Below are 288,358 nucleotides of genomic sequence, written 5' to 3' on the forward strand. Positions count from 1 at the left end.
GTCAGGAGTCCCAAAATGAAAAAGGTCCCATAACCTTTGCAAATACACCTCAGAAGAATGGTGAAAAAAGGAAATACACAAAAGTAAAAATAAGAGGGGACAGGAGGGAGGGAAACCCAGACTGCAACAGTGAAGACACTCGAACATCTACATTTATGGTAGGTGTACACAACTGTACTATGTTCATCGTGTTTCACTGTTGCAGTCATGACTGTAGGGTAGAATCCCAAAGCTGAAAGAAAGAGAGGTGGTCATAAAGAAGAAGGGGTGGCTAAAAGACCCTGCAAGACTGCAGGGTCTAAGCCTTCCCTAGACTTAGAGTAGAGAGGTAGATTGTAGTGCTTAGAAAAAGTATGCACTGAACTCCAAGTTCAATTGGCTTAAGTACTGGTGTCATTCAAAGGGGATCCACTGCCTGTCAGCTTGGGATGCTATGCTCGACAAGCCACAATGCTTCGCTAGGGACAGCTTGCACCTGTCACCACTGGGCTTTCGGATATTGGCAAAGGCTCTTGCTACCCCCATAGTGCCTTTTTTAGGCAAGGCTCAAAAGACAAACCCACCTCCATAGGTATCACAAGGGATAAGAAATTAAGAGTAATGCTACTCAACGCCAGAAGTCTAAACCTCAAAATGCACGCACTCGAAACTCTCCTTAGCATGGAGAACATCGATATCTGTGCAGTAACAGAAACCTGGTTCAGGGCTCCCGAGAGCACCCCAGCACTACCAGGTTATACCTCATACCATGCTTTTCGGCCCCAAAACTTGGAACGAACCACAAAAGGAGGGGGAGTATCGATATTCATCAAAGATACCCACACCTCCAGGTTGGTGGCAAAGCACGAAGCATCAGAGACTATCCATGTGCAACTAACAGTGGGTAAAACTGCCTTCCAGTTTATAGCCTGCTACAGACCACCCTCCCAAACCTAGGAACCCCACTCGGCCTTCCTGAGAACACTGGAAAATATGAAGGTCTCTCCAAACACCATTATATTGGGCGACTTCAACTACCCAAACATAGACTGGGAGCATTACTCTAGCTCCAACACCCTAGCCCAAAAGTTCCTAGAATTTATAAACTCAAATGCTATGGAACAACTTGTTACCACTCCCACAAGAGGAGAAAACATACTGGACCTGATCATCACCAACATGGGGACTCTATGCTCCAGACCAGAAGTGTATCCCTCACTGGTAAGATCAGACCATAAACTAATCTCACTGGATATTCACATCCCGACCCCACCCCCTGCCCAGAAAACCACAGTGAAAAACTTCTCTAAAGCAAATTTCACACTCCTCAAAACCAAGTTGGAATCCTTCAAAGCCCCCGGGATTGTGGAAAATATGGCCCAGACCGCAGAATCCTTTATAAACGCATTCTATGAACACCTTCAGGAATGCATGGATCATGCGATCCCAAATAAAACCAAGACCCAATCCTCCAAAGGCAGACGTCCTGTCTGGTGGACCCCAGCCATAAACAAACTATACAATAGAAGGAGGAAGCTACTAAATGATAGAGCAAAATCTCAAAAAGGGAAGGCATCACTGATCAGTATTAGCAAAAAACTACGGGCACTCATAAAATTGTCTAAGGCCAGCTTCGAGAGAAAAATTGCACAGGACACTAAGTGTAATCACAAGGCTTTCTTTAGTTATGTTAGGAACCTGGGTGGTAATTCCCAGATATGCTAAGAATTAGTCCAAAATGACAAAAAATACACTGAACCCACATACATTGCCAACATCCTAGCTGACCGGTTCAGCGGAAACTTCTCCCCCCCATCCCCACCAAAAGGGCAAATATCTATCCCAGCAGAGTGCTGCCCCCCCTGACATCTCAGATGCTCAGGTAAGAGCCGCCCTCTCCAAAGCAAAAAACACAGCATCAATGGGACCAGACGATGTCCCGGGCTGCGTCCTACATGAACTCCAAGAAGAGCTAAACCCAAACATAAAACTACTGTTCAATCTCAGCCTTACTACAGGATATGTGCCCAAAGAGTGGCGTACAGCAACAGTGGTCCCTCTCCACAAAGGTGGTGCCTCAACGGATCCTGGAAACTATCGCCCCATAAGCCTGACTAGCTTGGTCTGCAAAGCTATGGAAAGGATCATCATGGACCTCATAAATAAAGATATTGGGGACCTACAGACACTGGATCCTACCCAGTTCAGCTTTGTTAAGGGCAGATCCTGCCTCTTAAACCTAGTTGATTTCTTTGAAACAGTCACCTCGGCCATTGACGAGGGGAAGGTGGTCCACACAGCCTACCTGGAAGCCTTTGATACAATACCCCACTCAGGCATTATAGATAAGCTCACCAGCTTAAACATAAACCCCTATATCACTAGATGGATTGCAAACTGGCTCAAGGACAGAACCCACATGGTTAGAATTGCTGGAGCCATGTCAGACTCCAAACCAGTTACAAGTGGTGTCCCACAAGGCTCAGTCCTGGGACCTCTCTTGTTCGGTACATATTTCTCAGAGGTACAGGCCAACATGGAAGGACTGTGGCTGACCAAGTTCACAGATGACTGCAAACTGGGCGCCATAATCGTCTCTCCAGCCGACACAAGCATCCTCCAAAAGGGCCTCATAGAAACAGACAACTGGTGCCAGAGCCATGGCCTCAAGCTAAATGCCAAAAAGTGTATAGTCATCCCCTTTGGCAAAAACAAAGTGCCCACAAATTACCACATAGGTGGTAATCCATTAAGTACAGAAGAAGTAATTAGGGACCTGGGGACCCAAGTTGATAGCAATCTCTCATTTGACAACCACGTAGCCAAAGTGGTTAGAAAAACATTTTATATAGCCCACCTAATCATGAAGGGATTCACATCTAGATCAGGGGAGGTCATCGTGCCTCTTTACTCATCCCTCATCAGGCCCATAATTGAGTACAATGCCCCTATTGGGATGTACCTTACCAGACACCTGCAGCAACTGGAAAGACCCCAAAAGTACCTCACCAAGAGGATCACAGGGCTCAAACAGATGCCATATGCTGCCCGGTTAAAGAAACTGCAGCTCTACTCAGTATATATCCATGTCCAACCCAGAATTAATGGACATGCTGCACCTCAGAAAATCCAAATCCCATCGAGCTATGCGCTCGAGAGACTTGAACCTCAGCACTGAAATAAATAGGACATGCTGGAGGGAAAGATTCATAACCCAGAGGCTCCCTTCACTCTGGAATAAAATCCTAGTCCTGGTTAGGCAGAGTCCCTCATTGACTCTCTTCAAGAGGAATCTTGATGAGTGGATGGGAGATCGTAGGTTTACCCCGGGTATCACTTCTGTGTCACTGTTAGACAGAGGCACAGTATACTAACCTCGAAAAAGGGCATAGCAAAATAAATTTAAAATGGGTGGCGAAAGCCAAACACATTCTGGCTAGGCTTATAAATGCCCTAGGGCAGATAGCCTAGTATGAACCTATGAACCTATAAGAAACAAACAATTGTTCTGATTTTCTGATGTCCTTGGTTCTGTTCAGGTAAAAACGTAGTTGTCTGTGTACATCCAAGGAATGTAAGATCCTTTCCCCTTTATTTTGAGGAGTGGGGAAAAAGGTTGGTAAGTGGATAGTTTGATTTAAAGCCACTTTGGAAACCACCTTAGGCATGAAGGTAGGATTAGTCCTCAAAGATACCTTGTCTTGATGAAAAATAATATAAGGTTCCACAGCCATAAGAGCTTGCAACTCTGAAACTCTCCTGGCAGAGGTTAGGGCTAACAGGATAGCTGTCTTCCAAGATAAAAACTTGATGTCAGAAGAGGCAGCAGGCTCAAAAGGAGGCAAGGTTAGTTTTTCCAAGACATAGCTGAAATCCCAAGCAGGAATGAGAGGAGATCTAGGAGGTCTTAAGTTCTTAGCTCCTCTGAGAAACTGTCTCATGAGCTGGTGGGAAAAGATGGGAGGGTCTGTATTATAATGAGCAGAAATAGCAGAGGCATGTATTTTAATGGAAGAGAAAGAGAGACCCTTATGTAAGACATCTGTCAAGTAAAGTAAAATTAAAATAATGTTAGGAAGAAGAGGATCAGAATCCTGAGCCTGCATCCAGGAACAAAATCTTTTCCATTTTCCTGCATAAGATTTTCTAGTGCTAGGACGTCTGGCTTCTAAAATGACATCCATAACCTGCTTAGGTAGGAAAGAAGAAATCAAAGGCCCTGGATTAACCAGGCCGCCAGGCTGAGAGTTCTGACATGAGAGTGTAGAACCTGACCCTGATGTTGGGACAGAAGGTTTGGAGACTGAGGTAAAACCCAAGGGGGCTCCAGGCATAAGTTTTTTAGAGTTGTATACCAAAACTGGCGAGGCCAATTTGGAGCCAGCAAGATTATCATCTTGGGCTTGTCCTGTTTTATCTTCAATAAAACCCGTGGAAGAAGAGGAAGAGGTGGAAAGGCATATCCCGATAGGTTCCTCCAACTGAATGACAGGGCATCCACTTTCCAAGCTTCTCTGTGGAAAGTCCTGGTGCAAAAATTCTGTAGTTGATGATTGAGATGGGATGCAAAGAGGTCTATGTGAGGACATCCCCAGACTGCTGTTATCATCCTGAATATTTTAGTGTCCAGCATCCACTCTTGTGGATGCGAAAGGTTTCTGCTCAGACTGTCTGCCAGGAAGTTTTGTTTCCCTGGTAGAAACTGAGCTTGAAGATCCAGATTGCAAGCTAGAGCTGTGTTCCATAGATCCATGGCTAGTCTGCAAAGGGGGTAGGAATGAGATCCCCCTTGCTTGTTTATGTACCACATAACTGTGGTGTTGTCTGTCCGTATTAGTAGTTGTCCTGGTTGTAAAAGATTCCTGAAGGCCAATAGAGCTTTCTGAATGGCTAACATTTCCTTTAAGTTGATATGCAGGTGCTTGTCATCCTTTGTCCAAAGGCCCTGCAGACAATTGCCCTGAAAATGGGCTCCCCAAGCATAATCCGAGGCGTCCGTGTTTAGAGTCTGAGTGGCCAGAGGCAGACGGAAGGGTTTCCCTTTGTTTAGAACACATGCCCTGGACCACCAAAGAAATTCCTTTTGAAGGCAAGGAAGGATGGAGATCAGTATGTATAAACTGTGGCAATGCTGAGACCATACATTTTTTAGGTACCACTGTATTTTCCTCATGTGTAGTCTTGCATATGGTACGAGAAGGCTGCAGGAGGCCATGTAACCCAAAGCCTGCAGGAATTTCCTTGCAGATAGTTGAGTTAAAGTTGCCAAGGTTCTGAAAGTTGAAGCCAGCTGTAATTGTTTTTTGGATGTCAGAAATGCCATCTGGGTTGTGGTGTTTAGAAGTGCACCCAGAAAAGTTATCTGTTGTGATGGTGTCAAATTTGACTTTTTTATGTTTACAGAGAATCTCAGGAACTTGAGGAGGGACTGTGCAAATTCTAGATGCTGGAGTAAGACATCCTTGCTGTCTGCCTGAATTAGACAATCGTCCAGATAAGGGTAAATTTGAATTCCCTTGAGTCTGCAGTAAGCTACTACTGGAGCCAGGCATTTGGTGAAGACCCTGGGCGCAGTAGACAATCCAAAGGGCAGCGCAGAGAATTGAAAGTGCCTCAATCCGGCCTTGAACCTGAGGAATTTTCTGCGATCCTGCCTGATGGGAATGTGTAAATATGCCTCCTTTAAGTCCAAAGTTACCATCCATGCATCTTTGGACAGCATTGGAAGTAGCTGCTGTAGAGTAAGCATCCTGAATTTTGGAATCTCTAGAAAGGTGTTCAAAACCGACAGATCCAGAATGGGTCTCCATGAATTTTGCTTCCTTGTGACTAGAAAGAGCCTTGAGTAAAAACCTTTTCCCATCTCTGAAAGTGGAACCAGCTCTATGGCATTCATAGCCAAAAGAGCTTCCACCTGGTTTAAGGCCTCCGTCCATTGATGTTCTGGAAGGTCTGGCCATCCGCTTGGCCTTGGCAAGGTATGAAAATGGAATTTGTAACCTCTTAAAACCACATCCAAAACCCACTTGTCTTGGGTTATTTGAGTCCAATTTTGATAAAAAAGAGAGAGTTTTCCTCCGAGAGGGGCTTCCAGGCAAGAAGTTCCTGTAGCCCAACAGAGGGAGTCATCGAGTTTGTTTCCTTTGAGTTTGTGACCTGTCCTCTCCTCCTCTAGGGGTGGAAGCAGTCCACTGTCTTGGTCTATAAGAAGCTTGTGTTTGAGGCCTTCCTCTGGAGCGTCTATATATACCCCTCTGAGGCCTGTCTGAAGTGGGAAAGGACCAATTTTTTGAAGGCCAATTCCTGCTAAATCTAGGTGGCTGTACTTGTAAGAAATCTTTAACTGTTTGCATGGATTTCACTTTTCCTCCATCTTTTTAATCACCTCTTCAGCTTTTGATCCAAACAAAACATTATGCGGAACAGGAGCATCCAATAATTTAGCCTTTACTTGTTCAGGCAAATTTTGTTCCTTTAGCCATGCATGCCTTCTAATGACTGTGCCAGAGGCCGCAGCCCTACAAGAAGCCTCCAAGGCATCAAATCCACAGTGTAAACCATGCTTCCCAACTTGTTAAGTGGCATGCAATAAGTCATGTAATTCCTTATCATCTGCACAGGCAGAAATGGAAGTAAGCTTTTGTTTTAAAACAGACAAGAGAAATTGCTGGTATTTTAGCATATGAAACTGACAGTTTAAAGCCCTAATGGACAAAGTAGCAGAAGTGTACACCTTTTTGCCCCATCTTTCTAAGGATCGAGAATCCTTTTCAGTAGGAATGGGATTTTTGGCAGAAGCGGCCTTAACTCCCTTAGGACCCTGAAAAATGGTTTCAGGGTCAGCAGAAGGGTTCTTGTATAAAAACTGATGGGAATCAGGAACCCTGTAATATCTATCAGGCTTAACAGGAGCAGGAGGAAAAGAGTCAGGGGTTAAGTTAGCTTCCGAAAACGCATCATCCACAATATCCAAAACAGGAGGAATAGCCAGGGGTCTATGTTGGGGAAGAAGAAGAAAATCCCTCAGTCTTTTCTTGGATTCCGAATACTCCTGTCCTTCCCAGTGGAAATGTTCCCTCATTTCATGCAAAGCTTCCCCAAAAGAGAAATCCTCATGGGGAGAAGCAGAAGGAATGTATTTCTCAGCATCAAAATCCTCATAAGGAGGGAAAGAATATTCCTGCTCAGAAGAAGAAACTGAGGAAACAGAAGCCTGATCAGAGGAATCATAACAAACATCCTGCCTTGGCCTTTTATCTGGAGGGGGATGTGCCATCTTGAGTAACTGTTTCTGTGACTTGGGAGCCAGTTCAGAAGAGGCCTGTGTTGTAGTCTTTGATTTAGAAGGAGTCTTTGCCTTTGTCTTTGGCTTTGCCTTTATTAGAAGCTGAGTAGGCCTGAAAACCCCTTCGGAAGCCGGTACCTGCACAGTGGCTCCGGACCCATCCGAAGGAGCATTGTCCGAAGGTCCTGCAACAGAAATATTTAAAGGCCTGGTTGGCTCCTCATGAGAGTCCGTTTTGGCCGTCGGTTCTGAAATGGCCGATGACAGGGGCTGCAAAAGCGCCTCACTGACGACGGCCGAACCTGAAGCTGGCACCGCTTGTGCGCTATCATCAGATTTGGACCTCAGAGGCCTGTCTTTATCCTTGTGACGTTTGTGAACACCGGTAGCCGGAACCGTATCCGATGACATTTTGTAGTTAAAGCGCCTACTGAAGTAATGAAAAGCAAAATCGTACCTTCGCTTAATTGTACGTTGATTGCATCTAGCACACAACCGACAACTAGCTACGTCGTGGTCAGGGCCTAAGCAAGGAATACAGTAAGAATGAAAATCCTTATGAGGTATTTGCTTCCCACATGAAATACAATTATTAACTTTTTCTGACATCGAAGTGGAGCAAGAAAAAAGTTTCCCCAACGGGGTACTTAGTTTTGAGTGGAGAAGAAAATCTTCGGACTGAAGTTTATTAGAAAAAAAAAATCGTCAGGAGTCAGCCGACCGGCACTTGCGAACTGCTATCACCGCATGGCAAAAAAGACTGGAGAAGATGGCGTCGGCTGTCAGCCTTGTACTCCTGGCGCTCTGACGTCAGGGAGCATGGTTGAAAAGCCGACGCCGGACCCAGACTTTAGGATTCTGGCCGACCGAGGGCTGCCTGCCGGCAGGGGAGAACCCTACAGTCATGACTGCAACAGTGAAACACGATGAACATCCAGGTCTCGAACAGCTGGAAATGACCAGACATTCTTACTCCCTTCTCTACTCTATACCTTTCCCTTCTTTATAAACCTTAACACAACCATTACAAAGAAACTACAGATAGCCTGTAACAAAATCACAAAATCTGCATCTAATAAAACCCACAAAATCCATCAACTCTCAACTTACCGCAGTCTATAAACTAATACACTCTACAAAACTGTCCAGCTTTAAAATGAATACTGCAAGCCCAAACCACTAATGGAGTCCTACAGTCCATCAATAAAGATTTACTAGTCCTTCGGTCTAACAAGATTTACTAGTCCTACAGTCCAACAATAAAGATTTACTAGTCCTACAGTTCAGCAATAAAGATTTACTAGTACTGCAGTCATCAATAAAGATTTATTAGTTCTACGGTCCACCAATAAAGATTTACTAGTTCTATGGTCCACCAATAAAGATTTACTAGCCCTGCAGTCCAACAATAAAGCTCGACTGCCCATCACAAGATCTAATAATAGCAGAGGTGTTTCATTATAGTCTAACCTGGTTGCAAAAACCTGAAACCAAATCTCCCCTGAAATAAGACAGATGTGATAAGTTTAGGGTATCACTGAAGAAATACCTTCTAAATAATTGGTTCAATTCTTACACTACTCCAGTTTGAACCCCCAGAACTCAGCCACACCCCCTCCTCCTAATCACACTGTATTAACTCTATCTTTCTTTATTGTAACTTATACACAATTTATTTCTTTTACAGTAATGTAATTACAATATACTAACACTCAAAAAAGACCTGCTCTACTTTCTGTCACGGTTTTACATGCTTTCTACTGCAGCCTACAATTTTCTTCTTCTCTGTTATAAGAATTTTTCTTTCAGGTAACCGATGATGCAGCTATTTCTATCAAACATGTTTTTACCTTTTATCTATCCCACCCTCTACATATATAGTAATTTACTACAATTCCAATACTTTTAAAATACATCCTCCCATATAATACTTTCACAGTGTGTGTTTGTGCGACTCTGGCAATGTGCAGTATTTAACAAGGGATCAAGGCAGTGAAAGGATAACTGAAATCATTTTTACAGGGTCAGCAAGCATCAACACAGACTGTAAAGTTGACAGAATAGGCACGGCTTCACTTTTTACAACAAATCTGTGGAGAGAGAGGAAATTTGAATATAAACTGAAGGTGGACAAAAGAACACTTCGACAGCATATACCATTTTACATAATTTCTCATTTACATCTCAGTATGAGTGAATTTGCTTAGGCTTATTCACAGCTGTCTTTCATTAAAGTAAATGGCCACTGTGAATTGCAGTCTAGCTACATGTATTCATAGACAGAGCAAATGCTTATAAAATGTCTGCACAATGACTATGAATTCTGGCCATAGACCTTACACTTGTGTAAATCACTTTCACTGAGAAGTTGTGTTTTGGAATCTGGCCCCACTAATCATGAAAGTTTTATTCTGATGAACTGCACTCAAAACCAGTACAAAATTCTGCACTCACATTCATACATTTCATGGACTTTGTTTTGCTTTATATCAAAGCTTCATTTATAACAATATTTAAAAAAGGATTCAGAAATAAGTTCCAGTTAAACCACATAGAAATAACTATCATACTGAACACACAAATATTACAATTATATATCTGCTAAATGCTATCAAATAAATACATTAACTTGTTTTATACACGGTGTATTAACAAAAGTATGACCATAAAATGTGCTCTTTAATGACATTATCTTTTGACATGGGAAAAGCCTATATATCCTTAAGTTAGATTAAACAATAAAACAAGAAAATTACAAGAGGAGGATAAATCTTATTTATGGGAAACCAACTTTGATCATAGACAAGAAAAAGGTGGCCTGGAGTTTAATAGCAAAGTATCTATGCTAACTCCAATAAAATAAGAAAAAACTGTGTGTATCGATTTTATAATATAAAGACATCACTAATGCATGTTCTTACTATATGACTATAACTTCATATTCACTGTTCATACCTCTGATGTTTGGTACTTAAACATTTTGTCAGAACTCCATTTCTCCCAGTGCCATAATAAACTTTATGCATCTATTTATCCATACTGCACTGATGCTTTTACAAAATGTGGATATAGCAATGTCTTTGAAATAAGTTCTGATTTTTGTTACTTCCATCCTAAACTGCAGTATTTTTTGTAAAGTTATTTATTTTGTTAGCAGTTCTTACCTTATGTCATCCAAAATGCCAGTACCAGTTATGGAAAACAAAAATATGAATGTTCAGGAAAACAAGCCAATGCACAACTTCCTTGGAGACAAAAATCTTGCATACACATGAGTTTGTTAGGAATGGTTCTACTTCGAAATGCCGAACCTCATATAACCAACATTCATTTTTGCGAGACAAAAATAGCAAATGCTGAAATACCCAAACATCATATTTTTCCCAGGGTAAATAAACACTTGCCCAACATGCCTTTTTCTCCACTGCAGTGTGATCCCGGAGTTGGCATATATATTTAGGGGGGATGTAGCCTCCACATAGGTGGGTTTCACTTGCTTTGTTGTGTGTTTAGTGTAAGTTTGAGCAAGTGTTTAGTTACCTTGGGAACAATTCACCATTCGGGTATTTCAGCTGTCGCTATTTTCATCTCACGAAAGTGAATGTCTGTTATATGAGGTTTGACGTTTTGAAGTAGATCTGTCAGTAATGCCCACAATACATCCCACACTCATACCATTTACCACACACACAGCATAAAGATAGTATACCCATGTGGTGCAGGAACATGTGCCTCATATCCCCCAGCTTGTGGAACACACACTCATAAGTGGCAGTTTTGTGAAAAGCTTATGGGCACCTACATATGTGATGAAGAATGTTGCATATGCAACTGAGATGTACCTGGAGAACAGATATCTAAGAGATATCATGCTAAGTCATTCTGAAATGCATGTCAATGTGCAACATAGGCATGTGGTTGCTACTGCTAACATGGCATCTCCTACAGATATTTGGCATGTCAGTACCAACCCAGCTCCCATATCCAAGCCACCATCATGTATTAAGATTACTCCCCCACCCTGGATAGGGATTTCAGGAATGTATCTACTTTGCAGAGAAACTACTGCCAATGGTGCCCCACCCTCAGTGGTGGACCTGTCCCTGGTGATGTCTTGTACCTTGCTCTTGGCATGCTCTATTATATTGGTGACCATGTGCTGCTTCTGTATGAGTGGCACATTAGGTAGCCTACAGCGCTGATATTCTGCACCTGCTGCTCAATCTGGCCCCAGAAAGTCTTGTATGCAGCCAACAATGATAAAGGGATAATAAGCTACTGCAAAGTCACACAAGCAATGGCTGGCAACACAGGAAGCTGTCAGCATATAGTTAAAAAACATAATGTAGATTGCCATGCACCACAGGACAGAACTGTTGCAATATATGTTTATTTATTAATTAATCTTGTTGGCAAGATAGGGGGTCTGCTCCCCAGACCTTTTTCCACCATGACCCAGGTCAAGGGACATTTAAAATGTCAGCATTCAGTTACATTTCTTTAATGCACAGAAAGAACATAGTGAAGACATTTGCCATTGTTTTGTTTTCCAATTGGAAGTGACACTTGCACAGGCAGATGGTAGGACAATGAATTGACAAAATGACAAGATGAATACCCTTTCTGGCATATCCTTTCCTGCTCTAAGACAGCGCCCATGTCACATTACCATGAAAACTTCAATGCATGTTAGGTATCATGTGAGTGTGGGCATGCACCAGCAGATGGAGTCAGGCATGCCTCTGAAAATGCAAACCATGAGGATTACCTGGACATATAGACTATGCATGGAAATTAGTAAGGCACCCTAAGCCACACAATTCAATTCAGTTGGAATTTAAAATAAGAGAAATTGCCACAAAAGCCCCATCATACATTGTGGACAGTCCTGCCTTTCTAAAAAAGGTTCGAGAAATTAGGATCAAGCCATACATAGCACTTATCATTCATGGGTAAGCACTTTACACAGAATGTCCACATCATCATTCATGTGGAAACACTTTACACAGAACGGCCACATCATCATTCATGTGGAAGCACTTTACATAGAACGTCCATGTGATCATTCATGTGGAAGCACTTTACACAGAACATCCACATGATCATTCACGCGGAAGCACTTTACACAGAATGTCCACATCATCATTCATATGGAAGCACTTTACATAGAACGTCCACATCATCATTCACGTGGAAGCACTTTACACAGAATGTCCACATCATCATTCACATGGAAGAACTTTACACAGAACGTCCACATCTTCATTCACGTGGAAGCACTTTACACAGAACGTCCACATCATCATTCATGTGGAAGCACTTTACACAGAACGTCCATGTGATCATTCATGTGGAAGCACTTTACACAGTACAACCACATCATCATTCATGTGGAAGCACTTTACACAGTACATCCACATGAGTACTGCATTGAAGCAGTTAAAGGATTCATGCGCAGTAGGACTTCCACGAACCCCAGGGAAATGCATGCAATAGGTGAGTTTCTGGACGATAGTACGTAAAAACAATTACTTCCACTTTAACCAGAGATGGCACAAACAAACAAAGGAAATAGCCATGGGAGCAACAATGGCCTCAAGCCTGGAAAACATAGGCTTAGCCAAGTGGGAAGAAAATATGCATTTATTTATTTGCAATTGTTTACTGGGATGGTCCAGCTGGGGAAGAAGTGCCCATTTTCAGTGGAGTCCTGGGGAGAAAACTCTACATACAAGACATTTCACATACAATACAGAATTTACATTAATAAAGTAATTTAGTACATATTATTGGCAGCTTGTACAACTGGTGAAAAAAACAGTACATAAGCAATCATTCTATAATCAAAGATATTATACAAGCAATGCAGAGTATAAACGAGAACATTCCATATGACTAGTTTTCAGCTAGCAAAATGTATATAGGACACTACATGCAGTGGGTGCAAAGCGGTTATAGGAGTTAATCAGACACTAGGTACTTAAACTTTTTATATGTAAAGGAGGTGTAATAGCTGAGTGATAGGCTATATGATTCCTGTTGTAGGAATCAGCAAAGTCAGTGGATATTGTTGCAAATATAAGTGTTGGTATGATATCAAGGTAGGCTGCGAGAGTACCTCAATGTCTCACTTGGTTCAATGGTAGGTCTGTAAGGGTTAGGAAGAGAAGGAAGTAGACAGGAGGGATCAGTGGTAGGGCAATGAGGGTTAGCAGAACAGGGAAGTGGACAGGATGGGGAGGCGGAGTAAGTAAAAAGACAGGTGGATGTGAAAGGAGGATGCCAGAGTAGTAGAGTGGGTGTGAGAATAGTTGTGATGGTTGAAGTTAGGTTATATGAGATGTGGTGTTAGGACATGTGCACAGCCAAGATGAGGAGATGTGCTGTTTCATTGATGTCTTGAAGAGGGTTACTGAGTGGGTGGATCTAAGTGTTGGGGGGAGGTTGTTGCAAAGCTTTGCGATGGTAAAGGAGTAAAACATCTGGCCAGCAGAAGGTTTGGGTTTTTCTACATTTACTAGCAGTTGGTTATTGGATCGGAGTGGTCCGTTAGGATGATATAACGTACGTACTGAAGATAACAGGGCACATGGATGGATTATGAATGAGTGTACCTCTAAATATTTGCATACATCAGCTGATTTTCTCACTTAATCCATGATATTTTCATGTCATGGAACAGTCTGGAAGAAACACTTAAGGAATTTTTTGACTACATTGAAATGTCAACAAAATTCCTGCATTTCACTAACCACTACAGCTCTGAACTGGTAGAATTTCTGGATCTCACACTTAACAAAAAATAAAGCAATAGAATGTTAAACAATAACCTGTTTACAAAAACCCATACAGGCCAACTTGTTGATGCACACAAATAGTATGCACCACAAAATCAAAAAGAAAAATGTCAACGTCACAAGGGATGAAGATAGCCAGTGTGTCTGTAGAAATGATGTGGTTTTTACATAACATGGACAAACTATATAGTGATTTTCTTGAATGGGGGTACAGTGAGAACTTGACAGAAAATATACAAGGTCCCAATTCAACCATGGAACAGAACAATGACCCAGCTCTATTCAATCCACCATGAAGACAACAAATTAATAATGTGAGCTCACAGAATGAAACTGACAGAGAAATATAAAATAAATGTAATTCTCATATTTTCAAAGGACTTTCTGGAAATAAAATGTACCATGTGTAAAATGGGTCTTTATTAAAATAGCGAAACCTCACTTACGCGAATACCTAAACTCCGACACATAAATAGCAAACCGCGAAAACACTGAACGCCCTGAAGCATGAAAGTTGAAATATCAAATTGTCAAAGTTGGCCCTTATCTGGTATAGCTCCCTAACGTAAATGTGCAATAGTTACGGACCTCAGGGTTAGGGTGCGGGTTAAGGTAAGTGCATACATAATAATACATGCAACCTTTATTTTAGGGTTAGCAGAAGGGTTATGTTAAGTGTATGTATAGTAATATAGTTGTGTAACTGAATGTATACATAAATTATACTTTTCCTGTAGTTGGGTGTTGTTTGTTTATAGTTAGATACATTTGTATTTAGTGAATGTTTGATTAGGATATGGGATATCTGGGTGAAGTGTAGATATGGGGAAGCGTGGCTTATTTATTTTGTTTGGGTAGGTAGTACATAGCAGGCAGTGGGGTTGGCCAACTATGGCAATTTGATATTTCGAATTTTGCGCTTCAGGATGTTCGGTGTTTTCACTGTTCACTATTTATGTGTCGGAGTTTAGGTATTCGCGTAAGTGAGGTTTCGATATTTTAATACAGACCCGTGTAAAACTGGGGCGTCACCTGTGGAAATGAGTCCATTCATATGATACTTGACCCTGCACCTACATTTATCTATCGTACAGCGTGAAGTAGGAGAAGGTGGCTTGAAGTTCATGCTTTACTAACTACAGAGTCAAATGCATGCACCTTTCCCTGCATGTCTCCAGGATGCATTTTCTGTCAATTTTTGAGTAAAATACAAAGGTTTTATTGTCCAAACTCAAAAAAGAAATATTACAGAATAGTAAGAGGTGACTGCAAAAGCAAGTATGTAGTTTACAGGGCCAGCTGCACAGCATGTAGAGCTTTCTACATAGGGAAGGCTACTGATGCCCTAAAGGTATGGGTTACTAAACACTTATCTGACATCAGACTAAAAGATTTTAATAATCCACAAGTCAGACATGCTTTACACTGGAGAAACATAGAGAAATTTGTGTTCCACATAGTGGAGAAAGTAACAAGTGGCCACTTGAAAAAAACACAAGAGTTATACTTCAGAAAAGGGAGCTAGAGTGTCAAATTCACCTAAAAGTTTACTGGTACACAGGATTGAGCACAAACTGCTCCACAATCAAATCTGTATTTGAACTTGGATAACTGCACCATAATAGCCCATATTAACAGTTATATATTGTAATTATGGTTCCCTTTCATGACATCATGGCCCACTTAGTTGAGTCTGAAAACAACGTAATCAAAACATCATAACTGTAGAAGCACGAACTCCTGGAACATCGTCTTTCCTCTCCGGGAAAGTAACCACTTGGCCACCATAGTAAATGTTGCCCTTTCTCTGCTGTAGTATTATCTTGGAGTTGGCGTATATTTAAGTAGGGGTATGTCGGGGTAAAGACCCCACTTCGATGGATGTAATTTGCTGTCAGTTGTGTTTTTTTCATTGGATGTCAAGGGACTACTTGTCCAGAGAGGAACAACGATGTTCCAGGACTTCGTGCTTCTACAGTTATGACGATTTGGTCACACCATTTTCAATCTCAATGAAGTAGGCTGTGACATTATGAAAGTAAACCGTATACATACATACATATATATATATATATATATATATATATATATATACACACACACACACATACACACACACATTTTTTTCCATTATATTTTTTAATTAGCATTACATTCACATTGGTTGAATACTACAGGACCATGTATGAAAAATTTGGTAAGTTAACATCATGTGCTTAGAAGAAATTTGAAATTTATATGCAACACTGTCTTGTTAAACAGGAGTTCTCTTATTTCAAATGCCAGAACCTTTGTCAGTATAGAATTAACAGTAAGCATAAGTATTAAAACTTTCCAGCATTAAGTTAAACAAGATTTTAATACTGCTTTATATACTCTCGTTTAATGTTGCTAAAATTGTTGATTTTTCTTCTGGTCTTGTAATCAAGTCTGTCATGTACAAATAATTATTATTTAGTGGAGTTAACTGGAATGAATGCACTTACTGCCACTGTACTGTTCTGGTCTGTTGAAGCCTCAGCTACTTATTGGTAATTAGGCAAAAGCACATTAGACTCCTGAGCTTATTTTGTTCTTTTTCCTTACTTTTATCAGTTTCAATAAGAGGAGTAAACTGATGATGTTTCTCAAGGCCAAAATGCACCTTTTACTTCATGTTAGCATTGTCACCCTACCATAATTGCATCTGTTTATGTAATAAACCTCCCTAACCTCAGTTTATATGGCCTGAGGCAATACTGCCTTCCTGCCCTGATTAGATTCACCACTTCCTAGTAATTAGCCCTAGTTTCACAAATTGAATCTATGTCTCTATTCAGCAAAGATGTAAACATTTGTGATATCCTTCCCATCACACAGTCAGCTTGTGTTAGTAATATCTGCGCTGGTTTAGTATGAAACACTGTTGGCAGTGGACCTATCTTTATATTACAAACAGCATTTCTCTGTACTGTATTAATCTATAAATCATTTTCTGCTTGTTTCAACTATAGCTGGATTAATATTTTACTTATACTTAATGATGAAGTAACTTGACTACCCTGCCAAGGACTAGACAGTTTGTACAGTTGCATATTTTTTTTCACTTTCCCTAGATATCTTTGCAAAGATTTTTTGAAAGAGGCATTGAACACACTTATTGGAAGATCACTGATTCCCATGGTAAGAACTACACTTTGCTGTTTTATGGGTATTACTACTGTAGCACTTGGACTCATGACATGCCACTGACAACTTCTTATAATGTACCTGATTTGACAACATTTAGATGGAACATACAGAAATAAGAGTTCAGAGTCGCATTCCTCATTTAATGCTGTTTGGTTCATAGAATGCTGCAGTTTATCTTAGACCGAGCACAAAAATCCCTTTCTTTCTCTCTGAAAAATACTTATAATTGATATATATCACTAGACAATTGAATTAATTTTGTCATTAAAAGGGTGGTACACTATCTGATAAAGGATACAAGGTAGGTGCTCCCAGTGACAGCTTCAGTCAGATCATGCTGGCTTGCTGCAGTTATGATTACTGCAGTACAGTACTTTAGGGCTTTAATTTGACTGGTAATTTTAGTACCTGTTGCCCCATCTAAACATGGCAAATAGCATCTACTTATCACATTACATCACATCACAAATACAATGCTGTACTAATAGTTATGCATAAGCAGGGACAAGATTTACATAAAGTGTTTTTATCAATTAGGCACTATCCACATAGGAGAGGAATTCACCGCATAAGCTATAACCTATTAACTACCAATAGGAGTAGATATGCAGAAATGGTATGAAAGATGAGACTTATCTTAATGTAGCTTGGGTGAGCAGCTTATGGCATACATTTATGACCCCAGATTAGCAATGATCTCCATATTACAGCAAATAAATGCTGGATGTCATATAAACTGAATCTAAATCTGGCAAAGCTTAAGTGTGAAAGAGCTCATCTATTTGTTTTTAATAAATACGTTTTTATTTCTAAACAAGTAGCAATTGCTTAATAATTCTGAATTCGCAATTGAGCTTGTCTACAGTGCATATTTCTTTTTTCCTGAATTTTTTTAGGATTCTCAGCCAGCAACTTTGCTGCTCACAAGTACCAGTTTTCCCTTTGGCCTCTCTCTTTCTCTGTATATTATATACACATGCATACATCCACACACACACATCTATATATATATATATATATATATATATATATATATATATATGGATCTACTTCTAAACCTTGAAATCCCAAATTGGGATATTTGGTCATTAAGTTTTACCTTGTTCGTGGGATTGATTATAAAAGGGTACTCTGTTTAGGCTCTGCCTTTAATAATGTACTTTATGGGTAAAAGGGAGACATCATGTCAAAGGGGGCTCTAACTGGGTAAATTAAGGTCAGCATTTTAGGCTACTGAAAGCCATATTCAAGTTCCTCAAGTGGGATTTAAAGCATCCCAACATTTGTTTGAATGCCATGTTACATGAGCTGGCCATGTCTGAGATTGATTGTGGGGGTGATATCAGCATGGAAACAAAATTTTGTAGATCCTTTAATCACACCAAATGCCCGTGGCCAGCCTGCAAATTCATCCATTTGTGTTTGGGATATGAAAAAGATCACCCGGTTCTGGGGGATAGTTGGCAGGGCCAAGTCTGGCATTCCCACAACCCAATCAGAAGTAAGGTCTAGGGGGTATAACATCTCTCCCCGAATTAAGCAGCCTTTTTGTGGCCTTGAGGGGGGCTTTGGCAGGGATTATGAGTGTTCTGCATTATTCCCACTCTCCAATCCATCTAGATAAATTGAGCCATCTATTGTCTGATTACCTGGATCAAAATATGACAGTTGCTTGACTTGAAGGTTTTCTAGCAAGAGTTTCCAGATGAAGGATCAGCTCCATTAGATTCTAAGATATTTCAAAATCTTTCCTCTACTAAGATGTAAGAAAACATGACTATGTTAATCGAGAAACAGTCAGCAGTTGGTATACTAACTGGTCCCTTTTCTGTCCCCCCAGCCTCCTTTTAAAATTTTCCCTAGTGTTTCATTCATAAGAACCATGATGGAGAATTCAGTATGAATCACCACCTGTTGCACCCTGCAGGTGCACCAATCAATGCTTTTTCTGAAAGTGAGCTGGCCAAGGTACACTGCTCTTCCCTGGATCAGGCAGCAGAGGTCATTTTAGGTTATTCTGATCCCTGGCTCTGCAAGTTGGATGTCCAATCTGCTTTCTGGCTTTTTCTCGTGAGACAGGAAAATTGGCCTTATTTCAAGCTGTTCAGCACAGCCTTGCATTGATGTTGGCAGCAACGAGCATCTCTTCAATCACTGATCCACTACCTAGATGATTTTCTGATAGTAGGGAAAGGTCAGGAAGGGGATATGCAGGACATGTCAGTCTAAGGAGCTCTACTCTGATTTTGGGGTGTCAATGACAAGTCAGAAGGGCTGAGCTGAGCCTAGACTTTTCTGGGTCTAAAAGTTGATACCATCAATAACTTAAGCTACCATTGAACAAACTATAGCAAATCCAGGGGTTACTCTGGAGAGTTTTGGGGGTTAACAAAGCTTGCACAGGAAAAATCATGTAGCTTCAGAGTTTGACAGACTTTGCCTGCAGGGCAGTCTCTATGGGCAGGGCCTTTCGTCTGTCCATTTCTGACTTGTGGAAAAGGAATAACCCAAACATCACTATTTTTGACTGACCAGAAGGGGTCAAAATGACCTCTTACTCTGGTTGAACCAATTTAGTGGGGTTTAATTTGAGCACATCCCTCTCAACCTCTCAGTGCAAGAAATCTGGACAAAGCTAGAAAGAATAGAGGAAAAAGGCCCATAAATAGGTACAAAATTTAACTATTGTTCATATAAACTTAGAAAGTTTCTAGAATAACAGGTTTGCATGATTATGTATTTTCTGAAGGATATCAAGTCTGAAACTCAAATGTCTGCTATTATTTATTGACTTCAGTCTTCAATGATTTGCCAGAAAATCACAACTTTTATGAGGAAAAGACCAAAAATAAGAGGCAAAAATCTGGACATTCTGCAAAAACCTGTACAGTTGAGAGGTATGTTTTGGCAGTCCCCTTGGGTTTCAACCAGTCACTTTGATCTTTTTACAGATGCATCAAGGGGGTCTGGTTTGGGAGATTACGTCCAAGGCAGCTATTTCACAGAAAAATGGATGAAAAATTGATCTGAAGAGAGGAGGGACATCTCATTCCTGGAAATCTTCCTCATCTACATGGTGTCCTTGGTGTGGAAGGACAAGTGATGCAACAGGAGACCGTTTTTTCTCTCAGTCAATGCCTCAGTTGGTCATGCCCTCAATAAACAGTCATTCAGGTTCAAGTGGATTCACTCTATCAGACTTTTGGTTTTGTTGAGTTCAACAATTAATTTGTCTTCTCTAGCATACATGTGCCTGGTCATGATAACCCTATAGCTGAAAATCTTTCCCATTTTCAGCTCACCAGATTTTGCCAGGTAGCCAAGCATGCAGAACCCAAAGGCAGCACAATTCCTGTGGAAGTCTGGTTAAATGGAGAGGAGTAGCAGTATCACTGCTGGCCAGGTGTTGGGCCAGCAATACCAGAAAGGCATATTCTTCCTCTCTTCACATTTTCAAGGCTTTCTATAGGTCACTGCCCTCTTGTCTCATGATTTGGGGCTTGCAGTTGACTGATCAATTCCAAGTGGCCAGGCCATCTCCAGGCAATTCGCCCAAAACACTTTGGTTGCACTTAGCAGCTTTAGGATGGTTGGAACATTATTCCGGGCTTCAGAGGTGTCCAGCCACTTCACTGGCTAACAGACAGGTTGCTCACTGGTCTGGAGAATATTCATGGGATTTCCTGTTATTCTAGAAAGCCCATTGGAGACAACTCCTTCCCATCATTGTTTTGGTTTTCTTTAAAACACTACCCAACTTTCGTACTTTTGTTACATTAGCTGCTTTATTCATGTCATTATATGTGGGTACCTTCTTGGTTAGTGAAATACTAATCTCTCTTTGTTGGGACAACCTTGTTATCCACAAAGATTTTAAACTGATATGGGTAAAGAAATCTAAAATGGATCAATCAGGTAAAGGGCATCAGGTACAATTAGACAAGGTGAAGGGTCTGTCCATTTGCCCAGTTCACTGGTTCAGATTGATGCAAAGTATCACTCCCAAGGGAAGTAGGTCAGGCCCAATTTTCATACTGGTAAGTGGCAGGCACTTAGTCTGGCAGAGGTTTAACTACTACTTAGAAATTCCATTGAAGGACAAGGGATACATCCATATGGGTATTCTTTGCATTCTTTCAGAATAGGACACACTTCCAATTTGGCCATGTAGGGGCATTCTGTTAAGGTCATCCAAAGAGCTTGAAGGTGGGTGTCTGACACCTTTTTGTCACACATCAGGCATTAACTGTTTTATCTGTTTCCGAAAAGGAGGTTATCTGATTGTTGTGGTGTTCTTTCATCAAAAGAGACACAATCTAAGTGTTGGTCCACCTGGCTGGACATTCTGGTTCCTATGATCTTAACAAATGGGTAGTTCATTAATTTAGTTTTCCTGGCCTCCAATGGTTTCAGTTTTGGGAGACCTGGCATTAAATCACAACTAAAGAAGAATTATCCAGGGTTTTAATAATCCACCTCAAGGATAAAGTCTTGTCTTGAGCTCTTAACATCCTCTTAGATTCATAGGTAGGTACTAGGATATCTGCCCAAAGGCATTTATAAGCCTAGCCAGAATGTGTTGGCTTTCGCCGCCCCCTTAGATTAGTTCTCTGTCCAGCAGAGCCACTGAAGTGATCCTCGAGGTAAACTTTCTGTTTCCCATCCACTCGTCAAGATTTATTTTGAAGCGTGTTAGCAAGGACCTCTGCCTAATGTAGATTGGGATCTTGTTCCAAAGCATGGGAAATCTCTGGGACAGGAATCTATCCCTCCAGCATGTCCTATTTATTGCTGTGGTGAGGTTTAGATCCCTAGAGCATACTCATGGGGATAAGGTTTTCTTTAGGTGGAGAATGTCCATCAATTCTGGGTTGGACATGGCCTTGTATGTCAGGCAGAGATCACCTCTGAGTAGGCGGTATGCAACCAAGTACAGCTGTAATTTCTTCAGTCGAGCTGCATAGGGCATCTGTTTGAGGCCAGTGATCCTCTTGGTGAGGTACTTTTGTGGTCTTTCCAGCTGTTGCAGGTGTCTTGTAAGGTACATCCCAAATGGGGTGTTGTACTCTATGATGGGTCTGATGAGTAATGAGTAGAGGGGCACAAAGACCTCTTTTGATCTGGATGCGAATCCTTTTGGAATTAGGTGGGCCAAGTAGAAGGATTTTCTAACCACTTTGGCAATGTGATTATCAAAGGTGAGATTACTGTCTACTTACATCCCCAGATCCCTTATTACGTCTTCCATATTTAGGGGACTACCACCTATGTGGTAGTTTGTGGGTACTTTGTTTTTTCCAAAGGGGTTGACTATGCACTTTTTGGCATTTAGCTTGAGGCCATGATTTTGACACCAGGTATCCGTCTCAGTGAGACCCTTTTGGAGGATGTCTGTGTCAGCCGGAGAGTCAATTATAGCCCCTAGTTTGCAGTCGTCTGTGAACATGGTCAGCCATAGTCCTCCTGTGCTTGCCTGTACCTCTGAGAAGTATATGCCGAACAGGAGGGGTCCTAGGACTGAGCCCTGGGGAACTCCACTTGTACCAATTTAGAGTCGGACCTAGCTCCTGCAAATCTCACCATGTGGGTTCTGTCCGTGAGCCAGTTGGCAACCCATCTTGTGATGTAGGGGTTTATGTTCAGGCTGGTGAGCTTGTCTATAATACCAGAATGGGGAATGGTGTTGAAGGCCTTTGCAAGGTCTAGGTAGGCTGTGTGTACCATCTTTCCTTCATCTATAGCCTTGGTAACTGTCTGAAAGAAGTCCACCAGATTTAGGAGGCATGATCTGCCCTTCACAAAGCCGAACTGGGTAGGGTCCAGTGTTTGGAGGTTCCCAATGTCTCTGTTAATGAGTTCCATGATGATGCGCTCCATAGCCTTGCAGACCAAGCTAGTTAGGCTTATAGGGCGATAGTTCCTGGGGTCTGTTGTGGCTCCATCTTTGTGGAGCAGAATAACTGCTGCTGTGTGCCACTCTATGAGTGCATAGACTGTGGAGAGACTGAGTTTGAACAGTGTGTTTAGTTGAGGGGTTAGTTTGTCTTTGAGCTCGTGTAGGACGCAGCCTGGGACACTGTCCGGTCCCAGTGATGCTGTGTTTTTGGCTTTGGAGAGGGCTATTCTAACCTGAGTGTCTGTGATTTCAGGGACTCTACATTCTTCTGGTGTGGCTATGGGCCCTCTTGGGGGTGAGAGGGAGGGTGTGAAGTTTGCGCTGAACCTGTCTGCCAGGATGTTGGCGATATTTCTCAGTTTAGTGTATTTTGTGCCATTCTGCACCAACTCCAAGCAGATTTGAGCATTGCCAGTAGATTTTTGACACAGCTAATGAATGCCTTGTGGTTATCTTTGGAGTCCTTGACAATTTTTCTTTTCAAAGTTTGCCTTGGATGATTTTATGAGGGATCATAGTTTCTTGCTGATACTGATCAGGGATGTCTTCCCTTCTTGGGATTTTACTCTTTTCTGTACTAGTTTCCTCCTTCTATTGTATAGCTTGTTTATGGCAGGAGTCCACCAGACTGGTTTCCTTTTCTTGGAGGAGTGAGTCTTGGTTTTGCTTGGGATAGCATGATCCATGCATTCTTGTAGGTGACCGTAGAATGCATTAGTAAAGGATTTTGCTGCTTGGACAGTGTTATCCTTCAGCATGGAGGCTTTGAAACTTTCCACCTCAGTCTTAAGTAATGTGAAGTTTTTCGCAGTGCGAACACCGGTCGCTCATTTTGGTGATGACAAGGTCCAATATGTTGTCACCTCTGGTGGGAGTGTTGACCAGTTGAACCAGGGCATTTGAGTTTATAAATTCTAGGAAATGTTGGGCAAGGGAGTTAGTACTTGAGTAGTTCTCCCAGGTAATGTTTGGGTAAATGAAATCACCCAATATTAGGGCGTTTGGTAGGACCTTTATGTTTCCAGAAATGCGGAATGAGGGGCCTGGGACATGGTGGGTGACCTGTAGCAAGCTACAATCTGAATTGCAGTTTTGCCCATTGTTAGTTGCACATGGATAATCTCTGAAGCATCGTGCTGTGTCACTAACCTGGAGGTGTGGGTATCCTTGATGAATACGGATACGCCCCCGCCTTTTGTATTTCGGTTTGGATTCTGTGGCTGAAATGTATGGTATGAGTTGTAGCCTGATAGTGCTGTGGTGCTCTCTGGAGCCTTAAACCAGGTTTTTGTTACTGCAAATATATTGATTTTCTCCATACTGAGGAGTGCCTCGAGTGCGTGCATTTTGAGGTTCAGACTTCTGGCATTGAGTAGCATTACCCTCAGTTTTTTGTTACTTGTGCTATTTACGGTGGTGGGTTTGTCTTTTGAGCCTTGCCTAAAAAAGGCACTATGCGGGTGGCAAGAGCCTTGGCCAGTATTTGAAAGCCAAAGGGTGACAGGTGCAAGCTGTCTCTAGCGAAGCAACATGGCTTGTCGAGCATGTCATCCCAGGCGGACAGACACTGGATCCCCTTTGAATGACACCAGAAACTTAGCCAATTGTTGAAATTGAGAATTTTTTCTTTATACCATGGTATCATTCTTGGTGAGGGCAGGATGCTACTCAGGGTCAGGGTCATACCGGCCTGGGCTATGTGATCAGAGAGCTCTTCCATGTCTCTTTTCATGTAGTCCAGAGAGGTACAGCTCAGGTCATTCACACCAACATGGACAATGACAGAGTCATATTTGTACTTGTTCTGTAGTGACCTGAGTACTTGTGTTATGTGGCAGATCCTGGCGCCCGACAGGCAGCTAACAGTAACCTTCTCCTTGTTCAGCCTAGTAAGTGGGACGGCAGTGTGCCTGACTATAGTCACCTATTAGTAGTGTGTTGGGTATGTTATTTTGCCTTAAGGGCTGTGATTGCATGGCACACTGGTTTTGTGAAGTATGTGTTTCATGGTTTGTGTTGGCGGGGTGGAAGTTGCTTGGATGTTTGCTTTGGAGGTCTCTGTTTGTTTTGCAGATTTTTATTTAGAGCCTTCGAGTACGTTTTCATGCATTTATGTGTGTTTTTTTTCCAGTGCTGTTTTAATGGGTTTATGTGAGACTGGTTGTGTGATGCAAGTATTTCCCTTCTCCTCTTGACTGTCTGATCCAGTCTTGGGTTGAGAGAGCTTAGCCTCCAGTTTGGCTGTATAATTGCATCTCTCGCATGTATTAGTGTTTGGTGGTAGGAGGAGGGGATTGTCTGTGTACATGAGGCAGTTGTAACATTGCCTCAAAATGCCCAGATTCACCAGTTGGACTGGAGAGTACACCTGAAACTGCCCTTTGGACATGCCTGGACAGGTACAATGAACTCTTTTACTGGATGGCTGGTAAGGTCGAATAGAGAGCCTTGTCCTTCTGTACAGTACAGGAGGGTCTAGTGCTAGGGTTTATAAGTGCTTGCTATAAGTTTTGAGTAAGTGCCAGGCTGAGAAATGAGTGGCTTGAGTGTTTAAGTTGAAAGTCTGTCTAGTTCCAAGGGAAAAATTGAAGAGGAGACTTTGTGAAGCCGGGAATAGTTTGACCCTAGTTAACCGGCGCTGCCCAGCACGCAAAATCCGGCAAATGCAGTATTTATAGCAGGGAAATGAAAGAGATAGAAATTAGCCCAAAATGGCCAATAAATTACTAATTTCTGGGCTGAAACCACTCCTCCAGGGACAGACAGGCTGCTCAAAGCTCCCCTCTCTCACAGGTCAACAGAGAACTTCCTTCTATCCAAGTAAGGTATTGGCAAACACAGAGATTTGTAACACAGCCCTGAATTCAGCACTTACCTGAAAACTGGACTATACTAGCTTAGAAAGACGGGAAATAAGTATATAAGTATATATATATATTTTTTTTTTTTTGAGGTTTTGTTTTTAGAAATAAAGCGGATAACACTTAAAAACCACTTTAAATGCACAGAAAAGGATACTTATTGTTATATATCGCAGATCAGAGTTGTAGTCAATGCCCCTTGTAATAAAGTAGGAAGAAACACAAATACAGTAAAAGCAGATGAATAAAGTACAATTTATATATATATATATATATATATATATATATATATATATATATATATATATAAAACAATAGAAAATGAACAAACTGATTTAAACAAGTTACCCAATTAACCAGAAAAAAGCTCAAAACTGAGCCCTGTTCCAGTAGTCTTCAATCAGACAAGTTCTAACTGCACAACCCTGCTTTCTAGGGTGCAGGGGAACCTTCTCCAAAAAAGATGGCCTGGATCAGTGCTCAAGTTATACAAACAAAGCTAGATTCAGCAGGCCTGAATCTGGTCTATGCTACAGCAACAAGCCGCACCAATTTCAGAAAGAAACAGTTCAAATAAGCAGGCACAATAAGCCTGTGACCAGATATTCCCAGCTCAGAAGGGCAGAATCCAGCCTCTCCTCACACAAGAATGCAGACCACAAACCTTCTTAATGTAGAATAACTGGCTTGAAGCCCAAGTGCTTAAGCCAGGACTAATACACTTTTAGAATAGCAGACACTGGGCCTTCAATCAGCAATTCCCAGCTTAGAAGGATGTAAGCTACCTGTCCAACCACAACAGTGCAGACCACAAACCTTCTTAATGTAAAACAGCCTGTATGAAGCCCAAGTGCTTAAACCAAAAGACTTGGAATAACAGTTATAATTTAATCAGGCTACTACCAAGCAGTAATAAATGCAGCAGAATAAACTGAATACTTTTAAGAAAAGCAAAATAAAGTAGGAGGAAAGACAAATACAGTAAAAGCAAACAAATAAAGTGCAATTTTATTTTTTTTTTTAATTTTTGGGCCTTTTCAAATCTACTCTCTGTATTAAGTAGAGTGAACACTAGACTCAGAATATGATCTCACTGTACTTAGCTAAGTGAGCAAATGAGATGGACCCAGGAGGAGTGTTCTAATACAGAATTACAGGAGGGGCGGGCAATTCCAGAGCCAGCAACACTTAATACCAACACAAGAACAGGGAGGGTGGGAACCAACTGCAGAGAGAGACACAAAGCACACTGTTCAGAAACACACAATTAGGAAACAGAAAAAAATGAAAATACAGTACTTTTAATACTGCAAGTTTGTACTTAACATAATATTAAAATTCACCACTGCAAGTTTCAATAAGCTTCAGCTTCTAATGCAGATGTTTGTAGCCAAGCAAGAATAGACAGAATACTTTCTGATATGCACAGGGTACATCAGCTATATCCAAACCTGCTTTTATTCTGGTCTTCCATCATACAGAAAATCCACTGGGAAGAACTAGAATGTCCAGTGCTATTGAGATGGCTAGGCAATTCATCAATCAGAGTTATGTGGGTAGCTCATCAGAATGGATTCTACATATTTCAACACAAAGATCTTGAAATATTGGGCTGTAAGTTTTATGATAGGGAAAATGTGCATTTGAACAATCCTGATTTTGACTTGTTTAATTTTTGACATTTTTTGGCCATTAAGAAATTCAAGTATTAATTTGGTTCTTTTTGATGACCTATGGTACCTGGTTTTGAGACCATCTTCAAGGTGAATGGCATGGGAAATGCCGGATTGGCAGTAGTCATATGGCTTCACCCCCCCCCCCACATTGGTGTTCAATGATCTCAATTCTCTTTCGGTTGGCCCTAATTTGACCAGTGGCCATATCAAGGGGTATTTCACTTGGAAAGGAAGAATTAAAGGGTTTTGCCACCAAGTCTGAAGTAATTTGGTTTATACACCTGGTCCTGTAGCAGTCAGCCAGAACAGGCTTGGTCACACCAATAGGTGTTTGAGTAAATGTTTAATGGTTATGTTTAATATGGTACATGCAAATTACTGTGGCATCAATAGAGGTTGTCAGTGGCACTGTTTAATAAAAGGTTACAAAAGCAATGCAGTGTGGTTACTGACTCAGCTCAGTGGACAAAACTCTTTCAAAATGATATAACTGCTGTCAAGCATGTCTGAATAATGGACCTTTTGTTCATGAATAAAACTGACTATAAATGAGGAACAATGTGATGATGCCCATGATGTCTGTATAATGGAGCTTTTGTCCCCAGGCCTCCTCTAAAAAAGGGCACTGCTCAGTCAGATTATCCCTGTAAACAAATGCCAATAACTAACTAACTAAATAAATATGGCATTGGTGCATTTGGAGTGAATGACTTGAGACACAGAACTCTGAGGGATATGTAGGGGGCATGTCTGAGCTTACCTGACAAGTTAAAACGCAGGTAAGACAGTAGTGCTGAGTGCACCACTTTATCTCAAAAGATGTCTACATACAAAGAAAAGGTTGTTTGCCTTTCGGCTTTTCCTGGTTAGGGGTCGCCACAGCGCAACTCCGGTCCGCTAATGATTGGCAGTTGGTTTTTATGGTGTCGAGTTGCCAGCCCAACGCCCATTCAACGCACATCTTTTGAATGCCCACTCGACCGCTGGGAGGACATGCAGACTCCACACAGAAGGCACTCCCAACCCAAGCCGAGAATCGAACGGGAGAACCTCTTGCTGTGAGGCAACAATGCCACCGCTGCACCACCACGGAAGTGTAAATGGCTTAAATAATTCGTTAAATATCTGGTGTCATTCCAGGGGAATTTGGCATGTGTTAGCATGGGATAAAATGCTTGATAGTTCAGCATACTTTGTTGAGAATGGCCTGGTCCTCTCATTGCAGGGCTTTTTTATACTGAATAAAATAATGTATCAGTCCGAAAATCAAATCACATTAAGGTGGCTCTTAATTAATTTCAGAAGTTTAAACAATAAATTTCCTGATCTCAAGGCACTCCTCCTGCCTTTGAAAATGACCCATATCTACATAATTACTGAAAGCTGGCTTGTATGTAAGGAAAACATTTCCTTTGTACCAGGTCTTCATGCTTTCAGGCTCAGTGGCAGTTGAAAACTGCATATTTATTAGCGAACATATTACCCTAACACCTCACAGACTGAACTCATTGAAATACGCATCAGTCTAGGTAGGGTTAATTATCAAGTGGTAACTTGTTGCAGAGCACCTTCTTCTTTGTATCTTGATGACCGTGCAAGTCTCAGTGTTCTAAATGATCTCTCTGTTAGGAAAAACATTTTTTGGGTGATTTTAAACTACCCTTCAATGAACTGTGACACCTATACCTCAAATGTAAGCTATTCCTAAAAATTCCTAGACTTAATAATCAAAAATTCCATTGAGCAGTTGGTAAATAAATCTACTAGAAAGCATTGCATTCTTGACTTGATTCTTACAAATATGGCCATTTCTTGCACTATTCCTGATATCTCTTCCACCACTGAACTCTGACCATAAACTAATGACCCTTTACTTTGAATTCCTAAAAACTCCTACAGCAAACTCCACTGAACTTAAGGACTACAAACATGACAACCTCAAATACAATATATCAAAATTCACTTATGAATGCCCCCCCCCCCCAAAAAAAAAAAAAAAAAAATACATCAGAAAAAGTAATTTTGGAATTTTACACCTATTTAGAAAAAAATCATAAAGCTAGCAGAACTTACATGAACCCAAACCATGGAAAATTCACATACCACAGTCACCATAATTCTATATGACAAAAGAAAAAACTCCTTAATTTCTTTAGTAAATCCCAAACTATTCTTTTCAAGGATAATATTTAAATGACTGCATATTTCAAATGTAGTAATTTAATGAAGATGTTTCTTGTTTAAAAAAAAATACAAAACTGAAGAACACTATCAGATCATATTAAGAGAGCTCATGAACTAAGGCGGCTTCTGAAGCCAAAGTTAAGTATAGAGGATAACTATGCATAGATCTGAGGCTGTCAGTCTGCAAAAGAATGATAGAGGAAGACATAAGGGGCCAGATTCAGGAAGCCTCCGTGTAAGAGTTATAACTCTTACACGGAGGCTGCAGTTAAACTGTGTGATGTCAGCATGTCATGCATATGCATGAGGTGCATGAGGCATGCTGAATCACACCAGTAACTCTTACACGGTCCGTGTAAGAGAGTAGGGGGCGTGTCTGTAGGCTAAGCTCTGCAAGTGGACACGCCCCCGGAAAACTAGAATGGCTGAAAGTAAACAGCCACGAGAAAGGCCATGAAAATGTGAATAAACACACTATACAACACATGCCCCGACTGGCCATCAGTGTATAAAGTGAAGAGATGTCATAAAAGTAAATGAAAACCTTTTTTTTTTTGTTAAACCCGTAAATGTTTGCTACTGTGTGCTGGTGTGCTACTAAGCGCAATCACAGTTAGCAGTCAGGGAAAAGGATATAAGAACTAAATATGCAAAGTAAGCCAAGAAATAATAGCTTAGTGGTAGAGTACCCGCCCTATGAGTAGGCAGGCAGGGTTCGAGCCCTTATAACAACCTTTTTTTTATTTTTGTAAATAAGCACTAAAAAGCCCCCAGACAGTATTGTACAAATGTAAATGTATTCCCTTTTGTAAAATGGAATGAAACAGAGCATATATTTTGAAGTAACATAAGAATAAAAATAGTCAGAAATGTACTGATAGCTAAGCTGCCGTGAGACAGAGTGCCCGTAGCTGAGTAGTGTTTAAAAAGCTGCAAACTGTGTGCCCGTTGCCAAGCAGCGGATAAACAGGCTGAAACTGTGTGCAATTAGCTGAACATGTGTGTCACTAGCCAATTAAGATTTATCCCAGCGCACACCGTTTGCGCGCCGCTCCCACAAGCTAACTGCCAGTGCACATGCGTTACCTCCGCGCAAACGAGCGCAGAACAGGTTTAAAGTGCTTAAAAGTGCTTTTGGCATGTTTGATTGACAGGTCTTCAACTCATTTCTGTCAGGAAAAGCAAAAAGCAGTTGCCAGATTCGAACACAGGATACCATGCACTAGAGTCAAGGAACTAAACCACCAAGCCATGACAGCAATACCTAGAAAAGCAGAAATAGCATATATATGGGATAAAACCCAGAATGGAGCATGAGAAAGCATTTTCAGTGAAGTAGATACAATTCCAAAATGGCCAATCAGAGAAATGTGCGGGAAAAGCGGCATATATAAGCCCCATAGGCGGGAATACACAGCATAACTGATTGTAGAACAGACTTGCAGTCAGCATGAGTGGAGTAGGTGAGGGACGTTGCTTTCGAGCACAGCGTTGGGCGTTGAGGAGTCCAGATACATGGTCTGGCTCCTTGTCCATAATCACGAGGCCCAACTCATGCAGGGCCAGGTCTCATGGGGAGTATATAGGGCTGAGGCGTGGGACCAGTTGGCTCGTGAGCTGACCAGTGCGACTGGCATTCCACGCACTGGTGAGCAGGTCCGTCACCACCATGCGGACCTGAAGAGACGCAAGCAGGACCAATTGAACCGTTGGATCCAGGAGGCCCGGCAAATGCCCAACGCCCCACTACTGAGTAAGTCACATTTTACCCATGTATGTAAGGATTTCAACCAGCTGATACCATGGAGATGTGTAGTCCAATATTATTCCCTTTGTATTACAGCTGCAGGTGTCCGCTCTGCGAATGTCGAGATGCACGCCAGAAGGCTGGTGCGGCTGCGCCACCATGCAGGTTAGTAACCCCACCCAGTACTTGTAAATAAATATTATTATGTACCATGTATCAGAACAGTGCAGTGTATTGATTAAAAGTAATATAATGTGCAAGCAGGAATTGAATGTCTGCAGGTATGGCTGCAACAAGTTCATCAGTATGCAAGTGTAACTGGAAATATAATTGATAGGATTAAACAGTGCTGTAATACAGATGTCCCATCATTAATTAAATATACTGTAACCTGCAGTATAGTCTCAAGAGTACAGCTTCAGAATCTGAGGTAGTCACATGTCAGATATATCCGCTGTTGAAATGCTGAATCATGACAGAAGTGAGGCTGTTGGAAAGTGTTTGAATCACCACAGGTCTAATATGTGAACAAAGCCTAGAAGTACCAACCTGAACTGTGAAGTTGCAGAATGTATGAGAGTGACAGAAATGCTCATGTATGAATAAATAAACTAGTAATAACCCCTGAATATATAAGCCTCAGTGTGTTTTACAGAACTAAATGCATGTGGGAAGTACAAATTAACATCCCAAACTGATTTCAGTGTGTCTGAATCTGAATGTCTAGCTCAAAATCTGTATATGGTGATAACAGTAAACAATTTGCAGATAGAATGAATGATTATCTGACAGACTAAACAGCCATAGTTGTCCCCTGTCCTGTCATCAAAGTGTAGCAGGATGATGTATCTGATCAAATTCAAAATAAGTAGGATAGTGATGTATGTGTAACAGGTGTAGCATGACAGTCAAATAAAGATTATTTTGAAACATCAGCCTCAACTTAATTGTGTATCTATGATAAATGTGAATTAATGTTTAACATATGAATGTGTCATCACTTTCTATCCCCACCCAACCCTGTAATTCCATATAACAACATCCACTAAATAATGGTATGTGAACATTTCATTAATCATGGACATTTGTCCGTTCCAAACATATATGCATGTCTGTTCGTGCATGTGCCCTGTTCATACCTGCAAATACGATGGCCTGTTGCCATTAATCAACCCTGCATGTCGTTTGACTGTGTTTTGCTGTTCAAATAATGCATGTGATATTGATATGCCCCTTGTTCAATGGTGTCCATATCTGGGTGTTTGTTTGATGGGAATACCAATGCATGCTGTTACAACTAATCTGAATGGAATAAAATGCCACTAACCCAAACTAACATAACTACTCACAAACCTAGAACGCTTGGGAAGGCAGGTCCCAGCGGACCCACCTCTCCCACCTCAGCTGGTGACTGCACCTGGCACTAGTGCCCAGGCAGGACCACCCTCCGGTGGCCCTGTGCCACCTACGGGTGGAAGCGCTGCAGGGGATGGGGCCCGACCCCTCTGCAAGTGTGGCTGGAGGGTTCGTCCACTCACCCTCCGCGGTGTCCGGTCTGTGGTGCGTAGGGAGATCCAAGACACTGTTCTTGGACCCCTACGCCAGCTCGAGGCTCGTGTGGCACAGCTAACGGCCCGGCCGTTGCCCCGCCTACACAGCCCCCAGCACAGCCCCGTCCTGGGCTGTGAAGGAACAGTGGCAACTGCCTATGGGTGGGGATATCAGTTCCACTGTTGCCATCTGTGGGCTCGTGCATCTCAGATATCCCAACCTCCGTCCCCGTCAATTGTGTAACCCCCACGTGTGTCATACACCGTCCCTGTATGCGTCTTGTCTGTCTTGTCTGTTAACCTACCCAACCTGCCTCCCCAGCTTTACCGACTTCCTTCACCTGTCATACCACTCTCACCTGTAAAAAAAAAAAAAAAAAAAAAGGGCACTCTGTCCCACAAAAAAATTACGCCCCATACATAGCTGTCCATGTTGCAGACATGTCCGCTGGACATCTAAACTGTTAATTACAATTGGCTGTACAACAAATATTAATGTTGTCCTGACACCTGTCTCAGAGGTGGAAGGTTTCAAATGTCTCACCAAAATACATAGAAATATAAAGCTGTTGCTGCAAAAGACATGGGCATCTATGGGCCTTACCTACACCCTTCCTGCAAATCCCACGCTTCTTTCCCTACTGTCTTACCCTCTTTGTGACCCCTTTTCACCACTTTCCTGTCACCCCTTTTTCTTTTCTTTCAAAGAAAATAGCGCGGGTGTGCGCTTGTGTTAGCGGGGCTCACCGCCAGTGCGCATGCGTGAGCTCCGCGCAAACGAGCGCAGACCTGGTTTAAAGTGCTTAAAAGTGCCTTTATGGCACTTTGATTGACAGGTCCTGTACTCAGTTCCAAAGTTTGCTAAGAAAAATAAATTCCCACTGTCAGTCTCGAACCCAGGACCTTGGTAACATTAGTCCGTATGACCTACCACTAAGCCATGCCTGCTTTACAAGAACAAACTGCTAAAATAAATATAACATGTAATAGTAGGAATCAGTATAAAGGTAATATAGGAGATGTACTATCCAAAGCATGTTTGGTAGAGTTTTAATGGCCAAATTACTGGATTCCCATACTAGTTCAGTGTGAGCAGAAACAGCACTGCTACCTGTTAGCTTGTACATAATAATGTAAGGTAATGTACATATGTGAAGGTATGTATATCTACACATACATATATATAAATATATATTAATACATATGAAATATAATCGTAGGTCTCAGTAGCCATACACACTCACTACAGGAAAAGTTAACATAATTGCTGCAACCTGAATCTGCAACACAGCCTGACCCCTGTGTGACCTACTTACCCTTCTAACTGCTTACAGGTGGCCTCAACACTTTGATTGACAGGTCCTGTACTCAGTTTGAAAGTTTGCAAAGTAAAAATTCCCACTGTCAGTCTTGAAACCAGGACCTAGGTAACATTAGTCTGTTTGACCTACCACTAAGCCATGCCTGCTGTGGAAGAGCACACTGCTAAAATAAATATAACATGTAATAGTAGGAATCAGTATAAAGGCAATATAGGAGATGTACTATCCAAAGCATGTTTGGTAGAGTTTAATGGCCAAATTACTGGATTCCCATACTAGTTCAGTGTGAGCAGAAACAGCACTGCTACCTGTTAGCTTGTACATAATAATGTAAGGTAATGTACATATGTGAAGGTATGTATATCAACACATACATATATATAAATATATATTAATACATATGAAATATAATCGTAGGTCTCAGTAGCCATACACACTCACTACAGGAAACAGTGAAGATATATGCAGCAACCAGAATCTGCAACACAGCCTGGCTCCTGTGAGACCTACTAAGCCCTTTAACTGCTTAAAGGTGCCTCTAGCACTGTGATTGATAGGCCCTATACTCAACCCAAAAGCAGAATATGAGCATACTAGTAGGCCCTACCACAAGACCATTGTAACACTAGTCTGTATGACCTACCACTAAGCCATGACTCTCATACAGGAATATAGTGCTAAATAAGTGGAACATGTAATAGTAGGAATGAAGATAAAGGCAATATAGTATGTCTACTACCCAAAGCATGTCAGGCAGACTTTTATAGTCCCAATTACTGGATTCCCATACTAGAGTAGTGTTAATGGAAACAGCCCTGCTAATTGTTAGCTTGTACCCAATAATGTCAGCTAATGTACATATATGAAAGTATGTATATGTACACAGATATATATATATATATATATATATTCATATAGCAATACATATGACATATAGTTGTAGGTGTCAGTATGCATACACACTCACTACAGGGAACAGGCAAGATAAATGCAGCAACCTGAATCTACAACACAGCATGAAGCATGGGAGATGTACTAACCTTCACACTCACAGAACACTGTCAACAGCATACCAGCATGGTCCACGCCCTACAATCTGAAAGGGCAACGCCTATCTCACATACCCTTTTATAGCAGTGTCCTGAAATCACAGTGAGACATGCAATTAGTACACACCCAGCTGCTTGCAATTAGCAAATGATGCCTTACAATTGGTGCAGAGGCCATCACATGGATCCATGCAGATACCTACAAAAGTATTCAGTACCCACACTCCACTCATGCAATACAGTCATTGCACTAACCGAATGAGAAAGAGAGAGAGAGACAGACAGAGAGAGAAAACAAAATATACTGACAGCAAGCAGCAAAACAGCAGCAGCAGCAGCAACAGCAGCAAAATACAAGCAGCACGACTGACTCACCAAAAGCTGCCACAAACACAGGTAATGCAAAGTAGCAGGTTAATCCTGTGTATACTGTGACACCTCCAAATGTATCATAGTTCACTATCAATAGGTATGTCCATGAGATAGGTTGTGTGTAGATAGTCATGAAATATAAACATATGTAAAATTGTTGTACATGTGGGCCATAACTAACACTTCCATAGCTTAGAACAGAAGGCCAGTTGTGCATATGATGCAGTAGTTCCCAGGGTCAGTAGAGGTTCCTCCTCATTGGTGTGGGACCACTGTGTATGTATGGCACTGTTCAGGTACATATCCTGTAGTATGGCCATGGATTAATATCAGTCTGTCATGTGGTGCTATGTCCTCCAGGGGTGAATGTAGCACACATCCAGGGATACCATTCCGTAACAGTGATGATATGTGTTCTGCAATGATGAGGGTGGCTCTCACCTGGACATGTGAGAGGATAGGGAGGTTACAGTCATCTGGGATAACTAATAACACGTGTGTAGGACAATGGGGGGGGGGGGTACCTGCACCTAAACTGTCTGCAAAATTGTTGGCAATATCTGTGCATTTGGTGAATGTGAAGCATCTTAACACTGCAGACAACAGATGCCTTCCGTCATGTGAATCTGCCCTGTGCTGCAGTAGCCTCCTACTATTGTTATACAATATGCCTGTATCTGTAGTCCACTGGACAGGATTAATAAGTGGTGTGCAGTTGTTCTGGGTTAGATAACTGTGTGCACAGTACATGCAGTATGTGGGATGTCTGTGGTAAGCATATGCAAATGTGCTGGCGGTGTGTGTTGTGGCTTCCACTGGCCCAGTGGGCTGCATGGATAGCATCACTGTCATAACTACTGAATAACTGTGTAATTACATGCATACATAGCAAGGTAGTGTATTGTGCTTGTGGTGTTGTTCAGATATGTATATCCAGGCTGAGTAATTTGTGTCCACATCACAGGGTTGGATGGCAGCACACATCCAGTATGTATGGATGAACACCCAGAATGTGTCACACGTGTCACCTGTGCAGACGTATCTGGCCATTACCTGTGCATCCCCACAACACACACACATGCAACATATGGCAGAAGTACTATAGCAGTACACACATGTTCATAGGTTCATACTAGGCTATCTGCCCGAGGGCATTTACAAGACTAGCCCATAGTTTTGTGGCTTACGCCACCCCTTTAGTATGGGGAACCATACACATTATTTTGCTGTGCCTCTGTCGAGCAGTGACACTGAGGTAATCCCTGGGGTATATCTGCGATCTCCCATCCATTGGTCAAGATTTCTCTACAACAAGGCCATCGAGGTGCTCTGCCTCACATATACCGTGATTTTGTTCCACAGCATAGGGAGTCTTTGGTTGATGAATCTATCCCTCCAGCATGTCCTATTAATAGCCGTGTCGAGGTTTAAGTCTCCTGGCCTTGTGGCTCTGATGGATCTAGATTTTTTTAGGTGAAGCATATTCATCAAATCTGGGTCTGACATGGCCTTGTATGTTGGGCAAAGGTCACCTCTGAGCAAGCGGTGGCGACTGACTACAACATACATGGACATGCTGGAGGGGCAAATTCCTAACTGAGAGGCTCCCTTTACTCTGTAATGAGCTCGAACAGTTGAGAATGAACAGTTCATAGGTTCATACTAGGCTATTTGCCCTAGGGCATTGGTAAGCCTAGTAGAATGTGTTTGTCTTTGCCACCCAATCACAAGTTATGCTGCTATGCCCTTGTCCGACTTTAGTATACTATGCCTCTGTCTAACAGTGACATAGAAGTGATACCTGGGGTACAACTATGATCTCCATCCACTCATCCAGATTCCTATGGAAGAGAGTCAATGAGGGACTCTGCCTAACCAGTAGTGTGAGCTCATTACAGAGTGAAGGGAGCCTCTCGGTTAGGAATATGCCCCTCCAGCATGTCCATGTATGTCAGTGCTGAGGTCCAGCTCTCCTGAGCATGTGGCTGTATGGGACTCTGATTGCCTGAGGTACATCACGTTCATTACTGCTAGGTAGGACATGGCTGTATATGGCATGCACAGATTGCCCCTGAACAGGCAGTATGCCACAGAGTCCAGCTGGATTCACTTTACCTGGGCAGCATATGACATCTGTGTGAGCCATTGCATCCCCTTGATGATGTACTGTTGTCCTGTACCAGTTGCTGTAGGTGTCTGGTTAGGTACATCCCAAAAGGTGCATTGTATGCAATTATAGGCCTGATGATGGATGAGTACAGAGGCACAATGACCTCCCCTGCCATACATGTGAATCAGTCATGATTAGCTGGGCTATATAACATGTCTGTCAATCCACGTTGCCCATGTGGTAGACAAATGACAGACTGCTACCATGTTTCTTCCCCAGGTCCCCAACTACGTCTAGTGCAAGTGCACACCCCTCATAAATGATGTGGAAGCCTTCAAAGGCCCAAGGCCTGTTGAAAATATGGACCAGACTGCAGATACCTGTATAGAGGCATTCTGTGGACACATTCAGGAATGCATGGATCATGAAGCCACATATGAAAGCATGACCCAATTCTCCAAAGACAGATGTCCTGGGCACGGACACCAGCCATAAACACACTATACAATAGAAGGATGGCGCCACTACATGATACAACAACCTCCCAAAATGTGAAGGCACCACTGATGAGTATTGGAACACAACTACAGGCACCCATATGATTGTCTAAGGCCATCTTTGAGAGAGGATTCCACAAGCCACTGAGGATAATCACAAGGCTGCCTGTAGTTATGTTAGTAACCTGGGTGGTACTACCCAGATATGCTCAGAGGTAATACAATATGTCACACAAAATATAAAACACACAGACATTGCCATCATCCTAGTGGACAGGTTCAATGCTGCCTTCCCTCCCCACCACACCAAAAGGGAACATATGTCTCGCATCACAGTGCTTCCCCCCCTGACATCACAGATGCTCAGGTAAGAGATGCCCTTCCCAAAGCAGTAAACACTGCATCAATGGGACCAGACAGTGTCCCAGGCTGTGTCCTACATGAACCACAAGAAGAGCTACACCCAGACATAACACCACTGTTCAATCCCAGCCTTAATACATGATATGTGACCAGAGAGTGGCATACAGCAACAGTGGTCCCTCAACATGCAGGTGGTGCCGTCACGGATCCTGGACACTACTAGCCCCATATGTCTGACTAGCTTTGTCTGCAAAGCTATGGCAAGAATCATCAAGAACCTCACATATCTAGATATTGTGGACCTACAGACATGTCACCATACACAGTTTGGCTTTGTCAATGGCAAATCCTGCCTATCAAACCTGTTTGCTTTGTTTGAAACAGTCACCAAGGCCACTGTCAAGGGGTAGGAGGTCCACACAGCCTACCTGGACCTTGCATAAGCCTTGGATACAATACCCCACTTGTGCATTCTAGGAAGCTCACCAGTGTACATATTAACCCCTATGTCACTATGGGTATTGCACAGTGGCTCAAGGGCAGAACACACATGGTAGAATTGCTGGAGCCATGTCAGCCTCCAACCTGGTACAAGTGGTGTCCCACAAGGCAAAGCCCTAGGGGCTGTCATGTTCATTATATATTTGTCATAGGTACAGGCCAACATGGAAGTACTGTGGCTCAGCACGCCACAGGTGACTGCAGACCGAACACCATAATCAACTCAACAGCTAACACACGCATCCTCCAAAAGGGACTCTTGCAAACACACGACTTGTGCCACAGCCATGGCCTCAACATGAATGACAGAAAGAGTATAGTCATCCCTTTGTGAAACAGTAAATGACCACAATGTACCACATATGTGTTAATCCAGTAAGTGCAGACCTAGGAATTATGGACCTTGGGGTACGAGGTTGATAGCATCCTACCATTTGACAACAACATGGACAAAGTGGTTAGGTAAGCATGTGATATGGGCCACATCATCATGGGATCCACATGTAGGCCAGGGCAGGACATTGTGCCCCTTTACTCATCCCTCATCATGCCCATAATTGACTATGATGAACCTGTCGGCATGCACCTTACCAGACACCTGCAGCAACTGGGGCTACCACATATGTACCTCGACAAGGTGATCAAAGTGCTCAAACAGATGCCACATACTGACTGGTTAAAGTAGCAGCAGCTCTACTCAGTGACATACTGCCTCTTCATAGGCAATCTGTGCCTTACATAGAAGGCCAGGTCATACCCTCACGTAATGGCCATGCTGCATCTCAGAATATCCAGATCCCACCAGGATACACGCTGGAAATACATGAACTTCAGGAGTGATATACATAGGACATGGTGGAGGGGCACATTCACAACTCAGAGGCACCCTTCATTCCTGATTATTATCCCAATAGAGGTTAGGCGGACTGACTCAGTGACTATCCTCAAGAGCGATATTAATGACTGGATGTGACATTGTAGGGTTACCCTGGGTATCACTTATGTGTCACTGTGAGAAAGAGGCACAGTATACTAACCTTGGAAAAGGGCATAGCAAGACAGATTCACAATGCATGTTGAAAGGCACGCACATTCTGGCTAGGTGGATACATGCCCTGGGCAGATATCCCTGTACGAACCTATGGACCTATGTCTCTTTTTCACCATTGGCCCTATGTGCTGTCAATCACCAATGTAATCTCAATACTCTGGTAGCATGTGCAAAGGTCAGTTGTCAGTCACCTCTATGGTACAGTTGTGGAATATGTGTGTCATGTAGTAATGTCACAGCTGCCACATGTACACAGTCAACCCTATCCCTACCCATTGATGTACATCACATGTATGAGATGGAAACACATGGCCAAACTGTAACAACAACATACAAGTCAGTCAGATGCATGGACACATATGACTCAGTCATTGTCCATGCCACCACAGCTGATGTGGGATGTCGCTCACTGGGATACGTGATAGGGAACATGGAAGGGATCACTGAGCAAGTGACACAGGCTGGTAGACCCCTGACCTTGGTTGGCATCAGACCCTCACCAGGGATTCCGACAAATTACTGAATGCTAATGAATAAGTGTATCTACAACACCCTAGCTGAATGGTTCTTAGCATGCAGTCACTGCATTGCTATGGAATACTGTCTTACCACTCCCACAACAGGTGAAAACATGCAGCTCCTGTACATTAACAACATGTAGACCTTATGCCCCAGACCAGGTGTGCATCCCTCACTACTAGGCTGATAGCATCTACATCTCACACTGTATATACACATCCCACATGCAGCATCTGCACAGAAGACCACGGTCATAATGTTACCCTGTGCAAATACCATGTATTCACATGTGGCAGGCATCACACATGGTAACTATTGAAAGTCACAGGTACATATGTGTATTTGGCACACACATACATCATGTGTTCATTGCCATAACCTGTGTAATCAATGTCATGCATTATTGTGAGGGACAACCCACATACATGGGCATTCTGTGTGTGCACAACACACATGGCATGTCTGTAATCAAAAGCCATACATAATTGTGATATCGTTTACAAATGGGTATGTGCATCCTGTAGTGTGTTTTCCCAGTTGCCAAAAGGGATATATCAATCATACACACTTACACCCCTACACACACACTTGTCATGTGCCGGATTCAAACCCCTACCTAACTATGTTAAGACACTAGAGACGGACGCATTAGCACAGCGTGCTATTCGCATTACTGGGGAAAGTCCTTTCCCCTGATATACTTATAGGGTGCTGACATCATCAGAGTTTAGAAAGTGGAATGATCATCCTGTGATGTGTTTTCCCAGTTGCCAAAAGGGATGTTTCTTTCATACCCACACACTTACCCCCTTCACACACACTTGTCATCTGCTGGATTCAAACCCCTACCTAACTATGTTAAGACACTAGAGACGGACGCATTAGCACAGCGCGCTATTCGCATTACTGGGGAAAGTCCTTTCCCCTGATATACTTATAGGGTGCTGACATCATCAGAGTGTAGAAAGTGGAATGATCATCCTGTGGTGTGTTTTCCCAGTTGCCAAAAGGGATGTCTCTTTCATACCCACACACTTACCCCCTTCACACACACTTGTCATCTGCCGGATTCAAACCCCTACCTAACTATGTTATGACACTAGAGATGGACGCATTAGCACGGCGCTATTCGGATTACTGGGAGAATCCTTTGCTCCAATATACTTATAGGGTGCTGACATCATCAGAGTCTAGAAAGTGGAATGATCATCCTGTGGTGTGTTTTCCCAGTTGCCAAAAGGGATGTTTCTTTCATACACACTTACACACACACTTACCCCTCTTCACACACACTTGCCACCTGCTGGATTCAAACCCCTACCTAACTATGTTATAACACTAGAGATGGACGCATTAGCACGGCGCGCTATTCGGATTACTGGGAGAATCCTTTGCTCCAATATACTTATAGGGTGCTGACATCATCAGAGTCTAGAAAGTGGAATGATCATCCTGTGGTGTGTTTTCCCAGTTGCCAAAAGGGATGTTTCTTTCATACACACTTACACACACACTTACTCCCCTTCACACACACTTGCCACCTGCTGGATTCAAACCCCTACCTAACTATGTTATGACACTAGAGACGGACGATTAGCACGGCGCTATTCGCATTACTAACAGAATCCTTTTCTCCATTATACTTATAGGGTGCTTACATGATCAGTGTCTAGAAAGGGTGACGACCATCCTCTGGTGTGTTTTCACATTTGCTAGGGGTAACATTTGGACCAAGTGTGTGAGCATGCCCAGTTCAGCCTTCCTGTGGCATGTTGTGTGAAAGATGTCTCATTTATCTAAGTGTGTGAGCATGCCCAGTGTGGGATTTACATATGTTGAACTCTGCAGCCCATCACATTTGTGGATGAGTGTGACCTTCAACAAATACCTCCAGTTTATGGTTGTGTGTTCTGTGCCATGTTGTGTAGTTACTGTCCAAATGCTTTTGTGTGAACAAAACTGGGAGTATACTGTGCCTGCAGGTTTTGCATGGGATACTTTGCACACAATTGTCAACATCCGTTCATACTGACCTAACACTGTAGCACTGTCTAGTGTAGTGTTTCAGTACTTTCACTGTGGTGGTCAGTATCCTGGGCTTCAGTCCTATCACTGATTTACATTTCCATAGTGTGCACAACAGGCTGGTTAAGGTCCAGTTGTGCACATCTGCACAAAGGCAGTGCCTCTACAGACCCTGTTAATTGCTGCCCCATAAGCTTAACAAGTGTAGTCTGCAAATCTATGGAGAGGATCATAATTGAGCTCATAAACAAAGATATAGGGGACATGCAGACATTGTACCCATCCCATTTTGCCTTGGTCAGGGGCAGATCATGCCTTTTGTACTGGGTTGACATCTTCAAATTGGTCACTTAGGCCATTGTTGGGGAAAGGCAGTCCATACAACCTACCTTGGCCTTGCTAACACTTTCAACACAATACCCCACTCAGGTATTGTGGAAAGACCTCACAACTGAAATGTAAACCCATATGTCACAAGATGGGTTGCAAACTGGCTTAAGGACGGGACCCACAGGGTTAGAGTTGCTGGCACTATGTTAGACTCCAGGCTGGTCACAGGTGGTGTCACACAGGGCTCAGTCCTTGGCCACCATTGTTTGTCATGTACTTCCCATGAGAACAGGCCAACATGGGAGGACTTTGGATGACAATGTTAGCAGATGAGTGCACACTGGGCACCATAGTGGACAGTGCATCACACACAGATATCCTTCAGAAGGGACTCACAGTAACTGATAGCTGGTGCCAGGGCCATGGCCTGAAGTCAGAGTGCACAACATGTGTAGACATACCCTTCAGGAAAAGCAAGGTGACCCCAAGCTACCATATTGGTGGCAATCCTCTAAGCACAGAGGAGGTTATCACGGACCTGGGGACCCAGGTTGACAGTCGCCATTCTTCTCAGACTCACATTGCTAAAGTGGCTAGGAAGACCTTCTACATTGCCCACCTGATAAGGATGGGATTCACATCCAGATCTAGTGGGTCATTGTTCCTGTACACTTCCGTTATCAGACCGGTGATCAAGTCATATGCTCTATTCTGGCTGTATCTCACCCAACATCTGCAGCAATTGGAGACACCCTGACTGTCCCCCCCCCTAAAGGATCAAGGAACCACAACAGCTGTCATATGCTGCCAGATTGAAGACACTCACACTCTATTCACTCACATACCGTCTGCTTAGAGGTGACATGTGCCTGACATGCGAGGCCATGTCCAAACAGAGATTAATGGACATGCTCCACCTCAGACTCAGAAGATCCACCTGAACCACTAGTGCAGGTGACTGACACCTTAGCAGGGATGTATGTTGGACATGTTGTAGGGATGGAGTTATCACCGGAGACTCCTATGCTGTGGAATACAATCCTGGTCCATTTGAGGCAGAGCACCTTGCTGGCTGTGTTCAAGAGGTATCTTGACCTAATGCTAGTCGGAGAATGTGTTTGTCCATCAACACATTGTAAGCGTAGTTTGACATGTCATATGTCTTGTTTAGTATACTGTGCCTCTGTCTACCTGTGACATAACATTGATACCCAGGGTAAACCTCCCATCTCCCATCCACTCATTAGGATTCCTGTTGAGGGGACTCAACCAGTGTCTTTATGGACAACCTGTAGTGTTAGTTTACTCATGTGTGGGGTGGCTTCTGTGTTTTGGATAATGCAGTACAGCCTGTCCTATATATGTCAGTGCTGGGGTTCAGGTCCCTCATGTGCATATCTCCCTGCCATTCACATTGTACAAGGTACGGCATGTGCATTTCTGACAGCTTGGACATGGCTTTCTACATCAGGCACAGCTTGTGTCTGGGTGGCCAGCATGGCAGTGTGTGTAACTGCATTCTGTTTAATCAGGCGACACATTACATGTGTTCCAGCTCTTTGATACTCCTGGTGAGGTACTGTTGTGGACTTTACAGTTGCTGAATCTATCCGCTGAGGTACACCACACAGGCGATGTTGTGGTCATTTGTAATGCTGCTGAAAGATAACTGCAAAACCACAATGACCTCCGCTTAGCTAGATGTCATAACCCTCATGATTAGGTTGGTATATGGATTGTTGCTGTTAACCCTACAGCCACATTTTTGTCCAATGCAGGATATCTATCACCTTGTGTCCCCATTCTGGCATTACATGTTAGGAATGTCATGGGTCGACACCTATGTGGGAATTGGTGGTCACTTACTGGATTATCCACAGAGGCTGACTATACTGTTTTCACCATTTAACATGCTGACATGGCTATGGCACCAGCTGTCTGTTTCTATGTGGCCCTTTTATGGGATGCTTGTGTCAGCTGGTGTATCAGATATGTCAGGCGGCTTGTTGTCCTCTACAAACATGTTCCAGCACAGTCCTTACTTGTTGGCCTGTACCTATGGGTCATATATACCAGATGGTGAAGGTCCCAGGACCAAGCTTTGTGGGATGCCTGTTATATGTGGTTTGTAGTCTGACATGGCTGCTGCATGTCTGACCATGTCAGTTCTGTCGTTGGTCTGGTTTGCAACCCTCCCATGACATTGGGGTGTATATATCAGCTGGTGAGCAAATCTATACGGAACACATAGGGTATTGTACAGAAGCCTTTGCAAGGTCCCGCTACACTGTGTGGACCACATTGCCCTCATCACTGACTTCAAGTACTGTTTCAACTGAGTCACACATGTTTAGGGGTGGGGTCTGCACTTTGTAAACCCACACTGGGTGGGGTCGGGTGTCAATAGATCCACAATATCATTATGTCTGTGGTACATGCTGGTCCTTTCCATAGCTGTGCAGACCAAACCTCTCATGATTCTGTGGTGGTTGTTTTTCCTATCCATTCAGGAGACACCTTTGTTGAGAACACCCACTGTTGTTGTACACTGCTCTTTGGGTACGCACTGTGGTAAGGGTGAGATACTGTCAGGGAGGCGGCAGTCTGCTGGGGAAGGTATTTGGCATTATGGGGGGGCGGTTTGCACTGCACATGTCAGGATGTATGTTGGCCATACCTGTGTGTGTCTGGTATGTTGTTTGTAATATCGGTGTGATCCGGAGCATATCCAGGAATCAACAACATGCTTACTACCATCATTTGCAACAGCCTTGGGGTTATCTGTAGTGTCCTGTACAATCTGTATCATAATGGGTTCATACTAGGCTACCCCTAGGGCATCTGTAAGCCTGCATGTCCATTTTGTTTGATGGATTCTGGGGAATTGTTTACACCTGTGTCAGTGCTAGTATGATACCAGGGGTATAGTGAAAAACAGCTCAGAAGCTGACTTCACACTTCTTCGGACTGAGATGGTATCCATTAAGCCCACTGGGCCAGTGGAAACCACAACACACAATGGTGACTCCTGCACAGACACTTTCTACGGACATCTCCGAGTAAGCATGGACCATGCAATCACAAATGAGAATGACACCTTCACCACCAAGGGAAAGTGGCCTGTCTGGTGGACCCCAGCCATAAACAAACTGTATAACAGATGAAGGATACTAATGCAAGACAGAGCTACATCTCCAGAATGTAAGGCAGCTGTGATCAGCAGTAGTAGAAAGCTACATTCTCACATAAAGACACCCAAGTTCAACTTGGGGACATAAATCACCACAGACGATGAAGGTAACCACACTGCTTTCTTCAGTTATGTCTGACGCCTGGGTGGGAACCCTCATATATGCTCAGATTTGGTACACAACAACTTATATCCCAGGGACCTGACAGATATTACTGACACCCTGGCAGACCAGTTCAGTGCAATGTACCCCTCCCTCACCCCCAAGACATGATAGTTATCACAGCTGTATGTAACCTCACTGTCATCCTGGATGTCCATGTGAGAGCCGCAGTCAGCAAAGACAGTACACAGCATCAATGGGACCTGATGGTATCCCCAGTTGCATGCTATGTGAACTACAGATGGAGATAAACCTGTATATGCAGATCCTATTTAACCTTAGCCTTGCTACAGGATCTGTACCTGAACACTGGCGACGGCAACAGTGGTCCCACTCCACAAAGGAGATGCCTCCACAGACCCTGGCAGCTACCACCACACAAGCTTAAACAGCCTTGTCTGCAAAGCTTTGTGAAGGGTCATTATGGAGCTTCCACACAGAGACATTGGTGTCCTACAGACCCTTGATCACACCCAATTCAGCTTTGTACAGTGCAGATCCTGCGTTTTGCAACAAGTTGACTACTTTGAAACTGTCAGTAGAGCCGTTGATGAGGGCTACACAGTCCACACAACCTACCTGCGCTTGGCTAAGGCCTTTGACACAATACCCCACTCAGGCATCATAGACAAGCTCAACAGCTGAGATATAACACCATATGTCACAGCATAGGTTGCAAAATGGCTCAGAAACAGAACCCATAATGTCAACATTGCAGGTGCCTTGTCAGGTTCAAGCCAGTCACAAGTGGTGTCCCACAAGGTTGTGTCCTGGGACCTCTCTTATTTGGTATTTACTTTTCAGATGTGAAAGCAAACATAGGAGGGTTGTGGCCGACAAAGTTTACAGATGACTGCAACCTGGGCACCATAGTGAATACATCAGCCAGCACACACATCCTACAGACTGCCGTCACACTGACAGATAGCTGGTGCTGGACTCATGGCCTAAAACTGACTGCGACTGATGTGTAGCCATCCCTTTGGGAGGAACACAGTACCCACAGATCTGTACATAGACAGCAACCCAATGAGTACAGGAAACAAATCAGACAGCTGGGGACACATGTAGATAGTGACATCTCATTTGACACCCATGTTGCCAAAGTTGTTTGACAGACTTTCTATCTTGGCCACCTTATCATGGAGGGTATTCCATCCAGACCATAGGAGGTCATTGTACCACTATAATTCTCCCTTATCAGGCCCATGCTTGAATACAACGCCCCATTTGGTATGTACCTCAACCAGCACTTGCAGCAGCTGGAGAGACCCCACAAGTACCTTACCATGACGATCAGGGATCTACAACACATGTCATATACTTCCAGAATAACTAAAACAAGCTTTTTCAGTGTCATACCACATACGCACAGGTGACCTATGCCTGACATACAAGACCATGTCCGATCAGGATTTGGTAGACATGCTCCACTGCAAGCAATCCACATCCACCAGAAACATGGGAGCTAAAGATTTGAACCTCAGCACATACATGTATAGGACATGCTGAAGGGACAGAGTCATAACTCAGAGGCATCTCACACTCTAGCAGAGTATCCCAGTTCATGTTAGACAGAGTACCTCACTGACTCTCTTCATGAGACATCTGGACAGCTGCATGTGGACAGGGGCACAGACTGGACAGAGGCATAGTCACATTATTCAATTATGTAAGGTGGTCATAATGTGTCACTACTAAGTCAGAGGCACAATATTTCGTATCTATGCAGTACACATATTACCACTATGAGGGGTGGCAATAGCAATATTCATCAGGGACACCCTCACCTCATGGTTGGTGGCAACACACGATGCATTGTACACCATGCGGTGCAATTAACCATAGGCAAGACTGCTCTGAAGTTTGTAGCATGTTACAGGCCATCCTCTGAAACTCAGGTACCTCACAGAGCTTTCATGAAAACAGTGGCGGGATACATGTACCTGCAAACACCATCACACTGGGTGATCCCAACTATCCAAATATAGACTGGGATCAGTACTACAGCCACAACACTCTAGCCCACAGGTTCCTAGAGTTCATACACTCACATGCCATGGAAGAACTAGTCACCATCCCCACAAGAGGAGACAACATAGTAGATCTCATCATCACAAACATGGGCTCACAATGTTCAACACCAGAGGTATACCCATCATTGGTGAGATCAGATCATGACCTACTCTCAGTGGAAGTCCACATCCCACCTCCACCCCAGATAGAAAAGACCACAGTGCAGAACCTCTCAGAAGCCGACTACACACTTCTAATGACTGTTGTGGTCTCTTTCAAAGCCCCAAGCCAGCAGACACCATTACCCAAGCCACTGTATCACTTACAACTGCCTTCTACCAGCACCTTCAAGACTGCATGGATGAGGCAATCCCAAACAAAACACAGACTCGTTGTACCAGAGGCAAGCGTCCAGTGTGGTGGACCTCAGCCATAAACAAGCACTACAACACAAGGAAGGAGGTACTACAAGATAGAGCGATATCCGTGGAAGGGTAGACACCCCTGCTCAATATAGGTGAAACACTGAGTTCCCCATGAAATCATCCAAGGCGAATATTGGGAGTAAACCCACTAAGGGCTCACGGGACAACAATGAGGCCTTTTATAGATACGTTACACACCTGGGAGGAAACTCCCAGATATGCTCAGAATAGGCTCAGAATGCTGTAAATATCACTGAACCTACAGACATTGCCAACATGCTGGCTGACAGGTTCAGTGCAGATTTCTCCACCCACCCCTCCACCACAACTGGAGAGATATGTATGAAAGAGGATTGTAGCCCCCCAAACATCTCAAATGCTCAGGTGGGAACTGCTCTATCCAAGGGAAAGGACGCAGCATCCATGGGACCAGATGGTGTCCCTGGTTTTGTGCTCCATGAACTCACTCAAGAATTAAACCCGCAGTCAGGGCAGCTGTATGATCTTAGCCTCAACTCAGGATATGTTCCCAAGGAGTGGCATATGTCAATGGTGGACCCACTTCACATGGGGTGCCTCCACCGACCACGAAACTACCATCCCATCAGCTTGACAAGCAGGGTCTGCTAAGCTATGGAGAAGATCATAATGGAAGTCATAGATGAGGACATAGGGGACTTGCAGACATTAGATCCAACCCAGTTAGGCTTTGTTGAGGGCAGATCATGCCTTTTAAACTTGGTTGACTGTTTCATAACAGACACCAAGGCCATTGACAAGGGCAAGGCACTCCACACAGCCTACCTTGACCTGGCAAAGGCTTTCAACACAATACCCCACTTGGGTATCATTGAAAACATCACCAGCTTAAATGTGAACCCATACATCACAGGATGGGTTGCAAACCGGCTACGTGACAGAACAGACAGGTTCAGACTTGCTGGTGCCATGTCACACTCCACAACTGTCACAAGTGGTGTCCCACAGGGCTCAGTCCTGGGCCCACTATTGCTCAGCATCTACTTTTCAGAAGTACAAGCAAACACAGCAGGATTATGGCTGACAAAGTTTGAAGATGACTGCGGACTGGGAACCATAGTTGGACACCCATCTGACACAGACATCCTTCAGAAGGGTGTCATAGTCACGGATAACTTGTGCCAGAGCCATGGCCTTACATTACACACTAAACAATGCATAGCCATACCCTTTGGGAAAAACAAGGTTACCACTAGTTCCCATGTAGGTGGCAATCCTCTAAGCACACAGGAGGTTATCAGGGACCTGGGCACCCAGGTTGAGAGTAACCTTTGTTTGACACTCACGTTGCCAGGGTAGTTAGGTAGAACTTCTACATTGCCCACCTCATCATGCAGGGATTCACATCTAGATCCAGGGAGGTCATTGTTCCCCTGTACTCTTCACTCATCGGACCATTGATTGAGTGCAATGCCCCATTCAGCATGTATATGACCCGACACCTATGGCAATTGGATGGGCCCACAAATTCCTCGACAGGAGGAGAAAGGGTCTCAAACATATTTCTTATGCTGCCCGACTGGAGGAATTCCAGCTTGATTCCGTGACTTACCGTCTGCTCAGAGGTGACCTGTGCCTGACATCCAAGGCCATGTCCAAACCTGAGTTAATGTACACGCTTCACCTCAAGACCTCTACATCCATCAGAACTACAGTGGCAGGAGATTTAAAACTCAACACAGATATTAATAGGATGTGCTGGAGGGACAGATTCTTCAACCAGAGAGTCCCTATGCTGTGGAACAACATCCTGGTACATGTGAGGCTGAGTACCTCACTGGCTTTGTTCAAGTGAGATCTTAATCAATGGATGGGAGATTGCAGGTATGCCCCAGGGATAACCTCAGTATAACTGCTTGTCAGAGGCACAGCAATATAATGGGCAAATTATCCGTCAGAGTGAAGGTGCGGCAGACTCCACGGAACTCTGGTCTAGGCTTATAAATGCCCTAGGGCAGATAGCCTAGTATGAACCTGTGAACCTGTGAACATAGGCCTGGGGCAGTTGCTGCTATTAGGACAGTGGTCTGCAGCACGCTATATAGTAGTAGTCAGTTTTAGCCATTGGTGTTTGACCATGGCTAATGCATGTTGCTTCTTGTTGTGGTAACAACAGGGGTGTGTGGTTATCCATGCCATTTATTGGTAGTCACCCTCATTTTGTATCTTGTTCCATGTTTTTGCACATGTACATCACTGTATGAAGTGTGACCCTGGTAGTGTCAGGGTGCTGATGTGCGCTTTGACCCTGTTTTCTATTACAGCACTGATATGTGCATTCCCTATACTGTGTGCATTTACACTGCACACATCTTGCTGTTTATACCTTTGCCATTGGGTAGCATTACATCTAGGTTCCTATCCCTTGTGATAGCTATGAGGTGGGTTTGTGGTTTTGTGGTTTATGATTGGTGAGGGTGGATGTTAGTCATGGTCCTCAGGTGTGCATATGATACATGGTATTACATTACTTAACACATGGCATTCATGCCTCGGGTGGTGCTGCAGGGCTGCCTCTGTCGGATGCACATACTACACTCCCTGTACATTTGGAAGCAGGTTGTGTCATGTTAGGCATCCCTGTTACTGTATGAGTGAGTCAGAGTGGGTATCAGTCCCAGTGTTCCTACTGACCAAGCATATGTGCTATGCGTTGCCTCTTTGCCAAGGCCAGGGCATACTGGGCACGCCTCCTTCTGCCTACTGGGACAAGGTCAGGTTGTTCCTCCTCCAAGTCACCCCCTGCCTGTGGTGGCCTTGGCAATGGTGGGGGGATGTTTGGCCCAGCCCTGTGCTGGTCCTGCTGCAGCTGTGCAGCTGTTTCCGCAGGATCATATTATGTAGCATAGCACATATCATGATCATTTGGGTACATGTAGTTGGTGTGTACTGCAAAGCTCCACCAGACGTGTCCAGACACCGGAACCGTGACTTGAGCAGCCCAAACACACGCTCTATGATATTACGTGTTTGTGCGTGTGCCTCATTATGGCGTTCCTGTTCGGGTGTGTGTGCATTTCTGATGGGTGTCATCAGCCATGGCTCAAGTGCATAACCAGCATCCCCCACTAGGTGTCCGTGTGGGAAGTCCCCATTGGCAAATGATTGGTACAGCTGCATCAGATGCCAGATGTGGGAATCGTGGTAGCTACCAGGGCAGCCAGCACACACATTCATTATTATGCCCTGGGCATCACACACGACCTGGCAGTTGATGGAGGGGTATCCCTTGCGGTTAATGTAGACTCTACCCCGCTCACCGGCTGGTGCCTTGATGCGTATGTGCGTGCAGTCTATTGCACCCAGCACCTCAGGGTATCCCGCTATTTGCTGGAAGAGACGCATATTGCTGGCCACAACCTCACGGTCACTAGGGACATATATATGATCACTGACATGTGGTGACATGGCATCCAGGAACTGGTGCAGTACCCTGGAGGCTGATGCCTGTGATATCCCCATCATATCACCAGTTGGTCTCTGAAAGGTACCTGTTGCTAGTATTCTTAGGCCAGCACATACCTTGGTTTCCACTGGGATGGGTTCCCCTCTGTTGGTTCTGTGTGTGAGGCGTGGCCTGCACAGCTCAACAATCTGCTGCAGGAGCTCTCTGTCCACTCTATAGCGCTCTACTATCTCCAGCTCATGTAACCCGTGGTAGGTGACCCTAGGCCTGTATACTCTTCTCCTTCTCCTCACTCTGGGTTGTCTGTCAGCATCTGCATTATCACCACCCTCGGCAATTCGCCTATGTCTGATTATAACAGCTATGGCAGCCCCTAGCATTTCTGCTCTGAGTTCAGCTTTTTGCAGGTTTCAACTCTGATAGCTTAGTTTCTGGCAGTATCTCTTGTGAGAAACAGCCTGCACTGCTCTTTGTTGTGTTTTAAGTGCTGGGTTGGGCTTCTAGTCTGCCTGTGTAATTGCCTGCTTCTAATTGTTTCCACCAATTAACTTTAGTAGTATCTTCTGGCAGTTTCCTGTATTTTGGTTGTTTCCTATTTCCTCTCTGTTTCCTGAGGGGAGCAATGTGCACACCGGCTTAAACACGCTCACAGTAACTTAAACGCGTACACATCCCTACACGGTGTTACACGCTACACATCCTTACACGGTGTTAGCTAGGCTGATTCATGCTAAAACGCACAAGACACTGCCTTACACACTTGCGCCAGCGCAAACCGTGGTAAACAGTTTGCGACACGCTCGCACAAGTAGAACCTGCCTCACACGCTACGCGCCAAGATGCACGTATTTCAAGAAACTTAGAGTGTAGGGATAGCGTATGCCCTCAATTTCTTGACATTCCCAGTGTTCTGTTGGGACACACCTCCCTCCCTGATGTCTGTCTGTCATCTCTTACCTTACATTGCCCTCCAATCTGGTACATTTCTTTCTATCCTTCACCCCCATGATGTCACCTACCTCTTACTCTGTTCCACCCCTTCTCTAACTCTTACACGACTCAGAAAGTGCTCATTACTTATGTGGCAGTGTGATTCAGTATTGTAAGCCTCATTTACATAGGATTGCCTAGTAATGCTTAGTTACATATCTTACACGGAGCTTCCCCTTGACAACCACTAAACGGAGGCCATATTGTTTTGCTCTGCAAGTCCCTCCATTGACATTTCATGTAATACATAAATCCCACAATTGTGGGCTTATAAGCTTCGGTTTTCAGTTTTAGGTAGCGCACCCGTTTGCGGGTGTGCGCTACAGTTAAACACATAAATCCGTGAAAAAAAAGTTATATAACTTTTTTGCAACACTTTTCATGCCAATGGCCACATATTTGGCCATTGGCATGCTTACTGTAACAAATGCACCCTTTATTTGGAGCTGACATAGCTCCGTTTTATTTGCCGAAATGTACTCAGTTGTCAGCTGAGTACATTTCTGCAGTTAACACGTCCGTACACGGACTGGTTTGAGCCGTGGATCGCTCACATACCTCATTTGCATATCTTGGAGCTGCAAATGAGGTATTGAGCATTTCCACGCCCACTCCGTGTAAGAGACGTGTTAGCTGTCTCTTACACGGAGATTTGGGCTGTTGCTGAATCAGGAGGCTTACACGGAGGCTTACACTACTCTTGAACTCCGTGTAAGCCTTCCTGAATCTGGCCCATGGTCATAAGACACAGTTTATTTCTGGATCTGTAAAATATTTCTTTATAGAGTGGGATGCTAGCCAGCAGAATGAATGATTTAAACAAATTCAGGGAAGGATTCAAGCAGCACGAGATGATTGAAGAAAAGAAAAGAAAACAATGTGGAATAAAGGAGATTAGTAACAATATATTCACATTTGCAGGCTACATAGTCTAAATCTTTTGTTTTCAGGCAAATGCAATACATTGGATACAATCTGTATTTGCGCTTATAGTATACCAGTGGTACTAAAGTTGCCTGTCTTCCTTAAATCCCATTGTTTTTAAAATATATTATACTTCATTCTATGAATAACTGCTGCCCATATGACGCAAAGGCATAGCTATGTCTGAGCTGTCGCACTGTCTTTATTATACTATGTTCAAATCTTGTGTTTCATAATATTTGTTTTGTTTTATCTTTGTTTACAGAGAAAGTCATCTGCGTACTTAACTAAACTAGCATGGTAAGTGGAGATGTGAAGGTTATTAATTTTACATATATATATATATATATATATATATATATATTTTTTTTAAAAGGAGTGGACCCAGGATAGAGTCCTGAGGGACACCTATCATAACTGGTTGAAAGGATGACTAGGTTTCTTTCCATTTAATGGCTTGTTTCCTTGAAGATAAGTATGAAAGCAACTGTGACAATGAGTTTTATGAAAGTCCTACTAAGGAGACTTGAATGAGTAATTGTTGGTATGAGACTGTATCATATACCTTTGACAAATTCATAGGTTCCTAGGTGTGTACTAGGCTAATGGCCCTGGTGCCTTTACAAGCCTAGCCCATAGGATTACCCTGGTATCATGCCGCCCAACCTTAATACCCAGTCCCTCTGTCTAGTAAAACCACTATAGTGATCCCTGGGGTGAATTTTCTATTTCCCATCCACTCATCAAGATTTCTCTTGAAGAGGGTCAGCAAGTTGCTCTGCTTGACATGTATGGGAAGTCTGTTTCATAGCATGGGCAGTCTCGGGGATATGAACCTCTCCCTCCAGTACATTCTGTTGATTGGGGTAATGAGGTTGAGGTCTCTGGGGTGTGTGGTGCGGAGGGATTAAGATTTCTTTACATGTAGCATTTCTAAAAGAGCTGGATCAGACATGGCTTTGTAAGTCAAGCAGAGATCGCCTCTAAGTAGACAGATAATAGTTGGATTTTTTTGAGTCTGTCCATGTAGGACAAGTGTTTAAGGCCTAGGATCCTCTTTGTGAGGTACCTTTGTGGCCTCTCCAGTTGTTGCAGGTGTCTAGTGAGGTACATGCCAAATGTGGCATTGTACTCAATGATTGGCCTAATGAAAGAAGACTAGAGGGAGACAATGATCTATTTCCTCCTGGATGCAAAACCCTTAGTAATGAGATGTGCCACACAGAAGGGCTTTCTGAGCACAGTGGCAATGTGGTCATCAAAAGAGACGTTGCTGTCAACCTCCATTCCCAGATCTCTCATAACTCCTTCTGTGTTCAATGACTACCATCGATGTGGTAACTCATGGGAACCGGGTTTTTCCTAAAGGGGATGACGACACATTTTTTGGCATTGAGCTGGTTCTGACACTAGTAGTTGTTCTCAGTGAGGCCTTTCTGTAGGATGTCAACATAACTTGTGGAGTTAATAATAGCTCCCAACATGCAATTGTCTGCAAACGTCGTCATCCAGAGTCCCTTCGTGTTGGCCTCAACTTCAGAGAAGTAGATACCAAATATGAGAGGACCCAGGACTGAACTCTGTGGGACTCCACTCGTGACCATGCCGCAGTCTGACTTGGAGTCAGCTACTTTCAAACTGTGGGTTCTATCTGTGAGCCAGTTTGCAACCCATAGGGGTTGATCCCTAGCTTAATGAATTTTTCTATGATTCCTGAGTGGGGAATGGTATCAAAGGCCTTGGCAAGATCAACGTAGGCAGTATGAAACACCTTGCCTTCATCCATAGCTCTAGTGACCGACTCAAAATAGTCGACCAAGTTGAGCAGGCATGATCTACCCTTCACAAAACCAAACTGTATGAGATCCAGAGTTTGGAAATTCCCTATATCCTTGTTTATTAGGTCCACGATGAGGCTTGTATTCCTCAGGCTCTGGATTGCACTGCATAAGTAGAAATTCCTTAAGATTCCAAGAGCAGGATAAATTATTTCTTACACTTATTTCACTAAACTGCACTTCTGAAATGTTTATAATTGTGCTATACAGTTGATCTACTACATTTTGCACTGTTATAAAGCTTTTTTTATTGTTTCACTACATTTATATACTGTTTTATACTGTTTTAACTGTATTTTTCATTGCTAATTGCATGTTTACTGAATTACTTAACTGTAAACTGCTTTTTCATACTGAGAGTTGTATATTCTGCTTGTGAGTGCTCTATCCAAGCTTTTCTGTGCATTTTGATAATTGTCTGTTTACAGTTAAAAGCATTCTCAAGAGTCTGCTCCTTGATCTGTTTAAAACTTTCATTTAGTGGCTACAGTTAGGAACTGTAATAGTGTGCATTACTATAATTGCATTTTTTATTTAATTACTAAATTGTAAACTGCTTTTTCATACTGAGACTTGTATTTTCTCTTTGTGGGTGTTCTTTCTATGCTTTTAAAGTGAGGTTTCTGTGTTCTGCTCAGGTGGCATAATCCTGCTACAGGCCTGTTGTCTAGGCTGGTAGTTTTGTTTGAGTTTCCTGTGTTTCTGGCAGCCATTTTCTGCTGATTGTTTTCATTATTATTGAGAGTAACAAGGCCTCCTGACCTTCTGTAGTATGAGTGATTGGGTAATAGCAGGGGCTGAGTAGTAATTTGATCTTCCAACTCCTCCATTCTTACTGCTATATAAACCCAGTGTCTTATAAAGGTTGTGCTTGCATTGCTCAGGCTCTGGGTTGCACTGCATAAGTGGAAATTCCTTAAGATTCCAAGAGCAGGATAAGTTATTTCTTACACTTATTTCACTGAAATGCACTTCTGAAACATTTATAATTGTGCTATGCAGTTGATCTACTACATTTTGCACTGCTATAAAGCTTTTTTATTGTTTCACTGCATTTATGTACTGTTTTCTACTGTTTTAACTGCATTTTTCATCGCTAATTGCATGTTTACTGAATTACTTAACTGTAAACTGCTTTTTCATACCGAGAGTTGTATTTTCTGTTTGTGAGTGCTCTATCCAAGCTTTTCTCTGCATTTTTTTATAATTGTTTACAGTTAAAAGCATTCTCTAGAGTCTGCTCCTTAATGTGTTTAAAACTTTCATTTAGTGGCTACAGCTAGGAACTGTATGTAATTTTCCCACCCACCCTCCCTAGTGGTGTGTGTTCTTATTCTTGGTGGCTTTGCAGTTGCCCGACTATACTGCATCTTTGATCTGTGACACTTCTCCCAGTCCAGTGTCATTAGATCACTCAATCTAATAGAGAACATTTGTGAAGGCCAACCCACTCAGATTCTTAACGTTGAATTAACTTCTGTTCCAGCTTTCTCCATTTCCACTTTTACTGGAAAAAAAAAATAAGCTTGCCCCCCCCCCCCTTTCCCGTGGCAGGTCTTGTCCAGATATGGATTTGCTATGTCCAGGACTGTTTGTGAGCTCCTAAACCCCCCCCCCCCACTTAACTGGGGTTAAACTATTCCTGAAGCCATAAAGTCTGTTCTTCAAAATTTCCCTTGCAACTAGCCAGCATTTTTAGTTTTAGCACTCAAATCTGTTTCTTTGAGCTCAGCATTTGTTCAGAACTCATTGTAAGCACTAAAAAAGTTGCAAATTACTACAGCACTCAACTTTCCTCACTTGTCTAGAGGAAAACAGTTTTTAGTACTTAATAAATAAGCACCTATTCAGGCATGTCTAAAGGTCAGCTCCCGATGTTTTCTCCTGTCTACCTGACGAATCTGGGCATCTTGGGACAATGCAGCAATTGCCTCATGTACACAGACAACCCTCTCCTCTTACCACCCAACACTACGACCTGTGAGAGATGCACTTATATAGCCAAACTGGAAGCAAAGCTCTCTTCACCAAAGACTGGCCTAGACAGTCAAGAGGATAAGGTAAACACCTGCACCGCATCACACTCATCACATAGTCCCTCAAAACCTACACCACCAAAACACACACACACAGAAGCACAAAACACACACCTACATTTGCGGAGGCTCTCAGTACAAATGTGCCCAAACAACAGAGACCTCTAAACCAGAAATGCAAGCAACCTCCAACCCCAACACAACCCAAATGACACATAGCCTACATACTCAGTGTGCCACTCAACTACAGCCCATAAGGCATAATGTACCCAACACTCTAGTCATAGGTGACTCTATAGTCAGGCACACTGATGTTCCACTCACCAGGCTAAACAAGGAAAAAGTTAATGTCAGCTGCCTGTCAGGTGCCAGGATCCACCACATAACGCACTCACTCAGGTCTCTCCACAACAAGTACAAATATGACTCTGTCATTGTCCATGTTGGTGTGAATGACCTGAGACATACCTCCCTGGACTACATGAAAATAGACATGGAGAAGCTCTCCGATCTTGTAGCCTAGGTAGGTATGACCCTAACCCTGAGTAGCATCCTGCCATCACCCAGAATGACACCACAGAACAAGGACAAAATTATTGACTTTAACAATTGGCTAAGCTTCTGGTGTCATTCTAAGGGAATCCAGTATCTGTCTGCCTGGGATGACATGATCGACAGACCATGCTGCTTTGCCAGAGATGGCCTGCACCTGTTGCCCTTGGGATTCCTGATATTGGCAAAGGCTCTTGCCACCACTATAGTGCCATTTTTAGGCAAGGTTCAAATGACAAATTCACCACCGTAACAGGTACAAGCAAGCAAAATCTGAGGGTAATGCTACTCAATGCTAGAAGTCTAAACCTCAAAATGCACTCACTCGAGGCACTCCTTAAAATGGAGAACATTGATATCTGTGCAGTGACAGAGACCTGGTTCAAAGCTCCAGAGAGCACCCCTGCATTACCAGGCTATAACTCATACCACACCTTTCGGCCACCAAACCCGGACCAAAACACTAATGGTGGAGGCGTGTCAATATTCATTAAGGATATCCACACCTCCAAGCTAGTTGCTCAGCATAATGCATCCGAGATTATCCAAGTTCAACTAACTCTGGGCAAAACCGCAATCCAGATTGTAGCTTGCTACAGACCCCCCACCATGCCCCAGGATTCCCACTCCTCTTTTCTTAATACACTGGAAAATATTAAGGTACAACCCAACACTCTAATAATGGGGGATTTCAACTACCCTACCATTAAGTGGGAAAAGTACTCATGTACCAACTTCTTTTGCTCAATGTTTTCTGGAAATCATCAATTCCAACACCTTGGATCAACTTATCCACACCCTCACCAGAGGCAGCAATATCCTAGACCTGGTCATCACCAACATGGGTGACCGGTGTTCCACATCAGAGGTCAGCTCCTCGTTGGACAGATCCGTCCACAAGCTAATCACCCTATATATCCGCATCCCGCTCCCACCCCCCATTAGGAAAACAACCGTAAATAATTTCTCCAAAGCCAACTTCATGCTTCTTAACACAGAAGTGGCCAACTTCATGACACCCATGCAGATGGACAATAGAGGTACGACTGCTGAATCCTACACAAATGCACTTTATAAGCACTTACACGAGTGCATGGATTGTGCTATCCCTAACAGGATGAAGATGCTATCCTCCAAAAAAAGGAAACCAATATGGTGGTCTTCTGCCATAAACAAACTCTACAACAGAAGAAAGAAACTGTTGCAAAAAAAAAAAAGAGTAAAATCCCACGATTGGAACAACTCCCTGGTCAGCATCAGTAAGAAGCTGATATCCCTCATAAAATCCTCCAAAGCTAGTTATGAAAACAGAATTGCCACTGATTCTAAAGACAACCATAAAGCATTATATAGCTATGTCAAGAATCTCAATGGCAACACTCAGATCTGCTCTGAGTTACAGCACAATGACACTAAATATACAGAACCAACTGATATTGCCAACATCCTGGCAGATAGGTTCAGTGCTAACTTTACCCCCCTCTCACCCCCTAAAGGGCCCATCTTTATACCAGAAGAATGCAAAGTTCCTGTAATCACGGCTGCACAGGTAAAAACCACACTCTCCAAAGCCAAGAACACAGCATCCATGGGACCTGACAACATCCCAGGCTGCCTTCTGTATGAACTACAGAACGAACAGGCACCCCACCTAAGTACCATGTTCAGTCATAGCCTCACCTCAGGCTTTGTGCCCATTGAATGGCGCACAGCGACAGTTATCCACTCCAAAAGGGGGGGGGGGGCACAACAGACCTGGGAACTACCGCCCCATTAGCCTGATGAGCCTGGTCTGCAAGGCCATGGAACGTATCATGGAACTCATAAACAAAGACACTGGAGATCTCCAAACTCTGGACCTCACACAGTTTGGGTTTGTAAAAGGCAGATCATGTCTCTTAAACCTGATAGACTTCTTTGAAGTAGTCACCAAAGCCATAGATGAGGGTAAGGTGGTTCACACAGCCTACCTAGATCTCGCCAAGGCGTTTGACACCATCCCCCACTCTGGAATTATAGATAAACTCACTAAACTAGGTATAAATCCCTATATCACAAGATGGGTTGCCAACTGGCTTACTGACAGAACCCACACTGTTAAAGTAGCAAACTCCAAATCAGACTTCAGATCAGTGACAAGTGTAGTACCACAGGGTTCAGTCCTGGGTCCTCTCCTGTTTGGTGTCTACTTCTCTGAAGTACAGGCTAACACAGAAGGTCTTTGGCTAACTAAATTCGCAGATGACTGCAAACTCAGAGCCATAATTGAAACTCCTAATGATGTGGACATCCTACAAAAGGGCCTCACTGAGACAGATGCCTGGTGTCAAAGACATGGTCTCAAGCTCAATGCCAAAAAGTGCATTGTCATCCCCTTTGGTAAAAACTCTGTACCCATGAACTACAACATAGGCGGTAGTCTACTTACCACCAAAAGTGTGATAAGAGACCTTGGGACACAGGTGGACAGTAGTCTCTCCTTTGATAATCACATCGCCACAGTGGTCAGGAAATCCTTCTACGTGGCACACCTCATCACAAAAGGTTTCTCATCCAGATAAAAAGAGGTCATTGTTCCCCTCTACTCATCACTCATTAGACCCATTATAGAGTACAACGCCCCTTTTGGTATGTACTTCACAAGACATCTCCAACAACTGGAAAGGCCGCAAAAATACCTCACAAAGAGGATTACTGGCGTCAAACAGATGCCTTACACAGACCGTCTCAAAAAACTCCAGCTTTACTCCATCGCATATCACCTACTCAGAAGCAATATCTGCCTGACATACATAGCTATGTCAAACCCAGAGCTATTGGACATGCTCCACTTAAAGAAATCCCAATCCCTCCGAGCTACACGCTCTAGGGATCTAAACGTTGTCACCATAATAAACAGAACATGCTGGAGGGATAGATTTTTGTCTCAGAGACTTCCCATACTCTGGAACAGACTACCTATCCATATCAAACAGAGCTCCTCATTAGCACTCTTCAAGAAAAATCTTGATGATTGGATGGGTAATAGGAAATTCATCCTGGGGATCACTTCTCTGGTTCTGCTTGACAGGGGCACAGGAAAATAATTTTCTTGGGTGGTGAAAGCCAGGATATCTTTTTGGCTAGGCTTGTATAGGCCCCTAGGCCCAATAGCCTAGTACCTACCTATGAACCTTCCATAGCTTTGCATATCAGACTTGTCAGGCTAATGGGGTGACAGTTCCCAGGGTCTGTAGTTGCTCCTCCTTTGTGGAGAGGGATGACTGTAGCAGTGCGCCATTCGGTAGTGACAAAGTCTGATGTGAGGCTGTGATTGAACAGGGCACACAGGTGAGGTGCCAGTTCACTTTGTAGTTCATGTAGAATACAGCCAGGGATATTGTCAGGTCCCATAGAAGCTGTATTTTTGGCCTTGGACAGTGTTGTTTTATCCTGTGCAGCAGTAATACTGGGTGCCTGGCAATCTACTAGTACTGTGATTGGTCTTTTGGGGGGGGGGGGTAAAGTTGGCACTGAATCTGTCGGCAAGTATATTGGCAATATCTGTGGGCTCTGTATAGGAGGTACCATTGTGCAGTAGCTCAGAGGAAATCTGGGTATTGCCGTGGAGATTCTTTACACAACTATAGAAGGCCTTGTGGTTGTCTTTACTATCTGCTGCAATTCTGTTTTCATAGCTAGCTTTAGAGGATTTGATGAGGGATCTCAACTTTTTGTTGAGGCTAATAAGGGAGTTTTTCCAGTCTTAGGACTTCACCTTATTTCGCATCAGTTGCCTCCTTCTGTTATAGAGTTTGTTTATGGCAGGGGACCACTAGACTAGCTTCCTTTTTTGGAGGAGTGTGTCTTGTTTCTATTGGGTATGGCGAGATCCATGCATTTGTGTACGTGTTCATACAATGCATTGGTTTATGATTCGCCGTGAAGTTAGCCACCTCTGTTTTTAGGAGCCCAAAGTTAGCTTTGGAGAAGTTTTTCATGGTGGTTACCTTTGTGGGGGGGGGGGGTATGGATTTCCAAGGTGATTAGTTTGTGGTAGGATCTAACCAGGGAGGAGTTGACTATTGGTGAAGAGCAACGGTCGCCCATGTTAGTAATGACCAAGTCAAGGATGTTGCTACCTCTAGTGAGGGTAAGAACGTGCTGGTCCAGGGCATTGGAATTAATGAATTCCAGGAAACATTGGGCAAGTGTATTTGCACATGAGAAGTTTCCACAGTTAATGGAGGGGTAGTTGAAGCTGCCCAGTTTGAGTGTGTTAGGTTGGATCCAAATATTCTCTAGGGTGCTTAGGAACATGGAGTGTGAGTCTTGGGACATGGTTGGGGACCTATAAACAGGCTACGACCTGAATCGCTGTCTTATCCAATGTTAACTGTACCAATGTTAACTGTACCTGAAGTATCTCTGATGCTTTATGTTGGGCTACCAGTCTGCAGGTGTGTGCATCCTTTATGAATATGGAAACACCACCACCTTTGGAGCTTCGGTCCAAGTTCTGTGGCCGAAAGGTGTGGAATGAGTTATAGCCTGGTAGTGCAGGGGTGCTTTCTGCTGCCTTGAACCAGGTCTCTGTTACAGCACAAATGTCAATATTCTCCATTTTAAGGAATGCTCCGAGTGAGTGCATTTTGAGATTTAGACTTTTAGCACTGAGCAGCATGACCCACAGACTGCATTTGTTTGTAGCTGTTACGGTGGTAATTTGGTCTTTGGAACACTGCCTAAAAAAGGCACTATAGGGGTGGCAAGAGTCTAAGAATTTAGTGGACACAAGCAGACCGTTGTTTCTATGTTGGTTTATTACCTTGGAAAATGTAGCAGAGCATTAGTGGTGCTGTGCTGGGGCCTAAAGCCATGTTTTGTTTTTGAGATCAGGTTATTTTAGGTTAGGTATTGCATCAGCTGTATAAGGATGCATTTTCTATAACATTTGGTTGAGGAGTAAGACAATCATTACTGGTCTGTTGTTATTAAACTCTGAAGATGGGAAGATATGCTACCTTTGTGCAATGGTGTGATGTAGGATTTTTCCACAGTGATGGGATGTATCTTTCTGCTATGGACCTATAAATTAGTATGGACACAGGGAAGGTTATGACCTCTGCAGTCATTTATAGGTAGCCTAATGTATTGTTTCTACAGCCATGGGGATAGTTTTTAGTTTAAGGAACAACTTCATTATGAGTGAGGTGGGTACTTGACTAAAACTGTAGAGCTGTGGGTGATTACGGTTGGACAGGGGTAGAGAGAAGGGGGGAGATGTATTAATATCTGAGAGATAATATTGATTGTATAAAGTAGGAATTAAACTGTGTGGGGAGTCATTTTTTGGAGAAGGAATGATGGTCTTGACAGGGTGGAGTATTTTATTTAATTTAATGATGATCAAAATTGTTTTAGGTTGTTATGATGTTTGTCTTGTAGGTTTGTATAGTATGTTTGCTTGTCCCGTTTGACATGGAATTTTGAAAAGATTTCTAGGATGCCTAAATTGCTGGAAGGCATTTTGAGTTCTATTTTTATACCAATTTTTCTTGGCTTTATCCATTTTTAGCATGATTTGTTTTGTTTCTTATACTATCCATGGTACAGGTTCAGACTTTACTCTTTTATTACATACTGATAGATTAATAGTGTTCTATAGCATTCTCTACTGGCATTGTTCTAAGTACATTCCATTTTTACTGTTTTAACATTTTGGAAATATTTTTGCAGAAATTGTTTATATTTCATATTTGGTTATAGATAATATGTTTATCAAAGTTATGGTAAGGTCTAATGTCACAAGTTGGTATGTGGTCACTTATGATGACAGGCAGCCTACTTTTGTCAGTTTGTCTAGTTTGTTTGTAAGAATCCAATTAAATGTTCAGGGTCTCCCTGAAGTTTTGTTGATTCTAGTAGTTGTGGTTATTAATTGTCTGAAGTTGTACAAGTGTATGGGTTCATTGGGGTAGTGGAATTTATGAGATGCCACTTTATATTTAAGTCTCCAAGTATTATAGTTTCATGGTTAACTTGTTAGATAATACAGAATGTTTTTAGCTTTATCAGTGTTATTCCCTGATGGTATATTAATTTCTGTTAAACATATAGTTTTCCTACTGTTGATTTTTAGGTGTGTTATTAGAAGTCCAGCATTATTAAATTAGGGTATTTCTTTTTTTAATTTCTCCAAATCTTTTGGTTTTTAATACCATGATGGGAAAATGTCCCCATTCCTAATTCAAAGTATGATTAAAGTTCATGAAATTAGTATTGTTTCAGTCTTTGATGTTAGCCAGAAGTGCTCTTAGCGGCACCCGCAATGTGCCCAGTGATGACTCCTGCAATTCATATGGAGTTACATGCATAAGTAACATATTTAAGTACGATTGTAAATTCCTTTTTATAAGACCCATTCCTCCTACTACTATTGGAACTGTCTGGGCATCTTTCTTCCACATTACCGCTGTTTCTGCCTGCAAATCCTGCTATTTTATGACTTCGTCTCTGTATGAAAAAAAAAAATGTAGTCACTGGGTGTAGCAATTTCAATAATTAAGGCTACTTTTGTCTTCTTTTCATGGACTATTATATCAGTTTTCTCACATCTATATTTTGAAGTGTTGGTAATGGGTGATCCCATGTAATATAAACTTCATCATTTTCTATAATGCTTTGTGGCTCAGGTTTTCAGTGTTTTTCAGATACTTTAATATTATAATGTCTGCATAATCCCCAATGCAACATTCTTGCCACATTATTATGCCTGTCAGTATACAGTCCTTCGGTCATTAGTATATCACAACTACCAACAAGATGTGTAACTGTTTACAATTCTGTTATACAAAACCTACATTCATCTGTTTGTCTCACATGTTCAATGGACTTTGTAAACCAACATGTACATAGTCCACTACCTTTGACCACCAATATTGACATTTCATCTTTGGGTTCAAATTCACCTCTCCTTAACCATTCCAGCATTTGAACCTGATCAACACGAGGTTGTTCCAAGAGTTTTCTACACTTGTAACTATATTTATTCATTTTCTACATTTCTTGCCTTCTCATCTAACCCTCCACCATATATTCGTTCTTCTGTTTTTTGGCACTGTCAGTTGCTGCCTGATTTTATCTACTTCTGGTTTGATTTCCATTCTTACTTGATGCTGATATGCTTCTGCTAAACTAAGCAGGGAAGTCATTGTAGACTTATTCTTCTCATGTTTCAAAACTTTCACTACATTTGGGTCTTCTCAGGTCAGCAGATATGTGTGCAGTCCCATGATTGCAGTTCTGTACATGTAATCAATTTTGAGGAGGCCCATACCTCCTTCAGAACAGGGAATATAGTCTTGGTATGCAGTGCTATAAAGCATTTGATGAGCATGAAGCATCCTTCTTGTTTTCCTGTCCAACCTATCCAACATGTTTTGGGGCCAGTCACTCATTCCAAAACTGTAAGTTAGGACAGGAACAGCAAATTGTCTTATAGCCTGGACTTTGTTCATAGATGACAACGCTGTTTTCAGTATTAATTTTAGTCCGCTAAAATATTCCTTACCAAGTTTTATTCACATGTAATCATGTTTTATTATTGATCCTTCATCAATTTCCAAATATTTATACACTCCCTCTTGCTCAAGCTCTTTTATATCCCACTTCTGTCCCAAACTGACTTTTTTTTTGGTGCTGCTGCTTTCCTGCTTCAAAGGTTGCTTTTACACATTTATCAAGACCAAATCACATTCTTATATCATCTGAAAAAGCTTTCACCACTTGCAGTTGTGCTTTCAGGTCCTCATCTGATGAGCTATACAGGTTTAAATCATATACAGAGGATGAGAAGTCTTTACACTTTGTTTTCTGGGAGCTAAATTGTAGCCATGAACTAATCTGTTAAGTAACTTAATGGGTTAATGGCAAGACAAAAGAGGAGTGGTGACACAATCGCCCTGGAATATCCCCCTTTGAAATTATATCACTGGAATATTAATTTGTCCATTATCATGGCTTAAATGTATAGTGGTTTGCCACTGTTTCATGGTCACTGTAATGTAATCGGTCAGAGTAGGATGTATCTTATACATTTTTAAGCACTCTTTTATCCATGAATGTAGGATACTGTCAAATGCTTTTTTGTAATCTATCCAGCCATACTTAGATTCTTCCCCTTTTTACAGTTCTCTATTATGACTTCATTTAATAGCAAATGAAACTTTGCTCCATATGACTTTCTTTTATCACTCTTTTGTTCTATTGTCATGATTGAGTTTTCTTCTAAATGACTGCAAACTCCGTCGGCATCAGTTTCAAAGTATAGGTTATATGTCATCAGAAGGCAAGTTATTGGTCTATCATTTTTAGGATAGCTTGCAGGTTCCCTCTTAAGTAGGAGTATTGCTTGTCCTGTTGTTAACCAGACTGATATCTGTTCAGGGTGCACATATAAATAGTTTTTACTCATGGCTATATCTTCATGAAAATATGACAATAGTTTTAACTAGAAATTAGGTACTGCATCTGGGTTTTCCATTTAGGATCTTGTCTTAACTTTGTTTTAGTCTCTCTGGCCTTTACTTCATCCCATTTCATGTTCTGTTGATTTGAACTTCTTATTCTTTCTTTTACTTCTTCTATCCATTTAGCATCTTTGTTCTATTCCACACAATCTTCATGTACATTTCTCCAAAATGTATCTATTTCTTCTTTTTTGGCGGTGTTTATTTTCCTTTTGTCTTGCTTTCCAATTCTCTATAAAACTTTTTTTGGTCATTAGTAAATTGCTTATTTTGCACTTTTTCTTTACATTTTGCACATTGTCTAAGTTTTGTGTTTGTGATGATATTTTTAGTTTATTATTAGTGATAGTGCACAATAGATCCTGATCTGTTCTGATATTGTACATTGCTTTTATCAGGTCTATCTTTTTGTGTAGTTTTGTTGATCTGTTCCCTCTTCTATACTTGTCTAACAGTGACATTTCTCATTTTAATTGTTTCATAGTTTTCTCTATTCCATACTTCCATGAAGACATTTGATTTCTCCCCTTCCTTTCCCTTACTATTCTGTGTTTTTGGAGTAAGACTTTATCTATTAATTAAGCTGCACAGTAATATTGCCTATATACCTCCATTGTATCACATGCATATCTATGTACAGTCCTAATTACTGTGTTCATTTGTTTTATCAGACTTCTAACTATTGGGGTTTTATAGACTTTCTGTAGTTTATTTCTTTCATTGATCTTAATATGTCTGTCCATTTCTATAAAATCAAGCGACTCTTCTCTTAGATCATTTTCTTCTAAACTGAGGGCACATGCTTTGATGTCCAATTCCTGTGGACATTCCATAGGAAGTTCTAAAGCATCTTCCTGTGCTACATTCTCTTCAGTTTCATCCTGTGTCATCTGTTTGTTTCACATGGGAGCTCACTGGCCTGTCACTCCACAACATGTCCTGTTCCTTCTCCTGCTGTGCAACTCCAACTGAATATTTGTACTGGTTTCTTGTGAAAGGCTCCAAAGTATCTTGATACAGCAACTGATCAGATGTTTCTCACTACACTGATTTTTCCTTAATTTAGGGATCCATTGCTCTATCATGCTATGATGTTATCTGAGTTAGATTTTCTACACTAAATCCTTCAGTTTGCAGATAATCAATAACCCCAGTTTCTCTCTCTTTAACTTCACCAATACTACTTCTCTTTTTCTTGTTTTCTTATTTTTTTGTACTGTAAAATTTTCCACGTCCAACACCTTTGCCTGTATTACTCTTCAAATATCTTGGGTGCTGTTCTTTTTGTAATGATTAATTCTGCTTTCTCCTTTGCATAAATATTGCAACGCATTAAATCTCTCTTTCTTTCCCATTTCCATACTTCTTCAGATGTCTCCTACTACTACTGTTTCTCCTTATTTTGGGGACTCGGTTCATCATGCTGTGATGTAACCTGTGTTAGACTTTCTGCACTAATTCCTTCACAAGTATCCCATAACCTCATCTTCAAATTTTTTTAACTCCTGCTTTATTATCTTCTGTTCTATGTTCCCTCATTGTGATCTTATTTTTTTATTGTGATTTTTTTCCATATCTGGATGCCTTTGCCTGTATTTCTCTTTGAATACCTTTGGCGCTGCCTTTTTTGTGCTGATTAATTTAGCTTTCTCCTTTCCATAAATGTTGCACCCTCTCAGATCTCTTTCTCTCTTTCCCATGTCCATATTTCATTTTTATACCTTCCAAAAGTATCTAGATTTGATCTTTATATTTTTGCACTTTCTCAGTTGCTTCTTTTTCCAAATGGCCCAAGGTTTCTTGGCCTATATAATGCTTTTCATAAATCTGTTGCATTAACGGATACAGATTTTTAGTTGGATCTTCTGACAGTTTTTGTTGTGTAAGTTATTGTTCTTTCCTCTACTTCTCTCTTAATCATTTTTGCATATCTTCTGTCTGTAAAGTCTGGGCCTGTTGCATAATAATAATACATAACTTCTTGATATCCTTAATAGTCCACTCTATTGTCTTTATGGCTCTTTTCTGGCCTATCATTTTTTGTGATTTTTTTTTTTTTTTCTGGACTGCTACTTCCTTCTGCAACGGGGACGAGTGCATCTTCCCCTTGGGCCTGGACTAGCCCTATTACAGGACCATTTCAATGTCTTGAGGATTCTACATTGTCATTTTTTTCCAGTCCTGGCACCAGTATACCTACCAACATTGGGCACTTTTTTCCTAGGTCTTGTGCACACAGCCACCTTTTTTATTTTTTAACCTACTTTTTTCCATGATATATACCATATAAAATACAGTCTATATATCAGTGTGATCTTGGTGAGATTTTGTGAAAAACAGGGTCCACCTCATAAAGGTCCTCAGCAAGACTTGAGGATGAATTCAGTTCCAGCAATACTATGCTTGTTGACTTCTCTCCATTTGGACTCCCAATCATCTCTCCATTCAGATTCCTATGGAAGTAAAGTGACAGGGAATTTTTATAAATGTTTGCTACTCGACCTGAATGCTTGGTTTGTCTGTCATGTATACTATGTCCTGGGAGGGGCGATCTCATTATCATTTATTTGTATTTTTAAACCAGGTTTCGGTAGCTTTGTCTACATCAGGAGTGCATGTGGTAAGGTAGGCATGTATGTCACGGATTTTATTGCACATACTTCATAGGTTAATATGTAGCAAGGTGAGTTTGGGTTCTGTGTTTTGTTGAGAAGTATTAGGTGACTTGTTTATTTCATGGTTGTAAGTGATGGTTTTAAGAATACTGGAACCTGTTTGGGGTGAATGTTTGTTTGTCTTTCGGCTTTTCCTGGTTAGGGGTTGCCACAGCGGAACTCCGGTCCACTAATGATTGGCAATAGATTTTCACAAACGCTGAGGTGCCAGCTCGATGTTTAACCTTCAAAGAAGGCATGCCCATTTACGCATGTCTTTCGAATGCCCACCCAACCGCGGGGGGACATGCAGACTCCACACAGAAGGCACTCCCCGCACTCCAGCCAAGAATCGAATGGGAGAACCTCTTGCTGTGAGGCAACAATGCTACCGCTGCACCACCGCGGATATACCTGTTTGGGGTGAATATCTCTGCTAATTATTTGAATTGATATTTTACAAACAGTAGAGTGTACCAGTTATATTTTAGTCTTGGTTTGGCATTTGTTCATAAATTTGGATCCTTAGTTTTAAGGTATTTATATAGATCAACAAATCAGCTGTAGTTTGTTTGTAGAGATAGGGTGCTATAGAGAGAGCGAAGCTAGGAAATGTTGATAATCATTGCGAAGCTTGAAGTCCTATGTATTTGAGGGAGGTTGATTTGATAATCGGTGATAAAGGCAAGTAGATTTAGGAGGAATAGCAGAATAATCAGTGTTAGGGCATCTTACATAAATTTGGTTTATCTTTGATGTACATTAGGATTAGAAAATGGTTGCAGAGTTGTACTGCGATAGTTATAAGGCAAGGAGGAGGAAGAGAGTTTGAGAGAATTAGTCGGGTGGTAAACTAGTAAAATATGTACTCATGGTCATTGCTTCTAATTTCCACACTAAGTTTTAATACAAAATTGACTAATTTTACCACTTCTGATTCAGAGTGTGCTTATATTTCTCTAGAGATGTAATCAATAGCATGTTTATTAATATCTGTACTGCTCAAAAACATTTCAAACGCACTTCAGTATGTGTACTAAATGTCTTCTAATATATTTCTGCAAAATAAATACAGATGTCTGCTTTAATAACAAGAGTTAAGACACTACTCCATTTCTACCCATCTGGCTTCATGTAGATGTCAGAAACTTGTACTTAGACAAAATTAGGTCCTGTAAATATTTGTATAAGCTGTACATACCTTTCATGAGAAACCCACATCCTCCCTCCTATTTTTTTCTTACTCATAACACCTCCAATTCCAATATGCCCAAACTTCCTCTTTACTCCCCTAACATAACATGCTAGTACATGTTACTCACTAGAACATACAGCCTCTGCTGATAGGCTGTGTGTAATGTATATCTCACTGCTGTAAATGCAAGATCTCTCTTCACTCCCAACACAATTAATGTACCCAAAGTACCATTCTGTGTTGATGATATGAACACTTTCATTGAGTGTATCATATTTTTCACATCATATGGGTTTTGGCATGGTTCCTGATTGTAAGGGGTTCTTTAATCATTACATGTTAGTATGCGTGTATATGTAAATATGTATGAATTAATGAATAAATACATTTTGATTCTACAGGAATGACACCTGACTCGTATATATGACATTTTAGCAACAAAAGTAGATTAGCCAATAAAACAAATTTTCTTCATAATTTCTGAATAGCCATTAACACTGAATTTGCAAGCCTTTTGGAAGTCTAAATTGGCACATCCCATGTTTTAATATGTATGATTAGTAAGCATGTTATAGCTTTCTGTCTTTTACTCAGTTTCTAAGCTTATTCTGAGAAGCCCATTATTTTGCCATGTACAGTTAAAGTGTAAGTGATGCTAGCAGGATGTCAGCACATCTGAATTTTTTTTTGTCTAAATGAACAAGTTGAAGAAAGCAGTGCACAAAATAGCAGCAGAAATATTGTTTTAGTGAAAAAAAAAAAGAATACAAAAAAAAAAATCAAAAGGGCATTCATTACCCAGTAGACTTAGCCATGAGGGTGCTTTACTTTATAGGTTAGACGATTTTTCTGTGGACTGACCATGTTCAAAATCCCAACAGGCTTGCTTTTTACACAGTGGATCTGTACCTAATGTTTTTCTCTCAACAGGAAATCTCGCTTATTTGTTATATTAAATTAAATGAAAAGTAAAAACTCCTATCGACTAAATCCGCTGTTCACATTAATATTTACTTCTGACAACCTTTTTACAAAAATTATCAGAATCAACATATAATTTCACTTCACATTTTAATTCCCGCAAGTGGGTTAGATATGTGAACTAGTTCTACAAAAAATGTCATATACCTTTCTGTAAGTAAAACCAGCTGCTGCTGATGTTTTCCTTATGAGCTAGATTTACAATGTTATAATTAGAAAAGTGACTTAAATCTGAGTGGTTTAAAGAGATGGGATAACATGACTTTCTACAGCATCTAGAATTCTTACATATTCTTCTGATCACAGTGATTTGTGTCAGTGGCGGTTTGCAGGAGATACAAGACTGTAAACACTGTTATACGGGTTTAGAATCTTTTTCTCATGATTTTATGATCAGAGGAATTATGGTGTTTGAAAATATACAAGTAAATTTAAGTTAAATGATGCATTGCCTCTGATAGCCATAATGTTTAATGATATAAATAGTCTCCATTTATTTTAGAATCTTCACACATATGTTAGCGACTGCTATCACAAATGTATGTAAAGCACTGTGCAGATTATCCCAGTGTATACAAAAAAGACAAAAAATAACCGATGACCCTCATCAGACAAAATTATGACCTCCTTTGCCTGACATCTGTCAAGTATAAAATGCGTTTACTGAGAAATAAAACATACTAGTTATGTCAAATAATGAGCCAATACTGTAAGTAATATGACATCCAGCCATTTTATATACTTTTCTGAAATAGGTTTCAAATGGTGCAGACATCAGTTTGTTTCATCTCATTCAGGCATAACAAAAGCATGTTTTCATTTTTACTTTACTTTATAACAGCATATACATGGAAACATTGCTTGCACATCTGCCATGGTTTCTGAAGGAGCACTACTGGAATAATTATGAGGAAACAAAAAAATATGCTCAAGAATTGTATGGACAAATAAAGCACCTTCATTCTGTTAATTCTATTAACTTACACTGAATGACTACCTTTTGTTATTGCCTTCACTGCAGATAGTTTGAGATGCAGCACAGCTGCGTGAGAACCTCAGTATTTCTTATCTTGCCCTGTTTACAAAAATAGGAATTATACAATGTAAAGAAATAAATACTGAATAACATGTTTGCTGACTGGCCACAAAAAGCAGTGTCCCCATTTTAAAATCATCATTACCACATGGCATATCAGGTCCATGTTCGCAGAACACAAGTAGACGGCATTGGCAAACTCCCATGACTCTTCTAATATCCTTGCAAGGAGAAAGACTTGATTCATTGCTTCACAACAATGATGATGTTTGCATTGCTTTCTGATTTAGAAGCACTCAAAACCATACAGTTTTATAACTTCAGTAATACATGTCGGTTTGTGTGCTAATTACTGCCCACCAAAACTTCTAAAGCACTCACTCACTGGTCATCCTGCTAAAATACCTCAGCAATGCAGTAATACTATTTCACTGCAACCTAGTATATGCTTATGTGTTATTGTTTACAGATGTAAGTAAATTTAAGCTAACAGTCTCAGATTTTTTTTTTGTGCCTGCAGGCTTCATTTTGCAGCATTTACTGAAATTTACCATGATCTGTGCATCTGTTCTTGCAGATATAGTTTAAAGTCGTACAGCTGAGGAAGATCAAGTTGCTTGTACCAAACTTTCTAATCTGCTTTATGTTTAAATCAGTGCAGAGCATGCTCTTTTTTAATTGTTGTGTCCTACCAATGTATACACAAAGCTGAAATCACAGGGCATACCGATAAGCTTTTGTTAGCATTACACTGGAAAATGTGCATTTTTTATTGTTCTCTGATTCATTTACCCCATAAACTCCTGCTTCTGTAATATTACTGCTTGCTACTCTACACAGTGTAAGTTAACAAGCAACATTAGTTTTGTGTCTGTTCTTAATGCGCTTATACTTATTTCTGTTGTTGTCCAGGAGCTGCAGTGCAGACTGAATTTAAGTCCTTTAGTCTATCCGTACATTTACAAATGCTAGTAATGATCAATTCAAAGTGTTTAAAAATGACTTTCTGGACTGTTACCTGAATATCTTTCAATACTATTGAGAAGTTACTGAAATAAATAAGTCAATGATTGGGTTTTAATCAGACCAATATATATAAAATGTCACAAACCAATTTAATCTCTGCCAACAGTGTAAAGGAAAGGAACTAGCTGGCACCAGTAGGGGTCTATATTATAATGTTGAAGTCTGACTATCAAATACGATATTGTCAACATGAGAATAGTGAAAACGCACTACATCAAAAGTTTAAACGGAAAATCTCCGTAGGGGAGATTTCCGTTTACTTCAATGCAGTGCATTCTCAGAGTTGGTATATTTAAGTAGGGGTGTGTAGGGGGCACAGCCCCCCATGTGGGGGTGCAGGGGGCGCAGCCCCCCTACCTACACACTATTTAGTTTTTTTCTTAAATTTATTTATTTTTGTTTGTTTCGATGGTTTAAGACTTCGATCATTAAAGTTCGATCTTTAGTGATTCGAAGTTTTAAACCTTCGAGATTATAATATATACCCCACCAGTAGGATGATCACTTAAGTCAAATCAAAGATATCAATCAGGTTAAAATTAAAGAAACTACACACAAACCTGATGTGGGTATTTTTTGTAAGCAAAGTTCTTATTCTGATGGGTCAATATTACAGACTGTTGGTGTTTTGATGCCAGTTTTTAAGTGCCTGTATGATGGATGAATGAATTTCTTAAAAAATATTAAGCATTTCCTCTTTGTCAGAAGTAAGCTTATCAGTGTGAGGATTTCAGATATCGGTTTGTGCCTTTTTTGCTTAACATATTAATTCTATTAAGGCAAATAAATCTGTAGAGACCAGGCTCCAGTTTAAAAAAAAAACAGTTTTATTGTAGTCAGACCGACACACACAAGCGCTTTCACAATTAGCTTCCTCAGGTGAATAAAGTGTAATTAGATGAGACACCTATTTTATAGCAATAAAAATATCACATGGCTTGTAATACTTAAAGAGACATCTGCATTTCATAAAATAATCCTTTCAGTAAAGTGCATATGCAGTACTCATAAATATAAATAAAAATACTCACAAGTTCATACAAAAGTATCAAAACAGTCATATACAAAAACTACATATCATATACATATAACAAACTCATTAGAATAGGTCTCAATGGGATGTCGTCATCAAGGCCATGCCCCACATCTGCCCTAAGCCTTATGATACACTCCGCTTCAAGTGTTTCAGTCTTGTTCTGACATCACCTCTCCTCCTATTTTCAAAACATCAACTTATTGTCATAAACTTAAAATTATGATGTATATCCATGTCCTTGACATGTTTCGCTAATGCATTATGCACACTTCGCTTCCTAATGTGATATAGATGTTCCCTGGATCCTGAGTTTAAGTTGCCTGTCCATTTTCCCTACATAAAATTTGCAACACACTTGACAGACAGCTAAATAACTAAATGGTAGCTGTCACATGTTGCAGATACCCTAAACTGAAACGTCTCCCCCGTATCTGGGTGCATGAAGTCAATCTCTTCTGAGTTATATTTATAGTATTGACAATTTCTGCAAGCTTTGGTACCTCCTGTATTCTGTATCCTGATATCATCTCTGGTAGTACATAACCTTCTCTTTAGAGATTTCTTATTTTTAAAGGTACATTGTGGTCTTGTATCCAAGTGTATACTGACTTGTTCATCAATCATTAAGATATCCCAATACCTATTAAAGATGTCTGTATATGCCCTGATGTTCCTGGAATAGATTAAACATATCCTTAGTGTGTGGGAAGTATGTTTCTTCTTCCCCTGTTGACTTGTAACAATAACATCTTCTGAAAAAAATGGTTTAGCCCTGCCCTCCCTGAGTTTAACTCCCTCCCTTATGTTCCTCTGTACAAAATGTGTCTCATATCCTCTCTGTGTAAATTCTTCTTCAAAATTGTCTACTTGCCATTCTTTTCCATATAGTTTAGTGCCGAGTTCTTTTCCATATAGTTTAGTGCCCAGTTCTTTTCCATATAGTTTAGTGCCGAGTTCTTTTCTATATAGTTTAGTGCCAAGTTCTTTTCTATATAGTTTAGTGCTTGGGGACTATGATTATAAACTCAGCACTAAACTATATAGAAAAGAATGCTATGTTAATAGTTTGCTCAGCCAAGAAAGTATTTAAAAATGTGGTTCAAACTCAGACATTCAGATTAACACGTCTCAATGTACACGATGAAGAGTTCATAAGGCAAGTAACAATGTTGAAGAAGAATTTACACAGAGAGGATATGAAACACATTTTGTACAGAGTTGTGTTTAAGCTATTCCAGGAACATCAGGGCATATACAGACATCTTTAATAGGTACTGGGATATCTTAATGATTGATGAACAAGTCAGTAGACATTTGGATACAAGACCACAATTTACCTTTAAAAATAAGAAATCTCTAAAGAGAAGGTTATGTACTACCAGAGATGATATCAGGATACAGAATACAGGAGGTACCAAAGCTTGCAGAAATTGTCAATACTGTAAATATAACTCAGAAGAGATTGACTTCATGCACCCAGATACGGGGGAGACGTTTCAGTTTAGGGTATTTGCAACATGGGACAGCTACCATTTAGTTTATTTAGCTGCCTGTCAAGTGTGCTGCAAATTTTATGTAGGGAAAACAGACAGGCAACTTAAACTCAGGATCAGGGAACATCTATATCACATTAGGAAGGGAAGTGTGCATAATGCATTAGCAAAACATGTCAAGGACACGGATATACATCATAATTTTAAGTTTATGACAATAAGTAGATGTTTTAAAAATAGCAGGAGAGGTGATGTCAGAACAAGAACTGAAACACTTGAAGCGGAGTGTATCATAAGGCTTAGGGCAGATGTGGGGCATGGCCTTGATAACGACATCCCATTGAGACCTATTCTAAAAGCCCGACCCCTATGTAGATGAATTTTAATGTTTTAATTAGTTTAGTTACATGTATATGATATGTAGTTTTTGTGTATGATTGTTTTGATACCTTTGTATGAACTTATGTGAGTATTTTTATTTATATTTATGAGTACTGCATATGTACTTTACTGAAAGGATTATTTCATGAAATGCAGATGTCTCTTTAAATTAAGTATTACAAGCCATGTGATATTTTTATTGCTATAAAATATGTCTCTCATCTAATTACACTTTATTCACCTGAGGAAGCTAATTGTGGAAGTACTTGTGTGTGTCGGTCTGACTACAATAAAACTGTTTTTTTTTAAACTGGAGCCTGGTCTCTACAGATTTATTTGCCTTACTGGATTCTTTGGATTTATTCTCTATTATAGTAGAGATCCATGGATTTTGTTGTTTTTTGCTGTAGTTGATTTTAATTCACTTAGTTAATTTATGTAGATTTTTTGTAGTCATCACATAACTGTACAATTTTATTTTTATCAAAGCTATCTCTACTTGATGTATTACAACTGATATTTTGTCATAATGTTTTATTGACTTCAGTATTATCTCATTTCTTTCTTTCTTGTTCAGACCTCACTTAGTGTATTTCATTTCTAACAACTCGTTATCTCGCACTTTCATTTTATTACTAGCCCATCTTCCCATTCTATCTTTAAATATGCATTTATAAGGAGTCCCATAGTATTCCTTAACCAACCCGACCATTTTCAAAGATAAACATTTCTCATTTTTTTTCCAAAGGAAACAATATCAATACTTAGTGCATCATGATCAGATAAAGACAAGGGATATTTTTTTAAATAATTCACTTTATTAAGTAACTCTATAGAGGCATAAGTCCTATCATTTCTGGTCTGCACCCCATGCACATAAGAATAATGAGTGAAGAACAATATATTTTCTTCTTTTAGTAGTAAATCAACTAAATTAGTATTACTAATTCATCTATTTAGTGCTTTAGCTGATGGCAGTATTTTAGTTTTCTTCTGTTCAGTTGTATCTTCTATACTAGATATGCAGTTACCCCCCTTGCTAAAATTAAGCTACCCTTCCAATGACTCTGTAGTAAGTTTAAGTGAATATTAGCCACTTTTGCACATATTCCAGGGATCTATTAAAAATAGGCTAATGTGTAAAGTGTTCCATTAAATTTAATTATTGCAAATATATACATTCCTTTCAGATCATTAATGGTTTCCATGACCTTAGGCATTACAGCAGATTTCCTCCAAAGTATAGCAGCTCATCATCTATTTTTGTTAAAAGTAGCAGATGGTAACATTTCACAGCTAAAGTTATTTAAATATTATCTATCAAATCAGTCTGTTGCAAGAATATAAACTCTACCTTATTTCATTTTAGATATTTCATTAATGATTTCCTTTTGATACCATTATGTAATCAATATACATTAAGAGACAATGGATTAAAACTATCCATACCATGTATTTAAAAAGATTTCTTTTAAAAGATAACATGACACATTTATCTATCATATTAATTTAATTATATAAACAACTCTAATGCATTCCCCCAACAGTATCTTAATATTTCATATTTTTGAATTATTCCTTTCTATAAACAAAACTACTAAAACTCATAAATAAAAATACACACATCTACAACTACAGCTGTGTATTTTGCTAATAAAACACAACTTTCCATGGGTACCCAAGTTCACAGTTTTCCTATCGAACAGACAAACTAAGATACTATCACTCTAACTACCAACACCTAAAAGTTCATCAAAATAGTAAAGCTACCATGACTTACAAATAAGTAATGTAATAATATAGATCAAAAATAATGAGACCATTAATTTAGTTATACAGTATTCCTACAATTACTATATAAAAGTTTAATAATCCTTTTCTATTAATCACAAATATTAAATAATCCAACAAATCGTATATTAAACTATTTATGTAATAGTGGAACAAATTACCAATGAAATATTCCTACATGATTCACTCATTCAGCATTGCTATAACTAGATCTCTACATAAATATTACAGTGTGTGACCTAACGAGAAAAATACATCTATACACTTACAGGTAACAGGTAATCTTATAATACTAAACTATAATACAAAGGGAAAATCAATGCACATATATATTTATCATGCTAAAAGACACACACATTTTATAGATCTAACAAAAGCTCTGAATTAATTTTTAAAGTATAAGTGTCTATATCTCAAAATTGTGTAACATTCTTAACATGTCAGGCATCAAAATATTTAAAAATCCTTTAGTTGATTAAACTACTTCATAAATATTTTTACATTACAGACATTGAAGAGAATGTCTCGATAGTTCTATGGAGCCAAAAAAATATTTGCAGTCTATATTATATTCAAAACTTACAATGTGTTCAATTCAAATTACATTCTTCCTTCCCAGATATAAACATAATAGGTTCATAGGTTCGTACTAGGCTATCTGCCCTAGGGCATTTATAAGCCTAGCCAGAGTGTGTATGGCTTTCGCCACCCATTTTAAATTAATTTTGCTATGCCCTTTTTCGAGGTTAGTATACTGTGCCTCTGTCTAACAGTGACACAGAAGTGATACTCGGGGTAAACCTACGATCTCCCATCAACTCATTAAGATTCCTCTTGAAGAGAGTCAATGAGGGACTCTGCCTAACCTGGACTGGGATTTTATTCCAGAGTGAAGGGAGCCTCTGGGTTATGAATCTGTCCCTCCAGCATGTCCTATTTATTTCAGTGCTGAGGTTCAGGTCCCTCGAGCGTGTAGATCGATGGGATTTGGATTTTCTGAGGTGCAGCATGTCCATTAATTCCGGGTTGGACATGGCTTTATACGTCAGGCACAGATCGCCTCTGAGCAGGCGGTATGCCACTGAGTAGAGCTGGAGTTTCTTTACCGGGCAGCATAAGGCATCTGTTTGAGCCCCTTGATCCTCTTGGTGAGGTACTTTTGGGGTCTTTCCAGTTGCTGCAGGTGTCTGGTAAGGTACATCCCAAAAGGGGCATTGTACTCAATTATGGGCCTGATGAGGGATGAGTAAAGAGGCACGATGACCTCCCCTGATCTAGATGTGAATCCCTTCATGATTAGGTGGGCTATATAAAATGTTTTTCTAACCACTTTGGCCACGTGGTTGTCAAATGAGAGATTGCTATCAACTTGGGTCCCCAGGTCCCTAATTACTTCTTCTGTACTTAATGGATTACCGCCTATGTGGCAATTTGTGAGCACTTTGTTTTTGCCAAAGGGGATGACTATACACTTTTTGGCGTTTAGCTTGAGGCCATGGCTCTGGCACCAGTTGTCTGTTTCTATGAGGCCCTTTTGGAGGATGCTTGTGTCGGCTGGAGAGTCTATTATGGCACCCAGTCTGCAGTCATCTGCGAACTTGGTCAGCCACAGTCCTTCCATGTTAGCCTGTACCTCCGAGAAATATATACCGAACAAGAGAGGTCCCAGGACTGAGCCTTGTGGGATGCCACTTGTAACTGGTTGGGAGTCTAACATGGCTCCAGCTATTCTAACCATGTGGGTTCTGTCCTTGAGCCAGTTTGCAACCCATCTAGTGACATAGAGGTTTATATTTAAGCTGGTGAGCTTATCTATAATGCCCAAGTGGGGTATTGTATCGAAGGCTTTTGCGAGGTCCAGGTAGGCTGTGTGGACCACCTTCCCCTTGTCAATGGCCTTGGTGACTGTTTCAATGAAATTGACAAGGTTTAAGAGGCAGGATCTGCCCTTAACAAAGCCGAACTGGGTAGGATCCAGTGTCTGTAGGTCCCTAATATCTTTATTTATAAGGTCCATGATGATCCTTTCCATAGCTTTGCAGACCAAGCTATTGAGACTTATGGGGTGATAGTTTCCAGGATCCGTTGAGGCACCACCTTTGTGGAGAGGGACCACTGTTGCTGTACGCCACTCTTTGGGTACATATCCTGTAGTAAGGCTAAGACTGAACAGTAGTTTTAGGTTTGGGTTTAGCTCTTCTTGGAGTTCATGTAGGATGCAGACCGGGACACCGTCTGGTCCCATTCATGCTGTGTTTCTTGCTTTGGAGAGGGCAGCTCTTACCTGAGCATCTGAGATGTCAGGGGGGCAGCACTTTGCTGGGATAGATATTAGCCCTTTTGGTGAGGAGTGGGGGGGAGAAGTTTGCGCTGAACCTGTCAGCTAGGACGTTGGCAATGTCTGTGGGTTTGGTGTATTTTTTGTCATTTTGGACTAATTCTGAGCATATCTGGGAATTCCCACCCAGGTTCCTATCATAACTAAAGAAAGCCTTGTGATTATCCTTAGTGTCCTGTGCAATTTTTCTCTCGAAGCTGGCCTTAGACGATTTTATGAGTGCCCGTAGTTTTTTGCTAATACTGATCAGACATGCCTTCCTTTTTTGGGATTTTGCTCTATCATGTAGTAGCTTCCTCCTTCTATTGTATAGTTTGTTTATGGCTGGGGTCCACTAGACAGGACGTCTGCCTTTGGAGGATTGGGTCTTGGTTTTATTTGGGATCGCATGATCCATGCATTCCTGAAGGTGTTCATAGAATGAGTTTATAAAGGATTTTGTGGTCTGGGCCGTATTATCCACAGGCCCGGGGGCTTTGAAGGCTTTGAAGGATTCCACCTCGGTTTTGAGGAGTGTGAAATTTGCTTTAGAGAAGTTTTTCACTGTGGTTTTCTGGGCATGGGATGGGGTCGGGATGAGAATATCCAGTGAGATTAGTTTATGGTCTGATCTTACCAGTGAGGGATACACCTCTGGTCTGGAGCATAGAGTCCCCATGTTGGTGATGACCAGGTCCAGTATGTTTTCCCCTCTTGTGGGAGTGGTAACAAGTTGTTCCATAGCATTTGAGTTTATAAATTCTAGGACCCTTTGGGCTAGGGTGTTGGAGCTAGAGTAATGCTCCCAGTCTGTGGTTGGGTAGTTGAAGTCACCCAATATAATGGTGTTTGGAGAGAACTTCATATTTTCCAGTGTTCTCAGGAAGGCCGAGTGGGGTTCCTGGGTTTGGGAGGGTGGTCTGTAGCAGGCTATAAACTGGAAGGCAGTTTTACCCACTGTTAGTTGCACATGGATAGTCTCTGATGCTTCGTGCTGTGCCACCAACCTGGAGGTGTAGGTATCTTTGACGAATATTGATACTCCCCCTCCTTTTGTGGTTCGGTCCAAGTTTTGGGGCTGAAACGCATGGTATGAGGTATAACCTGGTAGTGCTGGGGTGCTCTCGGGAGCCTTGAACCAGGTTTCTGTTACTGCACAGATATTGATGTTCTCCATGCTAAAGAGAGTTTCGAGTGCACGCATCTTGAGGTTTAGACTTCTGGCATTCAGTAGCATTACTCTTAGTTTCTTATCCCTTGTGATACCTATGGAGGTGGGTTTGTCTTTTGAGCCTTGTCGAAAAAAGGCACTATGGGGGTAGCAAGAGCCTTTGCCAATATCCGAAAGCCCAGGGGTGACAGGTGCTAGCCGGCCCTAGCGAAGCATCGTGGCTTGTCAAGCATGTCATCCCAGGCTGACAAGCATTGGATCCCCTGTGAATGACACCAATACTTAAGCCAATTGTTGAAATTGATAATCTTGTCTTCATACTGTGGCATCATTCTTGGCGAGGGTAAGATGCTACTCAAGGTCAGGGTCATACCGGCATGGGCTACATGCTCAGAGAGCTCCTCTATGTCTCTTTTCATGTAGTCCAGGGAGGTATGTCTCAGGTCATTCACACCAGCATGGACAATGACTGAGTCATATTTGTACTTGCCTTGGAGTGACCTGAGTGCTTGTGTTATGTGGCGGATCCTAGCGCCCGACAGGCAGCTCACTGTGACCTTCTCCTTGTTCAGCCTGGTGAGCGGGACGTCAGTGTGCCTGATGATAGAGTCACCTATTACAAGTATATAAAGTGTGTTGTTTATCCTTAAGGGCTGTGACTGTTCGGCACACTGGCTTTGTGAGCTATGTGTTGCACGTGTTTTGTTTTGGGGTAGCGGTTGCTTGGGTGTCTGCTTTGGAGGTCTCTGCTGCTTAGGCAGATTTTTATTTAGAGCTTATAAGTATGTTTTTGTGTGTTTATGTGTTTGGTTTGCTGTCGTGGTAGGTCTATGTGAGACTGGAATTGTAGTGAGTGTGGTTTCCTTCTCCTCCTGACAGGTTACGCCAGCACTGAGTTGAGAAAGCTTAGCCACCAGTCTGGCTATATGGTTGCATCTCTCGCATGTGTTGGAATTTGTTGGGAGGAGGAGAGGGTTGTCTGTGTACATGAGGCAGTTGTAACATTGCCTCAAGATTCCCAGATTCACCAGCTGGACTGGAGAGGAGATTGACAACTGACCTTTGGACATGCTAGAATAGTATTGGGAATTTCTTTATAATTGAAAAAAATGGCCAATGGGGAGCAAGGTACTCCAGGGGGAGTTTGTGAGGGTGTAGTGCTTTTAATTTTTTAGTGCTGACTTATATAATTGATTTATGAGCAAGTGCCAGGTAACTTAAATGCAAAAGTGACAAGCAGTAACTTTCTTTCTAGTTTAACAAGGAAATAAGTATAGTAAGCAATGCAGATATCACTAGGGATCCACAGAAGCGCTGAAAAGCTGTGTTTTAGGTGGAATTAGCTTTTCAAGGAAATAACAAGCATACAAACAAAACTAGATTCAGCAGGCCTGGATCTAGTCTATGCTACTGCAAACAAGGTAGACCAATTACAGTAAGAAATAGTTCAAATATGCAGGTACTATAAGCCTTTAACCAGAAATTCACAGCTCAGAAGGGCAGAGTCCAGCCTCTTCTCCCACAAGAGTGCAGACCACGAATCTTCTTAATGTAAAATAACTGGCCTGAAGCACAGGTGCTTAAACCAGAACTAATACATTTTTAGAATACCAGACACTGAGCCCTCAATCAGCAGTTCCAACTTAGAAGGATGTAAGCTACCTGTCCTGCCACCACAGTGCAGCCCACAAACCTTCCTAATGTAAAACAACTGGTCTAAAGCCCAAGTGCTTAAACTAAAAGGCTAAGAATAAGTTACACCAAGCAGTAATAAATACAATTGAGTACTTTTAAGATGACGCAAAAGCAAAATAAAGTAGGAAAAAACACAAACACAGTAAAATCCACCAAAATGGATGTACCAATTCAACAATAAAATACTCAAATTTCAGGTTTGACTTATGAAATGAGTTATTTCAGGTAGTCTTAGTGAATCTAAGAGCATGAAATATATACAGAACGTCAAAGTTCACATGAGCAAGCTTCAAATTAAAGCTTTCAGAATATTTTCAAATATTGTTATATGATTTGCCATGTAAATCATATGAAATCTTGTACATCCACATTTCTGCCATATGCAGGTATATGTAACTGACATCTTTCTGAAAAGCAGCTTTCCATTTAAATATACTTTCTCTGTCACATTTTCCAATGAGTATTCTAACATTCTATATATCAAACAGCTATTTAATCATCAGCTGTATATTAAAGATTATAGTATATGTACATATTTCATAACTTACTGATACTGCTTTTTATTAATCTTACATATTAAATATTTAATTCCTTGTGCATCTGCACATTTATAAGATGTTTACTCTTATTATAGTATTACAAGCAATACTGACTACATATTCCTGCTTGTTTAATTTTAATGCATTTTTTAGCCATTATGAACTGTTGCTCTGATCTAAGCTTCAATACAGCATATGAAAATGACAACTCATACCACACAGAAGCTGTTAATTTCCTCTGAAGTTTCTCATTCATCTACATTCTTTTAAGCTGTGAGCATCAGTAACAAACATATAAGTTTACTTCTTTTAATTAATATGTATAGTTAATATGCATAGTTAGAGTTAATAACACTAATGCACAGGCTATTAACATGCAAAATGTAAGCAAATTATATGTTAGCAACATCTCAGAATAAAACATTACTATAGCTTTTGTCCTACCAATTATTCACTTCTAAGAAAAGAAAAAAAGGTTTTATTTTAGGAAGACTTCTCACATGTATCCTTGAAAAAAGAAGTAATTTCTTTTTTCACAGACATCAGTGATGAACTTTGACCTAGAATTTCTTCATGAAAGCTCAAGATGGGAAAAATCCAGCATTCTGACAGAAATTAAGCATTTTTTGTTCTCAAGCTTTAAGTGTCAGTTGATTCATAAATGATACATGAAAGGAATGCATTATGCAGGAACAAAGAAAATAAAATCACCAGCACTTTAACACTTCTAATTATCATATTACTCATGTCTAACATCCATTTAACCTGGAAAACACATATTAAGCAAAGCTGTACACATATAATAAAGTTCTTAACTTATACAGTCTTAAAGTTACCAATTTTATTGGCTATAATTAACAACATTCTTTTACAGGAAGAATTATTGTTTCAGAAAAATAAAAGTCCTGCAGTCAGAGAATGAAATGTATTTGTTTTTAGGCTTTTTAATTTTAGATGCAGATTTCCAGGAATTTAGCTTACTGTGTTCTCTTTAGGGGTATACTGTTCCACTCTACTTCTTCAATGTCAGTGTTACTAAGGATTTTATTGCTGTTAACAAAAGTGTAGGCCTCTTCTAGCATGTTAAGTATTTCAGTTTCTTAAGAAAGAAATAATTTAATCTTTGCAGGAAATACTAAAGTGGCATTAATATTGTTTGTTTTAAGTTCCTTGATCACTGATAAAGAGGATTTTCTTTTACTCATTACTTTACTGGAATAATCATCGTCAAAGCTGGTGGGCTGGAGCATGCTGATTTTAATATTTGATCTTTTTCTAAGCTAGACATGAACATGGTGGTGTATTTTCCTTCTTCGAAGGTGCTCTTAGGGATCTTTGTGCTCTTTTAATTGCAAAAGATAAAGCTTCAGGCAGATATAATGATTTATGTAATCAGGTAGTTAAGATGTATATTATATTATCTGTCTCAGGCTATTAAGGTATGCTATCAATTCTAATGTTATTTTTATCTCAGTCTATTTTCTAAATTGTTGAGTTATTTTTTGAGACCGTTATTTTGTTTTAAAAGAAATTCAGTCTGAGTCTCAAATCCTTCATGATCAATTTATGTTTCTTCCATACTGCTGGTGTGTGTACTTGGCTGTTTCATAACAATTTCTAAATGTTCCAACTCCTTTCTGGTGACTTGTTTGAACATTTTTAGTTTGGTATCCAGTTTGTCTATTTTAAATAATATATCCTGCATTCTAGATATTATGAGCTGCATGACTTTTTAACACAAGAATTGTGAGTATGATTTCTTTAGTGACTTATGCTGAGATTTCTTCTCTCTTAACCAAGCAGTTGAAATTCTGACAGAAAAAAATCAGCTTTTGAAGAACTTAAAATTATAAATCTTTTTTCTTACTATTAGTGAATACAATTAGCTAACAAGTAAATCCAAATTTTAAAATTTTAATTATATTTTCTGTCGGGGAAATGTTTTCACTCATAAAGCTTTCACCAGTTGCTGCTCTCAGTTAGCTATCTTGACCAAGTCCCCCCACCAGTCTTGGGAAAGTCATTTCTAATAATGCATCATGAAATAAATCATGGTTTTCTGAATTTCTGAGTATTTAAGGGACTATTCATTTCCTTCACATTCTTCATTAAAATTTAAAAGAGGAAGATATATTTTGTATTGAAGTTTTGTCTTGTGACAGAAAATTTATTTTAAGCATTGTGTCATTGACATTCTTCTATAGTTATTACTTTATCAGATGTCATGGTAGGTTTTGCAGTAGCCATTTTCATACATTCCTTAAAGTTTAGTAATATCTAACCAACGCCTCATCAATGACCCCATAGTTTTAGTAGCATCTCCCTGCTATATACATTGTTTTATGGCACTGCTAGCCTTCTCATCTCTAAACATCTAATATAAACCTTATGATAGCCATATGTGTGTGTGTGTATGTGTGTATGTATGTATGTATGTATGTATATATATATATATATATATATATATATATATATATATATATATAATACTGAAAACCAACCAAAAACTAGAGAAAAATAACTTAACTAAAGTAAAAACTTCATTCCCCATGATAGAACAAATGAGCTGATCCATTTTTTAATGCTTTCGTTCTTTATTGGTGTTAAGAACTTCTTCAGAATATGTAAAACAACTGTGTGTAATTAAATAAATAGAATCAAATAGTACTAGAGTAGAGTACACCACCCAATGAAAACAAGTAAAAGGCTGAAATGAAAAGTAAATGTAGTCAAAGCTAATGTGAAATGGCAATAGTAATGTATTTTAGCTTTTCCTGGTTAGGGATCGCCACAGTGGAACTCCAGTCCGCTAATGACTGGCAGTGGATTTTTATGGTGCCGAGTTGCCAGCTGACACCCAACCTTCAAAGAAGGCACACACATTCATGCACGCACCTACCTGCATGTCTTTAACATCACTCAACTGCAGGGAGGACAAGCAGACTCCACAAAGAAGGTGCTGCAGCAGAAAATTGAACGAGAGAACCTCCTGTTGTAAGGCGACAACACTAACCGCTAGACCACTGCAGCCTAATCTAATTTGAAATGACAATAAACAAGCAATAAAATGAGTCAGCCTCTAGTGTTCTTGCTTTATAAAAATACAGTAAACAGTAACTAAGCATAAGGAGGCAACTCAGGGGTCACCTGAGCCAGTGCAATGCAGATTTAATATTAAGAGAATTATTTAAACCTGGGAAGGAGTCTCCATTAAGATGAAGCTGCCACTTCATTTCTCATACATCAAGTAACATGTCGACATCATCAAAAAAGGCATCAACCTGTTCAATCACAAAAAAAACTAACTTCTGGAAATTGTGGCAAAGTAAACTATGAATTTATTCCTAATTGCCACAAAGTGATCCTTAATGTGGCTAGATAGTCTCCTACTAGTCTTTCCTATATAAAAACTGTTACATGTGTTGCAAATTCCAGCATATACAATATTTACACACACACACACATATATATAGGTCTCATTTTATTCATCAAAATTCCATTTTGCTGAACCTATCATCACAGAGTTCACTTTGTTGAAACTACACTAGTCCGAACTTGCACTATGTTAAGTTCTGTGTTACCAAAACTGTTGATGTGGTAGTGGTGGTACGAGACGTCCATGTACAAATGTATGGTGCTTTTACATACGTCCTTATATTCCATATTAGACTTAAGATTTTAAAATATATTTCACAGTAAGTTTAACAGCAGGTTTATAATTCGGATGTGTAGAATTCTTTATACAGCATTCGTAGGTATGATCAGAGATCACACTACTGCAAGGGCCAGGAAATGTACCTTTGTTTTCACTGTAGTGCAATCACAGAGTTGGTATTTATAATATGTAGGGGGTGTGGGGGGTGCAGCCCCCTATAAGTCTGGGGGCTTGCTCCTGCAATCTTTGATAGAAAGTTTGCTTGTGGTTTTTATTTATTTAGTTGTAGCAATTTTGGTGTTTTGATGCTCATTGGAGTGGGTGTTCGGACTAGTGTAGTTTTAAAAAAGTGGTCTCAGTGATACTAGGTTTGGCAAAATGGAATTTTGATGAATAAAATGGGACCCATATATGTATGTATACACACATACACATATAAAACTGTCTCAACCTGATTTACACCCCACATTTAACTACAGTATTAAGGTTTTCTTCCCTACCCTAGTTCCGTCCCTTACCTACATTCCTTTGAATTTTTATGCACTACTCACATGATCTATTTTTTATATGACAAAACTTACTAATACACTTCTTCAAATGCTCACTGTTAAAAACTTTTCTATTGTGTAAGTATCTTTTATAATTTAATAGTTGCTTATTTTTCACACATATGTAATTTAAACAGCAGGGGTATGCCCAGCTGTTACTGTATATTATTTAATGTCTGTTCATCTATATTGCCAAATGTCAGTTTAAAATGTCCATAATATGTTAGCCCATTTCTCCCCTGGCCTCCTCTGAAAGGTTTTTTGACTAAAGCCAATCAGGCAAACCTGGAAAATAAAAGCAAAATAAAATATAATGAAAACCTTTTATTTGTTTACTTAAAAAGGTAACACTTACTTGCTTTATTATTGCTAACAAGAGCAAAACAAAGCTTTAAAATGTGATTTATATCATGCACCTGTGCACTTACTTGTTTGTTTACATTACATGTCCAGATGCAGAGTTTCTGTCTGAGCATTTGAAGGTTTTCCAGTTCTGACTAAATGACCTTCATTAACATACCACAGTCCACGCAATTAATCTCATCTGTGTAATTGTGCACTTTTATTGCCTCTCATTAACTGAAATGACAGGATTTTTCTCAATCTGTTTCACTTCAATGCTCAGTGGTGGCTCATCACTCATATATATATATATATATATATATATATATATATATATATATATATATATATATACTAAAAAAATCTCCAGGTCATTGTCACTGAGTAGCTTCTTCAGAGGAGGGACAGACTTAGGGTTGTCAGCCATTTTGTCCAACTTAGCATTTGGTTATTCCCTACCTGTGACTCCCTAGTTTTCTCCCAGTTATTCATCCATGGTTACAGACAACAGGCAACCATGCCAAAATCATAACAGACACAGACTGATAAAGAATATGTAGCCCAGATATGGGCTGCACTTTGCAGCAGCTTTACTGTAAGAAACTATTAACTGCCAAGTATCTAGCCACATACCTGTGCACTGCCAGTGATCGCTCCAAATATGTAACCAGCTGCTGCAAATATTTATAAAAATGACTGCCAGGCAAAGTCTGCAAAAAAAAACTTTATAAAAAACTCTGGCACCAGTAACTTTAACTCTATTTAGTGGTCTCTATCCAAGTTTGTTGTTTCTAAGTTATAAAAGTGCACAAGAGTCAAAGCATATATATATACAAGCAAAGATTTCAGTGCACAAACCAATATACTAGCTCATGAACTGATGCAGTTTTAAAAGGAAGCAAACTATACCTTAGTGAATTTCTCAAAAACTATATTCAGGCCTTATAGTCCCCTTAAGATACAACAAAAGTCCAGTACTGCAGTTCTCCCCCAGGCCTAGGATTTGGTTCTAAAAAAAAGGTAGAGCCACAAAGTATATTCCATATACATCTCATGCATATTAGCAGTGTCTAAGCATGCTTACTCCACATTTCCAAGCCTTTATTCAGATAATCGTCCATGAGAGACCAGCCCATTTTACATCATAACAACTGGCAAGAAACACATTGTAATCCAGATAATTACTGTAAGACTAGTTCTGTACATATAGCGAACATTTAAAGTTATGGAAACAATTTCTACAACAAATATGTTTCAACATAGATACAGCATCTATAAACAAGTATATAGGCATATATAATATATGTATATTCATGTGTGTATGCCTGTGCAGATATATGCACATACATATGTATGCATGTATTGTATATGCATATATTACTTTCATTATTCAAATTTATATTTACCCGAACCACTAAACATTGAACCAACTACAACAAAACCTCAGTATCGTGAAGCGATGGATCACTCATATTTTTTCTAAGGGAAACAAACCACTTAGGCACCAGGGGTGGGGCGATAACGACGCAAATTAAACCCATTAAAGTGTGTGTATGTGGGGGGGGGTGGCCCTACATCCCCCCTAACTAAATATAACAACTCTGAGATCACACTACACTGGGGAAAAGTACAAAGTTCACCCTGGTGGCCAAGTGGTTCGTTTCCCTTAGAAAAAACACTGGTGATCAATTGATTCAGAATAATAAGGTTTTGGTGAAGTCATCTTCCATTTTTCAAATTTGGGTAAGTGAAAATTTGATTAAGCAAGGCAGACCCACACACACACACACACACACACACACACACACACACACACATACATACATATATATATATATATATATATATATATATAATACACACAAACATACACAATCACGGGTGTACATACACTGATTTTGGTTTACTAACACTATTCTTTTTTGTTCCATTTTTTTGCTTCACTGCCCCTACCATCAGCCCTCCCTGTACATGCTCAGCTGACCTATTCATACACTCAAAGCTGAGAATTATGCATCTCTATTGCTCCCATTCCGGTTAAGAGGCAGGCAAGGCAGTAGCAATGGTAACAACCATTCATAAGGACTTTTTCATTATTCCTGATTTTCAGATTATGCAAGGGAGGCACACACTGCGCCTTATCAAGGAGTGACGCACACTTCCACAAGTAACCTAATGCTCACAGGATTTAACTTTTGGTGGTTGTACCTCCACATGTTCTCCAGTCTCCAGGAGGGAATCAAATACTCTGCATCCACCCTGGGTGCATGTGGCAAAACTGTCTTACTATAGACAGGTGAGTAGGCACTGTCTCAAGTCTCGTCTCCTTCTCTTACCATCTTCTTTAGGTCTAAGAATCTTAATCAAACCCAGGATGTCAGTGCCACTCTTAAAGCTATATCCTTTTCTGTCATGGTCCTGACTAGATATAATCACAAATACTTTATTTATGCCATTTGAAAATAAGCATAATGTTTCTAATATGAAAAATGTTATAAGTGAGTAAACACTAAATGTCTGATACAAAATCATCTTTTAAATGTAAAAAGCCAGCATGGCACTATTTATTGTTTACATTTTATGTACAAAGATATTGTTGTGCATAGAATCAGTTCTAACTCTGTCAACATTTTAGGTTTAATTTGTGAATGACTGAGTTTAACAGGATTTGTATCACTCAAACATACTACAGGGTTGTCCTTGGCAACACAGTTTATACTCTGTAAAACATTAATATGTAAAATGAGACTTACAGCAGATGAGTTGTAAATTTAAATGCATAAAGTCATACTAACATTCATTATGACCATGCCCAACATAAACTAAAATGACATGCATTAATTTAATTTAATTTTCATTTTCAATTGAGGGTTATTTAGATACAGTCTCTAGTGTCCATGTAATAAATGTTTGAAAAAATATTTGCCACCACATAGCGGCTACAGAATATTAATTTCTCACAGTGTGTTCATTTGATTAAGGCTTCTCCAAACTTGTCAGCTGTCACTTTTTTTTTTAATACCATAAACCTCTGCATCCTGGTATGCATCTCCCAACATCATTTAGCAAAACATATCTAATGTCTTAATAGATATATTAGTCATCTCTTAAGGAGTGCTTTGTTATCAGTAAGCAGAATATTCAGTACAATATGCTGTATTAACTGCACAGTGTTTTACTTGTGACACCAAACAATATGTGTTGCCATCTGGTCTATGTGTCAAAATCAGTGCTTCTTGGAAATAGTAATGAATAGTTGCAGAAGAGTTAAAGTTATGAAATAAATACATGCATTTTAATAGAAAGAAGTACAGTTAACACTGCAGAATTTCAAGTTTTGTATCAAAATATTTACACTGTGAAAATTAGTTTTCAGGTGAGTAGCACATATACTTTTAAAAAACAGTATTATAACAGAAATATATAATGTATATATATAATGTATATATATGATATATATATATATATATGTGTGTGTGTGTATATATATATATATATATATATATATATATATATATATGTGTGTGTGTGTGTGTGTGTGTGTATATATATATATACACATACACACACACACACACACACACATATATATATATATATATACACATAGATAAACAGATGTACTCTCTTAGAAATATATGCAACTTGTATATTTCTATTATAACAGAAATATATAACTTGTATAGTAGTGTGATGAATAAGCATTATTACCACAAGTATTCTAAACAGAAGTAACACAAACAGTTTTAGAATTTGGCAGTCCAGTTTTACTAAATGTGTTAAATGACAGTAAAATAAATCTGCAAAAGGCATGTGTTAAGTATTAAATGGTATTAATGTAAATCACACAAGTATTTCAACTTATTTTATTAAATATTGTTGGCACTTTTTACTAAATGACTTATATGAGCAGTCTATACATGTTGTTGTCTTTCGGCTTTTCCCAGATAGGGGTCGCCACAGCGGAACTCAGGTCCGCTAATGATTGGCAGTAGATTTTCATGAAAGCCGAGGTGCCAGCTCGATGTTCAACCTTCAACGAAGGCACGCCCATTTACGCATGTCTTTTGAAATGCCTACCTAACCACGGGGAGGACATGCAGACTCCACACAGAAGGCACTCCCAGCACTCCAGCCGAGAATCGAACGGGAGAACGTCTTGCTGTGAGGCAACAACGCTACCGCTGCACCATGAGCAGTTTATAGATAATAAACATAAATAAGTATCACAAAGTACTCAATTCATCAAAATAAACAGGAAATGCTGTCAGAAAAAGGAACAAAATTATAAATCATAGTCAATAAAGTTGCTGGCTTGAAATCTTAGAACCCTAGGTTTACATTTTATTTCCTCTTACAAGAGTAAAGTGTGACACTGGGTAAGACTCTAGCTTTTTCTTTTCTTTCTTTTTTTTAATTCAGTATTAAACAAGTTAACTTGTCAGGCATAATTATCACTGTTTACGGCTGACCCTTAAGGACAGTCTTGCTAAGTGACTTATTTATTTACATTTGATTATTGGAAAAGTCCGACTTCGTAGAAGCCCGTTTTCAGTCTTTGTGTGTGTGCGCATTATACATACACACAGATGCACACACATTGATTATAATCTCCCACTCACTCTCTATCTGCTAGTTCTATGTATAAGTGTTGACAACTTGACAGATTAACCTGTGATTTTGCATAAGTGCCTTAGTTGTTTGAAATGATCAAAATTGCATTTTAACATGTAAAACACAGTTGTATTTAAACTAAAATCACACAAAAGCATATTTTTGCAGAGGAAAAGTTTCCTTTCACAGCCACTTGAAGGGTTATACCCCCTACCTCATTACTTATACATATTAAAACCGTGGTTATACAAAATGCCATCTGGTTGTACTCAGTATGACTGAAAATGTGCAAATTGCAAAACAACAAATAAAAAAAAACAAACAAGAAATATAAAACTAAAAATGTTTTCAAACAAGATTATTAAAATAGGCTGCATTCAATGAAAGTCACATATCCCCATTCAGTGTGCGTGTGCGTGTGTGTGTGTGTGTACGCGCGCTTGGCATATATGAAATTCCAGGCTATAATACATGAGGTATGTGGTTGGTCAATGTTTGAGAATGGTTCCAAAATGAGTTCATACTTCCCAGAAGTATTATTATGCCCACAGACCACCAGATATTCCTTATATTAATTGTTTGTGTATTTGCTTGTGTGCAGTATTGTTTTCAACTTAATTCAGTTGCTTTACTGTATTTTTTTAATGCACTGAGCCTTACTACTGCAGAAGTCAAGTTTTATAAATGGGAGAGTAGTAATACTATTAGATAACTTTATTCATTTTATGTATGTATGTTGCTTCTTTTTTGATTGGCTGGGATGTCTCTAGTCTCTTGAAGAGTTGGTGTTTCATAGCTGTCAGTCAGTGTTGCATGGATCAGCACTAAACACTAACTATACATAAAACTGTTTTTGTATATTTTTTGTTTAATAACTTTTTGGATGGGATCAGTGTATTTAAGGTTTGTATTGGGTGAGGCCCCAGCTGGATTTGCCCCATTGCAATGTGTTCAGCCGTGTGTCCCATGCTTTGCGGCTATCTCTGGATGTACCTTCAATAGCTTGGATTTTAGAAAAATCTACATCTCAAACGCCTTTCTTATTTTTTGCACTTTTTAAAACTGAATTTACTTTATTTCGTATACAACAAAGTAGAAAAGAAAATGAAGATAGGAAATGCATATAATACAAAATTCCATACAACTATTAACTTAAAACATTCACACCTTGAAGACAGTCCAGTAAAAAAGAAAAATGCCTCAACATAATAATGGCAAATAATGCAAGATAATCCACAGTTACTGGGTTATCATCCTCATAATGACCTCACCAAAGAATTTAGCATATGGTTTATTTTACAAAGTGAAGGGCTTGTGTCCACTCCACCCCAATATTTAAATGAATACAATATCTTTCCAAGGTGACATCTTACATGATTATTCAGATATTCCTTACCCTAATTTTCTTTGTTTTCCAGTATTTAGCATATACTTTAATGAAAATAGCAAATTCCCAATAGATTTCAACCAGATTTCTAGTTATAACATTTAGTGATATAGGTAGACCAAAACCCAAAAACTCCTTACTCAATACTAGAGGTAGCCCAAAATGGCATTAAGTTTAGTAGCTAGATAGGCCCAGCTCCTCTGGGCCAGGGGACAACATCAAAAACATTGTCCATCTCCCTCTGTTCACATCTTGTACAAAAATTATGACTTAAGGTTCCCACTTGAACTCTTTTTGCAGTGTTGTTGGTCATGACATTTTGACCAACCCCTTAACCTTTCCATAGGTGTTCATAGTTGCTTCCATTGCATCTCCAAAAATGAAGCATTTTCTTACTTCTCCCCATTATCCTGCAATGGCTATTTAATGCATCCACTATAGGCTTGTATAAGTCCCTATAAATCAGTCTCACTCTTCTCCATTTAACTTTTCCCTACTTGATCCATGGAAAAACCTCACCATTTTGCTGTACAGGGTAAATACATAAATTCCATATCTACTGCAAATGCCCATAAGTGAACCACTCCAAATCAAGGAGACCCACTGCACTTCTTTAAAACTCTTCAAGTCACAACCTTCTGGAAATTCTAGGACTTAAGAATAAACAATAACCCTCTGGCTTATCTGCACATCCCAAGCTTTACTAGTAATTGAAAAAAGAACATTTGGATTCCAATAAATAAAGACAATTGGACCTTGTCCGTAAGCCATGCCTCCCATCTTAACCACTCTTAATGATACCTGCCTAAAACATTTCCTAAAGAATCCCTGACTTCAATTCACAAGGTCAGTACACACTACTGAAGGAGCTCTCTTTTCATTATTAAGCCAACATGATGATGGAGAAAGGAGATTTCACCAATAGGGATGAATGCCATTATGGGGTACAAATGTAAGGGGGAGCTGAAATTTACTGGTGAAAACTGGAAAAGAAAGCCAAAGTATTGTGTGGCAAATAATTAGAGGGGGAAAGGCAACAGAATGGGAAAAGGCCAATAAAACATTTGGACTGCAGGCTAGAGACTATCTTCTCTATGAGTGTTTCAGATCAGAGTACAGAGTAAAAGAAAGGGACAGTGAATCCTAAGTGAATGACCAGCACTGGTAGGATTTTAGTAGATTCAAGAACAAAAGCTGCTGTTAAAAAGAGGGATAATTAATATTGCATACTATAGGAATCAATCAGAAGAGTTAAATAAGATTGGGAAGAGAGACTGGATAAACAATTCATAAGGAAACAATGGGTGCACATATGTTTGACTCCCAAATATTCAACAAAGATAATTTTTCCTCAGGTAGATGGCAGATGTTGGAGATGTGGTGGGGAAGAAAGACATAATTAGGAACATATGTTTTGGGAGTGTAATGAGTTGGCAGACTTTAATTTAAAAATTCCCCACAGAATACTCTTAGAAATATTGGGTGCGCTGGGCAGAAGAATCTCCCTTACCTAGACATATTAAGGACCTGTTAAATATAATTCTGCAGGCTGCCAATAAAAGCAATTACTAGAAAATGGAAATCAAAGTCTTAGCCATCTGCATCTGAAGTACTCAATAATTTAACAGAGATAAAATAACTGTAAGTGGGACCTTTAGAAAAGGATAGAAACAAATTACATAGAAAAAAAAATAAGTTGTGGGAAAAATGCATGCAAAATGTTTTGGAGGATAAGTGAGGTTTAAGGGAAGGCAGGAATTTATCAGTTTACATAATGTTAGAATGATAATTATACAAAAGAATCTGTGTGCCAATAAATGTTTGGAACTTGGAATACGTTGTCTTTTATATAGAAGCATATTTACCTATATCTTAGGTGATAATTCAATAAAGGTATTAATTTAAAAAAAAAAAAAAAAACATAAATTGTGTTTTACTTGAAAAGCATACAAGTATCTCAGTAGAATGGGTGTTCTAAGACCTTTCGTAGAACCCAGTGATATGTGTGCTAGAAGATGGGAACCTTCCCTGAGCCTTGTCTCGCAGTATGGCCTCATATAACATGCTTTGTAAAATCGCTAAGCATGGTGAAATTACAGATAGCGGCATATTTATGATCAGATACAAAATATTTAGTAACATCATAATGTGAGTTGCTCTAACTTTTCACAGTAGTCTACATGACTGTACAATTTAGGGATAAGACTTTCCACCTTTTCTTATTAGCAACTAACAATGTGTCTCTCTATTTTGTCCTACAAGGTACTTCTCACTTCTAAGCCTGAATAACAGGCTTCTGAAACTATGAGAATCAAAGCAGCATCCATATCTTTCTTGCCCCTTTCGCTACCTAGGATGGCCAATGCAGCTATGTTACAAGACAATTCTGAAGTCCTAATGAATAATTCATATATCCTTAAGACTCTCCCCAGCTCTGCCTGAAGATTCATACTAAGTCGTGTACAGTCATCCTCAAACATAAGCAAAGTATTGATAAACCTATCCACTGTAGTATACCTCAGCTTGTCAGCCAACTCCTCCATTGTCAACAAAAACAAGGCTGGTGAGAGTGGGCAACTTTGACAGTTGTCTCTCTTAATTACATCCAGACTACATAGATTCCTGTTAACCATCACACTAAAGGTGGGTAAATCATATAATCTTTTGGTGCAACTCAATAAAGAAATTCTGCTTGTACTCTTTCTCTGCTGGAGAATCTGGAACAAAAAATCATATCCTACAGAGTCGAAGGCCTTCATTATGTCGAACAGAACTAAACTTAATGGACTTCTTTTTGACTTGCTTCCAAAAAGCTAATACATCCCAGTAATTATCGAGTATTTATCATGCATTTATAAACCCAATTTGACACTTCCAAATCAGTTTCAGTAGCTGGACTTCCAATCTGGCAACTAGTATTGTTGCAAAAATTTTCTGATGTGCATTAATAATGGCTATCAGCCTGAAATCACTCCAATATGCAGTCCCCACATTACAGTAATGACAGCCTGATACATGTCTCCATTAGAGCACTAATTCCCTTCTTCACCTAGAAATATACTTGTTAAAATTGGTATTATTCATGGTTTACCCCATTTAAAGAATTCCATTGGGAAGCATTCTATTCTTGGAACCTTATTTGTTTGTTTGTGTCTTTCAGCTTTTCCCAGTTAGGGGTCACCACAGCGGAACTCCGGTCCGCTAATGATTGGCAGTAGAGTTTTACGTGCTGGCTTGCCGGGCCTAACGCACAACCTTCAACGAATGAATGCCCATTCACCCATTTCGCCACACAGAAGACGCTCTGAGAATCGAACGGGAAACGTCTAACTGTGAGGCGACAAGCTACCGCAGCACCACCACCGCAGTCTATTCTTGGAACCTTATTACACTTATTTATTTTATTTTACATTTGATTACCGGGAAAGTCAAACTGGACACAGGCCCTTTTTCATCGGAGGCCCTAGGAGAAAAGCTGCACAAAATATTACAGTTTATAAAAATAATTGGGTACATCAAGTAGCATAAAAGTTGACATACAGTTACATACAGTGAACATAGTATATTATTATATGTTGTCACATTCAGGTATATCTATAGACACATTCAATATATTTGTAACTATTATATTATTTCAGATGGAATACTCATACATAATTTAATGAACAGTTTTACTTCATAGGCAACAGAGTTTAAAAGATCAGTGTAAGCTGAGCAATAGCAACAACTTAGAGAAGTATTAGTATGAGCTGTAAGACACCGTCTAATCAGAAACAGTGCAATGGCAGAGCCATTTGTTGGATAAGTGAGTTTTTTTTTTTTTTTTTTTTTTTTTTTTAAGTGAGTTAAGGCTGATGTGGATATTATGTTGGGAAGTAGTGTGTTCCAGATTTTGGCTATGCAGTTTGAGAAGAGGGATTCTTCAGCAACATTGCTGGCTGTGGTTATTTTTATAATGGGTTTATTGCTGGAGTGTAGAGGTCTGGCACTTGAGTGTGGCTGTTGTAGGTCTTGCAGGGCAGGTGTTTTCTCTGGATGGTAGATGATTTTCTGGGCCATGGTTCGGAAATGGCTGAAGATACCTCCATCCAAATGAACATTCAATTTAAAATGGTCTAATCCTCAGTCTAGTACAAGTTTCTGCCACCCAAAAGGTCCAAGAAGGGTCAGTAATATGAAGTTGTGCAATATATAAGTCAGTGTATTAAACCTGGAACTACTCTTTGAGCCATTCATCCTGTGACACCAGCTGTCAGTTGCTGTCCCTTATTCCAGAAATTATATAACCAGCCAAACGTTGCTTAAAAACAGTGAGATAAGGGTCTTCCTCCTTCTGCAATCACCAGAAATTTCCTTTTTAGAGTAATCCATGTACTTCTTTCTTCTCAAACCTGCTACATCCATTAGGTCCCCCTTAACTGCAGCTTTAAACTCTTTCCATCACAGTGCACTGACCTTAGTATCTTGTGTCTACCTTTATGCCAGTTCTCTAGATCATTCATTTTAATTACTTGGGCTTCCAAATCTTTATTCAACTTGTGACATAAGGCTGAGGCTGACTGTGGTTCTATTTGCAGAGATTTCATATTTTTTCACAGCACTGCTTCTTCCTACTCTAACTGCTTGGTCACTGCTTGATGCATGGTACAGCAGGCCTCTGGGTTCAGTCCCCTTAATGTGAGATGCTCAAATAAAAGTATTATGTGGTCTTGGACTGGAGGCTGTTTACAGCCCCCCTTTATGCTCTCTGGGGTAGCCATTGCTTCACTGGCATTCATCTTTATAGTAATGTCAGGAGTAATTATTATAAACTTTCAATTTTTTACTTTCTCCTGTTTAGCATCCACTTTTCTAAAGAAATTGCCAATTCCAAAGAGCTCTGGCTAGCTATGTTTGCAGAGGATTGCAAGGTAGGAGAAGTCACTGAAGTCCCCAAATGACAACGCCATCCTGCAGGAAGGATTGTCCTAAACAAATAACTGGTGCTGAAATCATGGACTGAAACTAAGTGCCAAAAAATTCATTACTGTATCCTTTGGGAAGTCATCTACCCCGGGTAAGTACCACTTTGACAATAATACCTTAAGAGTTGATCCAGTTGTTCAGGATTTGGGAACTTATGTGGAGAGTGACCTAACTTTTAACCAACATGTTCCCACTGTTGTAAGAATGTCCTTCTATATTGTACAAATTATAAACTAAGGTATTTTGTCTAGGTCTAGTGATATCTTCTCTTTACTTAGCCCTCATTAGGCCAATCATTGAATATAATGCCCAGTTTAAATCAAAAAGCACAGGAGGAGGTAACACGAAGAAATAGGCAAACTCCAAAAAATAGCGTACCAGAAGTTTATTTGTCCGCTTTCATCAACCGACTTCATCAGAATAAACCAACAATAAAATCTCATACTTAAATAAACCTATCAATTAAATACAATTACATACTTAGTTAAAATAGGTCATAATTAAATACACCTTATATAAAAAGAGAAGCTACATCAGCTTTGTTATAGACACACAACTTACGGTCTTTCAAAAAACATTTAAGATTAATAAATTCATTCAGGCCTGGTGTCATTCAACTTAATTTGCCAAATAGCTTCTCTTTGCTCTAAAAAGTTTTTAAAATCCCCATCCCTCATATCAATGGAACATACTTCCAATACAGAAAAAGAAAACTTCTTAAAGGAACCACAAATAGAAGAATGCTTATATAATGCCCAGTTTGCAATGTGGCTAAACTCATGCAACATCTGGAACACCCACAGAGATATTTTATTAAAAGGATACCAGGCCTAAACAACGTGTCCGACAATGAAAGATTCAAAACCTTGTCACTTTACTCTGTATGCCACAGACTGCTAAGAGGTGAGCTGTGTCTGGCATATAAGGCATCCTCCTACCTAATACAGATGGATTTACTGCACATCAGAAATACCTGCTCTAGGGTCCAAAACCTCTTCTACAGCATCACTGGAACAGTATGGAAGGATAAGCATATGTTGCAGAGAATACTGCTTCTGTGGAACAGATTCCCCATCCATGTAAAACAAAATGCATCCCCGTCCATACTCAAGAACAACTTGTTTCTATGGATAGAAAATAGAAAATGTACCACAGAACTGTCCCCTGTACTATTAACAGACAGAAGCAGTTCCTAAATCCATTATCCCATGCATGGGTCCCCTCAAAGTTTCTACATTATGATCCAAGTTATTCTTCTTAGAGGTAATATATAATTATCAACCATAACATGGGTAAGACCAATCTAACTAAATGGGATAGGTTAATCTGAGCATAAACTTAGCCTTAAGCCTTACTTAAGACAGAGGTGGTAAGTTTCACAGCTCCCACGCTAAAGGATAACAGTGTCCAAGATGTAGGAACCTTTACAAATGCACTCTATGAGCACCTACAAGGATGCATGGATCATGCCATCCCTAGCAAAACCAAGACTCACTCCCCTAAGAGAAGGAAACCAGTCTGGTGGACCCCTGCCATAAACAGGCTATACAATAGGAGGAGGAAACTAGTTCAGAAAAAAAGCAAATCCCAAGAAGGAAAGACATCCCTGATCAGTATCAGTAAGAAAATAAGGTCCCTCATAAAATCCTCCAAGGTTAACTTCGAAAGAAAAATAGCCAAGGATTTGAAAGATAACCACAAAGCCTTCTTTAGCTATGTCAAGAATGTAAGTGGCAACTCACAGATATGCTCTGAGCTAGTGCAAAATAGCACAAAATATACTGAACCCACTGATATTGCCAACATCCTGGCAGATAGATTCAGTGCAAACTTCACGGCCCTCTTACCAACAAAAGGGCCCACAGCAATACCAGAAAAGTATAGTGTCCCGGAAATCACAGATGCACACGTGAAAACAGCCCTTTCAAAAGCCAAAAGCACAGTATCAGCGGGGCCAGATGGTGTCCCAGGCTGCATCTTGCACAAACTACTGAACCAACTATTCCCCCACCTAAACACACTGTTCAACCTCAGCCTCTCCACAGGCTATGTGCCCATAAAATGGCACACGGCAACTGTTATTTCGCTCCACAATGGAGGGGCCACAACTGACCCTGGTAACTATTGCCCCATAAGCCTGACTAGCCTGGTCTTCAAGGCTATGGAGCGCATCATCATGGAACTCAATAACAATGACATTGGGAACCTCTAAACACTTGACCTGACCCAGTTCAGCTTTGTTAAGGGCAGATCATGCCTACTAAACCTGGTTGACTTCTTCGAGACAGTCACCAAGGCCATAGATGAGGGGAAGGTAGTTCATACAGCCTACCTTGACTTCACCAAGGCTTTTGACACCGTTCCCTACTCGGGAATTATAGAAAAACTCACCAGCTTGAACATAAACCCCTAGGTCACGAGATGGGTTGCCAACTGGCTTACAGACAGAACTCACACGGTAAGAATAGCAGGCTCCAGGCCTGACTCTAAACCAGTCACAAGTGGTGTCCCACAAGGCTTGGTCCTGGGACCCCTACTGTTCAGCATATACTTCTCAGAAGTACAGGCAAACACAGGAGGACTATGGCTAACCAAGTTCACCGATGACTGCAAACTGGGAGCCATAACTGACTCTCTGGCTGACACGGACATTCTCCAAAAGGCCCTTACTGAGATGAACACCTGGTGTCAAAGTAATGGTCTCCAGCTAAATGCCAAAAAAATGCATAGTCATCCCGTTTGGGAAAAACAAAACACCCATGAATTACCACATAGGTGGCAGCCTCCTTAGTACAGAAAAGGTAATAAGAGCTCTGGGGACCCAGGTAGATAGTAATCTCTCCTTTGACAATCATATTGCCAAAGTAGTTAGTAAATCCTTCTATGTAGCCCATCTAATTACTAAAGGGTTTGCATCTAGAAATAAAGAGGTTATAGTGCCCCTGTACACATCATTCATCAAACCCATCATAGAGTACAATGCCCAATTTGGGATGTACCTCACAAGACACTTCCAACAGCTGGAAAGACCACAAAAGTACCTCACCAAGAGGATTACTGGCCTCAAACATGTGTCCTATGCAGCCCGACTGGAAAAACTCCAGCTGTACTCAGTCACATATCGCTTACTCAGAGGTGATCTCTGCCTGACTTACAAAGCCATGTCCAACTCAGAATTGATGGACATGTTCCACCTAAAGAAATCCAAGTCACTGTGAGCCACTAACTCTAGTGTAAATAGAACATGATGGAGGGATAGATTCCTGTCACAGAGACTCCCCATGCTTTGAAACAAAATTCCTAACTACATTAGGCAGAGCCCCTCACTAATACTCTTCAAGAGAATCCTTGACGAGTGGATGGGTAACAGAAAATACACCCCTGGGATCACTTCATTGGCTCTTCTTGACAGAGGCTCAGTTAATTAATCAATGGGGCAGCGAAAGCGGGCAGATAGCCTAGTACCTATCTATAAAAAATGAAAAAGGAAAATTGGCCAGTCTTAAAAACGACTTAAAACGACAAGTGCAGATAGCATACTACTTACCTACAAACTTATGAACCTATAAAGAAGTGCTGAGGAAGAACTAAGAAAGCAGCTAAGGTGTAAGCTGGGCCAGGAGACTCCACCACCCCACATTTTTGCTTTTTTCTTTACTTTCAAAGTGACTTTAATAATTTCTAGTGTTTTTACATATTGATATTTTTATTTATGCATTTATTAGTTTAGTTATTTTGCATTATTTTTTAGTTATTCTAATGGGCATTTTATGGATTTTTTCCAAAATTTTGGAAGTGTACATATAGTTTTTTGTGCTGTCTGATTATCTGTTTTGCTTTATAAAAGCAATGTATTGTGTTGCCTTTTTTTTTCGGCATATGTATATTATTACATGTTTGGGTAAATGTAAATATTTTATTATTTAAGTCTGTCTTTATTGTTTTTATTGCTGTTTGGCAACTGCGGGATACTTTTTAAATTTTACCCAAAGGCTTGTCTTCTCATATTACATTTTTTTCAGTGCCTAACATCTGCCCACATTATTTATTTAAATAAACTATATACCTTCCTTATATTGTACCGTATATTAACACATCTTATTTTCTTTGTGTAGTCTTTGCTTTCTAGCCATGGTTGAAAAGAATCTTCAGATGAGCCCACCTACCCGGTTATGAAATATTAAGTAATGAAGTAAATAAAAAAATAAACGCATAAATATGTTGCATCTTGTTAATTTCCTAATCTTATTCTGACCTGCACAGCACCCTTACTTCAAATAACAATATATATTACTTTAACATATTTGAGCCAAAATTACAGGATATGGCTTCAGGATAATCCCAGTTTTATTCTGTCTTGCACACCCTAAAAGCTTCAAGGGAAAGTTGCAAACAGTAGCTCATGTACCTGCATGACTGACAAATGCATATTTTGGCATAGCAAATTAAATGACAGAAAATATGACTTTTTTCCTGAGAAAAGAGCATTATGTTTGGCTCTCGTTTCATAAGAGCATATGCACTACACATTATTTTATGTAAATTAGTTTACTATAAAAGAGAAAAAAAAATCAAAGGGAGTCATACGTTTTGAGACAAAGTCTGTATTGAGGGCAATATACATATATTACACACACACACGCACACACACAAGCACACAAATAATGTCAAGTTAAAAGCAATGACTTTAAAAAGCCCCTTGGTAAAGTAACATTTTAGGACTGTATAATTTTTTACCTCTCATATATTATAAAAGCTTAATAACAAAACAGACAAAAAAAAAACTGCTGTAATCCATGACCTGTCAGGATATGAAAACAACAGTCCCAATATAAAGAAGGTATAATAGAAAAAATCAGGATGCAGCAGTGAACACCACGATATGTTTATGAAACTTTGTATCTTAGCTCATGTCTCAGATTTAATTACAAAAAGTGTCAGGCAGTAACAACACCATGACTACTTATGAAGAACAACCAGAGGATAAATTGTGGATAGCAATTAATAAAGAGCTGAAGGACTTTATCTGGGAAGGGAAGATGTCAAGTGGGATAAGCTGATTCTTCCTGGAGATGACAGTGGACTGGGATTATCCAATGTGAGGGGGTATTTCAGAACTATACAGTTAAGGCTCCTATACATCGCACAGGCAGAAAACTATAATTTAAAGTGGAAATGGAGTCATAGGTTCATAGGTAGGTACTAGGCTATTGGTCTGAGGGCCTACGTAAGCCTAGCCAACAAGGTTTCCTGGCTTACACCACCCAGGAAAGTTATTCTCCTGAGCCACTGTCAAGCAGAGACACAGACGTGATCCCAGGGTGTATTTCTTATTTCCCATCCTCTCATCAAGATTTTTCTTGAAGAGTGCTAATGAGGAACTTTGTTTGACATGGATGGGTAGCTTTTTCCTGAGTATGGGAAGTCTCTGGGACAGGAATCTATCCCTCCAGCATGTCCTGCTTATTGTGGTGACAAGGTTCAAATCCCTAGAGCATGTAGCTCGGAGGGATTAGGATTTCTTTAGGTGTAGCATGCCCAACAGCTCTGGGTTTGACATAGCTTTATATGTTAGGCAGAGATCACCTCGGAGTAGGCAATATGCTATGGAGTAAAGCTGAAGTTTTTTGAGACGGTCAGTGTAGGGCATTTGTATGAGGCCTGTAATCCTCTTTGCGAGGTACTTCTGTGGCCTTTCCAGCTGCTGTAGATGTTATGTGAGGGTACATTCCAAAAGGGGCATTGTACTCTATAATGGGTCTAATGAGTGCCGAGTACAGGGGAACAATGACCTCTTTTTTCCTGGATGATAATCCTTTTATGACAGTGTGTGCCACGTAGAAGGACTTCCTGCCTACTGTGGTGATGTGACTATTTAAGGACAGACTACTGTTCATCTGGGTTCTAAGGTCTCTTATCACACATTTGGTGTTAAGTAGATTGCTGTCTATGTAGTAGTTCATGGGTACAGAGTTTTTACCAAAGAGGATGACAATGCACTTTTTGGCACTGAGCTTGAGGCCATGGCTCTGACACCAGGCATCTGTCTCAGCGAGGCCCTTCTGTAGGATTTCCACATCATTTGGGGACTAGATTATGGCACCTAGTTTGCAGTCATTTGCAAACTTTGTTAGCCAGAGGCCTTCTATGTTAGCCTGTACTTTAGAGAAATAGATACTAAACAGAGAGGTCCCAGGACTGAACCCTGTGGTACTCCACTAGTCACTGGCTTGAGGTCAGATTTGGAGTGTGCAACTTTTACAGTGTGGGTTCTGTCAGTGAGCCAGTTGGTAACCCATCTTGTGACATAGGGATTTATACCTAGCTTAGTGAGTTTAGCGATAATTCCAGAATAAGGGATGGTATCGAAAGCCTTGGCGAGGTCAAGATAGACTGTGTGAATCACCTTATCCTCATCTACGGCTTTGGTGGCTGCCTCAAAGAGTTCGATCAGGTTCTGGAGGCATGATCTGCCTTTCACAAACCTGAACTGGGTGGGATCCAGTGTTTGGAGGTTACCAATGTCTTTCTTTATGAGTTCCATGATGATACATTCCATGGCCTTGCAGACCAGGCTCATTAGGGTAACAGGGTGATAGTTCCTGGGATCAGTAGTGGCTCCCCCTTTGTGGAGTGGGATAACTGCTTCTGTATGCCATTCAGTGGGCACAACGCTTGATGCGAGGCTATGATTGAACATGGTGCTTAGGTGGGGTGCCACTTCGTTCTGAAGTGCCTGTAAAATGCAGCCTGGGATGTTGCCCGGTCCCATGGACGCTGTGTTTTTGGCTTTAGAGATTTGTTGGATTTTCTTTGGATTTTTTGGATATTTTTGGATGATGTTGAAACATGACGGAAGCTCAAATAATGAGGAGGAGAGACTGGGAGTTTGGATGCAGGCCTTTAAGGAGAATAACAATAATCATACAGAACATTATATCCATAAAGTAGCAGAAAGTACTCTAAGAACCAAGCCAACAAGGGAATGGAGAAAGGAGATTCTGCCAATAGGGATGACTGCAATTAGGGATATAGACAATTGGCAAGAGGGGACTGGAATTTATTGGATAAAACTGGCAAAGGAACCAAGGTATTGGAAGCAAATAACTAGAGGAAAAATGATAAAATAGGAAGATGCCAAGAATTTATTTGGACTGCAGGTTAGAGATTGCCTTCCTATCAAGGACTGATATTGGTGCATAGGCAAAAAGAAAGAAATAGGGTGCATCCTAAATGAAAGACCAGCACTGGTAAATTTTTTTGTAGAATCCAAAACAAAAGTTGCCATTAAAAAACAATAATTAGTAGAGCATATAAAATATTACATGATAACTATAAGAATCAATCAGAGGGGGTTAGAAAGGTTGGGGAAGTGAGACTGTATAAGCAATTCACAAAGAAACAATGGGAGGATAAATGTATGTCTCCCAAATATGCAACGAAATCTAGAAGAGTTAGGATTTTTGCTTGGAAATGTTTACATAGATATTTTTATACACCAAGTATATTCCAGAAAAATTTTCCTCAGGTAGATAGCAAATGTTGGAGGTGTGATAGGGAAGAAAGAGGTAATTGTTAACATATTTTCTGAGAGTGCAGTGAGGTGGCGGACTTTAAGGATTCACTGTGGGGTGCACTGTTGGAGATGCTGGGTGGGCAGATTGGTGTTAGAAGGTAGATTATTTTTTCTGAGCTAGATACAAGATCAGAATTGTCTAGACATGGTAAAACTTTGCTGCCTCTAATTATGGCGGCTGACAAAAAAGAGCTATGCTAGGAAATGGTAGTCAAAATCTTAACCAACTATAGTAGAAGTATATAGTAATAGAGATAAAACAACTGGAAATTAGATCTTTAGGAAAAAGGTAGGAGCAAACTACATAAGAAAAATGGGAATTGTGGGAACAATACATACAGGGGAGGAATGAGGTTTAAAAGAAGGTGAAACTTAACAGAGCTATGAAATGTTTGACTGACAATGATTGGGTAGACTATAAGGGATGTGTATAAGGTTTGCAAGTGGGAGTGTGTCAGTATGGTTTGTGATGTGAAATGCTTGCAACTAGGATTGTGCTGGTGCGGTTTGTTTTCATTTATATAAATATATGATTGCTTATGTCATAAGTGATGGTTTAATAACGATGTTTCTTGTTTAAAAAGAGAGGTGCAGGAACTGATTAATTTATGTAATGTTGCTTAGGTTATATGATATGTTGCAATATATGTGAAGCATAATTTTAACTTGTTAATACAGTTTGATTACTTTTATATAAATGGAAATGTGTCTATGTCACAAGTAATAACTCAATAAAGGAGTTAAAAAAAAAAAAAAAAAACTTCGAAGAATCCTGTAATACCCTTAGGGTTTTCAGTGCTGTACTACAACTCAAATATAAGCAAGCTCAACAACAAAATAAAAAGAAAATCAGCGTATGCAATAATAATAGATATAACTGTCAAGATGTCAAAAATGCTCTTGCTAAATATAAGAAACCCTTGTCTCTGATCAATCAACTGGAGCTAGATATGAGGTAAAAAAGACAACAATGAAGTCTTCTTCAATTATGTTGGAAACACCAGAAAGAATGTCTAGAATGGAACATTGCTAATAGTAAATTATATTAAATAAACAGTCCCTGAAGTATTAGGCAATCTGCTAGCAGACAAATTTAGTTCAAGATTCACCCCTCTTTTTCTCCCTACATTCCAAGATCACATACCCACATCTACACCTCTGCACGTCTCCCAACAAAAAGACTTTAAAGCAGATTCCAATATCAAGACCACTGCTTCTGTAGGAGCAGATAACATGACAGACTGCCCACTGGCCATCCTGAAACAGAACTTGTCAATGTCCCTAAAGATACTAACCATACTGGGCTTCCAAAGAGACTTTATGCTGGAGAGATGGAGAGCAGCAACAGTCATCTCCCTGCACAAATGTGGGGAGTCAAAGGCACATGTAGTTACAGATCCACAAGCCTCACCATTAAGGCTTTGGAGAGAATCATTATGTGAATAATAAACAAGGACATAGGTGAGTAACAAACTCTCGATACTAATCAGTTTGGTTTTGTCAAGGAGCAATCCAGCCTGCTTAACTTGGTCAAGCTCTTCTAAAGGTTTACTGAAAAACAGGATGAGGAAAAACAGTACAGACCACATATCTTGATGTTCCAAAGCCATTTGACAGCATCCCACACTCGGGTATTGTTGATAAACTGCACACATAATCCACATATGCAGAAAATTGGCTCAAATAAAACCCAGCATATTAGAGTTGGGTGCTCTACCTACCTACCAAAGGAGCTATCAGTAAAGCTGTACCCTAGGGTTCAATGCATGGCTACTCCTCTCTGGAATTTAGCTCTTGGAGGTCAAACCTAATGTTAAGTGTTTACAACTAACCATGTTTACTAGTTAAAAACAAACACCGCTGAGCAAAACAGCATGAGTGCTCACATCTTTTTATTAATAAACCTGCTTTTTACATACCTCGCCTGCACTTGGATTATTTACATCATTGGCTATTGGATTTAGGAGCTACTTGTGATTTAAATGAGACTGCAATCCTCCATTGTTTTGCTCAGCGGTGTTTGTTTTTAACTATTTATCTTTGAGCTTGTTGTTCCGTTGAGCATTCACTCCACTGGTCCTCTTTATTCATTATAGATATATAACCATGTTTACTGATGACTGTAAACGTGGTGCCATCATTAACTCTGCAGAGGACACAAACATCCATCAAGAAGGCTTTTCCAAAACAAACAGTTGTGTTATAACCATGGACTAAAACTAAATTCCAAAAATGAATAAAAGTATGACATCTCCTATTACTATTGCATCAACAGCAGACCCCTGAAAATACTGTCAGTTTTTAGGGACTTGGGAATCTATGTGCACAAGAGGCATCCTTTGAGCCCACATATCCTGTATTGTAAGAACATCATTTTTCACTCCACAGCTTATTATAAAGTGCGGGCATGTAGGTCAAAGGATGTGATTATTCCTTTGTATTCAGCACTTTTTAGACTGATCATTCAGTATAATACCCCTAAGAAACAGTCCAAACACTTAACACAACTTGAATGACCACAATGGTTTCCTCATCAAGAAAATCAAAGACGTTGTAAAAAAATTACACTGACTGTCTCAAAGCATTGTCCCTTTTCATGGCATCATACAGACTACTGAGGGATGATCTCTTCCACATGAACAGAATCTCAGCAGTCCCTGTTTTCTCAGATCTAATGCATATTCTCAACTCCATTCTTAGCAAAACACCTACTCAAGTGATCTTATACTTTACTATATCATAACTAGAACATTCTGGAAGAATAAATATGCATCAGAGAGTACACCACTTTTTTGCAACTGACTTCCTTTCCACATAAAGGAAAGTACTTCCTGTACTGTTCTGTACTGTAATCTGGATGAATGGATGGAAAACCACAAATTCACCCGTAGTTTAACACCCATGTCCCTGAAAGATATGGGTAATATGTAAATGCTCTGTCAAGCTCTAGGTTATTCATACTTAAAATACAAAGGCTGTTTTAGGTATTAGCTATAGGACATTACAAATGAAATAAGACAGATAGATAGTTTCCTGAAAAATATATATTATTTTATAACTGGCATTATAAAGGTGCACTAAATATATATATATATATATATTATGGACAGTAGTTTTACCCAACCTTTTGAGCAGAAGGCAAATATCCCCCAGGTAAAAAAACAGGTATAGTGTTAAACTTTAGCAACAAAAGCTGAAATGCATTTAAGAGGCCCATTTGTCAGTTCTTCTAAGGCAATTCAAAACTAGATAAAAATCAGACAGTTCTAATATGATACTTAGCTATAAAATACTCTGAAGAAATGGAATCCTATCTCTTTTACTTCAGTCCTGACTAACAAGCCAACATGATGCTGCTGTCTGTAGATGGGGCTTATACCTTGCACTATATGAAGTAACACAAATGTTGCCTCTGGCCTAATGGTAACTTAATTTACATGTATTCTGGACATTTCATCAAGGCTTGTAAACAATTGTCAAATAGTTCCAAGATGTAAACTAGTTATTGTGCCATACTGTGACAACAAAAGCTATCTGAAACATCAGATTCCCTGGATGCTTTTAAGAGACCATGTCAGTTTCCCTATGGAAATATAAAATAAATAAATAATCAGGGAATTTTAATATAATACTCGAGTATAACATGAGTGCAACATATTTATTTCTCCAATGAAATGTGTTCTTTCTGAGGGGTTCTACAACCTCTGACTTTAAAGCTGTAACAAAAATATAATGGACACATTACTCTTTAATAGATGCCATGCCAGCAAAAACTATTCCATAATCATTCAGGAGTGACCCTTTATCTACCATTTGCTTTCATAGATTGCCTGCTAACTACAAATGATGACAGAGATATACCGTAAACGTCTGACCAAAACAAAAAAACAAAAACTTGACAGTAAAATAGTTACGCTTGCTGCTGTTATGATACATGTACTGGCCCCAAACAAGCCATATAATTTTTTACTTGATATTGTTCATTTAACAATCCTTTGTTTTCATGTAGGGAACGTATTTTCACCCAAGTACAAAAGGCATCCACCTTCTATGTACATCTATGATGCAATAGTGTGAAAAAACTGAAACAATAACCACGGGAATCTATTTCACTCTGTTACTCTCAGACATGTATAATCACTACCTGTTCAAAAACTAGCCATAGCAATGACTGTTTTGAAGGATTCATGCTACTGTCCTTTGATGAGCAACACAGTGTGCACCCCAGAACAAGACAGTCACTTTCTGCATATACTGTGATTTGTGATTGTGAAGAAATGGAATGGCATAGTGGTCACAGTGATAAATTTCAGCTTGTTATTCACACAAACACTGTCAGTAGAGTAACTAGATGTGTTTTCACAAATACTCTGCCTCCCTAATCCCCCTATAAGATAGACACCTTCTGAGTATATCTCTGAAGTAAGAATGCAATAAAAGTGAGAAAAAAAAACCTCCCATAGTAACATATTTCAGACTATAGCTCTCAAACACTACACATTGTACATGGTTCCCAACAAGCAACATCAATGATCACTTTATAATGATTACACTAACAATCTTCTTTATATCCACACATTGCTGCTAGGTAGCTAGTTCTGGCAATTACGTATGATGTGTCAGCACCAAATGTGTTGAAATAACAAGTAACAAGCACACTAATTTATTTCCATTTGCAGATATAGCATGACCCAACCCTTTCTTGAATGTTGCAAAATTAGATACAAACATTGCATTCACACATGCCCTGTAGGCAGTGTGTATTGTTAGTGTTGCTCACAGATGTACATGTTCCTTAAAGAAATTAAATTAAATAAACTCATGCTTGTTCTGTAAAAGATAAGTATCCAGAAGATATGAGTATATGTAGATGTTTCTGGTAAATACAATGTTTGAACTGCAAGCAGTGCAGTTTAAAAACAATCATCTTTTCTGACTGACAAACCAATTTTCTCTCCCATACACATGAAAAGCTATACAACTGGCTATATTCTATTGTTCTGTCATGCAATGCATCTAGTATAGACCAATATTCAGCCTCAACTAGATATTAAATGTGAAGACTGGGAGTAAGGAAACTACACCTTCTAGGATGTTTTACATGGCACTTGGTTTCTGACAACTGTTGATTTTGGCTTGCACTCAACCTAAGAAAAAATAAATAAAATTAAGTAAAGCACAAAAGACATACTCCTGTGGATTGGCAATAGCGGCCAATGGGCTACAGTTTCAGAGTAATTGTCAGGACTTTTGTATTCAGAGGAGAACCTGGCAATGGATAAATAAAAAAAGAGCACACATACCTATTTTAAGAAAAGGGACTGGAACTGCAGCTCCATCACCATCTTCCTTTATCCAGTCCTTTATGTAATAAAGTTCATAGATTAAAAAAAGCTGCAGTATTATAATGACAAGATCAGAGAGGGAGAAACCCATTTCCCCAAACTTCCTCTCAAAATGAATCTATACTATCCAGTTAAATAAAAAAATATCTTGTTACAAGTTGCTTGTTTGCTGAAATACGTTGTAAATGTACCTGTGTTTCCTCTGTATACCTTTCCCTCCTGATATCTGCCCAGTTTTGTATGCTTAATATGTTGGAATCCAGTTTTCCATATTGTATTATACTCTCCATTATAATATAGTTTATCCACAGCGGGACTAAGTGTTGTGGTGAAATCCTCTAACAGTATGGTTTTATGTTAAGACTATTCTACTGTCTCTTATTTCTCTGATTAGTTTATAAAAAATCCATATCATATTTCTTGGAAAAGAGATATTATCAGGTAATTAAAACAGGGAACTGATTATTTTTTTCCAAACAAGTCACTCTCCTATGCCAGTGTGAACCACTTTCTTAATATATACCTGTAGTCCATTCCAGAATAGAATAGCAACTCAGTGTTTCTCCTTCCTGCATATACATTTATATTTTCATAGGTGTGTACTATGCTAATGACCACTAGGGCCTTTGTAAGCCTAACCATAAAAACAAAATCACTTGCAAGTTCTGGTACTCTTGATAGGTATAAGCAGGGGGCTTGGGAGATGAAATATTTACAAGCAGGGGTTTGGAAGATGAACCATTTGGAGGTCTCTATTTCCATTAGAGACATTGTTGCCAAGCTGTGAATGAATTTTCCTGTACCTGTTCCAACTGACCAAGTTGCACTTGAATTGGGTTAAGGAAGAACTCTGCTTCACTTGGATGGGGAGCCTGTTCCAGGGAAGGGATAATCTTTGAAATATATAGCTGTTCTCTCCATGTTCTATTTACATCACAGGCAAGGTTTATATCTTTTCAATGGGTATTTCTGGTGCTGTTTGTTTTCTGGATATGTAGGACATCTGTCGCTCATCCAGTACGAATAAAACAAACAGTTGTGGGTTCAGTTCAAGCTGCTTTGTTACACACAAACACATCAGGACTGAGGCTTAGACAGAAAAACAACAGCACTTGGCATGAGGGTGGTAACCTCAACTGTACACATAGGATGATGGGGTCTCTTTAATGCCTTGTTCAAGTCTCTTGGGTCAATGCATATTCTGATTTCAACCAAGCTTTTCCTATGAGCAGTTACCGTGGAAGACACTCACTCAGTTGATTCTGTGACTGGTCAAATCACACCTTACTGCACCATTGTGTCTAATTGGACCTTGACTTTGTTTTGCATAGCTATTAGAATTCTACTCACTGGTTTCACCACTGGACTGACCTATGAGTCTACTTTCATGGAGTACACAACTCAAATTTTAACTAACTTGCTGTAGAAAACATCAGCATACTCTGAGATAATAGCATCACTGGAGCTGGAACTGGGTCATGTGCTTACATGATGGACTTAAACTGTCTCTGAGACCTAACAATGACTGCACAGATTATTCTGACTACATAAAATTGCAAGCTGTAACTGTTCCCTGCCAAATTGCATGAAAACACTACAGAGCCTTCGGTTTGAATCTGTTCATCTCCATAAACAACAAGCCTTGAACAATTAGCCAAATTAAATTGCTCACCAGCACTCACTCTAGCAAATGTTTCTGCTGACATAATGTTGCACTTTAAACCAGTGTCTACTTTGAGCTCTGTGGGTTTACCGTTGATCAGGACAGTACAACATTTTTCGTTCTTTACCAACAAATCGATGCAATAACCTTTTCACCGACCATTGATAGACCATCTACATAGAAAATAGGGTTGCAGCTTTCTACATGATCAACTTGCTTTTTTGAATGACCTTTCTTAATAACTGAATGAGGCTTGCTTGATTTACAAAACTTTTGAAAGTGGTTCCATTTTTACACTTCTGGTGGCATTGCTGACCAAATGCTAAGCACTTTTCTCTTTTAGACTCATTACTGGCACCACAATTATGACAGTTAACAATAAGAGTTGACTTGGGTTTTGCTGACTCACCCTTATACTGCATTGAACATGCCTGTTTTGCTGAGCTAGTCTTGGAATTTGCTAGAATGTTACGGGCTCTTCCAGGAAATCTTGCAGGGGCTGCAGCTGCCATGTGCTTAGGTCTGCTTCTGCTCACCACGTGCTGCATGCTATCTACGCTTGCTCTAGAGGTTGCTGAAACTATGCTCTTATCACTTGCAAGCATACTTGGGTGGCTTTCTGTGAGCTCATGGATTTGACAAATCTCTATAGCTTTGCTCAACATTAAATCACTGTCATGAAACAAAATCTTTCTTATTGCAGCGCTATTAACACCACACACAAGCCTGTCCTTTGTTAACTAATCTTTTAAATCACCTAATCTACATGTTTTAGCCTTATTTCTCAAGTCAGTGATATAAGCTGCAAAAGTTTCACCTGGCTTTTGGTCTCTTGTATAAAATAGGTGCCTTTCCAATGTAACATTTGTCTGGGGTTTGCACATTTTTCTAAATTTATGTTTCAAGCACTCTGGGTCCTCTCTTGATTCAACTGGTAGAACAATATGGCAGTTTTCCCCTTCTCCTGCATATACTGCTGGTGCATACACAAATGAATGCTCTCTCTCAATGGCCTCTGACTCAGCTAAGTTAAGGTAAATGAATGTCCCTGAATGTGCATCTTTGTCAGAAAAAGCTGCTTGTATGAAAATATATTCCTGCTCAAATACTCTCCAATTTTCTGCAATATTATGATCAAGTACAAGTAGGCTGGGTCTGCGAAATGCTTCTGTCATATCAACACACAGCAGTGAAGGTGCTTGGAATTATATACAAACATACACACATAAATATATGCCAGAACTTGCAATTACACCCAACAGCACAATAGACACTCTGAAATAACTGCACTTTGCCAAATATATCTCTCTAGCACAAGAACACTTTAAAATCACTGTACCTTGTGAAATCACTCCTCATCAGTGTAAGAAATACTTTGAAATGACTGTACTTCGCTAACAAACTGTACACAGCCGAAGAAGCTCAGTGTAAGAAACACTTTGAAATTAATGTATTTTGGAAGTAAACTGTATACAGCACAAAAACTTTTCAAAATGGCAGTACTTTGCAAAATAACTCTGTACAGTACAATAAACACTTGTAAATGGCAGCACTTAATGGCCATACTTTGCCTGCACTTTCCAAAATAATTGCACTTTGCTCACAGCACACTCTTCAAAATAATTGCAGTGTAATAAAGCACATACTTTGCAAACATTGGCACACTCTGAGATACTTTGAACAACTCTAGTTATGCTTTGAATGGCTTCGGTCAATGCAAAATAGTAGTTTATGCCCAAAACAAGGTATTTTATTAAAAAAAAAACTTGCAGTTGCCTTGTTCTTTAAGCTTATTTTACCCTTTTATTATACTCATTTAATCTCTTATCATCCTCACTGCACTTTTCTTTTGCTCGTTTTACTTTAAACATGCTCTTCATACAAACCAGAGATAATTCTGAGCCCCATATAAATATCTCTGATAGTTTTATAAAATATTGTGGTTTTGATCACTTTGTTTAATTAATGTGTTTTGTGCCTTTTGTTTGATTAATAATGCGTTTTGTGCTACTTGTTTGAGTAATAATGTGTTTTGTGCCTTACAAATGCTCCCTTTCATTTTCTTTACAAAATAAATAATTTCTGGCCCTTTTTGATTATTTGAGCACTGTATCACCCAATCTGCTCAGTATACCTTTGCCATCAACTCTACACCTCGTGGCTTTTAGAAGTTGCACTCTCAATCCCAGTTCTGACACCATGTCGCTCGTCAGGTCAGGATAAAACAGATGAACAGTTGTGGGTTCAGTTCAAGCAGCGTTATTACACACAAACACATCAGGACTGACGCTTAGTAACAAGCTTAAATAAACTTATAAACAGACTGACTACTACACTCATGCATGTTAACACTGTTGTTCAAAAATGGCACTGCTGCCTGCATGTGCTCACTATTTATATGCATGTGCCTACACCTGGAAATGCTTCTTAAAGTTATACAGACAGAGTCTGTCTTACAATGTCCAATGGAGTGAGGTCTAATGCTGCCCTGTATTCCAGGCATATATATCCCCTTAACAGGCTGTAGGAGATGGAATACAAGCATAGATCTTTGAGGCAGTCTGCACAGGACATATTATGCACACCTTGTATTTTTTTAGTGATGAACGTCTATGGACGTTCTGATTGCTGGATGTACCTGGTTAGGTACATACCAAAGGGGACATTATACTCAATGATATGTCTGATGAATGCTGAATACATTGGTGCAACAACCTCCTTGGATAATGATGTCATAACTTTGTTTATAAATTGCACAACACAGAATGATTTTCTCACTTCTGTAGACACATGATGGTCAAAGGCTAGATTACTGACTGTGTGTGTCCAGAAGTCCCTGACTACTTAGTGATGTGTTGTAAATATGATAGTTATCAGAGGTGAATTATTTCCCAAAGGATGCTATTATGCATTTCTTGGCATTTAGCTTTACTCTGTGGCTCTGACATAAGTTATTTGTCTGAGTCAGCCCTTCATGGGGAACTTTGGTATTGGTGGGGGGTTTTATGACTGCTATTAATTTGCAACCATCTGCAAATTTGGTCAGCCAGAAGCTGCCAGAGAAGTAATTGCCAAAAGGGAGAAGATCCAGGAACAATCTCTGAGGGACTCCACTTGTGACTGGCCTCTTTATAGAGGTGGACTGCCAAGTTTTGTCTTCCAGGTTCCTGTCTGTAAGTTAGCTGGCTATCCACCAAGTGACATAAAAGGTTTATATCTAACCACTTGAATTTATCAGCAATGCCAGAGTGGGGTATTGTGTCAAGGGCCTAGGCCAGGTCTAGGTAGGCAGTGTGAACCATTTTACACTCACCCATTGCTTTGGTGACTTTCTGAAAGAAGTCTGCCAGGATGCTTAGGCATTATACTTGACCTGAAAAAACAAAATGTGCAGGGTCCAGTGTTTGGAGATTTCCTATGTCATTATCAATGATTTCCATGATAATTCTTTCCATGGCTTTGCATGTGAGACAAGTGAGACTAGAGGGTATGTACTTTCCAAAGTCTGTAGATGGCCCAACTTTGTGCAGAGGGATAACTGTTGATATCTCCAATCATGGAGTAGAAAGCCTGTTTAGAGGCTATGGTTAAATGGCAATTCCAGAGGGCCTGATAGGCCATGTTTCCTGTTATTTAGAAGGAATCCAGAGATAACGTATGGTTCCAGTAATGTAGCATTCTTGGTCTTAGACAGAGATCATTGAGGACCTGTTCCCTAGTGATAGTTGGGGGAGTTATATTTCATGTTATTTCATGAAGGGGGGCTGAGAGAGAGAGGGGTGACTGCCAGTAGCTTTTCTGTATCTTCTGTATAGAAGGCTCCATTAACAATGAGGTCTGAAAACAATTTTGCATTGCCGTTGAGGTTGTGAACATAACTAAAAATGCCTTTGGTAGACATCATTTGTCCTCTGAGCTGTTTGTTTAGTTTGATGAAAGTGCCTTTCTATTGCTGGGTGTTGCACCTCCTAAGTCTTGCCCTGATTTTCTTCCTTCTATTATATAGCCTACTGATGACATGATTCTACCAGGGTGGCCTGTTTTTTGAGTTAGTTCTGTACTGTTTTTTTCTGGTGGGTAAAGATGCCCCTATGCAGCTACTAACATGCTTGTAAAGGATTCCTTTGAACAGTTCTGTGTAGACAGCAGGATTCGCGAGGTTTAAGGTGGATGATATTTTGCCAGGTTATCACTTAATAGTAGGAAGTTTGCTAGAGTAGTTCTTGAACATTCTGGGTTAGCAGGGGCTCCAGGTTTTATTTCAAAGGAGACAGTTTTGTGGTCTGACCTTACCAGAATAGATATTACACTAGGGGATGTGCAGCACACTGCCATATTAGTGAGGACCAAATCCAGTGCGCCTATGCTCCTGGTCGGTGTACTGACGATCTGGACCAGAAAGTTTGTGCTTACTTAATCTAGAAATGTGTGTGTGTCACATATGATTTGCAGTTAATAGTGGGGTAATTAAAGTTGCCCATGAATATGATATTGGGTTTGTTGGCGGGTGTTTCCAATAAGCTTAAAAACATCTTATGGGGTTCCTGGGTCATAGAGAGGGGCCTGTAGCTTGCAAGAAAGTTGCATGGGATTTTGCCTATGGTGACTTGAACATGGAGAAGCTCAATTGCATCACCATGTTTGACCAGCCTTGAGGCATCTCAGCCTTGCACTGCCAGTGTGCTTTCTGCAGCTTTAAACCATGTCTAAGAGACTCCATAGGCTTCAATATTCTCTGTGGTGAGAACTGCTCACAAGAAGCAGAGTTTCTTAATTAGATTTTCTTGGTTTTGATTTGCTGTGTCAGGATTATTTTCAATTTAGCAATGCCTAAATAGGTGCTGTGGTGGAGGAGAATGCTTTAGCTAATATGTGAAAGTCTAGATGAGACAGGAGAAAACCATCACTGGTAAAGCAGCATGGTCAGATGACCATTTCCTTCCATGTTGGCAAATATTGTACCCCCTTTGAATAACAGCAGAAACTAAGCCAATTATTAAAATCAGTTCATCTTTTGTTGGCATCTTCCTTGGTGAAAGTAGAATGCTAGGCATATACCAGCCAAAGACATATAATCTGGGAGCTCCATAGTGTCTCTCTACATATAAGCTAGGGAGGTATGTCTCAGGTCATTTACATACACTTAGACTATGACTGAGACATACTGGTACTTAAGGGCCAGTGACCTGAGTGTGTGCATAGTGTGGTGGATTTTTACCCCTAGTCTGCAACTAACTGCGACTTTCTCCTTACTCAGACTTGTGAGGGGGACATCAATGTGTCTAACGATGGAGTATCCAATTACCAGAATGCTGGATTGCATGATGGCTTACCTTAGGAGCTTGAAAAGTAGAGGCTCCATGAGATACGGCTATATGTGTTGATGTGGGTGTTGTTTAGAAAGAGTACAATCAGGGCTACTGAAGGAATTTGTTACATGTATTTTATGTAGGAGGTCTTTGAGGCTTAGGAAGGCTACATTTAAGTGATTTGGCATATGTGGGTCTATGTGTCTGCTTTAAATTGAGTGTGATGGGAGTAGTGCGTATACTATTGACAACTTGATTAACATTAGGATTGCTTTTATGTAAGAGCTTTGCTTCCAATAACACTGTGTAAATACATCTGTCATGTATCTTATCAGTTTGTTTTGTGAGTTAGCTGGTTGTCAGTAAACATTAAGCAATTTTTGCATTTCCTTATGATACCCAAATCCACTAAGCTGTTAACAGAGATAGTGGGAAAGCTCATATCCATGACAATGGGCTCTTTTTATCGATTAGACACTTCCAGTGAGAATATAAAGTAGTGTCAGGAGTATTTGGTTTGCAGCTAGTGGAGCAGTGCTTCTCACTGCAAACTAGTTGTCCTGTGTGCAATTAGGTACAGGTGAATTTAAAGCATACATTTACAGGAAAAAAGTCAACTCAAGGTGCCTGCATCTATATAGGGCACTATCAAACACCTAAGGGGAAACTAGTAAAGTAGACTGTAAAGATTTACTGATGAAGTATTTAAATCGATATTCAGAACTTATGTTATACAGCAGCTAAACAACCAGTACCAATTGAAAAGAAAGTATTAGCTTCGCCAAGAATGATGAAAAGAGGGGATTTGCCTGATTGGCTACTACTAGTGCTGGTCTCATCACAGCTTCACATTGCTAGGATACAATGCCCCTTTGCTTTTTTTTCTCACCAGAAGCAAAACAGTAGCATCAGTCCCAAAAGGAAAAGAATGCTACAGTGTCTGATGATTAACAGTATTGTTCTAGATGATGCAGGGGTCTGTAGGCTTGTAGTAGCCTTTTCCTGGCAGATGTAACCAGATAAATAGTTAAAGTCTCACAAAGACACTCATTTCCAAATCAGAGACAGTCAGGAATGAATGCACTCTGCTCCTTCTCTCAACAGGACCAAAATATATACAAAACTTCCAATCTGGCTCCTACGAAGCAGTCACCTGACTTTCTTGTGATCAGCACTCTGCAGGAAACAAAGTGCCTTTGCTCCTCCTCTTACCAGGAGCAAAACTGCAACACTAATCACCAGGATGACGGATGAGAGACAAAACTTGGGTTCTCCAATAAATTGGGTGGACTTGGACTACATATTGCAGATTTTAAAGATAAGATAAAAAATGTGTTAATATCTGAAGAGTTGCTGTTAGATGTGAACGATTAGGTAACTTAAACTTTAGCAATCTTAGGGGGCAGCCACTAATTTTAAAAGAGCAAGATAGATTGTAAGGGAGTGAGCACTTTGTATACTTGCTCTATGGAAAAAAGTGGGATGGCCAATAAATTTAAGTAGCTAAAAGGGAGTGATTTCACAAAACGTGTACTTACTGAAAATAGCCAAAGAAAAAGGAGAAAGAAGGAAGTATGTGGTCAGATTAACATAAGGGGCAGGCAACAGAAGGAAATATGTGGTCAGATTAATATAAGGGGTAAGCAACTAGACAGAGAGTTGAGTTTAAAAACACAACAGGACCCAGGGGGGGTGTAATTTCTGTGTGAACACAAGAGATGTAGCTTCGGTCTCTTTCCTAATTTAAATATGCAGTTGAAAGCAGAATACAAGTAAAGCACAGAGTAAAGAAAATACACCACAATACACAAAATATAAATAAATTAAGCAATAAAAATTACGAGAAAGCACAAGTACTGATAAGCCAGTACTAGAATGAAATAATTGTGTTGTAGCTTTTTCGCCTCTCTAATATTTAACTTCATATCATATAATCAAGCAATATTACCATCTTGTTTACCTTTTATAATATTCTCATTTTATAAATGGGTGCAGACAGACATCAACATTCTATGAAGCCATTTTTAAAAAAGAAAAGTTCTGTTACTAGTGCTTTTCTCGATACTGACTTCCTTCTCAAACATCACAATGTCTACATACATGGAGAAAGCTCCTAGGCTAATCCCCATAAAGGAGCTCTTTGGCACTTATTAGACTATATAATATTTTATCTTTTTCCCTTACCCATTACAAATAACCCAAATTCATATCATGTGTACTCAAATCAAGACACCAAAAAACTTACCATTTTCGATTAATGGCCCGGTGTCCACCATATTCAAAGTCTTCATATTTACTTTCATAGTCATCTCCTATTTGAAATGGTCCCACTCATTGATATCAAAATAATATTCCAATGTAGGACTCATTTATCACCAGAAGCTTTTCAGACTCTTGAAACTTGTTCATGGCAAGTCCAATAGCAAATAAATATATATATATATATATATATATATATATATATATATATATATATATATATATAGACACGCACACACACACACACACACACACACACACACACACACACACACACACACACGTACATGCACTGAATAAACCCATCATCATCATGGTAAACATCAGTGTCTTTACATCAAAACCACTTGTATCAACAAGCAACTACACGTTCAAAAATAACAAAATAAAAATAAATAAATAAATAAAACATTATTTTTTGCAAGGGATAAGACCCCCACACACACCATAAACCCAGTCTCACATAGACCTATCACAACTGCAAACCAAACACATAAACACACAAAAACATACTCGGAGGCTCTAATTAAAAATCTACCAAAACAACAGAGGCCTCCAAAGCAGACATCCAAGCAACCACTACCCCAAAACATAGCACATGCAACACACATAGTTCACAAAGTCAGTGTGCCAAACAGTCACAGCCCTTAAGGCCAAACAACATGCCTGATACACTTGTAATAGGTGACTCCATAGTCAGACACACTGACGTCCCGCTCACCAGACTGAACAAGGAAAAGGTTACAGTAAGCTGCCTGTCGGGCGCTAGAATCCACCACATAACACAAGCACTCAGGTCACTCCAAAGCAAGTACAAATATGACTCAGTCATTGTCCATGCCGGTGTGAATGACCTGAGATGTACCTCCCTGGACTACATGAAGAGAGACATAGAGAAGCTCTCTAATTATGTAGCCCAGGCCGGTATGACCCTGACCCTCAGCAGCATTTTACCCTCACCAAGAATGATGCCACAGTACAAAGAAAAAATGATCAGCTTTAACAATTGGCTCAATTACTGGTGTCATTCTAAGGGGATCCAATGTCTGTCTGCTTGGGATGACATGCTTGACAAGCCACGCTGCTTCGCAAGGGGCAGCTTGCACCTGTCACCCCTGGGCTTCCGAATATTGGCCAAGACTCTTGCCACCCCCATAGTGCCTTTTTTAGGCAAGGCTCAAAAGATAAACACACCTCACTAGAAAACACAAGTGGAAAAAAACTAAGGATAATGCTGCTCAACGCCAGAAGTCTAAACCTCAAGATGCACACTCTCAAAGCCCTCCTCAGTATGGAGAACATCGATGTCTGTGCAGTGACTGAAACCTGGTTCAAGGCTCTTGAGAGCACCCCAGCACTACCAGGTTATACCTCATATCATGCTTTTCGGCCCCAAAACTTGGACCGAACCACAAAAGGAGGGGGAGTATCCATATTCATCAAAGATACCCACACCTCCAGGTTAGTGGCAACGCACGAAGCATCGGAGACCATCCATGTGCAACTAACTGTAGGCAAAACTGCCCTACAGTTTGTAGCATGCTACAGACCACCCTCTCAAACTCAGGAACCCCACTCAGCCTTCCTGAAGACACTGGAAAGTATGAATGCCTCTCCAAATACCATCATATTGGAAGACTTCAACTACCCAAAAATAGACTGGGAGCATTACTCAAGCCCCAACACCCTAGCCCAAAGGTTCCTAGAATTCATAAACTCAAATGCGATGGAACAACTGGTCACCACTCCCACGAGAGGAGATAATGTTCTGGACCTGATCATCACAAACATGGGGACACAATGCTCCACACCGGAAGTATACCCCTCATTGGTGAGATCAGACCATAAATTAATCTTACTGGAAATCCACATCCCGACCCCACCCCCAGCAGAAAAGACCACAGTGAAGAATTTCTCAAAAGCGGACTTCACACTTCTTAAGACTGAAGTGGTATCCTTCAAGGCCCCTTGGCCAGTGGAAACCACAGCCCACACCGCTGAATCCTTTATAAACGCTTTCTATGGACACCTTCAAGAATGCATGGATCATGCAATCCCAAATAAAACCAAGACCCATTTCCCCAAAGGCAGGCGTCCTGTCTGGTGGACCCCAGCCATTAACAAGCTTTACAACAGGAGGAGGAAGCTACTACATGACAGAGAAAAATCCCCAAAAGAGAAGGCATCTCTGATCAGTACTAGCAAAAAACTACGATCACTCATAAAATCATCCAAGGCCAACTTTGACAGAAAAACCGCAAAAGACACTAAAGACAATCACAAGGCCTTCTTTAGTTATGTTAGAAACCTGGGTGGAAACTCCCAGATATGCTCAGAGTTAGTCCAAAATGACAAAAAATACATTGAACCCACAGACATTGCCAACATACTGGCAGACAGGTTCAATGCAAATTTCTCCAACCACCACCAAAAGGAGAAATATCTATCCCAGCAGAGTGTGGCCTCCCTGAGATCTCGGATGCCCAGGTGAGAGCCGCCCTCTCCAAAGCTAAAAACACAGCATCAATGGGACCAGACATGTCCCGGGTTGCGTGCTACATGAACTCCAAGAGGAACTAAACCCACACATAAGGCTGCTGTTTAATCTTAACCTTACTACAGGATACGTACCCAAAGAATGGCGTACAGCAACAGTGGTCCCACTCCACAAAGGAGGTGCTTCTACGGACCCTGGAAATTACCACCTCATAAGCTTGATGAGCCTGGTCTGCAAAGCTATGGAGAGGATCATTATGGAACTCATAAACAAAGATATTGGGGATCTACAGACACTGGATCCTACCCAATTCGGCTTTGTCAAGGGCAGATCCTGCCTTTTGAACCTGGTCGACTTTTTTGAAACAGTCACTAAGGGCATTGATGAGGGTAAGGCAGTTCACACAGCCTACCTTGATCTTGCAAAAGCCTTCGACACAATACCCCACTCGGGCATCATAGACAAGCTCACCAGCTTAAATGTAAACCCATATGTCATAAGAAGGGTTGCAAACTGGCTCAAGGACAGAACCCACAAGGTCAGAATTGCTGGAGCCATGTCAGACTCTAAGCCAGTCACAAGCGGTATCCCACAGTGCTCGGTCCTGGGACCCCTCTTGTTCGGCATTTATTTTTCCGAGGTGCAAGAAAACATAGGAGGATTGTGGCTGACAAAGTTCACAGATGACTGCAAACTGGGCACCATAATTGATACACCAGCGGACACAAGCATCCTTCAGAAAGGCCTCATAGAAACGGATAACTGGTGCCAGAGCCATGGCCTTAAACTGAACACCAAACAATGTATAGTCATACCCTTTGGGAAAACAAAGTACCCATAAATTACCACATAGGTGGTAATCCATTAAGTACGGAAGAAGTAATCAGGGACCTAGGGACCCAAGCTGACAGTAACCTCTCATTTGACAATCACATTGCCAATGTGGTTAGGAAGACCTTCTATATTACCCACCTTATCATGAAATTATTCACACTGCGATCAAGAGAGGTCATTGTGCGCCTATACTCTTCCCTTATCAGGCCCATAATTGAGTACAATGCCCCATTTGGGATGTACCTTACCCGACACCTGCAGCAGTTAGAAAGACCCCAAAAGTACCTCACCAAGAGGATCAAGGGTCTCAAACATATGTCATATGCTGCCCGGCTGAAGAAACTCCAGCTCTATTCAGTCACATACCACCTACTCAGAGGCGATCTATGCCTGACGTACAAAGCCATGTCCAAGCCGGAATTAATGGACATGCTTCACCTCAGAAAATCCAAATCCACCAGAGCCACAAGAGCGAGAGATTTGAACCTCAACACAGAAATAAATAGGACGCGCTGGAGGGACAGATTCATAACCCAGAGGCTCCCTACACTCTGGAACAGAATCCCAGTCCATGTTAGGCAGAGCCCCTCACTGACTCTCTTCAAGAGAAATCTTGACGAGTGGATGGGAGATCGTAGGTTTACCCCGGGGGTCATCTCTGTGTCACTACTAGACAGAGGCACAGTAAACTAAACCCTAAATGGGCGTAGTATTCTCATCCCAAGGGGTGGCGAAAGCCACACACACTCGGGCTAGGCATATAAATGCCCTAGGGCAGATAGCCTAGTATGAACCTATGAACCTATACCATCTTTAAAACTGCATCAAAGTGGGGCAAAGGCATATTTCCCAACCTTGGGAATTATTCGATCTTGGACACCTGCCAACCAGACATTTATACGCTCATAAACAGTTGACTAAACAGCTGTCAACCAAACACACATTCAATCAATAGTATGAAACATGTGTGCATGTGCGTTATATACATATATATATATATATATATATACTATACGTGCAGGTGTGTGTGTGTGTATAGATATATATACATACACACACAAACATATATATATATATATATATATATATATATACACATAAATATATACAATATAACACACGTGTATATATATATATATATATATATATATATATATATATTCACACATACACATATAAAGAGAGAGCAATTTTAACAAAAAATGGATAAAAAAAGCATAAGCCAAATAAACAAAACTCTCCTTTGATTACACATCAGATCCAAAAACCCTCATATTAAGAATATTATAGGAAATACTTCTAAAAACTTAAAAAACAATTATATTATGTTTACTAAAGCAGCTGATGAATGTAGGTTAGTTTCTGAATTTTTCCTCAGCTATGTCAGTTAGCTAAGGAATAACACTTAACATTGCTCTGAACTTATTAAAAATAGTACCGTCTATTTAGAAAAATTGCCAATATACAAAAAAATTCAGTGCTAATTTTACCCCAAAAACTTCTTTCCAATATCAGTAAGTCCTTGAAACCCTTAACCAGCAAAAAAGATGGATAAAGTGCTAACAGTCACTAGGAAAACAAAAAATAAAGCACTTCAAAGAGAATAGTAACCACGGCTTCAAAAGTGGTTTCATCATTTTTCTGAAGAAGTTCTGGTTGTACAGGAAGAAAACGCAGTGTTTGTAGTACTGGTGCGGTAAAATAAACTACTTATCCACTTTTGAAGCCATGGTTACTATTCTCCTTGAAGTGCTTTATTTTTCATTTTCCTTCAAACCCCTGTTATTCCAAATGGACGCAGGCCATGTCTGATAAGGTACTTGTCATAGATTTTTAAAACTAAACATACTTCTTCCATGAGGCCTGCTAGTATATCTGGTAATTTAATAAACATTACTAAGTATTTTCTGGCAGAGACACTCCTCAAACAGTTTAACCAAAGTTTAGCTACAGATTTATTCTCTGACGCTTGGTGCACTTCAGTGATGATGCCACTATACAAGGAGGCCATACCACCGTCCCTAAAAATACCAGACCCATCAGCCTCACTTCTGCAAACCCAAGGTACATATTACAACTGTCCTTATAAACTATGACATCAAGTACCTTATCAGACATGGCCTGCAGCAGTTTTGCCAAGTCAGAGGAAGTTTGGCTATCTTATTTGAGATTGCTCCATAGGCTTTTGATAAAAGTCGTACTGTTCACATGGGGAATTTTGACCATGACAAACCATTTGGCACCTTACATCACAGTGACATTTTATGGAAGCTTAACACCTTAAAATGGATCATTTTGACAAAATGGATAATTACTTATGCGGAGAAGATTTCATATTTCCATACCGGATCGGTCGAGGCCCGGATTAATAATGACTGCCACCAGTACTGTTAGCAAACAGGGTGCTGGTGGAAATTGGGCTACTGTTGGCCGAAGAGGAGGGGGAAGGCATGCCCGAAGGCAGGAAGAGAGGAGTAAGGTTAGGAGTGTAGTAGTGAGGGTAGGAACTTTGAATTTTGGCAGTATAACTGGTATAGGGAGAGAGCTAGCTGATATGATGGCGAGAAGGAAGGTTGATATATTGTGCGTGCAAGAGACCAGATGGAAGGAAAGTAAGGCCAGGTGTATAGGAGGTGGATTCAAATTGTTCTATCATGGTGTGGATGGGGCAGGAGAAATGGGGTAGGGGTTATCCTAAAGGAACAGTATGTCAAGAGTGTTTTGGAGGTGAAGAGAGTGTCTGATAGAGTGATGTTTATGAAGCTTGAAATTGATGGTGTAATGATGAATGTTGTTAGTGCATATGCTCCACAAGTTGGGTGTGCGATGGATGAGAAAGAAAAATTTTGGAGCGAGTTGGATGAAGTGGTGGTGAAGTGGTGGTGAGTGTACCCAAGGGTGAGAGACTAGTGATTGGAGCGGACTTCAATGGGCATGTTGGTGAAGTGAACAGAGGAGATGAGGAAGTGATGGATAGGTATGGTGTTAAGGAGAGGAATGCAGAAGGTCAGATGATTGTGGATTTTGCGAAAAGGATGGACATGGCTGTGGTGAATACTTATTTTAAGAAGAGGGAGGAGCATAGGGTGACATACAAGAGTGGAGGAAGATGCACACAGTTGGATTATATCCTATGTAGGAGGGCCAGTCTGAAGGAGATTGGAGACTGTAAAGTGGTGACAGGGGAAAGTGTAGTTAAGCAGCATAGAATAGTGGTCTGTAGGATGACATTGGTGATCAAGAAGAGGAGATGAGTGTGAAAGCAGTGCCAAGGATTAAATGGTAGAAGTTAAAAAAGGGTGATTGTGAGGTGGAGTTCAGGGAAGAGTTAAGACGGGCACTGGGAGGCAGTGAAGAGTTACCGGATAGCTGGGTAGCTACAGCAGAGCTAGTAAGGGAGACTGCTAGAAAAGTGCTTAGTGTGACATCTGGACAGAGGGAGGAGGACAAGGAGACATGGTGGTGGAATGAGGAAGTACAGGAGAGTATACAGAGGAAGAGGCTGGTGAAGAAGAAGTGGATTGTCAAAGAGATGAAGAAAGTAGACATGAGTATAAGGAGATGAGGCGCATGGCAAAGAGAGAGGTGGCGAAGGCTAAGGATAAGGCATATGGAGAGTTGTATGAGAGATTGGAAACTAAAGAGGGAGAAAAGGACCTGTACCAATTGGCTAGACAGAGGGACAGAGCTGGGAAAGATGTGCAGCAGGTAAGGGTGATAAAGGACAGTGAGGGAAACGTACTCACAAGTGAGGAGAGTGTGTTGAGTAGATGAAAAGAGTACTTCGAAGGGCTGATGAATGAAGAGAATGAGAGAGAGAACGTTGGATGATGTGGGGATATTGAATCAGGAAGTGAAACAGATTAGCAAGGAGGAAGTAAGGACAGCTATGGAGAGGATGAAGAATGGAAAGGCTGTTGGCCCAGATGACATACCAGTGAAAGCATGGAGGTGCTTAGGAGAAATGGCAGTGGAATTTTAAACCAGGTTGTTTAATGAAGATTTGGAAAGTCAGAGGATGCCTGAGGAGTGAAGAAAAAGTGTTTTGGTACCTATCTTTAAGAATAAGGGTGATGTGCAGAGCTGCAGTAACTACAGAGGGATACAATTTATCAGTTACAGCTTGAAGTTATGGGAAGTGGAAGCTAGGTTAAGAAGGGAGGTGATGATTAGTGATCAGCAGTATGGTTTCATGCCAGGAAAGAGCACTACAGATGCAATATTTGCTCTGAGAGTATTGTTGAAGAAGTACAGAGAAGGTCAGAAGGAGTTGCATTGTGTCTTTGTGGAGTTAGAGAAAGCACATGACAGGGTGCCTAGAGAGGAGTTGTGGTATTGTATGAGGAAGTCGGGAGTGGCAGAGAAGTATGTAAGAGTGGTACAGGATATGTACGAGGGTAGTGTGACATTGGTGAACTCTTCTGTGGGAATGACAGATGCATTTAAGGTGGAGGTGGGATTACATCAAGGATCAGCTCTGAGCCCTTTCTTATTTGCAGTGGTGATGGACAGGTTGACAGATGAGATCAGACAGGAGGCGCCGGGGACTATGATATTTGCAGATGACATTGTGATATGTAGTGAGAGTAGGGACCAGGTTGACGAGACCCTAGTGAGGTGGAGATATGCTTTAGAGAGGAGAAGAATGAAGGTCAGCAGGGCTAAAACAGAATATGTGTGTGTAAATGAGAGGGAGGGTAGAGGAATGGTGAGGATGCAGGGAGTAGAGCTGGTAAAGGTGGATTAGTTTAAGTACTTGGGATCAACAGTTCAGAGTAATGGTGAGTGTGGAAGAGAGGTGAAGAAGAGAGTACAGGCAGGGTGGAGAAGAGTGTCAGGAGTGATTTGTGGCAGACGGGTACCTGTAAGAGTGAAAGGGAAGGTCTACAAGAGGGTAATGAGACCAGCTATGTTATATGGGTTGGAGACGGTGGCATTGACGAAAAGGAAGGAGTCAGAGCTGGACGTGGCAGAGTTAAAGATGTTACGATTTGCACTTGGTGTGACTAGGATGGACAGGATTAGGAATCAGTATATTAGAGGGTCAGCTCAGGTTGGACAGTTTGGAGACAAAGCAAGAGAGGCGAGATTGCATTGGTTTGGACATGTGCTGAGGAGGGATGCTGGGTATATTGGGAAAAGGATGCTATGGATGGAGCTGCTAGGTAAGAGGAAAAGAAGAAGGCCCAAGACAAGGTTTATGGATGTGTTAAGAGAGGACGTGCAGGCGGTTGGTGTGAAAGAGCATGATGCAGAGGACAGGAAGAAATGGAAACAGATGATCCGCTGTGGCGACCCCTAATGGGAACAGCCGAAAGAAGATGATGGATAAAAAAATGAATAAAAGTCTGAACCCACACAGTCTCATTTACAGCTGCCTAATAAGAAAGCACACAAGCCACCTGTAGGGTCTCTCAGATCTCATTCCTGTGGCCACTTCTTTTTAGTATTTATGTTTCTGATCTCCAGGCTGGATACAAAGACTTCTAACTAAATTAGATGACTGCAAACCAGAAGTTATTGTCAAGTCCTCAGCTGATGCACTGTGCCGGTTTCTTGTTTAACCTTATAAGTTCATAGGTTCATAGATTAGTTCTAGGCAAACTGCCTTTGTAGGCCATTTTAAGCCTGGTCAATTAACCCATGTGAGAATCAAACCCTGCACTATGTGTATGTAAGGCAAATATCTTAAACATTATGCCAGCCTTCCTCACTGAGGTTAAGTGGTGAACCACTACACAGAAGAAAGAGGCAACATACCAAGCTGCAGCTAAAAGCAGTTTAATTAAAAAAAAAAAAAAAAATCAGTGACTTACAAAAGTTATCAGCAAAATCAACTTGCTCAGAACACCAAGAGACATTATTTTCCTAGAATAGTAACATTTCATCATTCAATCAATCAATCAATCAATCAAATCAAATAAATAACATCAAATCAAATGAGGTTCATGCTGGCAACTTTAATCTTGATGCATCAATCACTCAAATCTGGATAAAGTGGGTGACGTAAATCCTGAAGCATGAAAGAGACTCAGGCACTGGTTATAAAACTTGAGTCCTGATAACAAATAGGGAGGGGAGAAAGGTCAGCAAACCAAGCAGCTGCCCTGGCTTATATACACAGAAGTGAACATGCAGTACTTTGAAATTTACAGCTGTCAAACTGATATTTTTTGGAAATTATATGATATTGATCAAAAATAGCATTTAGTTTCATAAATAGTCTGAAACATTTAAATGTTATTTTTTTCAGTACCTTTTATTCATTAGCTTCTCCAATCCAAATAAAAAATGACCACCAGTGGAAGCAATAAATCCAAACACAGGACCGTAACTGAGTAATAGTTAAGCACTTTCACTCACTTTAATGAACATAAGCTTCTTCAGAACAAACAGTTTTCCAATTCAAAATGCATTTATAAACTGTTGTCAATTAGATCACATGACATTCTTAAAGAAATCTAACCACTTATAAAAATAAAAAATGAATAAAATAACCAATTTAAATACAATACTCTAATGTGATGTAATACATACAATATTAAGTAATAAATAAGACACTTGTTATTTGTACTCTAAACTAATAGGTAGTCCACTTAATGAACTACCTATTTCTAGCCATTGTTAAGTAACATTTAATGTTAATAGTGCCACTGAGGCCTGGAGTTTCATCAGCAACCAAAACTATTTGCCACAAACTTTCTTTACATTCTAAATCCTATAGCCACCTGTAAAAGGAACAGAATTAACCCTTTCTAATACAAAGGAAAAAAATTTCTTAAAGAGTAAACATTCTGTTGCATGCACTGCCAAAGCATTAGTTCTATCCTTTTTTCTAATGGCTAAAACATGTTCATATATTCTTTTGTGTAAAGCTCTAATAGTTTTTCCAACGTAAAATTTGAGTTTGTTTTATTTTTAATTTAGCTTCTCCAATCTGTTAGACTTTGCCTAAAACATGTCTCTGCGAAGCATGCCTAATTCACCTTTTTATACAAGTATTGGGTTGAAAAGATCATAAGCTGCAACTTTTTAAAATATATGTTTGCCTCACATATTTCAGAACTTAAATGCAAAATTCTGATTAACTGATACGGGCAGAACCAGCCTTTGGTCAACTCATGCCCTAGGCAAAAGTTCTCCGCAGCACTCCCTCCCAACACCACCGTGTGCACCCATCTTTGTCTACCTACACCATCCAGATTACTGGAAAAGTGCCCCTGCTAGACCGGCAGCCTAGGTGGCTACCTAATTGGCCTATGCCTAAGGCTGGCTATGAATACAGGATTATTACAAAACATGCTGGATAATAATCATATCTTAATGGGATAACAAGCATATTTATCTAATTAATGAAGATTTATAGTCATATATATTTGATACTCACTTAGTTGTTTCATATCCAAACATGAACATGAGGGGACTGAATAAACAGAATGGGACAGAATGCATGGGCCATATACATAACCTAACCCTGCAAGAAGAGACAACAATTATAAATAAGTAGTGCTCCAAAAATTGGCTCAAATTACATGTATAAAGATGCAATACCATCACATTTGGTAGATAACCCTGCTATACAGCATAGAATATATCCCACTTCAAAACAAAAATATTGTTAGGAACCTTGGATGATGGACTGATATTTCCCTCTCCTTTAATCATCACATGACAACAGTAGCCCTCCTTTCATGGTACACAAAATTCTGAAGGGAATACCATCCAGATTTTAGAGAGATCATTATTCCCTCATTAACAGCATTGATAAAGCCAATTACTGATCATAATACTCCCTTGTTCATGTACCTTTCTGTACAGATAATAGAACTAGAAACACTCCAGAAAGTACTGCTTCTTTTTTCCGTTTCTTATAAACTCTTGAGAGGTGACCTACTCTTTGCCTTTTGTACAATTAGAGACCCTTTTTTGCTGGATTTCTTGCATCTCCACAAATACCAGAAGCAGGGACCCAAGTCTTCAGCCAATAACTAAAACGCAATGGAGGTCGATATTCATCACAGAGCATCTCACCCACTTTTAGAACAGACTGCCCATGAATTAAGCATTGTGGTACTCTATTATCCATCAAAGAGAGCCTAGATAATTGGATGGGCGCTGCTTAATTAACTCTAGGCATGGCTGGCCTAGCCCTACTAGCAAAAGGAGGTAAGGCTTCCAGGGGAGTCCTGGCAAGCTGTAAACTGTCACAAGACTCAGTTCCCTTCACATTCCTATGCAGCCTATGAAATACTTACAACCACAAGTGCCAGCAATTACCAGAGAACAATTCCTTAATCATCTCTTCATCATTATTGTACAGCTGGCTAAAATAATTCGGTCATAATGCCTCCATTCAACATTCCCAGTTAAATCACTCTTATAACTCAAGTGCTGAATGACTGTACCAGCAAAAGAATAAACATAAGCACTATATTTGGTATTGTGGTTCATATTTGTAATATCACAGTCAGGCATGAAGACCATGCTTATTTTATTCAGTGAGAGTTCTTATGCATGATCTAAATGGGGACTCATGATACAGAATAAGGCTGATAACCCACTAAGATCTAAGATCTGATGAAGTCCTCTACAGATGAAAGCAGTATACCATTACATTTATTAAAGTGTCTTGGATATTTACAGCATTATGATTCCAAAGGTCTTATAACAGTACAGAAGACCAGAGTATATCTGACAATCAGACAGGATTATTGGTAATGTTCACTAAACTGCAAATATAACTCCATGGTACATAAGTGCCAATTATAGATGTCACACAGTGGAGCAAGGAATGTGCAAAAGTGCTATGTCCATCCCAGGGGGGTGCCAGAATGTGATGGAGAGCTAATGCCAAAAGAGTAGAAGGGACAGGCAGAAGAGCTTCCATTCCTTGGTGGCTAATCCAACCAAAGCAGAGGACACATGCAAGGCAACTTCCATTCCTGTTGAAGGAAGGGATTCTGGCAAATGATGCATGAAGACCTCTGTGACCACTGTGATAACATCCGACCATTACAAGAAGTGTGGATAATAGCAGCCTGCATGTCATCCATAAGTGCATGCCACTTGCTTCTAGCACCTGGTTGTCACGACAGAGCAGGAGTTTAGCTACATACAATAAGTAACCACAATAACCTTGCACAGATGGTTTACACACTGTAGCTTCCATACATGCCATGTAAATCCATGCGGAGTAGGCTGACATTCCTGACTGGAAGTAGCTGAGCAAGACTATTAAAATGCACATACATGCCATAAATTTCAGATAAGCCACACACATGCATTTTGCATCAAATGTTTTGACACAAAAAGTAAATCCTCTAACAGATATCCCAGGATGATTATACCGTTAACTCTTCACTTGGCCAGGTTTGTAGTCAAAGTTGACAAATCGAGGTCCACTACCTAAAAAGTATCCCACCATAAAAGACAGGATGTATTACCAAAACACATTACACATACAGTACGTCTTGGATGATATTAGCCAATACAAACATGGATAACTTCTATAAACACCATTCAAATACATTAAGCATTGAATGGCATATAACTGATGCACATCCTTGCATTTCAAAACATTATTCGCATTAATGATCCAAATTGCAGATGATGTCAAGTCTTCCAAATCCTCTACCGTAGTCAAAACTAACACACTTCTACCACATAACTGGTGGCCAACTCATCAGTACAAAAACTTTTTGCTACAAAACTCCCACTCCTCAGGTTTAGTATTATCAATAAGTAATTCAATACTATGAATAGTCAATTCTTAGAAATGGCAATGTGCTTAAAGTGGACACCCTACAGTGCATGCTCTGAAGCTAATCCCTAGAGCATGCAATAGAAAAGGAAATAATTTTTTAGGCACAGATGCACCTCTGCACTCTCTGTATGTGGGGAGCTGTGCCTCCACACCTCCTGCAAATTATATATACTAACTCCAAGATCTCACATTCCCCAGGGGAAAGGTCATACTCCCCAACCCCAAGGAGTGTTGATCTCACACATTTGTTGACTATCGGTATATGTCAGCCAAAGTGGGATGAGAATACAAAGGTCAACAAAAATAAATTGTGATCAATGCCAGTCGACCTACATATAATATATACATATATTAACATACACCCACTCATTACATATTGTATACTAAACTACTCTCTTCTATACAGTGCCAAATCATGGTCAAATGGGGCCCTAGGCAGGGTAATAGATTACCCCCCCTCACAGCAGCCCTCTCCCCAACCAATCCAGTATTCCCTTACTTGGTTATTTCTCCCCAGTTAGCATAAACACTGTTCAGACCTGTCAGTGTGCATATTGTTTTCTTTTACTTGTACAACGATTATAGATGTTAAATTAAAACAGCACAAACACTGACAGGGATTTGCTAAACAAACAATACGGTCTCACAATGAAAACAGACTGAATGTGAGCAGTAAATTTCTCTGCCCTTGAAAGTTACATTCATTGAAATGCAATTAAAACCCACATTCAAAGAAAATGCATCTGGCCAGTGGGGGATTAAGTTTATCTTTGGATTGTTTTCAAACCATAGGATCCCTTTTTAGGGCCGTGTATACGTGTATGTGTTCTTTCATTCACCTTCCTGATTGTATTAAATTATATTCCTTGTATGTAATACAGTACAACTTGTTAGAATGTGTTTTAAATTCATAGTTTTGAACATTCTTCCCATAAGCAACGATACAAATGTATGAACCAATAATGACAAAACTGTGCATTTCAAAAATTTCATCCATAAAAAGCCACTCAGACTTGTGTCAATACAATCCACCAATACCAGTCAATAAGTACAATCTTTGCAGAAGTAAAAGCCATACAAACAATTCGACATTACAGAGATTCGTAATTAATGAGGAGGTTACTACTGGCAAACAACTTTATAGTTCAGTGTTTCATCTACAAATTCTATGCCTGCAGCCTTGAAGAATTATTTGCCTATGTAACATTAAAAATAAATGTTGGTAGGCTGGTAATATTGCAATAGGGAATGACTGACAAACTGACAAGTTCATAGTTGTTAGGCATCTCATACTAAGGATGACACACTCAAGAATGCAGAATCCTTTTCCCCCTTAAACTGCACTAAATAATCAACAATCATAAGGACACTGCAATATCAGCACTCAATCTACATGGTGTTGGAGTACAATCCACACCTTCTGCACCAAAGGCAATTATGATACTAACACTTCTTTCAAATTCTACAGCACAAAAAGTGACTGCCATTTGCTAAACAAAACAGTTAGTTGCACACTGAAAGCAGACACCATGAGCAACAGTAAACTTCTCTATCCCTCAAAACTCACAATTCCATGAAAATGCACTGAAATTCGTAATTCCCTGAAAATGTAATGAAACTCACAATTTCATCAGTAGTCTGGTAGTTGCTGAAGAGGATTCAGGCTTTCGTTTCCAATGAATTCACAATTTCTTCAGCATTCTGGTAGTTGGTGTAGAGGTTCTGGCTCTTTCGCCACACTGAAGCTCAGTAGTTGGTGTTACAGAGTCGAAGCTGATCAGATTAACTGACTAATCAGCCCCCCCCCCGGACTAGGGCATTACATACAGTACAATATCTCCAAACCTCTTAGTACAAGAAATCTGGACAAAGCCTGAAATAACAGGGATACAGTAATGGCCCAAAAATAAGGGCAGATTTTAAATATTGCTCTTATAGACTTAGAAAGATGCTAGAATAACAGCTTTTGCATTATCATGCCTTTTCTGAAGGAAATGAAGTCTGAAAGTCAAATGTATGACATCATATAGTTATTGTAATCCTCTGTGTTTTGCCAGAAAATCACAAATGTTATGAGGAATAGGTCAAAAATCTGGACATCCTGTTTAAATTGCCCCAAAATTGGGACAGATTTTAAATATTGTTCTTAAAGACTTACAAAGTTGCTAAAATAACAGGATTTGTGTTAGCATGCATTTTATGAAGGATTTGAAGTTTGAAACTCATATGTACGTCATTATTTAGTGTCTTCACTCCTTCCTAATTTGCAAGAAAACCACAACTTTTATGAGAAACAAACCAAAACTATTTTGTTATATCTGGTGGACAGTTGAGAGGTATGATAAACATACACACACACAAACACACACTTTATCTCTCATAAGAACAGAATGGCTAGTTTAAATTACACACACACACACACACAGTCTCTCGTACAGAAATACACACTTACTTTCTTTCACTCTCAATAGAATGGCTAGTTTAAAAGCCACTGAGTGATGGTGTGCATGTGATGCATGTATGGTCCTCCTTAAAGGAGGAGACGCCACCACCGAGGAATTCAAAAGTATTTTTGTTTAATTATTAATTAATAAAAATGCTAATGCTGAAGCCTCCTTGGCTGAGGGGCCCTTCCAGCCACAAAGCCCTAGGTGACTACCTATGTCGTCTACTGCTGGATCTGGCTCTGCTTTTATATATTACAGCACTATATCTATATATATCTATATATCTATATATATATATATATATATATATACACACACACACACACACACACACATATACATATATATATATATATATATATATATATATATATCAAATTATGAAAGTTGGTAGGTTGATCTACTGAACAATAAATTGACTTACAATCCATCAACAAAAACTTATTCATCTCAAAAGCTTGATAGGGAATTACACATGCTTTAGGACACAATCTTGGAGCATGCAATCCAAAAACTCATATTTATGCCCGCCATTTACCCCCTGCTAATTATATATACCAAACTGCACATCACAGAATTGGTATAATCCCTTATTCATTGTACAAATGATGATACACCACCAAATCAAGTGACTCTAGCTGACAAAACAGCAATCGACAAACTACAATTTTGATCATAAGAGGTTACTAGGCTAATGGCCCTGGGGAGATACCAAGCCTACCCAAGAGTTTATCCCCAAAAACAAACCTCAGTCAGCACCTGTCTCCCCTGTCCATGAGGGACACAGGTGGAACCCCTGGGACAAATTTGTGGTTTCCCATTCAGTCATCAAGGTTGTGTTTGAAGAGGGTCAGCAAGGTGCTCTGTTTGACATGTTTGGGAAGTCTATTCCAGAGACTGGGCAGCCTCTGGGAAACAAACCTATCTCTCCAGCAGGTTTTGCTGATGTCGCATATTAGATTCAGACCTTTTGAGTGGGTAGTGCGTGAGGAGTTAGAATTATGGATATGGAGCATCTCTAGTGGGGCAGGGTCCAAGATTGGCTTGTAGACGAGAGACAGATCACCTCGGAACAATCTGTACAATAATGAGTAGAGTGACAGTGATTTGAGCCTGTCTGCATAGGACAGGTGTTGGAGGCCATGTATTCTCTTTGTGAGGTATTTCAGTTGATGCAGATGTTTGGATAGCTACACTCCAAACGGGGCATTATACTCAGTTATTGGTCTAATGAGGGAGGAGTATAGAGAGGTAATAACCTTTTTTCTGGATGCAATCCCTTTACTTATGAGATGAACCAAGTAAAAGGCTTTTCTGACCACTGCCCCTACATGATGTATTTATCAAAACAATCCAGTATTGGTTTGTGATTTGTTGTATAGTTGACCGGTAAGAGCAGTTTTATTTGAATTTATATTGCATTTATCATCACTATTTTTAACTGTTTGTAGGTAGGAAGAGACTGCTTATTAACAAGCTTTACTTTGATTCATGTTTTGTTGTTTTACCTTTAGTTTCACTTTTGGTTGGGAGAAAGGGATAGGTTTTGGACAGGCAAGCTCTAGCCACCACAAGCATATCAAAACAATCCTGTCTTGGTTTGTGATTTGTTGTGGAGTTGACTGGTAAGAGAAGTTTTATTTATTTTTACAGTTAAAAGGAGGTGTGACTGTGAGCTACAGTGAGCAGAAGCTACTGCACACGACAATGTAAAGAAATTACAACTTCTGTCTGGCTGGCAAAACATGTATGGTCAGAACAACTTGATTGTATTTTATTATTTAGTTGAATATTGCTGGTATAGTTTTTGTCATAGAAGTTGATTTAAGTTCCTTTAAATTCTTTGCTACTGACTTTGTGTAATTTTTTTTCTTTGCAATATTTTATTTAATTAAAGCTGAATATGGATTCCTTAAATGAGTATGCAATTAACAATTTGCTAATGTACAAGTATCTTGTTGTTGTGTGTCTTTCGGCTTTTCCTGGTTAGGGGTCACCACAGCGGAACTCTGGTCTGCTAATGATTGGTAGTTGATTTTTATGTGCCGAGTTTCCAGCCCTGACGCACAACCTTCAACGAAGGTACAGTATAATAAATGCTATGCATATTTAAAGGTAACAGCTGATAACACTGGTGATCTTTGTTCCTCATGTCAAAAGTTTGCTGATTTGCTTACCATTGTTAGAAGCAAATCTCGACTTAATGATGATGACTGCACGTGTGCAATTGGTATGGCTTAGAGAACTGTTGAATCATATACTAATGACTGGGCTGATGAACTAAATAATATTAGGCATAGAACAAATAGAACAGATTTAGAAAATGATGCATCTATTTTCTTCAAAGAACATTCAACTCCTATGAAAGATGATGAGGCCCCTGAGAACTATGAAATTGTGGATGCAAGTACTCAGCAATCTGAGGATCCGGTAGAAAGAAAGGAAGACATTCTCAACAAATAACAAGGAAGAACAAGAAACTGACTAATGACTGTAAAGGAAAGAGAATACGTAGTAAAAAGGATTCTGCTTTCTTATGTAGCACACTGGTGACAGGGAATGAGGATATCTGTCTATCAGAAAACCCTCAGTCTACAGAAAAAGGCATCACCTTTCCAATGGAAACGGTAGAAAAAAGAGGCAATGGGCAGGTAAAAAGGAAGAAATCAAAACTGAATGTGGAAGGATTGAAGAACATTACTGTAAGAAAAAAGAAGAGAAAGACAGATGTTGCCTACATGGCTCAAGCTGTGGATTTACACCAGCTGGAGGAGAATTTAATGCGCAACGAAAACAGTGGAATTAATAAGACTAATAGTGATGAAGATCTATCCTTCATAGCAACTGATAGAGCAAAAATGACTGTATTAAGAAATTGAAGATTCTTCAGAGATGGGCAGCAAAGATATTCCTGTAACTGGAGATTCAGTTATTAGAGGAACTGATACTTATATTTGCAGAGATGATAATGAACATCAAATAGAGTTATGCTTGTCAGGAGCAAAAATTGAAGATGTGAAACAAGCCTTGGAATGCCTTAATGTAAGGAAGTATGGATCTGTTTTTATTCATGTTGGTACAAATGTCACCAACAAAGATTCTCTGACTGTTAGTCGGAAACTGACAGCCCTCCTAGATAGTATAGCTGTACTGGTGTTAGGACATAGTTTTCACAAATTGCCTATAGAAAGGACAGTCAGGTCACTGTGAATGAAAAGATTTTTTGGATAGACACCTACATGGAAAAAATGTCCTGTTATAAAAAATGGAAATGTGTAGAGCATCCAAGCCTTCTTTTGGGCACACGTGTTCAGACAGGATGGTACTCATTTGTCTAGATCAAGGAAGAGAATTTTTGCAGCAGATATTTTGCAATATTTGACAAAGAGTAGCCAGGATTTTTGCCAGGTCAAAAATGTAACAGTTCACAGATAACATTTGATGCATCTCTGATGGTTGTTAATGCTAGGAGCATTGATAATAAAGTTTTTTTATTAGAAAATGTCCTACGTTCCCACAAGATTGATGTTGTTATAGTTTGTGAAACATGGTTAAAGAACAATGACTGGAAACCAGTTCTGTCAGGGTATAAATGTTTTTACTGTAACAGACATTCTAACAAAAAATCAGGTGGAGGTGTTATGATAGGGATTAAATATAGCTATGAGACTTGTGATTATTACATGTTCAATGATAATACCAATACTATAGACTGTGTAACTGTGATAATAAAGACAACCCTAAAACATATAACAATTGTTGGAGTGTACAGACCACCAAAGTCAAGTGCAGGTGACCTAGAGGGATTCATACATTTCTTACATGAAACACAGGAGGGAAGAATAATATTAGCTGGGGATTAAATTTACCAGAAACAGACTGGAATAATATTGATTCAACAATGTTAGTAAAGATATTATTCACAGAGTAGATTCAGGAACAACAAATGCTTCAGATTGTAAAAAAAAACTACCAGGTGACGGAATATACTAGATATTGTTTGTGTTCCAAAAGTAATTACTGTAACTTCAAGTCAAGTTTTACCACCATTGATGTACAGTGATCATGGGGTCATAAAGGTTAATTTGTTGCTAGATAATTCTGCCAAACTGAAATCTAAGCCAAAGCACAAAAGGTTACTTACAGATTATAGGGAAGCAAAACAGTTACTATATAAAACTAACTGGAGTGTGGTGTTCAGTGGAAAAACTGCAGATGGAATGTGGAAAGTTTTGAAAGAGAAATTGTTTGCATGCAAAAAGTAAAAAAAAAAAAAAAAACGTTTAACATCAGGATCTAGGCACGCAACATCGGGGGTATATTTCCATAAGAACAAAATACCTGACTAAGGTGAGAGACAAAAAATATAAGAAATGGAAGAGAGGTCGAACTACAACTTTGAAAACTGAAATAAATGAGCTGTACAAACAGATTAAGCATAGTGCTAGACAAGATAAAGAAAATTTGAAGAAAATGTATATAAAGATATTGAGCAAAATAGGAAACCTTTTTATAGATACATAAGATGTGGGAGGAGTAAAGATACACAAACTGATAAACTGTGTGCAGATTCTAAAATTTATTCTCAGACTCAACAGATTATAGATATATTTACAAAATCTTATGCAAAACAGTTTAGCTCCACAAAAGGGGTGGTAAGTTGTCCTAGTGACACCCAGGTAAACCCAGATACTGGAATCAAATTAGATTATATTGAAAAAGAACTGTGCAAACTGGATCCAAACAAAGCGCAGGGAAGAGACGGAATAAGTAACAATAACCTGAGAACATTTAAACAAGAACTTACACTGCCATTACATCTATTATTCACTAGGTCATATAAGTATGGGGAGATTCCTCAAGATTCGAGACATGTACTTATAAAACCTGTCTTTAAGAGAAAGGGGAGTAGGACAAACCCAGAATCATGTAGACCCTTAAGTCTACTTTCATGTTCTGGAAAAATAATGGAGAAGGTAATACTGGATAAGTTGGGACTTGAAACCATATCAGCATGCATATGTTTAAAATAGATCTATTGCCACCTGTAACATGATGTTCTATAACAATATAATAACAGCAATGAATGAAAAATTGTGCTGTGATGTGATTTATATAGAATTAACTTCAGCATTTGACAGGGTCATGCACAAAACACTAATCAATAAATTAGTACAACTAGGTATTGATGTACTGTTGATAAATTGGATAGCTGAATGGGTTACAAATAGGACATGGCAAGTATCACACACCAACTGGACAGGTGAAATCCTTGGTTACAGTCAAGGTGTCCCACAGGGCTCTGTACTAGGCCCTTACTTGTTTAGATTGTATCTTTCAGACCCTACTTTTTCATCTGAGGTGTTCGACAGTCTATATGCTGACGACCTGAAATTGGGTAAACTGATTACAAGTGTTAGAGATAAGGCATGTCTGCAAAATAATTTGACTAAATTGATCATTTGGGCACAGGAGAATAATATTTTGATAAATACATCAAAAACTACGCATATATGAGATTTGGGAGACAAACTGAAAGGTGAATATTTAATACAGCACACAGTGATTGAAACTGTAGACTCATTTAAGGATCTGGGTATATGGGTAGATTCAGCTATGAGTTTTTCTAATCACATCAGCCAATTGGCTAATGATAGTTATAGAACTATAGGTTGTATAAAAAGATTTATAAAGTCTAGGAAATCAAACATAATGAAGTCATTGTTTGTTAGTTACATTAGACCCAAACTTGAGTATGGAATAACAATATGGAAACCCTATAAGAAAACAAGCATGAATAAACTGGAAAGAGTACAGCGGAAATATACTAAGGGCATCCATGGATGTGAAAATCTAAGTTATTATGAATGACTAAAATATTTCAACTTGTACAGTGTCTCTTACAGATATTTAAGATGAGATCTTATTCAGGTATATAGGGCATTTAGTGACAACTACCTCTGGGAATATTTGGGGTAAACAAAAAGTACTAGATAATCATCAGATAACCTAGGTAAAAGATTCTATAGGAATGAGAAGTGTACTAATCGGTTCTCTGACAGAGTAGCTGATGCTTGGAACAGGCTACCAAATTACATTAAAGCAAATACTAATTTAGATATTTTTAAGAACAGCCTGGATATTCATTATGGGAACAAGTGTTTTGGCATATTGGCAAGCTAGAAGGGCTTTAATGCCCATGCTTTAAACATTTGTATGCATGTATTATGATATTTGAATGTGAGGTTATCATCAACCTGAGTGCCCAGGTCTCTCACCATAGGTTGTGTGCTTAGGGGGTTGCCGTTGATGTGGTAATCAATAGGGGTCGTGTTTTTGCCGAATGGTATGACGATACATTTTTTTGCATTTAGCTTGAGGCCATGACTTTGGCACCAGTCATTAGTTGCTGTGAGACCCTCTTGCAGTATGTTATCATTTGGGGAGTCAATAACAGCCCCCAACTTACAGTCATCCACAAACTTGGTCAGTGACAGGCAGTTTGTCTTTGCCTGGACCATTGAGAAATAGATGCCAAACAGTAGGGGTCCCAGGACAGATCCCCGGGGAACTCCACTAGTGACAGGTCTGCTGTTGGAGGTGGAGGTGCCTATTTTGACTTTGTGGATCCTGTCAGTGAGCCAGTTGGCTACCCACCTGATGAGATAAGGATTTTCGCCAAGTTGTGCTAGCATTCTGATAATGTCCGAGTGGGGGATTGTGTCAAAGGCTTTGGCAAAGTCAAGGTAAGCTGTATGTATTGACTTTCCCTCATTCAGGGCCTTGGTGAGACTCTCAGAGAAGTCAACCAGGTTCAACAGGCAAGATCTGCTCTTGACGAATCCAAACTGGGTGAGTTCAAGTGCTTGGAGATTGCCTGTGTTCTTGTTTATGAGATCCATGATAATATGCTCCATAGCTTTACAGATCAGACTTGTCAAGTTAATGGGTCAATAGTTTCCACTGTCAGTAGTGGCACCACCTTTGTGCAAAGGGATGACAATGGCAGTTCTCCTATCTGCTGGAATGAAGCCTGCACATAGGCTGTGGTTGAATAGGGTGCTCAATGCTGAAGCCAGTTCTTGCTGGACATAGTATCTCAGGCTGTATTTGGCACCAACAGATCCCATGGAAGCTGTGTTCTTTGCCTTGGATTGGGCCTTTACATTTGATCTATGGAGATATGAGGTGTGGGACAAGTATCAGGGATGTCAAAAGAGCCTTTGGAAGGGACAGAGTAGTGAAGTTTGTGCTGAATCTATCTGCTAACAGATTGGCTAAGTCAACAGGATTAGTGTAAGTGATACTGTTAAGTACTAATTCGAAACAAACCTGGGCTTTACCATGGAGGTTCCCAACGTAACTGAAGACGACTTTATGGTTTCCGTTTGTCAAGGAGGCTAGTTTCAATTCATAATTTACCTTGAAGGTTTTCACTAGTGCTTGTTGAGGCTAAGGAGGGAGTTTTTCCAATTTGGAATTTTTTCCCTTTTACCCTTGGACAACAGTTTCTTCTTTGTTGTAAAGCCTGTTGATAAAGGATGTCCACCAGGCAGGTTTGTGTTTCCTTGAGGAGCAGGTTTTAGTTCTATATATACAGACACACACACAAATTTTATATATATATATATATATATATATATATATATATATATATATATATATATATATATATACACACACACACACACACAGAAAATCATGTTAATACATTTTATCAAAAACAAAACCTGGGACCTTGACTTTTTTTTTACAATATCAGGACAAAACAGTATGACCATGAAAAATGTCTTAAGTCAAACAAACCAGCACTTTACAATGCAATCAAATACTTGTTTTTTCCACTGCTGTTTGACCATATTCAGTCATACACTGCATATCACATCAATGCAATCTAATTAAAAGAATAAATATATATGGCTCCAGTGAAAGTTAATTTTACTGGTTTGGCATAAACACATTCAGCCACATATGCATACCAACAACTACCATTCATAGCAGCTTTTCTAATATGTATGAAACAACTTAAGGGTCTAGACCTGTGGTTAGTGTCATATGCACATCAGTTTCAGTGGAAAACTAAATGCCTCGAATATAATTACTGACCAATATGAATGCCATAGATGGATAAAGTCCTGAATGTGAACTAGATAACCAGTTTTCCCTTAGTAGTCCGAGTACAAGAGGGAAGGACGGGAGTGAGAGGATGTTACAGTCTCTCACACATCATCGTTGAGGGAGGTGGCTCTGGTTCACCACTTGAATGACACTTGCCAAGAGCACTAAGGAAACACCCATGGAGTTCAAGCCTGCTGCATATGCGCTGCCTTCGGACTTCGATTCACATGCAAGCACACATGCATGCATTCTCCTCATGATAAGCAGCACTGCTATAGTGCAAGAGAGTCATCATGGTGGGGACAAGTGTGGATTCCCATGGGTCTGGCATAATGACCTACTCCCTACCACCCAACTCTTCAACTCTCTGAAGGAATTACTGGACTGAAGGGCCCTCATCTTGCTGAAAAGTGCCAAAATAGCACAACCAAAAGAGGAATAAATAGGCAAATTGGACAATAGAAGGGATGATGTTCTGTACGACTGCGTGGACATGTAAAAAAATGTTTACTGCCCCAAGGTGTTGAGCACTGCAAGCCATCTTAACCCAGACTACTTCAAAATATGAGGAACACTTCAAAACTACTCAACAAATCCTTTTTCACCATGATTCAGACCAACTGGCAGACAGTTAAACATAAAAGCAATACAGTACTAAAACAATATAGTAAGTGTAAATTACAGTGCAACAATTTTAATATGCAATACTCAGTGTGAATTAACAATTTGGTTATAGGAAGATTTAATAACTACAACCCAAAATAAAACCGCTATTAAAGAACAAGTCATTTTTGGCAAATATTACATGGGCCAGTGCAGCATAATTGTATTTAATATCTAGTCAACAGAATGAAGTAGATCCACTGTGAAAAGGTACAATATTATCTTTATAGCTGTCCTCACCTAGGAGGATACAGACATCTGTGCCTTTATCAAGACATGGTTTAAATCCACAGAAAGTACTCCAGCAGTGGAAGGCTTCAGGTCTATCCACACATTTAGACCATTGGTTGCACAGACAGGGGAAAATGGTGGAAATGTCTCAATCTATATTATCAATAAACATAACTACATTAGTTAAACAGGATGATGCCCTGGAATTTATCCATGTGCAAATCATCATAAACGGAGTCCCATAACATATTCTAGCATGCAAAAGGTCACCATCTATAGGTCAACATCTCTGTCCCTAGAATGCCATAGCTTGTGCCTAGACCTACAGGAACACTCAGCATTAGAAGAAATAAATTATTCATAGGAGACTATCTACCCCTCTAAAAAATGAAACATACACTGCCTGATACTCACAGGCAGAATGATTCCTGCACCTGATTAATACAAATACCCTTGACCAAATAGTGTGCACACACACCAAAGGTTCAGACATAGTGGACCTGGTGCTCACAAATATAGAAGATAGCTGCACCAACCCCCAAATGTTGCATCCTTACTTTTTAGTTCAAACCACAAAGTCTCCTTCAAAATTAAAATCAACTGACTAACTCCAGCAAACATTGTAACAGTTTGGAACTATCGAAATTCAATGCCTCTCCCAACCTAGAGTTCACAACGACCTATGTGGAATTATTTAAAGACCCTGTATAAGCATGTAAATGGCTGCATAGGGATTGATGTGCCTACTAGAAGTAGGCCCAAAACAAAATGTAAAAAAACAACCACTCCGCTGGAATCCTAACCTTAACATGGTGAATAACATAAGGAATAAAGTCATGGCAAAAATCAGGAAGAGCAACTTCCATAATGACAGGAGTTCTCTAATTAAACTGAACAGGACACTAAGAGGACTATTTAAGTCCAATAAGACCAGTTATTAGGTCAACATAGAATCACAGGATAAAGACAACAATAAGGCCTTCTGCAGCTATGTCTGAAAACACAAAGGCAGCACACAAAAGTGTGCTAAATTGGTGGTGAAAGGTGCCACCTTCACTAAGCAGAGCAGCAGAATACATTTTCTGGCTGACAAATTCAGCTGGCTCAAACCTATCCCCAAACTCCCCATCTCCCTCTGTGAAACACCTACTAGCATAATCCTCCCAACTACTAACAGTGATCAGGTCCTGGTGGCACTCACTAATGCCACTACAGCCTCAAACACAAAACCAGGAAAAGTAGGAGACCAAACAACAATCCAAGACACTAGCGGAAGAAAGCAAGTCCACTCCAAGTACTGTAGTTCCTTTTCTTTAATATTGCACAAGCACAAAAGAGAGTGTGTATACTTACTTGCCTTTTAATAAGTCCAGAGGGTGTTTTGAAAGAAACTCTTGAAGGAATTACTTATTGAGTTGACCCTCATAGCATTATCAGTGTGTTGGGAATAGCCCCCACCCATTGGCTGACTAACAACATGCTTGCACCATGGACTGTATTTAAATGCACGGGTTTTAGTGAATGCCTTTAACTGAAGAAATCTCAACTTCAGGTGGGATGAAAAGTTCTTTGTGTTCACAGATGTTTTATCATCTGTTTCAATATATTTCATATTTTGTATTATTTTGTATTTTTTTATTATTTTTTGCTTGTGCTATATTAAAGAAAAAGAACTACAGTACTTGTAGTGGACTTACCTTCTTCTGCAAGTGTCTTGGGTTGCCACTACAGCCTCAGTCGACCCTGACAAAATCCTGGAATGCCTCACAATTAGCTGGAAACAAGACCTATTACAACCGTTTGACACACCTTTCAATTATAGCTTCAAAGAAGGTTTTGTACCATGAGAATGGCGGATTGCAATAACTATCCCACTTCAAAAGGGTGTACCATCAACTGACCCCAGAAGCTACATACCTAATAGTCCGTCTAGTCTAATATGTAAAGTCATGGAAAGAATGATCATGGAAATAATCCTTTTTTTAAGGAAAGCTCACACCCATTTAAACCTGGTTGACTTCTTTGGGAAGGTCACCAAAGCAACAGTTGAAGAGAAAATGGTACATACCGCCTACCTGGACCTGGCTAAGGTGTTCCATACAATATCACAATTGAGTATATTTGACAAAATAAATGAACTGGGCATGAATACAAAACTCGCTGGATTACCACCTGGCTCAAAGACAAGATAAAGGAAGTCAGGATTGGTGATACCTCCACTAAGAGACTGGTCACCAGTGTGGTACATCAGTGCTCCATGCTGGGGGACTGCTACTTGGAGATAAAGGCTAATGTCAAGGGCCTTTGGTTGACCAAGTTCACAGATGATGGCAAATTAGGAGCTATCACAGATTCCCCCACAAAACAAATATCTTACAAGAGGGTCCGACACAGACAAATGACTGGTGCCCAAGACACAGACTAAAACTTATTGCCAAGAAAAGCATTATAGTGTCTTACAGTGAAACTACCACTCAGGCTAATTACTCCATTGATAAGAGCTGACACAGTAGTCAGGGATCTGGGAACATATATAGCAACATGTGCCCAAGGTAGTAAGCAAATCATGCTATCTTGCCCAGCCTATAAGTAAGGGCATGGCATCCAGGATAAAGAAGTCATAGTGCCCCTTTATATGTCCCTTATCAGATCCATCATTGCATTTAATGCCTCCTTCAGCACATACCTGACCAAACATATCCAACAGTTGGTATGCCCAGAAAGGTTTCTTACCAGAAAAATCTAGGGCATAAACACATTGCCCTATCGGGATTGCCTTAAAACCCTATCTATATATTCCGTCTCCTCATGTTTTCTGAGAGGTGGTCTATGCCTGGCATACAAGGCATCATCAGATCCAGCACTGATGGATGTTTGCATATCTGCAAAATGAACAGCAGCAGAACCACTATAACCAATGAGTTAAATTTTGCTTGTGACATAAATAAGTAATACTGCTGAGAGAGATGCGTCTCAGAGGATCCCCATGCTGTTGAACAGATTCCACATTCATGCAAAACAGAGTCCATCCCTTATCTTATTTAAGCATAAGCTTGACCAATGGATGAGAAATCAAAAATTCACCCTGGATCTGGACCCCATGTCTCTGATAGGCAAAGATAGACAGTAATACCCAAACTAACATACTTCACATAACCTTTAGTAACTTACATAGCTTCTCGAAATAAATGCACATGATATGTAAGGAAGCAATTGGATTGGATTGCATAGCTAGTCTTATAAAAGTCATGGTGGTCACTAGCCCAGTACTCATATTTAACTTATGAACTATGACTAACTTAATATAGAAAACTTCTTGAACATTTAGGGGAAATATCTCTCAGACCAATTTTTGGATGATCCTCAATCAAACATGCTACTAATCTGCAGATAAATATCATAATCTGAATTAACTACATGAGAAAGTACCAGCCTTATCTGAGGACAAAGTGAAAGCTTTACATTTTTGCATTTTGTTGGCATTGTTGAAACTGAAGGCCATACACATTAGCACAGAAAAGCACAAGGAGAATTCAAGAAGGTACGGTGATGTGTACCGCTCCATTTTACATGTCACAGTAATCCTTCAGATATCAGCAACTACCCGAGCAGGGTGCATTAGCATGAAGATGTGCAGAACTATGTACGACAGGCTTTGTGGCCATGGTGAAGGCTAATGAGGCAGTCCAGAGGAATAGGGATGGGGGAACCATTAGACACCAAGTGTGCCTCAAAAGTGAAGGTTTATAACTGCACTGACATCAGTCAGATTGTGGGCGAGGGGAGATAGACACCAGGGATACTTCAGCATTGAAGGGTCATAATGGCACTGTCATAAGTACAGAGATGGGGGGGGGTGAGAAACATTAGACACCAGGGATACCTCAACATTGAAGGGTCATAATGGCACTGTCATAAGTACAGAGATAGGGGGAGTGAGAAACATTAGACACCAGTGATAACTCAACAGTGAAGGGTCAGGACAGCACTGTCATAACTATGCAGATGACGGGATGAGAAGCATTAGACTTCAGGGACTACTCTAAGTGCTAATAACTTCAGTACAGGGATTGGGGGATGGGCAAAACACTAGACACCAAGCAAACTACAGGTCTGCAATGTGTGGCTCAAACTATTATCACGACTGGGGGTGAGGGGGCACACTAGCCACCAGATATTCTACAAATGTGCCACAACTGCACGTTAAATATTACTGTGAGTGGCGCGTGGGGGGAGCAATGAGAAGGCAGAAAATACAGGGGATCAGGTACAAGGACTATAGTGTGTGTGTGTGTGTGTGTGTGTGTGTGTGTGTGTATGTGTTTTTGACAGCATGGGAGGGATACCAATGCCTATAAGAGGGGCACAGTTTACTACAACAAAGTGCAGATCAGCAAAGATCTATATGTCACAGCTGTAACTACAATTCATATACATGCAAATCAGACAATGATGATGTCTTTCCTCATACTGGCCAAACGTTTGTCTGATTTGCAAAATACTGCATTGTGAGAGCTGGACCTTTTTAATGAAATCCATATGGCTTGAGCTAGGCCCTTTAATGAAACAATTGCTAAAATTAGCTCTGCCTGGGGGGAGGGGGGGCAAGGGTCAAGTTTAGGAGTATGATATTATGGCCTTCATCATCTCTTTGTTCATTTGATCATATGGTTTTAAAACATTTTGATTTTCAAGATTTTCTTTCTCACCATATTAATAGTAAACCATTAACATAATGATCTTTGCACACATATACACAAGCACATCATGCCTGTATTAGATTTGACTAAATGTTTTTTGGTTGATTAACAAAATATAGGCAAAAAATATTGACTTGCAAAAAAAAAAAAAAAAAAAGCAACTACAATGGAGCAAAGAAAATTGTCCTCTTCTCTGCAGGAGCCATTTTAAAGCCCATTTAGAAGTTTGTGCTTTTTTTTTTTAATCCATATTTAGTGTTTTGATACAAAATGATGTTCTCTCTCTATACACACACGTGTATATATATATATATATATATATATATATATATATATATATATATATATATATATATATATATATATATATATAGATATATATATATCTATAGGAGTGGTGCAGCAGTAGTGTTGACACCTCACAGCAAGAGGTTCTCTGGTTGGATTCTTGGCTGGGGTGTTTCTGTGCAGAGCCTGCTTGCCCTCTCTGCATTCATGTGGGTTCCCTCCCACATTACAAAGACATGCATCTGGAGCATTTCTCCCTGGGCCTCTGATGAAAACTGGCTTTGTTCCAAGGCGGACTTTCCCTGTAAACAATTGTTAAATAAATACATTTTATATATATATATATATATATATATATATATATATACACACATTCACACTGGTTAAAGTAAAACTACATTCTAAGTATTTTTATTTTGAGTGATTTGGGAAAGCTATCAGTCCAATAAGACCAGTTGCATGATTCCTGTTTTTTGAGACTGAATAAACGAAGAGATAACCTGAAGCTGCAGTGGTGGTGCTGCGGTAGTGTTGTTGCCTCACAGTTAGACATTGCCCGTTCGATCCTCAGTTAGAGCGTCTTCTGCTTGGTGACATGCATGAGCGGGCGTTCCTTCATTGAAGGTTGTGCGTTTGGCCTGGCAAGTCAGCTCGTAAAACTCTACTGCCAATCATTAGCAGACCGGAGTTCCGCTGTGGCGACCCCTAATCGGGAAAAAGCTGAAAGAAGAAAGACATAAACAAAGAGAACTTGTAAAATATTTTCAAAAAGACCATGTGGTTTGCTAATTTCAGAGTCAGCTGTATTTCTTAAAGTTCCACAGGCACAAAAGACTTATTATTATTTAAGAAGTGCCAGAATAAGACTTTTTTTTCCCAACAAGATTAAAAAGGATTAATGACCTTATACACCTTGTGTCTTGGGTAGTTAAAGCATTAATGCTTGCTCACTTGAACTGGGTTCAATTAGTAGTCCTGCTTCTGGTCAGTCAGACACATTGGAGATGGGACCTGGGCAGCAAATGGCACCCCTCTCAAATTGAAGGTGAGGTTCTGTGGCTTGACCATGGAGAGAACCACAATGACACTTGCTAATGTAGTGTATAGCATCGGGAACCAAAGACTGCTCATAGTTGGGTAATTAAAATACCTGAACCACACAGTAAATAATGGCACAACTACCAGTGCTTATACTCATTATTTTCACAGTCTTCTATCATATTTAACCAAAAATATAGCAAGATCATTGTTTGAGGCAGACTCCAAACTCACTGCCATTTAGCCTTCACAACATCCTCCTAGACATTGCTTATAGGTTCATACGGTCACAGGTACCTCCTACTAGGCTATTAATCAATGAGGAAACTCTTAAGAAGCCTAGTGTTATATTGCCATGGTAGTTTTTAAGCCTTATGTTTTGTACACAAATTACTTGAAGATGGGACAAACAAGGATATATTAAGACATTTTATTTAATGTATTTATTTTCCACTTGTTTACTGGGAAAGTCCGACTTGGAATGAACCAAATTTCAGTGGAGGCCCATGGAGAAATGATCCAGGCACTTGTCTTTGTAATGTGTGAGGAAACTGGAGCACCTGGCAGAAACCCACAAAAACACAGGGAGGATGTGCAGACTCTGCACAGAAGTAACCCCAGCCGAGAATTGAACCGGAGAACCTCTTGCTGTGAGGCAACAATATTAACCACTTCACCACTGCAACATCAAAACATGTCCACGTTTTTCCTATCCACAAGAGACAAGGGTGGTAAACTTGGAGTGAGTTTGTTCTTACCCATCCATTTGCATGTTTTCCATATCCATGCAGCATAGGTGTGATAAGTTGGGGGAGAACTTGTGGTTACTCATCCATTCATCCAAATTGCTTTGAGTAAAATAGGGAAAGTACTTGCCTGTGGATGGTTCTATATAAAAAAATTAAAGAAATGATAAAAAAATAATACCGTATCCTTCCAACATGTTCTAGTTATTTTGCAAAAGAGATTGAGATCCCTTGAGCAGGTTTTTATGATATTATTGAACTTGCGGATGTGTAATAGTTTTCACAGAAAAGGGTCTGGTGAAGCTCTAAATGCAAGGCAGAGTTCACTTCTTATTTGCCTGTACAATATTGAGAAGAGGGACAAGTCTTTTAAATGGTTACTATTTAGTCCCTTAATTTATTACTGAAAAATCTTACGGGTCCTTGTCATCTTATCCTCCTTAAGCATAACTATGTCAACTTTCACTAAGCTAAAACATGAACTAGTTTCATTCCTCTTCAACTTGGAGTTAAAGCCTCTGAAGCTTATTGTCAGGCAATTTGAATTACCCATAATATGCACTAATATTTGTGAGTGTGATCAGCAATGTTTATGTGGGCACGAAAAGCATCTCACATTTCAAACATTCCAACTATTAATTCAAACAATATAAAAGAAACCTAATGAATAATAATGTTATACAGAAATGCAGACATGAATTGTACTAGCATCTCTTCACTGAAATGAGCACTGATAGCTGAGAAAATAAAGTAATCAACTGTTAACCAAACAATTAGAGAACTAGTATGCTGACCCTTTGCTATAATAATAATAATAATAATCTCTATTATTCCTGTTCACAGACAGGAAACTCGCACTGAAGGTGAAGGTAAACGAGATGCTTGCTTTTTTTTCTGCCGCCTCAATTCAGCATTAGGATTTTTGTTATTTATTCTGATCTGTGTAGCCATTATGGTGTTGCTCAAAGGTTTGTAGGTCCATCTTAAACAATTAGTCTGCAGACTATTGAAAGTCTAGCCAATAACCAAAGGTCAGAATCAAACCCTATACCATGTGTCCTGTATTTACGAAATAAACACCTTAACCTTTATGCCAACCCCATCTCCCCAATACGCAGGTAGTTACTAGGCTTGCAAGTCCAGGGGGCCACTAAGGTACCTTGCTCTCAAGCACTGTCTGGTTAAGTGACTTACTGATGACCACACAGTATCCAAATGAGGGCTAAGGGAATCAAATCCTGTACCACAAGAACTACAGCTAACAGTCTTAACCCAATGCATCAACTGCCAAATTGTTCTTGTTTTTAATTTAAAAAAAATGCACTTTTTGACATCCTACTTCAAGGAGTCATCTTCCCATAGTACATCATACCTGTTTTGGACAGAAATGGAGAATGTCTGTCAATTAGCATCCTTTTGCTAACTTGATTTGGAATACCACATGCACCTGAAGAGATTTACAGTAGTGCCTTTGCTGGAGTTCTCACCACTGTAATAAATGTTTTGGACATGTGAAATTAGTAGTGTCCCCTGGAGGTAAGAGTGGGTATGAGCAACTTAAGGGTGGGTTTACTAATTTGGGGAATTCTGTACTGTTTTAGTCTGTAGAATAGACTACAAAAGGTTACATGTCACCTTAGAAAAATCAACTGTCACTGTTCCTGCTGCCATGTGAGGTAAAGAGTGGAGTAATGCCTTAAATTAATAGTATGGAACTGTAGTGACAAAGAGCTCTGTTGTCCTCAAAATATTGTCTTGTTTTAATAATGTCCATTGTAAAACCTTTAGTGTGATACCATGAGAATTAACTATATAGTTAACTACATAGGGGTAAGGATGCCAACATGTAAACTGCAGATTATGGTAGAACAAGTCATGTGAAAATTATACTGACATTTTGAATTTCAGGTGGCCCTTTTGCAACATAATTACATTGAACATTCCCTGGCCTTGGACAGATTTGGTTCCTTCTCCTTATAGTGAGGTATGTTTAAAATCACCTGTCTAGGCAGCTGCATACTGTTAAGCATTTGCATCAGAGATAGATGTGCACTTTGAGCAGTTATCTTGTACCCTGGCTATAGAGCACTTTGAAGGTCATTCTGCACATATCCTACCAGATACTTTTTTCTATTAACTTTCCTTCATTTCCATAAGGCAGACAATGTTACACCAGCATTAGGTTTTTTTTCTTTTCAATGCCACCCAGCTGTTGTTACAAGATTTGTACAACTGCCTGTTGCTCACTCACATAGGCCAGCAATTCCTGGATTTTTATTACATTTAATGAAGAAATGGTTTCCAAATTTATGTCTTAGCCACCAACTTTAATATAATCTGTGTTTTGTTGAGCAATGTGCTAAACTCAGCAGTATCTTCCTGAACTTTCTTTGCTAAGTATTGCTAACTGGGAGAAGCATAGATGGTTTAATTAGCATCATGGAATGAACCAGCGTTTAAACTTCTCAGCTCTGCAAGTAACAAACAAAGAAAAAAAAAAAAAAAACACTTCACTGTAATAAGTTCTAATTGGCTTATTACAGTTAGATATACACACCCCACCCGGCAAAAAAGAAAAAAAAACAAACAAATGGACATTCCTACTGGCATACCAACCAGGTGGCCAAATGCAGGACATCCCCCCCTCCGTCCCAACTATTCAAGCCCTGTTCCTATAGTTTATGCCCTGCTTGCACAGAGTGTTAGGATGCACAGGTTTTAGTTAAAAAAAATAAATAAATAAAGAATTTTTTTTTTTTTTTTTTTTTTTTTTATACTTTTAAACTGTAGCAAGCAGTTTCTGCAATTTAGACCACATAAGGAGCATTACAGCACTCGGGTTTGACTGCAAAGACAATACTGGTATTTAAAATTACATTAAAGAGAGAGAGCAGGATCAGCTGATCACGTCCCTCAACACTTTGTCCCCAGGGCTGTTGCCCTTCTTTCCCAACCCCCGCTACACTACTGCTAACTTGTCAAATGCATATTTCATGTTAATTGCAGGACAGTTTTTAGGAGCTGGGTCTTTTTTTTTTTTTTTTTTTTTTTTTTTAATCTACAGCTGGTCGTTTCTGGAAACACTGCCTGTGGCTTATTCCTTAGTATTCTTGTATGATCAGCTGGTCAATTTCTGTATAAAATTTCTTCCAGGCTTCTGCACATACCTTTCAGAACAGCTTACCTGATGACAGCACAAACTTTAGCTGTTCTTTTGCAGGTAAGAATGTAGTTGTTTGTATAGGACAGCTGGTGCTAAAACTTCATGAATTTTTGTAAGATATGTTTTTGTATAGCCCACAGTTTGAGTAATATCTGTGTTCAGGCCATACGCCATGTTAGAATGCTGACTGAACATATATGGAAATATTAAATGGCCAGTACAAGAGTGCAGTGACATCACAAATATAATCACAAAGTTGGGGTTTTGTATAGGACTTCGGAATTTATTTCATAAAGGAGCAATGCTGAAAGACCAAGTCCCCAAACATGCTGAAGGACATAAATCTAAAAAAAATTTCAGAAATAGTACATTTTCCTAATTTGAAAATGAACAAAAATTTTTATGCTAATTATCATGGATAGAATTAACACTTATTATTTAAATGCAATTATTCTAAATTTATTTAAATTAAGTTTGTCAGTGATAAGTCCCTGTCTTTCAATGATGATAACAAACTAACAAGTATATGTTCACTGGTTTTAATTGAACTTTTGGCAATGCAAGGAAACATAGCATGTGGCTTATTCCTTAGTACTTATAGTGAATGGGCATTTAATGCCCATTCGTGTGTTTCTTTTTGAAGTTTATTTAAATGCAAATATACACATTCACACACAGATGCAAAATAAACATTTTCCCTATCAAAGACTATCTACAAGTAGTTAAATTTTGATATAAAATATTTGTTTTAAAAGTCAAGGGTACAAAAAACAGTTCTGAAAGTGTAATCCATCATACAGACAGCAAACGATGCTTTTGAATGATGTTGATACTTGTTCCTTACTTACAGATATTATTTAAAATAGACTGTCAGATAGCTGTCAAGCTTATTCAAGGACAGTCAGGAGAGGAGACATTAAATAATTAGGAAACAGTGAAGGACAACTGCATATGATGAAATGACTTCATTGTGAATTAGCAATCAATCAGTTTTGTTTATTCTAACTTTATGATCATCAGATGTTCATTGATTTGATTCATTTATTTTCTCCTTACATGTTTTAAGCAGCAGTTCAAAGTACAGAACAGGAGTCTGTAAATATGGTGTGAATACTTTTTAGGACAGATTTGTTTACATTTTACAAATACATTAAATGCTTTGGGGCATATATGTTAACAATATTTCTTTGTCTTATCCAGCACCAGCAGTTACCTGCTGTTTTACAAGAAGGAACATTCCTGCCTGAAGTAGTATCCTACACTAGAAAATGAACTGGATTTAATCAGCAAATATAGCAAAGAAGCATACATTTATAGTGTAATGTACCAAGTATTAACCATGCAATGACATGCTAGCATGTAAACCACAGCTGTGTTTCATAATACTATGTCATCATAAAATTATATTGCCCTGGTCCCTTCAATAAACACATCACAGCGAATGACATTTGACGACCTTTATTAAAGTTCCATAAACATAACTTTATTGAAGAATATTAGTTACATCTGAAACATAGTATAGTTGATTTAATCACAGCATAAACATCCATGTAATGTTAACCAGGACAGTGTGGCTTTAATCATGCTGACCCAGTAAGCAGCATCCATACCTCCAACTCACTTACTTATGAAGCAGTGTCCCACTACTCACTTCATTTGCCATTTATTGTATTATACATCCAACCAAATAAGCAGCGTCCTTAACTCCACTCACTCATTTATTTATCAAGTAGTGTCCAACTGCTCACTTTCCAAAGTCATTGAAATGAACCTCCACAATCACAGGGGGGAACAGAAGAGGGCAAGCCTGTCCTCTTCTCTGCCCATCAGCCTGACCAGGCTGTTCCCCGTCTGTCCTACCACACTCCCAACAACCTAATCACTCAATAAAAGGCCTTAAGCCAAGTATCATTCGGTGAACTCCATCCTCTTTAACCTGTCATCCCCACCCAAAATCCCATCACCAGGTCATTACCTGCCAAATGCACTAACCAATAAAAATCCCACGCCATACAAAACCATGCCAGACCAATTGCACCATCAAACCTAACTGACCCATTTTACTATCCATGTCTCTATTAATGCCCCCCAAAAAACTTCCTTTCAATCAATATAATAATAATCCACCAGCATCTGCTTCTCAAATATAAACAAGGAAACATTTATACTTTCAGAATAACTATATACAGTCATAACATAAATGCCACTGCAACTATAACCCTATAAACTCCCTATCCCAACCCCAGTCCCCACATCAAACCTATCTTAACAGTCAAGTCCGTCCCTCTTCCTGTCAACCTACCCTGACTCTATGAACCAATGATCACTAACCAAATTAATTTATTCAACCTGGGCATTCATGCAACTGAAGTAGTCTTAACTACATACCTCCCAACCAACTGAATGACCTTACCTTGCCCCCAAACCTGTCAAATAACTCTTTTCATCAAAATTCACCCACCCACCCCTGTAAACCACATACATGTAAGCTAGCCTCCTCATGTCATATGTTTAACTTATAAAAAGGTGTCCCAACCCCCTGAAGCAAGCTTTAACCTTAGAAACACTCAATACAACTCTGCAAACAGATAACACAACCCATAACATAACAAAATCCATCCCACAAACCTCTTACACAATCAAAGTAAACCCTAATCTCTAACACCGATTAAACCTAATTGAACTCATAACCTCCTCTACCAGCTTAAGACTCCAAAATGTTCAAGATATTAATCATCATTACTGCCATAAAAACAACCCCTCAAATTATTATACTCACAACCCAACACCTCTTGCCACAGTTATAGCCAATGCAAAACATATCAATGATGTGCTAAAAAAGACCCATTGGTAAAACATTGCAGCAAGTTATGAACCCACCTTACAATGCTCTGTCCCACTCTTCCCTAACCATAATGGGGGACCGATCACATACTTTATCCTATATACCTGCCCCAGATGTCACGTTCAAGCAAAACAACACTGGCCCCCTCAGCACCCCTTAGCCTAACCCTTCCACAAAAAGGATTTGGGGGCAGGGTAATTGGATGTGACCTATTCATATTAGCCATATCATGATTCCACTCACCCCTGTGTAAAACTCCACTCCCCTTAACATTCCCATGAACCCGATCCACTCTGTTCTTAACTCGACTCAGCCTTCTAGCCTCCATACTACTACATAACGCAACCTGACATGGATTAACAAGTACCTTCAGGCTGCTGACTGATGAGACTCAGTGCACCTGCTTTTACGACCTCATTGCTCGTCACTCCATCTACTGGCACACTGTTCACTGTGCACTTATTTCTCACTGATCTGTAAAAGAAAATTCACTTCCACAAAACAAATTATCTTAACACGGAGAGCAGTGAAGGTGACCCATTGCCATATCCCCCCCCCCTCACTCATCCAATGTAATTATGACTTAGGCCCCCCCCCCTCCTTCTCCCCTCCTACTTTTTTTTTTTTTTTTTAATTTAGCCTGCCTAACCTTACCATCTGACACTGTTAATATGCCATTATAGTAAGTGTACTACATTCTGCCCATTTGTTCCCCTTTAACTTGCAATCACTAACACAAATAATAGCTGTAAACACATAACTCTCAACCTCTTAGCTCAGGTAATATGGACAAAAAAACATACCTCTCAACCTCTTACAGCAAAATTGTTCACAAGTCAAACAAAAAGTGACCAAGTGATAAACTGAAATGTCTGTCTTTAATGCTTTGCCACCAATTCCCAAAACCACACTCTATGAAAACAAAACCCAAATATGAAGCAAATTCTGGATGTTCTATGAAAATTTCTACCATTGAAAGGTATGACAGAGCAATTTTATATGGGTCAGACCAACCTCTCAAGCCAACAGAGCAGCCTATCTAATAAACCTGAAACCAGAACCCCTCTTCATCTCCCACAGCATATGTTAAACCACACTGTAACCATGCAGCTGCAGGGAGGACATGCAGACCCTACTGCTACAGAATCTGGCCAATAATTTGAATCAATGAACCAACAAGCTATTCCTCTCCCATAATGTTAAAAGTATGACTCTTCAACCCCCTATCTTCATCTGTGATGCTTAAGTACTGGAATCCAAAAACAAAACCAAACATCCAAAAGTATTATGTGCATTCGCTCATGTGTTCAATAACCAGATAACTTTGCTTGACGTTACCACTGAAAAGTAGCCCCTATGTTTCACCATTCTGCTAGACAAACAACATTACCGATAGATGTACACACCTTGTGTGTATATAGTGTACACACCCATATATTTTATAACAGATATATATATATATATATATATATATGTACACACACACACATATATCTACACAACACACTACACACACATACATACCCATATACCAACCCATGTAACCATACATTTACAAATTCAGTTAAATGCATAGAACAGCTTACCAATAATTATCTTAGCTTTGTAACCAGCATAAAACTCTTAACGGGCAATTAGTACAACTGTACCCATACCTCTCAATGTCATAGAAAAGAAGTGTGGACAAAGCCATAACTAACTCCCCCCATATTAGCAATGGGGGGAGGAAGGCCCAAAATAGGGACCCTTTTTGAATTTTGCTCTTACAAACTCAGAAAAGTGACAGAACACCAGGTGTTTCATTCGCATGAAGGGTATGCAGTTTGAAACTCAAATATCTGTCATTATTTTTCTGACAACAACCCTCTCTGATTTGCCTTAAAATCACCATTCTATAAGAACAGACCCAAAACATGAGGCGAAAATCTGGACATTCTGCAAAATCTGTACAATTGAGAGGAAGTATTCTTATCCCTGAAAATCTACTTCACAAGACCGTCACCCCCCTTTGAGGTGAAATAAACTTTATAAAATGAAGGTGATCACTGAGTAAGACTATCTTGAAAAAATCCTGTAGGTTTCTGCACCTAACCAGCATATAATGTGCACAAGACCCCCAGTTAATAGGTTGCACTGGAAACCTGAACTAATCTATGTACATTCCACTAACTCTTAACCGTTGAAAGGTAAGGCTCCAATCCTTCATCCTGCCCTCCCCACATAATGGGTAACCCACACCGCTCCTGCACAGTGAATGACCATGACTTGTGCACATGAAAAGCCTGCGAAATAGCCGCGGAGCTATACCTCCACACTGTGGTGAACCTACACAAAAGCCACCACCATAGAGCACACAGCCCAAGAAAGGCAAAGAAAACCACATCAACATACTACCAACCTCTCAACCTCATAGAGCAAGAAATCTGGACAAAACTATCAATAAAGTGGGGACAAAGGGCCACAAACTTCAAGTGTTGCTCCTACAAACTTAGATAATTGATAAAACAACATGTTTTCACATGAATTTTCTGAAGGGTATGAAGTCTAAAACTCAAATGTCTGTCATTATTTTCTGACTTCAACCCTCAATAATTTGCCATATATACACACACACACACTATGGCTATGTACATCTGCTCTACTACCTACAGAAACCACCTGTCACCACAGGAACCAGAGGCCCACTTGTCCTTCAGGAACACCATAGATTGTCTCAGATGCAAGCTTGCCTTAGCAAGTTTACGCCAAAATGTGATTCCTTACCCAGTTACACTTGCCTAAGTCCTTTAAGCCCCTTCCTATCCTTACCTCAGTTCCTTCCAATCATCCCTCATTTCCACTTAGCCCTTTCATCTCCCCTTACCCTCTTAGATCCCACTAACATTTAGCTAACCCCTTTTTGAAGATGTCCTGGGACAAATTGGTTTGTTACCAAACCTCATTTCACATTTTAAAATTCATTTAATTTATGTTAATGGCATTATAAATCATGAATAGTAAAACAGCTTCCTAATGACTTCTTTAATGTGCATAGTTTATGAGCAAGATTCACATACTTAAACATTGTCTGTCACTTACTAGACACAACAACACTAAGGTATTCAGACACGTTTGCTTGAGAAGAGCAAAGTTCTCTATACAGGTGGGCAGAGTTGCATTGCTTGCCAAAATGAGATTCAGAGATATGTATAATTAGCATGGCACAGAACCCCTTTAAGTGCTCTGATGAGCCTCTATTTTTGAATTCTCTTACATTTGGAGCAAATGTGAATAGGATACCTGTGGAAGACTGCCACCACAAAGCACAAGCACCGAGCTGCATAGTAATAGCTTGTTCATTTTATGAACTAACCTACCTCTGAAAACTTTACATTCCCTATCAGGTAAATGGTGCAACATGGCTTATAGCTACATTCACCTTCACTAGAATTTCTACCTTTTGTTGTGAAAGCATCAGACTGTAATCACACCCTTTTACGTCCTCTAGGCTCTCCTCTTTCTACACTTTGTCCGCACACTACTTCTAACTCCTCAGTGGGAGGTGAACATCATTTTTTGATAGTATTGTACTTGACCATATTATTTTAGTAATGCTTTTCTTAAAAAAAAAAAATCAGATTGAGGTGACATTTTCACAAACTTTCAACATTCTCTTTGGCAAAATACTGGGGATCGTATAGTATATCCTGGACTACTGTATGATCATACTCATTTCTGGAGAGTGCAAAATAAAATGAGATAGGTGGTAACTCTAAACTATACAGCTCGCATAGTGAATTTCCATACTACTCAACTTTTAAACTTTAAAATTCTCTGTTATGTGTACTGGGATAGTTTACTTATGCCACGCCAAGTGAGTGTTATATTTTCAGGCAACTCTGAAATCTAAAATACTGATCAGTGAACATGCTGCATGGCAATACTCTGAAATCTAAACTACTGATCAGTGAACATGCTGCATGGCAATACTCTGAAATCTAAAATACTGATCGGTGAACATGCTGCATCATGGCAATACTCTGAAATCTAAAATACTGATCTGTGAACATGCTGCATCATGGCAATACTCTGAAATCTAAAATACTGATCGATGAACATGCTGCATCATGGCAATACTCTGAAATCTAAAATACTGATCGGTGAACATGCTGCATGGCAATACTCTGAAATCTAAAATACTGATCGGTGAACATGCTGCATGGCAATACTCTGAAATCTAAACTACTGATCAGTGAACATGCTACATGGCAATACTCTGAAATCTAAAATACTGATCAGTGAACATGCTGCATGGCAATACTCTGAAATCTAAAATACTGATCGGTGAACATGCTGCATGGCAATACTCTGAAATCTAAAATACTGATCGGTGAACATGCTGCATGGCAATACTCTGAAATCTAAAATACTGATCGGTGAACATGCTGCATCATGGCAATACTCTGAAATCTAAAATACTGATCGGTGAACATGCTGCATGGCAATACTCTGAAATCTAAAATACTAATCGGTGAACATGCTGCATGGCAATACTCTGAAATCTAAACTACTGATCAGTGAACATGCTGCATGGCAATACTCTGAAATCTAAAATACTGATTGGTGAACATGCTGCATGGCAATACTCTGAAATCTAAAATACTGATCGGTGAACATGCTGCATGGCAATACTCTTACAGCCCAAGGTATTGTGAATCACAGTCACCTTGCATATTGTGCAAGACAATCATAACAACTTGGCGTAGTACACAAATTTTATTTATGAATACATTTCAGATGACTCAAACTATCACCAAATGTTTAAGTTATGTAGATCATCAACACTAATTGATGTGACAGCAATCTCTTTGATTGAAGATCAGTTCTGAAATTGTATAACATTATTGTTGTTGTTTGTCTTTCGGCTTTTCCTGGTAAGGTGTTGCCACAGTGGAACTCGGGTCCACTAATGATTGGCAGTAGATTTTTTTACGAAACGCTGAGGTGCTAGCTCAACGCTCAACCTTCAATGAAGGCACACCCATTTACGCATGCATGTCTTTCGAACGCTACCCAACTGCGGGGAAGACGTGCAGACTCCACAGAGAAGGCACTCCCAAGCCCAGCTGAGAATTGAACGGGAGAACCTCTTGCTGTGAGCTAACAACACTACCGCCGTACCACCGCGTCATCATGAAATTGTACAACATTAAAGGATGAAATGAGGAACAAGTAACCAAAAACAGAGCCGAAAAATGGTAAACCTGATTTATTCTCCACAAACAGCAACAATACTGTTAAAATGTAGTGCTTTCATCCATCAGGACATCTTCAAGCAGTTTTTGGTTACTAGTTTGTGTTGGTGACAGTTGTTTTATGAAATGAGGAACCACTTGACTGCAATGGGCTTGGCTTCTTCCTTCAGTAATATACCATCTTTTGTGCAGTAAAAGTTTTTATTCAGGAAATTCATATTTGATACTGAACTAGTTGGACAGAAACAAATAAATACAATACTTGCCTTCAATGCCAGTTTGGAAGGGAATGAGGTGACATGTCAACATAACAGTTTTCAAATGGCGTGTAAAGCAACATAAAACCATGCCCAGATTTCTGCTACTGACCAAGGGAAAACATTTATAAGCATTTGCCCTTCCCTGACAGTGTTTTAAGTTCTTATTTTTTTTGACAAACTGATGGGTAGATCACTACTGGCCAGCTAATTAATTCATCATCAAACACCATAAGTAAAGTTGTAGCAAAGGTCAAGACCTATTCACACGAGTTAGAACTCCATGGTCAAAGAAATCTGAGGAAAAAAACAAACAGTATGGAAGCAATATCACACTTTCTCTTACAGTAAATTAATAGGACCTTCTTTTAGAAAAAATCTTAAAACTGAATAGTTGTAACTTGATAACTTGACATTAGGTTGCATTTCTTTGACAAACAGGGAAGCTGTACACTGCAAATGTAGCCGCTTTTACTTTCATTGTTATCAGTTTGTACTAAATTACAAACACTTATTTTTCATTGCAGAATTATAAAATTGGCTTGGAAAGTGATATGCTTGACAATGGGTCAAAAACAAACATAGCATTTTACGATTAGTCAAATATGTATACTAGTTTTACAGTACATTTTGTAGGGAAATAGACAAACAGATGTATTTTATCTTGATAAAAGATTTATGGTAAAGCAGCAATGTTTAGTCAAATCAAAACTTAGTTATGAATCTAATGAGCTATAAGAATTGCTATGTTAATTGACAGGAAAGTTAAAGTATTTTGCAGACATTTGTATATACTTTGTGGCATTTGATAAGTCAAATGCCATTATATATTTTCACAAATGCCCTTCATTATAAAAAAGCTAAATAAACTTTTTATTAAGCCAGACCAAAAAACCTTTAGTATTTTCTGTCACTTAATACGTCACTTAAGTTTAACTTGCAGTGCATCCATAGATTTTAATGGGGGTCTTTTAGGCATGCATGATGGTGCATCCATTAAAGTTTTTGGATGCAACACACTTTTTTCTTATGCTGATGTCACTGAGATTAAAGATGACTGGTTTTACTTTGTGATCTCAGCATAATAAAAATACATTTTAAAACTTTTTTTTTTTTTTTACCAAAAAGCATAGCACCAGACCTCCATAGATGGGCAGAATTACTGTTTGTCAGTTTATGCACCATATGCTGTCATGTACAGGCAAGTTAGAAAATATTTGCAAATCACTTTCAGTATCATGAAAAAAATGGTGCACTCTGGTTTCTTGCTTTTTCCCAAACTTACTGTCTAATAAATATATATTTTACACTTAATCTGCATTCAGTTTTTAATGTAATTATAAAAGATAACAGGCATAAATAGTCAGTTTAAATCTTTCAACAGGCTGCAGCTTCACAAGTGTAACTAAAAGATCAGAAGATGCTAGGTAAGGCTCTATTCCCACAACAAGTCCTACGGTTAGTCAGTCACTGTCAACCAATGTTAATGGCTAAATAGGTTACAAACACTTGTTTAATGCTGTACAATCACAATACTGTGGGTATTACCCCTCTTGCACTTGGATTCATTTTCCAATATGGATACTACCAATGAGATGTCACACTGGGGTACCAACGTCTGTGTTGGATTCATGAAATCCCAAATACTGAAATCAACAAAATTGCATTTCAGAAATAATTCTCAATAACTTGTAATCATTCTTTCAAAAATTCTACAATAATTTCAGCACTGTAAGAACAAACCATAACTCAGCTATTTTCAGTAATATACAACTTCAGTATTTGATTCACTTCCTATTCATTCTTACATTTTCATTTAATCACTGTTTTCTTTTTCATAATACCCATAAACTTTGAATATCTATTATTATCAGTATCTCAGTTTGCACACAATTTATCTTGCTATAATTGCCAGAAAAAAAAAAACATTTCTATTTTAGATCACCAGTCTATAACCCCCACCAACAGCAATTCCCAGAAACCTAATAAACTACAATCAAGTAATAAATGCTTTTTCCCCCTTAGTAAAAATGCATTCACTGTATTCAGAGAATTTCATTTATGCAGTGAGGTATTCATTAGTGGTTCATCCCCATGTCTCTGACCAGAAGACTATGCTGTCAGACCAGGCTGTGCCAGTGATCTCAGTAGCAACTTATGCACCATGTTAGCAAAGGTATCTCCCTACATGCTTACTGACACACACAGGAGTGACCTTAGGTCAACTGGTGCCCTAGGCAAAAGGGCTCCACGGTGCCCCCCAGCACACTACCTGGTACCCCCATCCTAGTCTTGAAACACCAAATAAATGCTAGAAAAGTGCCACTGCTAGACCGGCACCCTAGGTGGCCACCTAGTTGACCTATGCCTAAGGCCGGCAATGGACACACACACACGAATCAGGAGCTGTGGACACTCCTATGGAACAATATCTGCATAAGCTATGCAGCATTACCATTTGGCTTTGCCTTTCATCCTGCTGTCCATGCTAATGTCCCCACTACAGGAAAACTTCAGTGGTAGAGCCACTTAAGAATCAGAAAGGTTTACTGCAGTGCAGAAAGCTTCTTAGGTGAGGCTTCTACATCTTCCTATGCCAACCTGAAACCTAGATAGTTTCTACTTTCACTTTATAATTAATTATACTCTTAAAAGGAATTTGCTTACGAAATAACTTTCACATAAAACCAGAAAAAACTGCCTCACATTTCATTCTTTTTTTCTTGTACTTAAATAACATTTCAGTCATCTCTGTACCTTACCAATGCTTAGAATAACACTGAATATATTACAATAATAATGAAAATAATAAAAAAGTATTATTTATTTATTTAATGCCTCATTATGTGACTTGTTTAGAGATACAAAGTAGGCTTATGGAATCTGTGTAAACCAAACAAAGGACTTATGTATGTTTTAGATAGAGAAGCAAATAGCCTTCAACCTGTGTCAAACATACCTCTTTATACCAACAATTCTTATTTTCTATATTCATTTTTACTACTTTCTTCCATAATAAAGACATTCTACTGTAGTCATTGTGCAGTGAGGCATTAACATATCTTCTAACCTGTCTTGCATGCAGTTTTTCATAAAACTGACATAAACATCTTCTAAATAGATTACTAAGAAAGTAACCTGTTCCAACATTAGTTTTTATTATAACCCTTAAATTGTTAATAAGTTCATAGGTATATAATAGGCTAACAAACACCAGGACCTTTATACGCCTAGCCATGCATCCCGACCCAGGTACATTAGCTGATAACATGTGTGGGAGATATGTTTGTTAGGAGGGATACATTACTTAGGAGGCTGCTAAAAAGTTATGGGGGGGGGGGTATGTTAGTTAAGTAATGTTTACTGTTGGCATCTGTCTATAATAAATATTGGAGCCAGCCCCAGGATGAATTTATTAACCATCCAATATTAGTTAGGGAATATTTACTGTCAGCATTTGACTAAGAGAGACACAGAGGCTACCCCAGAGATGAATTTGCAATCCACTGGTCAGCGTTACTTTTGAATAGGTTTAGGGATGCACTCTGCTTCACATGGAATGGAGAGCTTATTCCAGAGCATGAGGATACTTTGAGTCACATATCTGTCTCCCAGCATGTTCTATTTATGTTGCAAGCAGATTTCAAATCACTGAAAGTAGTGTTTCTGGTGCTGCTCATTTTCTGGATGGGGAAAGCACCATCGGAGATAGGTCTAAAGATGCTTTATATGCCAAGCATACATCACCTCTCAACAACCTGTTGGAGACTGGGTTTAAAGACAGGGACCTAGAATGATCTGTACAGGACAGTGTCTTAATAACCTGGATTACCTTGGTGAGCAAACTCTGTAGGGATTACAACTGTTGCATATGACTTATCAGGTACATGCAGAAGGGGGAATGTACTCAATGATGGCTTTGATAAAGGGATGAGTAAAGTGGTACTATACATTCCTTGGACCTGGATACCATATCCTTTTTTATAAATTTGGGTGATATAGAATTATTTTCTTACTGCACTGGCTATCAGTTGGTCAAAGGCCAGCTTACTATCTATATATGTTCCCAGGCCTCTAACTAGTGGTTCAACTCTTAGGGGTACCTTATCAATGGTCTAATATGTCCGTGTAGACATTTTCCCATAAGGAACTAGAATATACTTCTTTGCACTGATTTTTAGTCTCTGACTTTGGCACCAGTCATTTGCCTGTTTGATCGTCTTGCAAGATGTTAGTGCCATGGGGATAATTTATGATTACTCCCAATTTGCATTCATCTGCAAACCTGGTAAGCCAGAGACCCTGGACATTAGCCTTGCCCTCCAAGAAATAGATGCCAAACAGCAGCAGGCCAAAAATTGATCCCACTCCAATAATGATCTGCATCTTGGTGGAAGTAATCTAACCGATTTTGACTTTTTGGGTCCTATCTATAGCTGGTAAATCCAATGAGCTGTGTATGGATTTATGTCTTGTTACACAAGTTTGTCCACAGTATCTGAGTGGGGTTTTCTGTTGAATGTCTTAGCCAGGTCTAGAAAGGTGGCATGTATAGTTTTCTCTTCTTCCAATGCCTTGGCTACATTCTCAAAACAGTCTAATGATTTAAATAGGCATGACCTTCTTTTAACAAAACCCAACTGGGATTGGTCCTTCGTTTGTAGGGTTGTAAATATCTTTGTTGATCATTTCCATTATAATTTTTTCCATGGCTTTGCATATTAGACTAGTCAGACCAATGGGTCTATTTTACAGGTTGACTGTCGGCCCTTGTGAAGGGGATTAACCTTTGCCATCCTCCATTTGCTTGGTATGTAGCCAGTTTTGAGGAAGCTGTATATGAAAAGTGACTCAAATGGTTCTGATAGGTCATGTTTCAGACTATTTAAGAGGCAAGCTGGGATGTTATTCAGTCCCTCTGAAATTGTGGCTTTAGCATTAGTGAGTAGTGCTATGACTTGCTTGCTGCTGGCAGTTAGGGGAATTATGCTGGTAGGGATTTCACAAGGGTTGGCAGCAAGAGGAGTGGGGAGTAAAGTTTGACCTGACTTTGTCAACCAGCAAGATGACTATGTCATTCTGCTCAGTGAAGGTGGTACCAGGCATGTACTACTAGTTCTGCACAATGTTGCTTGTTATCTTTGTGGTTTTGGCCACAGCTGTAGAAGGCCGTGTGGTAACCTTTAGCCCAAGAAGCTATATTGACCTCATAATTGGCCTAGTTGGATTTAATTAATCCTCTTAGTTTCCTGTTTAGTTTTATTAATTAGCTGTTGTCATGAGAATTGCTCCTTCTGATTTGGCCATGACTTTGTTCCTTTTGTTATATACCCTGTTAATATTAGTATTCTACCTGTGTGGTTTGTTTTTGGAGGTTGTTTCGGGCTGACTACTGGTAGGTACAATAGCTTCTATGCAGCCATTTACAAGTTTATACAGTGTTTCAGTGAATAATTCTGCAACTGGTGTTGCTTTTGGTCCCTGATGTTTGGAGATATTGCTTTTTACTGTCTTAGCATAAAATGGTCTGTGTATGTGGACAATATGTTGTGAACTCTAGGTTGAGTGGGGGATTGAATTTTACCAAACTGTTACTTAACGGAATGTAGTTTGCTTAAGAATAGTTTCAAACTCTAATATGTTTTACTGGGTTATCCAAGTTGATTTTTATTTTAAACGAGATAGCTTTCTGATCTGATCTCACCAGTGACTACATGACAGAGGTAGGGGTGCAGCACTTTCTCTCATATTGGTGAGAAAAAATTACAGTATATCTGACCTTCTGGTTGAAGTGTGCATTAACTGATTAAGGGGATTTGTGTTAATAAAGTCCAGGAAATGTGCTGGCAATTGGTGGCTGAGTATGCTTCCCAGGCTATAGAGGGGTTGTTAAAGTCTCCCATGAACAGAGTGTTTGGTTGGATAGAGAGAGCCTCTGGAAGGTCTAGATAAGAGATATAGATGACTATCTATAGCATGCTAATATATGGTAAGGAACTCTGTCTATAGGGATGTGCATGTGGATGAACTCGAGGGTATCATCTTGTTTAACCAACCTTGAGGTATACTTGTTGCTTATGTAGACAGGCACATCCACTTTTAGTCCCTGTTTATGCAGTTGAAGGTTTACATGTGTAGCCTTGCACTGCTGGAGTACCTTCTGTGGCCTTAAACTGTGGCTCAGTAATGACACAGATGTCTATATACTCCGGAGTGAAGAGCACTTGTATTGTGTGAAGTTCCTTGCTAAGGCTCCTAACACTGTGCAGTAATACCTTTAGGTTCCTTTGGGTTTTATTTGCTATGTGAGTAGCATTATCACTTTAGCATTGCCTAAAAGGCCCTAAGGGTTGGATAAAATTTCAAACAAAATCCAGAATCCCAGGAGGGGCTGTTGCAGGACATCTTTAGCAAAGCATCATTGTCCACTTACCATGTCCTCCCAGAGTGACAGATATTAGATACCTTTTCACTGACACTAGAATGTAAGGCAATTGGTTAAAGTCAATATTTTTGGTTTATATTGTGGCATCATCATTGGTGAAGGCAGAATGCTGATCAGTTTAAGGCATCTACCAGTCTGAGACACATATTCAGAGAGGCCCATAAGGTCCCTCCATGTAATCCAGAGAGGTATTTCTAAAGTCATTTACGTCTCATGGACTATGTTAAAAACATCCTGGTACCTCACGTGCAATGACATTACTGCATGTGTAACTTGGTTAATGCTGGATCTAGATAAGCTGCGGACCATCATTTTGTCCTTGTTCAGTGTGGTAAGTGTGGCATCTATGTGTCATACAATGGAGTCCATTTTGACAGGAGTCCTTGGTAAATTGTTTACTTGCCTTATAGGCTTTGTCATCTGGGGTCCACTTGGTGTAGGCTTATGTGTGGTGTTTGGTGTTGCTTTTGATGTACACTAAAGACTGCTGAGGACAGACATTGTTGTTTGCATGCTTAGGAGGTCCTTGGTGTTCGGAGATGTTGCTTTTTATTGTCTCAGCATAAAATGGTCTCTGTATGTGGACATTATGTGTGGTGGATGTAGTGTGTGTGTTCCTGACAACCTTGTTTGTATGCAAAATATTTGCCTCCAAGGAAATTATTTATGTACATCTCTCACATACCGTGTTGTGTTATTTTTTTTAAAGATTAAAAGATTATTAGTTAAAATGAAACAATTGCTACATTGTCTCAGAACGCCCATATCTACCAAGCTGGCTACAGAGCATTCAGTTAAGTGAAGAGAAGCTTAGAAAAAGAAAACAGCTGAATCATGTTTAAACCCATAATTCCTTAGTATACAAGATGCACCTTCTAAAAAGATTTCATTACTACCTTTATATAACAGAAAACATTAAACTCATCAGTTAAACCTCTGAACCTTCACACATTGGATATTTGCATGCAAAAACATCAGATTATTAAATTCAACTGACTTGAATATTTTTTTCTTAAAGACATATAATATCGCTTCAATATTTTAATGATTTCTCTTAATTCTGAGAACAACTAATTTCAGGACTTTATCACCACTTCAAATTAGCATTATTTAATACCCACCACTTCTATTAATTTTAAAATAAATGTGTTGTACCTCCAAAACCTTTACATTTATTCTTATGTAGTCTTCCCTATAATCTTTAACTAATTATGCAAAATACTTTGAATATATCTTACTAATTTGTCATCCTTAGCAATACAAAATACCCACCGGTAGTCTTTTCCTTATGTCCTCAGTATGTGTTTGCATTCTCATATATTTATTTTACCAGACAAAAACAAAAAAAAACAAAAATCAGCAAACACATACAGAACTGCCTCCTTTGTTTTCTCTGTTTTTTCTTCCATAATTTATCAAAGAATCAACAGCAGTTCTTGTGTATTCTTTCAGTTAACAACCTTGGACTCTGTTTCAACTCTTATTCTCAATTTTAATTGTAAATCCTTTATTTCATTAAGAAGTCATAGTTTGTACTAGCCAAAGGTTTAAAGTTCTTCAATGTCAAAGTTGGTCCTTCTGTTTACTCTTCCAAATAAATGTAATTGCACTTAAATGATTTGTTTCTCTAGTGCCCCTCACAACCTGCAATTCATAAATGCTTTCTTTAATACCTATGTATCTTTATCAGACAGTGATTCATAAAAAGCAAAATTCTCTCCACTCCCTTTTGCAAAAATATCATCTTGAACTTCTTAGTGGTAGCTTCACTTCTTCTAACTTTATATCTGCTTCTCGTTTCTTTAACATCTTCTTTAATGTTTTTACAAGCTATATCTTTTTCTTTCCTCATCTCCAAATTTCATGTATATACACATCTTAAATAATTTTCTGTTTTCTTACTCTTTTCTTCATGACTGAAAAATGCTCCTTGTTTTTCAGTTCATGAATATGATTAATTTATTTTCTTCAGCTAGATACATAGACATGGTGTGTGTGTGTGTGTGTGTGTGTGTGTGTGTGTGTGTGTGTGTGTGTGTGCATAAAGTCTACAATGTCATTCTTTCTTCATGGTCTCTGTATTTACATGCATTTTTATAATACTCCAAACTCCCTATTACCGTTACACAATTCAAACTCTTTAACTTTGTAATTCTTACTCTCTCCCCCTCTCGCTGATCTTTTTTTCTTTTCATTCCTGATACAAGAGCCCATCTTAATCTTATAAGCTTTATATCTTGTCCCTTATCCCACACACAAACTCCTAATATTTAGGTAAGACTGCAGCCTATCAAAATATCGTTTAAACCAGTTTTTACTTCTAAAAACACAATCTGTTCTTTCAATCCCCTTGCCAGTTTTACCTCGATATGCACTGCTATGTGGTGATAAATCCTACTTTGTTTAATCTTTCAATATTACTTATAACAGTACTACAGAGTATGCAGTCTATTTTTGTAGAAAGAGTCTCTCCTATAGGTATCGCTCTCCTGCTGTACTACCTGTAAATTACATTTATCTGTCTAGCTATAGTATTATGTTACTTTTCATATCATTCTTCTTAAGATTTTCTTCTTAGGCTAAAATAACATTAAGCAAATCAAACAATTATGTGGGCAAAATACCCAGAATCATGCACAATCTCTAAATAGTTGCCTAAGTTACTTAGGGAATAAATACAGCAACCGGATTTGTCTCAACATGCATTTTCTGAAGAATAAGAATTATGAAACTCTAATATCTGTCATTCTTGACTGGGAAAGGGCCAAAACATGAGGCAAAATCAGACACAGCTTAGAGCTATGGTGTGATGCACTAGTTACTAAGTCTGAAAATTGGAGTAGGCTGCATCCTTTATACTTTCAAAAATGTTTAAGTGTGTTCTCTACCTGGTTCAGCCCCATAATAAACTGTCAAGATATCACCAGGGTCTTTGGAGAGGCAACCAGGTAGAAATAGCTGATTTTTTTCCCTTTTTTGTTTAGGTCGGGAGGAGAGCATATATGAACATTTATGAAAAGACTCGTATATTTGACATAATGGATTAAAGTACTCTGGGTAACATGGGTAATGGAAGTTTTAGTACTGTAGATTAGTGTACTAGATGTATAAAAGTGGAAGCAGGACAGTTGTTAAGCAAATATTCTGGAATTGCCAAAATACAAGTAACCCTGGGGTGCTATTGCAGACTTATTGTCATGTATCTTGAATGACTTTGTGCCATGCTGTATGGATGTTTGATTTAAGCTTAAGAGCCCATAAATATCTGATTTACAAGGAAGATGAAATGTGGTTAATGCAGATTATAGCGCCAGTCAGGAGTTGCATCACATCTCAGTGGAAGACCTTTTCAGAAAGTGCATCACATCTCACTGGAAGACCTTTTCAGGATCTGTATCACATCTCAGTGGAAGGCCTTTTCAGGACCTGTGTCACATCTCATGGGATGACCTTTTAAGGACCTGTGTCACATCTCAATGGAAGACCTTTTCAGGACCTGCATCACATCTCACTGGGAGACCTTTTCAGGACCTGCACCATATCTCACTGGAAGAACTTTTCAGGGCATTTATCACTTCTCACTGGAAGACCTTTTCAGGACTTGTATCACAACTCACCGGAAGACATTTTAAGAAAATGTGTCACATCTCACTGGAAGACTTTTTAAGGATCTGTGTCACATCTCAATGGATGACCTTTTCAGGACCTGCATCACATCTCAATAGAAGTCCTTTTCAGGACTTGTATTACATCTCACTGGAAGTGGGCGGCCATGGTGGTGCAGCAGTTAGCATTGCCACCTCACAGCAAGAGGTTCTCCGGTTCAATCCTCGGCTGGGGTGCCTTCTGTGCGGAGTCTGCATGTCCTCCCCATGGTCGCGTGGGTTTCCTCCGGGTGCTCCGGTTTAATCACACATCTCAAAGACATGCTGTAGGTGGATTGGACACATTAAATTGGCCCTAGGCATGAGTGCGTGTGTGTGTGCCTTCTGTGGAAGGTTGGGCGCTGGGCTGGCAACTCAACACCGTAAAACTCCACTGCCAATGATGAGCAGACAGTGATCCATTGTGGTGACCCCTAACTGGGAAAAAGCCGAAAGAAGAAGATTACATCTCACTGGAAGACCTTTTCGGGACCTCCTTCACATCTCACTGGAAGACCTTTTCAGGAACTACATCACATATCACTGGAAGAACTTTTCAGGACATTCATCACATCTCTCTGGAAGATTTTTTTTGGGACCTGCATTGCATCTCACTAGAAGAACTTTTCAGGACCTTCATCACATCTCACTGGAACACCTTTTCAGGACCTGTATCACATCTCAGTGGAAGAACTTTTCAGGACCTACATCATCTCACTAGAAGTCCATTTTGGGGTCTGCATCACATCTCACTGAAGACCATTTCAGGGCCTGCATCACATCTCATTGGAAGACCCCTTTTGGGACATGCATCACATCTCACTGGAAGAACTTTTCAGAACCTTCATCACAATGGGATCAGGCCAGGCCCAAGGGGAGGATGGCCCCCCTGTTGTAGAATGTAGGAGTAGTTGACAAAAATCACAAACATTGATAGGCCAAAGAGGAGTCATAAAGATGATAAACTGGAATATTGAGGATAATAAATAAATTATATATCATTACTATTATGCAAAAAGCCCAGCATTTCCATACGCAAGATACAAAAAACTACTAAGAGATAAATTAGAAGAAAAATACTTCTAGAAGAAAAACTGTCAGAAACTTCAAATAAAAATCTGTATTCATTAATACAACAGATTTGTGAAAAACAGTAAATAGTTCAAGACATTTTGATTTGTTTGGAAAAAGAAGCATCTGAGCAAGTGCAAAAATATAAACAATAAAACCTAAAGATTTTTGAAAAATATAAAAAAGAAATATGGACATGGGAAAGAAAGAGAGATTTGATATAGTACAATATTTATGCAAAGGAGAACGACAAATTAATCAATGTAAAGATGTCAGTACCCAAAGCTATTCAAAGGGAAATACAGGCAAAGACATCTGGATATGGAAAATTTCACAATAAAAATATAATATCATAAAGAGGGAATGCAGAAAAGAAGATTAGTAAAGTAGAAGTTAAAAAAAAAAAAGTTTCAGTTATGGAGTGCCTGTGAAGTGAAGGATTTGGTGTATAAGGTCTAACACAAGTTACATCACAGTATGAAGGAGTGAGTCCCCAAAGTAAGAAGAAGGAGGGAGATCAGGAGACATCTGAAGAAGAAATATGGACATGAGAAAGATAAAGATATTTAATATGGTGTAATATTTATGCAAAGGAAAAAGCAAAATTAACCAATACAAAAAGAGCAACACCAAAGATATTTGAAGAGAATTATAGGCAAAGGAATCTGGACATGGAAAACTTTACAATATAAAAAATAAGAAGACAAAGAAAAAAAGTAGAAAAGGAGATTAGTAATGGAGAAGTTAAAGAAACGGAAGTTGAGGTTATGGAGTACCTGCATAGTGAAGGATTCATTGTAGAAATCTAATTCAGAAATCACCACAGCAGGACAGAGCAATAGATATCCAAATTAAGGGGAAAGCAGTGGAATGGGAAACAATTGGTCAGGTGTCATAGAAAGATATTTTGGAGCCTTCCACAAGAAACCAGTATAAACATTCACTTGAAGCTGGACAGCAAGGGAAGGAACAGGAAACTGTGAAAACTCTGATGCAGTCAATGTTGAGGAGTGATAAGCCAGTGATTTCCCATATGACAGAGCAACGGATGACACAGGATAAAATTAAAGAGAATGTGCCACAGGAAGATGCTATAGAACTTTCTATAGAATGCCCCCAGGAAATGGAAAACCAAAAATGTGCCCTCAGTTTAGAAGAAAATGAGCTAAGAGCAGAGTTGCTTGATTTAACAAGCATAGATATAGACATATTAATATCAATGAAGGAAAAAGACTGCAGAAGGTCAATAAAACTCAAAAAGTCAGAAGTTTGATAAAACAAATGAACACAGCAATTAGGACTGTACATAGAAATCCATGTGATATAATAGAAGTACAAAGGATATATTACTGTGCAGCTAAATTAACTGATAAAGATCTACCAAAAGAACACAGAATAGTTAGGAAAATGCAGGGGAGAAATCGAATACCATAAAGCAATTAAGACAAGAAGTGTCACTGTTAGAAAAATTTAGCAGAGGAAACAGATCAACAAACATACTAAAAAAGATAGACGTGATAAAAGCAATGTGCAGTATTAGAACAGACCATGATCTATCATACACTATTGCAAAAAAAAAAAAAGTCTCAGCTCAGGTGGAAAAACTTAGAAGATATGCAGATAAATATAAAGGAAAAGCACAAAATAAGTAATTTATTGATGACCTAAAAAGATTTTATAGAGAATTGGTAAACAAAGTAAAAGGAATTGAAAGACTGCCAAAAAAAGAAAAAAAATAGATACATTTTGGAGAAATATCTATGAAGATCCTGTGGAACATAAAGTTGATAAATGGATAGAAGTAAAGGAAAGAATAAGAAGTTTAAAGGTACAGGATTTGAAATGGGATTAAGTAAAAGCCAAAGAGATTGAAACAAAGTTAAGAAAAGCCTCTAATTTGAAAATATCAGGCTCAGATGTAGTACCTAACTTTTGGTTAAAAGTATTAACATCTGTTCATGAAGATTTAGCACAAGTTAAGAACTATTTATATGCATACCCTGAACAGACACCAATCTGGCTAACAACAGGAAAAACAATGCTCCTACTTAAGAGTGAACCTGCATGCTCAAGACCAATAACTTGCCTTCAAATGACGTATAAGCTATACATAGGAAATGATGCCAACAGAGTTTATAGTCATTTAGAAGAAAACTCAATTATGGCAGTAGAACAAAAGGGCAATAAAAAGAGGCATATAGAACAAAGGATCATTTGCTGTTAAAGTCAGAGTGGAGAAGTGTAAAAAGAGGAAGAATCTAAGTATGGCATGGACTGACTACAAAAAAAGCATTTGACAGTGTTCCACAAACATGGGTAAAAGGGTGTTTAAAAATTGTATAAGATACACCCTACAATGATCAACTACATTACAGTGACCATGAAACAGTGGCAGACCACTTTGCAATTAGGCCATGATAAAGGAAAAACTATTATCCCAGGGATAAAAATTCAAAGGGGGATATTCCCTGGTGATGCTTTATCACTGCTGCTATTCTGCTTTGCCCTTAACCCATTAAGCTGTCTACTTAACAGCTTTAGCCATGGTTATAATTTGGCTCCTAGAAAACAACAAAGTGTAAAGACTTCTTATCTTCTCTTTGTCAATGATTTAAAACTGTACAGCTCATCAGATGAGGAACTCAAAGTACAAGTGCAAGTTATCAAAACTTTTTCAGATGATATAAGAATGTCATTTGGTCTTGATAAATGTGCAAAAGCAACCTTTAAAGCAGTAAAACTGTAGCACCACAAAAACCTCAGTTTGGTACAAGAATGTGATATAAAAGAACTTGTGCAAGAGGGAGTGTATAAATATTTGTGAATTGAGAAGAATCGACAATAAAACATGAACAAATACAAATAAAAATGTGAAAAGAATACTTTAGAATACTTAAATTAATCTTGAAAACAGCTCTGACATCTAGGAGCAAAATCCAAGTTATAAACCAATTTGCTCTTCCTGTCCTAAATTACAGTTTTGGAGTGACTGACTGGCCCCAAAACGTGTCGAATATATTAGACAGGAAAATAAAAAGGATGCTTCATGCTGAACTAATGATTTATAAATATCAGTGCATACAAAGATTATATATTCCCCATTCCGAAGGAGGGATGGGCCTCCTTGAAACTGATAGCATGTATTGATCTGCAATCATGGGACTTCACATATATTTGCCAACCTCACAAGACCCAAACATTCTGAAAGTTTTAAAACATGAGGAGAATAACTCTAAGATGATTTCTCTACTTACTCTAGCAGAAGCATATCTGCATCAAGCAGGAATGGAAATCAAACCAGAAGTAGATAAAAATCAGGCAGCAACTGGATGAGCCAAAAAACAAAAGAAAGAATATAAGGTTAAAGACCAGAGAGGAAGGCAAGAAATGTGGAAAATGCCACAAAATCCACCAAAAAAGCAGTGGAGAAACTTCATCAGAAATGCTAAAATACACTTCCAAATCACTTTTAAACCATTCAAAAAACATTTGACCAATCATATCATCTCATTACGAAATCAATTAAATACATAAAAACATTTAAAGACATACTACAAAAAATGTGCATCTCAAAGTGTCTACACAATTAACACAGTTTAAAACAGAAGGGCATTCACCCCTGTATATTCACTTTATTAATTTTTCTATTTTTTAAGAAACATTTTATGCTCACCATATCATTCAGATCAGGGGTAAATAAGAAGCAAGTTTAATCGGCCATTCTGCCTCTCTTTGTTCAACATCATTTCTAAAGTCCTCTCCCCTAGGGTCACGTTTAACAACTTCTACTATAGAAAAAGTTAATTTCTTCCAGTTAGAACATGTCAAAGAATGCTTAAAAAGGGCATTATTACTATTTTTTGTTTTTATACCATACAAGTGCTCTAATACCTGTTTCCTTAAACTTCTGGTAGACATGCAAACATAAAAACGTGGGCATGTTGAACACATCGCAAGATACACCATCCCTGTTGTACCACAGCTCAATTTTCCAGGCATGGGTATAGTAAACTGTAGATGTTCCAGAAACACAAAAGAACCCTCAGAAATACATCCACATGCCCTGCACCCTTAACATTTGAACATACCCCCAGTTTCACCAGAAGTAAGAGTTGGCTCAAAATTATTTTCTAACAAATGTTTAAATTTTAGACTTTTCTTATAAACAAAATGGGGGCCTTCTCCAAGAACTTTAGATAAATCTGCATTACTCGTAACTACTTTCTAATTCTCACTAATAATCTGACGGATGTAATTACTGTCTACATTCATATCCAAAGAGAATCTGGGACCTCTGCCCCTCTCTCTTTTATATGTGTGCCACTAGATGCTACATTCTGAGCTTTTTTAACAAAACCTCTTAGCAGAATAGGAGGAAAATCTGTCCGTTTCCTATGATTGACCTCTTGAGCCATATTTTCAAGTAGGTCTCCGGGGTAACTTCTTTCCAAAAACAACTCTTTTATGAGGTTAATTTCCTTCAAAAAAACAGAATCTTCCACTATCATTTGAGATGCCGGAATGAACTGACTTCTTGGAATATTTTTTCTCATAAAGTAAGGGTGGCAATTCTTGAAACGGACATAGCTGTTACAGAATGTACTCTTGCAATGAATACTACTCAGAAACACATTCTTGTTAGTGCCCATTATCAAGTTAACATCCAAAAAGGAAACCTTGTTTCCTTTTTCCCCACCACAAACTTAAAAAATGTAGTACTAGCACTTAAAAGCTCCACAAACTCATTGACATTAAAATTGTCTTTGTAAACTATAAAGAACAGATCATCTGCAAATCATTTTCCCTGACAGAGATGGATGCCACCATTGGTGAACTACTTATTAAGTGTCCAGACTCCAGATTTGAGTATGTGCAGTTGATTAAAAATGTTGAACAGTATGAGAAAATAATAGTTCGACGTAAAACTACAAAAATCAACAGGGACTTGGTAGCATATGCAGGGGCAATGCTTATTGTGATTTTGTTCCCCTTCCTTCTAGACCAGGCAAAGAAACAAGACTAAATGTTATTAAGGAGGCCCAGCCAGCTGTACACTCAGGTAGTGGGTCTAACACTACTGTTTCACCTTTACAGCCAGAGATGGGTTCATCAGCTGTTAGTGGTTTGGATTCAGCTTCTGTGAAGGTTGCAACTAATGTGACTCATTCAGTAGAGCAGTCCAGCTCTAAAGATGATTCCAGCAGTGCAGGAGCAAGTATGAATACGTTTTCCTCTTTTTTACAAGGGGATTTCAGTTGGAAAGAGGAAAAGGAAATGCAGCAGGAGCAGGGGATATCAGACACACAGCAGAAGGCAAAGTATGGCTCGGAAGTAACCTTGGCCTGTCAGTCTGTGAGTTCTAATAGTGAAAATGTATTTTCTTCACATTTTATTTTCATCTTAAAGTGTACAAGAACTTAGCTCTGTTGCTGTTGGACTGCGTAATTCTATCTCAGTTTATAATTTGTCTGATTTTAACACTTCTGATGAACACATTAAATTGTTGAAACTAGGACTTAATTTCCAGCCCAGTAGAAGGGCAAATGTTACAAAAACTCTGATAGAACTCAAGCTCTACACTCATAAGTTAAATTTAAAGTATATATTGAATGATGTTGGTCACAGTTACTGTAATTTTTTGTCAAAGCCATCCACCTTTAATCCTGCTTTAGTGCATACTGTAAAAGCATTTGAGGCTTTCTGTGAAAAAGATATTAGAAGTATGTTACAAAATCAATACAGAAAAATGTTTTATAACTTAAACCTTAATGAAAAGAAAGCTCTGAATGAACTTATTTCAAGGAAAGATTTAAGGTTTATGAAGGCAGATAAGGGTAGGGTTATTGTCATAATAAACTCATTTGTCTACATAGAAGCTATGGAAATTATGTTAGCAAATGTATTAGAAAACAGGAAAGTCATGAAGTTTGAAATTGTTAAAAGTTATGCCTGTGTCCACAGTACAATATATGATGTTTATGAACTCTGAAATAACTACGAAAGTGTTTTAATTTTTATGCATGGATAATCCCAGGGTGGGTGTAATGTTTGGAATTCCCAAACTTCACAAAAATGTTGAAAAACCTCCATTCAGACCTATTATATCAGCCTCAGGAAGTTGCACTGACTGTATTTCTTTGTATTTAGATTAAATGTTGAACCCACTAGTTAAGCAGTTTTCTTCTTTTGTAGCGGATTCTTGGGATTTTTTGCACCAGCTTAGGTCCTTTTTTTCTTCCTCAGACTTTAGGTTGGAAAATTTGCTGATGTTCACTGTTGATGTTGTTTTCCTATTCACTTGCATTCCTAAAAATGTTCGGGTTGATTATGCAAGATGATTTATGGGGAAGCATACAAGTTTAAGTAACAACAGTGTTACTACTTATAATGCTTCGTTAGATTTAGTATTAGATAACTTCTTTTTGTTTAACAAACAATTTTATAAACAGCTATAAGGGGTGGCCATGGGGGCCACTGTTGGCCCAACCTATGCAAATTTGGTATTAGGTTGGTGGGACATGGAAATACTGCCACACATTGATTATTCAGAGCAAATTATCTTTTATAAAAGATTTGCAGATGATCTGCTCTTTATAGTTTACAAAGACAATTTTAATGTCAATTATTTTGTGGAGCTTTTAAGTGCTAGTACTACATTTTTAAAGTTTGTGGTGGGGGAAACAGGAAACAAGGTTTCCTTTTTGGATGTTAACTTGATAATGGACACTAACAACAATGTGTTTGAGTAGTATTCATTGCAAGAGTACATTCTGTAACAGCTATGTCCATTTCAAGAGTTGCCACCCTTACTTTATGAGAAAAAATATTCCTAAAGAACAGTTCATTCGAGCATCTGGAATGATAGTGGAAGATTCTGTTTTTTTTTTTTAAGGAAATTAACCTCATAAAAGAGTTCTTCTTTGAAAGTGGTTACTCTGGAGACCTACTTTAAAATATGGCTCAAGAGGTCATTCATAGGAGACAGATTTTCCTCCTATTCTGCTAAAAGGTTTTGTTAAAAAAGCTCAGAATGTAGTACCTAATGGAACACATACGAAAGAGAGAGGGGCAGAAGGTCCCAGATTCTGTTTGGATATGAATGTAGACAGTAATTACATCCGTCAGATTATTAGTGAGAATTGGAAAGTAGTTCTGGGTAATGCAGATTTATCTAAAGTTCTTGGAGAAGGCCCCCATTTTGTTTATAAGAAAAATATAAATTTTAAACATTTGTTAAAAATAATAATTTTGGGCCAACCCTTACTTCTGGTGAAACTGGGAGTATGTTTAAATGTTCAGGGTGCAGGGCATATAGATTTATTTCTGAGGGTCCTTTTGTGTTTCTGGACCATCTACAGTTTACTATACCCGTCCCTGGAAAATTGAGCTGTGGTACAACAGGGATGGTGTATCTTGCGATGTGTTCAACATGCCCTAGTTTTTATGTGGGCATGTCTACCAGAAGTTTAAGGAAATGGGTATTAGAGCACTTGTATGCTATAAAAACTAAAAATAGTAATAATGCCCTTTTTAAGCATTCTTTGACATGTTCTAACTGGAAGAAATTTACTTTTTTATAGTGGAAGTTGTTAAACGTGACGTTAGGGTAGGGAACTTTAGAAATTATGTTGAACAAAGAGAGGCAGAATGGCAGATTAAACTTGCTTCTTATTTACCCCTGGTCAGAATAATATGGTGAACATAAAATGTTTCTTAAAAATAGGAAAATTACTAAAGTGAATATACGGGGTGAATGACCTTGTGTTTTAAACTGTGTTAACTGTGTGGACACTTTGAGATGTGCATTTTTTGCAGTATGTCTTTAAATGTTTTTATGTTTTTAATTGATTTATTAATGAGATGATCTGATTGGTCAAATGTTTACTGAATGGTTTAAAAGTGATTTGGAAGTGTATTTTATCATTTCTGATGAAGTCTTTGGGACGAATAGCGAACATTAATTTTAACTATGCTAAAAAAGAACTTTCTTAGCTTCTCCAGTGCTTTTCCTGGTGGATTTTGTTTTTTATTTTGTACTGTGGACACCTTGGCCTGCTTTTCTTCTTTTAAATGTGGAAAATGCATAAATATAGTTGCAAGTATAGAAAACTTCTGGAAGAACCTCATATTGATCAGGAATGAATGCAGGAAAGGTTAAGGAGAGGCAGATTTAAACCAAGAGATGAAAGGTTAATACTGGCTGCCCAAGATAGTGGGCTATGTACACGTTGGTTGCAAAGTCCATTGAACATGTGAGAGAAACAGACAAATGTAGGTTTTCAAAAGCTGAATTGGAAACAGTCATACATGTCATTAATGGTTGTGACATACTGATAGCAGAAGGACTGTATACTGAAAGGCATAACAACATGGCAAGACTGTTGCACTGGGGATTGTGCAGACATTATGGTAATGACGTGGCTGAAAAACACTGAAAACATGAGCCACAAAGCATCATAGAAAATGAAGTTAACTTCACATGGGATCACCTATTACCAACAGTTAAAAAGATAGATGCTAGAAAACCGGATATAGTGGGTCATGAAAAGAAGACAAAAGTAGCACTGATCATTGAAATCACCACACCCAGTGACTACAGTGTCCTGCGTAGAGAGAGACACAAAGTCATAAAATATCAGGATCTGTAGACAGAAATAAGAGCAATGTGGAAGAAAGATACCCAGACAGTTCCAATAATAGTAGGAGCAACAGGTCTTATAAAAAATAATCTAAACTCATATTTAGATATGTTACCAATTCATGTAATGCCATACAAATTGCAGAAGGAGTCGTTACTGGGCATTCCCATCATGGTATTAGAAACCCAAAAGATTTGGAGAAATTAAAAAAAGAAGACATTTCTACTTTTACTATGTGATGTAAAGAAGATAATAGTATGAACTCAAGCTGATATGCTGTGTTATCTTCAGATACTTAGAGTGAGAAGAATTAGCTAAAGTTATAAAACCTGTCATCAAGTTCTCATTACAAGAAACATGGAGGAAACTCTGACAGTATCTGTCAGAGCCCCATAATTATCTATGAAATACACACATTGCCTGTGAGACTTGGAGTTATGGTCTGTCTAACATGTTTGATGGAGATGCACTGTAGTTCATATATATTTTTAGAATATGTTTCAAAAATAGTCTCATCTCTATTTCTTGAAGCATAGTATTTTAATAGAAAAGAAAAAGTTATACATGTCTTACTGTTCTATGTGGTGACATTAATTAGTCTATTAAACTTTGTATTCATACAGTAAGGTTTACTACAAGAATAGTATTTGTGCAGGAAGGAAAACACATATGCATCATTATACGAGGGTCAGTTAAGTTATTTATTAAATATTTAGCTTTAGAAATGAATAAGCTGTTGGCAGGGATTTCTACACTGATGGTTTGGTCTGACTAAGGACCTAAAAATGCACAGATATATGGCATCAGAGAAATTATATTTAATTTTTAAATGCATTTAAATATTTGTAGATATGAAGAAATACATTTTTCAATCGTTCTATTGGTTGAAAATATATAATCATTAATAGAAAATGTTTCAACTGCCACTAACTTTCACTTCAAGGACACTTAGTAGAAAATTAAAGCATTGTGTCTAGAAATCTAATTAAATTCTTATGTTCAAACTGATTAAATGAGAAACTTAAAAAAGAAAATTGCTTTATATTATGTGTGCTATTGGGAATAGTCTCAATGTAGTTATGTCTTTTATGTTTCATGAAAAGAAGAAATCAAAACTATCAGCATTATGTCAGAATTCCAGACATTATTGTGACCCTATAAAGAATCTGTTATTTATTTTCCATTTATTCTTTGCAAGGGCATAAGGTCTTGAAGAAAACATTATGTTTATGTTGGTGAGAAGAAATATAGAACTAAAAGACTGAACTTGCGAATCGGATTATTCCTTAATAAAATGCAGAGTAGTTAGGGGTCATAGAAATTATGAAGAAAGAGTTATGCTTTAAAGAGTATCAGCCTTGATGTTGTCAAACACTGTTGATGTATGCTGAGAAACTGAAATTGCTAACTTCCAAACTGTTGAAAATTATGGGCAATTTTGTTTTCAAGATAAAATATGACATAAAAGGAAAATGTGATCAATAAAGTGAAACAACCATATGAATAAATATTAGAATAGGTACAGATATTAGAGTAACAACTATGTAGTAAGAGAAAGCATTATTTAACTGAAATGCAGGCCCTGAGTAGTAGTTGTACTCATAAACATAAGAAGGAAATGTTCCTGCTTTCAGTAATTGTCATAAAACCTTTGCTATAGTAGGACATTATTCAAAGATATACACAAGGAAAGCCAAGTAATTTCAAAAGAATATGCATACTACTGAAATATGACAATGAGTTGTAAAATACTGCTGAAATGAAGAGTTGATACAGTAAAGTCAGATATGCATTAAAGGCTATGAAGTATAACTGCAAGGCAGCCTGCTCACAAGAAATACTTAGAGTTAATAAACATGTTGAATTTAAATTAGACCCAGCTGTAATGTTTAATATTTTATCTGAAAATAATTTCTATAAAATTGGGCTTTTAAAGGGCTGAAAATGACTGGCGGGAAAACTATTTACATACTCTGTCCACAGGATAGAGCAGTTTAACAAAATGATACTAAATAAAATTATAAATGATCCATTTTTAAACTGTAGCATGCATGTTAATTATCTTAGTATTCTGAGTTATTTGCTTGTAAGACAATAGGGAGGATAATATGAATGCCCAATTGGAAGAGTAAAATATGTATGCTGCCATAATAATCACACTGTTTTGGAGACATCCTGCATATTGTGGGGAGCCAGAGCAGAGATAACTTTTATGATAATACTGATCTATTCACTGAATTAGGAAGTTTTCTAGGAGAATACTGTGTACAAGTAATTCCTGCTTCTATACAACTGATACATTGCCCAGAAGAAATTCAAGAAGATTTTAAGGTTAAAATTTAAGGGAAGTGAAAGTTTTGATATTATAAAATGGCAGTTACTATTACAGAAGTGGTGAAAAATATGGGTGTTGTTGTGATGCAATAGATTCACAATGGTATTGATAAATAATATTGGAACAATATGATTAAAAGAGAGTGTTACCCATTGCCTACAGTTAAGAAAGTTAACTTTGTAATGGGAAATACTAGGATATTTTCTGCATTAGATACACATCAAACTCCCAGTTAAAAGTTCCAGACTATATTTATGAAATATTCCATTAGGCTGACACTGATTTGTGGGATTTTAGTTTTGTATTTCTTCAGTGCCCAAGGTATTCCAGAGAGCTGTTAGTGAACCAGTTATTACCATGAAAATATATTATAAACCCATTATATTCTGCAAATATGGTACCAGGTACAACAAGAGTATAATAAAAGAATTGTACATCTAAACAGACAAAGCAGAATGTCAGGTGAAATAAAATAAATGTAAAACAAGCGTGAGAAGTCTGAAACATATTCATATAATTTGGGAATGTAGCCTAATATAAGAAAAGGCAGATGAGCTGTGCAAAAGTAAAATCCAGAAGAAAGAGAGGTATTACAGAGGTTTCTTGCAATGCTACATTAGCATACAAAGTGTACAGCTAATATGATAGAGATAGCTATATTTCTACAAAATTGGCTACAACAAAATATAGCTTTGGAATACAATTATGAACAACAACAAAAAAAGAGTTCTAAAATGTTCAAAAATTTTTTATACATCAGCATTAAAACCATGTCATTTGAAATAAAAAAAGAAACACCTCTTTTGCAAGCAGATGTCAGTCCATATGGTACAGGAATCATATTATTACAAGATAATAAACCATCTGTTAATGGATCAAAACAATTACAAATGCACACATAGAAAACAAGCTTTACCACTAGTACGGATCTTGAAAATTAAATGGATAAGTCTATGGTAAATAAGATAAGCTAGAAAAAGACCAAAAAGTCTTATTTTCTTTATTATTATTATTATTTATGTTAAACAACAATATTGCCTGATGTAAATCCATGATTTTAGTATGCAGCTAGGATTAATATTAAGTGATCGTGGCAAAGTACGGTATGCTACCTTTGTGACTATATTATTTTACTCTGTGGGTCATTTAGCTCTAAACCCACTTCCAGTAATGTAGCAGTATTTTAGATAACAACAGAGGAATAGGCGTTCATGTCATTAGCTGAATTAAGGGTTTATTTTGGCAGAAGCAAAACTGGAAATAAAATTGCATTCTTCAGCAGAAAATAAAGACAGCAAACCAATTTATTCAAGTGTTTGGTGTTTTGCTTGTTAATTTCATAAATAATTTACTAATACATGCAAGTTACTGTCAAAGTTATATAATACCTTATAGCGGTTACCCCCTTCAATGGGCTGCCATGTCTGTAGGTATGAGACAAAATTCATCAGATCTGGTGGGCGGTCTGTCCTTTTCCCAGAATCAGTTTTCATGTTTAATTAGTGGACACATTTCTGTACTTCAGGCACCCTATTCCGAAAGCATAGCTTTCCTACTCATATAAACCAAGATTTCCTCAGGATAAGCTTAGTAGTTCTTCCAACTGTAGTTACTCTCTTCCTTTCATTATTCTTAATATGCTATAATATAATTATTGGGATCACATCAACCACTCGGCAGCCCAGACTTTAGGGTTTCTTTCGGCACTGTTTCTTTGTTTTCACTAACATGCTGACTCTCAGCCTTGATTATGAGGAGGAGGATATGGACTCCTCCACTCTGAACATTCATGAGGATGTTGTTTTCCCACACATCTTTATTCCACATGTGATAGACTTGTAGGCCACTACACACACACACACACACACACACACATGTATATATATATATATATATATATATATATATATATATATATATATATATATATATATAAATACTGACTTGCAAACTAACGTAAAAAAGACAAACTGGTAAATTGAAACAAGGTGAGCGAGCTTAAAGAACTAACTCCTTTATTGGTAAGCACTTTCTTTGGCAAAAAGTAAGCCAACTTCTTCAGACCATCAAAACACATCTAAAGTACATCCAAAATACACTCATCGGTTAGAAAGAGTGCTTTTTATATGTAATACTAATCCAATTAAGCAATCTATTAATTAAATAAAATAGCCAATCAATTATTAAAATAAAAAAAAATATTAAAATAAAAAAGCAACCAAACATTTACTTGCTGAACCAAGAATTTACTTTTGCACAGATCTACCTAAATCAGCAAACCTTAACCACTAAACATTGACAGTGCTATCCTGTTTTAACATTAAAGGTTTCAACCAAGCATCTACGTGAAGATAGCATAATTGTTTTAAAAATTGACTATAAAAACATGTATAAAAAACAAATTATATTATAATAACCCCAATAAGCCCCCATATTAATTATTACTATATTCAAGACAGCTTATAATGTTTATCTAGCTAACGCTCTAATTTTAAGTAAACTTTTAATAGAAACATATTCATTTAATCCAGGCATAATATAAGCCATTGTGCAAATCTGCCAAGCCAATTCTGTTTCTTCCAATCTAAGTTGCCATGGGCCTCCCCTGATGTTACGTTCTACATTTTGCAAGACAATAAAACTGAATCTGTGGTCTGTATGTTCTATTATGTGTCTTGCCAGGGCACTTGTGGCCTTGACAACCAGTGAGCACATTAGCCAACCAGGCTCTAATTGTGTGTCCTCAATGATTTTGAGGAACTGTGTAGTGTCCTGTAGCCTTGCCCTGACCAAACCCAGAAGAGGTTTGAGATGTTGTGCCAGGAATGCTGACAAGGGTTCGGTCAAAGAACCAATGCCTGAAACAATTGGTCTTCCCGGAGGTTTGGTTAGTGATTTATGAATCTTGGGTAGTAAATACATAATCTGCTTGCGGGGGTCCTTAACCAAAAGTTGTATAACACATTTTTTGCTGATGATGCCCTCCTCACATGATAGATTCAGGAAAGAGTCAATTTCGTGCTTAAAATTCGGGGTTGGGTTTATGGCCATGTTCATGTAACATGCTGTATCTGATAGCTGGGATAAACCATCTTGAAGGTAATCACTCATGTTTTGTACAACCACGGCCCCACCCTTATCTGCTGGTAATACAACTATGTCCTTGTTGTTACGTAGCTGTGCACACATGGTTCCCCTTCACAAGATCGAATGGATGGAAGCTCGAAATTCATAATCTCGAGACCAGAATCTCGAACTTTCATTCACTCAAAAATGTGAATGGGAGCCTTAGGTTTAAAAAAATAAAAAGATAACTTATCTTATTGCAGGGGGCCAGTCCCCCTGTACCCTAGCAGTTTAAATGTGAATGCTCCGTGACCGCACTATAGCGGAGGAATGGATAATCTTCCATTTTGCGCTTATGCGTATCGCACGGAATGGGAGATTTCCCTTTCCTTCACTACAGTGCAATCTCAGAGTAGGTATATTTAAGTAGGGGGAGTGTGGGGGGTGCATGGGGTGAAGCACCCCTGTGAAAACATTTGAAAGGTATTTTTTTTGTCCCTTTCATATGTTCGAGTTTCTCTAAATTCGAGATTCTGGTTTCAAGTTTGTGAATTTCGATCATATGAAGGGGAACCCCACGGGCACGCGCGCACACACACACACACACACACACACACATATATATATATATATATATATATATATATATATATATATATAGTCTATATTATATGGATGAAGGTTCATATACTCAATCGCGCTAATGAGTGAAAATCCCGGACTCTAGATGCATGCTGTGGGATCACAGTACAGTGAAGATTAGAGTATTTGCCCTTTCCTCACTGTAGTGTGATCTTGGAGTTGGAATATATATTTAGCAGGGGGCATGGGGGGTTCAGCCCCCCACAATATCGTTTTCAATTTCCGGGATTTTCGCTCATGAGAGCGATTGATTATATGAAATTTTATTCATATAATATAGACTATATTATACATATATATATATATATATATATATGTGTGTGTGTGTGTGTGTGTATGTAAGTATACATATACACAGAGAAAGAGAGAGATGTAAAGATATATATAGATAGATGGATAGATATTTACTTCCCAATAGTATTTAATTATTTTAAGTAAAGTCAGGTAACATCAAAAATGTTTCAGCTACAAAAGCCTTTTTCCGCAGACTTTTTGTAAACAATTGTTAGCTGGGCAAAGATCCCAATGCTTATTTTAGAAGCAGTGCATAAAATACTATTTACAAAAAGTATTTCTGTAGATACTACCCAGCAACACGCAGCTTGACCAAAGTTATGCACACACAGTCTAAGTAAATAAAGTGTCCAGTATATATGGGGCACATGGCTTTAAATGCTAATGACCTAGCATTGTGAAGCTGCAGGTCCTTTTGTATGATCTTTCTGTAGATGGTTCTCCTCGGACTGAAATCTTAACCCATAATTACAACATATTATTGGTGTCATTGTACTGTTTATTCACCACAGTGGCAAATCAGCAGGTATCACAGGCTACTAATTCCAAATTTTCCATCCATAAATTATTGGTTTCACTGCAAAGTCAAGTAATGTTTATGTCTAAGGTTGTGCAGCCTTGGAAATCAAATATTAAAATGTGAGTACAGAAATGTTCAACTGTGATTGCTTGACAACAATGTAAAATAGTCATAGGTTCACAGGGAGGTACTAGACTATTGGCCATAGGGCTTATATAAGCCTAGCCAAGAAGGTGCCCTGGCTTTCGCCACCCAAGAAAATTATTCTCCTGTGCCACTGTCGATCAGAGCCACAGAAGTGATCCCCGGGGTGAATTTCTTATTTCCCATCCAATCATCAAGATTTTTCTTGTAAAGTGCTAATGAGGAGCTTTGTTTGATATAGATAGGTAGTTTGTTCCAGAGTATGGGAAGTCTCTGGGACAGGAATCTATCCCTACAGCATGTTCTGTTGATTGTAGTGACAAGGTTTAGGTCCCTAGAGTGTGTAGCTCAGAGGGATTGGGATTTCTTTAAGTGGAGCATGTCCAACAGCTCCGGGTTTGACATAACTTTGTATGTTAGGCAGAGATCACCTCTGAGTAGGCGATATGCGATGGAGTAAAGCTGTAGATTTTTGAGACGGTCTGCATAGGGCATCTGTTTGAGGCTGGTAATCCTTTTTGTGAGGTATTTCTGTGGCCTTTCCAGTTGTTGTAGATGTCTTATGAGGTACATACCAAAAGGGGCATTGTAATCTATAATGGGTCTAATGAGTGATGAGTAGAGGGGAACAATGACCTCTCTTTTCCTGGATGAGAAACCTTTTGTGATGAGGTGTGCCACGTAGAAGGATTTCCTGACTACTGTGGCAATGTGATTATCAAAGGAGAGACTACTGTCCACCTGTGTCGCAAGGTCTCTTATCACACTTTCGGTGTTGAGTTTACTACCGCCTCTGTGGTAGTTCATGGGTACAGAGTTTTTACCAAAGGGGATGACAATGCACTTTTTGGCATTGAGCCTGAGGCCATGGCTCTGACACCAGGCATCTGTCTCAGTGAGGCCCTTTTGTAGGATGTCCACATTGTTAGGAGTTTTGATTATTGCTCCTAGTTTGCAGTCATCTGCAAAATTCATTAGCCAAAGACCTTCTGTGTTAGCCTGTACTTCAGAGAAGTAGATACCAAACAGGAGAGGATCCAGGACTGAACCCTGTGGTACTCAACTTGTCACTGGTCTGAAGTCAGATTTGGAGTCTGCTACTTTCACAGTGTGGATTCTGTCAGTGAGCCAGTTGGCAACCCATCTTGTGACATAGGGAGTTATACCTAGTTTAGTGAGTTTATCTATAATTCCGGAGTGGGGGGTGGTGTTGAAATCCTTGGCAAGCTCTAGATAGGCTGTGTCAACCACCTTACCCTCATCTATGGCTTTGGGGTCTGCTTCAAAGAAGTCTATCAGGTTTAGGAGACATGATCTGCCTTTTACAAACCCGAACTGGGTGGGGTCCAGACATTTGGAGATTACCAATGTCTTTGTTTATAAGTTCCATGAGGATTCATTTAATGACCTTGCAGACCAGGCTCGTCAAGCTAATGAGGCATTAGTTCCCAGGGTCCATGGTGGCTCCCCCTTTTTGGAGTGGGATAACCGTCACTGTCCGCCATTCAGTGGGCACAAAGCCTGAGGTGAGGCTATGATTAAACATGGTACTTAGGTGGGGTGCCAGTTCGCTCTGTAGTTCATATAGAACACAGCCTAGGATGTTGTCAGGTCCCATGGATGCTGTGTTCTTGGCTTTGAAGAGTGTGGTTTTTACCTGTGCAGCTGTGATTACAGGAGATTTGCATTTTTTCATTATAGAGATGGGCCCTTTAGGGGGTGAGATGGGGGGTGAGATGCCAGGATGTTGGCAATATCATTTGGTTCTGTATATTTAGTCACATTGTGCTGTAACGCAGAGCAGATCTGTGTGTTGCCATTGAGATTCTTGACATAGCTATAGAATGCATTGTAGTTGTCTTTAGAATCAGTGGCAATTTTGTTTTCGTAACTAGCTTTGGAGGATTTTATGAGGGATCTCAGCTTCTTACTGAGGCTGACCAGGGAGTCCCTCCAATCATGGGATTTTACTCTTTTTTGCAACAGTTTCTTTCTTCTGTTGTAGAGTTTGTTTATGGTAGAGGACCACCAGATTGGCTTAATTTTTTTGAGGGTAGCATCTTAGTTCTGTTAGAAATAGCACGATCCATGCACTCATGTAAGTGCGTATAAAGTGCAATTGTCTGCATGGGTATCATGAAGCTTGCCACTTCTGTCTTAAGAAGCGTGAAGTTGGCTTTGGAGAATTTTTTTACTGTAGTTTCCCTAATGGGGGTAGGGATGGGATGTGGATGTCTAGGGTTAAATGCTTGTGGTTGGAACTGACCTTTGGTGTGGAACACTGGTCACCCTTGTTGGTAATGACCAGGTCTAGGATATAGCTGCCTCTGGTGGGGGTGTGGATAAAGTTGATCCAAGGCATTGGAATTTATGCATTACAGAAAATGTTGAGCAAAAGAGTTGGTACATGAGTAGTTTTCCCAGTTAATGGTGGGGTAGTTGAAATCACCCATTATTAGGGTGTTGGGTTGTACCCTAATATTTTCCAGTGCATCTAGAAATGAGGAGTGGGATTCCTGGGGCATGGTGGGGGATCTGTAGCAAGCTACAATTTGGATTGCGGTCTTGCCCAGAGTTAGTTGCACTTGGATAATCTCGGATGCATTATGCTGAGTAACTTGCCTGGAGGTGTGGGTATCCTTAGTAAATATGGACACGCCTCTGCCTTTAGTGTTTCGGTCCAGGTTAGGTGGCCAAAAGGTGTGGTTTGTGTACAACTTATCTAGATTAGTCCACCAACTAGCCAGGAATTCAAGCAAAAAAAAAAATTCAATCAATAAATAAATAAGTAATAATAAAAAAAAAGTTAAATGCAGGTATTATCTACTTGTCAATCTGACTATACCCTACATAAATTAAAAATATAATCTCCATGACTGAACCAATTTTAAGGAAAGGAATGTCTGCGCCAATAAAGCGAAAGCTGCAGGCACATGCTTAGAAATCTCACCAGCAGTTATTTCCATTGGGAAACAATGAAGGAGGGTCTAATCTTCAACAATCTGAAGTCAACCAGATAGAACACCATCCAGTTTATACTCAGTGAGGGAAAGAAAACTGGTACAGAGATAAGAAGAACTGATGGGCTCAGTAGGGGAGGTCAAAAGATTATCATTACAAACCTTATTTATTCTGGATTGTAGTAGTTGAGATATACTACAGAAGGCAATCTGAAATGCATTTTAATGTGAGACTGTTCAGTGAAAACAAATTAAAGCTCTATATCTTCTATGATGTAAGCCATGCTGGTACATTTTATTAGTAAATCTGTCTCTTACTTTATTTTCACATGTAACTTTGCCTATACCTCACCTTACTTTATTCCAATGCCTTGATGGACCATTTATGAATTCTGATATGCACTGATGTGTGCATTTGTCTTCATCCAAATGTTGGTCTATATTAGGTCACTGAAATTTTATTCCGGTGAACACCTATTCATTAACATGTAATTAGCGAAAACCGCTTCAGTGATTCACTGAATTTACTAAGAGCAATGGACAACTACAGAACTTTGCCCTTTTCTCCACTGTAGTCTGATCTAGGAGTTGGTATATATAGTTAGGAGTGGTGTGGGTGGCGAAAGCTGACGTGATTTTCTTTGATTGGGGCTAATTAATAGGTGTTCACTAGAATAACATTCTGGCATACTAATATGGCCCCCCCAAATATTAGGAAGAGAACTTCGGCACTTCATTGTGTAACAAAACATGTGCTTTGCAGTCTAGATTTCACAGACTTCATTCAGAAACTTGATGGTCTATTTAGGGTAGGGGTCCAGAGACTTCCTGTTTAAGTTTTTTGGCATAACAGGCAAACCCATACTCCCTTCCCTCGTCTCTCACACTTTGTGTATCCATGTTTCCATATACTAATGTTATGTTGCTGCTTTATTAGGTATATATCAATGCGCTCCATTAGTTTGAGTTATACAAAATCAGTACTTTATTATGTGTCTGTATGAGAAAACTTACTTTTTTTTTTTTAGTCTAGTCTTCACTAACCAGGGAAATGAAAGGCTACCTTCCTTAACCTATCATAAAATAATATGTAGACTCCTTTCACCTCATGTTATTGGTACAGAATGAGTTAGTAAATTGGTGGCTCAGACATCCTAAATGGAGTGAACAGGATTTGAATAATTTCTCCTTGTAATAATTTCTGTGATGTGAGTGGATCAGATTCAAAAAATCTTAGGATTATTTATGAGAGAGAGTTGTAGATAAGCCAAAAAGGTACATTTTGTTTCTGTTCAGGGGTTGATTACTTAGTTTATGTTAAGTTATGCTGAGCAGTCCACATTTGCATCAATGCAATTTAAAATGGGAGTCTTGACATTTATAGGCCATAGGACTAACAACCTTGTGGCTTAGAACTGTATACTGACATATTTGGTATACAAATATTTTTTCCTACCGGAGATTCACAAAAAAGAAGACCTGTTCTATCACTGCAGATGCCTTGAGTAATTAAAGCTAATGTAAAAGTTAATATGCATTTGCTGTAAACATTGATAACATCTAAAAGTGATAACTGCATACAATAACCTCATCATAGTACCACACTATAGTGTCATATCAGCTCAATGTCATGTTCAGTGGCCATTACCTCATGGGAGAAGTAATGGCGTCTCAGAACTGTTTTTGAATCAGTACAGGATACCAGAGTGAAATACTGATTTTTCACGAAGTTTCCATATGCAGTCTTCTTTTTGCTGCAAGGGGTAGTTGAGATAAATGTTCTCAGTAACACGGTGCCAAAGTCCCTCCGCCTAGGTTGTGAACCTAATATCTTCACAGCCAGACCTGATCAGATCACAAAAACTACATTCCATAGCATGAACTTCTCTGGGAGGAGGATTTCTAATTGTCCACACCATGCTTAATTTTATTGGTGATTTTATTAAGTCTGGGCTCCCAGTGGCAATTCTTCCTGCATAAAAGATGTGGGTCAGTTGTCTCCACTAATGAATTCAAAAGAATAACTGGTTGGACTGAGTTTTAATCATTTTATAAGTTGAATGTAAGAGAAGTGGAGGGGAAATTCCATTCCTTATTCCATTCTTTGGTACCAGTAGATGAGTTACTATTTTTCATATCTAATCAGACAGCTAAATATTTTTTATTACTGAACCACAGCATTGGGGATATATGGTGGGTCATAAATTAGTACATTAGCTGACTGATCAAGCATCCTTGTTTTGGCAAATATATTAGAAGAGGTTTATGGTGCTAGCACCATAAACTGCTATTATAAACTTAGTGCTAAAGCATTCCATAATCTTTATGCATTTCCATCTGGTCTAGAGTAACACTTTTTGTGGCTTTCTGAAAAATTGGATCACCTGCATACAATGAAATGTTATAGCTTTACAAATCACTACTGTAAAATAAGTAGTTAATTAAAGCAAAGAAGAGTGTATACCACAGGATGGGACACTGGGAATCAACTTGGTTAAATGTGCTTTGCTCATGGATTACTGTACCAACTAATGCTGCTGGCAAGGATCTTTCAGAGAGACTCCAATGCTAGGTAGTAACACCCCCAAATTCACTTTATTTGATCCTCGTAATGAACAGAGAATGATGTATAACTATTTCAACCATAAGCAGCCTTTTTTTCCATGTATCCTTGCAGTAAAACCTGATAAAACAAGATTAGTGAAGACCACTCTATGTATTGTATATCAACTTTCCAGATTTTCACAGAATGTGCAGATTTTGCCTCATATTTTTGATATATTCTTCCAACATTTTGTGGTTTTCTTGTAAATCACTGAGGATTGAAGCCATTAAATAATGGAACACATTTGAGATTCAGACTTTATATCCTATAGAAAATGCATGATAACACAAACTATTTTGTTCTAGCAATTTTCTAACTTTATTAGAAAAAAATATTTAAAATCTATCCCTTTTTTGGGCCTTTGTCTCCCCATTATTCTAGGTTTTGTCCAGACTGCTTGTGTTAAGAGGTGGCTGAAAGGTATGCACATATTTAATTTTGTGTTACAGTCAAACACAATAGAGTATGCCCGCTGCATAGCTACCTAAAACAAGATTTGGTGCTCAGGACTTTCTAACACTGACCTAAACAATATCCGGTAATGATATGCACAGGGCTTTTTTTGAAAACAAACAGGTGGTGGTACACATATGTTGCATTTGAGTCAACCCCCCCTCCCACCCAGCCATTCCAGTGTCCCATTATTTGGCTATTTCTCCTCAGTTGCCATAAACACTGTTCAAAACTCTCAGTGTGCATACTGCTTTCTGCTTTAATTCTACAATGATTACAGATATTTGGATTAAATGTAAAACTTTTATTTCAAAAATTTCCAGCACAAACACTGATAGATATATGTTAAACAAAGCAATACAGTCTCACAATGAAAACAGACTTAGCATTTAAACTTCTGAGACTTTGAAACTCACATTCACTGAAACAGCATTGAAACCTACATTCAAAGAAAATGCATCTGGCCAGTGGCAGGTTAAGTTTACCTTTGGGCTGTTTTCAAGTCTCAAAGACTGGGTTTCAAGACGGAGGTACTTTTCTAGAAAATTTATTCTTTATTGTATAATGTTTCACCAACTAAATTCTATTTTTATTTTGTCATCCATTCTTTAAGGTCATCCAACAGTCGTATTATATATCTTGTTTTATTTCCATTACTCTGTTAGATATACATCATAAAATGTCATTTAGAAGTGCTGGAATTCCCCTTCTGCTAGGTACAATTAAGCTCTCATAAACCCAGTTAAACTATTTTATTACACAAACTCAGAAAGAAGGAAACCGATGAGAAAAAATGTAACACAAGCTTCTTGTTTTTCCCTGGTTCTAATATCAATTAAAATAACCCAGCAATCTTTCAATTACAGCGTCTGAGTATTGCTTTACTGAGCATTGCCAAATATTAGCTTCACTGAGAAGAAACCAGAGATCTCAGTAAATTCCCACACAGAAACGGGCCAGGAAAACATCGAGATGCCACACAAAGCACTGCATCTAGGACCTGAACCAGTAAACCAACTGTTGTAACTTCCTCAACCAGCAGCTATAGCCATGAGGTCTGATGCCATGATGTAATCATTTCCCTTTTGCTAGCAGCCCACACAGACAGTATTCTAAGATGTTCCACACAAATCACACAGCCGTAAACATTGCTCAAAAATATTTGGTCAACAGTCTGTGTAACAAAGCACAGAAGTGATCTGAATGGACGAGAAAAGCGCCACCACTGGGCAGCAGAAGTGCCGGTATGCCGTAACAGCATGTACCGGCTCAAAAAAAGCCCTGAATATGCATATTAAATTGCTGCAACTAATGTCTTATTGCTTCCCAAATTATTTGACATCACAAATTAATTACCGGGGTGGAGCCTGAATGGCTATCTGAAGGCAGCAAATTTTTAGAGCTCCATAAACTAGTACTAAATTCAGGAAATTATACTATTTTTTTCTAACAAAATTTCTATAAATACCTAGTTAATAGACTAAAGTATCTAACTATACATTTTGGTGGATATTTACAAGAAATTTCCTGTCAAAATACAAAGGAGTCCTTACACAGCAGCTGAAGAAAATGAATAACCTGAAAAACTCTCACTCTGATCTGACACTAAAAAAGGAACTTCAAATTGTGACCAACGCATTACAAGAATTATCTATAAAAATGGATGATTTCAAAGTTAATCTTCAGGATCTAAGAGAAATTCTCAGAAACAAACAGAAGTCTTCAAAGAAATGCTTCAGCAACAACAGTTAAAGTTAACAACTATTGAAACTTTTCGGTCTGACATTGGTGGAAGAATTAAGGAAGAGGAGACACAAACAGAGTTTCTCCTGAAACAAAATACCTGGCTGTCTAACAAGGTAGATGATTTAGAGAATAGGGAGAGAAGATCAAACATCTGAATTTTGGTCTACCTGAGAATACAGAGGAAAGGGACATTATTTCTTTCTTAAATTCATGGATTCCAGAGGTGCTAAATCTTAAAGAAAGTTTTTCATTTGGAATAGAAAGGGCTCATTGTGCTTTGGGAAATATAATTTCAGTATCATCCTCATCATCTTCCTCTGTGCTACCAAGGTCAATTATAATAAATTTATTGATAAAGAACTGGTGTTAAAAACAGCATGGAGAAAAAGTCCTATAAAATATAATCAAAATGTAAGAAGATTTGATAATGACTACTGCAATAAAGTACTGGAACAAAGGAAAGCAGTATGGCCACTAATAAAAGCTCTAAAACAAAATAATATCAAAGCTGAAATAGCCTTCCCTGCAAAGATAAAGATACAGCACCTAAGTGAGATGAGAACCTTCAACACACTGGAAGAAGTCTCTCAAGTTTATCGAAAATAACATCATAACCATTTCAGAAGATATGGAATGGGCATCTCCGTCCCTGAAGAGAACCACTGATAAAAATAGTTGGATTGATGTCAAAAAGAAGCAGCAGAAAACTGAAACTTAACTACCAACATCTGTGAAATCTCTCAAAGTATCAACTGAAACCTTATTGCTAAAAATCCTTTTAAATTAACTTAATGTGTTTCATACCATTCAATTTCAAACATATATACTTTATTTGAGTAAAAGGAAAAAGGTATGTTCTGATATTTCCTCAGACAAATGTACAATTCTTAGTTATATACTAATAAACTATCTTTTACTAACATCTTCCCTTTCTCCTAGTCATATGTTTCATTATATGCCAATAAATATAGCTACTTATTTAAGTATCATTCTTTCTGCCTATAAGAATATATTTCTAATAAGTATATACTATAGTCAGATTTATAATTCAGTATTGCATCGATTGCAGAGTGATGCTTCATAGCTCTGTGGAAGTCAAATGGTTGATTTCAAGCTTATGTGTTTATATAATTTATTTATTTATTTAATACTATTGAACCATTGTTGGTTATTCCTTGGCTTCGTTATGATCTAAGCACTAAAGGAAACCTCTGTTAGAGGAGCTGGAATGGTGCACTGATATATCCGTGTCTGTTAAGCGGTAGTTTGCTGGGTAGCTGGATATATTGAAGCTTTCCGCTTCAGAGTAAAAGTGTAGTGTGATTTGGCTGTTTATTGACTCCTTGACATGCAGGATTAAGACTTTGCCTGGCTTGAGTGGAGTATTGTGTGCTTAGGTTCTGAAAGAGAGCTTGTTCCTCATCCTGTCTACATTGGGAGGGAATGAAGACTGAAGCGAAGCTTGAATGTATAAACTTTATACACTGATGAAAGATTTCCAGTTTTGTTTTGTTTACATCATATGTGAGATTTGGATTATCGGGATGTACTGGAGGTCGTGTGCGAGGGCTCCTAGATGATTCTTGGTTGGGTAAGTCTGATCTGTAATGACATAACTTGCTAGCTTAGCTGATGTAAAATGTGTCGAGTGCTTCTATGAGAGATTTTATAGAAGAGTAACCACTGACGTTTATTTGGGAGAAGTCTGGCAGGAAAAGAGAGGGAAGTTTTGAAGTTTGGTGTTCAGGTTCATTGCTGACTGATTACTGGAGCTTGAGTTTGCTGGATCTTGGTTTTTAGAGGGGAACTAGATTGACTGAGTTGTGAATACAGAACTAGCGTGGATACTCTCGAGGGTTGCTCTTTGTGATTCGTTATAAGTGAAAGTTAATGGAAAGTGAAACAAAAATGAAAAGATAGGTTTTACAAAGAAAATTATTTGAGCAGGGAAACAATCCTCGAGAAGTAAAGAATAAGCACTTAAAGCTTTTAAATATCTCAAGCTATATATTCAGTCATTCATGTATGTTAGCTGTTGAATGTTTAATGTAGTTATAGCAATGCACAAGAGTCTTATGATTGGCCAGCAGCATGTGAATATTTAAAGAAGCATAAACGAACAAATTATTATAAACTGAACAGCTTTTATGATTTTACCTAATTACTGCGAGCATGCACCTAATACAGTATGTCTGAAGCACTTTAATACTGTAAAATATTAAAACATTATAAGTAACCAGTATTTCAGGAAAAAAATATTACTCTTATATACATAAATGCGATGTTATATTGTTACTTGAGCAAAGCTGCATATATACACCTTCAGGAAATCATCAGTTACATAACTTCAACACCTGCTGTTATAATATGAGCAAGATATTTACAAATGATTTAGATTAACTAGTCAGTCTCTTTAATATGAAGAATAATAGATACAAATGTTTATCTGTTTGATTCAGGATATGATAAACATCTGAAATAATTATTATTTAAAACAGCTTGTCTGACAAATGTTTTAACTATATTTGTGTCCTTATTAAAGACTTTACTATGTTTATTTTGGGAATTTATGATGATTCAAACACATTTAGAAACTTTAATATTCATTATTACACGTATTTCTGTTTTTATGAATAGTTAGTAATCATATACATATATGAATATATATAAATAATTATGTCTGTTGTTAAATGTTAAAATACTTAGTAATTTATTTGACTTCTTCACTATTTAAGATTATATATATGGAGCTCTAGCAAATGCAAAAAGAAAATTAGAAGGTTAGTTCATCAGATGTATTTATCTGATGATCTAGGAATTTATTTCATTCCATGGTGCGCAAGTTTGATAGTACAAAGTAGTTTAATGTTAATTTTTTTCATTAGATTTTAAATCATTAATTACTTTCATCAAACCTGACTTATTTGATTATGTTAGAATTAACAGCTTACAGTGAGATAAATGGTCATTTACAAATTAATATCTGCTTACGATATATAGAGGAGAGGGTTTCAGAAAAATATATTGACATCTCAAATACTTTTTAAAATAACCAAGCATGGATATTTCTTTATTATCTTTAAACATAAATGGATTAAATAGTCCAAATAAATTAGCTAACTTATTAAGATATCTAAATGTAAACAGACCCCAATTAATCTTTTTACAGGAAACTCATTTTAAAATCGATGATAATTTCAGTTGGAATCCAAATGATTAAAAGACCTTAGCATGCTCAAAATTTAAAACTAAGAAAAGGGGAGTAATACTTTTATGGAGACACAATCCCCTAGACCCTGAAATAATGCATACATATGTTGATAATGATGGGCTTATAGCTATAGTCATACTGAAGTTTAATAATAGGTTGTGGAATTAATTAACTTATACTGGTTTCCTAGTATTGGGACAGGAACAGTTAAAAAACATTTAGACAAAATCATAAACACTTCTAGGGGAAATCTAATAATGGGAGGGGATTTTAATTGTATAACTGATACTTCTGAAACTACTAATAAAAAATCCCCACGTTTAACAGCTACTGCAAAACTACTAAAAAGATAGACCTAATCATTAAAATTGATAGATACCTTTACTGCTATTGATAATAACTCCTTGTTATTTTTTCATCAGGATTACAGATTTGGCACTCAAAGCAGAATAGATAAATTATTTATATCACAAGATCTTCAAACCAAAATTAATTCTCTCTCAATAATCCCATGTCCACTATCAGATCACAATTCATTAGTTCTAAATTTACAAGTAGATTTTAAACCACTAGCATTCCTTTCTAGAATTCCCTCGTACATTACAAAAATCAAATAATTTAAACAATGGTTATTGAATGAACTTAATATCTTTTTAGATATAAATAATTCAGAAGTAAACATAGTAATGATTTGGGATTTACTAAAGGCTTATATTTATGGAAACGTGATTGGCTGGTATAAAAACAGACAAAGAATGGGAATCTAAACTACAAGAATTGCAAAGGAAGCTCACATTATATATATATATATATATATATATATATATATATATATATATCCCAAAATCATTTTACTTCAAGTGAGAATAAGAAGACGATAGAAGAATTAAACAAAAGATATGATATATTAAATCATAAAGCCAGTATAGCCATGGAAAGGTTTAAAATAAATTCTTATGATACTTCTTCAAAACATTTACATAACTTGTCCATTAAAGTCAAAATGTAATCTAAAACAAATTCTATTATTAATATTCTACATGAGGGAAAGCATAAGAAAGTCTCGGAAATAGGAGATATATTAGATGCTTTCAAATGCCATTACAGCAACCATCGTAAGATGAAAATAATACAGTAGACCATTCCATTTTAGGAAATATGATAGCTAATGTTAAACCAATCCCCAATACCTTACAAAGAAACTTACAAAAACCCATTACACTCAAAGAGGTCACGGATAAAATCAAAGATAAGAAATCTGGCAAAATCTCCTGGAATGGATGGATTAATTGCAGAAATATACAAATTACTTACCAAAAATATAATTACCCTAGTACATAAAACAACTGAAATTCAAACCCATGCAATTAATCCCCCCTTCACGGAAATACTCTTTAATTATACCCATCTTAAAAGAAAATAAGGATGCTAGTCTTTGCAGCTCATATAGGCTGGTTTCACTACTAAATAATGATTATAAAATATTTATGTCCATCCTGGTAAATAGAATAAAAAATCAATTAAATGAAATAATCAACTACGATCAAACTTGATTTATTCAGAATAGACATGCGCATAACATTAAAAGAATATTGAGTTTAATGGATTATCTAAATAAAGGAAATACAGAAGCCTTGATAATAGGACTTGATATTGAAAAAGCATTTGATTCCTTAAATTGGGAATATATAATTAAAATTCTAGAAGCATATGCATTCCCTCTTTCCTTTATTACATGTATTAAAAAAGTCTATGAAACAAATTTAGCTTATGTTAAATTAGGACCCTATACTTCAGAATCTATACAAGTATCGAGAGGTACAAAACAGGGATGCCCAATGTCACTCATTTTATTTGCATTGGCTATCGAATTATTGGCTATATTAATAAGAAATAATCCAAAGATAAAAGGATTAAATATATTTGACCAATATAACTCTAAGATCATGCCCTTTGCAGACGATGTACTTCTTACCCTATTGAACTCAAAAGAGGCATTAGATGAACTAGATATTGTGTTAGAGAAATTTTATAGGATTTCAGGTCTATGTTGCAATAACCAAAAATCTAAATATCTATTATTAAATAAAAAGGAGGACATACAAGTAGTTAAGTATTGTACCATAGGAACACATGCTACAACACGAAAATACCTAGGGATAGATCTGTCTGACAATATACAAGATATAATGGGAATCAACTATAAAAGGAATACTGATATAATAAATTCTTTAGTGAATAAATAAGTTATTCTTACAGTTTGAAGACAGACTTCAACTGATAAATTGTTCTTCTCCCTAAAATCTTGTATATAGTACAAGCTATTTTGTTAATTCCTGAGAGATCCTATCTTAAGAAAATAACTTCGAAACTGCTAAGGTACTTATGGTATCCTAAAAGAAATAGAATTGCTTATGGGCATCATATAAGACATTGGGATCAGGGAGGAATAAATTTCCCAGACATTGAATCATATATCAGAGCTTCATTACTCAAAACTGTGATTGAATGGGTTAACCTTAGTTATACTTCCAACTGGAAATCAATACATACAACTACTGAAATAAATGAAAACAAACTTGCTAAAAATACTACTATTATAGATAAGAATTTATTGTGGTATTCATTGTATCTAAATGTTCAAAATAATACATCTAAACTAACAACGACCTATTTAATAAATCATTTATTTGATCACTTTAGAAAGTTTATAAATATGAACATGGAATTAAAGACTTGGTTTTTAACATTAATTCCCTTCAGCATTACTAAAAATTTTCCAGATAGAATTCACAGAGACATATTCATCCATTGGGAACAGAAAAAAATAATGTGTTGGCTCCACTGCATAAAAAATCAAAAAGTTTTGGATATACAATATATGATGTCAACTTACAATTTAAACTCTTGTGAATGGTTAATGCTCCAGAATATACTGACTTTCTCCAAGGATCTATGTAGGATAATAAATAATTTGTCATTCTCAACTACACCTAAATTTATAAGTAGATTGTTTGAGATAATATATAATAATGAAAATATGAAGAATGGAACTTCTTACTTATATAATTTAATAACAATTTACAAAACATTACCCAAAATAACATATTGGCAATTTATTACTACAGGATATGCGATTCAATTAACCCCAGAAAATAAATCAAATATACTACTCTCAGTAAAATTAACCTCTAGTTCTCAGTATTGGAGAATATTTACTTGGAAATTTCTACATAGATCCTTCTTAACTCCTGATAAAATTTCAAAACTCTCCTTCTAACAATGGAGTATGCTGGAGATGTCAACAGTTTGATAAAGCTGATTGGTCTCATATTTTTTATGAATGTATAAAAATTATACCCTTTTGGTAAGATATTGATTTTGTGCAGGCGATCTACACAGATAAATTTATCCTAACCAAAACTTTAATTTTAATGAATATATCTGAAGATGTCTTTCTAGATCAAGCTAACCTTTATGTTTTATGGACAATATTAGCTATAGCTAGAAAGTGCATAACAAAAAGATGGAAGTCTACCATAGTACCAGGAAGAGAGGAATCTCTATGCTTATTAAAGAAGACGGCTTTAATGGAAGTTAAAACCAAAGAATTAAGATTGTTTCCAAAGCCATTAGCTAACAATCCTTGGAGAAAAGTTTTGTCATTGATTGATACTTTATAAATGGACCTAATCTCCTCTTAAATCAATTTTTAAGTCAATTGTAATTAATTTGTTCAACTTAGTATCATTTATTTACACGTCAGGCTATATGTAAATATGTACATAGTTAATTTAACAGTTAACATGTTTTTTACTGTAAAAGTATTTAATATTGTTGATTCCTAATCAAAATAAAAAAAATATGAGTAAAACAAATTAATTACCATGGAATTTGTTTAAAAAAAAGTGAAAAACATTTTAATAGAATTTGATATGTTATATTACTAAACTATACAGCCAAAACACAAAGATGAAAATAGAAAGAAAAGCAACACTGTGGTGTAGGCAAACTGGTCCTTCAAAAAGACCAGTATCCAATGTAAAAAATATAGGAGGCACCAGGCCAAGGCAGGTGAAGATAAAGTTAAATTTTAATCCACAGACAAAGTACAAACAATGGTGAGCGCTTTCATAGAAGAGCTACTTCATCAGACAGTTAAAATCATTACTCACTCATATTTAAAAGTTACAAACAGCCAATCAGAATCAAAGTTAAATTAAGACAATACTATTAAGCTGTAAATTAACAGCAATATAATAAACATACTTAAAGTGCCAAGTCTCGTCTGTAGTCCTAGAATAAACCTATAAAATATATTTAAAATATATTTAAAATTACATTTAAAATTTTTTATCTGCGCAATGGTTTATGAGTAAGTACAGGTTTAATAGAAACTTTGTCATTTAGGCCCCTGCCTATATTAGCCCGCATCCTAATGATCCATTCAAGTTCCTTATTTTCTACCAGGTTCTTTATAGGGCCACCTCTACAACCTATTGTGGCTTTCTCTACTACCATGAATTTAAATGTGTGTGTCGTATCTGATGTCATCACGTGTCTTTCTAGGGCATTAGTCTCTGCCCTCCTATATATATCATAAACATGCTCCCTGATCCTATCACGAAACCTCCATGTGGTCATACCTATATAAAATGAGCAACATACATTACAGTGAGCTAAATATACAATATTTGTGGTATTACAGTTAGCTAATAGTTTAAAGTAAACAGTCTCCCTCGTATTTGGGTGTTCAAAACATCCTTTCTCATCAATATATTTATAATAATTGCAGGAATTACAGGGAAAGGTTCCATGATTGTGTGTTATGGGTTCAGTATTCAACTCATGGCCATATCTAGGTCCACATAAAAGTCCCTTAATGGATTTCTTGTTTTTATATGCATATCTGGGGTTATCTCCTACCAGTGTTTTAACCTTTTCATCTGATCGGAGTATATTCCAATTTCTGGAATAAATCTCCTGTAACAGCCGAATGTTACTTGCATACATAACTGAAATCCTCAGGGGGTTCATTTTTGCAGTTTTTTGTTCATAAACCTGATTCGGACTGGAAAAATAAGGTTTCCCTATGCTATTCCTGATGGAGTGTGTATTTGAGGTGATGGACCTAATTTCCTTTTTCTTATACCCTCTCTCATGAAATCTCCCTTCTAGTTGGTGCAGTTCACTTACAAATTTCTCATATGGCTGTTAATCTAGATGTTCTTAGTACTTGCCCTTTTATCACATTTCTGAACACATGCTGGGGATGCATACTCTGTCTATGTACATAAGTGTTTCTGTAACATTCTTTACGAAAAATCTCAGCATAGGCTTCACCTGTGCTTGCCCTAGTAATACTGACATCTAGAAATTCAACACATTTATTTGAACTATGAGCTGTAAACCTCAAAAAATGTGTGCTATTATTTATATCCCTCAGGAAGTGTTGTAGGGTCAATGTACTTCCTTCCCATAACAGGAAGAGGTCATCTACAAACCTTCGATAAAAGATTATTTTCTCAGACCATACTCCTGCAAGAATATTTAGTGATTCCCATTTAGCCATAACCAGGTTGATGTAGCTCTTTGCACAAGAAGTGCCCATAGCCATGCCACCTTTTTGTCTGTAAATATTGTGTTCAAACATAAACACATTCTCCAATATGGTTTCCACCAAAAAGCAGAGGAGATCTACCATTCTAGATTCATACATTCCATCTTCCTTTAAATGCTGATGTAAAAACTCCAGACCTACCATATTAGGTATTACAATAAAAAGAGATTGCACATCCAAGGTGACCATTATGCAGTCCATTGTTGGTGTAAAACTATTAGTGAATGCATGTAGCTCTACTAAGAATTGTTTAGTGTCTCGAAGGATAGAGTTGTTCCTTGCCAATACAGGTTTCAGGTGGTGTTCTACATATATTGATAGTGGCTCTGTACACCACCCCTGTCCTGCCACTATCTGTCTCATGGTTGGATTAAGGGCATGCTTATGTATTTTGGGAAATCCCTGTATCACTGGTATGATAGGTTCATCCACAATGAAATATTTGTATAGGTCCATAGTAATCTGACCACATTGCATACATTCAAATAGATCACTGCGCATTCTGCAAATGTATTTCCCAATTTTAACATGGTCTATCTTTTCATACACTCCATCACTTAACATACTGTACCTCACATCCCTATAGAAAACATAATCCATAACCATCAATGGTCCCCCTTTGTCAGCTGGCCTAAAACAAATATTCTTGTCCTTATGTAAAACCTCAAGTGCTTCCCTTTCATCTTTCTCCATATTAACAAAGCATTTAGTGTGTTCCTTACTATCATACATGGAATATATATCATTGATACATGCTTTTTCAAATGTTTCAATTGCACCCATAGTGATGGGCATATAACCACTAGCCTTCTTGAACAAATTAGTCCTTATCACTTGCATTAACATTTTGAAATTGTATTTTCAACATTAAATTTCAAGCGAACGTCTTTAGTTCAATTATGTTTTCAGTTAGCATCATACGACTGGCCGGTATAAAACTCATACCTTTACTTAGAACAGTCTCTTCCACTTCATTCAATTTACGGCTCGAAATATTCCATATCAAAGTCCATTTTTGGTTTGCCACATTTTCTTTATTGTTAGAGCATTCTCTTCTTCTATGGAGGCCTTCCTCTTCAGGCGCCCTCTCCCCTGGTTCCGCTGGTAAAAATTTGGTGTGCATATAGAGTACGGTAGGCTTATATGTTCTGAATCCTCACTGGGTTGGTTAAAAGCTCCACTGCTGTTTGCAGACTGAGCAGTTTCTTTTCTGTGTGCTCCGGTCCCAGCAGGGGTGTGGTTTCAGTATGTAAGTCAGTTAACCTAGAACGGCCAGTCTGACTGGTAAAAGTAACTTCCTGACTTCCCATCCCTTGTGTTGCATTATTATTTAAGTTAGTATTACTAGTACTGACAGACGAATCAGTTATTACATTTTTATAGGACGCCCATTCATGTGCGAATGTAAATTGTTATTGTATTCTTCTCTTGGCCAGGAGAAGACCCGACCGGTAACAAAATCATTGGTATCCCTCTGAATTTTCTTTTTCTTGTAATTCAGCAGTTGAGTTTCATAGGCATTGACTGTCTCAATGATGTGTTCAACCTTAATATCCACTAACGCTGAAGGGTATTTCTCAGAGTTCTGTTTGCTGCTTCTCTATGCTATCTGCCAGTTGATCTTCCTCTGGTTTAAAAAACTGGATAAGTAGCTTCATGTAATTATAACTGGTATCTAAGTTAATTTGTTGCCACTGTGCAAGCAAATCCTTATATACATTGCTATATGTTGGCATGTTTAAAACCCTTAGGCCACGAGGTACGATGTGTTTATTTAAACATGCCTCAAAGTGAAATCTCTGTAGCCGTAATCTCACTAGCTTAGTTCAAATGGAACAGGTGCATGCATTGTTCTTCTGGGAAATTAAACCACTCCAGAATATGGCAACTACAGCATTGCAATATGCTGTCTTGACCTATGAAACCTTGGTACCAGGAATAACTGCCTTAATGGTTTCAACATATATCATTATCTCTTAGTTTCTAGTTTTTGAACTAGGGCAAATAGACATTTCTTTAATAAGGGACGAGCATCAGCTTCAGCTAGGTTTTTGAAGATCAACATATTGAAATAAGGTCCATCCAAGATTTCTCTTTACATCCGCAACATAAACAAATAAATAAATTAAACAAAAATTATCGGCAGTTGTTTGCTTTTTCCTTATTTTTACTTGTATTCAGATAATCGAATAACAAGTGCATATCTAAATTAGTTAAGCGATATGTAACTAACAATTTAGTGATACTTGAAAAAGAAAAAAATCTTAACATTCCTATGAACTTTGCATACTTCTATTTCCTAGTCAGAAAGGTGATATATTTTTAAACACTTCTGGACAAAACATCTGTATTATATGTCCATGGACCAGGAGGGGATAGTTAAAAAGGAAAACATATTTTTTTCTGTGCATAGTACTGAGATATCTTTGAGGGTGTGGGTGTGTGTATACATAAAACATAGAGCCCTGTCACATGATCAAAGTTCTGAAAATTCAAAAATCAAGTGGTTGGGCCAAGTGATCAAATTTTCAGAAATTCAAACATTAAAAAAATCTTTTTTTTTTTTTTTTTTTTTTACATTTTTGCTGGGGAGGAAGTTCCCCTGCACCCCCACACCACTTGCAAATTAAATATACCAACTCCGAGATTGCACTATAGTGACGAAAAGGGTAAATTTCCCTATCCATGGTGTACCAAGATCTCCATTCAAAATCTTCTAAGTTTTAGAACTATGATCGTATGGTTCTGACCATATGAATTTCAAAGTTTTGAAACTTGGATCATCTGATAAGGATCCATGCACACATACGGGTCTATATCACAAGATCGAAGTGACAAACTTTGAATGTTTATAACATTGAACCCAAAACCACAAAAGCTGAAAACCTCGAAGACTGAGAACAGCGATTTTTTTCCCTGGGGAAAAATTGCTGTTCCAGTACAAACAGCGAAACACATGAACACTACAAACTATTTCTAATGTGGGGGCTGTGCTCCCACACCTCCCTACTTAAATATATCAATGCTGAGATTGCACCACAGTGGAGGAAATAGCAAAGCTGCAGAAAACAGCCCACCAAATTCTTTCGCTGGGAAAGAATTTGACGTTCCGCGGCTTCAATATTTTCAGTCTTCGAGGTTTTAAGTTCGATGTTTTAGTATTCGAACTTTTCAGTGTTCAAACTTTTGATATCCACCCCACACATACATGCATATATATGCAGGAGGGATCCGTACAGATCCCAGAATGGCAATATCAACAAAACAGATCTGGCCAGGCATACTTGCGCGAAAGTGCTTTTTACCGAAGAAGCACTTTCGTGTAAGTATGCCTGTTGTGGAGGTCGTACTATGATGCAGATAAGGGACAATTCCCTTTTCCCCACTGTAGTGCAAACTCAGAGTGAGAATATTTAAGTAGGGGGGTGTGGGTGGCACAGCCCCCCACATAGGGGGTGAAGGGGGGGGGGCTTGCCCCTTGCAAAAACATAAATCTTTTTTTTTTTTTAACACAGTTTAACAAAAGCGCTTTTTCTGTGAAAGCGCTTTCGTTGAAGTGTGTTGGGTGACTGTGGATTTGGGCTATTGAACTTTCGTTCAATAGTCCTAGATCCATGCAGGATTATTCTGCAAGATGGTGAGCAGAATTTGGTCGACACAAGACTGATCAAATAAATTTGATCAAATCCCATTTAGTCAATTGCTAAATTCCGAAATTAAAAGTGCACCTCATAAGACATTTTGTAATTTGATGAAATGGACTTTTCTGGATTCTGTTATTTGTGCTGTTTGAGTTTCACAGGTATATGCATATATATTGATGTAGATAGATATATATAGATGGATGCTATTGTAAAGGTCATTTGTGGGTAAGATCAATAGCTGCCCAGTCTATCACATATAAATGTAGCTATGCAAGACTGCAGACATCCAGGGGCTGGGAAATTTTCTCTTACCTCTGGTTTGTATGATCTTGGAGTTATTATACATAATATGCCATATGGCAGTGCGAGGGGGGGGAGCCGCCCTCTGTAAAAAAAAAAAAAAAAAAAAAAACAATGTTTTTGTTTTTAAAAATGTTGATTTTGCATGTATCGAGGACATTTCTTGCCACATGTGTACTACTGTCTCGCATATCTTTTTTCCACCTTTTGCTGTCAATAATGTTGCAGATTATTTCAGGTACTTTATATCGAATGTAGTGTCACGTGTGTGCATGTATGTGTACAGAATAGTTGTGTAAAATCTTACCATAACCATAGATGTCCTTCTCTTCCATGTTGCAGTATTCTTGGTGTGGGATTTTCCACCTCAGGCGACCCGTACGTCAGCTCCTATACAAAAGTTTCAGTTTGGCTGTTGTAGTTGGGTGGGGTTTCACACGTAGGACCATAAATGTGACGTTTGCACACACAGACCTCAGAACCTGAAAACCCAGCAGGAGTGGAGTTGCCAGTGATGTCAGTCATAGGGTCAAGAAGCCATTATTTAGTTAAATTGGTCACAGAGTAGTAACCCCCAAGAGACCTCAGACAGATCAGTAATGAGTGAGAGAAAGGATAAGGGGGTTAAGGTGGCTGGGAAAGAATATTGCAACATGGAAGAGAAAGACATCTGTGGTTATGGTAAGATTTTACACTATTCTATGTCCTTCTATTCCTATGTTGCAGTATTCTTGATGTGGGAGAGTACCACAGCTTAGTTGGGAGGAAGGGAGGAGGTAGAAGAGGCTGAAGCCATGAAGCCATGAAGGATTGCTCTGGCAAATCCAGCACATGCTCTAGAGACATTGTCTAACTTGTAGTGTTTGGAGAAAGTGTGAATGGTTGACCATGTGGCTGCTTCTAATATGGAAGCAGTGTCCACGCCTTTTAAGAAGGCTTTGGAGGCTGCCACTGCCCTGGTGGAGTGAGCTTTAACTCCCTGTGGGAGTTTTTTGCCATGGCGTGAATAACATAGGTAAATAGCTTTTCTATTCCAACATGTGATGGTTTGTTTGGAGACTGCCTTGCCCAGGGCCTTAGGGCAGAAGGAAACAAAGAGCTGATTGGATTTTCTTATGGATTTAGTTTTCTCTAGGTAAAACCTTAGCTGCCTGTATACATCCGGGGAGTGGAGTATTCTCTCAGTTCCATTGGTAAGCGAGGGGTAGAAAGTGGGTAGATGAATTGATTGGTTTAAGAACAGATCACTGACCACCTTTGGCATAAAGGAAGGGTTAGTTCTTAGTATTACCCTGTCCTCGTGGAAGGTAGTGTATGGAGGGCAGGCCATTAGGGCCTGTAATTCATACACCCTTCTGGCTGAGGTTATGGCCACTAGCAGGACTTTCTTCCATGTGCACATTTGCAGAGTAGCCATACTAGCAGATTCAAATGGAGAGTTTTTCCAGGATGAAGTTCAGGTCCCATGGATGTGGGCTGATTTTTCTTGGTGGTCTGATGTGTTAGACCCTTTTGAAGAATAGCTTTACATCAAGCCTGGCTAGTAGGGGAGGTTCTAGTGGCAGGCAAGCTGAGATTGCTGAGAGGTGGACTTTCATTGAAAAGTAAGAGAGTTTCCCCTTTACTAGTTGACACATGTGGGCAAGAACTAGGGGAGGATATGCAATGCATGGATCTCTGCCCTTGCCCAGACACCATCTTGAAAATCTCTCCCATTTAGCTAAGTAATATTTTCTTGTGGTAGGTTTCCTAGCCTCCCTCAGGACTGAAAGCACATCCTCTGAGTAGTGGTGACTGAAGGGAATTACAAGTTTATCAGCCATAGTGTCAGTGACAGCATCTGCAAGTTTGGGTGGAAGAGGGTTCATTTTTGTTGTGTCAGAAGGTCCACCTTGTGGTGCAGTGTGGTGACTGCTCTTGGCTAGATTGAGAAGTAGGGAGAAACAGTACTGCCTTGGCCAGTATGGGATCACCAACAAGATTTATGGTTTGTCTCTCCTGATTTTCAGGACCATTTTTTGAATTAATGGGAAGGGAGGAAAGGCATATAAAAAAATTTCCCCTTCCATGAAATGCTGAATGCGTCTACTCTCCAAGCTAGTGTGGAGTAGGTCTTGGAGCTTGAAGGTCTGCAGTTGTCTGTTCTGGGGAGAGGCAAACAAATCTACTTGAGGTGTGCCCCACCACTGGACAATATCTAGAAAGACATTCCTGTCCAGCATCCTTTCGTGATTTGTAGAGGATGTCCTGCTGAGAAGGACTGATTGTTTGTTGTCCTGCGAGGGGATGTAGGATACTTTGAGGGACAAGTCATGTTGGGAGGCTAGGTCTAGGATTAGTAAGGTTAGTCTGCAAATATGGTACTCTTTTGTCCCACCCTGCTTGTTGAGGTACCATATAACTGTGGTGTTGTCTGTTATTATTTGGGGAACACCTGGCTGTAGGAGTGGAAGAAAGGCTTTCAGTGCCAGAAGGACTACTGTCATTTCCCTCATGTTGACATGTTTCTTCTTTAAGGAAGGGTGCCACATTGCTTGAACCCTGTAGTTTGCCATTGTGGCTCCCCATCCTAAGTCTGCAGATTTTTTAATAGGTCTGCTGACTGCTTAACAAAAAAGAAATTAGGGCATCTAAGATTTTAGACAAAGACTTCTGTTAAGTATTGCAGATGAAGCCAGGAATATCTCCTCAGTACAGTGGCAGCTGCTGCATAGCATGCAGAGGCCTCGGCAGCATCATGACTGCATCTGATGCAGTGTCTGGCTACTTGGGCAGCGAGAGATAGTTTGGAAGAGATGTCAGATTGAGTGGGGCAGTCTGGAGTAGGAGCCAGCAGAGTAGTGGCTTGAAAGACCAGGTCCAGAGCATATTTGGTCATATGGGTTTGATAGTCGATGGCTCTAAAGGCCAGTGTGGAATAGGTATAAACCTTCTTTTCAATTCTATCCATTGTTTTGCTGTCTTTGTCCGTAGGTGAGAGAGATGCAGACGGAATGAATCTGGATTGTTTATCTGGTGAAATGGCAATCACAGCAGGATCTGCCGGGGAGGTTTGACTAGAAATTTCTGGTCATCAGGCACCCTGTAGAATTGGTCTGGCCTCTTAGGGGCAGGTGGCTGAGAATCTGGTGTCTTTGATGCTGAGGGAAAGGCGTCTAAATAGGCAGGAATGACAGGTGGAATGGGAGAAGGGCAAGGAGATTCCACTTGTAATAGTTCAAAATACCTTTTTTGAGTATCGGACATTTGTGAGGTGTCCCATTTGAAGTATTCCTTCCTTTTGGTTATGGTTTGACCAAAGGTGAAATCCTCCTGAAGGGAGTCCTCTTCAGTGGATTCTTCATCTTGGGAATACTACTCTTGAGGAGAGGCTATTTGGGAAGTATAAGATATAGATTCATCAGAAGATGAATAATAGGTCTACCCTGTCTTGTGAGGTAGAGGGTGAAAGAGAGGAGGCAGAGGCAGGCCTAGGGCTGAGGAGAGGAAGAGTAGATGGAGAAGAGGCTGATGGCCAAAGGGCCATAAAGGCCTGCATCAAAGATGTGGTGAAGGACTGCCACTCAGGTATGCCTTTGGCGGGTGTAGACAGATGTTTGTTTTATTTTTTTCTTTTTGACTGGTGTAGACTTAGGCATCGGCCTGGAATCAGATGCCTGGCTAAGGGTAGCTGTGTCACTAGGAGGAATCCCGGTTGGAGGCCTGGCTTTATCTGGTTCCCCCTTGACCTTGGTGGTAGCCAATGTCTGGGTTAGCTCCGGGGACGTGCTTGTCATCAACTGCAAAGTGGCTTCATCAAAGGTCACCGTAGAAGTTGACAGATCCATCAGACGTCCCTCAACTCCTAAATCAGTAGCTGGTGGGGTGTCCAAAAACAGAGCAGCAGTGGGAGAGGGCCTAGGAATCTTTGCCTACTTTCATGGAGGTTCAGTCGGGGCTTCCATGATGGGATCCATTCTGAGTGCTAATTTTTTAACTCATTGATTTTCTAAGTAGAGATTAAGTGCAGCCAGACAGCTGTTTAGGGTCTTAGGAATGAAAGTTTGGCCGATAGAGCAAGTGTTATGATCGTGCTCCCAACCTAAGCAAAAAACACAGCAGTTTTGCATGTCTTATGGGGTATCTGGAGCCTGCATTGACGTTTGCCCTTTTTTGCTGACTCGGCTAAAGATTACTACAACAAACCAAGCTTTAGCTAGAGGTAAAGAAGAAAACCCCAATGGGGTACTTAGCTTTAAGATGTCTTGCAGAGAAGGAGCAAAGCACACGATGTGATGGTCATCTGCAGCTGAAAAGTTCTGAGGTCTGTGCATGCAGACATCACATTTAAGGTCCCTGGTTTATGGCCCTACGTGTGACGCCCCATGAAACAGCAGCAGCCAAGTTGAAACTTTAGTATAGGAGCCAACGTACGGGTCACCTAAGGCAGAAAATCCCACACCAAGAATACTGTAACATAGGAATAAAAGGACATATAAACATTTCTATCATTTGTTTGTAAACTCAAAACTGTCAAAAACTCAGATATGCATCTTTCAACCCCAGGATAGGCATGGACATCTTTCCGTACCAGTAGTTCAAATGCCCATGCAGGAAATCAAATGTAGGTTGCCTGGCCTGCAGATAGTATTACATTGTATCTAATCAAGTAGAGCCTTCACACTTCAACAGGGTTTATCAGGGATCAATTCTTGCACTAGTGGTATTCACACTGACTTTTGAGGTACCTCATTTATGACTTCTCCATTATGTGGATGACATGGCTATCTGTTGATCCAATCCATCTAACAACGTCATCCAAAATCAACTTCCTACAGACCTTCTTCAACTAAAGAAATGGATTTGTTCTTAAAATAAAAAAATACTCTCCATGAAAAATAAGTCAATGCTGCTTGAGACAAAGACATGACTCATTAAAGATACACCTTGAAGGCAATGCAGCAGAGGCCCCTAGAGTTTTACTGTTTGCTGCTGTTTTATAATCTCATTCACTGTTTGCTGCTGTTACTTGCTGTTTCCTGAAGGTGCACACTAAAATTGCTTGGATTAATACATTTGGATTTGTAGACTGTTTTGTGTTTTTTTTTAACTAAGACTCATTAAAGCCCCTAGCTTTCTCCATTTAAAAGACCTTGGCAACATCCTAAATAAATCCACCACATCATTTTGATTCCTTGGCATTTGGCTTGACCAATCCCTTACCTTCCAAGACCATGTCAGATCCTAAGTCGAATCGAATACCTCTTATTCTGGGCAAAAAAAAAAAAAAAAAAAATATATATATATATATATATATATATATATATATATATATATATATATATATATATATGTATAAATCTATATCATTTCCTCTCATAATCTGCTACAGCAATGGTGACCTGCTTTAAAAACTGGAGTATAGCCTACCCCTGTCCCCTACTACCTTAGAAAAAAACCTACCACTTTACCATTTCTTTCTAATAAAATATTTGCAATTTTATTACCAATCGCTCTCATTATGTAACCATCACTGCAACTCCCTGGGATAGCCAAATTGGCTGCCCATTTAGGACAAAGACATTTTTATTTATGTCTCCCTCCTCTTAACATTTGTATGGCAACCCCCCCTCCAAATATGTAACAAAATATACTTATGTCATACTAAAAGTTAAGAACCTATTCACTAAATACCTATATCTAATAACGTCATTAACTAATCTTCAGTCCACAGCTTCTCTTTTCTTGGCATTAAACTGTAGCAAGTTCTGTCACTGATCTTACTGAAATCAGAGACTACAAATGGTTCATTCGTCATTTCAAAAAGAACAATGTAGTGCACACGTCCGAAAAAAGGCCATGTCACCCAAGTCTACATGTCAGAATAAAGGCCATGTCACCTAACTCCCATGCATGCACTATTGTAGTTTCCAGGAGAGTCTTTGTTACTTAATCCCCTAAACCTCTCCAATATATAACTTGATATCCACTGCTTCCATATCTACTCTTTAGTCCCTGCTAAATATCTACTATCTATTTCTCCTATTATTAGCTCATATATCGCCGCTCTTAATATTCTACAATTTCTACTGTCTTCATTGCTAAATTTCCCTCACCACTTACATGTACTATATCCTTTCCTTTGGATGAACCGCACTTCCCTCAGCTATAATACCTGCATTATCCATTGCATATTCCTTATCTTATTGCTCGTTAAAACTACTTGCAAATATGTCTCTCTCTCTCTCTCTCTCTCTATATATATATATATATATATATATATATATATATATATATGTGTGTGTGTGTGTATGTATATATTTTTTTACATTTGTGCTATGTTACGTCACTATACTATATAATTAAGTTATACCTTTAATCTTACTTTACTGTTGTTACTATGTATGCATATAAGCTGGGCTCAGCCTGCAAATGGTCAACATTTATAAGTATTCTACCCAATTAAACAAATTTACATAAATAAAATTTAAAAAAATATATATTTTGTTGACCATTTCTTATGGTTTTGTAGCTCATTAAGCTAACAGTAGTGTTATTTTTCTTCTGTTGTGTCAAGCCTAATTTTTAAGGCTATTTTTATGTTTTTATTTGCTAGCCAGGTTGCCATTTTATCTTTAACTGTTTTTTATGTGTATAGGTACTATATTATACTATGAAAGCTATTATTGAAATAATTAATTGCATTATCAAGGGTTAATGTTTTAAATGCAATGCAGCTGCAGTGGGCAAGGACAGAGGTGAAGAGAGAATTTTGGAATATTTTTACTAAGAGTTATATTTTATAACTTTGTTAAATTTGATTTGCTGTTGGATTAGAAAGGTAGGGTTGTGGTTGTTATATTGTACTTTAGCAGTCAGTTCTTTTATACCCTGCCTGCTAGTCTGCCTTTTTAGTTGAAGAATTAACCCTGCATTAGGACAAAATGATGCATATTAGTATTGTTTTTGTGCTTGTTTCAGTTTCTTTTGAAGGCTCTTGAGATGATTATGATAAGCTTTTGATGTAATACTGTGCAGAGTTTTGTGGAATGTATATTACAGCTAAGTATATGTGATTATATTTATTTATATGAATTGCCAATTGTTCAGAAATGTCAAAATGAGGTAATATACAATGACTGCTCATTACTGTTCAAAAATGAGGATGACGACAGCCCAACCAGCATGTCCATTGTAAATTGAGCATATACCAATAGAAAAAGGTCTGGCCACTGAAATACCATTGAGTGGCCAGACTTTCTGTTAGCACATGCTGAGGGACAGAGCAAAATATGTGAAAATGTATGTCCCTCAAAACTAAACAATCAGAAACATACTTGCTTTTCCTTGTATTTCTGTACTGTCTCTTGGAAAATCTTAGCAGTTAAAATAAAATAAAAGAAAACAGCAAGGAAGATTCTCTCTCCTCCACTGATCTCTTGCAGTGCACTGATGTACTGTGCAAGAGTAGGAATGTTAAGTCTCACATGCATGCACAGTACATCAGTAAACAAGGGAAAATGTGGAGGAACCACTTCACTCTTACGCAAAGACATTAAGAAAGGTAAGGCATTTCTTTCTTAAATAATGTCATTGTATAATAGCAATAATCCATGACTGGGTGTGAGTGTATTAGGATTTATCTGTGGTTTTCTTTGTTTGATAACTCAGGCTTCGACCTCATGATCAAACCACACTAGCCACGGGTAAATCCTGACATACCCACACTCAGTTATAGATAATTGCTTAATTATTGTGTGGTTCACAGTAATTTTTAATTGACTGGAAAACAGCAATACTGTACATCATGCCCTTTTACTGAGATGGTGTGTGTGTGTGTGTGTGTGTGTGTGTGTGTGTGATTCTATTCATTGTCATCCGCTTGTGTTAGTGGTGAGGTCCAACTCCGATACCCTCAGGAACAGACTTTAGTGTGCATACTGCAGGTGCAACAGATCTTGTTCTCATAGCTTCTTACAGTCAAGGAGTCACATTTTGCTGGATAGTAATTGGTTGCTGGTGACCTGACCAAGAAACACCATAACCACATATGTGTGAAACAAATTTAACAAAGTCTTTTTTTCTTTTAATACCTGATGACACCTTTTGGCAGAACGTACATCAGTGGATATTCACTTATTTATGAGTAAGTCTCACCATTCACTTGTTTTATGTATTTTTTTAACTGTACCTAATAGCTAGATAGATCCTTGTTAAATATAATGGCATCTTCACTGCACTGCACTCTAGTAGAACTTTGTCTTTTGCACAGTACCACCCACCCTTCTGCACTCTAAACAGTGTCTTAGCAATCAACACAACTGATGACTTGCTTATAGCTAAGTACTAGACTAGCTGCCTATGTGGGCTCTTTTAAGTCTAGTCACTTTCCTTTGCTGAGAATCAAACCCTGTACCTCTTCTATATCAGGTAAACACCTTAACCATTATGTCAACCTCTTAATTGTGCAAGGTTTCTGTTGCTGAGTAGAATACATTCCTGAAATGCATAGAAGTACTGGCCTGCCATCTTCATGGAATGTTTGATAATAGTTTGTGTAGCAATCATTCCATACAAGAAGGCAACTGATTGCAATAAATACATAGATATCTATTCATCCACACATCATAACACACACATATCTACACACCTACACAACCACACATTTCAAACAACAAAGAAGACATGCTTTCATTATTTAATTGCAATGGACTTCATGAGACATAAATTGGATCACTGACTTAACAAATTTAAATAGTATTACTTCAAAAGTCATGTGGTAAAATGTATATTAAGATGGCTGAACAGTTATTTTTGTGGTTGATTAGCAACCAAAAAAAGTCAATATAATATGTGTCTGCTCAGATTCAATTAAATGTCATTACCTTTGTTGTTCATACTCACTTCCATTAGTACCAATTTCTATAAATGTTTTATTGGCAACATTTTATTAATTGGAAAGGAAATTAAATATTTTTTTCAGTTTTCTGGATGATTTTTTTTCATATGATTTTTAAAGTAATACAATTTATATTTCAGTCTCCCATTTATGTAAGATGAACTCCATTATAATAAAACCATAAATAGCATATTAATTTATACAGTTTGATGGTGTACCTTCAACATGTTTTATTTCCTCCATTTTATTTCAGTTGCTTTAAGCTAGTATATTATTGGTAGTGTCTGATGCATATTCTGAGAAATATTGCTTACAAAAATGTGCTCTCTTAATCAACACAGTTATGTGAAGAGTGGGAATATTTTCACAGCTATTTACTAAATCAAAAGGCCTTAATACTGCAGTCACTACAGTATAAAAGGGAGCAGGCTGGAGGCCTAACAAATAATTTAATTCCTCACCTGAAGCATAATCTGAAGGAATGCATGCTTTTATAGGAAGTCCTACAAGTGTGGAGTGAAAACTCAATCAAGGATAATCTTTAGAGTGGAATCTATGGAATACGTCTTGGGATGTTTTGAAGTCTTAATGTTAGGCCTGAGAGAACCATACATCTTTGTACTTTCACTGTGTTAAAATGTAGCTTGTATTCTGGATGGAACTGTGTGAATAGAACATTGTCTCAAAAAATTTAATAAAGTATTATATACCTTATTTTAAAAATACAACTATAAGCTAATATTTTGTTTTGCAGATTACTTAATATACCTGTGTTTATGCATTACCCCACCAGGGTTTCCTTGGATCACATATATGGACCTATGTCATATAATCGAATGCTCACTTATGCAAAACTCTCTTCTTCAAGATGAAGACAGCAAGTGTTCAATTAAGCATTCACATCAGATTTTTACACAGGTAATAAAAGCAGTCAGATAACACTCAACCTTCATGCACACTGCAGTATGTCAAACCCACCCAGGTGGGAGGCTGTGCCCCCCACACCCCCCAGATATATATATATATATATATATATATATATATATATATATATAAAACTATGAGATCGCACTACAGTGGAGAATAGGGCAAATTTCCTGATGATGGCCAACTGCCTCCATTCCCTATGTTCACTTAATTGAAAAATTGCTCTTTTCATACCGGTAAACAGTGGTTCATGAAAGTGAATGTTCAATTATCTGAAGTAGACCCCTATATATAAATATATATGTGTGTGTGTGTGTGTGTCTGTATAGACACATACACTAACATTTTCCTTACAGACAATCAAGTGCCATTCATTGTGTGCAAATTGGCATGAGTTTGTAAAATGCTTACAGTACTTTAGTCAGTGAGAAGTTACTTACCAATTGAGAGATGTACAAAAAGAGGCTGCCTTACCAAGACAAATCTGGCAGATGGCTCTTCAATCAAGTATTCATTATTGGGTAAAGCAGGGGCTTTTCCTGAAGACCTGGAATTCCTGACTTTGGATGGCCAACTTTGAGTATATAGTGAATTTAACCTGATGCAAGTTCAGACTGCAGTGAAGACCTGGCAAGATCTGCAGCCATTCCTCCTTTCCCTTTTCAATTTATATGTTGAAACTCTATTCATGTATATATCCCAAAAATCATGCCACCATATCCCTAAAATTATGAATTATAAGGTAACTCTATCAGCCTTTGCTGATGACCTAAATATATATTTTGAACTTCCAAATATAGACTTAAATAAAATCTTATCCTCAGTTGAAAAATTTTAAACTATGAAATAAATACATCTAAATCTCTTATTTTTCCCATAAATACTTCAAATCATAAAGAATCATACTTCCTGGAATCAGCCACTGGGATAAAATATGCTTTTAAATATTTAGTAATAACTTTTGAACATGACCATCAAACTAAGTAGTATAGTAACATACAAAAAACTTGGAACGACATTCTACAAGTGACGGAGGAAAATGAAACTATCGCACCTGTCTAAAGATGCAATAATTAACATGAACATTCTACCTAAATTATTATATTAATTTAATGCATTAAATATGATTTTCGAAAAAAAATTAATGCAGAGCTGCCTAAATTTTTCTGGCACCCCAAATCGACCAGAATCAAGACATACAAAACTCATATAGCCCAAAGAGAAGGGGGGCCTTGGCTTGCCAGATTTCCAATTGTATTATGACATAATGTGTCTCAGTAGAATAGTACAAATTTCAGAATTCATCCCCAATACAAAAGAATCCATCTAAACCCAAATATTAAATTAAATAACAATATATGCCTAGATAAATACCCACTAATTAAAAACTGTAGTCTATGGGATATTCTAAAATACAAAGAAAAATCCCTTGACCAAGTTAGGCTTGCCTTCAGTTTACATAAAAGTTATACCATAATACTAAGACAAATCAGAGAGCTCTTATTCACTCTGACAGTGACCTCAGATGTTAACAAATCTAACATCACTACCTGCATAATACTATTTAAAACTATATCTTGCAAAAAAAAAAAAAAAGATGGTATCCAATGTTTATAAGTTAATTACCTTAATCAAATACCAATCATTTCTGTTATAGTCTAGGTACTACTCTGAAGTGAACAAAGAATTCACAGATGAACAGAAGTCGCAAGCTATTGAATTCACTTTCAAATTAACTCCATTAAATATAATTTATACACAACTAATGAATATAATAATGCATATCATACACCAGCGAAACTTAAGATTTTTAACCCCAAAATCATTCCAATGCCCACGCTGATCATTTCCCAAAGCAGATCTATTACATATTCTATGTAAGATGCAGTCAATGCCCATGTTTTTATGTGGGCAAAACAAACAGAATGTTTAAAGATCGTATCCTCCAGCATATAAGGGATATGAAGCTGCTTTTGCAGCATAATGCATTAGCACAACATTTGATAAAATGTCCGGGACATACATTTATCTATTTGTCATTACAGCTTCTGAAAGAGAACAAAAGGGGCAGAGATATGAAAAAATAGGACAAAGACTGTGGAATCCCATTGGATAGCTAATCTTCAAGCTGACAAGTATCCTGGCTTGAATGGGATTGTATCGATAAGACCAACTTTAAAGGGGCATAGGCTCATGAAATAAATTTGATTGGATGACTGTTTTCTATAAGATTTGGAGAGAATTTCTAATTGGTAGGATCTGATGAAGGGTATTCCCTAAAAGTGCTAATCCATCCATTTTTATTTGCGATTATTTTTACATTTTTATTAAAGTTTTTTTATATTATTTTGCTTGGTGTACATCATTTAAAATTGGTTAGACCCCAATAAACTTTGTTTGACAGGCTTCAGAAGTATGGCTGTTAAATATATATATCCTCACATAAATTTATAACAAAGAATATGAATAAACATTCCTATTACCAGAAATTATGGAATCTTTTCCTAGAACATGTATTAAAAAGATTAATTCAAGCTGTTAAGTTACTCTGCCTCAACTAATATAGGTAAATTAGAAAGTATATTTTAATCTCCAATGGCGACACTATGCAGATGATTTGTAGCACTTGTATATTGTGTATATAGTTTTATTTAGAGCCTTTTCTTCACTTGTTGGTTATTGTACGTTTTAAATCACTGATTTGTTTACCGTTTCAAACATTGTAACTTCTATTTGTCAAACTAATATGTTCTACAATATGAAATAAAACATTTTTTTATTTTTTTTTATTTTATTTATTTTTGGAAAGACCTGCAGCCATGACCCAGACTTTGCAGCCTGTATCTGGAGAGAATGCATGCAGCTTGACATGTGTGATGGAGATACCTCTAAAGATTATGAACTTAGATTCATGTACTGTAAATACTACATAAATTATGTGAAAACGTATGATACCTGAGTAGGCTAGCTTTTTCTGAGAAACAAAGCGTGTGTGTGTGTGTGTGGTGTATAACAAAAGATATAGAATGTGCCTTTAAAAGTACCTATAGGGAGATGTGCTTTCAATCTTCCTGAAATACTTAGTGAGGTGATGAGGTGCAGCCACCAATTCTGTAATATTTAAACAAAAAAGGCTGCCTCACTAAGGTAGACAATGATGATGGCTTTTCAGATGGATGTACTCAAATGGGCCAGACCATGTTCTGACTGTTTGGATTCAAACTACTTGTGTTTGATGCCCCAGCGATGGCTTATTATGCATGTAGCCTGCGGGGAACTCAGGTGAAGACTGTTGATTTTGAAAGTGAAGAGAAGGCCTGATAGGGCTACAACTGTGACTTGCTACTTAAACAGCCTGTTTGCTGGAATGGACGCAAGAGACTGAATTTATATAGTGGCAAGAAGTTCAAAATATCATTTTTTTTATTTGCAGAAGAGCCAGATTATAAGTTATTTTTGGTTTTGTTTAGATTTGGATCTATAAAATATATGTTTAATATAAAGTCTACTGCTCATTAATATAACTCTTAATATGATTTCAGATCTGACAATAGTGTTGTACTTTTTAAAAACAGTTCATAGTAATTACTCTTAATACATAAACATAGAATAAAGCATAAAAAGTTTGTTTAAGCTCTTTCTTACCCCCATTCTTGTGAAAATGTATGACGAACCTTCTTCTGTCTTGCACATAAACAACACATGTATGTACAACAATTAAAGTGAAGCTCCAGGCATGTGTAGATTTGCAATCCATTCAACCTTTTTTAAATTCTCACCTACTATCTCATTATACATGCATGCTGTGTCGTCCATCTTGTTTTTAGCTGTACACCCTCTTGAATCACTGAGATGCTTCATTCTTGGATTTAATGACACTTGATTTTTCTGCTTTAGTTCTTTTTATTTAATTATAGAGCTTTTGTCTTGCGTACATTATTCTTGCAATAACTGTTTAAATTCTAGCCAGTGTATTGTACACAATCACTACACATTGTGTACAATTATTATTTATATCTTTACTGTTGCTCTAGTGGCCCATGACCGGTTTGAAAAAATGGTCATTTGGCTCATCCCACTCAGTTGCCAATAAACGTTACAGAAATTATTACAGTCCTGGCCTGATGCTGCATATACCTTTAGTGATATATTTGAGACAAGTAAAGGTTAATGTAGTAAACAGATCACAGAATGCATTTGAATAAGCCAGGGAGGATTGCAGACAGGTAATTTCTTTCTTTAGCTTTGGCTGCACAGCACATGCGATTCTGCCACAGTATTTATATAGTGTATTTTGTGTCAGTGATTGAAAACAGACATGCCTATATACACCAGGGTGATGTAATCAAGTTATTTGGTAACTCTTACAATTGACAATTATGCTGTGTTCATGCATATGTAAATGTGTGGTACATCAAACTAGAAATATGATGCAGCATTTTTAACCTTTACGTACAAGCAATATGTTCTACTGGACTTGGATTGTTGTTTCCCTTATTATAACAGCAGATTCTGCTGGGAGAACAGCACCCACCTGTGGTTAATATTTAAAACTGTATGATTTGTTTCAATACTGCTAGCTGGCGCATTATGTCAGTTTATTTACTGGGCAGGCATCTAATCTTATTTTACAAGTCTTGTAATTAAAGTAAGTGACAGCAGGGAGGAATTCATAATTAAAGCTTGACAGTTTTGCAAATGCATGACATGTGCAGCTTCACACATAATACTGCATACAGGCAGTGACATGGTTCTTGACCATGTCAGCAGATGGAAAGACAGCAGTGTGTCCAAGGAACTAGAGCTATTTATCTTTTCTGAGCAGCTAGGTTAGTTGTACTTGTGCAGCTGAATAAGGGAGTACTTCAACATACTTTACCATTAAGAACTCAGATATAGGCTTTTAAATAGTATGACAGACTTAGCACAAAGCATCGCACACTTTAGCTGAAATATTATAGTATGTCTGAATGTTTGCAGTTTAAAATATTTAATGGATTTGCAAAATGGCATTGAAATTCAGAGGATGTTTAACTAAATCAAAGCAAATACATATTCTACTGTAATACTAAAAGATTGGGCTGCTGTTAAGAAGGGGCATATCTGTTTATCTTCCAGTTTTATATTTGTACACACTCAATATCATTTCTTCCTAAATTTTAAACGGAGGTTTGCTACAACATTTGTTTGATACTCTTACTTTGTCAGTTGTTACTTGAAATGAACAGTAATGCAAAAAAAAAATCATCTGAACAGTATGTTGTACTTATTTAATTTTTTATTAATTCATTATGGGATTTAACAGAAACTAAAGTATATAACTCTCAGGTTGTATGTTCTATAGAATTATTTAGTTGGTCGTCATGAGGTGAAGTGATAGAGTGAATATTTTTGATCTGAATGTATTAAATATAAATAAATCAATTTCCAAGGAATATCTTCATGATACAAAGAGGTAATCCTACTACTATATTCTACACTTATCAGACCCATTGTCAAATTCACTGCCTCCTTTGGCATGTATATATCCTAGCAAATCCTTCAGCTGGAAAAGCCCCAACAAATTTTAACCTTAAAAATCTGATACTTCAACTATCCTGACAAATTAACAAAACTCCCCTTACACTTTCTAGCTGCTATGAGATGACCAGTCTGTTTCTTTTCAAGTCACGAAAGACCCTATTTGGCTTCCTATTTTTCAGCAGAACCAATAGCACTACTAATACCCACATTAAGTACATCAGTTTTTACCAACAAATAAACAAGGAATATGTTCTTATTCAAGATATTCCCAAACTGTAGAAATTGCCTACCTTTAATGCAAGCCTACTTGACAATTGGATGAGTTGACACAACTGTATACCAGGTTCATAGGTGAGTACTTGGCTAATGATCACTACGGCCTTTTTAAGCCTAGACATGCATCCCAAATTCTGACAGTTTCTGTTACCCTTGATAAGTGTAAGCAGGGGCTTGGGAGATTACACATTTACAAGCAAAGGTCTGAGAGATGAACCATTTACCAAGCTGAAGTGCCAAACCAAGGATGAAGTTTTTGTTCCTCATCAAATTGTCCAAGTTACACCTGAATTAGGTTAGGGAGCTCTGCTTCACATGGACTGGAAGCCTGTTCCAGAGAAAGCGTAGACTCTGAGATGCATACTTGTCTCCCCACCAAGTCCTATTTATAACACGGGCATTATTTAATTTTTTAGAATGAATAATTCTGGTGTTTGTTTTGAGGATATGCAGTAGGTCCATCAGGGTGAGGTCTGACAATTCCTTATATGCCAAGTGTAGATCTCTCCTCAAATGTCTGCAGGAGACAAAAATAAAGGGATAGGGCTTTAGAATGGTCTGAATAGGACATGCTACTTGCGCCCTGTATTCTTTAAGTGAGGAAACTCTGTAAAAATTCCAGTCACTGGATGTGTCAAGTTAGGTCCATACCAAAGGAGGCATTGCTCTCAAAATAGGTCTGATGAATGCTGCATACAACTGAACAATGGCCTCCTTGGACCTAGATACTATACAATTGTTTGTAAGTTGCACAACATAGATTGATTTTCTCACTACTAAAACACGCAATGGTCAAAGGCCAGATTACTATCTATGTTTATCCCAAAGTCTTTGACTACTGGGATGAATCTTAGGGGTGTGTTGTCAATATGACAAGACAGTTGCCAGGGGTAGACCACTTCCCAAAGAACACTGTTACAGATTTCTTGGCATGCAGTTTTTGTCCATGGCTATGCCACAAGTAATTTGTCTGTGTCGCACCTACCTGGAGAATATTAGTGTCAATGGGGGATTCTATGAATGCCCCTAATTTGCAATTGCTTTGTCAACCCAAGCCCTTGCCATTGGCCTTGACATCAGAGAAGTAAATGCCAAAAAAGAGCAAGCCCAGGACTAATCCCTGAGGGCCTTCTTTTGTGATTGGCCTCTTTATACAGGTGGACTTCCCAATTCTAAATTCTTAGACTCTATCTGTGAGCCAGCTGGGTGACATAAGGGTTTACACCTAACCTCTTGAGTTTGTCAACTATGCCTGAGTGAGGTATTGTTTTAAATGCCTTAGCCAGGTCAAGGAAGACAGTGAAAACCTCTTTGCCTTCTTCCAATGGTGACCCTATCAAATGTCTGTTAGGTTGTGTAGGCATGTCCTGCCCTTGACAAAACCAAATTGGGTTGGATCCAGTAGCTGGAGGTTTCCTATGTCATTACTGATCACTTCCATGATAATTCTTTCCATGGCTTTGCATATGTGACTAGTGAGACTTATGGGCCTGTAGTTTCCACGGTCTGTACATGGGCCACCTTTGTGCAGAAGGATGACTGTTCCTGTTCTCCATTCATTAACCATGAAGCCTATTTGGAGGCTACAGTTAAAATAGCTATCCCGAGGGTCTGGTAGTTCATGTAGCGTACTATTTACAAGGCATCCTGGGATATTGTCTGGGCTCATCAATGCAGTGTTCTTGGCCTTAGAGATAACATTGATGAGCTGTTCCTTAGTAATAGTAGTGGCAGTTATATTTGGTGGTATTTCTTGAAGGGAGGAATAAAGTTAGAGATGAAGTTGTCTGCCAGTAAGTTTGATATATCTTCTGGTTGAGTATAGATGGTTCCATTTACAGTGAGCTCACACACAACTGTATATTGCCTTTGAGATTGTGGACATAGCTAAATAATGCCTTGTGGTTGTCCTTGGCCTAGGAGACTAAATTTATCTCAAATTTAACTTTGGCAGACTATATTTTTCCTCACAGTTGTTTGTTTATTTTTAAGACGGTGCTTTTATCCTTCTAGGTGCTATGATTTTCTTCCTTGTGTTGTAGAACCTACTGATGTGATTCCACCAAGGTAGCTTGTTTTTTTGAGTTAATTCCGTACTTCTTCCTGGTGGGTACAGCTGCCTCTATGTAGCTACTGACATGCTTGTATAGGTTTTTTATGAACAGTTCCATGTAGGCAGTAGTGTTTTCAGAGTTTATGAGGCCTAGAAATTTTTGCCATGTTTATCACTTAATAGTAGAGAGGACATTACACTATGGGGTGTGCAGCAATCTCCCATATCAGTGAGGAACAGATCCAGTATGTTTTTGCCCCTGTTTAATGTACTGACAATCTTATCCAGTGAGTGTGTGTTTGCTAAACCCAAGAATCTCTGTGACTGTACATTTGGTTTCATATATGATTCCCAGTTAATAGTGGGGTAATTAAAGTCACTCATAAATATAGTATTGGGTTGGATGGAGAGCATTTCCAATAAGTTTAAATACATGTTTGGGTTTCCTGGGTCACAGACAGGAAACTATAGCTTGCAAAGAGGTGGTATGGGATTTTGCCTATGGTGATTGAAATGTGGAAAAGCTCAAAGTACATTGTCCTGTTTGACCTGTCTTGAGGTATATTTATTTTTGATGTAAATTGAGACACCTCCACCTGTTGGTGTAGTAGCTGGTCTAAACGTGTAGAAGGCATTACAGTCTCGCACTGCCAGTGTGCTCTCTGTGCTTGTTAACCATGTCTTTTTCACTGCACAGATATCGACATTCTCTATGGTGAGGAGAACTTGTAGGGAGTGGAGTTCCTTGTTTAGACTCCTAGCACTGAGCAGTAGCAGCTTTAGGTTTCATTCATTTTAATATGCTTTGTCAGGATGACTTGCAGTCTGACATTGCCTAAAATATCCTGTGGGGGAGAACAATGTTTTAGCTAACAGCTAAGCCATCCCAGCAAAACAGCATGATCTGTTGACCAACTCCTTCCATGCTGATAAATATTGGACTGCCTTAGAATGACAACAGAAACTAAGCCAATTATTAAAGTCAGCCATCTTTTTTTAAATTGTGGCATCACCCTTGATGAAGATAAAATGCTGCTAAGTGCTAGATCATACCAGCCTGAGACACATATTCTGAGAACTCCATGATGTCTCACTTCATATAGTCTAGGGACGTACGTCTCAGGTCATTCGCTCCCACATGGACTATGGTAGGTACTAGGCTATCTGCCCAAAGGCATTTATAAGCCTAGCCGGAATGTGTTGGCTTTCACCACCCCCTTAGATTATTTCCCTGTGCCTCTGTCCAGCAGAGCCAATGAAGTGATCCCCAGGATAAACTTTCTGTTTCCTATCCACTTGTCAAGGTTTCTCTTGAAGAGTGTTAGTGAGGAGCTCTGCCTAATGTAGATTGAAATCTTGTTCCAGAGCATGGGAAGTCTCTGGGACAGGAATCTATCCCTCCAGCATGTCCTATTTATTGTTGTGGTGAGGTTTAGATCCCTAGAGCGTGTGGATTGAAGGGATATAGTTTTCTTTAGGTGGAGCATGTCCATCAATTCTGGGTTGGACATGGCCTTGTATGTCAGGCAGAGATCACCTCTGAGTAGGCAGTATGCAACAGAGTACAGCTGGAAGTTCTTCAGTCGAGTTGCATAGGGCATCTGTTTGGGGCCAGTGATCCTCATGAAGAGGTATTTCTGTGGTCTTTCCAGCTGTTGCAGGTGTCTTGTAACATACATCCCAAATGGGGCATTGTACTCTATGAGTGATGCGCAGAGGGGCACAATGACCTCTTTTGATCTGGATGCAAACCCTTTTGTGATTAGGTGGGCCACATAGAAAGATTTTCTAACCACTTTGGCAATGTGATTATCAAAGGAGAGATTACTGTCTACTTGGGTCCCCAGATCCCTTATTACGTCTTCCTTATTTAGGGGACTACCACCTATGTGGTAGTTTGTGGGTACTTTGTTTTTTTCCAAAAGGGAAGATTATGCACTTTTTTGGCATACAGCTTGAGGCCATGGTTTTGACACCAGTCATCTGTTTCAGTGAGACCCTTTTGAAGGATGTCTGTGTCAGCCGGAGAGTCAGTTATCGCCCCTAGTTTGCAGTCATCTGCAAACTTGGTCAGCCATAGTCCTCCTGTGCTTGCCTGTACCTCTGAGAAGTATATGCCAAACAGGAGGGGTCCTAGGACTGAGCCCTAGGGAACACCACTTGTAACCGGTTTAGAGTCAGACATAGCTCCCACAACTCTTACCATGAGGGTTCTGTCCATGAGCCAGTTGGAAACCCATCCTGTGATGTAGCGGTTTATGTTCAGGCTGGTGAGCTTGTCTATAATACCAGAATGGGGAATGGTATCAAAGGCCTTTGAAAGGTCTACGTAGACTGTGTGGACCACCTTTCCCTCATCTATAGACTTGGTAACTGACTCAAAGAAGCCCTCTAGGTTTAGGAGGCATGATCTGCCCTTAACAAAGATGAACTGGGTAGGGTCCAGTGTTTGGTGGTTCCCAATGTCTCTGTTAATGAGATCCATGATGATGCACTCCATAGCCTTGCAGACCAAGCTAGTCAAGCTTATACGATAGTTCCCGGGGTCTGTTGTGGCTCCACCTTTGTGGAATGGAATACCCATTGCTGTGCGTCACTCTATGGGTATGTAGCCTGTGGAGAGGCTGAGTTTAAACAGTGTGCTTAGGTGAGAGGTTAGTTCATCTTTGAGCTCATGTAGGACGCAGCCTGGGACACCGTCCGGTCCCATTGATGCTGTGTTTTTGGCTTTGGAGAGGGCTGTTTTAACCTGAGTGTCTGTGATTTCAGGGGCACTACATTTTTCTGGTATGGTTATTGGCCCTTTTGGAGGTGAGAGGGGGGTGAAGTTTGCACTGAACCTGTCTGCCAGGATGTTGGCAATATCAGTCGGTTCAGTGTATTTTGTGGCATTCTGCACTATGAGAAATCTGAGAATTGCCACTTAGATTCTTGACATATCTAAAGAATGCCTTGTGGTTATCTTTGGAGTCCTTGGCAATTTTTCTTTCGAAGCTAGCCTTGGATGATTTTATGAGGGATTATAGTTTCTTGCTGATACTGATCAGGGATGTCTTCCTTCTTGGGATTTTACTCTTTTCTGTACTAGTTTCCTCCTCCTATTGTATAGCTTGTTTATGGCAGGGATCCACCAGACTGGTTTCCTTTTCTTGGAGGTGTGAGTCTTGATTTTGCTTGGGATAGCATGAGCCATGCATTCTTGTAGGTGCCCATAGAGTGCATTAGTAAAGGATTTTTCAGCTTGGGCAGTGTTATGCTTTAGCATAGGGGATTTGAAACTTTCCACCTTGGTCTTAAGTAACATGAAGTTTGCTGTTGAAAAGTTTTTCACGGTGGTTTCTTTGACTGGGGTGGAAGCAGAATGTTGATATCCAGAGTGATTAGTTTATGGTCAGATCTAATCAGCGAGGGGTTGACCTCCAGTGGGGAACACCGGTCACCCATGTTGGTAATGACCATTTCCAATATGTTGTCACCTCTGGTGAGGGTGTTGACCAGTTGATCCAGGGTGTTTGAGTTTACAAATTCTAGGAAATGTTGGGCAAGGGAGTTAGTACTGTAGTCCTCCCAGTAAATGTTTGGGTAATTGAAATCACCCAATAGCAGGGTGTTTGGTAGGACCTTTATGTTTCCCAGTGTTTCCAGAAATGCAGAATGGGGGTCCTGGGACATGGTGGGTGATCTGTAGCAAACTACAATTTGAATTGCAGTTCTGCCCATTGTTAGTTGCATGTGGATGATCTCTGAAGCATCGTTCTGTGCCACTAACCTGGAGGTGAAGGTATCCTTGATGAATATGGATACGCCCCCGCCTTTGGCATTTCGGTCCGGGTTTTCTGGCAGAAATGTATCGTATGAGTTGTAGACTGGTAGTGCTGGGGTTCTCTCTGGAGCCTTAAACCAGGTTTCTGTTACTGCACATATATTGATTTTCTCCATAGTGAGGAGTGCCTCAAGTGCGTGCATTTTGAGGTTTAGACTTCTGGCATTGAGTAGCATTACCCTCAGTTTTTTGTTACTTGTGCTATTTACGACGGTGGGTTTGTCTTTTGACTCTTGCTTAAAAAAGGCACTATGGGAGTGGCAAGAGCTTTGGCCGGTATACAAAAGCCTAAGGGTGACAGGTGCAAGCCATCCCTAGCGAAGCAGCGTGGCTTGTCGAGCATGTCATCCCAGGCTGACAGACACTGGATCCCTTTTGAATGACACCAGAAGCTTAGCCAGTTGTTAAAATTGATAATTTTTTCTTTATACCATGGTATCATCCTTGGTGAGGGCAGGATGCTACTCAGGGTAAGGGTCACACCGGACTGGACTACGTGATCAGAGAGCTCTTCTATGTCTCTTTTCATGTAGTCCAGGGAGTTACGGCTCAGGTCATTCACACCAACATGGACAATGACAGAGTCGTATTTGTACTTGTTTTTGAGTGACCTGAGTGCTTGTGTTATGTGCTGGATCCTGGCACCTGACAGGCAGCTAACAGTAACCTTCTCCTTGTTCAGCCTAGTGATTGGGACGTCAGTGTGCCTGACTACAGTCTCACCTATTACTAGTGTGCTGGGTATGTTATTTTGTCTTAATGGCTGTGATTGCAAGGCACACTGGTTTTGTGAAGTATATGTTTCATGGTTTGTGTTGGGGAGGTGGAGGTTGCTTGGGTGTCTGCTTTGGAGATCTCTGTTGCTTTTGCAGATTTTTATTTATAGCCTCCGAGTATGTTTTTGTGTATTTATGTGTGTTTTTTGCCAGTGCTGGTTTCATAGGTCTATGTCAGACTGGTGGAGGTGTGATGCAAGTAATTCCCTTCTCCTCTTGACTGTCTGGTCCAGTCTTGGGTTTAGAGAGCTTGGCCTCAAGTTTGGCTGTATAATTGCATCTCTTGCATGTATTAGGGTTTGGTGGTAGGAGGAGAGGGTTATCTGTGTACATGAGGCAGTTGTAATATTGCCTCAAAATGCCCGGATTCACCAGTTGGACCAGAGAGTACACCTGAAACTGCACTTTGGACATGCCTGGATAGGTACAGTGAGCTGTTTTACCAATTGGCTGGTAAGGTCGAATAGAGAGCCTTGTTCTTCTCCACAGTATAGGGAGGGTCTAGTGCTAAGGTCTATTAGTGCTTGCTATGAGTTTTGAGCAAGTGCCGGGCTGAGAAGTGAATGGTTTGAGGGCTTAAGTTGAAAGTTTGTCTAGTTCCAAGGGAAAAATTGAAGAGTACACTTTGTGGAGCCGGGAATAGTTATACCCTAGCTAACCGCAGTTATGCAGGTCTTATACCAGGGAAATGAGAGAGAGAGAGAAATTAGCCCAAAATGGCCAATAAACTATTAATTTCTGGGCTGAAACCACTCCTCCAGGGATAGATAGGCTGCTCAAAGCTCCCTTCTCTCACAGGTGAACAGAGAAACTTCCTTCTATCCAAGTAAGGTATGGGCAAACACGGAAACTTGTAACACAGCCCTGAATTCAGCACTGACCTGAAAACTCAACTATACTAGCTTAGAAAGGCAGGAAAACAAGTTTTTTCCCCCCCAGAAAATAAAGCAGATACAATAAAAAAAACACTTTAAATGCACAGAAATGGCTATCACACTTGTGTGTGTAGCCTACAACAGTTAAACAGGTAATTTAAACATAAAAACGACTTTGTTAAAGTGCAGGCAGTAAAATAACTACAATATGTAGCTGAAACAAGCTTTTTAAATCAAAGAAACTCTAAAATAAAATCTGCATTTTAGGCGGAATTAGCTAAAGGCAGCAAGAAAATGCAAAAAAATGATACTTAATCACACCAAAGTATCTCTTTTGTCTCTCTACTGCTGTAGAACTCTGCACGGCACCAGACAGGAGCTTGCTGAGCTGTATACAAGTACAAAAACCTTGCAAATGTGGGTTTTTATAGTAGGGAAATGAAAGCGATAGAAATTAGCCCAAAATGGCCAATAAAGTACTAATTTGTGGGCTGAAACCACTCCTCCAGGGACAGATAGACTGCTCAAAGCTCCCTTCTCTGGACTATACTAGCTTACAAAAGGTGGGCAAACAAGTATATATATATATTTTTTTTCAGAAAATAAAACATAATGGTACTTTTGGTCCAGTGACCTGAGTGTGTAATGTGGTGGATATTGTTTCCTGAGAAGCAACTGACCATGACTTTCTCCTTAGTTAGTGAAAGGGACACCAGGGTTATTATGCATGGCCCTGCTCACTATTGGTGATAAACATTAGTAAATGCTTGCAAAGGGTGGTGAGAAGGTTTGTGTGCATCTACTTAAATATATCTGGTTACACATCATATGGTTCCTTTCATCACTTGTTTAACACTACTCCTAAAAATACCCATTAATTACAAGTGTCCAGGAAAACAGCATCTGCGACACCCATGTAGGAAGCTATTCATTTTAAAAAGCCTTTACCCACCAGTTTTCTTGTTTCTCAGACTTTTTCTGTTTACCCCATCCTTGGACTGTCTTCTTCATGTATTTCTCTCTGTCCTTATTTGCTTTACATTGATTACTTGACTTTTTTTTTCTCTTTCCTTTTCGTTACTAAATGTACTTACTTTTCTCATACCCAGATAGAGATGTTTGACAATCACTTATTTTCCCAGAGTCTGACGCTCACTCCAGCCCTGATCTGATAGATTCCTTTTGAGAGTGAGAAAGATAGAGAATGGTTGTCTTTTCCTCCTCTTTTTTTTTTTTTTTTTTTTTTTTTTTTTAGGGCTTGTTAAAATCATACATTGCAACTCTGATATAAACATTTGCAGTCATATCTCTTGACCTCTTAGCACAAGAAATCTACACAAAGGCAAACAATATTGGGTGGGGGGTTCAAAAATAGGGACAGATTTTAATTATTGCTGTTATAAACATGGGAGGTTGCTGGAGTGATTGGTTTTCAATTGGCATGCATTTTCTGAAGTATATGAAGTCTGAAACTCAAATGTCTAATTATTTAGTGACTTCAATCCTCAATGATTTTTCAGAAAACCACACATTTAGAAGGAACAGAGTAAAACTCTGAGGCAAAAATCTGGACATTTGTGAAAATCTGGACAGTTGAGAGGCATATTTGCAGCCCATGATAACATTTGCAAATCCATTTCAAAACATGACACATCTAAGAATACAGAGCTTTAGATATTATTGCACTATTAGATGTCACACTTTCATATAAATGGCAAACATTTGATTCTCTTGTAAAACCCAAATGAGGTGTTACAGGGGAATCCTTGCAATCCTGAGTCTTTCTTTTTCTATCCATTAGCTGTAATTCCAGACCCTGATTAGATTGGTAAAAGGTCTTCCTCAGTCTTGTGGATTGGGCAATGACTATTATTTCTTCCTCATCAATGTTGTCTTGCTAGCAGAGAAATGCTTTCAGTATCTTTCATATTTTTACTTATCAGATCAAATTCTTTCTTGCTTGCTGCCATTTTCATTCTCTCTCTCTCTTATCTCTTCACCTGAGCTATGCCTTTGTCTTCAGCAGTGTCCACATCTCCAAATTATTCTAGACTGTGGACTCTGGACTGTTGCCTTTCATGAACAGTAGAGAAGGCAAGAACAGAGCATTTTTTTTACAATAGCAGCCATGTTTTCATATACAGCAGCTGGTCTACATGGGAAATGTCTTCAGTTTTTCTGATATGTTTGTTTCACTTTCCCATAGTGTAGGCTACTTAATTATCACAATTTTCCACAACATTAATTCCCTACACTGTTGTGCCCTACATCTTAAGCTGACATGGAGGAAATAGATGGTCCCTTGTATGGATGGTATATCTTTTTTCATGTTTCTCTTTATTCCACAGATGAATGTGATGAAAGGAAATACTGTCAGGCCAGCCAGTTGGAATTTTGTAAATAATTATGTCATTTGTAAATATCAACATGATTTCTATAGAAGTGTGACAAAGTGAGATACTGCCAGTACAGTTGCCTGAAATTTTGTAAACAGTTATGTGACATTTGTAAATGTCCACATGGTTCATATAAGATGTTTGTGTTACAAATTTATTAGAGCTGTATGTCATATAAGATAGTTTGCAGATATGTGTGCTGAAAAGGTCATTTACAAAGTACTGTTTGAAATGCATCAGTAGTACCATACTGGAATAGAACAGAAAAGTACATACACTATAGTAACTATTGAAATGTATATATTTTAGCAGGGGAAACTGGAATACTGGAGGTTACCTTGCAAAACTTCAGAAAAATAGCTGAAATTAAATTACTTTATGGCTAGGCCATAAAAAAGATGTTGCCTTAAAGTTTCAGTGCAGCAAGGAGACACAATGTCTAAAACTAAGGAGTTTTCTGTATTGTCTTGGAAGTGTTTTATGACTTCCACCATTTGACAAAGATCTGAGGAAAAGCCATTGTTGATGTATTTTCACAGGTGGATGCTAAATACTGCTAGTATTCAGCAGCAGTGGGGGTTTTAACCTGGAATAGAGTCAGACGACAAGAAATGATGTAATTCTGCAAGCTATCCAAACAGTTGTATTTGAGATATTAATTTAAGAACTCTGAGACAGAGACAGCATTCTGTAATCTGTCTTGGACCTAAGCAAAAGAAGCCATTCACCACACAATTGCCTTCCTCTGAGTGAGTCTAGAGAACAAACTAATAATCTTAGAGTCAGGAGTACAGGAAAGTTTAGCTTAGATATTTTCCTTTATTTATTTGAGACTGTCCTGCAATTTTGTTTTAAATATTTCCTGTGATTTTGAACTCTGTCACTGCAACTATATAGTTAGTATTGTCTTGTTTTATTACTTATTATTAAATATATTTAAAACTTTTATTGCTGATGATATTTGTAGAGAGATTTAAGTTCTGGGAGTACTTGCATATATTTGATGACACTGTGGGCTACTCCTAATAGCCTTGCTCTTGGTCAAACTACCATTTGTACTGATAGTAACATTACACAGTAAGACTGGACACCCTTTGTTAAGGGCCTTAAAGTAGCTGATAAGGAGTGGCTGGTGGCTGTGATAACTACCTCATAGTCTGGGCAGAAGGGGACTAGCTAGTAAACCTGTGCCAGCCTTTCCCAAGTGCGTGCGTGTGTGTGTGTGTGTGTGTGTGTGTGTGTGTGTGTGTGTGTGTGTGTGCGTGTGTATGAGCTACTTGGGCAGGGACTCACAGCACTGGTTGGACAGAGAGGGTGTTGGAGGTCTTGGCTTGGCTACTCAGGCTGAGATCTGACCTTTATAGCTGTGCCAGTGGGGAGTCTTATTGGGGATCTGGAGAAAGAGGGAGAAACCAGCCCTGACCTGACTGTGGTCTCTGTGTACTCTTAAGGGAAACTGCACTTGATGCAGAGAACTGTGTCTGGAAATATTGAGTGTGTACTTGTCATCCTCCCAATGTACATCCCCCTCTGGTGCCAGTGGTGAGGATTGAGGCTGCTTGATTACCGGTCCAGTGGTGGGGCATCACAATGACTTTAAGCCCACAACAGAAACATGCTGGAGCATAGCATGAAAAACTGGATAATTTCATCTAAGATTCATTACCTATGTAACAGATGGCATCATACCAAAGTCATTTTCTGCAAGAAGCCTTCTACTCAGGTTTTAGATCTTGTGGTTAAACTGCAGGCTGATGAGGTTTTTTGACAAAATGGGATAATTTCATCAAAACAATAGTTACACAATGACTTTCATGTTATAAACACTGGACAGCCTCCCTTCTTACACAGTTATGCAACTGACTTACCTAGATGAATGATTGTCCCACCACTCACATGATCCTTTATATGAAACAAAGAATAACAACAGTGATATGAACTCAGATTAAATAAAATATACTCACTCTACTCAGTGTGTGCAAAGTAATACTATATATAGGCAACATAGTGGAGACACTTGGCTAAAGGTTATTGCGGTTTATTTACAGTGAGAAAATGCTAAAGCTCCTAATTTGCAGTGACAAAATGTAAAATTTGTTTTGAAGTCAAGCATTTCACACAATATTTGTGGCTTAGAAACTCACAGCTCAATTCTGTCATTTGCAGTTTTGCAAATCAGTCATATTTCATTTAGTTCAGTGCTCTAGCCTGCAGAATATTTGCCCTGATGCACGCCCAAGTGTTGCAACTATTTCAGTATTTATTTAGTTATTTATTTATTATATTTTACATTTATTTACTGGGAAAGCCCATCTAAACAAAAAGTCCTTTTTCAGCAGAAGCGCAGGGAGAAAAGCTCCACAATTAATTACCATAGTGGTACAACAAAGACAGATAATACACACATGAAAAGATAAAAAAAAATATTCTTACAGGGTTGTATAATATAGCAAAGGCAAGAATACGATGTTAATGTTAAATACATTAACAATAATTTGTCATAAGTCATGGTATACACTAATATCTGTGGTCAACACTGCTGAAGAGCTGAGAAGGAGAGAAAATAGAATTTGCATTCTTAAGACAAATATTACCCTGGATTGGAACAGGTGCCGGAGTCAGGTGTTTGCAAGGTGATCTTTTAGTTTCTTTTAAATAACATTATAGAGTTTTTCTTGGTTAGGTTGGAGGGTAGTATATTCAGAAGTCTGAGTTTGACACAACTTTAAAGTTCTCCACAACATGCTTCTCCAGTTTTACTTTGGTTCTATCCTTAGCAAAGCTGAATAAAGTCCTTACTCCAGCCGTCTGTCACTCTTCACAGAAGGCAGACATCTTGACTTCATGTACTTTCAGCAATCATTTTAACAGAGTTTCTTACTCAGATGTTTTTCATTAGGAGCTAAGACATCACTTAACTTTATAGGTCACATACTATCTCTAGTATGTATGCCTCTACCAGGTTCATTGTCATATTACATAAGATATTTGCAACCTTTGACACAGGACTTCTAACACATTACACATCAGTTTTCATGGATTAAACAGATGTTATACCTCAAAACACCCTCATACACAGTTCCAGCACACCCATATAGGTGTACGCTGGACAATCTATCCACAATGATGTGTGTTTGGCTGAGTAGATACTGGACTTTAAAGCTAGAAGGTTTAGGCTCACTGGATTGATTTACAATTACAATGTTTTGGGCAGAAAAAAAAACATTGTTGTGGTCATGATCTAATAGTAATACAAATTCCCTTCCTAAAGTGTAACATTTCAGGGAAGTAAGGGCCATTCCGTATATAGATATTTATAGGCAAATAATGAATACTTGTGCTCTTCTTTGTCTAACTTTCTGAGGAAACAGTTAGAAAATTACTTTTTATATACTGAAAGAAAACTGCTCCTATACCTGTGTCTAAGGAATTTGCAGCCATAACAAAGGGTTTTGAGAGGTCATTTCATACCAGGATGAGCACTGAACATGCAAAATCCTTCTCTTTGCCTCCACTGTCAATTTTATCTTCATTATGGCTTTACACCTGGTGAAGTCATTTAGTGGGCAAGTCATGGTGGCAGAATTAGAAAAATAAATGCTCCTACTTGTTTTTTAGTGGTTGTGTAGGCTTCCGCTTATTCATTCTGCAGTTTTTATTACACCTCTGTGTATTACATATCCCAGATATCTGACCTCTGCTTGTTTTTGATAGCTTTAACTGTTAAGTCCTGCTTCTCAAAACAGATTTACTAAAGCTTGAACCTCAGACAAATATAATGCCCAATCCTCTAAACAAATTATCATAAAACCTCTATCCATGAGCCACTGAAAACAGGCAGGGGTCTGTGAAGATCAAAGAGTAACACAATGTAATGGAAAAAAAGTACAGGTGTCCAAGCTTTCACCCATAACAGCAGATGTTCAAATTTCTCATTGCTGCAGTAGCCCATAAGCTATACAAGTTGTATATTGCCCAAAACACAAAATCTCCTCCTCCCTCCTACACCTTCACTTTGATTGCTGAAAGGGCAGCTGTAAGGAGGTAAAATCAGTAGTCAGGGTGAAGAAACGTCAGGATTTTCTTGCTCAAAAATTAAGGAGCATATTCATCCTAAACCCCTAAAAACATTAAAACAGTTTTATAACCCAACAAGTAACTATATACAAAAATACGTTGTGGGTGAAGAAGGGATGTGGCTATTGCAGCAGTGAGTAATCTGAACATCTACAGTTATGGCTAACATCAGCTTCACAACTGTACTATGTTCATCATTCCCAGTGCTGCAGCAGTCTTTAGCCTATTGGGAGAAGGAAGGATATGTATCCATAAGTCCCAGAACAACAGTTCTGGCAAAACTTGTCCTGGATATAGTAAAGGATTCCAGTTCGTAATGCTTTGTAAAGGTACATACAGAGTATCATGTATCTGCCTTTGGAATGCTTCTAGTGTCCACCCCTTTCCAATATTTTCAAGATATTTAATAAATAATAATACAAATAAAAATATATTTATATATTATAATATTATAATATTAATATTTCAATATTATTCCTTTTCAAGGAAGACAAAGGTCCTAGTAAATAAGCCTTGCTACTGTGTGGAAGTGGTTTACAAAGGTGGGCATAACAAAAGGTAATATCTGAGGTCAACCATAGTCAGTATTGGCATGGGTTACCCTTTCTTTGTCCCAGTATAAGAAATAAATAGTTGATCAGCTTTTCTTTTTGTTTTTCAATAAACATTTTTTATTGTTTTTCACAACCATATTACAAATGCACACACTATGTACAATATTTACAAAATGCTTCCATAGGTTAACTTCACATTATATGTTAATCTCATATATTGGTCATAAATACAGTACTAATAATCAAAAAAAAGAGTAAAAAAAGAGAGAAAGAGAAAAAAAAAAAAAAAAGAAAACCCACAATAACAAATCAAGCCAACGAACTGTATTGTCTCTACCTCTTATATCTAATCTAAGATTGATTTTACATTGTACTCTAAGTCCCGAGAAAAAGTGGATAGGCACCTCTACGCCAACACAATACTGAAATTTTGCTCCCATATTTTTATATTGTTGATATTTTTCTTATGGTCGCTTATTAAGAGTTTATGCGCTAAGATATGTTGTATAGCCATCAATCTGAAATTTCCCCACGATGTCTGGTCTGGGTTCAACCAATTTTTGGCTATATATAATTTCATTAATAAACAAATATTCATAATTACGATCCTTTTTAATTTTCCTAGATTCTCCGGGGGAATATGAAGAATCATAAACTCCCAAGAGAGTGTTGAGTTTTGGTAGCCCATTTTTTGTAACTGTAACTTGAGTGAATTCCACAATTTATAAATACACTTGCAACTCCAGAACATGTGAAGCAAATCCGCTGTTTGATCTAAGCAATGTGGGCATTTAGGTGAATTCTTCGGATCAAATTTGTGAAGAGTGAGACGAGTATAATATGCGTTGTTGAAAATCATCAACTGCGTAAAAATCAATTTTTGCAGGGATACAGACTTTAATGTTGTACTGAATGCCTCCAATATCTTATTGTCATCTGACAATATCAATTTCTCCCTCCAGTAACTCGATAAAAGAATGTGTTTGTTGTACTTCCTCTCTTTATCAATTTATATGCTGCGGTTATATATTTTCTATCCTGCAACAGGGCTTCCCACAGGTTACCAGAAGTGATTAAGTCCTCCTCTTTCATTTCAAAGTTATTAAAATAGTTTATTGCTAAGTCCTTCAACTGTCTTACTATGATTAAATAGGAAATAGGAAGTTCCATTTCTTTTAGAATATCATGTACTACTACCCCTAGAAAAGGATATAAATCAAGTACAGTTAATTCCTTAATTAAGGGGAATTTCTTTAAATCTATCAGTTGACTACCAATTGTTAAGTTAGGGTTCCCATGAAACGGTTGGAATACCATCATATATTTTAATAAGTTTAAGGAAGCAAAAAGAGTTTGAATTGCCGTTACATAGCTCTTTATGTGTTCCATTAACTTATATTTACTCATTGTTCGATCATTTAGAAAGGGTAAAGCTTTAACATTGACCCCCACTTCACTTATATACTTATACGTTAGGAGCACCCATTTGGGTGTCCATTTTCTACTACTACTATCAAAGTATGACGTCTTTAAGATCCTATTGGCCTGAATCACTAAATAGTAAATTTCAAAATCCGGTAACTCCAGCCCTCCCTTATTTTTTGGAACCATCAGTTTTTCATATGATATTCTCGTCTTCCTGGGTTCCCACAGAAATCTCCCCAATCCTATATGAAACCATTTTAAAAATGTTTTCGTAATTCTGAGTTGTGCAGCTCTAAAAATATATAACATTCTGGGAAGAACATTCATTCTTATAATTGCTGCTCTTGCCATCAGTGGTAACTTCAACTTATTCCATCTCTCTAGATCCAATGTTATTTGATCTGCAGTTGATTTTACATTGTTTATAAAAAAATCCCTATTTTCAGTGGAGAATGCAATCCCCAGATATTTTATCCTTTCTTCCGTCGTTACTTGTCCTATCAATGGTAGCATTGAAAAAGGTGTGGGTGTCTTTAACGGAAATATTTTAGATTTTTTAAAGTTTAGCTTGTAGTTGGAAATTCTCTCAAAGATTCTTATTGCAGCAAATATTTTTCCAGTATCGGAAACAGGTGTGGTACAATATATGTTTAAATCATCTGCGAAGGCAGCCAACCCAACCTTTATCCCATACAGAACTGGAGAATTATAGAATACATTTTGCTTAAGGTGTAAAAATAAGGGCTCCAAGTACAGATTAAATAAGATGGGAGATAATGGGCAGCCCTGACGGGTACCATTTTTGATTTGTATCCTATTCGAGCATTCGAGATTTATAAATAAATTTGTATATGCATTATTGTATAGTATTCTTAACGTTGAAACAAATTCCTGGGGTATATTAAAATATGGTAATATGTCAAATAAATAAACCAAATTAACCCTATCAAATGCCTTCTGAGCATCAATTATTAGGGCATACAAATTCAGGATTTTGTGTTTCGCATAAGAGATTAAGGTATGAAGTGTTAAGGTATTGTCCGTGGTCTGTCTCCCATCCATAAACCCCGCCTGTTCCTCTGATATAATTAAGTTTATTACCTTTTTCAGTCTACTCGCCAGAATGGATGTCATGATTTTCATGTCGATATTCAAGAGAGATATGGGCCTGTAATTATCAGGATTTTTGGGATCACCTTTCTCCTTCAATATGAGAACTGTCCTTGAAGCATTAAAATGAGGATCATTAATTTCATTCCGCATAATATAATTAAAAGTCTGTGCCAATACATTACTCAAAATCTCACTAAAGGATTTGTAAAATTCTGATGTCAAACCATCTGGCCCTGGGGCTTTATGAGGCTTTCATTTCTTGATTGTCTCTAACACCTCCTCGACTTCAACCGGTTTAATTAAATTTCTATGGAAATCCTTATCAATATTAGGGAAAGTGATTTTCTGTAGAAAATCTTTTCTTTCTTTATCTTGCAAGAGTGTCTGCTGCTCTCCGTAAATCTGATTAAAAATTTTTTCAAAGGTCTTCATGATATCTGCCTTGTCAGTATATGTAGTATTGTTATAGTGTATTTCAGAAATTAACCGTGTTGATTTCGTCTGGTTGATAATACGAGCTAAAGCTTTCGAAGGGGTTTGAATATGATTTGCATATTTTACTAAATTTCTTTGTTCATAAAGTGACAGTTTTCTATTATGAAGTAGAAACAGTTCTTTCTGACACCTAAATAACTTCATTATAGTTCCTCATCAGATCTTGATCCAATACTTGAATTTTAGTTTCTAAATCTAATTGAGACTAATTTTGCAATTTTTTATAATAAGTAGCTTTTTGAATAAATAATCCTCTTAACTGCGTTTTAATTGTAGCCCATTCTATATCTATCGGGTGTCTATTTTGGGAAATATTGTATAGTAATTGTTTAAGAATCTCCTTAACTTCCATTAATATATCCTCCTTGGTTAATAAGTATGGATTCAAGGACCAATTATACCCTCGAAGCCTCTTAGTATTCATATTATTACTGGTTAAGGTTAAGGTTATCTTTGAATGGTCTGAGAGTTGTCTGGCTTGATTAGAAACACTAGGGTCGGCTGAAATCAATACCTCTGAAATTAGAAAAAAATCAATTCTCGACCACATTTTATGACAGGTTGAGTAAAATGTAAAATTTTCTGCTTTCCCTTGTGAGTGTGTGTGTTTGAAAGGGTCAAACAGTTTGAAATCAGTTTTCAATTCATTCAATGCTACCATTGCCTGTTTATTGAATGCTTTAGAAGCACCCAACTTGTCTAATTTCGGATCTTGGTAAGAGTTCCAGTCACCACCCATCACTATATAGCAATTATTATATGACTGTAAAATGGAATAAATTGAAGTTATGAAATGATGTTGGTTAACATTGGGGGCATATATACAAACTAGTACTATAGGTTTATCATACCATTTGGATGTGAGAAGTACCAAACACCATCTACCCTCCTGATCCGTTTTCATATCCAAAATATCTCCCTGAAAGTGATAGTTGATCAGCTTTTCTAAAGGACTTGATTCTGTCAAGATAGTATCTGACCTGCCTATAAATGTTCAGAGTATGTAGAATCTTTTTCCCTAGTTCTAAAGATCCCAGGAGAACAGTGAGAGATGTGGCTTGATTCAAAGTTCTAAAACAACCTTGGCCATGAATGAGGGGGTTGTTCTTAACAAGACCCTATTTGTATGGAAGGAAAGATAGGGTTTATCCACCATGTGAGTTTGCATCTCAGATAATCTTCTTGCAGATGTCAGAATAATGTGAAGATCACTTCCACGTAGCAATCCTTAAGTCTGTGCAATGTACAGATTCAAACAGAGACACGGTAAACTTTTCCAACACAAAATTCCAGGCAGAGGCAACCTGTTTATGGCAAGGTCTCGGGTATAAAACTCATTTAAAAAACCTTTACTAAAACATGGAAGAAAGTGGGGATCCATGAACAGACATGCTGAAATGGGTGCAAGATGTACCTTGACGGAGGAAAAAGAAAGACCAAAGGATAGGAACTCATACAAATATTTGAGTATGGGTGGTAAATGATCCCTTAGAAGTTTATGGTTATTTGGGTAGGTTGCTGTTGTTTGTCTTTTGGCTTTTCCCGGTTAGGGGTCGCCACAGCAGAACTCTGGTCCACTAATGATTGGCAGTAGCTTTTCACTAACACCGAGGTGCCAGCTCGATGTTCAACCTTCAACAAAGGCACACCCATTTAGGCATGTCTTTCAAACACCCACCCAACCGCGGGGAGGACATGCAGACTCCATACAGAAGGCACTCCCCACACTCCAGCCGAGAATCGAACAGGAGAACCTCTTGCTGTGAGGCAACAATGCTACCGCTGCACCACCACAGATAATTTGGTTATTCGGGTAGGTACCAGCTATAAAATCCTTTCCACTTGCTAATATAAGATTTTCTAGTACTGTGTTTTCTTGACTTCTTTAGTACCTACTGCAAATTCTCTAAAAAGAGCTGCATAAAAAGGATATAGAATTGAATTGTCCAGGCCATTAGGTGAAGATGTTTCAAATAGATGGGTATCAACCACCTCCCCCCCCCCCCCCGGTAAGTGAACAGGTCCAGTTTGTCAGGAAGTTTGGGCTAACTGTCTTTGGACATTTCTATAAGAAGGGAAAACCACTGCTGCCTGGGCAAAAAGGGACTCACTGCAATTGTTTTTTGAAAAGTCCAGAATCTTCAGAATTACACTGGATGTCAGTGGAAAAGGAGGGAATGTATATAGGAACATTCCAGTCCATCGGAATGAAAATCTATCTGTTTTCAAGGCCTGCTTTGAAAGAAGTCCTAGAACAGAATTTGTTCATTTTCTTGTTTTGAAAGCAGGCTAATAAATATATTTGAAATGATACAGTGAAATGGATCAATTCCTGAAAGGTACCATAATTCAATTTCCAATCAAGACGGATTGTCTTGGACCTGCTCAGTTTGCCTGCGACAATGTTCTGATTGGATGGAAAGTATGATGCCTTAAAGTTTAAGAAGTTCTGTAGAGACTCCTCCCAAGCCATCAAAGCCAGCCTGCCCAGAATGTAAGACTTTGAACCCTTTGATTGGTGATGCACCTCATCACCATGGCGTTGTCTGTAATCACATGCAGAGTTCCTGGGGGACACAGATGATGACATTTTACTGCACGGATCACAGCCAATATATCTTTGACATTTAAATACTGTGGTCTGACTATAAAATCCCACAGGCCTTGCACCTTTACCACTATTGAAACTGCCCCGGAAATAAAATCTAATGCATTTGTAGTCAGAGATTGGTTTGCAGGTAGAGAGGCAAAGAGGAGACCTGAATTTGCTTACATTTGCAATCTCCATCAATGCAGTTCCTTTTTTTAAAGCCCCATTTGGAATCTGAATTTCCAGAGTATGCTAATGTTAGGGTCATTTTTTTTTTCACTGAAACTTTCTCACGTGTAGCCTGTCAAGTGGAATCACAAGAATCATAGATGCCACAAATCCAAGTTTCTGAAGATTCAGGCTGAAGTCTAAGAATGATGTGAGAAGATCAGGGAAGTTTTCAGATGCAAATGTACCTTCTCCTATGTCAAAACTCTTTTTTCTGCAGGGAGTCTTATAAGACATCCTATAAAGGCAATCCTTTATGATGTAGTCAAGAAGGATTTCTTAGTATGTATCCAGAACCCCAGTTTGGTCAGAAGAAAAAAAAACACATTCTAATTACTCTTGACATCTGGGGAAATTCTCTGCATAGATGAATACATTGTTAAAATAAAAAATACTTGACTGCAATTCAGTTTGCAATGAGCTTCGACTAGAGCTAGGCACTTTGTAAACAACCTGAAGAAAGATGTTTTGCTCGGAGGATGGGGAGGAATTCCACAGAAAGGTTGTATTTGTATCCAGTGGCAAGTGTATCCTTCCTGAACCACCTTTAACTCTTAAGTGTCTGTGATGGTCTGTTGCTATAGAGGGAATGTACAGAGCAATTTGCAGGGATATATTTTGAGAGCTAGAAACAGGAGAGGACAGAATACAGGAAATAATGCTGGTACAGCTGTTCTGAAGTTGTATACTGTCCCTTTTTAGGAAAGGATTTTTTTTTGTTCCCTCCTACTCTCTATTTTTATTTCTCTGTTTGGTTTGAGAAGATAGGGTTGTTTTGCTTGTTAGACGTGAAATCTGATCTGGTAGATTTCGAAGGGGAGGAAACATAAAAATCTTGCAAACTCCCTGAACTAATTTCCCCCTCTTATAATAATGAGGACCCACTGGATTAGCTGGGCCAAATAAAACATCCTTATCTAAAGCTGAAATCAAAATGTCTCATTTACCTTCTTACCTAATAAGAAAACTTTTGATAACAAGCCAAGATGTATACCTCCTCAAAACTCTTGCAGAAGCAGTGTGCCTAGACACAGTATCTGCACAAACATACATACTCCTAAAGGCATGGTTAAATTACTTGATCAATTTTAGAAACAATAGAATTCAGGCAGACACCACCTTCAAGGGAAGAGTGGCTACCAAATCTCTCAGACTATCTGTGCAAGAGAGCAGAAACTTCCACATATGGATCTGATAATTAAGAAGTCTATATACCAAAGTGGAAGTAAAAAACTCTGTGATGAATTGTGTCTATTATTGACACCTCCTTATCCAGAGAAGGATTGGAAGACACCAAGAGCCTGCTCCCAGCTGTAAAAGATGTGGAAATTGCAGCAGACTCAGATCTAAGGTGAGGAAATAAATGCTAGTTAGTTTTAAAAACTTAAAAAGCCTATCCACCTTTTAATGACTTGAGGTTGTGAATCAGGGTTGCTACAGATACCACTAAATGCATCCTCCTAGGATCTAGAGAAGGAATAGTCTTAGAATGAGGAATATCTAGCACCTAACTTCCTCATCTCTTCAAGTGAAGATGACATAAGGAAAAAAAGGCTGGTCCTTCTACTGGCACACCAACCAGGTGGCCAGATGCACAACACACACATCCTTGATCATATCCTCAACCATTCAGGTCTCCTTTCTAGGTCCTGCCCCCCAAACCCTCCTTCCTAACATGTACACGAGTAAAATAAAAAAACATTTAAACTGTAGCAAACTGCTTGCAATAAATGCAGAAAACAGTTGCTACAGTTTCTATGCTTATACCCTGCCTGCACAGATTCTAAGGCACTTAGGTCTGAGTTGAGAAAAAAAAAATAATAATAATTTCTTCTTTATACTGCAGCCAACTGCCCTGTACAGAGTACTACAGTACTCAGGTTTTAGTTAAAACAACTTCTCTGTGTGGAAGGTTTTCATTCGATATATTTCTAATTAATCACTGTATATTAATCATATCAGACAATAGTAGAAGAAGTAGCGAATGTAAACTCATCTTAAGTCAAAACAAAACAAAAAGTAATAATAGAAAATATATAACTGTACAGCATTACTAAGTATTCAAAAGTAATCCAAGCAAGGCAGGCAGTCTGTTTCCAATCAAAAATCCTTTAAGTACACAGACAAGTGATCCAAGTAAAACAAAAATAGAGTAATAATTTCCTCACAAGCTTTCTAAATATATATATATATATATATATATATATATATATATACTTTTTATCAGGCATGGGAGTAGTTTATTGTGCTGTAAAACAAAGTGTTATTGGTACACATGTTAAATTCACATCCCTTCCCCCATCAGTGTGACATTCGAGCTAGTCCTGCCCTACTTAGTAGCTGTCATAATAATATATAACCCTTATGTACTTTAAATAAAATTATATAATGATGTGGTACCTATTATTTAACCAAATTATTAAGTAGATTATTATGTCTGTGATTTTATCCAAGACAATGTACTACATGGCTGGAAATATATCAACCTTAGTTCATTTGGCAATCAAAAAATATATAAAAATATATACATATACATTTTGCATGTAAAAATCAATTTCTATTTTCATAACCTATTGTTAACAAAGATCGCTTTCATCCTTCTAGACTTCTTCAGGTCTGTGTACAAAAACCCTAAAAACCTATATAATTAGTTAGTTAATAGTAATAACAATACTAACTAATTATACAATTATATAGGTTTTTAGGGTTCTTGTGGGAAACAATTTTGTCACCAGTTTCCTAATGCAATTTTCAATGGACGCCTTCAGTTTAAGGAAAATTTTATTCAGTAGCTGGAATTTTATGGTTGAGGATCGTATTACCATGGGTACTCTGGGTACTGGCCCTTTGGTGACATACAGAAGAGGGGCAAATTTGAAAACCTTGTTGGATATCCCTGGGAAGGATCCTAGACCCAACTGGGGGATGGCTAAATGTGGACGCTGCCACTACTGTAAATACATCCAGGTAGGGACACATGTTTCCATCAGAGGTAGGAAATATACCATAAAAGGCCGTTTTAACTGTGAGAGCCAAGGCATAGTATACCTAGCTACTTGTCGCCAATGTTCGGCTTTTTATATGGGCAAAAAGAACGCCCTTTTAAACAACGAATATATGAAGACTTATATTGTGCATCTAGAAATACTATTACTAATGCCTTGGCTAAACATATTACTGAGTTTCAGTCACACATTTTTCAATTCACAGTTGTCGACCATGTCCCCAGAAATGTTGGGGGGGTGCTTGGAACCTTAAATTAGAAGAGCGGGAACTCATTTGGCAATTGCAGAGTGATGCACATACCTATCCTGGTCTTAATGAAAAATGTTCAATTAAATGTTTATTAAAACTAAAGTCATTAGCTAGATGAGATTTTTAGTATATAAAATACACAGGTCATGGCTTTTTGAGATTTAGTTCACATTAGGATGTGTGTTCCAAATGATATTCCATTTTTTACATTCTTTATGTTTTCTTTTTATTGTGGAGATGGCAATTATTGTGGAAGTGGTAAATACATAATGCTCTTTTCAAGAGCAGTGTATTTTATGTTCACTAGGTTCATATGTTTTTATTTCCCAGGTTTACCTTTACCTTTAAGTATTAATAGGTTATATAATAGCAGACTTGTTTTAATTGAATAAGGAGTCCTAAATGGGCTGATCAAAGTATTTGTGATGCTTTTTAAACAGGGAAATGTGGGTAAAAAAACTCTCTGAAGAAGTATAAGCATTGGCTATACGAAAGCGCTAACAATAAACTGGAGTGTGGTCGTGTCAGTTTGCCTATCTTATTGATTATTAAATATTTAGCAAAGAATGTTGATATTGTGCATATTTTTTACCTTTTTGGAAAAGCAAATCACAATATCTTGGTCAATGTACCATGTAAACCCATATAATGTGTATGTGATTTGTTTGTATGAAAGCTTTAAAATCATACCTAAACCATTACTGTGTGATGCTCCTTTATGGAGATATTCACAGAAATATGATTAATTAAATATTTCTCATAACTGATAAATAAACAAAGCATAATATCTCATCACCTGCAACAGACAGAGCCTACATATCAGTGTAGAAAGTTGTGCATCACAATGTCAACTTTAAAATGATGCATCATTTGTGTCATCACCATGGTCCATTGCAAAGATATGGGCATAATAATGAGAAGTATTGGAAATGTATAATTTTCATAATCCTACAAGACTAAACAAACTGTGATATCTGTACATGTGTACAGTGGACAGACACAGATTTTTTACCATGTTGTAAGGAGTAACACTGTCTTCAAAATGAGGTATTGCTTGGTGCACTGACATGCTCCCTTGCAAAGATTTTAACCAAAATATGAAAAGTCCAAAAACAAACTTTGATATCTGTATATGTGTACAACATAAAGGCACAGTTCTTTTACCATGTTAGAAGTATGAATACTGTCTTCAAAATGCGGTATTACTTAGCAAATTCAGAAGCTCCCTTGCAAAGTTATTTACCAAAATCTGAAAAAAAAAAGTCCAAAACAAATGGATATCTGTACATGCGTACAGCATTCAGACCCAGTTGTTTTACCATGTAGACAGATATCATTGTAAATATACACATTCTTGGTGTAGCCAACATAATGCCGAATGGGTACATGTAAAGAGAAAAAGAAAGGTAAGGACTGCCCTTCCACTAATAAACCCAGGACAGGCATGGGACTTTAGTGGCAAGCAAGGCCATCTGATCTGTCTGATACCTGTGCTGGCTACCCACTCAGACAGCTGATACCACTACAGTCTCATGACCTCCTTCAGTGTCAGCAGTCTGACTTCCCTATGCCTTTTCTCTTTACATGTGTCCATTCAGCAATGGACCTAATGGATCAAGTTCTGTATTACTAAGTCCTTCCTGTCATCTAACTCTACACATGCCCGATAAAAGCAAAATAAAAAAATGAAGTATTGCAGGATGGTTACTGACATATTTGATTGTACGTGGTAGCACTCTCCCGAAACAGTTGTTCTTTCTCAGCATCTTCACCAGCTCCTTCCCACAGTTATTTGCCAAACTCAGAAAAATATCATATTTTACACAACACAACACAATTCATAATAGAGTTTTACTTACTATACTAGTCCTACTTGGTCATGGGTGTTTTCCATTCTTCTCACAAACTGCATGATACCAATCCTGCATAGCTCTCATGCCATTGTGGAGGTCAGTCAAGAATGCAATGCCCTCCTCAGTTAGGTGAAGGCCATTCCTTCTGAACAGGTGAACATCTTCTGCAGTGATGCTGTCATGGCAGATTGTAGATCTGACCCTGTGCATCAAGCCATGCATGAGTCCATTCTGTATACATCTGGCCTTGTGCGCTGCCTGTTTATTGTTTGTTGTTTTCCATATCTGGCAAGGAATTATGTCAGACCACACAAAATGACAACATGGCCACCATGACTGCAGGTGTTCAAAAATTGCTCTGATTTGAAACAGTAGCCTTCAGAGTGGTTGGCTGATTACATCATTCCCTCCAATGTGCAGCACAAGGATGTTGTGCTCAGGGTAGATGGAACACTTTTCTTCCAACAACTGCAGTACTCCACTCCAATGCATACCTCTTCTTGCAATCCAGTATACCTTCACACTGGATGTGGGGAAGCTCAAGTTGTAGTCATTTTCAGTTACGGAGGTATGGCTGGCAGCTCAGTGAATGTAGGAATGGCCACATACCTACACTCTCACTTGTCATTCTCCTGCTCGTGAAGCCATGTCAGTGTCAGAAGGTGGACACACCTGCACAGGAAAGAAAATGCAAATAGATTAGTACTGATGTTTGACAGTTGTATTGGAAGACTATATGTATATCATATGCATTACCTGGTTAGCTCATCCAAATCTTCCATCCTATCCACAGGGGCAGTATTCTTTGCATTAGGTACATAAGTGGTGATGACGCTGCAGAGGTACATACCTACTACCCGTGAAAACACCAAATTACACACAATGACTGACAAGGGGGCATACACAGGTTTTTCATTAGCTTGTTCTAATACATGCTAGTGTGGAGTGCAGAGGCATTCATTATCATTCAGTAGAAATATATCATTATAATTCAGTAAAAATAGTATAACACTTGGATGTTACCGAGCCATTCCTTCTACCACCTAATTTCCATCCATGACTGAAAAAGCGTGGAAACATGCCCATCTACTGAATATAAGCAGAAGTACACTAATCAAAGCAGAAATGTCAAACTTATCTTGTTCATCCATGTAAGAATTAGTCACAAAAGTAATAATTCCAGTTATCACATCTGACCATCACTCTGGTTACAGTAAGACCCATCAATTTTCCTCAATGCAGTATGTGCATATTGTTAACAGATAATAAAATTAATCTTGAAAGCTGGATACATAAACAAAAAATTATAATAACCATCACTGAAACCTGAGCTATAGATAACCTATACTTGTTACACCGTATCTGTATTACGATCTTCAGCAGTCTGACCATGTTATGCACAAGCACTTCCCTGGTACCCAAATTAATTATTTCCCCTACCAACATCTTCATTACTACATGTTATACATATGTCCCTAAATGAAACATTCACCCAAATGACCCCTTCAGGAAAATGTTGAGATAAGCACAATCACCAAAATGTTATATATATATATATATATATATATATATATATATATATACGTGTAAACAATGTATATATGTGCAAGTACATTATGTACATACATATATATAGCCATATACATACATATGCACAAAGATTATATATATATATATATATATATATATATATATATATATATATAGGAAGAAAAAAATCAGGGGTTTAGGAGGGTAGGCAGTTGATGAAGAATGAGGGGGGTTGCTTACAATGACTCCAAGCAGAGAAAAAAAACAACCTGGCTTGTACATTCATCAAAGTGATAATGACTTCTACTTATGTGAATAACAGTGACAGCAGCTGAGACTTTTCCCAGAAAAGTGATAATGACTCACTGCTATATTGTAACTTCACGTATTGCTAATGTGATAATGACCTTCCTTTCACTACTGCAGAGGTATGCATGCTGAGATACAGGTGATAATTGCTGCACATCACCTGAGTAGGCATTCTACAATGTGCAGCTGTTATGTAACACAGACTCAGTATCATCAGTAAGGAGAAGACCTGAGTCATTCAGTCAAATAGTAGTTAGACATTACTGAGCACTTCCTCCCACCTAAATTCCACACGACTGACAAAGCCAGGATAAATGCACCAGAAATATGGTAGCTCCATGTTGTCAGTAGTCACCTAGCGATAACCTGTATCTCACTCAGACAGTATAACGACAAAGAGAGTTATACAAGCAGAAGTGATTTCTTGTTTTCTGTGCTGTACTCTAAGTAATGTAACCCAATGTAATTTGCACACTGATTTTCTATATGTCCCCTGTAACCTCTCCAGTTGTTTGCATTCTATATGCACAGGCACCAAAATGTCACAAATTGGCCCAGCAGTCACTTCAGCAGTGAGACCATGTATGCACAAGCACTTCCCCTGATACACAATGAATTATTTCCCCAAGCAACATCCTCATAATTATGTCCAGGTATACATGCACCCAAAATGAAACATTTCCACAAACAAGCCTTTAGTAACATTTCATAGTATGTGCAACCATCACCATGAACACTTCACCCAAGCAACCCCTTCAGTAGAATGTTGAGGTATGCACAATGTCCAAAATTAAACGCTTCCCCAAATGAAACAAAATCCACATTGCAATTTGTCATGCCAGGGGAAGGTACACTGGGTTAACAGCTTACAATTCCTATCATTTCACAGCGCACTCGGGTATAAGCACAGATGCGCTCTGAGACAGTACTCTGAGTTAATGATTTAAATCCCAATATAATACTAGATGAAAGACGTCTATGCCAAGGTTTTTCTACCAAGAACTACCTATGTCCAGGGGAAAAGCCGGGGTATTTTTTTTGTTAGGAAACCCGTTTTCCCCATTTTGCACAAGGGGATGGGGTGTCACTTCAACCGTGACAATCATCTCGAGACAAGGTAGTCATCTCAAGCCAAGGTCTACACCGCCGGGCATATTTTTAGGATATAGGACAAACCCAGATAAATCACAAATAGATTTAGGGACAACATAGAAAGTCTACATAGACAGTGATCGGACATCAGGATCAAAGCACAGACCCCAAAATGGTGAATCAGAAATATTAACCACTGTGAATCTATGGTGCAATTATGTTACAGGATGCATATATGCATATGACCATTTGAATAAGTTCTTTCTTCTTTTTTTCTTTTTTTTTTGCTCCATCACTGCAGTGAATGATCCAAAAAGAAAACATTTATAATGTAGTCAGAAAGCTTTTGGAATAAGTTATTAGAATTTCCTCACAAATGTGAAAAAAGGGCAATGTAGTTTTTTTTTTTTCTAATCTACTAGAGACACTGCCAGCACTGTGTTGCAACCAGGAGCTGAAGAAGCTGGCAGTAACAAAGTTTCTATCATGACCTCTCTGTATTTTTCAGGCCACTGTTAGTTAACAGATCTTGCTGTTTGCCATGTGTTTTTCCATACAGTTGTTGCTCTGAAAAGGTTGTTGAATATATAACTTTTATGTTTCAATGTCGCACAGTTTTATACATCTAAGACAGCTTTATACAGTGAGAGCCTTTTGTAATACTATATGGACTGTTTCAGTGTCTGAAATAAAACAGAACTGTCACTGAAACTGAAAATCTTTGAAACAGGTCTGCCTTTTGGGACTCGCAATTTTAAATTAAGTGCTCACTGTTGGTAATGCTTAAGAAGATTTTCATGTAGTCAGATGGTCACAATCATATGAAATAAAAAATACAAATGCCAGAAATGATTTAGAATCCAGATTGCTGCATTAATGAAGGCTGCATTATTACAATAACTCTTCCAAAGAAAGAGTCAATAGGTTAATTTACTCACAAAGAGCAAGCATTTCAGAAGAAATTTATCAAAAGCAACTTAAAAGAATTACAAAATATGTTTATGGAAATCTGATAGAATATGAAGCATGTACAGTGCTTTTTGTGTGGGTATAATTTCACATTTATCATTATTCTAAAAGGTTTGTCATCCATATTTCAGAATAACTTGGAAATAAGGACACTTTTTTGACCATTCACAATAATCTATGTAGGTGTCAAGCAGGATAGCAATTTCTTACAAGAAAGTGTTATGACTGCTGCAGACGATAAATTCTTTAAGTCAAGCAACAATTTTTTTTCATTATAGACTATGGTTCTGGTAAGCAATTTGATGGATATATATGAATAATCTAATCATGCTCTGTTAAGAAGTATTAAGACTGCATGCATACAAATGGTGTTTCCTTTTAAAATATTTAATATACAGCTTGCTATAGGTAGAGTTTGTGTGTTTGATCTACACATATATATGTGTATATGTGTATATATATATATATATATATATATATATATGTATATATATATATATATATATATATATATATATATATATGTATATATGTATACAGGTGTACTTCTGTTTGTCGAAAACACTTTCTCGACAAACAGAAGATCGAATCCACTTAAGCGAAAGTGCACTACACTGACAGTGCACTTTCTCAAAAGCCAATTCACTGAAGCACGTTACAATGGGGATAAGTAAATATATCCTTTTCCCCACTGTAATGCAATCTTGGAGTTAGTATATTTAAGTAGGGTGGGGGCACAGCCCCCTACATGGGGGTGAGGGGGTGGCTTGCCTGTCCTGCAAAATAGTGTTTAAAGTAATTTATTTTGGGTTTCTTTTCCCGATTCAGTGAATTGGCATTTGCAAAAATGCACTTTTAATGTCATACACTTTCACGGAAGTGGAGTTTTTTACTTTTCTTGTTCGAGATTGTGAAATTTCGATCAAGAAAAGTAGACCCGTATGTATATACATACATACACACACACACACACACACACACACACACACACACACACACACACACACACACCAGTCATACAGTAACCATATAAAATGCTGAGGTTCATTTATGCAAGTCCTAGCACAGTGACAGTGAATGGCTAAAATACAAACTTGCTTACTTGTTTTTTTTGGGGGGGGGGGTTTAAATTTCAGTAATGTGCGTGTGTGTGTGCACACAAACAGGCATACACACTTAACATATAATGTACTAACTAAAGCAGCTTGTAATCATAAGATTATAGTAACAAAAAACTGATGTGGCTACAGAATCTGAAGAGTCCCAATACATAACAAAAATTAGATCTTTACCCCACTCAAAAAGACTGATGGATCAAAAAGTCTGTCCGGTGTAAGTTTTTATTTTTTTCTGAACAGACTCTAAAACCAGCTCAGTCAAGGCTGTCTGACTTAAAAATATGTCGAACACTTAAAAGTTCAAACGTCATATGGTCGACACCATATGATCAAACTTTTAAAGGTTCGAACATTTCAACGGAGATCTCCGTACAGTGGGGAATGGAAAGATTTCCCTTTTATGCACTGTAGTGTGATCTCAGTGTTGGTATATTTAAAGAGAGAGGGGTGTGGGGGTGCATCCCCCATGTGGGGGGTGCAGGGGGCTTGACCCCTTGCTTAAATCATTCAGGTAGATTTCTTCTTCGGTTTATTTTTCTTATTACATTTTCCAACTTTTAAAAGTTCGATCATATGGTGTCAACCATATGACATTCAAACTTTTAAAAGTTCGATTATGTAATATAGACACTCATAGCATATGGGGAAGAGCAGAGCTTTAGCTGGTTTATTTGCTGCTTGGTACAGCTCACCCAAATGTAGTGCCCAGCAGCAGTAGGCTAGGGAGCAAACAAGAACTGAAATGACCCTTCTACAATCTGGTGATCTTCCTCTTCTAAGGGGGAGTACCAAGTCCTAACACAGCACTCCCTTATGCACAATATGACAGTAAGAAAAAAGGTCACTTTAATGATGTGGTGCTCCTTCCTTCTAATAAAAGTGCCAGGACCCAACATTCTACTGTTGTGCCTGTTTAGTTGTAGAAATAAAAACAAAAAGATCTGTTGAACACACCTCTAACAGACTGCAAACGAGATAGTACCGTTCTTTGCCCTACCCGAACTATCCTTCTGGGAAGCATCATAGAAAGGAAATGCTTTAGGACTACCACCTTTTCAAAGCCGTAAGTGGGAAATATTTTACAGAAGTGTGAGATTTTGCAGGAAAAATTATAGCAATATACAGAGCATAGGGCTTAACTTCACTTTTTTTTCTGAAATAAATCTCAGTCTTGTAGAATTTAAATAGTTAATACTGTTTCATATAATATCAAGGTGATTTAGCTACAGAATTTTTATGCATCTATTAGTGGAAACTGAAGAAATATTTTTATCTGAAAATCTTAAGACATTTGCCATTTGTCATGATTTTTTGTAGTATGCAATTACCACAAACTAGAGACAGTTTTAAATAAAGCTAGACAGTTGGTAACTATAGAAACACCCCTACCACTGAAAACCTTGTTTTTGAGTTGTTATTCATTTTGGTGTATTCAACAACATGAGTTTCAAAGAATCATCATGAGTAAACCATTCATCTTCAGTCCCACACTTTCAATGATATTGCAGTTTATGACACAAGTGAGATGTACATAGTTTGCGCTTACATAAATGTTATACATCCAATTTGATTCATCAGAATGATTTAATTCATTACCACTGCCTTTAAGTTTCTTAGTAAAGACAAGGGAGGACTTGATAAGGCCATTTGTTAAGTCCTACATATCAGCTAGGCTTGCATTTAGTGGAAGTTCAAAATATAGAGATGATATTTGACGCAGTTCATCATGTACATTAAAGAATTTGCAGGGTTAAGCAAAATATCAAAAATTTCCAAACAAAATGATGTAACTAATAATACTTTTTACAGAAAGATGTTTTTAGTGCTGATTGCTGTTCAGTCATGTGAGTACAGCATTTACCTATAACCATTGTTTTCCCCACATGATTAAATTATATTCTAAGTGAGCAAATATAGCTCAAAGTGGGAAATCCAGCCCTAGCACATTTTACATGCTGATTTTTGCTTCTCTATAAATGTCTTATTTACAAATATATTTTTTCCTTATGTTTTAATGTTTCATGTACAGTAGAGTCCTCCTAGTATTATTCCATTTTGCTGTAGAAAACCTGCGACGGAATGAGTGATCTACTTCCTGAGTTACGTATTCCACAGGGAAAGATGTGCTACTTCAAACTCTGGAACAGAGAAGTTGTAACACTGGCATCACCTGAGCTCAGAAGCTACAGAAATGTCAACCCATCCCAAGCAAAATAGTAAAACTAATCATAAGAACACACAAGAGATGTCATTATCATTGTCTCGCACTAAGTAACTCGAGAGTGGCTGTCCATATAGTTGTGAATGACTTACATTATCATTAGTCGACTCTTTCAGTTATGATTATGTTTGATTATTAAAGGATTCATACACTACCAATAACTGCAAATGCTTTCCAGTAGACTGTGATGTCAATAGTATTCACTTTAGAGTCCTTTATAATGCCACATTATTCAATTTTTCATACCAAAATTGCCTTTTCCACATCTGCTCCAATGATCTGGAACATGTTTATGAAAGAAGTTAGCACATTGCTGTGACTACCCTCACTCAGAAATTTAGGCCTATCCTAAATAAGTAAAATGTTTCTCAGGTGTTCTTATGTGAAATGAACTCATCTAAGAGCTGTCTAAAGCTGAAATTTGAACTTGCTACAAAGATCAGAGTGGTAAAGAATGTTCATATTATTAACTGACATACTGTTGAACACCCTTGAGTTTTAACTGTTCTCTAGTTAATGATTTACATTTTTTGATTTTACTGCTTGAACTTTATTGCAACTAGAACTTTGCAGGAAAGAAACCATAACCAGTACTTCAGTTCACATTTTGCAAATTAAATAAAAATGTAATAAATAAATATTAACATTCCCCAGTAATAAAAGTTTTAGAAGATTCACTAAGCAAGCAATAATGCCTCCAATAAAACAAAACAAAACAAAAAAAAAAAGAAACTGCAAACCACAACAGAAAACTGAAGAAAAATCTTGTGGGAAAACCAAGCCAAAAGGACTTTATTAGCGCTTTTGTCTGCAATTCCAATAAATGAACTTCTTCAGATCTTCATCTTTCCCGCAAGCTTTTCCTACAGTTTTCTGTTCTGGCAAGCAATAATGCCTTACAGGGTGTGTGTTAATATGTAATTAACACTTGACCAGGGTTGCGGCATTGGGCCTCTACACCCGTGGAAGGGCGTTAATTACACATTTACACACACCCTAGAGTGTATTATTGTGCTTAGAGAATGGGCTCACTGTAAAATTATTGTTTTACTTACTTTATTTTTTGGAGTACTATATTATTTATTTTTTTTTTTTACATGTTTTTAATGTAAAATGGTTCCTCCACCTAATGTTTTAAAATTGCTGTAGTACATGCCAATTGTATTGGAGGAAGCAGTTTACATCAAAAATCATAAAATAAATAATACAGTGCTTAAAAAATAAAAACATAAGTAAAACACAACAATTTTACATAGAGTCCATTCTCTCTCTTTCTCGTACACACATACACAGTCTCTTCTGCTTTCACTCACACATACATACATACATATACACACACAGTCTCCTCTGCGTTTATGCACACATTCACTCACACAAGATCGGTCTCACTCTCTCAATCTCACACACACGGACTCGCTGCTTTCATACAGGCATTCAAGTCACACATCACTCTCACTTTCTCTCTTATACACACAGTCTCCTCTGCTGTTATACATGCACACACACACACACACACACACACACACACACACACACACACACACACACATGCAAGATCGCTCTTGCTCTCTCTCTCTAGATCTCTCACACTTATACACTCAGTCTCCCCTGCATTCATACACACATTAAGTGACACACTGTCACTCTCACTTTCTCTCCAAACCTCTCGATCGCACATATACACACACAATCTCCCTCTCTTTTTATTTTATGCTTGCTAAACAGCAGAACTGCTGTTTAACGACTGTAAAATAATGGTGGCTGTTATTTATTTTTCCAGTCCGAGTTCCACGGCAGCTTGATATAGATTCATAGGTTGGTACTAGGCTATCGGCCCTAAAGCCTATACAAGCCTAGCCATAACAATTCCCTGGCTATTTCTCCCCAGAATATTTACTTCCCTGGTCCCCTGCTTAGAAGGGCTACTGACATGATCCCCGGGGTGAATTTTCTATCTTCCATCCAATCGTCAAGGTTATTTTTTAAGAGGGCCAAAGAGGAGCTCACAGCTTGACATGTGTGGGCACAGTCTATTCCAGAGTATGGGGAGTCTCTGGGTCAATTCCAGAATATGGGAAGTCTCTATGTATTGATATGCTGCTGAGAAATGGCAGACTCATTTTTCACTGTGCATTACTTGTACATTAATACCCTGTTGGAGAACATCCAAGCAGTGTACTGATGCACAGTTTGACCATTTTCTAAACAAAATTATTGAATACATCCGTATTACTTTTTGACATCTACGTAGCACATGGAACAATTTATTTAAGACAGAAATCTTGCTACTTTATTCAATTTTCAAAAGTTGAATTTATTATTTTTTTTAAGTATAATGCTCAATATGCTATGTTATCATAAATGTTTAAGATGGTAAGTGCAGGCTAGTAAAATTTTTGTTATTAATGGTATGGTGATCATAGGATTACTTATAAAAAAGATGCATTTGATGAAGTTTGTAAAAGCAAAATTTTGTACACACGTAGAAAATTAAAATACGTGTCTTGTTGAAAAACACCTTCAATTTTAATGACTAAGCCTTGAAAAAAGTTTTATCTTCTTATCATATGAAACATTTGTTAATAAAATCATGCAAAAAAGATAATTATTGATCAGACATTGTAGGTTTAATGAAGGTAGGCAATGATTTTAAAGTAATTCTTTAAATTTGATGCTATCAGACAGTAGGTTTAATGAAGGTAGGCAATGATTTTAAAGTAATTCTTTAAATTTGATACTAAGGTATTGATATGTTACTCCTATTTACTCCTCTTATTCAGATGTAATAGACGTTTTCTTAGTCTGATACTATTAAAAACGACCAAGCTTTGGGACTGGTAGACAAAGGTGACTCATTGATCTCAATGTAAAAAGTGAAGGTGCAGGTACGTTTAGAAAATTTCATCAGACACATGAGGGTGAAGGGAGTGTTAATGTGTATGCATGTGTGGAAGTGTTTTTGCCTGTCTGAAGAGGCATGAATGAAGTTAGTTGTGTGCGCGCATGCTCACGCAAGCCTAGGTGGTCACAGAAGAGTAGGTTAGGTAGGGAATTGAGAGTGTGGGTGTATATTTGTATACTGGAGCATGCACATGGGTAAACAAGTCTGAGTAAATCTAGTGTTTGACTGGGGGGTTGTATTTGATGTCTGGTGGACGTGTGTGTGTATGTGACAGAGCGTAGGGGAGTTCCTGTGCCAGCAAGATGTATGGGCAGGGAGTTTATAAACGGTGCATACTTACATTTGATAATGTTACTGGTAAACAAAAAAGAAATGTGATTCAGAGACATATTAATGAGTCAAATCTAACTCTGAATTGCATTTTTCATTGCATAAATTTGCCTGTGGTAGGCAAGTATATTCAAGTGATATGAATTTTCCAAATCCTAAGGGTGTTTTTAGACTATAAATACTGTAAGCTTTGTAATCACTATAAAAGCTATGCCTCAGTTTGTGTAGCAAAATCAGTCACCAAGGGTAAAGTGCCTCAAATAAAGCACAGATACAGCAAATAAAGATACAACTCTCTGAGGCACAACACGACAATGAGAAGTTGACTGTTGACCATTTATTGAAAGTAAAACCAAAAAACGTATTCTGTGTCCAGTAAGCACTTTCACATTACATACAAATGCTTCATCAGACTGTTCATCCACTAACAAATCCCTTACGTTTAGAATTTTAAGTATTTAATGGGATACATTTTATATGCATTAATATTAATGTGCACACAGCTTATTGGTTGCACAATGAATTGAATGTGGCATTTAAACATAAGGGATTTGTTAGTGGATGAACAGTCTGATGAAGTATTCGTATGTAATGTGAAAGTGCTTACTGGACACAGAGTACGTTTTTTGGTTTTACTTTCAATAAATGGTCAACGGTCAACTTCTCATTGTCGTATTGGGCCTCAGAGTTTTATCTTTGTTTTCTATACCTCAGTTTGCTTAAGTGTCACATGCTTACTTATAGATGTACTCTATATAAAAGCAGGTCTTAAACACAGTATAATAAGCACTGTTTAAAGATGCCTGTGCCACCTATTCCCTTTATGTAAGGGCTTTGTCTACTAACTACTTCCTCTAAGGTTACAGCAGCTCAGAAGAAACATTTCGAAATCATGAGTGTTGATTCTGCTGTGCTCAGATTCAAAGAGAGAAAAATGGTGCGCTGAGAACAAATGTTCGACAAGCAGTTAGCATCTATGTGAAACACAACTCATCATTTGGCTACCAGCATTAAACCACAAGTTTGTAGAAAAAGGATGTATTCTGTTCAACCTGAAATAATTCAGCCTGTGAGTGACTATCTTAAGCTAACAAATAATCGAGGGGCACCAGCCTTTTCTCCCTGGTGAGGTTACAGTGGACACGTCTCCTACAAATACAAATTTGTGTATGTTGTTATTTAAACTATAAAGGTGCAATGACACAAGGTTTTTACTGAGGAAATATCACACTATTAGCTTTTGAGGTTACTTTTTCACATGTAATCTTTAACTAGAAAAGGAATTTATTTATTTTTTGTTCACAATTTTGGGATTTAATATGAGACTTTTATAAGTGATAAGTATGCCATAATGGTGCCAGATTTGATGTTTTACTGATTTTAATGTTGGAAGTTTGAGTTAAATTAAATTATCTAAAAAGATTTCTCTGTCATGTCAATTATATTTTTACTAGCAGTAAAACATATGCATTTAGCTAATCAGTTGGACATAATTTCTGAATGCTATATTGCATAATTACTAACATCAAACTTTATAGAAATATTAATATGGTTGTGATACATTAAGACTTACTAGGATATTCAGAATTATCACTTATCTGGCTGCATAATTTAACATTTTTTACCAGTAAAGTCTGAATTAGAATGAGGCAATTTTCAGAGGATGCCTGGGAAGAAATGCTCCAGACATATTTCTTTGTAACATGGGAGGAAACTGGAGTACCCGGAGGAAACTCACACAAATGCAGGGAGGGCATGCAGACTCCACACAGAAGGCACCCCAGCTGAGAATCAAAACAGAGAACTTTTACTGGGAGGTGACAATGCAAACTACTGCACCACTGTGCTGTCCATAGTGGCAAAAAGAGTGACTGAAGCAGTGCACTGTGGTCTGAAACTGTTCAACAAGGTAACAAGATCCAAGCTGTGTGACAGAGATGAAGTAAAAGATGCACTAGAGAAAACCACAGAGATTGCATAAAGTGCAGGTTTGAAGCTATACGTGAGGGCATTATGAAATTTATTTGGGGTAAAAACAAACCGGAAAACCACAAGGACAAAAATTGGAATCCCAGCACTTTAAATAATGTCGACTATAAGACTTTTATGAAAGTGTTGCAGATAAGGATTTATGAAGTTTTGGAGAAGGGAATAGTTGGTGTTAAAAGAAGATGTATTCAGGATTTATTGATTTTAGTAAGGGGATGCTGATATTTTAAATAAAGGCGGTGATGTAAGAATGGCAGTTGGGGATTTAAGAAAGGCTTTTGACTATGTGGAGCATGCAGGCATGTTCATGGAACATTTTGAAGGATTATGCATTGAAAGGTAACATTTAAAGTGTTTTTGTAGTCAATATATATTAATGCAAGTGTTAGGGTCTTAGTAAATGGATGGTTAAGTTCTATACTATTTATGAAGACAGGGATCAGGCAATGTTCTCTAATGACTGGGATATTCCACTAAATATGAATGCAGTGGGTTACAGGATGCAAAAAACATGTTTGAAGGAGGGCATTATGTAAAATGAAGTGTGTATAATCCAAAATGTGTGTTATATGCAGATATTACAGTTACAGCTAAATATGAAAGATGGACAAAGAAAATGTTAAAGTGTATTAGTAATTATCTTATGGGTGTAGGATTAGAAATGAGTAAAGAAAACAGCATTGGGAATAGGGGAGGAAAGTCAGATTTAAGGTGGTTGTTTTTCTGAAGATGACAGTTTGACTGGAATAAGATTCAGGAAAAAAGAGGTGGTTGAGGAACAATTGAAGGAAATGATAAATATGATCAATGGGATTAGAAAGTTATAGAAAGCTTTTACGTTGTCTTATAGATTAAAGGTTTACGTGATTAATTAAGTTATTTAAGGGACTTGGGTATGTGACTAGGGTATATATATGATTCCAAGTAAAATGAAAAAGAGGTATCACAAACTGTTTTTACTAGTTTGGGGAGGGGGTGGTCCAAGTTGAAGCCTGTTAAAATAGGGGTTTTATATATATAAAAAAAAATGATGAAGGGCTTTAGGTTCCATTAATTCTGTAGTGTATGCTGCATCTATGAGTCTATATAAGGGGTTAATTAATACATATTGTAAAAATGTAAGGCGTTTATTGATAAATATTGTAAAAATAAAGGAATTATCTTAGAGATTTTTGAGGTAAAATATAAAGAGCGGTGATGTAAATGTAACATGGAGGAAAAAAGGAGTTATGAGAATAACAAATATTAGTCTATAAACAAAGGGATTGGGTCTAGATTGAGTAATGTCACTACCGCCTTTTACTCAGCCCTCATTAGGCCAATCATTGAATATAATGCCACCTTTGGCATGCATCTGTCCCGACAGGTGCAATAAATAAAATGCCCACTGAGATTCCTTACTAAAATGATACAAGGCCTAAACAACATATCCTACATGGACTGACGCAAAGTATTGCCAATATACTCAATATCCTATAGACTGTTAAGAGGTGCTCTGTGTCTCGCATGCAAGGCATCCTCCAACCCATTACTGAGTGATTTACTGCACATAAGCAAGTCAAATGTCATCAGAAATATTCAGTCTAGGGATCTAAACCTCGAGTGGCTCATCAACAAAATTGTTTGGAGGGACAGATATATCTTGCAGAGGATACTGCTGCTATTGAATAGAGTCCCCATTCATATGAAACACATTTTACTCCTGTCTGTATTCAAGCACAACTGAGATCTATGAATATGAAACAGAAAAGTTAACCCAGGAGTGTTTCTTATACTACTAATGGACTGAGGCAGCTCCTAAATACTTTTTCCCGTGCATGGGTCCTCTCCAAATATCTATGGTATGATCCAGGTTATTTTTATTAGGGAATATATAACTATCAGACATGGGATGGATAAGGCCAGTCTATAACCAAACGGGATAGGTTAGTTCAAGCAAAGCTAGCCTTGTACTTACCTATGAACCTGTGCACAAAGACAGTCACATAGATCATAGGAGGTTACTAGGCTAACAATTCTAGGGCTCTTACAAGCCTAGGCAAGTCCAACCAGTGTTCCCAAGGGTGTCTGATTCAAGCAGATGCTAAAATCAGCACCTATTGCCCCTGTCCAAATGGGACATAGGTGGAACCCCAGGGGTGAATTTCCAGTTGCCCATTCACTAATCCAAATTATGCTTAAGTAGGGCCAATGAGGGGCTTTGTTTAACATGAATACAAAGCTTGTTACAAAGGTAGGGCAACCTCTAGGAGACAAATCTATCCAGCAAGTTCTGCTGATGTCACATACCTGGTTAAGGTCTTTTGAATGAGTGAACCATGTGCCATTTGACTTATGAATGTGCGGCATTTCCATTAAAGCTAGGTTAGAGATTGCTCTATATGCAAGGCACAGGTCACCTCTGAGCAGTCTGTATGACAGAGTAAAGTGACAATGATTTCAGTCTGTCTGTATAAGACAGAACTTGAAGACCCTACATTTTCTTTGTAAGGAACCTTTGAGGTCTCTCCAGTTGCTGCAGGTGTTGGGAAAGAAACATACACAAGGGAGTATTGTATTCTATCACTGGCCTGATGAGGGAAGAGTACAGGAGTGTTATAACCTGTTTTTTTCTGGAGGAAATGCCTTTACTTATGAGATGAGCAATACAAAATGCCCTTCTTACCACTGTGGAGACATGGTGATTGAAGTTAAGATTTCTTTCAACCTGTCTGCCCAGATTTCTCAACACTGACTGCATGCTTAGGGTATTGCTTCTGATGAGGTAGTTTGCAGGAACATCACCCTGGCTGAAAAGGATAATGCATTTTTTGCATTAGGTTTAAGACCATGAGGTTGGCAACAGTCATTAATCTGCATAAGACCTTTTTGCAGCATGTTGACATCGCTAGGGGTTTCAATGATAGCTCCCAAATTGCAATCATCGGCAAACATTGTCAGCCACAGTCCATTAGTTTTAGCCTGTACATTAGAGAAGGAGATTCCAAACAGTAGAGATCCCAGAACCAATCCCTGTCGAACGCCACTGGTTACAGGTCTGCTGAAGGAGGTGTACTCCTTTATTTTGACCGTATGGGTTGTATCAGTGAGCCAGTTTGCAACCTAACTGACAACATATTGGTTGATACCCAGCTGGGTAAGTTTATCACTGATGCCTGAGTGGGGGATTGTGTCAAAGGCCTTGGATGAGTTCAGGCAGTCCATATGCACAGATATGCCCTCATCTAGGGCTCTGGTAACAGTCAGGAAGAAGTCCACCATGTTTAACAGGCATGATCTCCCCCTGACAAAGCCAAACTCGGTGGGGATGAGCATTTGGAGAATTACTCTATCTTTGTTAATAAGATCAATGATGATTTGTTCCATGGCCTTGCAGACAAGGCTGGTCAGACTAATGGGGCCTATAGTTCCACTGGTCCATGGCTGCACCCTCTTTGAGAAAAAAGAATGATGGTAGCTATTTTCCATTCCATTGGGGTGAAGCCAATGCTTAGGCTGTGATTGAAAAGCGTGTTCAACAGTGATACTAATTCCTGTTTTATCCCATGTAGAACACAGACAGGATGTAACCTGTGGGGATTGCAAAAAATGCAGCATTACAAAATCAATGCCACAAGACCTGGGGAGCCCAGTAGTATGCAGGGAGCACACTGGCAATGATGCTGTCCACACATGCAGTGACATACCACTATGAAGAAAGTTAATATCTTTAATAAGGGCTATTCCTTCATAGTAATAAAGGGGAAGGTGTGCTCAGCACAGTAAAAAAGGCGGAAAACACACAGAGAAACATACAAGTGAAAGGAATGACTGAGAAAGAGGTAACCAGGGCATTTTTTGGTAGGAGGGTAGCTGCCAATTTGCTTTATTTTTGTTTGGTTTAAAAGGGGTACATGGGTAGTAAAAAGTGGTAAGTGAAAGGTGTGGGTAGGAAAAGGGTTACAGGGGCAGAAGGAGGAAGAGACAAACAATTACAAAATGCAGATAAAGACCAAGAGAGATGGTACTGACACAACGAAGGGGGCAATGGAGAGACAGACAATAGTGGGCAAGTAATGACAGGGTACACTCAACAACATACTAGATTGGGAAGTGGAAAAGACCATGATGACTACTGGAACTGAATGATACCTGATGCTCGCATTGCATATTGCTGCACTGCAAAATGACAATCACACAACCTGGGTAGATTGCACAAACCGCAGCATCCCAAAAATCACAGTCATACCTCATATTGTTGCACTCAGTCTAAGTACAATCGTCTCTACACAAACAGGTAGATGAAAATCAGTTAATAGTTCAGGTGCCAAAGCATTTTTCAGCTAGGTAAGTCAGTAGAAGTCTGTAGCCAGTGTTCTCTAAAGTTGTTTTTGTAAAATCAGTGAATAAGTGTAACAGTCTCGTTACCAGACAGATAAATGCCAAAGGGGGTATTATACTCAGTAACTGGCCTAATAAAGCCAAAATTCAGTAGCTTCCAGATAACATTCAGATACAGAGCAAACAACAACAGTTTCTTGCATATCACATTACAGAATTTTATTCAAACAGCAGTTTTTGCTGATGATAAGTCAGCATTCATAGTGCAGCTTCTGGTTCCTGGTGGGCAAGATCAGGCAGCAATGCAACTTTGCTACTTGCTAGTCACACATGGATATGCTCTAATTAAATGGCGTTTACAATGAGGGTCTATATCACATAGATGAAGTTCCGTAACTTCGACTACCATATGTACGAACACACATGTCCGAAGTTACAGACCTTCGACTATGTGTAAAATAATAAAAAAAAAAAAGGGGGGGGGACAAAATTAAAGGTTGTATGCAGGGTAGCAAGCCACCCTGCACCCCCAGCCCCGTACCTTAAATATACCAACTCCAAGGTCATGCTACAATGCAGAAAGAGAAAATTTATTTTACTGCACTATAGCATGACCTCAGAGTTGGTATATTTAAAGAGCAGGGGCTGTGGGGCGGTGCAGAGGGGCTTGCCTCCCTGCTTACAACCCTCAGGTACATTCATTTTGTTTTTATTTTTTTTATTTACAATCGAAATATGACAACTTCGAACTTATGGTTTCGACCATATCACGTTCGAAGTTGTCATACTTCAACTACGTGATATAGACCCGAACAATAATGCCCCTATCAACCAGTGTGTTGTCATTACTTTTTCCGGTATGTGCTGGATCAAATATTGTGATACACCAGCAGCATCTTCAGATGGAGAACTGGCAACTTCCACTGATAACAGACCACAAGAGGCTTCCACAGAACCATCTAGGACCCCGCAGAGAGGCAGGTCTGGAGGTAGATTAATATTCAGCAGTGGATGGCAGGGCAGTTTAACAGCAAGGTGGATGCTGTCCCACTACAGCTCTGCCTGAAGCTTCATAAATTTAGAGAAACAAAATAAATTAAAAACAAATAGATATAAAAGAAGGCTAGTGATATTAGCGAAACAAAAGAAAATAAAAACAAACAGATTAAAAGAAGGCTAGTGATATTAGGGAAACAAAAGAAAATAAAAACAAATAGATATAAAATAAGGATAGTGATATTAGGGAAACAAAAGAAAATAAAAACAAATAGATATAAAATAAGGATAGTGATAGAGATGAAGGAGGAAAAGATGAACCGTACTGTGTACCACTGCCAAGTGCAAAAGTACCTGGAGTAAGAAAACTTATGTAGTACCAATGCAGACGACCAACTTGCTTGTTGACAGTGCATATGAAAATTGGAGGTTACAAAAATCAGTCATTACTATCAACCCCCTCTTCTATTTTACATGAGGTCAGGGTATCACACCAACTGTTGCCAACAGTTTTCTGCAACAGCAGTGCCCGCCAGACAGAGCACCTTTCATACACTTCATCCATCTATTTGCAGAGTTCCCTTATCTTCTCTTCCCTCCTTTCTGACTTTCCCAAATTTGCTTTACTAAACTGCCTTCTACTTTCTTACACAAATGACTCAACCATACTAATCTGTTTTCTCTGACTTTCTCAACAGAGTCGTGGAAATGTAAAAGGAAAACTTAAGTTAATGCAACCAAGGGTAAGAGATCTTATCCCAAATTTAATTCAAATTTTAATACTATTAATACATCAAAACACACTAGGAGAGGGTCTTTTATTCAAATTATATAAGGTGATGAGAAAAGAAACAAAAAGTTGCAATGATGATTATTAGAAGTTATTTGATACACTCCAGATAAAGAGGATAAAAGAACAAACAACTTCTTCTCTTACATGGAAACTTTTTACTTGGAAATTCTTGGATAAATCTTTCTTCACACCTCATAAAACTGAATTAGAAGCAAGTATGTTGGAGATATAAACAGGAGCTTAAAGCAGATTGTCATCACATGTTCTTAGATTGTGTTGTACTTTTACCTTATTGGAACAACATTAATCTTTTTTATAGGTTTACTTGGGGGCAATTTTGTTTTATCTGTCATTAATTCTTTTTAATACCCCTATTCCTGTTGGTGTTAAAAGAATGAAATACTCTCATTTATGGTCCATTTTATCAACTGTGAGGAAAGTTATAACTAAGAATTAGAAGAATGAATCTACACCCTCTTTCAAATAATTCACAAATACTGCAACCTAAGTACTGTATGTCATCTGGAAGTTATCATCATTAAATCAAGATTTACTAGAATCACCTCCTACTATAAATACATAGAAATTTTTCAAGGAACTGCTTGGTAAACAAAAATAGCTATACTCATATCAGTTGTAATGCATAGGGATTTTTTGAGAATCTTCAGTGTTAATAGACCCTCTTGTAAATATTTTTCCTCTTCATATTGTTGTTTTTTATGCCCACATATTTCTAAATACAAATATCTTTATGATCATTTTGTTTAGTTTCAATGTAATAACGTTTTCAAAAAAAAAACAAGCGCTGGGATTCCTTTATGTACACTTTTTTGAGTTAAAATCAACACAAGCATGACGCACATCTTCATCCTTATCTTAGTTTTCCTTCTGATTGTCTTCTGCCCTAAGTATTGAGAGGCATTCATAAAGGTTGCCACAAAGTGCAGACTACATGTACACTTAGTGTAAACTTTCTGAGTGACTAGAAAGCTCAAAAAATGTGGTAGGGATGCCCTTGAATACAGATCATGAGCACTTAGTGTAGGCATTAATAAATTTGGCTCTTGGTCTATTTTGTTTTCTGATTTCAAGTCTTCACCTCTCCCACACTGTATATACTACTACCCATCTCAGGCAGTCTTTCACCATCAGATCAAGCTTGCTCAGCTGCAATGTCTTCACTGCTCAGATTCCTGTGCCATGCAGTAGAACAGGTCGTACCGCCATTTTGTATACTTAACTTTTCAGTTTCTTTGAGGTCTCTCCAGTTGCTTCTTTCTTCTACTATACACAACCCCTGAAATCTTGATCCATTTTGCTGCAGCATCTCCGATTCCAGCTTTTGCCCCATCATAAAGAATTCTATTTCCCCGGGCTGCGTCCTACATGAAAACTCCAAGAAGAGCTAAACCCAAACATAAAACTACTGTTCAATCTCAGCCTTACTACAAGAAATGGGCCCAAAGAGTGGCGTACAGCAACAGTGGTCCCTCTCCATAAAGGTGGTGCCTCAACAGATCCTGGAAACTATCGCCCCATAAGCCTGACTAGCTTGGTCTGCAAAGCTATGGGAAGGATCATCATGGACCTCATAAATAAAGATATTGGGGACCTACAGACACTGGATCCTACCCAGTTTGGCTTTAAGGGCAGATCCTGCCTCTTAAACCTGGTTGATTTCTTTGAAACAGTCACCAAGGCCATTGACGAGGGGAAGGTGGTCCACACAGCCTACCTGGACCTCGCAAAAGCCTTCGATTCAATACCCCACTCGGGCATTATAGATAAGCTCACCAGCTTAAATATAAACCCCTATGTCACTAGATGGATTGCAAACTGGCTCAAGGACAGAACCCACATGGTTAGAATTGCTGGAGCCATGTCAGACTCCAAACCAGTTACAAGTGGTGTCCCACAAGGCTCAGTCCTGGGACCTCTCTTGTTCGGTATATATTTCTCGGAGGTACAGGCCAACACAGAAGGACTGTGGCTGATCATGTTCGCAGATGACTGCAAACTGGGTGCCATAATCGACTCTCCAGCCGACACAAGCATCCTCCAAAAGGACCTCATAGAAACAGACAACTGGTGCCAGAGCCATGGCCTCAAGCTAAATGCCAAAAAGTGTAGAGTCATCCCCTTTGGCAAAAACGAAGTGCCCACAAATTACCACATAGATGGTAATCCATTAAGTACAGAAGAAGTAATTAGGGACCTGGGGACCCAAGTTGATAGCAATCTCTCATTTGACAACCACGTGGCCAAAGTGGTTAGAAAAACATTTTATACAGCCCACCTAATCATGAAGGGATTCACATCTAGATCAGGGGAGGTCATCGTGCCTCTTTACTCATCCCTCATCAGGCCCATAATTGAGTACAATGCCCCTTTTGGGATGTACCTTACCAGACACCTGCAGCAACTGGAAATACAACAAAAGTACCTCACCAAGAGGATCAAAAGGCTCAAACAGATGCCATATGCTGCCCGGTTAAAGAAACTCAAGCTCTACTCAGTGGCATACCGCCTGTTCAGAGGCGATCTGTGCCTGATGTATAAAGCCATGTCCAACCCGGAATTAATGGACATGCTGCACCTCAGAAAATCCAAATCCCATCGAGCTACGCGCTCGAGAGACTTGAACCTCAGCACTGAAATAAATAGGACATGCTGGAGGGACAGATTCATAACCCAGCGGCTCCCTTCACTCTGGAATAAAATCCCAGTCCAGGTTAGGCAGAGTCCCTCATTGACTCTCTTCAAGAGGAATCTTGATGAGTGGATGGGAGATCGTAGTTTTACCCCGGGTATCACTTCTGTGTCACTGTTAGACAGAGGCACAGTATACTAACCTCGAAAAAGGGCATAGCAAAATAAATTTAAAATGGGTGGCGAAAGCCAAACACACTCTGGCTAGGCTTATAAATGCCCTAGGGCAGATAGCCTAGTATGACCCTATGAACTACATGGGGTGTATATGTGTTTATATATATATATATATATATATATATATATATGTATATATATGTATATATGTGTGTATATATATATATATATATATATATATATATATATATATATATATATATATAAATAAATCTGTTAACCAGTTCCACTATTCTCCCTTCTATCTACATATCTATATTAACTTTTTGTGATTTTTGCTATTTGATGTTTTGAAAATTGTCTTGTCAGTTTCATCCCATATGCCATCAGTTTTGCATTTCGGTCCTCTATCATTTGCTGAAGTTCTTGTTCAGTGCTTGACTATAAAGTCACATTATTAGTACAGAGCAGCTTTGTTGATTTGTCCCCTCTGACCTGTTTGCTAATGAAGTCCATGACCAGTATGAACACCAATTGGCTCAGAGCTGAACCCTGATGCACACAGTCTGGACAGTGTTCATATTTACATATATTTCCTTTCCACATCTGGGGAAATACCTGACACTGTTTTATAGAGAGTTGGCGGTTATTTCTAAGGCATAAGACAGTTTCAATGATACATGTACTGCTGCTGGTACTGTAGATTTTGAAGTTAGTTTTACTTGTGTGTGATGAGTCTCTTGGCTATTCTTTCCAGACACGCAGTCTCAAATACTGAAGAATTTTCAAAGTCCTAATTTTAAGCCATAGGTCACATGTCTGGGGACAATTCATTTAGTCCGTAAGTATCTCAAGCTTCCAGACTCGTCTCACTTAGGCTTATCTTCTAGAACTTCAACAGCTAACATGTATTTTTTGTGAGGCAACATGGTGAGAGTGTACTTTTACTCAGTGATTGCTACACTAGTGAGCTACAGGGGAGACAGTGACTTCTACAGAAGGACAAGGTGTAAAATCTCTCCAAGGGCCAAGTAAACCACAGTAGTGGTTATTCTCACTACAGTGGCAGCAAGTTCATCAAAGGACAGGGTCTCATATATCATTGTACAGATTGTACACTGACTGTTAATGACAGTTTAAACCTACACGCAAATATAATAGCCAGCAGAAAATATTGGCTATATAAATAAATGTACAAGACTTTCCACTGAATTAAAACAAATCAAAACAACTACCTTGAAACAAACACCGAACATAAAGAAATAACTAAATATACTAAAATCAAAACCTCTAAGCACAAATATATTTTAAACTGAAAGTAATTTTGCAGAGGGCAAGCATCACGGGACCACCCCTACCACCCATGTGTAGGACAAGCCCCTCTCACATACCCCCAAAAAACTTCAATATGCCAACTCTGTGGTTGCACATACATGAAAAGGAGACAAATCTCCCAAAACAACTGAATCACTGCTAGTGCACAGATATGACCCTCACCTACCTACCTATATTAAACAAATACTAAACTGAAATGATATGGAAACTTTAAAAAAGCAATATGAATATTTGGGCTTACTATTAGAATACTGAAAGTCACAATAAAATAGGTACTAATCTGCGAATGGGAAGACCGAAAGTACACTTACCTGAATGGTCCTAACATCGAAAATCAGCTGTAAATGCCGAAAATGTTGAAGATGACATTTTACAGCAATTAACAGCAATGCCACCCTTGTTGTAACTCCCTACCTACTACAGCTACAATTCCGTTTATGCTGCGCCCCCCACACCACCCCTAACTATATATTCCAACTCAGAGATCGCACTACAGTGAGGAAAGGGATGTATTTCCATAACCGCACTGTGCCGCAATCCCTGTACATCCCTTCGAATGGTCATATTTGCGAATGCACAGTACATTCACAAATATATTGTTTGATTATGTAGCTTGCACACATATGAACTTTTCGGACATCTGTATTTCGAATAGTTCATAGACGTACAATGCTACGTCAGGATTTTAATAGTAAACCAATACTGGTATGCACACACGTATATCTTCGGTATGCGCAAGCATACATGTGTGTGTTCACATTTATTTATCGTCATTGATAATTGGATTACGTTACACTGTTAACATGTTCATGTCTGCCCAGGAACAATGCACATCATGATGTCTATCATTACATCTATCACTCCAATGTCGCTTAGAAGTGAACAGGACATGTCCCTGACTACACAGAACATATCATGGACTTTCTTTCAAGTGATCACTGGTTATTTGATCAGGTCCTGAGTACAATTGCACATAGGTGCCAGTGATGTATAAACCAATATAATCACAACAAAATTGTTCAGCAGATAAAAAAACAAATTACCAAAGATTCTAATCTATTTTCAGCTTTAGTGAAACTAGAAAACACAAGCACTTTGAACTAAAATGTTCTTCCAGTGGTATTATTTTAATATCAGCATGTTTAAATACAAAATTGAGCAATACAATTAAGATCCACTAATCAAATCTTAATGCAAAGCTTGCCAAGGTAATTTATTGTTAACCCCTGTAGGTATGAGTTTAGAAAACATTAGAATGTACCTTACTTCTAATTTCTTTAGTAAAGAATGCCTGCTCTCCCCAGTGTATGTAATGTTTTGAAAGATAGAGTGCATTGCAAAAAATTATATAAGATAAATCTTCCTTGTGAATTTTGTGGAAGTGCTTTGCTATGTTATTCTGCAGGGTGTTTCTCTTACAGTCGATAAGGGGTCACTGTATTCTAGAATGTGTTCAAGGATGAATAATTCTAACATGTTTTTTCAATTTAAAATATTTAACATGTACAGCTTATAAAATAAATAGCAAAAGTAGAAAATTTATATGAATCATTTCACAAACTGATCTAGAAGTCGTATAAGTACAAACAGAAAAATGGCCACAAGAATAGGTTCCTATCTGGTAATCATTTGTAGTTCTATTTCTAACTGAAAATATAAGTCACAACTAACCTATTTTTGAAATGCACTCTATCTTTCAAAATATTACTTACACTGAGGAGAACAGGCCCTCTTTACTGAAGATCCATCAGAAACTAGGTCTCCTATATCGCAACAGAAAATACCTCACTCCTAAGCCTAGACTCACCCTTGGACAAGCACTTCTCCTCCCCTCTCTCCTCTATGCCGCCCCAGTTCTCACAAATATTCAAACTACTAGCCTGAACAAACTTCAACAAACCTACCACAAAATAGCCAGATTCATTACTAACTCCCCAAACAACACAAACCCCTGTATTGCCTTAAAGTCTCTATAATGGCTGGAGCTCCCACAACTACTACATCTCTACCAATTTCACATGCTGCACTCTATGCTCTTTAGACCCTCCTGCTGTCCATCTCTATCTCTCCTTGTTTCTATCTACTCCCCTTCTCAATCTCTCCGCACCTCAAATCAGCAATTGCTCGATATCTACCACCCTAATAGGTCTGTAGGTAAGCAACTCTATAAACACTCTGTGGCCCAAGCTTGGAATAAACTTCCCCTGGATATACGGTCTATCTCTCACACTCCACTATTTAAAAAAGAACTGAAGACACATTTATTCAACTCCAGAACCTGTCCCTGCTATGACCCTACTTAGCTCTCCCCTCCCCCACACTCACATCACTCTCAGTAGATCTTACTGACAACTCTTGACTCTCCCCCATTGTTCAGCAAGAAAGAATTTAATATTGAAAAAAAAAAAAAAATTATTTTTCTCTTTTTAACTATAAACTTCACTTGTAGTTGTTTACTTTTATTGCTTACTCTTATTGTTTGTAATACTTGTTTTTTCTTGTACTGTTATTATATATTGTATTTTCTGGAGCTTTTCTCCTCGGGTCTCCACTGAAAATGGGACAAAAGCCCAGTTGGACTAAACTGGTTAACAAATGTCAATAAATAAATAACAAATAAAGAGATTAGAAGTCAAGCCTATTCTAATGTTTTATAAACTCATACCTACAGGGGTTAACAAGAAATTCTCTCAGCAAACATCACAGTCATCCAACCAGCTGAGTATACAAAACTCCTCAGCATGACCATCAACAGCAAACTTAGATTTGACCAACACATAGCTATCACAATTAAGAAAGTTAACATCAAACTTGGCTCACTGTACAGAAGCAAGCCATTCCTTACTGACAATACCAGACTAGCCATTATCCAGAACCTTCTTCCTCTCTATGCTCCTTTATTTTTCACCATCTTTAACACTTAAAAAAAAAATCAGACCTAACCAAATTGGAAACTTGCTACAACAAAATAGCCTGTTTCGCAGCCAACCTTCTCCACCAAACTCAGCATTGTATTGCTCTACATAAATTAAATTGATTTGAGCTACCTAACCTTCTCCATATCTACCAACTTAAATTCACACACAATATAATCTTCCAACTGGACAGTTGCCCATCTCTCAAAGAACTTGTTCTCTACTCAAGCCCACAAAGTCTCACATCTGCCATCAGAAACTTGCTTACAGTAAACAAAGCTAGCAACACTTACACTGAAGCCCTATTCTCAAATCAAATAGTCAAATTATAGAAGTCTCTACCCCACACCCTCCAAAACACACCTGAATCTACCAGTTTCACGCTACTACTATTTGAACATCTACCAAAAACTGGCATTGCTCCTGCACCAAACCTGACTGACAAGGTATCTATAACTCTTTCAACGCACTCCTTACCTCATTTTCTCCCTCTCCTCAGTGTTATTACTTATCAAAAAATATAAATATATAAAGGAAATCTCATTTAGTCATAACTATTTAATATGTAAACAGTACTAATTTTATTTTTCTCCATGTGATCTTTACTGAAATACTTGTGTGTTTTTCTTTTTGAACCTGGATTTACAATACTTCCTTATATAGACTAACTAGATGATGTGTATTCTGCAGCTTACTATATGTATTTACTATTGTACTATCAAATTATTGTATTTTGCTTATATTTCTGTAGAGCTTTTCTCCCTGGGCCTCTGCTGAAAATGGGCTTCTGGTCCAATCAGACTTTCCCAGTAAACAAATGTAAATAAATAAATAAATATGACCTGCCAACAGAAAACAGATGGAAAATAAGACAATATTTTTTAATTCTCCATCAAGAAATAGAACCTTCCAGTGCTATTTTTTTACAACATCCGCTATAGGTTGCATATCTCTGCTAATTTCAGCCAAAACAGTAGAATCAACACTATTACAATTTCTTATTCTTTCTTTATCATGTAAAACTCACCAACTTCCTTACTCTCCATTGTTAACATTACATTGTTCACATATACTTCATCATCATCTGTTCAGAGGTATCTCATTGTAATTTTGTGTGCTTGCTCAACAATGACTTCCATAACAGCATGCAGTCTTTTAACCCTCTTAAAGTCCCCCTTAACGTATGACAGGTTCATAGGTAAGTACTAAGCTATCTGCCCAAGGGCATTTATAAGCCTAGCCAGAGTATGTTGGCTATCGCCACCCCCTTAAATTAGTTTCCTGTGCTTCTGACCAGTCGAGCCATTAGTTCCCTGCGCCGGTGTCCAGCAGAGCCACTGCAGTAATCCCCGGGGTAAATTTTCTGTTTCCCATCCACCCGTCAAGGTTTCTCTTGAAGAGTGCTAGTGAGGATCTCTGCCTGATGTATACTGGAATCATGTTCCAAAGCATGGGGAGTCTCTGGGTCAGGAATCTAACCCTCCAGCATGTCCTATTTATCGTTGTGGTAAGGTTTATATCCCTAGAATGTGTGGCTCTCAGGGATTTGTTTTTTTTTTTAGGTGGAGCATATCCATCAATTCTGGGTGGACATGGCCTTGTATGTCAAGAAGAGATCACCTCTGAGTAAGCGGTATGCAACCGAGTACAGCTGGAGTTTCTTTAGCCGGGCTGCATAGGTCATCTGTTTGAGGCCAGTAATCCTATTGGTGAGGTACTTTCGTGGTCTTTCCAGCTGTTGCAGGTGTCTTGTAAGGTACATCCCAAATGGGGCACTGTATTCTATAATGGGTCTAATAAGTGATGAGCAGAGAAGCACAATAACCTCCTTTGTTCTGGATGAGAACCCTTTTGAGATGAGGTGGGCCACATAGAAGGATTTTCTAAGCACCTTGGTGATATGATTATCAAAGGAGAGATTGCTATCGACTTGGGTCCCCAGATCCCTTATTACTTTTTCTGTATTTAGGGGACTGCCACCTATGTGGTAGTTCATGGGTACTTTGTTTTTTCCAAAGGGGATGACCATGCACTTTTTGGCATTTAGCTTGAGGCCATGATTTTGACACCAGGTATCCGTCTCAGTGAGATCCTTCTGGAGGGTGTCTGTATCAGCCGGAGAATCAATTATGGCCCCTAGTTTGCAGTCCTCTGCAAACTTGGTCAGCCGAAGTCCTCCTGTGCTTGCCTGTATCTCTGAGGAGTATATACCGAACAAGATGGGTCCTAGGACTGAGCCCTGGGGGACGCCACTTGTAACCGGCTTAGAGTCGGACCTAGAGTCTGCAACTCTCTCCGTGTGGGTTCTGTCTGTGAGCCTATTTGCAACCCATCTCGTGATGTAGGGGTTAATGTTCAGGTTGGTGAGTTTGTCTATAATACCAGAATGGGGAATGGTGTTGAAAGCCTTTGTGAGGTCTAGGTAGGCTGTGTGGACCTCCTTACCCTCATCTAATGCCTTGGTAACTGTCTCAAAGAAGTCCACCAGGTTTAGGAGGCATGATCTGCCCTTAACAAAGCCAAACTGGGTAGGGTCCAAAGTTTGGAGGTTCCCAATGTCTCTGCTAATGAGTTCCATGATGATGCGCTCCATAGCCTTGCAGACCAGGCTAGTCAGGCTTATAGGGAGATAGTTCCCGGGATCCGTTGTGGCACCACCTTTGTGGAGTGGGATAACTGTTGCTGTGTGCCACTCTGTGGGTATGTAGCTTGTAGAGAGGCTGAGTTTGAACAGTGTGTTTAGGTGAGGGGTTAGTTAATTTTGGAGCTCTTGTAAGACACAACCTGGGACACTTTCCGGTCCCATTGAGGCTGTGTTTTTGGCTTTGGATAGGGCTGTTTTAACTTGTGTGTCGGTGATTGCTGGGACCTTACATTCTTCTGGTATGGTTATGAGCCTGTGAGAGGTGTGTGAAGTTTGCACTGAACCTGTCTGCCAAAATGTTGGCAATAATCAGTCGGTTCAGTATATTTTGTGCCATTCTGCACCAACTCAGAGCAGATCTGAGAGTTTCCACTTAGGTTCTTGACATAGCTAAAGAACGCTTTGTGGTTATCTTTGGAGTCCTTGCCAATTTTTCTTTCAAAGCTAGCCTTGGATGATTTAATGAGGGATCATAGTTTCTTGCTGATACTGATCAGGGATGTCTTTCCTTCTAGGGATTTTGCTCTTATCTGCACTAGTTTCCTCCTTCTATTGTAGAGCCAGTTTATGGCAGGGGTCTGCCAGACTGGTTTCCTTTTCTTGGAGGAGTGAGTCATGGTTTTACTTGGGATAGCACGATCCATGCATTCCCGCAGATGATCATAGAGTACCTTTGTATAGGTTTCAGCAGCTTGGACAGCATTGTCCATTGGCGTGGGGGCTGTGAACCTTTCCACCTCAGTCTTAAGCAATGTGAAGTTTAATTTTGAAAAGTATTTCATGGTGGTTTCCTTGATTGGGGTTGGGGGCAAAATGTGAATATCCAGAGTGATTAGTCTATGGTCTGATCTAACCAGCGAGGGGTTGACGTCAGATGTGGAGCACTGGTCTCCCATGTTGGTGATGACCAGGTCCAATATGTTGTTCCCTCTGGTGGGGGTGTTGACCAGTTGATCCAGGGTGTTAGAGTTTATAAATTCTAGGAAGCGTTGGGCAAGGGAGTTAGTACTTGAGTAGTTCCCCAAGTTAATGTTTGGGTAGTTGAAATCACCCAGTATTAGGGTGTTTGGTAGGACCTTCGTATGTACCAGTGTCTCTAGAAATGCGGAATGGGGGTCCTGGGTCATGGTGGGTGATCTGTAGCAAGCTACAATTTGGATTGCAGTGTTGCCCATTGTTATTTGCACTTGGATGATCTCCGAGGCATTGTGCTGTGCCACTAACCTGGAAGTGTGGGTATCCTTGATGAATATGGATACACCCCCACCGTTTTGTGTTTCGGTCTGGGTCCTGTGGCCGAAAAGTATGGTATGAGTTATAGCCTAATAGTGCTGGGGTGCTCTCTGGAGCCTAAAACCAGGTTTCTGTTACTGCACAGATATCGATGTTCTCCATACTAAGGAGTGCCTCGAGTGCATGCATTTTGAGGTTTAGACTTCTGGCACTGAGTAGCATTACCCTCAGTTTTTGGTTACTTGTACTATTTACGGTGGTGGGTTTGTCTTTTGAGCCTTGCCTAAAAAAGGCACTATGGGGGTGGCAAGAGCCTTTGCCAGTATTCAAAAGCCTAAGGGCGTCAGGTGCAAGCCATATTTTGCGAAGCATCGTGGCTTGTTGAGCATGTCATCCCAGGCAGACACATACTTTATCCCCTTTGAATGACACCAGAAACTTAGCCAATTGTTGAAGTTGATAATTTTTTCTTTATACTGTGGCATCATTCTTGGTAAGGGTAGGATGCTACTCAGGGTTAGGGTCATACCTGCCTGGGCTACATGATCAGAGAGCTCTTCCATGTCTCTTTTCATGTAGTCCAGGAAGGTATGTCTCACGTTATTCACACCAACATGTACAATGACAGACTTGTATCTGTACCTGTTCTGGAGTGACCTGAGTGCTTGTGTTATGTGGTGGATCCTAGCGCCCGACAGGCAGCAAACTGTAACCTTCTCCTTGTCCAGCCTAGTTAGTGGGACATCAGTGTGCCTGACTATAGAGTCGCCTATCACGAGTGTGTTGGGTATGTTATTTTGCCTTAAGGTCTGTGATTGCATGGCACACTGATTATGTGAAGTATGTGTTTCATGGTTGGTGATGGGTTGTGGAGGTTGCTTGGATGTCTGCTTTGGAAATCTCTGTTGCTTTTGCAGATTTTTATTTAGTGCCTCCGAATATGTTTTCGTGTATTTGTGTGTGTTATTTGCCTGTTTTGGTTTGTTAGGTCTATGTGAGAATGGTGGTGTGTTGCAAGTATTACCCTTCTCCTCTTGACAGTCAGTTACAGCCTGGGGTTGAGAGAGCTTTGCCTCCAGTCTGGGTGCATAATTGCATCTCTCGCATATATTAGTGTTTGGTGGTAGGAGGAGAGGGTTGTCTGTGTACATGAGGCAGTTGTAATATTGCCTTAAAATGCCCAGATTCACCAGTTGGACTGGAGAGTACTCCAGAAACTGCCCTTTGGACATGCCTGAATAGGTGGAGTCAGCTGTTTTTCTGATGGACTGGTGTGGACGAATAGAGAGCCTTGTCCTTCTGGACAGTATAAGGGGGGCTAGTGCTAGGGGTATTTAGTGCTTGCTATAAGTTTTAAGCAAGTGCTGGGCTGTAAAATGAATGGTTTGAGTGCTAAAGTTGAAGGGTTGTCTAGTTCCAAGGGAAAAACTGAAGAGTAGACTTCGTGGAGTCGGGAATAGTTTAACCCTAGTTACCCGGCGCGCAAAACCGCTCAAATGCAGTTTTTATATCAGAAAGATTAAAGAGAAAGAAATTAGCTCAAAATGGCCAATAAAACTACAGTGTCTGGGCAGAATCCTCTCCTCCAAGGGCAGGTAGGCTGTTCAGAGCTCCCCACTCTCACTGGTGAATGAAGAAACTTCCTTTTTGCCCAAGTAAAGTATGGCCAAACACAGAAGCTTAAACACAGTCCAGGTATCAGCAGGTATCTGAAACTGGACTTTTCTAGCTTAGTAAGGTGGGAAAATAGCAATATTTTTTATTTTTTTTTTGTTTTTCAAGAAAACAGTAGAAGCAAATGCAAAAACACTTTTTATAGTGCAGTAATGGCTGTCACACTTGAGTGGGAAGCCAGTAACAGCTAAAAATACAATCTACAACAAAAAACTAATTTTAAAGTGCAGGCACAAATAAAAGCAATTTCAGTGTAAAATAAGCATTTTGAAAAGCAATAAACACCAGAAAACGAGCGTTTAGGCGGAAATAGCAATAAGCAAAAAGAAAAACCAAAAAAAATGGTACTTAAACACTCCAAAGTCTCTCCTTTTGTCTCTCTGGCATTGTAGGTCTCTGCAGGATCTGCTGAGCTTATACAAACACAAAAAATGCACAAATGCGGTTTTTATATGAGAAAGATTAAAGAGATAGAAATTAGCCCAAAATGGCCAATAAAACTACAGTTTCTGGGCAGAAACCAAGGGCAGAAAGGCTGTTCAGAGCTCCCCACTCTCACTGGTGAACAAAGAAACTTCCTTTTTGCCCAAGTAAGGTATGGCCAAACACAGAAGCTTAAACACAGTCCAGGTATCAGAAGGTATCTGGAACTGGACTTTTCAAGCTTAGTAAGGCAAAATTAAATTGGAAGGATGGGGTAAGCAAGTAGTAATTTATGTATTTTACATTTGTTTACCAGGAGTCCGACTGGGCAAAAAGCCCATTTTTAGCAGAGGCCTGGGGAGAAATGCTCCACTGATATACAAATAGCAAACATAGAAACAGTACCATTAAAAAGCTTGAGTAGAAACCAGATATGTGGATATAGTTATCAATGCATTACATTACTAGCTCAGTTGAAATAAAGCAATATGATTAAAAACAATATGCATAAAAATTCAGGAGAGATCATTAAAATGGGTATAGCTGTTATACAATAATTTACATTACAAACTGGTGGGTATTGCAAACCGATATTTGTACAGCAATAAGTAACTGGTACAGTGCCAGAGGAGACTTTGGGAAATGTTGAATGCATTTCTGGGTGTACAACAACCTGTGAGATAATGACACAGAAAAAGAAATCAGTGATTCGTACGTTGTGGGGTGAGATTGAACTAGAAGGATAGAATCGAAGGTACAGCATTCAGCGTAGGAGACAGGTGTGCTGTGTTAGAGGAGAAGAGGTTATACCAGGAATGTCTGTGTTATGATAGCAGGGAGAGAGTGTGGACTGGTGTAGTATTTGCTTTGGTAGAAGATTATCTTGGGTCTGTGCTGGTACATTTCCAAGAGCTGGCTAAGTGTGACCAAAGATGTTTTTTTTAAAGTTAAACTTACTGTCTAAGATCCTGATATCCAGAGGAAGTGTATTATATATTTCAGCAATAGCACTGGAGTAGATGGAATCACCTGAGCTATTCCTGCTTTTAGTTACTTCAACAAGAGCTTTTTTGATGGATCTTAGTACATGTTTGCTTGTATAGTGATTTAGTAGGCCTTACAGGGCTTTTTTTTCAGGGTAGTATAGGATTTGGTGGGCAGTTGTGTTTGTTAAAGGTAAGTATGTTTGGTAATTCCAGCCAGGATAATTGTCTGAGGACTAGACAATGATGGGTCCTGAAGGCTCATTTGGTGGCAAACTTTTCAATTTTGTTGTAGCAGTCAATTAGTTTAAGTCAACTTTGTTTACATTAATTAGTACGGGAGAAGTATAGAGTAATGTAGAAATTAGATGGGGTCTAGCAATGATGGATTTACTGTTATCAGTGAGGTAGTTTTTGCATATGTAAAGGGTTCCAAGTTGTTTGTGTACCTTTGTTATTGTTCATGCTATATACTTGTCAAACACCATGTTGTGATCTATGATAACTCCTAGTAGTTTGGTCTGTGAGACAGGTGTGATGGGAGCATTGTCAGGGGAGATTATTTTAAAGGAGGGAATAGGGTCTATGGCTTTTGTGGGATAAAATGACATCAGCTGTGTTTTTTAGGGGTGAGCATTAGCTGCAAATTGGCTAACTAAGATTCAATGACAGTGAAGGATTTTTTGCAATAGTTGGAGAGATGGGGCCGAGCAGATTAGGACAGAGTAGTTGGTGTACTGGACCATGGTGGCATGGTGGATGGCTTTGTGGAGGTCATTGGTAAATAAGGTGAAGAGAAGAGGACTAAGGATGGATCCCTGTGGGACACTTAGGGTTACAGGGTGAAGAGAAAAGGAATTTTGCCATTTTATAGCTTGATTGCATTTGACTAGACAGCCCTTGAACCATGATATTGTGGTGTTGCTTAAGATGAGTTGTGAGAGAACAGTTAGGGGTTTGGCATGTGACACTGTACTGAAAGCCTTGGAGAGATCTAGAAAAATAATGGATGGAAGGTTCCCATTGTTGCATTGGTGATTTACAGTGGTGGTAAAGCTAATAAGGGCTGTGGTAGTACTGTGACTGGGATGAAAACTATGCTGTGTGTTAGCCAAGAGACTGTTAGTTAGGAGATGGTTTAGAACTTGGGAGTATAGGATTTTTGACAGAGGAGATAAAATAGCAATTGGTCGGTACTTAGGTCAGTTGAGTTACCACTTTTGTGAAGTGGCATTATATGTGAAATTTTCCAAAGGGTTGGGATGAACAATTGAGAGACTTACCTATTAATTACCAGGGAGACTGGTATGAGTTGGTTTTGTCTGCAACTTTGAGGTATTTTGCTGGTATTCTATTGGCTGCCAGGGTAGTGGGTTTTAGTTTTGTCAAATACTTATAAATTTTGTTGGTTGGGACAGGTTGTATGGAGAAGCAATTTTTGTCTGAGTTAGTGGAATTTTGGTATGTTGTAGGGGAATTGGTATTAGTGAGGTTTAGAATGGAATTGGTGAAGTATTGGTTACACCAAGGGCCAATATTATTGGTGGTGGTATCAATTTTTGAGGGTGGTGTACTGATTTTTCCTTGCTGCAGTATTTTATTGATGGCTGCACAGAATTTGTGAGTGTTAATTTTATGTTTTGATTTCAGATTAGTGATTTATTTTGTCCGATTAACTTGTTTTGGGCTTTATTTCTTAGCTCAAGGTATTTCTACTATTTGCGTTTGTTTTATTTTGATGACATGTTCCCATTCCTTATCTCTTTGTTTTAGTAGTAGTCGTGTACCTTTGGTAAGCCAGGGGGCATAACTGGACTTTGTTCTTACTGTTCTGGTGGGAGCTAGGTCATTTAGAATGCTCAAAAAAGTAGTGTTAAAATAATCTACTGCACTGTTTAAGAATTAATAACAGCAGATTTAGTATATCCAGCAGTAATAAATGTATCAAATTATTCTGCATTTTTTTCTTTTTTCTGTACAAGATTGATGTGTACTGTATCGAGCAGTACTTTCTGTATTGAGGAGTATCTTCTCTCTTCATGCTGTGCTGCTGCAGAGTTAGCATATATAATTAAAGGGTGTGTGGGGGCAATAGCTAAAACAGCTTTTCAACATGCGGGTGTA

This window comes from Protopterus annectens, chromosome 16.part0, assembly GCF_019279795.1.
Source record: "Protopterus annectens isolate FY-2018-M chromosome 16.part0, PAN1.0, whole genome shotgun sequence".
Classification (NCBI taxonomy): Eukaryota; Metazoa; Chordata; order Ceratodontiformes; family Protopteridae; genus Protopterus; species Protopterus annectens.